Source organism: Dioscorea cayenensis, chromosome 18, assembly GCF_009730915.1.
Source record: "Dioscorea cayenensis subsp. rotundata cultivar TDr96_F1 chromosome 18, TDr96_F1_v2_PseudoChromosome.rev07_lg8_w22 25.fasta, whole genome shotgun sequence".
Lineage (NCBI taxonomy): Eukaryota > Viridiplantae > Streptophyta > Magnoliopsida > Dioscoreales > Dioscoreaceae > Dioscorea > Dioscorea cayenensis.
In genome coordinates, this window is record NC_052488.1 from 21778087 (window position 1) to 22053424 (window position 275338).

General features: G+C 34.8%; 43 protein-coding genes, 1 long non-coding RNA gene and 1 other non-coding gene across 65 annotated transcripts in view; 17 read left to right on the forward strand and 28 right to left on the reverse strand.

The window, feature by feature from the left end:
• Nucleotides 1-2083, forward strand: LOC120282331. 3 transcript variants are annotated; one of them, XR_005542946.1, is made up of 4 exons: nucleotides 1-30; nucleotides 200-548; nucleotides 1101-1759; nucleotides 1986-2083. It is a non-coding gene; the product is annotated as an uncharacterized LOC120282331 (long non-coding RNA). The 3 variants fall into 3 exon arrangements; XR_005542944.1 differs by lacking the exon at nucleotides 1986-2083 and having other exon boundaries at nucleotides 1101-1979; XR_005542945.1 differs by lacking the exon at nucleotides 1986-2083 and having other exon boundaries at nucleotides 1119-1979.
• A 5508-nt stretch (nucleotides 2084-7591) lies between these two features.
• On the reverse strand, nucleotides 7592-9656 carry LOC120281775 (protein trichome birefringence-like 34). Of its 2 annotated transcripts, none has more exons than XM_039288469.1 (5): nucleotides 9123-9653; nucleotides 8861-9032; nucleotides 8580-8782; nucleotides 8340-8498; nucleotides 7592-7992 (listed from the first exon to the last, which is right to left on the reverse strand). In XM_039288469.1, exons 1-5 carry the CDS (start codon nucleotides 9527-9529, stop codon nucleotides 7632-7634), a joined length of 1302 nt encoding a protein of 433 aa, XP_039144403.1. In that variant the 5' UTR covers nucleotides 9530-9653; the 3' UTR covers nucleotides 7592-7631. The 2 variants fall into 2 exon arrangements, with proteins under 2 accessions (XP_039144403.1, XP_039144404.1); XM_039288470.1 differs by lacking the exon at nucleotides 7592-7992 and adding an exon at nucleotides 8001-8209 and having other exon boundaries at nucleotides 9123-9656.
• A 2358-nt stretch (nucleotides 9657-12014) lies between these two features.
• Nucleotides 12015-14174, reverse strand: LOC120281683 (protein trichome birefringence-like 33). Of its 2 annotated transcripts, none has more exons than XM_039288385.1 (6): nucleotides 13964-14174; nucleotides 13654-13870; nucleotides 13064-13235; nucleotides 12763-12962; nucleotides 12521-12682; nucleotides 12015-12403 (listed from the first exon to the last, which is right to left on the reverse strand). In XM_039288385.1, the coding sequence occupies exons 1-6, from the start codon at nucleotides 14103-14105 to the stop codon at nucleotides 12052-12054; spliced, it is 1245 nt and encodes a 414-aa protein (XP_039144319.1). In that variant the 5' UTR covers nucleotides 14106-14174; the 3' UTR covers nucleotides 12015-12051. The 2 variants fall into 2 exon arrangements, with proteins under 2 accessions (XP_039144319.1, XP_039144318.1); XM_039288384.1 differs by having other exon boundaries at nucleotides 12015-12406; nucleotides 13964-14173.
• Nucleotides 14175-15794: 1620 nt separating this feature from the next.
• On the reverse strand, nucleotides 15795-19196 carry LOC120282698 (40S ribosomal protein S7). The gene is made up of 6 exons (XM_039289551.1): nucleotides 19140-19196; nucleotides 17580-17674; nucleotides 17423-17496; nucleotides 17193-17316; nucleotides 16400-16582; nucleotides 15795-16126 (listed from the first exon to the last, which is right to left on the reverse strand). Exons 2-6 carry the CDS (start codon nucleotides 17652-17654, stop codon nucleotides 16004-16006), a joined length of 579 nt encoding a protein of 192 aa, XP_039145485.1. The 5' UTR covers nucleotides 17655-17674; nucleotides 19140-19196; the 3' UTR covers nucleotides 15795-16003.
• Nucleotides 19197-22356: 3160 nt separating this feature from the next.
• LOC120282306 (zinc transporter 8-like) lies at nucleotides 22357-23786 on the reverse strand. The gene is made up of 3 exons (XM_039289087.1): nucleotides 23163-23786; nucleotides 22879-23028; nucleotides 22357-22785 (listed from the first exon to the last, which is right to left on the reverse strand). Exons 1-3 carry the CDS (start codon nucleotides 23730-23732, stop codon nucleotides 22480-22482), a joined length of 1026 nt encoding a protein of 341 aa, XP_039145021.1. The 5' UTR covers nucleotides 23733-23786; the 3' UTR covers nucleotides 22357-22479.
• A 7422-nt stretch (nucleotides 23787-31208) lies between these two features.
• On the reverse strand, nucleotides 31209-32739 carry LOC120282305 (zinc transporter 8-like). The gene is made up of 3 exons (XM_039289086.1): nucleotides 32098-32739; nucleotides 31857-32006; nucleotides 31209-31761 (listed from the first exon to the last, which is right to left on the reverse strand). The coding sequence occupies exons 1-3, from the start codon at nucleotides 32713-32715 to the stop codon at nucleotides 31456-31458; spliced, it is 1074 nt and encodes a 357-aa protein (XP_039145020.1). The 5' UTR covers nucleotides 32716-32739; the 3' UTR covers nucleotides 31209-31455.
• Nucleotides 32740-33271: 532 nt separating this feature from the next.
• LOC120282466 lies at nucleotides 33272-39926 on the reverse strand. The gene is made up of 11 exons (XM_039289287.1): nucleotides 39585-39926; nucleotides 39269-39311; nucleotides 38275-38328; nucleotides 37629-37692; nucleotides 36591-36647; nucleotides 35846-35952; nucleotides 35718-35756; nucleotides 34732-34820; nucleotides 34523-34601; nucleotides 33834-33881; nucleotides 33272-33649 (listed from the first exon to the last, which is right to left on the reverse strand). Exons 1-11 carry the CDS (start codon nucleotides 39788-39790, stop codon nucleotides 33569-33571), a joined length of 867 nt encoding a protein of 288 aa, XP_039145221.1. The 5' UTR covers nucleotides 39791-39926; the 3' UTR covers nucleotides 33272-33568.
• A 1283-nt stretch (nucleotides 39927-41209) lies between these two features.
• Nucleotides 41210-46035, reverse strand: LOC120281712 (LOB domain-containing protein 12-like). 2 transcript variants are annotated; one of them, XM_039288410.1, is made up of 3 exons: nucleotides 45925-46035; nucleotides 42277-42442; nucleotides 41210-41951 (listed from the first exon to the last, which is right to left on the reverse strand). In XM_039288410.1, exons 2-3 carry the CDS (start codon nucleotides 42430-42432, stop codon nucleotides 41613-41615), a joined length of 495 nt encoding a protein of 164 aa, XP_039144344.1. In that variant the 5' UTR covers nucleotides 42433-42442; nucleotides 45925-46035; the 3' UTR covers nucleotides 41210-41612. The 2 variants fall into 2 exon arrangements, with proteins under 2 accessions (XP_039144344.1, XP_039144345.1); XM_039288411.1 differs by lacking the exon at nucleotides 45925-46035 and having other exon boundaries at nucleotides 42277-42560.
• Nucleotides 46003-50052, reverse strand: LOC120281711 (protein DOUBLE-STRAND BREAK FORMATION-like). 2 transcript variants are annotated; one of them, XM_039288409.1, is made up of 6 exons: nucleotides 49946-50052; nucleotides 49640-49847; nucleotides 49398-49544; nucleotides 48785-48926; nucleotides 47893-48088; nucleotides 46003-46048 (listed from the first exon to the last, which is right to left on the reverse strand). In XM_039288409.1, the coding sequence occupies exons 1-5, from the start codon at nucleotides 50041-50043 to the stop codon at nucleotides 47925-47927; spliced, it is 759 nt and encodes a 252-aa protein (XP_039144343.1). In that variant the 5' UTR covers nucleotides 50044-50052; the 3' UTR covers nucleotides 46003-46048; nucleotides 47893-47924. The 2 variants fall into 2 exon arrangements, with proteins under 2 accessions (XP_039144343.1, XP_039144342.1); XM_039288408.1 differs by lacking the exon at nucleotides 46003-46048 and having other exon boundaries at nucleotides 47408-48088.
• A 2383-nt stretch (nucleotides 50053-52435) lies between these two features.
• Nucleotides 52436-56149, forward strand: LOC120281673. 5 transcript variants are annotated; one of them, XM_039288374.1, is made up of 9 exons: nucleotides 52436-52865; nucleotides 52935-53008; nucleotides 53089-53351; nucleotides 54307-54375; nucleotides 54590-54648; nucleotides 54717-54818; nucleotides 54951-55086; nucleotides 55219-55279; nucleotides 55950-56149. In XM_039288374.1, exons 1-7 carry the CDS (start codon nucleotides 52514-52516, stop codon nucleotides 55046-55048), a joined length of 1017 nt encoding a protein of 338 aa, XP_039144308.1. In that variant the 5' UTR covers nucleotides 52436-52513; the 3' UTR covers nucleotides 55049-55086; nucleotides 55219-55279; nucleotides 55950-56149. The 5 variants fall into 5 exon arrangements, with proteins under 5 accessions (XP_039144308.1, XP_039144310.1, XP_039144309.1 ...); XM_039288376.1 differs by having other exon boundaries at nucleotides 54723-54818; nucleotides 55243-55279; nucleotides 55950-56148; XM_039288375.1 differs by having other exon boundaries at nucleotides 52941-53008; nucleotides 55243-55279; nucleotides 55950-56148.
• A 902-nt stretch (nucleotides 56150-57051) lies between these two features.
• On the forward strand, nucleotides 57052-59898 carry LOC120282658 (ferritin-3, chloroplastic-like). Its single transcript, XM_039289498.1, has 8 exons — nucleotides 57052-57438; nucleotides 57971-58054; nucleotides 58145-58205; nucleotides 58325-58412; nucleotides 59144-59205; nucleotides 59293-59358; nucleotides 59454-59517; nucleotides 59603-59898. The coding sequence occupies exons 1-8, from the start codon at nucleotides 57134-57136 to the stop codon at nucleotides 59650-59652; spliced, it is 780 nt and encodes a 259-aa protein (XP_039145432.1). The 5' UTR covers nucleotides 57052-57133; the 3' UTR covers nucleotides 59653-59898.
• Nucleotides 59899-61514: 1616 nt separating this feature from the next.
• TRNAK-CUU lies at nucleotides 61515-61587 on the reverse strand. The gene has a single exon. It is a non-coding gene; the product is annotated as a tRNA-Lys (tRNA).
• A 1008-nt stretch (nucleotides 61588-62595) lies between these two features.
• On the reverse strand, nucleotides 62596-66746 carry LOC120282628 (protein TIC 56, chloroplastic). 2 transcript variants are annotated; one of them, XM_039289462.1, is made up of 6 exons: nucleotides 65916-66746; nucleotides 64782-64979; nucleotides 64279-64561; nucleotides 63708-63870; nucleotides 63145-63350; nucleotides 62596-62834 (listed from the first exon to the last, which is right to left on the reverse strand). In XM_039289462.1, the coding sequence occupies exons 1-6, from the start codon at nucleotides 66610-66612 to the stop codon at nucleotides 62822-62824; spliced, it is 1560 nt and encodes a 519-aa protein (XP_039145396.1). In that variant the 5' UTR covers nucleotides 66613-66746; the 3' UTR covers nucleotides 62596-62821. The 2 variants fall into 2 exon arrangements, with proteins under 2 accessions (XP_039145396.1, XP_039145397.1); XM_039289463.1 differs by having other exon boundaries at nucleotides 63139-63350; nucleotides 65916-66745.
• Nucleotides 66747-74688: 7942 nt separating this feature from the next.
• LOC120281641 (protein LIGHT-DEPENDENT SHORT HYPOCOTYLS 5-like) lies at nucleotides 74689-76605 on the reverse strand. Its single transcript, XM_039288331.1, has one exon. It carries the CDS (start codon nucleotides 76306-76308, stop codon nucleotides 75649-75651), a length of 660 nt encoding a protein of 219 aa, XP_039144265.1. The 5' UTR covers nucleotides 76309-76605; the 3' UTR covers nucleotides 74689-75648.
• A 16881-nt stretch (nucleotides 76606-93486) lies between these two features.
• Nucleotides 93487-95510, forward strand: LOC120281865 (peptide-N4-(N-acetyl-beta-glucosaminyl)asparagine amidase A-like). The gene is made up of 3 exons (XM_039288558.1): nucleotides 93487-94704; nucleotides 94790-95161; nucleotides 95243-95510. Exons 1-3 carry the CDS (start codon nucleotides 93556-93558, stop codon nucleotides 95453-95455), a joined length of 1734 nt encoding a protein of 577 aa, XP_039144492.1. The 5' UTR covers nucleotides 93487-93555; the 3' UTR covers nucleotides 95456-95510.
• A 2607-nt stretch (nucleotides 95511-98117) lies between these two features.
• LOC120282219 (separase) lies at nucleotides 98118-115142 on the forward strand. 4 transcript variants are annotated; one of them, XM_039288978.1, is made up of 27 exons: nucleotides 98118-98779; nucleotides 99213-99390; nucleotides 99478-99594; nucleotides 99683-99814; nucleotides 99956-100404; nucleotides 100658-100766; nucleotides 100949-101074; nucleotides 102932-103225; nucleotides 103307-103426; nucleotides 103532-103753; nucleotides 103863-103970; nucleotides 104103-104237; nucleotides 104382-104753; nucleotides 104885-104974; nucleotides 105631-105870; nucleotides 105962-106085; nucleotides 106175-107044; nucleotides 107169-107406; nucleotides 107510-107618; nucleotides 107762-107956; nucleotides 109364-109410; nucleotides 109493-109722; nucleotides 109806-110034; nucleotides 110957-111350; nucleotides 112194-112433; nucleotides 113542-113629; nucleotides 114240-115142. In XM_039288978.1, the coding sequence occupies exons 1-27, from the start codon at nucleotides 98145-98147 to the stop codon at nucleotides 114614-114616; spliced, it is 6468 nt and encodes a 2155-aa protein (XP_039144912.1). In that variant the 5' UTR covers nucleotides 98118-98144; the 3' UTR covers nucleotides 114617-115142. The 4 variants fall into 4 exon arrangements, with proteins under 4 accessions (XP_039144912.1, XP_039144913.1, XP_039144914.1 ...); XM_039288979.1 differs by having other exon boundaries at nucleotides 109812-110034; XM_039288980.1 differs by having other exon boundaries at nucleotides 99487-99594.
• Nucleotides 115143-115161: 19 nt separating this feature from the next.
• On the forward strand, nucleotides 115162-120868 carry LOC120282220 (ubiquitin-activating enzyme E1 2-like). Its single transcript, XM_039288983.1, has 9 exons — nucleotides 115162-115225; nucleotides 115414-115568; nucleotides 115687-115754; nucleotides 115916-116308; nucleotides 116413-116627; nucleotides 117199-117993; nucleotides 118146-119014; nucleotides 119278-119716; nucleotides 120219-120868. The coding sequence occupies exons 3-9, from the start codon at nucleotides 115721-115723 to the stop codon at nucleotides 120837-120839; spliced, it is 3366 nt and encodes a 1121-aa protein (XP_039144917.1). The 5' UTR covers nucleotides 115162-115225; nucleotides 115414-115568; nucleotides 115687-115720; the 3' UTR covers nucleotides 120840-120868.
• A 19-nt stretch (nucleotides 120869-120887) lies between these two features.
• LOC120282221 (putative ankyrin repeat protein RF_0381) lies at nucleotides 120888-122042 on the reverse strand. The gene is made up of 2 exons (XM_039288984.1): nucleotides 121490-122042; nucleotides 120888-121408 (listed from the first exon to the last, which is right to left on the reverse strand). The coding sequence occupies exons 1-2, from the start codon at nucleotides 121865-121867 to the stop codon at nucleotides 120980-120982; spliced, it is 807 nt and encodes a 268-aa protein (XP_039144918.1). The 5' UTR covers nucleotides 121868-122042; the 3' UTR covers nucleotides 120888-120979.
• A 2223-nt stretch (nucleotides 122043-124265) lies between these two features.
• LOC120282351 (uncharacterized protein At5g39865) lies at nucleotides 124266-125196 on the forward strand. Its single transcript, XM_039289157.1, has one exon. It carries the CDS (start codon nucleotides 124365-124367, stop codon nucleotides 125094-125096), a length of 732 nt encoding a protein of 243 aa, XP_039145091.1. The 5' UTR covers nucleotides 124266-124364; the 3' UTR covers nucleotides 125097-125196.
• Nucleotides 125197-129155: 3959 nt separating this feature from the next.
• On the forward strand, nucleotides 129156-131859 carry LOC120282929 (probable inactive receptor-like protein kinase At3g56050). Its single transcript, XM_039289761.1, has 9 exons — nucleotides 129156-129228; nucleotides 129314-129449; nucleotides 129674-129745; nucleotides 129838-129981; nucleotides 130060-130149; nucleotides 130243-130643; nucleotides 130762-130952; nucleotides 131035-131167; nucleotides 131246-131859. The coding sequence occupies exons 1-9, from the start codon at nucleotides 129156-129158 to the stop codon at nucleotides 131857-131859; spliced, it is 1854 nt and encodes a 617-aa protein (XP_039145695.1).
• A 201-nt stretch (nucleotides 131860-132060) lies between these two features.
• Nucleotides 132061-134670, reverse strand: LOC120281955. Of its 3 annotated transcripts, none has more exons than XM_039288649.1 (7): nucleotides 134514-134670; nucleotides 134290-134434; nucleotides 134006-134163; nucleotides 133806-133890; nucleotides 133661-133718; nucleotides 133347-133501; nucleotides 132061-133224 (listed from the first exon to the last, which is right to left on the reverse strand). In XM_039288649.1, the coding sequence occupies exons 1-7, from the start codon at nucleotides 134603-134605 to the stop codon at nucleotides 132136-132138; spliced, it is 1782 nt and encodes a 593-aa protein (XP_039144583.1). In that variant the 5' UTR covers nucleotides 134606-134670; the 3' UTR covers nucleotides 132061-132135. The 3 variants fall into 3 exon arrangements, with proteins under 3 accessions (XP_039144583.1, XP_039144584.1, XP_039144585.1); XM_039288650.1 differs by having other exon boundaries at nucleotides 132061-133209; nucleotides 134514-134668; XM_039288651.1 differs by lacking the exons at nucleotides 134290-134434; nucleotides 134514-134670 and having other exon boundaries at nucleotides 133806-133882; nucleotides 134006-134087.
• A 1669-nt stretch (nucleotides 134671-136339) lies between these two features.
• On the reverse strand, nucleotides 136340-137235 carry LOC120282930. The gene is made up of 2 exons (XM_039289762.1): nucleotides 137066-137235; nucleotides 136340-136946 (listed from the first exon to the last, which is right to left on the reverse strand). Exons 1-2 carry the CDS (start codon nucleotides 137155-137157, stop codon nucleotides 136340-136342), a joined length of 699 nt encoding a protein of 232 aa, XP_039145696.1. The 5' UTR covers nucleotides 137158-137235.
• A 2977-nt stretch (nucleotides 137236-140212) lies between these two features.
• LOC120282598 (sorting and assembly machinery component 50 homolog A) lies at nucleotides 140213-144093 on the forward strand. The gene is made up of 4 exons (XM_039289435.1): nucleotides 140213-140794; nucleotides 142215-142700; nucleotides 143090-143599; nucleotides 143690-144093. The coding sequence occupies exons 1-4, from the start codon at nucleotides 140303-140305 to the stop codon at nucleotides 143768-143770; spliced, it is 1569 nt and encodes a 522-aa protein (XP_039145369.1). The 5' UTR covers nucleotides 140213-140302; the 3' UTR covers nucleotides 143771-144093.
• A 511-nt stretch (nucleotides 144094-144604) lies between these two features.
• LOC120282431 (UTP--glucose-1-phosphate uridylyltransferase 3, chloroplastic) lies at nucleotides 144605-151693 on the forward strand. The gene is made up of 18 exons (XM_039289243.1): nucleotides 144605-145342; nucleotides 146166-146346; nucleotides 146454-146603; nucleotides 146754-146915; nucleotides 147070-147242; nucleotides 147337-147403; nucleotides 147678-147844; nucleotides 148033-148191; nucleotides 148613-148704; nucleotides 148783-148877; nucleotides 149424-149501; nucleotides 149919-150014; nucleotides 150224-150298; nucleotides 150378-150469; nucleotides 150573-150735; nucleotides 150809-150869; nucleotides 151044-151440; nucleotides 151531-151693. Exons 1-17 carry the CDS (start codon nucleotides 144684-144686, stop codon nucleotides 151154-151156), a joined length of 2583 nt encoding a protein of 860 aa, XP_039145177.1. The 5' UTR covers nucleotides 144605-144683; the 3' UTR covers nucleotides 151157-151440; nucleotides 151531-151693.
• A 1919-nt stretch (nucleotides 151694-153612) lies between these two features.
• Nucleotides 153613-155366, reverse strand: LOC120282435 (basic leucine zipper 61-like). The gene is made up of 4 exons (XM_039289249.1): nucleotides 155217-155366; nucleotides 154960-155050; nucleotides 153888-154014; nucleotides 153613-153741 (listed from the first exon to the last, which is right to left on the reverse strand). The coding sequence occupies exons 1-4, from the start codon at nucleotides 155360-155362 to the stop codon at nucleotides 153629-153631; spliced, it is 477 nt and encodes a 158-aa protein (XP_039145183.1). The 5' UTR covers nucleotides 155363-155366; the 3' UTR covers nucleotides 153613-153628.
• A 10291-nt stretch (nucleotides 155367-165657) lies between these two features.
• LOC120282432 lies at nucleotides 165658-167177 on the reverse strand. Of its 3 annotated transcripts, none has more exons than XM_039289246.1 (5): nucleotides 167151-167177; nucleotides 166899-167060; nucleotides 166664-166754; nucleotides 166057-166183; nucleotides 165658-165937 (listed from the first exon to the last, which is right to left on the reverse strand). In XM_039289246.1, coding segments are annotated over exons 1-5 (471 nt in total). In that variant the 5' UTR covers nucleotides 167153-167177; the 3' UTR covers nucleotides 165658-165848. The 3 variants fall into 3 exon arrangements, with proteins under 3 accessions (XP_039145180.1, XP_039145179.1, XP_039145178.1); XM_039289245.1 differs by having other exon boundaries at nucleotides 165658-165922; nucleotides 166869-167060; XM_039289244.1 differs by having other exon boundaries at nucleotides 166869-167060.
• Nucleotides 167178-169321: 2144 nt separating this feature from the next.
• On the reverse strand, nucleotides 169322-171012 carry LOC120282433 (tumor necrosis factor ligand superfamily member 6-like). Of its 2 annotated transcripts, none has more exons than XM_039289248.1 (5): nucleotides 170985-171012; nucleotides 170724-170891; nucleotides 170458-170548; nucleotides 169801-169927; nucleotides 169322-169661 (listed from the first exon to the last, which is right to left on the reverse strand). In XM_039289248.1, coding segments are annotated over exons 1-5 (462 nt in total). In that variant the 5' UTR covers nucleotides 170987-171012; the 3' UTR covers nucleotides 169322-169587. The 2 variants fall into 2 exon arrangements, with proteins under 2 accessions (XP_039145182.1, XP_039145181.1); XM_039289247.1 differs by having other exon boundaries at nucleotides 170694-170891.
• Nucleotides 171013-173225: 2213 nt separating this feature from the next.
• On the reverse strand, nucleotides 173226-174802 carry LOC120281604. Of its 2 annotated transcripts, none has more exons than XM_039288286.1 (4): nucleotides 174633-174802; nucleotides 174368-174458; nucleotides 173713-173839; nucleotides 173226-173573 (listed from the first exon to the last, which is right to left on the reverse strand). In XM_039288286.1, exons 1-4 carry the CDS (start codon nucleotides 174767-174769, stop codon nucleotides 173500-173502), a joined length of 429 nt encoding a protein of 142 aa, XP_039144220.1. In that variant the 5' UTR covers nucleotides 174770-174802; the 3' UTR covers nucleotides 173226-173499. The 2 variants fall into 2 exon arrangements, with proteins under 2 accessions (XP_039144220.1, XP_039144219.1); XM_039288285.1 differs by having other exon boundaries at nucleotides 174603-174802.
• A 7294-nt stretch (nucleotides 174803-182096) lies between these two features.
• Nucleotides 182097-184907, forward strand: LOC120281596 (probable phytol kinase 2, chloroplastic). Its single transcript, XM_039288276.1, has 6 exons — nucleotides 182097-182438; nucleotides 183770-183837; nucleotides 183968-184099; nucleotides 184215-184330; nucleotides 184448-184562; nucleotides 184644-184907. Exons 1-6 carry the CDS (start codon nucleotides 182151-182153, stop codon nucleotides 184819-184821), a joined length of 897 nt encoding a protein of 298 aa, XP_039144210.1. The 5' UTR covers nucleotides 182097-182150; the 3' UTR covers nucleotides 184822-184907.
• A 4189-nt stretch (nucleotides 184908-189096) lies between these two features.
• LOC120281792 (ammonium transporter 2 member 2-like) lies at nucleotides 189097-191036 on the forward strand. Its single transcript, XM_039288483.1, is given in 4 exon segments — nucleotides 189097-189788; nucleotides 189867-190152; nucleotides 190259-190315; nucleotides 190318-191036. Coding segments are annotated over 4 exon segments (1446 nt in total). The 5' UTR covers nucleotides 189097-189164; the 3' UTR covers nucleotides 190797-191036.
• A 96-nt stretch (nucleotides 191037-191132) lies between these two features.
• Nucleotides 191133-192726, forward strand: LOC120281793 (probable N-acetyltransferase HLS1). The gene is made up of 2 exons (XM_039288484.1): nucleotides 191133-191630; nucleotides 191714-192726. The coding sequence occupies exons 1-2, from the start codon at nucleotides 191454-191456 to the stop codon at nucleotides 192677-192679; spliced, it is 1143 nt and encodes a 380-aa protein (XP_039144418.1). The 5' UTR covers nucleotides 191133-191453; the 3' UTR covers nucleotides 192680-192726.
• Nucleotides 192727-193484: 758 nt separating this feature from the next.
• On the reverse strand, nucleotides 193485-194245 carry LOC120282702 (UPF0098 protein CPn_0877/CP_0992/CPj0877/CpB0906). The gene is made up of 2 exons (XM_039289554.1): nucleotides 193715-194245; nucleotides 193485-193634 (listed from the first exon to the last, which is right to left on the reverse strand). The coding sequence occupies exons 1-2, from the start codon at nucleotides 194141-194143 to the stop codon at nucleotides 193560-193562; spliced, it is 504 nt and encodes a 167-aa protein (XP_039145488.1). The 5' UTR covers nucleotides 194144-194245; the 3' UTR covers nucleotides 193485-193559.
• Nucleotides 194246-195033: 788 nt separating this feature from the next.
• On the forward strand, nucleotides 195034-195474 carry LOC120282931 (transcription factor LAX PANICLE 1-like). The gene has a single exon (XM_039289763.1). The coding sequence runs from the start codon at nucleotides 195034-195036 to the stop codon at nucleotides 195472-195474; it is 441 nt and encodes a 146-aa protein (XP_039145697.1).
• Nucleotides 195475-196255: 781 nt separating this feature from the next.
• LOC120282330 (pyruvate decarboxylase 1) lies at nucleotides 196256-198863 on the forward strand. The gene is made up of 6 exons (XM_039289125.1): nucleotides 196256-196788; nucleotides 196876-197039; nucleotides 197270-197920; nucleotides 198015-198132; nucleotides 198211-198399; nucleotides 198487-198863. The coding sequence occupies exons 1-6, from the start codon at nucleotides 196279-196281 to the stop codon at nucleotides 198655-198657; spliced, it is 1803 nt and encodes a 600-aa protein (XP_039145059.1). The 5' UTR covers nucleotides 196256-196278; the 3' UTR covers nucleotides 198658-198863.
• Nucleotides 198864-202454: 3591 nt separating this feature from the next.
• LOC120281904 (putative transcription factor bHLH107) lies at nucleotides 202455-204087 on the reverse strand. Its single transcript, XM_039288598.1, has 3 exons — nucleotides 203932-204087; nucleotides 203605-203851; nucleotides 202455-203051 (listed from the first exon to the last, which is right to left on the reverse strand). The coding sequence occupies exons 1-3, from the start codon at nucleotides 203976-203978 to the stop codon at nucleotides 202617-202619; spliced, it is 729 nt and encodes a 242-aa protein (XP_039144532.1). The 5' UTR covers nucleotides 203979-204087; the 3' UTR covers nucleotides 202455-202616.
• An 868-nt stretch (nucleotides 204088-204955) lies between these two features.
• Nucleotides 204956-214019, reverse strand: LOC120281754. Its single transcript, XM_039288454.1, has 17 exons — nucleotides 213665-214019; nucleotides 212767-212801; nucleotides 212255-212675; nucleotides 211756-212014; nucleotides 211069-211370; nucleotides 210323-210502; nucleotides 209379-210128; nucleotides 209211-209305; nucleotides 209050-209109; nucleotides 208868-208956; nucleotides 208704-208766; nucleotides 207809-208420; nucleotides 206835-206909; nucleotides 206613-206683; nucleotides 206452-206509; nucleotides 205989-206253; nucleotides 204956-205876 (listed from the first exon to the last, which is right to left on the reverse strand). The coding sequence occupies exons 3-17, from the start codon at nucleotides 212662-212664 to the stop codon at nucleotides 205197-205199; spliced, it is 3969 nt and encodes a 1322-aa protein (XP_039144388.1). The 5' UTR covers nucleotides 212665-212675; nucleotides 212767-212801; nucleotides 213665-214019; the 3' UTR covers nucleotides 204956-205196.
• Nucleotides 214020-214267: 248 nt separating this feature from the next.
• On the reverse strand, nucleotides 214268-217453 carry LOC120282565 (ran-binding protein 1 homolog c-like). The gene is made up of 4 exons (XM_039289405.1): nucleotides 217239-217453; nucleotides 217000-217151; nucleotides 216746-216871; nucleotides 214268-214764 (listed from the first exon to the last, which is right to left on the reverse strand). The coding sequence occupies exons 1-4, from the start codon at nucleotides 217385-217387 to the stop codon at nucleotides 214505-214507; spliced, it is 687 nt and encodes a 228-aa protein (XP_039145339.1). The 5' UTR covers nucleotides 217388-217453; the 3' UTR covers nucleotides 214268-214504.
• A 310-nt stretch (nucleotides 217454-217763) lies between these two features.
• On the reverse strand, nucleotides 217764-221732 carry LOC120282593 (ERBB-3 BINDING PROTEIN 1). Its single transcript, XM_039289431.1, has 9 exons — nucleotides 221434-221732; nucleotides 221251-221335; nucleotides 221030-221179; nucleotides 220777-220930; nucleotides 218863-219078; nucleotides 218608-218744; nucleotides 218430-218521; nucleotides 218135-218317; nucleotides 217764-218044 (listed from the first exon to the last, which is right to left on the reverse strand). Exons 1-9 carry the CDS (start codon nucleotides 221522-221524, stop codon nucleotides 217971-217973), a joined length of 1182 nt encoding a protein of 393 aa, XP_039145365.1. The 5' UTR covers nucleotides 221525-221732; the 3' UTR covers nucleotides 217764-217970.
• Nucleotides 221733-222167: 435 nt separating this feature from the next.
• On the reverse strand, nucleotides 222168-234370 carry LOC120282304 (clathrin heavy chain 1-like). The gene is made up of 30 exons (XM_039289085.1): nucleotides 234192-234370; nucleotides 233663-233867; nucleotides 231914-232002; nucleotides 231700-231778; nucleotides 231469-231596; nucleotides 231069-231167; nucleotides 230861-230969; nucleotides 230238-230317; nucleotides 229899-230126; nucleotides 229761-229826; nucleotides 229028-229144; nucleotides 228647-228844; nucleotides 228357-228473; nucleotides 228189-228248; nucleotides 227861-227947; nucleotides 227534-227617; nucleotides 227316-227450; nucleotides 227175-227237; nucleotides 226996-227100; nucleotides 226802-226914; nucleotides 226461-226713; nucleotides 226229-226365; nucleotides 225868-226146; nucleotides 224759-225761; nucleotides 224158-224643; nucleotides 223883-224053; nucleotides 223605-223790; nucleotides 223137-223259; nucleotides 222904-223014; nucleotides 222168-222804 (listed from the first exon to the last, which is right to left on the reverse strand). Exons 1-30 carry the CDS (start codon nucleotides 234234-234236, stop codon nucleotides 222640-222642), a joined length of 5121 nt encoding a protein of 1706 aa, XP_039145019.1. The 5' UTR covers nucleotides 234237-234370; the 3' UTR covers nucleotides 222168-222639.
• Nucleotides 234371-246470: 12100 nt separating this feature from the next.
• On the forward strand, nucleotides 246471-249933 carry LOC120282265 (asparagine synthetase [glutamine-hydrolyzing]). The gene is made up of 13 exons (XM_039289038.1): nucleotides 246471-246640; nucleotides 246728-246866; nucleotides 246943-247038; nucleotides 247142-247283; nucleotides 247374-247564; nucleotides 247656-247817; nucleotides 247908-247988; nucleotides 248076-248297; nucleotides 248374-248508; nucleotides 249100-249180; nucleotides 249263-249349; nucleotides 249435-249542; nucleotides 249633-249933. Exons 1-13 carry the CDS (start codon nucleotides 246561-246563, stop codon nucleotides 249882-249884), a joined length of 1776 nt encoding a protein of 591 aa, XP_039144972.1. The 5' UTR covers nucleotides 246471-246560; the 3' UTR covers nucleotides 249885-249933.
• A 160-nt stretch (nucleotides 249934-250093) lies between these two features.
• LOC120282266 lies at nucleotides 250094-252557 on the reverse strand. The gene is made up of 3 exons (XM_039289039.1): nucleotides 251813-252557; nucleotides 250622-250686; nucleotides 250094-250525 (listed from the first exon to the last, which is right to left on the reverse strand). Exons 1-3 carry the CDS (start codon nucleotides 252503-252505, stop codon nucleotides 250402-250404), a joined length of 882 nt encoding a protein of 293 aa, XP_039144973.1. The 5' UTR covers nucleotides 252506-252557; the 3' UTR covers nucleotides 250094-250401.
• Nucleotides 252558-253028: 471 nt separating this feature from the next.
• LOC120282461 (metal tolerance protein 1-like) lies at nucleotides 253029-255826 on the reverse strand. The gene is made up of 2 exons (XM_039289281.1): nucleotides 255581-255826; nucleotides 253029-254591 (listed from the first exon to the last, which is right to left on the reverse strand). Exon 2 carries the CDS (start codon nucleotides 254589-254591, stop codon nucleotides 253338-253340), a length of 1254 nt encoding a protein of 417 aa, XP_039145215.1. The 5' UTR covers nucleotides 255581-255826; the 3' UTR covers nucleotides 253029-253337.
• A 4147-nt stretch (nucleotides 255827-259973) lies between these two features.
• Nucleotides 259974-264013, reverse strand: LOC120283030 (internal alternative NAD(P)H-ubiquinone oxidoreductase A2, mitochondrial-like). Its single transcript, XM_039289856.1, has 8 exons — nucleotides 263515-264013; nucleotides 262885-263104; nucleotides 261813-261973; nucleotides 261585-261650; nucleotides 261197-261360; nucleotides 260945-261059; nucleotides 260456-260635; nucleotides 259974-260347 (listed from the first exon to the last, which is right to left on the reverse strand). The coding sequence occupies exons 1-8, from the start codon at nucleotides 263935-263937 to the stop codon at nucleotides 260195-260197; spliced, it is 1482 nt and encodes a 493-aa protein (XP_039145790.1). The 5' UTR covers nucleotides 263938-264013; the 3' UTR covers nucleotides 259974-260194.
• A 1004-nt stretch (nucleotides 264014-265017) lies between these two features.
• LOC120282932 (selT-like protein) lies at nucleotides 265018-267833 on the reverse strand. Its single transcript, XM_039289764.1, has 5 exons — nucleotides 267816-267833; nucleotides 267057-267440; nucleotides 266896-266966; nucleotides 266263-266581; nucleotides 265018-265410 (listed from the first exon to the last, which is right to left on the reverse strand). The coding sequence occupies exons 1-5, from the start codon at nucleotides 267831-267833 to the stop codon at nucleotides 265300-265302; spliced, it is 903 nt and encodes a 300-aa protein (XP_039145698.1). The 3' UTR covers nucleotides 265018-265299.
• A 3405-nt stretch (nucleotides 267834-271238) lies between these two features.
• The window catches only part of LOC120282933 (omega-3 fatty acid desaturase, chloroplastic-like), a 6936-nt gene continuing 2836 nt past the window's right edge, over nucleotides 271239-275338 (forward strand). The window contains exons 1-4 of the mRNA XM_039289765.1: nucleotides 271239-271571; nucleotides 271696-271785; nucleotides 271860-271926; nucleotides 273319-273411. Coding sequence (XP_039145699.1) covers nucleotides 271300-271571; nucleotides 271696-271785; nucleotides 271860-271926; nucleotides 273319-273411 — 522 coding nt within the window. The 5' untranslated portion in view covers nucleotides 271239-271299. The remainder of the gene's footprint in view (nucleotides 271572-271695; nucleotides 271786-271859; nucleotides 271927-273318; nucleotides 273412-275338) is intronic.

Here is a 275338-nt window from a genome sequence, read left to right on the forward strand (position 1 = left end):
CTTTCTGGACATGATTCAAAACTCATTCAGGTACACAATTATTGCTATATGGACCATCCATTCATTCTATGATAAGAATCAAGTTGATTGTTCGAAAAATAAAATAAATAAATGCATGAGGTTGTCTATTTATTCTCCTACTGTAACTTCAGCTGTACATCTTACTATTGATTTATCTTGTTGATACTTCTTTTATCAGCTACTTCTACGAGCTAATCAAGAAACAGATGCACGACATGGAGGTTCGATTCAACATTCACCCTGGCCTTCAACTCAAGAAAGCAGAGTTCATTTGGCTCGGGCTATCTGCATATATTCGTGTTCTAAAAAAAAAGCAATCACGATACAAGGACCTTCTTTTACTATTGAGATTTAAGCTGGCTAAGCATGGTAGGATTGTTGATCCCTTGCCTCACTTGAAATATGCCGTTGATGATTTCCACTCATCAATTTTCTGGAAGATCAAATATTAGAAATTTCATTGGTGGCAACCGTTCTGTAGATACAGTTACAAATTAAAATCTCTAACGGAGTTCTTGATTCCTGATGTGAGTTTTCATATCCATTTATCTTCATTGTCATTATTTCTTACCTTTCAACTTACATTAGCTCAAATGATGTCTGTCAATGGAATTACATCCTTATTATTATGCACTGTCTTCTTTGTTGGAAAATAGTACTTATTTCTTCATGACTGATCTTGTTTAGAAATGAATGATTCACATATTTTTTTTTTTCTAAAAATCTGTCCTTTGGATGGAACCATTTGTGTTTCCAAGCTTTTCAAGGTAAATAATACAGGAGATAAGTAGAGGTGTAGGCTGTTGTTTTTTTTTAGAGGGATTGGTACATAACACTGTACCAGATGCTGACCAAGCACCTCAAAAGGCTCCAAAACAAAGACGTGACCTTAAAGTAACGCATAGGGCGCGGTCAAAGCGCTTCGATTTCCCAAACCCAAGGACCAAGTTTTCTTGATACTAGTTCTTGTGATATATTTATCCATGTGCTTGTTTCTTGCAATGCTCCATTGAATAAATAAAAAAACCTAAGATACCTATTTCTTTGCACATGTTTATGTATTGATATTTGATACGCAGTTTAAGCTATGTCTGCAGAGAACAAGGGAAGGCACACAAGCTCAGGCAGAGGCACATGAAACCGGTGTCAAGTCATGAACAGATGCATAGTTGGGGTTTGATTGGAGTTTTGGAACTATTGCAGCAGTTGTCATCTGGGCTGTGAATGACAGTCCATTAATACCTTGGCTGGGTCGAATTCATTGAATCACAGACTCATCATCCCACACACAGCATGTGTTCTCATTTAATGTATATATATATATATAACTTGGAACCCAGAATTGTCATTAAGTGCAGAACGTCCCCACGTCAGTCCTTCAGTACAACTCCCTGCAGGATTCCCAATTCCACTATATATTTTTTAATATATATATGTGTGTGTGTGTGTGTGTGTATGGATACAAAAATCAAATATGTTATACTTGATACAAACTTTGGAAGTGTATTTTTTTGATTGTGTGTGTGTGCATGATATGCAGGGGCTGTTTTCTCTTGTTGAATATTCCTCTCAGGAGATCAGAAGGGTGGACAGTAAACAGAGTAGTCAGGAAGGAAGGGGTCCAGTGAAGCAGTAGTAAGTATTGTTACTGTTGTATTCTCATGAACAAAAGAAAGGACGTCAGGATGGTATCAAAGAGTACGGTGCCAGATGACTTTCAGGGTGACTCTCTTCAAAGGTCTTATAGTTTTTTTTCTCTCACTTTGGCTCAACTCCACCCAACGTGCAATACTCTTTTAGAGTGCTAGTTTTTTTATATATTATATATTATATATTATATTGAGATTATTATCTTCATCTCCAAGGGCCAATGTAATTAAACATTTTGTTGTGCCACGGAATATCTGAGTGGGTTATTTCATTTTGGATTTATCTCATTATTTTATGTACATCATATGTTTCAGTGAACGGATGACAAAAATTGATTGACAAACGCATTTTGGATGGGAAAGACGATAAATGAACTTTTTAGGGGACTGTTTGGGAGCTAGTTTCTGTTCAATTTTTGGGGGACAAAATAAAGACTGGCTTCCTGAAATTCTTTATTTTTGTAATTTGAATTTAAGTTTTTAGTCTATTAATACTGATTTTTTTTTTTTTTAAGATTATTTGTGACTCTATGATTTTAATTCATACAAAATAAAAACATATATAAATATATTAAAACATTAACTCAAAATAGATATATATGTACACTTCAGAGTTATTTGTCTATTTTATCAAAGTAGAGATATATACATATTTAAAAATATTAAATCAAGTTAGACAAACATATTACCCATCATTGTGGGTGTTGAATGCATTTCCAAAAGCTATCCAGCCTTCTTTGCTCCGGATTTATGTACGGTGATGATTTCTTCACAAAATCATGCTAAGCTAAATGGAAAATAATTCTAAAGCATCTAAATTTAATAGCTTATTTTATTAGAAGAAGATGAATGGCTCTTTGATTTTAAGATAACATTGATATTTATCCACATCTTCAGTGAACTAAACAAACCAACAAAGATAGGAGAATAAAGTAACCAATAAAACCATATGAAAACAGTAAAAAAATCTTTGAACATTCAAGGCATTTTAATGGAGAAGTGTGCCCAGAAGCGTTTACACTGTCACAGCCATGTGATATTCATTACTACCTTTGATGTATTTTTGCCATAATTTATGTGCCAATGACATTCTTCAATGCACACAATAAATTTAAAGTTTTCAACCCAGTATAACTTTTAAACTACAGCATTAAATAATGTCTCTGTAAAGCAAGAAAAACATAGAGAAAAAAATAAAAAACAAAAAGTGAAAATTTCCATTCTTTCCTTCAAAACAAAAGAAGAAACAAACAAAGATAAATTCAAGAAATAAAAAAAAGAAGAAGAAGAAGAAGAAGGAGAAGAACACAAACCAAAACCCAGAGAGAAGTTCTCCATGCATGTGAGAGAGTATGAAGAAACAGTAATGCTCAGGATAGATAGCGCAATAAGAAATTAAAAACAAGAAGCTTGAAAAAAATAAGAAAAGCTTCAAGTTCTCATCCATGGCGCTATCCCTCCTGAGCTTCACTGGTTCTCCATACTAAAATTATGTTTTCTCCAAATGAAAGCAAAACAATGCTTGTGTTGAAGAAGACTTATTAGAGGAAAAACAATAAAGACCTTAGAAAGAAGAGAAAAGAAGAGAAAGTGATGCAAAGGTTATGGTGATATGAGGGTGTATTTATAGGACAAAGACCAGGACAAGAGTTGCATTCTTCAAGGCAATTTTATAAAGGCCTTTTAGACTGATATATAAAGCTCACATGAAGCTGGTGGTTACTTAAAACTTTTTTTTTTTCCTTCTTATTCACCTCAATATAAAAAAAAAATATATATATATATATATATATAAAAGAAAAAAGTAATAGAGATGAGATGAGTCTTCTTTTATCTCTCACAGTGGGGAGAGTCCAGATGGGATGAAGTACCAAATACTAAGAAAAAGACACAAACTTTTTTCCTCTGAACAGTGAACAGTGAGCAGGGGTTTGAAATGGAGATTACAGAAATACCCTTCTAGTGATGTGATTTTGGTTTCCACCAATCATTTCAGCAGCTTGTTGACTGTTCTTGATGTTTGTGCTGGTAATGAAGACTTTTATTTTTCTTTTTTTACTTATTTCTTGACCATTGTCCTTGGTCTTTCTGGCCTTCCATTTTCATGCCATTTTCAGCAGACTCAGAAGGTTTTGGCAGTTCCTCTCAAATCAAACAAATGATTCTGAAAATGATATTGAAATGTTAGAGTTAAGTTGGTGGACATATTTGTGATTTTTTTTTTCTTTCTCTTTGGCTTTTAGTTAAGGATCTATTCTTAGATAAATAAACACATACAGTATGATAAATTAAAAATATATTTAAATCATTTTTTCTCTTATTATCCAAAAAATTAATACAAGAAATGCATTTATAACAACATATACATCCGTAAAAAGTGTTAGTTGTGGACATTAATTATACTTAATGAAGGAGTAGCAAGTTTATGTACTTATTTACTAACGTCTTTTAACGAGTCTTTCTCACTTCTTTATCTTCCTTCTCTGCCGACTTCCTTCTCAATTTTTCTTATCATTCTTTCTATTTTTTTAATTTTTACTTTAATATTTAAAATTAATAAAAATAATTATTACCTTTGGCAACACCATTCTACTATCAAACACCTTTAACAAAATCTAATATCACTATGTAAATATACACATACACAAATATATATATATATATATATATATATATATATATATATATATATATATATAAACATAATAATTTGCAGACGTTTGTAAATAATCCACAAATTATAAAAAATTTAAAAAAAAATAAAATAAAAAATAAAAAAAACTAACAGGTGAATAATAACATCAACATCTATGAACATGTGTAAATGAAGCGCATGTATATATAGACACAGAACACTCATAATACATGAACTAACTTTGTTTTTAATTTAGATAACATACCTTGGAGATATAATACATATAATATTAAAATTAATAAATTATATTTAAAAATTTTAATATAAATAATTTATTAATTTTAATATAATTATTTATATTATATAGACGCGGGAAATGTGAATAGGGACTTGTGCCCTTTTCTCCCCCCGTTCGTTCCGCGCCCGGCACTGACTTCTTGTAGCAGTGGCATGCACTTTTACCTCGAAGCCCTCCCCACGAATTAACCATGCGCCACCTTGCATTCATTAACCCCCAAATCCAACCCCCATGCTCGAAGGTTACTCTTGTCTTTTCACTCCCATAATTTATGGATCCTGTCAGTCTTGTGGGCCTTTTCATTTTGGTTGGGCCTGGGCCTGCATAATTTTTTTTCATTAATAAAACTATCTCTCTTTCTTTTCCTTTTTTTCTTTTAATTGTTTCGAGGATGGAATTTATATATTTTACATGAATTATTACATAGTTTTGAGGTTGTATCTTGAGGTAAATATTGAGAAATACTACTCCCTCCATTTCTTTTTAATTGTCATATTTTAGAGTTTTTCTCTGTTATTTTTTATTTGTCACATTAAAAACTTTATGTAGTATTAAATAATTTTTTTCAAATTTACTCTTTAATTTAATGTACTTGTACAATTTTCAATAAAACAAAATCAAGTAAACATTAAATTATATTCTCAACTAGTGGAGTTTTAAATAGGGGTAATTTTGTAAAGTAATATATTTTTTTATAAAATATAGGTAATCAACTAATTTTAATAATTTTTTTTAATCCGTGTGAATTAGTTAAATATGACAATTAAAAAGGAACGGAGGTGTATATACTCCCTCCGTTCCTTTTTAATTGTCACGTTTTTGGAGCTCTTCTTTGTTTCTTTTTATTTGTCACATTAGAAACTTTGTACAGCATTAAATAATTTTTTTTTCAAATTTACCCTTTCATTTAATGTACTTGTATAATTTTTAATAAATTAAAATCAACTAAGCATTAAGTTATATTGTCTACTAGTGGGGTTTTAAATATGGATAGTTTTGAAAAGTAATGGATTTTTTTATAAAATATAGATAATTAATTAATTTTAATTAATTTTTTTTAATCAACATGAATTAGTTAAATGTGCCAACTAAAAAGTAACTGAAAGGAGTATATATATATATAATTAATGAGTTGCCAATAATTGGGCAATTTAATTTGGGTTGGTGGGATTCAGTGAGAGAATAAAAGCCCAGTCTGATTCTGATATGCTATTTCTTAGCAGTAGCTGTGAACACACTCTCAATTTTCCAATTAATTCCATGGGTCCCACTTCCCAGTTTTTACTGACTAGCTATTTACTTCACTTACTCCATTATATTTTACCATTTATTATTATTATTTTATAATAATAAATAATAAATAAATAAGGTACATTTCCTGGGCCTTAATCAGGCCCAGTCCATGTAGATCTGATTACTAAGCACTAGGCAAAGCTTTTCTTTTCATTTTACTAGTATTTATTTATGAGCCATTCGCCAAATTTTGCTTATAATGTTCAAATCACTAATAATTTAATATAGATTAAGATAAAGTAAAATAGTGAAATTGAATATGTGTGTGTATACGTCAAGTTCAATGAAGTTATAATATGGTTTAATTAACTTAACTGTTTGGTATCCGTATCAAACACAATACTATATTTTATAATTATTAGTTCATAGAGGATATATTATTATATAATATTTCTCAATTAAGTTTCACCAAAATCTACATTCTTTTATATGGCAATTCTTATGTACATTTATCTTATATGCAATTATTTTTATGGTTAATATAAATTTAATAATTAAATAATTTATATTTTACATTGTAAAGTTAAGAATTTGCAAGATAGTTTGAGAGTCAAGTATAATGGGTTTAATTAGTCTTTCAGTTATATGACTAATTCTTGAAACAAAAATGTTTAATTTTATGTAATGATCTAGAAAATATAATTAAGAACAAAAAAAAAAATTAAGTATAAATACTTCAATAACAAATTGATTTTTTTTATAATATAAGAGTAATTTTTATATCATCATTTAGACGAATTAAAAACAAAAAATAGACTCAAACACACAGCATTAAACAAACACCCAAACTTAGATCAGCTATAAAAATTAAATAAAATAAAAGAGAAAGATGAAAAATCAACAAAGGGAGGCATGCAAAAAAACTCTTTTTCAAAAAGAAAAAAAGAAAAAGAAAAACTCTTACTTGAAGGTAAATCATAACACATCCACTTGTTTACAAGAAGTTGGAGCATCATTTCAAACAAAGATACATAGCTTTCTAATTTGTGATTAATGAGAGACATATACTGCAAACCATACAAAGGATCAAGTACATTCTAAGAAACACCAACAATTTCAAAAGTCATACAAATTTTTTCAAACTAGAAAGTCTTCTACCAAACAAAAAGGGTAAGAAGATGTTATTGTTCCACATCAAATAAGGTCCCAATGGGCTTTCTTTGCAACCTGGCTTGCCTTAGACTGCACTCCATCTAAAAACAAGCTTGGCTGTCACTATTCAACCACTCTCTTTATCTTCAATTTGATGACAATAACAACTTGAAAAAAGTCTCAATTATTATGTAATAATATACCTTTATTTTGTTTAGTTTCTAAAATAGATGAAGTTGATGGAGGTTCAGGAAGCAAAGTGTCTATTTCTTTAAGCAGAGTAACATGCTCAAGCTTCCTGATTTGATGCTTCTCTCTTGATTCGTACTGTGAGCTGTCCATTAAATTTAATCTTAAGAACATCATTGAGGACTTCTTTTCTTAGAGTAACAGTAGAGGAGTTGACAATGTTGATTAATTTAGATTTGTTTAGGTTAACGAACTGTTAATTAATTGAGTAGATCATGTCTATAAGCTCATATATCATCACAATAAATCAATTTGATTGATCCAATTGGGAAGTCAAATGTTACATTACAGACACATTTCATTACAGACATCCATTTGGACTTTCCCTTTAATGTAAAATTTGACACCAAAAAACCAATATCGACAACATCTTGTGACAAAAAAAGGAAGCAAATCACTCCTCTGCATGCTTTGAGAAAATGTGAGCGTAAAGAAGCTCGTTCCAAACATCTGGGACACCCGGAAGGCACCAATGAGTACAATCGGAATAGCTACTTGGATTTGCAAGCTGTTCTTCAGATAAAGTATCCCAGAATTTTCTATATATCGACGGGTGTCCATCTTTCCGAAACTCAGAGAGATGAGTTATATTAAGGAACTGTATATTTACACCTTTCCTTTGCAGTTGATTAATGACACTTCCTGCAATCTGCATGATGTCAAAATCTTGTCCTCTGCCATTGTAATTGACATTTCGGATAGGCTGAGTCTCATTATAACAATTCTGAAAACTATCCTCACCCAAACTTTCGCCCCTGCCAAACATAAATATCGAATTGCTTAAACTTATTCTTTACATAAATCAGTAACAAGTGAATGATCAGAAATTAGCACACATGTTTCCAATTCATTGTCTACTGCATCATGTAAATTTGAATCAGTAAATCGAATACATAATTTTAATTACCACCAAAATGTTACTAATTGATTTCTGATCAGTGATTAGCATGCACAATTCCAACTCAATGTACACTGCATAATGCAAATTTGAAATCAGAAAATGGACTTCACACATTTACCATAAAAAATTAAAAATTGTTACCACTAGTTAATTTTTTTTTTTTTTTTAATCAAATCAGATGCTTGGAGTGTGTCATCTTACCAAGCATGAGTAGGGGACAAGCTCATGAAATATAACTCCTTCTTATGAAGTCTCACATTGTCCTGCAACCATTGTGACCAAGTCTTCAGGGCTATCTCAAATCCTTTTATCATCTCAACCTCATCGTAAACTTGCACTTTATCATCAAATGAACCATGCCTAACAAATTACATTGCATTTCCCTTTAGGCAGTCAAAACACTCGGTAATCACAAGAAGAAAAATGCACTTCTATACTTACAAGATCTTCATCTTCATCCTAGGCTTCTTCCACCATAGATAAGAGTTGAAAATCAAAATGTCGGCATTGGCATAGTGCCTGGCATGTGTCTCAACTGCCCCGGCACGAAACATTCTATTAGATACCCGATGTTTCACTGGATCATCACAGTTTGATTCCAGCAACAAAGGAGCCCAATAAAAGTCTACTGTCGCATTGTATTTCTGCAATAATCCTATATAATCATAACATGTTTCATCATAATTCTAATTATACGCATTACAAATGACAACAAAATTCACCTTAGCATTGAAAGACAGAGTTGAACCATTGTAATTCATGGACTTCTCATAAACAGGGATAGAGGATTCCAAAAGACAAACCATTGAAACCCATTGATTCCGATTGAGAGAATCACCAACAAAAACCATTCTTTTGTCTCTGAGCCTTTCTAGCAACTTAGTTGAATTGAAGCTACACAACCAGAATAACAGCAATTAAGATACCATGAATCCTGATTAACATAGAACTAAATAAAAACCAAGATTGAATTTTTAAGCAAACCTGGGAAGATTGCATTGGTTTGGTTGCCACTTCCACTTCTGATAGCTCGTATCATTCCTCCCATACTTATCACAACCAATCTCGTCATGGATGTAGGGGCAGAGGAGACCGGAGTAAAGAGGATGGGTGGAGCTATCATCATAGACCCAGCGGCCGGAGAAGAGGTTGCACTTCTCAGTTGAGGAGGAATTCCGGAGAGTAGAAAGGACGGGTTTGGGGGCACTGATGGTTTTCTCAATTGAGGAGGAATTCCGGGGAGTAGAAAGGACGGGTTTTGGGGCATTAATGGCGGTGAGGGAGAGGGTGAGGATGAGGGCGAAGACAGCGACGATGGCGATGAGAGAGTTGAAGTGGGCTCTGAGACCCCATGCCCAGTGGAAGGCGAGGTGGTGAGGCTTCTTGGCCATTGCTCCACCTCGTCTCTGTATCTCTGAATCACCGACGAGGTGAGCTTAAGAAGGAGAAGGAGAAGGAGAAGGAGAAGGAGGAGGGGTCAATGGAGGTGGGAGAAGGTGGTGGTGGGGTCTTGGCTCGTTTCATTGGAGAAAATTATTTGAAATTTATTTTGGGTTTGTTTGCATATATATATATTCATCATTGCTTACATATATATATATATAATATATATAGATATATATATTTCTGGTAAATAAAAACTTATCAAATTAAGTAAGAATTTTGAGGAAAAAGACGATAAATTGTCTCGTCAAGTATATAAATAACCAAAACTATGTTCTTTTGATAAAAAAAAAAAAGTATATATATATTTAAATGAATTATTATAAATTTTAGAATTTATATATGAATAAAATATTTTTTTTATTTTTAAGAAAATAGCTTTTTTTATATATATAAGCCTTTGAATATCCTATTAACACATTGAAAAATTTAAAATTAATATTTTTATAAAACTTGGATTAATCACAGCTTTATTAAGAAGGAGAAGAACGGTTACAATTGGGTAGGACAGTACAAAACGGAAAAAAAACAAAATCAAGTAAAAAAGCAAAAGTAACAAACTACTACATTATACCTGGTGAAATAATTGCTATTTAATGAGAGAGAGAGTGTGTGTGTGTATTTGTGTGTTTTATATATTTTATGATAAAAACATTTTTAACAAATATAAATTGTTTTATGTCTACATAATAAATATTTTTGGGAAGAGTGACAATTTTGTTATTTTTATATGATTTTTTTCCTTAAAGTCAAATTTAGGGGGTTTATAAAAAGAAAGCACTCTTTCTAATTAGATTATTATTGTTAGTAATTGTGGATAAATGAACTCACGCTGGATTTTGTTTTTATTTATTCTGTTGTTATTTAAAATTTTTCCATATTTCATTTCTTCTTTAATGTAATGTTATTATATTGGCCAAACCTTAGATTTTGAATTAAGAAATTTTGAGGTACTAAAATAAAAGAATGGCCTTTTTTTTGGGTCAAAAAACAAACGTGGTCCACTTGAGAAGGTGCAGATATACCCACCGATTATATATATATTATTGTTTAGCTCTTAAAACTTTCAATTGTATTAATTAAATCCCAAATTTTCAATTTTGGCAATGTGATCTTTTGTCAACTAATTCAAACTTTCAAGATCATGATTCAAAATTAAAATTAAAAACTATAGCAATAATATATATATATATATATATATATATATAAATCCGAGAAGCTTATAAGAAGTGTGTCCAAGGGGCAAAACAATCCACCCATGTACCTTCATCCGGTTGACATCACTGTATTCAGGGACGGAACCAGGACTTGATGGTAGATGGGGCTGAAGCCTAAAGGCAAAACAAAAAAATAAAATAAAAAGTAAAAAAATATTCTAAACAAAATAATTATTTTAATGAAGAATAATGTGCTAATATAACCAAAATTTGAATATACATATTAAAAAAATATAAAGTATAATTTAAAATTTTGTTATTACCGATAGAAAATATATGAGATTTTCAATAATTCAACTAATAAAAATACATCTCAAGTTTATATATATTTTTTTAAATATGGTAATATTGACCCTCCTCACTACAAACAACCAAACTATTGTTTATAAAAAAAACTTTTGTTGTTTCACTCTAACATATATGTATATATGTTAGGCCTCATGATCAATTCAAACTTTTTTTAAATTACTAAAATTTGTATATAAGATTTATTTTATTAAAATTTTGAAATAATAGTAATTTTTAAATTTAAAAATAAAATGTGGAAAAAATGCAAAATTTGTATATAAGATTTATTTTATTATAATTTGAAATAATAGTAATTTTTAAATTAAAAAATAAAATGTGAAAAAAATGCACCAAGTGGGATTTGAACTTGGGTGGATCAAAAAATCCCAAACCTTATGGGTAAACCAACTAATCACTCAAGCACACCCACACTCCACACTTTAATATTTCCAAATATTGTATTTTACATAAAATTAAGTATAGAAAAATCGAAAACCACAAAATCTTATATTGTTTAAAAAGTATTTTGTCTGCTAGCCCCCCCTTGGTTCCGCCCCTGACTGTATTCATCACAAGCAATTAAAGTTTGACAAATCAAACCTTAAACCATGCAACCAGTTACACTAATTAAACTTTAAACCATACAATTAGTACCACTAGACCAAAAGGTTTTTTTAGTAAGCAATAATATTAATCATGTAATTTATTCAAAAAATATCTAATAATAATAATACATAAATGGAAGGTTTTATACTTACAAATACAGACCATAAGAGAGGCCTATAAAAAGTATTCTCGCTGGAAATATAATTCATTTTCTGCCAGAAATAACAGAAGAATATTTCACTTTTTAAGAGATAATAAATTAACCAAATTTGCTGTTTTCATGCAAATTACATGAACTATAATAAACACAGATAAAATTCCATGAAAAATAAATAAATAAACAAATTAAATCAAAAAGTTCATTTCAATTGCTTTTGTCCAGGAAAGAAAAGCTCAGTATACAAGAGTTCATTCCAAGTGTCCTGAAGACCAGGCAAACACCAATGAGTACAATCAGCATAACTCTTTGGATTAGCAATCTGTTCAGCAGTCAATGGATTCCATTGTTTCTTATGAATTGAAGTGTGTGCATCTTTTCTGTACTCTGATAACTGAGTTATATTCAGCACACTAATTCCCACCTTTGACTTCTTAAACACTTGCTTAATTACCTCCATTATCTTCTTGCTTGAGCTTCCCCAGTAATTTACATCCTTAATTGGAGTTGTTTCTTTGTAACAATTCCCATCTTTCTCACCTCCCCATCCCTCACTACTGCATATCAAATCAATTTAATATATGTTCAAATCCATATTTTTCAAATTAACCGATGTAGGACTATTGGTTACTCGAATAAATAAATGATGAACATTAAAGTTCTCTTAGTACCTTTCATGAGTGGGAGACATGGTAGCGAAGAAGACTCTGTTTTGATGAGGATCTAAGTTTTTCTCCAACCATCTCACTACCCTTCTCAATGCCAACTTATAAGCATCCTCAGTTTCCATCAATGTGATGTTGTTCTTCATCTCATCTCCAAAAGAACCTCTTCTGCAATGTAATTTTTTGAGTTTATAAAGGTGACTAAAAATAGGATTTGATCGAATGGATAATAGTGTGAGAAGTTTTACAGTATCTTCATCTTCTGGCCAGTCATCCACCAAAGATAAGTATTGAAAACAAAGATATCAACTCCTTTCCAATGTTTTGCATGTTTGTTGATTGATCCTGCTCTGACTATTCTGTCTGTGATTCTATGCACAACAGCATCATCAGAGTTGGATTCTACCAAGAAGGGTGCCCAGTAGAACTCAATGGAAGCATTGTAATTCTGAGCAAATTAAACAAAAAAGTGATTAATTAAATTATTATTAAGCTTTTTACATTAGATATATAACCATTATGTATGTATGTATGTATGTATGTATATACCTTGGCTTTGAAGACTGTGAGTGAGTCAATGGTTTCAAATGATTTGGAGTTCTCTGGGATTACTCTGTGAAGAAGGCAAACCATAGAGACAAATTGGCCTCTGTTTAAAGAGTCCCCTATAAACATCATCCTCTTTCCTCGTAGCATTTCAAGCATGAATGTGGCATTAAAACTGTAATTTTCAGCCAAGTATTAGATCTAATTAGTTCCTAGTAATTCAAAAATTTTCTTTTTAATCCTTGAATGGTGTGTAAGCCAATTTGTCATCCAATAATTACAATTCATATATGAAAACAGAGTAAAGTAAAGAAAATTTACTGAATTTTATATTAAGCTAGTGCATCTCACATGTCAAGGATGTCAATAAAAACTAAAATTTTTGTTTATAGTTCTTGTCTCATGCATTATCCTTCAGACAAATAAAAAAATCCAACTACTATATATATAATTAGCTTGAAGTCAAAACAGGTTGATAATCACAAGAAGAATGGCAAGCATTCAGATCTAATTCAATATAAACCCATAAAACTTTGATATAATAATCACAATTAAACTAATTAATGATAAAAAGAAAAACATCAAAACTGAACCTGGGAAGAGAACATCCATGAGGTTGCCATCTCCAATGTTGATATCCTTTATCAGGACGTCCATGAGCTTGACATGTTAACTGAGGTTGAATATAAGGACATTCATTTTCTTCATACTGAGGTCTTGTATCTTCATCATAAACCCACTCGCCGGAAAACAAGTCACAGCCCGTTTCCGCCGCCTTTTCGACCACCTTTTGCTCAAACTCATCCTTCTCTACATCACAATTACTCAATTTAGCTTCAACCAAATAAATACACATGCACATATATATATATATATATATATATTGGTTGTAATAATTCATACCTTGTTCTAATGGAGGTTGTCTAAGGATGCAAAGGAAGTCTTGGCTATAGATGATGACCAGAAAAAAGATGAAGAATAAGATTAGGAAATATGAAGAATAAGAGGTCTTTCTAATGGAGATTGAAGATGAAGGAGACTTCATTTTGGTTGTGGGAGAAGAGGTTGAGTTCAACAAGGACTTGGTCTTAAAAATTGAAAGGGAGTGGTTGTAAATGCAAGCAATATATATATATATAATAAATATAAAGGTTAGCTATCAAAAGAATAGTGTGACAAAAGAATCTATGGCCCAGCCAGCATCAATGTTTTAACTTGTATATCATGGAGAATGAATTATCAATTGAATTCATTGGTTTTTAAGTTTGATAAATTAGATCATAATGTTTATTTTGAGTTGAAGATTGTGATGAGATGAAGCTTGAATGGGTTTTCATTAATTGAACATTTTGTACACAAGAAAGAAAGGAAAGGTGCTGGAATGTTAGTAATGGTTGGTCTCAGTTGTTTGGTGTTGAGTGAGGGCCATCATAATGCCACCATAAAGGGTTAACTGTACAAGTTCCTTATGTTTTTTTGGGGTGAAATTTTTGTGTAATTTGTTTATTTGTTTGTTAGTTGTTTTTTATTTATTAAAAAATTGTTATTTACTAAATGAAGGTCAGGTGATGAAATTAGAAAATAATCATTTGGAGTGAACTCAAAGTTTTACTAAAAGAGATATATCATAATACCTCATTTATCAAGTGCTAATGATATTAAGGATCTTTTTTTATGAAACTGGGTGGTTCCTTCAGTTATTCAGTATGCTTTTTTTTGTGTGTGTGTGGTTATTAAACTGTAAGAAAACAATTGAAGAAAGTAAAGGTAATGCATGTATGTCCTAGATATTGGTTTTATTTTTATTTTATTTTAACAAATCTGATTTATTTATTTTTATAAGGTAAAGGGAAGATACAAGCAATAGCATAAGGATGGATGGAGGGTTGTGATTGATGGAATGGGAAATGACAAATGAGAGCTTCTAAATGCCTTTTAGTGGGCTAGTGGAAGAAAGAGAGCTTTGGTAGTGTTTGATAGGTGGTGGGTAATAGAAAAGAGAATAATTGATGAATTTGGTGCTCCATCACTATCAGTATCAACACTTTGGAAAGTAGCTTTTCTCCAAACATAATGGCCATCAATAATCACATTTAGCCATTTCTCATATAAATTAAATTAAGCTTATGATGCACTGGGAGTTGCTTTTGCTTGCAAGTTCAAATGCTCTCTTTTATCAATGATGTTATTTTGGCTTACAACTAAACATATGAGGTCTTTTTATGGCAACTAATGATTTAACGGATTTATATTGAATGCTTAATGACAGCTCAAACCCATTTTATTTTTGTGTTAGTTATGAAATTAATGGACTCATAGTCATACCATGCTATTGACTTTGTCCGCTTCTCCCTGTCTCAACTCACTTGATCCAAGTCTATCACCAAATGATAATTTTGCATTTCATTTAATTGATATAATAATAACTAAAATTTGTTTAAACTAGAAGCTCAAGATTATTAGCTGAATAATCTGATCTCATGAATTCTGGACATATTGCTGATGATCTCCTAAAAACTACTCTAGAGTGTAATGCTCATGAAAATTACATCATTTGCATATAAACGTTAGTAGAATAACATCTCTATGTACTATTGCTTTTAACATGAGCAAATCTTGTATGATTGTAGTTATGTCCAATTCAGTCACAAACCAAAAACAACCACACGCTTGCTGAATATTACAACGATAACTAAAAAAGAAAGGTGCAGAAAATTAGAAATGAATTTAAGAATGAGCAAAGGGCAATGACATAAAGAAATTGCAGAAATTATGAAGGCACTTGAGAAGCAGCAGTATGCAAAACAAGGTGTCAAAATTTGTCCAACTTAGTCATGACAACAAAATAAAAAATAATACTGACAAAACACATTCCCGGAAAGATTACTCAGGCATAGACCTAAAGCTTAAATATGATGATGAATGAGTCTAGCGGCCTTCAAATCAAGCAGTCTCAGTCATGGGGTATTCAAACACCACATCCTTCCCAGAGAGCTTTCTGTAGACACCAGCAAAGGTCTCCAGCTTATATTCAGTGTTGTTTCGCTCCTTTGGGTCGAGGAAGATCTGTTAACAAGGAAAATTTAGATATCATAAATACAATGAACCCAAGGCCATGCCAATCTCTGGCAATTTGAATTTCAAATTAACCAACAACTAGAAAGGATTATCTCCTAAACATAACCGTATACACCCAATTAATAAGCTAGCTCAAGTTCAAGCTCAAGCTCAAGCCATGGCCATTAAGAAGATCACAAGGCAAAGGGAGGGGTACATTTGTGAAATCAGCAAAGTGATTTAGAGCAGATAGATGGTTAGTACTTCATATTGGCTACTCACCTTCATGATCTTGGAGCCATCCAATCGATACCTGATGCGCTTCCCAACAATTTCTGCAGGGTAGACGACATCCTCCAGAATGGCCTCATGAACAGCAGTGAGTGTACGGTTGCGTGGGCGCACAGCAGCTGAACCTTTCTTTGGTGGCTTCAATATTCTCCTTGAGGCAATCAGGATCACATCCTATATAAACATGGAAAATCTAAACAAATGAGCCTTCAAATATACTAAATTATGTGAAACCCATTTACTATCACCTACTTCGAGAAGCAGTAAATATAACAGAGCTGCAAGCACGCAGCTATAGATCCTGATTACCACTTTCATGAGTTAGAGAAATTAAGATGTTATTTTGTAAGTGTGTAACCTTAAATACCAAAAGGTATTGGCAAAAAAGAAAAGGATGGTGTTTTGCATGTTACAACAGTGTCTTGCAGAAGCTTGTTCTCTCACAAAAATGATTCTCAATGTTTCAAGGAATATTAGAATTTGTTAATGGCATTACAATGAAGAAAGAATTGATAAACAGATCATTTAGCTGATTTCAGAGAATTCAGTACTCCGCAAGTGTGTGGAGACCTATACAAATAGAATTATGAAAACAAAATCATGGTTGGTGAAAGAGAAAAGAAACACCACTAAATAAGTTGAATAATCCAAGAAATAAAAAGGTTAGGTGGCATGCAGCTAAGTGCCATACTTGGCCAATAAAAATCCAACAGGTGTATGAAAACTTGGTACAAAATAAACATAAGCAAATACTTCTTATAAAAGAAACGACAAGAAACCTCACCTTTCCACTGAACTTTTTCTCCAACTCCCTCACAAGTCTGACATGAATCTTCCGATAAGCCTTCCTAAGTCTAAAGGGGACATGAATAACAACAGCTTTCCGATTCCCAGAAATATCAAATTGCCTAAAGAAGGAGCCAATCAAAATTTGCATTTGAATTTGTTAATAACACATCCGAACAGAAAAGGAAAACAACCATGTGCTATGAAAAGATATATATATTCACTCACGCCGCTGAGTTGATAAAAAGATCTTTCAAGTCACTCTTCAGCTCCTGGTTACTGTTTTCCAAATCGAACAGAGCCTACAATATCTAAGAAATTAAATTAAAAATTTGAAAGCAAATTTATGACAACATTATGACACAAGCAGGCAAATATAGTTGACCTGAGCAACAGAATCCTCAAACTCAGATGGCTCAAGGCCCTTATCCTTCTGAATTTTCCTCCTTGCAGTAAACATCCTGTTTGATCTGTGTAAAACTACAACACGACATTGGACAAAAAAACTCAATAAATATACGCCAATACACCAATGAAAAACTAAAAAGGGAAAGTATATATCAGCAAAAAAAAATCTCAAGGGCAGTTCTTTCTGAAACAAGAGTTCAATATTAGATTCACAACTCAATAACAGTAATTGTTTCTTACTGGCTAATAAAGTTTAAGTGCAAATTCCAAACATATTACACAAGTTACGTTTCACTTGTATAACAGAAAGACCAAGGAAGATGCTCTTTAAGAAATATTTAGCAATGAGTCAATCCTTAGGCTACAATAGCACTGGTTACACCAAAAAATAAAAATGGCCAGGTATGGCAATGGGTAGCCTCTGCCATGTATGTGCTGGCTATAAAGAAACTGATTCCTTAATGACAGTAGCATAGAAGTTGATGTGTTGACTCATAATCAAAGCTTCCATTGCAAAGAACTTCATTCTCTAAGATTTCTAAGCTACGCAAGCCATTGCATCACCAAACTAAACAAATGCCAAACGTCTTAATTCTTTAAAACATGCTCACAACCTATCGATGCCTTCTTACTAATACAAACATGTCCGCCATTAAAAGAAATCATTAGCCATTTCCATAACAGCTAGTACTCAACTTGACCTTGTTACTAGGATATTAACTTCTCATACCAACCGTTCATTATTGTCACTTTACAACAACAGATCAATACACAATCAATCTACAACTACCATTTTTTCCATTTTCGTATACCCTTTCATTTTGCATATTCAACTCACAGCTACATTTTACATCCAGTGCAGTTTCAAAAAAAAATTGTTAAATACGAAACAGCAACCAAAGTAAACTTCCTAAGCAATAGCTTTAGCCATAAATTCTCACAATAACATTTCTTCAACTAAAAAAAAAATACATTTTTGCAAAACAAACACTTTGCAATGGAAAAGGCTTCCAAACTAACAAAGACCAAAGTGCTAACATTCTCAAGATGTGTTAACCCACAAGTAACATGAAGATAAAACTTAACCGCCAGGATACTGTACCACAATTCTTCACACTCATCAAAAGATTCAATTTTCAGGCTTAAATAAATCCACAATCACAAAAAATTCCACCGTCGTCCTAAGTCGCAACTCATGGGCCAAACAAATCGATAAACATAAAGATCAAAGCTCAGGGAAACATTCATCACACATTGCTATGAAAAAAAAAAACTTGTACAAACACAATCACCACAGGATTTACAGATCAAACAAACATTACAAAAGACAACAACTCGAAATTCTCATCATCAGATAATGAAACCAAGTAAAGAACACAACAAACACCATTTGAAACTTGAAAAAAAAACTCAACCAACATAGTATATTCAACACTTTCTTCTTAAATCACGAACAAAGATCAGGAAAGATCAAAAGGAAAGATAAGAAGAAGGGAATCCGAGAGCTAAAACCCTAACACTAGATGGATGGGAGTACCTGAAGATTGGCGGGCGAGGAGAACGGAAGAGCTGAGGATGGAGACGGATTGCGAACAGCGGCGGGATTAGGGTTTCTCGTTCGCGGTTTTTATTGGCGCTTTAAATGGGCCAGGCCTTATTGGGCTTGAAATTGAGTCCAGCCCATTTATATCTCTTGCCATGAATATATCAATTATTTATTTATTTATTTATTTATTTTAACTCTTATATATATATATAGGAATTTATTAAAGTTACTAAAGTGCGCAAGAGAGCTCACATAGTTTAATATGCTGAAAATAATAATTTTATTGAAAACTATAAGAATGAATAAGAAATTTATTTATAGGACCTAGATTAATGTAAATTTGGAAAAAAAATTATAACTAGTAAATTAGAATATAATGTAAATTAAATAATAGACGGAGGTGAGCAACAAGGGGAGACTTGTTTTATACTTTTAAATTTTCTAAGATTATAAATTTTAAGACTGTTTTTTTTATTTATGGGCTTTTAATTTAAGTAAAGATGATTTTTACATATTTTTAGGGAAGTTCATCATCAACTATAGAATTATACAAGATATAACAATAACAGTGTGGGAAACCTCCACATCTTTTTATCCATTATATATGCATTATATAATAAAAAATAAATAAAAGTGGCTTTAACAAAATTTAAATGAAAATAAATTTGTAGCCATTAATATAGTACTCCAAAAATATCAACTAGATTTAATTAATCAATGTTAAATATAAAAATCAATATCTTATGTATGACAATGTGTATACATATTATTAAGACCATCCAAAATACTTTACCTTATATTTCTCATCATTCATATTTGGTCCACTTTTGAAACAATGACCTTTTTTAATGTCATAAATAATTCTGTACATATTATTAGGTGAGACAATATTTAATCATAAAATGACATAAATATAATAAGGACAGTAAAAAATATATATATTCTTCATGCCCTTCATCTTTTATATATGCATTTTATACTAAAAAGAAAATAAAATATGACTTTATCAACATTTAAATAAAATTTAATTTATAGCCATTGATATCAATGATATGGTATTCCAAAAGTATCAATTATAGTTAATTGATGGGTAAATTTTTTAGTAGGTCACTAAACTTTGACTCATTTTCACTTTGATCATCAAACTTCAATTTGCATCAATTTGATCACTCAATTTTAATTTGATTTCAATAGGTAATAAATCAAAGGATTTCGGCCCCTCAAATAAACGATGTAGTTTCTTTTTCAACGACATGATAACTCCAATAGACTTAATAATGTCATAGGGAAGACTAATTCGGATTTTTCAAACAACCATGTAATCGATTAGGAGTTGAAATTTCTCGATTTATTCTTCGGTGAAATCAAATTAAAGTTTGAGTGACCAAATTGATACAAATCAAGCTCAGTGATCAAAAGTGAAAAATAAATCATGGGATTAAAGTGATCTAGTAAAAAATTTACCCGTTAATTGATCAATAATAACCATCACAATCCTTAAAAGAAAATGATACCACAATTACCTTTTTTATATATATCCACTTTGCCTTCTAATAAATAAGCATTTTAAATTTTTGTTTTCTCAATATTTATATTTGGTTTATTTTTTAAAACAATGACTTCATTTGATGTCATAAATAACTCCGTGCAAATTAGGTAAGTTCATTCTCAACCATTCACAAAGATACATACAACTAACAAGGACATCTACGGAAACTTCCTTGTGTTTTCTATATATATATATATATATATATATAATCAGATTTTATTTAAATTGTCAATGAAATATGAATGTATTTTATTGAATAATTTCAATAAATTTGTGATTTATCCACATTATTTCAATAAAGACAAGTCTAACCTATTTTTTTAAAGTTTTATTTTAATAAATTTGTGATAAATCTACAATTAGTAACATATATATATATCCTATTTTTTTTGAACTTTTTTTAATAAATTTGTAATTTATCTACATTAGTAATATATATATATATATATATGAATGTGTCTTATTAAATTATTTTTCCCCATTTTTTTGTTTTTATTTATAGATAATTTTATACAATAAACTAAATTATTTAGATTCTACAAAATAAATATTTCTTTGCACCCACCAAAATTCTCTATTATGTTACTAATAATATCCCATTCATAAAAATGGTCACAATTTTTTTTTTTCTTAAAAAATAGATATTATATAAAATGTGAGTTTCATTGCTTACATCTAAATTATTTTTTTCAAAATATAAAAAATATAACATAATGGAAATTATAATTTCCGCCATGTTTCCACACAAATTAACCATTAGCAATGTTTTTCCAGTGATGTTGATATACAACAAATATAATTCCAAACATGTCGACATAATGTTAACAACAGTGTGTCATTTGTTTGAATTTAACTAAAATTTTATTTTATTAGCAAGTCAAAGGCTGATAAAAATGTTTACATAAGAGCACGCTTGAGACCTCAACATTAATTAACTGTAAAATGAGATTAAAATTAATATATTATTCACAAGATATTCAACTTTGGACAGTGAGGACTACAAAATCATATCCATATATATATTAACAAAATGGTTAAGTCACATATGAGGGTGTGATATATATAGAGATTGGGTTATAAATTCATTCCCATAATCGTAAATGTTTTTTAGAACCACTGCACATGGTATATTTTAAACTCTTAATAATGAAATATCTTTCGCACACTAAATATTTTTTTTTTTAGATCCAGATAAAATAATGTAACCTTCTCAAACTTATTTAATTTTTTTTTTTCTTCAATATAAAAGGGAAGCCACATGATTCGAATTTCGGAGATAAGGTCGGTGACTTTGGGGTCTTGAGTCTTTTGTCTCCATTCCAACCAAATTCATAAACGTACTATGATGTGAATAGTCATTAAACAAAAATGACAACTCAACCTCTATCTCATCATTTTCAATGGACCAACTCATTTCGAATTCTACCGTTAGAAAGTTCAACATATTTATGGTTCACTTTCAATGGTCCTTTTTCTCATTTTGAATTAGACAGCTATTCTTTAAGAAACTAAAATAAAATAATAACATAATTTCATTACCACTGAATACTAGCTTCATCCATGAAAACTTTGAAGTCTTCTCTCTAGTCAACAGTGTGAATTCATTGTGTAGATGATTTCTAGTTATGTTTCCACTTCACATGCACATTCACATGTATATTTGATTTAAAAGACATTCCATACGAGGAATGAATAATAATAATAATAATTCAATGGCAAACTAAAATGAAACAGAAAACATACAAGTATGAGATAAGTTACATATATAATAATATTTTAATATCAAGCCCATTTAGCTAAGAGTGACATCAAACCAGTTCCAATGAGCAAAGAGATATTAATCAGAAGTTGAAGTTTCAATTTCTTTTGCACTCTTGGGTTCATGAAATCAGCAGCAAGAAGGTCCACAAGAGACATGTAAATGAGAATCCCAGCAGCAGCTGAGTTGAGAAGTCCTTCAATAATCAAAGCTCTGGGACTATCCTCATCATAACCTTTAGAAATCCCAATCCCAATTGCTATTCCAACTGGAGTAGTAAGTGAGAAAAACAACACCATTGTCACCATTGATCTCACTTTGAACTTTGCCTACAATAAATATACATATATTTACAAAACATATATACGCTTAAAAAACTACTATTAATTTTTTCAATAATTTAAACTTATACATGTACGTACCTGAGCTATGCATCCACCAAGACCCATGCCTTCAAAGAACTGATGAAAACTCAAAGCAACAACAAGAGGTCTAATGGCTGAAGGACTCTCTGATGCTCCTAATGATATTCCAATGATCACTGAGTGCACAACAATGCCCATCTCCAACACCTAAACACCAATCAAATCACACGTACTCACTATATATTAACCCTAACCCTAATTAATCTTACAACTATAAAACAATTAAGTCTTATATATATATATACACACACACACACACACACACACACAGAGATATATACCTGAGAGATGACACGATGGCGCATGAGTTCTGAGGAGACATGTGCATGGCCATGCACGGCATGATTGTGAGCAAGCGTGCCACCTTCTTCAGCTTGCTTAGCCTCATCCACAACCAGAGCTGCCTCATTAGAACTAAACCTGGTAGTGAAGTAACTAGTGGCCATGGTGTCCACCATTAGAGTTCCAATGGCAGCGATCATAGCAGTGAAGCCGGCGAAGGGGAAGTCTTGCCAAGGGTGGCAGTCCAAAGAAGAAGATGTTAAGTTTTCAAAGGCGTCCGGCAAGATGTGGACGAAACCGGTGGCTAGAATGACACCGGCGGCGAAGGCTTTTATAACAAAAAAGAAGTCTTTCTCCGGTGAGATTACTGGGATCCATTTGCTTAGGATAGGGAGGCAAATGCCAATTGAACCGGCGACAAGGATGGAGAAGATGGCGGCGATCTTTAGAGGTTGAGCTTTGGATTTATCACGGTCTCCTTTGCCATCGTCACAGTCTGCATGAGCTGAGAAAGGGAGGAGAAGTAGCAAGGCCATGAAGAAGATGATGGAGATGCTTTTGAAGTTCATGGTTGGTGTGTTAATTTGTGAGGGCAAATGGCAACACTTGTGTGTGTATCTTTATAGTCAAGAGTTTGCTTCGCGTTGAATTAACATGTAAATACAAACCGATATTGAAGGGTTGGTTCAATTAATTCAAGTGGTTTTAGGTCACATAAACAAGTGATTTTAAATTTAAATCTTTGCGTAAAAAATACGCATAGAGAAAAATAAGAAAGCCTAAGATATTTAGTTTAAATTGATTTAAAACGACCATTTTTTTTAAAGTTTTTCCAAACTAATTTAAAATATGTGGTTTTTAAAAAATTAACATGTAAAATGAAATACAAAGGTTTTAAGGAGCTTGACTCATCTGTTATAGAGTTTGACTCTAAGGAAATTGCTGTGTGAATGGGTGATACATGTCAATATATATAGTTATTTATTTTATAATGTGTTCTTTTTTAATAAAACAGTGGCTTGTTTATATTTTAGTATACTCTTATTATAGAGATTTGTTGATGGAGTCGTGTATATGTATGGCTGAGATATTACAGTTCCTAGGAGAAATTTATATGATGGATTTTTTTTTTAAAAAAAAATTTCTAGTTCTCTTGAGTTAATGCCTAATGGATGATTGGATGTAGTAGAATAGTTTTTTGTTAAAAAATACGTCTTAGAATTATTATATGATTTCCGACCAAAAGTTCATGGCTGTGCTTTATTTATTTTTTAAATATATTAGCTATCTTGAAAAATTATATTATATTATTTTGATATCGTAATGAATTAAGAGCTATGTATAAATATAATCCATCAATTATTTAGTAGAAGAAGTAATCCATTGTGCATAAATTGTGGAATATTTAATATGATTTATTGTTGATGTTAAAAAAAAATTTCCTCATCTTACAAAATTTAAAATAATATTTTAAATATTTTATTGATGATTGAAGATATTTTTTCTCTTCAAATTTTATTAATTTTGTTTCATTTGGTACTCAAATGGTCTAACCAACTCATAATCAGTCGCTTCTTACAAAATTGTCATGTGGTCTGTATTTTCAAAATAATAATAAATGATTTTCCATTTGTCCTAAATGTGTACAGTTAGAATTAGAAGATGTTCTAATAACTTATTAAATGGAAGGTAATATTTGTACTTTTGTATATCTAGATATATACATTATATATTTTTTTTGGAAAATTTTGACATGCACATGCATTGCCTGTACTACTTCATAGAATGCCAGGCTTACAATGGATGATGTGTCAATAATCAACATAAAATATCTATACATTCCAACCAATTGAAAGGTCTATGGTGTGTGTGATATATATATATATATATCTACGTTTTTTTTTTTTTTTTAATTTATGATACATGGAGAAGACAAGTGCCAAAGCATACACGCAGAGGTTAAATTCACCTCCTAGATAGTAGATTTCACATGAATAGTCTATGACGCAGAAAATCAGGTATCGATAGACCAAAAAATTATGGTCATGTATAATTAATTCATAACATATTAAAGTTAAAATATAAATTTCATATGATTTTCTTCTAACATCCAAGAAAATAAATTTTAAAAAAACAATGTAGGGCCACTTGTAATTTTATTACATAAAACCTTAGAATTTATCCTTTTCACGGTTGAATTATATCAATCCTCTCTTTGATGTAATATTATAAATTAAAGCCAAAGAGAGGATTGATATTATGAACATCATTTTCATAATATTATAAATTATCGATAGATGGTTCGTGAGTAGCTCGGTGTTTGGCTCGATAAGGGCTCGTTCGTGTTCATCTCATATTGTAAACTTGCTAAGTTTGAACATCATTTTCAAGCTCGATTAATAAACGGGTCAAGCTTGATCAGCCAAAAGCTTGGCTCGTTTTGGCTCGTGATCACTGTAAAAGTGAAGAATGAATTATGTTTTATCATTGATAAAGATGAACATATATATACAGAGAAAGATCTATGCATCCCTACAAATCAGTAACTGATTAGCAACAAATCAGGCTGTTAACTATAAATTAGTGATTACAATAGTATATACAAATCTTCTATTCTTAATATGGAAGATACGGAAGATTAATTTCCTAACACCCCCACACAACCCCCTCAAGTTGGACGGTGGATATCTTGTACTCCCAACTTACGTAACCATAGGAATAAAGATCTCTTTTCCCAGAGGTTTGGTTAGAACATCTGCCAATTGATGTGCAGATCTTACAAACTTTGTTGTTATGGAGCCATCTTGAATTTTATCTCTTATATAATGACAATCCATTTCAATGTGCCTTGTACGTTCATGAAATACTGGATTCGCTGCAATATGTAATGCTGCTCTATTGTCACAATACAATTCAGCAGGTTCTTGTTGTAGGATTCCCAAATCTCTGAGCAAATACCGAACCCAAGATAACTCACAGCAAGCTCCTGCCATTGCACGGTATTCTGCTTCAGCTGAAGAAAGTGAGACAGTTTTCTGACGTTTTGATTTCCATGAAATCAATGAAGGGCCAAGAAAGACACAATATCCTGTGGTTGATGACGATGTTTGCGTTCCACAACCCCATTTTGTTGAGATGTGTAAACACAAGAATGTTGAAAGATGACACTGTGATCGTTAAAAAAAGAACGAAGTGAGAGAAATTCTCCACCATTGTCACTTCGAAATTTTTTGATGCGAGAATCAAATTGAGTGAGAACATAACTGAAAAAGCGTTTTAAAAGAGATTGTGCTTCATCTTTGTTCCGCATCAAGAAAATCCATGTAAAACGTGTATAATCATCAACAATGGTAAGAAAGTAATAAGCACCAGAAAAAGAAGGGTGGCGATAACGACCCCAAATGTCACAATGAATAAGCTCAAAAGGTTTTATAGAAGAAATAATATTGGTATTGAAAGGTAGACGACTTTGCTTAGCCAAAGGACAAATAGGACAAGCATTATTTGACTCAACAGAAAAATTCAAAAAGTTCTTGGCAAGGAACCTCAGACGAGATGGTGAGACATGGCCTAGCCAATTATGCCAGAGGTCGGTGGGTGAGATGGTGAGATTGCAGACTGATCGGTTTGAGGATGAGGAGATATCTGTTGCTAGTGCCATCAAATAATACAATCCGTCACATTGTTTACCCAAACCAATCGTCCTCGTAGCCAAATCCTGCAAAATACACCAATAAGGAAAGAACGTCACGGAACAATTCAAGCCTCTAGTCAACTGACTCACGGACATCAAGTTGACTTTGAATGTAGGCACAGATAACACATCATGCAGATAATATACAGAATTTAGAGGCAAAGATCCTTTCGCAACAATATTTGTCCTTCCTCCGCTAGGCAATAATACTGGTGATAATGAGCAATTTGTATATGTGTGCAATAACTTAGATGAAGAAGTAATGTGGTTTGTCACCCCACTATCAATAATCCAATTGTGGGAAGCGACAGTGGACAAACTGGCTTTGTTACTGCATTCACATTAGAACTAGAGCCTTCACCTTGATTATTGAGAAGTAACAAAAGCTGTTTGAGTTGGGCTTCAGACAAAGCAACTGCAGGCCTACCTTCATGCTGGCTTGATGCCTCAGAAACATGATTAGCTGAATAAATATCCCTATTTGAATTTTGGCTAAAATTCTTCTTTGATTTTGGGTGGCCTGGTGGATATCCATGTAGCTTAAAACACTTTTGGGTCCAATGGCCCAAATCTCCACAATATTTGCATACAGGGCGACCTCTTCCGGAACCATGACGTCGATCTTTATCTTGGCGTCCTATGAATTCCCGTGCTTGAGGAGGAGATCCATTAAAACTTTGTAATTTTTGCTCAGTTCTTATTGTTGTAGAAGGAGTCGTCTTGCTGTGAATTGCTGCCATGGCTGCGATGCTAGTACTTGAATCGCTGAGTAAGATCACCGAACTGAGGATGCGCTGCTTTTCTTCTTGGGTGACTAGTGAGTAAGCTTGTCGGATTGAGGGCAAAGGATTTATCAAGAGGATTTGACCTCTAATTGCATTATAAGTCTCATTCAAACCCATCAAGAATTGTATCAGTTTTTGTTGATCTGCTTGTGTTCCATATGAAGCGTCTGAATATGTGGCCAATTCATCCCATAAGCTCTTCAGTTTGGTATAGTAAACAAAGATAGAGAGTTGTTCTTGTCGAAGAGAAGCTATATCTCGTTGAATCTCAAAGATTCGAGGTGCGTTGCTTTGAGAGAATCGCTCACGAAGATCCTCCCAAACTTCATGAGCAGTGGGATAATATATCACACTGTCTGCAATTTCTGGATCAAGAGTATTGATGATCCAAGAATGGACCAGGTCATTGCACCGAGACCAAACAGCATGGCCTTCAGGATTAATTTCTTCTAAAGGAGCTTTGATAGAACCATTAACGAACCCGAGTTTGTTTTTGGAGTTTAAGGCCAGCGTCATAGCCCGTTTCCAACTAGAGTAATTGTCCCGATTCAAGGATTTGGAGACTAGAATCATACCTGGATTGTCTGAGTGATGAGTGAAATAAGGATTTGAGAAATCTGCCTTCAAAGAATCTGCAGAAATTTCAAAACTGCCACTTTTCTTGACATGATAAGCAGGATGAGGAGGTGGTGGAAGCAAATCTTCACCGGCCATGATGATTGAAAAATAGATGCTACACAAGAGATTAAAGTGCAGCAATGATGAGTCAAGATCTTAGTCTCTCTCTGATACCATGTAAAAGTGAAGAATGAATTATGTTTTATCATTGATAAAGATGAACATATATATATAGAGAAAGATCTGTGCATCCCTACAAATCAGTAACTGATTAGCAACAAATCAGGTTGTTAACTATAAATTAGTGATTACAATAGTATATACAAATCTTCTATTCTTAATATGGAAGATACGGAAGATTAATTTCCTAACAAACACAGCTCGCAAACAAGCTCGTGACCAAGCTCATGAACAAGCTCGTTTATAAGCTCGATTGTGAGCTAGTTTATATATATATACATGTATATGTATATTAAGGTGTATATGTGACTATGCCATTGTTGTCAATTTGAGTTACACATATAGGGCTATAAACTACTATTCGAAGGCTCAACTCATTAAAAGCTCGGGTTAGCTAGTTCATTAAGTTAAATGAGTTCGTAAGATAAACGAGCCAAGCTTGAATACCACCAAACTCGGCTCATTAACTCGTGTGAACAACTCGTTTATTGTATAATTAAAAACTCGTTTATATTGTCATTTACAATTTTATTTGTAACAATTGTTAATATAATCAAACTCAAATCAAGTTGAGTCACACTTGATAATGATTCATTAAATAAGTTTACTAAATAAAAAAATAGAATATAAAAAATTTAGTCAAGCCTTAATCAAGCTAACGAGCTAAGTCTAAGCTTCGAATTTTCTTAACAAGTTGAGCTCGAGCATGAAGCTCGAAATAAGCTCGATCAGAGCTCGAGCTCGGTTAAAATAGTAATAAGCCAAGCTTGAACATAAAAAATGAAGCTCGAAGAAAGCTCGGCTCGAGTTCAAGCTCGATTAAATAGTAACGAGCCAAGCTTGAACAATGCAAAGCTCGGCTCGGCTCGGCTCGGCTCGTTTACAGCCCTAGCCATGTCTATGATTTTATTTATTTTAAAATTTAAGAAAACATCACATTTTATCCAAAATTTGTCCAAAAAAAACAGACGCAAGTAAATTCTAATTATTTAGAATCATAACTATTGTTCTAACTAAAAAGAGTTGATGAATAATAGCTCACATATATCGTCGGGCCATGTTTTGAATAATAGACGACAAACGCCTTTTTTATATAAATATAAACAGTATCGAACAGTACTAAAACCCGGATGTACAGTGTATGTACAGTATGAGAATAATATAAAAATGAATAATGTATGAACAGTACGGTGAATAATACTGTCGGGGAGGGATTTGAACTCATGATCTCCCCCTTATACTTTGGTGTCATACCATTGAAAAGTACTGTCGGGCCGGGCCATATTGATTTAAACATTTGTTTTTTTGTCCCCGGCTTGATATTTATTAAAGTCTCATCTCCCATTTGTCTTTCTCATATTTATAAAGTTTTTTATATTATTAAATATTATAAATATATTTTTTTTAACCCGCCAACTTCTCAATAAGCATGTTTATTATCTTCAATTGGTTATTGTTACATTTAAAAAAGAATTATGAGGAGTTTTATTAGTAATAAAAAATTTAAAAATAAATAGTGTAATTGGAGTGTGTAAAATAGGTTTGTTTATTTAAAAAATAAATAAATTTCAATTAATTAAAAAAATAAAAAAAAATACACGTGGGTACAAGAAACAAATACGAAGGCAAACAGACACACCTGATCCACAAACATTGGAAGAGGAATACGACCTAAATCATACTAAACAGATGATCATTTAAAAAAAAAAAACTAGAATATATATATATATATATATATATAAAGTTTTTGCATTAACTTCATAATGAACAATACATATCAATCCATACAAATTAATTATCGTAATTGCATAAATTATTTAGCAAACATAATCTTAAAATATATTCCCATCTTGTTTGCTCTCTTAAACTGCTATTAAACTGATGAAACTTTTTTAATAAATTGGTTTAATTTCTTCAGGGCATAAAATTTTAATCACAGTTAATACTGATTAAAATAAATCAATCTAGTTATTAATTAATCTTATTAAAAAAAAAAAAGGATTCCTATTATAAGATATTTGTTTGGAGTATATAGGTGGAATAATTTGAGAATAAATTAATTGAGCATATTATTATGGGGTGAGTAAACACGTTCAAACTCTTAAGATTATAAAATAAATTAGTGCAGCACCCCCAAATTATTTTCAATGCAATCCTTGCTGGTAATTAATGATCTTATACGACAGATGATCAAGAAAACACACCAAAAGGATGGTCTCTAGATAAAGTAAACCTCAGCTTTATTCTTTCATGGCTATATATAAATATATAGATTAATTGCTCTAAGACCTCACAGAATCCATGCACTTTTGGAGTTTAATTAGCAATAAAATTGAGCCAATATGACATAATGTTCAAGGGGAAAAAAGAAATATTCATTACTAAAGAGAAGCAGAAATAATTCTGCAGGAAAAAACCTTCTATGCAATCATTCCAGTGTAAATGACATGGCTAAAATAAACTATTGAATTTATTCATTCACTCATGCATTTAAGCTCACTTGGCCAAAAGTGACATCAAACCTGCACCAATGAGTTAAAAAGAGCAATCAAGGGGGGAAAAAGAGCAATTCATTAGTAAAGAGAAGCAGAAATTCTGCAGAAAAAAAAAACCTTGTATGTAACTTGTGTCATTCCAGTGTAAATGACATGGCTAAAATAAACTATTGAATTCATTCATTTAAGCCCACTTGGCCAAAAGTGACATCAAACCTGCCCCAATGACTAAAAAAGAGCAATTCATTAGCAAAGAGAAGCAGAAATTCTGCAGGAAAAAAAAAAACCTTTTATGTAACTTGTGTCATTCCAGTGTACATGACATGACTAAAATAAACTATTGAATTCATTCATTTAAGCCCACTAACCTGCCCCAATGAGTTAAAAAGATCAGTTCATTAATAAAGAGAGGCAGAAATTCTGCAGAAAAAAAAAACCCCCTTCTATGTAACTGGTATCATTCCAGTGTAAATGACATGGTTAAAATATAACTATTGAACTCATTCATTCATTCATGAATTTAAGCCCACTTGGCCAAAAGTGACATCAAACCAGCTCCAATAAGTAAAGAAATATTAATCCCAATTTGAAGTTTCAACTTGCTTTGCACCCTTGGGTTCATAAAATCAGCAGCCAAAAGGTCCACAAGAGCCATGTAAATAAGAATTCCAGCTGCAGCTGAATTCAGAAGCCCTTCAACAATCAAAGCAGTAGGACTATTTTCATTATAAACTGAAGAAATCCCAATCCCAACTGCTATTCCCACTGGAGTTGTCAATGAGAAAAACAACACCATTGTTGCCATTGACCTCACTTTAAACTTTGCCTACAATAACATATAAATAAATAACATACATTAAATCAACTACTCTCATATACTTTTTACAACATAAAAAATTAATTATATAAAAATGCATGTACCTGAACTATGCATCCACCAAGACCCATGCCTTCAAAGAACTGATGAAAACTCAAAGCAGCAACAAGAGGTCTAATGGTGGAAGGACTCTCTGATGCTCCTAATGATATTCCAATGATCACTGAGTGCACAACAATGCCCATTTCCAACACCTGATTACCAATTAATTAATTATCTTTTAAAAAAACGATTTTTTTAATTAATTATGATTAGAAAAAAAAAACAGAGAGGAAAAAGACAAACCTGAGAGATGATACGGTGGCGAATGAGGTCGGAGGAGAGATGATCGGAGAAAGCAGGGCCATGGGAATGGCCGTGAGTGGCATGCGTGTGAGCGTGCATGTCTCCGGCCACCGTGCCGTCTTCCACCGTCTTCATCTCATCGGTAGCCAACGCTACATTCCTAACACTAGACCTAGTGTAATAACTAGAAGCCATGGTGTCCACCATTAGAGTTCCAATGGCGGCAACCATGGCGGCTAAGCCGGCGAAGGGGAAGTTATGCCAAGGGTTGTCCTTCAAACAAGGAGAAGTTAGGTTATCAAAGCCGTCAGGCAAGATGTGGATGAAACCAGTGGCGAGAATGACGCCGGCGGCGAAGGCTTTGATGATAAAAAAGACATCTTTATCAGGGGAGATAGCTGGGATCCATTTGCCGAGAATAGGAAGGCAAACACCAATGGCTCCGGCGACGAGGATGGAGAAGACGGCGATGATCTTCAGAGGACGAGCTTTGGATTTATCACGGCCTTCCTCGTCGGAGGAGCAGTCACAGTCTGCATGGGCAAAGAGAGGGAGGAGAAGTAGTGAAGCCATGAAGAAGATGAAGATGAAGGATGATGATGATGATGATGATTTCATGGTTGTTTGTTTTAATTGTGAGAAGGTATTGAATGAGTTTTAAGAGTATTTATATAGTTTTGAGAAGTTTGAGGAATTTGGAAAGATTGAATGGCAACATGATGTGCTCATTTTGTTTTCATTTTTTTTTTTTAATAAATAACTGCAATTAATTAATTAGAATGATTGGTGTTAGAAGGTGTGTAAAGTGTAAACAATACGTAGGAGTTTTGAGTTGACTCAGTCTTGTTTAGAATATACTACACTTTTAAAAAAATGAGGGTAAAAACTAAGCATAAAGCGAAAAAGAGAAGAAAAGGATGGTGTTGGAACTGAGTGGCATCTCTGCTTTTTGAATATCATGGACTTGTTTTTTTATGTATATATATGACTGTTTTGGAGTGAAGGTTGGTGAGAAATGGACGGTGGTGAACTGTTTAGATGTAGTATTTGGGCACGATGTGAGGTTGAGATTGAAGATGTGACATTCAGTGGCATCCAATATGACTGGTTGTCTTCATCCTTGAAATATAAACAAGCGGGGCCAGAATAGAACTATGCCTTCTTAGATAAAAAGTATGTTAAGTGCATTACGTTCATTCTCCTATATGTTTTGCCATCTCTCACATCAATACAAGGACCTTTTTGGTATCATATTCTTTGAACAATCACATGTGAAATCCAATTAGGATTCGGCCATAAATTTTAAAAAAAATATGCATCATAACCTTTGATGGACGGGAATTTTTGTGGAAAATATATAAAAGTGGTAATGACACTAGATGAATTCTTTTGAGTAGTTTCTCTGGTGGAGAAATCAGGAGGATATCAGCTCTCTGTTTCGGGTATGTCGAGCACCATAGAAAAAAGATCTCTAGAAATCAACCCGAGAAGAATAACCCCGGCCGTTCTGCGCATTTCCTCTGAATCTTCGTATTAAAGAAGACAAACCAATCTGTAAGAACAGGCATAACAACTATCAGATGGATTCGATGTCTGCGCTTTTTGATCTAAGCATGTGAACAATGTCATAATAATGAATTCAAGTTTTCACAGCGAATGACTGAATAAAATGTTTTGTTTCTTCATAATAGAATGTGGAGTATACACGTTTATTTTATGTTAAATCAAAAACTTACCCAAGCTCTTTGTGGTAAACTGACCCAAAGTTCCAAGTTAGGTATTGCCTGAAAGAGAAATGAGAAAAATTGGGCGAGTTTTTTAAAAAAAAGAAAAAATTCAATAAATGGAAAACACAAGCACACAAAGCACCAACAACGGGCGCCAAAAGTCAATCCATACACGAGCACACAAAAATTGGGTGAGTTACTCTGACTTTGCAATTGCCCACATTTGCAAATTCCATAACAGAAAAGCAATCCAGACATGCAGAATATGAAGTAATCACTGATTCTTTTTTATAGCTGGACATATAACTCAAGAGTCATTCTAATAATTCTCATCTCTCACCCATAACATGATGTACAAAATGAATGATATAGTTAGAATGTCCACAGAGAAAAGTCAACCCAATTTTATGCAAGACAGAGCTTCAGAGTGAAAAAGCATCCAAAACAAAATGGAGATAATCAGTTACTCTATTACTCTTTTTAAGTTTCAACTTTGTAGCAAGGGAAAATGGAAGCCATATTATAGCATGTTAATTTTTAGCAAGAGGTTTTTTTTGTCTGTTCTTTGGCCATAGCCTATTATGTTCATTTTTGTACTCCATATGCTTCTTTCTTTTAACTAATGTGGCTTATCCGCTTTAATCGAAATAAACTAAAATCAAATAAAAATTAAAACAGGGTGAGGGGGGAAGCCATACCTCAACACCATGAATTCCAAGGAAAAAGAACCTATAAACGGTACCGGCCAAAAGGTATCCACCAAAGAGACACAAAAGTCTGAAATACAAAAGCAATATCAGTACAGTGACCAAATCTACTTGTGTGATTTAACTTTGTCAAGAAAGGAAAGGAGCATAAGCTAGACTAGAGAATCTGAAGTTGGGATGTTGAAAAAGAAAACACTCACATAGTCATTAAAATACTAAACCAGCCCCAACCTCCTCCATTAGCAGAGATAATCTTGGGACAACCGGATGGATGCCTTAGCACTGTAGCCTGTGAAGCCATACATCATGATTCTGAAACATAACGTATAATCACAATAAAAGATCTCAAATCATAGCACTAGGCATTACCCTATTTCTATCTTAATCCAAAGGCACATGGTCTTTTAACAATGGGGCTAGGTACACAAGCATCAGATACGGGCAATGAGGCGTCAATTTTTATGGAAGAAATACTCCTACAGCTACCCGCATAATCTTGACCTCTACTCTTTTCCTCTCAACATTATGATCCTGGTCACATCATAGAACCTCACCAGCAGCGAACAACATTGCCCCACCCAGAAGCATCAATGCTACTTTTGACCAATAAGGGAGTCCCAATCAAATTGAAATTAGTCATTAGCCGTGACTTCGGTGAAAATAAAATCAGTCCCTTATTATGGCTTGTCCCTCATTCCAAAGAAAGAAAAGATATTATATATCAAAGCACAAATGGCAATTCTGGCAAGCCCATTAAATATGTCAAGTGTCCCAAGGTTGCAAACATTCTCTGTAGCCAGTTTGGTCAGTAAAATCACAGATTTTATCCTGATTATTGGATTTTACATTGTGCATTCTTTGTCAAGCATTTGCATTAAGCAGGTGATCTACTGTTGTCCACTAACGACCTTTTTTTTTTTTTTTATCCTAACGTGTGTTTGTTCTTGCACTGAATTAGGTCTTCTAAACCTTATCTGGGCTTTGCAAGTAGCTACAGGCTTTTATCTTTACTTTTTCTTTAAGTTAATCTTTGATTGCACATGCCCACAACATGGGTTTACCTACTACTCTCAGTATGCCCAATTGCTTTACAAACTTCTCACATGGTTGATCCAAATAACTCATGCTATAGTTTTTATTTATAATTGAAAGTACTCAAATGCTTAACGAGTTGCATAAAACTTACATAGTTGCACCCCCCAAGTATGTCTAGAGAAATTGGTGGCTGCAAGGAATAAAAGTTGAAATCATATCTTCAAACTGAATTAAAAAAGTTAGAAATCCAAAAAGATTGTGAAAAGAGCAGAACAATACTTGGGCTTCATTTCTATCACAAAAAACAGAAACAGAAAGTGAACAATTGTCCTTCAGGCCAATAGCTGACATCCTAACTATAACACCTTTTAGCGGATTGTCTTCATCTGTATAACCAAATTGCAAACTCTGAAATCAATGGAAATGAATATATGCAATTCATTCTAATGATACCATTCATTCACAAAAACTAAATATTAACGTGCATTTGTAAATCTATTGCATGGTAATCCCTTTTACCTTGGACCAATCCACCAGCAAAAGTAATCACTTAACAAATAGCAACAAGCCAAACAAAAACCTATAGTGCTTGTCTATATAACTAACTGAAAAGGGGCACACTTCCAAATCATCTTATGAAGACTTCTAATGAATAGGATATATAAAAAATTACTCTCAGACCACATATACTGCTTTTGTAAATGGCAGAACATCAAGAATGCAGAAACTGAAACAAAGGCTTACACCAATATCATTTTCACCTTGACTCATGATGTGCATATATTGCATCGAGTGCAAAAGAATATACAGGTGGACACTTTAAAATAGTCAGGTAATTGGATATGATGATGTAGATGATAGACTTCCTAGTTTAGTGAACAAGAAAATATAAGTTTGAAACAGTGAACCTGTGGTCCCCAATGATCAATCTTATTGATTCATTTAGAACACTCAAATTAAAACACAGACCATAGAAAGCGCGCACACACGAAACCCTCAATATAACTTACAGAATAGAAATTACCTATGGGTTTAATGTCTATGTTTGATGGTTGTCCAACAGTGGTGCAAACAAAGTATCCTGAATAAAAAATAATTGAATAAATAAGCACATTTTACAAATATATAGCTTGAGTGCACAATAAATCCAGGCATAAACTAACCAAAACAAAGACTATAAAAACAGAGTATGCTAAGCTGAACATTTGGAGACAATAAGAAAATAAGATTCAGATGCTACAAATCGCCCTGTTCCATTGGCATCTTAAAAAGAAAATAACAATTTTAAAAATCCTAAAAAGCGCAAAATAAGATAAGAATGAAGTGTTCTAGTTCAGCAAAACAAATGCTGAAGTGTGACATGCAGGAAGGAAGCTTTACAATCAAATTTCACCATGAATACACTATACATGCAACACTATTAGGTTCAGAAGAAATAAGTTTAAGCTGAAAAGTCGTTCAATCCATCTACAATAAAGTCAGCCCTCAAAGGAAATTCTAAGCATGTACTCACAGTGAAAGCTAACGCAAGTCATCATGAGAGCTTTTTGCTGATTATAATAAAAGAAGAAGAAATTCATGCAAATTTTGGAAGTGTTGTCGATGCTATAATACTTAATTGCTCAAGTACAGAAGGTTTGGGTTTACTTCCTTGACAAATAACCACAGAAGAGCATATTCAGAAAGACATGCAACAAGAGATGTTAGTGCAGAGTTTCACTTCACATACAAATTTTAAATCAGCTGTGTTCAATTGATGGAACCTACGAGGTAAACTAAACCACAAATCAAACAAAACAATTTTTTGGGGCTAAAATAAACCTGGGAGCTGGTTTAAAGTTATTCATCTAAGATTCTAGGTAATACAATTTCTGAGTAAAAAAATTTTATTAGCCTATCCAATTCATTTTACTGAAGACATCACATCAGGTAAAAAATCATATGTTTCATGCCATCCATCTAGTTCTGCTTATTGGCACCATCTATGCCAATGTTTGCCTTCAATGAGAGTCAAACTCATAGGAATCAAAGTGAAACAGAAAACTGAATAAAGCATGTTCACCTCCAATGTCATTTGATACTAGTGCACTGCAAGCTGTACCACAACCTGACGGACCTCCACAGCCCTAAAACAGTGCTTGCAAGAAAGTTCAAATCTTTTGGATAGAAATGCAGAAGTAATAGAAAGCATAGCTATGACTTCCTACAAATTATGCTGAATTATTAGATAACAGAAGCAATCTACAATCAACAGCATGCATTCCAGGCTTCGGTTGCTTCGGAACAAAGAATTAAATGTGTGTCAGATGCAATAAATATTACCATCAAAGAAAAGAAATACAAATATCAATGTGATATTGATAATGTGAGGTGTGCTGCAAAGTATCTTACAGATTCCAACCATATCTAAACAAAGATGGCGATTCTCAAAAATGGCAGAAATATAGTTCCATTCATGCAAATATAAAGTTTGAATGAAAGATATATATTGCATAATTACACAATTGATAATCCATTTTTCAGTAACAAAATTATCAAAATGCTACTTTTGAGGCATGCTTGGACCTGAAAGAATTCTTCTCTTCTTACAAATGTCATGATTGTAGAGAATAAATGACTGGAATTTTTATAAAGCTAACTTAGTAAGAAATGAGATGCTTTAGTGTATAAATAAAGAACATTGAAAGATAGAATAGCCAGCAAAGTACCTGGCAGATAAAGCATCTGGGAGGATCATGATTAAATATCATTGAATCGCATAGCTGTCACATACAAATTGACATTATTGCAGTATACAAAAAGAAAACTGTTTCTAAGAAAAATATAAAGCATAAATGGCTCCCCTATTTCGAAATTTCATTGAAAATATGCTTCAAAAAATAAAAATAAAAAAACACGATAAAAGGGAGTAGTTTTTTTTTTTTTTGGTTAGTAGCAAGTCTTTCTATGATTCTCCAAAAAGGTGGGCAAAATTAGCAGAAGGGCAACAGGGAAATTTTCACTTTAATTATAGACATTGTCCTGTGATTTACAGAAATGATAACCTTTGAACTTGGAAAAATAAAATAAAAGAATATCATGGCGAACATTTAGCTTTAAGTTATATGGTGGCTCAATGGAAATCAGTGTAGATGCAGGAAAATGAAAATTCCAGCAAGGGTAGAAAATCTAGAGATAATGCAAGCTAGACTAAGATAAAACAACCAAGAAGCATAAGCATATTTCGATTTCAACATTACAGGCAGCTCTAGAATAAAGCATTAATAAATTGGTAAAACGTGGCCAGAAGAACAAAGAAATGATGGATGAAGTAGACAACAGCATACTATGAAACTGAATTTAAGTGGATAGCGTTGGGAAGATCTAAGAACTAGGCGAGAAACAGACAAACATAGAGAGCCTAAAGTTCTAAACATAAAAAATGAATCACCACAGCCAAGCAATCCAGAAATAGAGCTTTGGCTGCAATGGAAAATCAAGGAAGTTAAATTCAATTCTCACAAATAAGGCAAGGCAATAGCTAAAGAAACATCGGTTTATGTTCAGCTGAATGATTTTCAGCATCTCAAGATGAATATGTTGGTTGCATTAACAATGAAAAGTGCACTCTCATGTTAACTAGTACATAGAACAGACCAAGAAAAGAAGCAGATGATGTGACAATTAAAAAGCCAAAGGAAAAGGTAACCTGATGAAGCCAACCTGAAACCAAAGCAAACTTGTGTTGACTGCTACCTTGTAAAACCTACAAACAAGAAAAGTAAATCTAATTACTTTATAGCAAAAAATGGAAACAAAAAATTAAACAATCTCCACAAAGTTTTCTAAACAGAATTAAATCCAAAAAATAAGAGCTTCTTTCGGTTTCAGAGAACAGGGGATCAAATATATCTCACATTTCATGATTTTTTTTTTAAAAAAAAGACCTTGACCCTACAAGATTCAATGGAGTACAAAGAAATCAAAAGACAAAATCAGAATCAAAACCATCCAAATGATCTAAAAATCAAGTCTTTACCCATCCTCGCTAAGGGCGCCATGAGGGTAATTCTTGATCGGCAACGCCAAGCTGTAATTATAAAGAGTGCTACCGCGGAGAAAGCTGAGGTCACACGAGGTTCCCACGGCGGGAAGCGGCAGAAGACCAACAAGCAGTGAGACGAGAAGCCATGGGACGACGACGGCGGCGGCCACGGTGGAGCTACCCCGTTCCGGCGAGGGCATCTCGGCGAGGGTGTGGCAGCGTCTTCACGAATCGCATTAGAAAGAGGAGACAAGCGTGTCAGTTCGCTTGTGACGACGACGATGAAGCCATGAAAGGCCTTCAGTGATCTAACGGTGATGATCGCGTGTCTACCTGTCTGATTTTATGGTTTTTAAAAATAAGAATTATTTGATTTAAATTGTTTTTTCCCCTTTATTTTTGTTTATTTTTTTTCTTTTAAATTTTATAATAAAAAAACTGTATATTACCTGTGAAAACACCGTGGGTGTGGATGTGGGTGTGGGTATGGGTCTGCAACCTAAATCTATTATCCTCCAATGAAAACATCCGGACTGAATGATCAATCTTCAGTCTGTATGTAAAATTATATTTTTATAAAAAAAAATTATATACTTGTTGTGTGGGTATATTTACAGTGTGGTTGTATTTATAAAATATGAATTAAATTAAAATCTCTAACTATTAAGGTAAACTAAGAGTATTAAGCAAAATGGCACACTGAGAGAGAGAGAGAGAGAGAGAGAGAGAGAGAGAGTGAATAATAAAGCAGAGCAACCAAGCAAAAAAAAACAAAAGAGTGATTATAATGGGATTGCTATTATTAAGATTAAAAAATAAAAATAAAATAACTAGAACATCATTTGGCATGCACTGATATTGAAGTTTTGTCTCTAATAGCAGAAACTAAATTACATATAAATAATTACTCTTACAAAAAAAAATGATGGTATATTAATTTTTCCAAATCATTGAATATTTGACCGTAATTTATCAATATTTATTTTTTAAAGAATTCATATAAATAAATAAGAATAACATATTAGAATATTATAAAAGATCCCACAAATTCATAAAAGTAACATCACATCAATACTCAAAATGCAAGAAACAAGACAATGAAGACATTAGAGTGAGATATTGAAGGAGAGTGTCATTATCAATGATTTGAACAAAACAGAGATGTTTTAATAATAAATGTATTTTTTTTATAATAATTATCTCTTTTTTAAATCACTGGAGGTTGCTTGGTGTGATCTGATGGATGGGTGTGATTCTACTGTGTTTGTTTGCTTGCCATTATGTTCTCATATTGAACCTCTTATTGACAAAAAAGAAAATTTTTTATAAAAAAAATATTTTCACCGAATTTGATCGCTAAAAATAGATTGGCCTTGTGGCTTTTTAATTCTACTATATGTGGTCATGCTATTAATATTTTTATACTTACCTTTTTTTTTTAATTAAACAAAATACCTTTTCTCCATTATTTAAAAAAAAAATCCTTTAATGGTATTTCAATGTTTGAAAGGACAGTAAAAGATTCTTTAAATCAGGATTGATCACATTTAATTAGTTTCTCAAAATAAAAAGAAACAACTAGAAAAATACATACCTAAACAATAAAAACACTGAGATAAGATTATATTTTAGTTACATGAAGGACGCGGTCAGAACAGGGACTAAAATTGAATTAAATAGTAACTAAGAAAAAGACAAAGGCATTAAAGTGTTCATGACTCATGCTTTAATTAAATGCCAACAGATTTGAGTGCTTGTTTGAAACCCACTTATAGGCAAAGACAAGTAGTTTGTTCAGGAAGCAGGACACAAAACCCTAATTTACTCAATATCCCACATGCAAAGGTTGACTCCATTAATCCAACAGCAAATCAAAGTTAATGGAACTGATCTTCTTTCACACTTCCCTTTCCATATTTTCAAGATATCTTCTTGAAAAGCTGATGCTGTGCAGTACCAAGGAAATTAAGAAGAAGAAAAAAAGGAAACAGTAATGCATTAGAAAAAGAACTCCAAAAAGTTTTATGTCCAAAGAGACTCTCTCTTAAGAGGCTCCTGAGATACATTGCTGGAAGAAGGGAAGTTGATGAACTGAGGAAGTGATGCAAGGTTGTTGTGCATAATAAAGGACTTGTCATCAGGTTCCATGGGCATTTGCTGGTTCTCTAAAGGATTCTCTTGTTGCATCTGAATGCAAAGGATCTCAGCCTGAGCCACTGCAAGTTGCATTTGAAGCTGGGATACTTGATTTTGAAGGTAAGAGATGGCACCAACACAGCCATAAACAGGGTCTCTCATCCTTGCGTTTGCTTCATAAACAAGGCTGCTAACTGCATCAGCTCTTTGATGAACAGGAAGTTCCTAAAAGAGTGAAAAAGAGGGAGAAATAAGACTTGATATACATGACTGATCATTTTGATATGTATTTAATCTAATCTAATCTAATCTAATCTAATCAATCAGTGTATGTTTAGACAAAGAATTCATTTGAATTAAAGCATGCATATGCAGTGATCATTGAATAATGATTTGAGTCTTTTTTTCTTTTTCTTTTTGTCTCAGAAATTCCTGTTAGAAAGAGAACTTCAGGAAAAAGCACAGATTTGAATCTATTTGAAGATTTTTTTCACAGATAAACCTCATAATACAAATACATAAACGACGCAGAGAGAGAAAGAGAGAGGACCTGCAGCATCTTGCTAACGTTGCTGGCACCAAAAACCTTGTGAACAATTGCAAACTTGTGAGGATCATCGGAAGGGAAAAAAGGAGCAAAGATGCAGTCTTTGGCACATCGTCTCCGGAGGAGTTTGCATGAAGCACATGGAGAGTTTCCGCCCATCACTTAATACCTGTTGCAAAGGGGAATCAATGAAGTAGAGATGGATAACTATGATATGATGGTGTTGGTTGCAAAGGAGAACCGGGGATCAAGATGAAGATGGATGTACTTATTTATAGTAAAAGCTAGGAAAGGTAGGTGAGTTTGCCATAACTAAGCCAAGTAATATATATAATTATATACGGCAAATCCTTAGGGTTTCAAGAAGCTACCAAATAATTATATATGGCTATCACTGATTATTACAACCAGAGAAAGTCTTGTAACCATACATAATATATGAATAAAATTTCCACATTTTTAAAGAAGTGAACAGAAGTTTAATGATTAGAAATCTTAATAAGTTCCAATTCAAACAATGCTCATTCAAATGAGATTTAAACCCAAAATGCATTATCAGTATGTGTTTGCATGTGATAGAACAATATTTCAAAGACTAACCATTATCATCAATTATTTTTCTGATCAAAGTCTCTACAGATTCTGTAAATACACATGAACTTCACATTCATGTTCATCAATAGTAGCAAAAATCAAGCCTCTCTTTTCATGGTTCACATGTTATTCAAAGTAATCAAGGAGAGCTACAATTAAGTAATGATATCTTGGTTCTTCTTCTAATGCACTAAACCTAGCATATGGTTGGCATTTTCCAGGAAAAAAACAAAAAAGTCCACATGAGTAGCCCTCATTGCAAAGCAAGAGATTAAGGAGTGTCTCCATTTAAATTTCAAATCCTTGACGTACGAATTTTAAGTACACCCAAAAATAAAAAGAAAAAGAAAAAAGAAACCTATATATATATCTCTATAGATTTTATAATCAACTGACAGCCTAATATCAAACTTTGATCACATGTTGTTCTATAGATATTCAACGCCACAATGCAAATGCAACCAAAGCTAGTCCAAAAAAACAGAAGAGAAAACTCAAAAGGCTTAAAAAAAATAAAGCAAGGCATTTAGAGATCTTTCTGAGAATCATGTCGTACATCGTGCAAAATGAGGCGGTGAGGCTACGAAACAGTTCTGATTGGAAATGAAGAGAAAACAAATGGTTATCATGTTGACTGTCACTAAGACGCGTGAATAGGCCATAGGCGGGCTGCTGCTAACTAAAGTTCATAAGACCACCTCTTTCTCTCTCTAACAAAACTCTATCTAGCTTTGCCACCACGTTCCCCTTTGACTCTAATTTCTCCATCTCACGAAGATAGAGAGTGGATGATTAGAATAATTCTAGTTTTATATATAGTTAATTAATGTGTGGACATTTAATTAGGGTTTGATAACGACGAAAAACCCTAACCCTAGAAGAGAAAAAGAAGGGCTCAACGTGAATGTTTGTTCAGAGACATTCACGTGGTCACGTCTATAAAAATGGAGACGACGAGGTGTGATTCCTCCACAGCAATAAATTTGCGTATGCTCATGGGTTTTGGTGTGGTGGGTGTCTAGCAAGAATAGTAGAATGAAAGATGGATCCAACTTCTCATGCATTGTAAGGACATGAACCATAATTGGGTCTCCATGCCGCAGTGTTAGAAATGAACTCTATCATTGGTCCCACATAGACAACGATAATTGGTGGCAAGCAACTTTCAGGTGAGTACCGGAAACTATTTAGAGTTTGAAAATAATGGCTAAATGGTATGCATGCATCTATGCGATTTATAAATAATATATATATACATATAATTAGAATAGTTTCTCCATAAAATTATTATTTTATATACAACCACTATTTGATCCATTGACAATACCACTAATGAAGAGACGGGATGCATGCTTCTATGCAATTCATAAATATTATATATATTAATATATATATATATAATTAGATTAGTTTCTGCAAAAAAAAATTATTATTTTATATGTAATCACTATTTGATCCATTGGCAGATCAAAAGCGAGTTTAAATTCTAACAATAAAAAGCATAAATTTAATTAAACTCAACTCCTTGCTATACTTGTCTATGACATGTGACTTGTCCACATTTATTAAAAAATAAATATTATTTTATATATTTGTATTTTGACATGCAGACTCCCTCTTTTATATAATGTTATTCCATGTTGGTGTATGTCAATGTATTTAAGTTTTTTTTTTTCAGTTAATACATATTCAAATTCTATTTCTTGTAACATTAGTATGGTTCATCAATCTACTTTATATTGTCTATTGTTCGTCTTTTTACATTTTTAAATATAGTGTAGTCTATTCACTTTTATATAAGAAAAAACTTTATATTGCCTATTTAATGATAGATCTATTGTTTTCTCTCTTCCTAAGGCAAACACAGGCAGAGGATACATTAGATTGGGGGGAGAAATGAATGGCTCGTGGTTTTCTTCTAAAATGGCTTTTATATTCATAATAATAGAACTATCACCTGTCACCTTCGAACAATTCAACACAATAATGCAATTTAAACCTAAAGGTATACACAGTTTGAATTAAACCTTTCCAGCTTTCTAATATTCTACAAGTTTTTCTTGTTCTAATGCACATGTGACGTCAGAGATTTCTTCTATGTCAAATTGAGCAGCCAGTTTAACAAAAAAAAAAATCAGACTTCTCACATCCCCGGGCCAAGCAATTTGAATTATTTTCTATATAAATAGCAAAAGAAAGGGACTCTCTAACCTAATTATGAAAAAAAAAAACGCATGCCATATTGCTATTCAAACAAGCGTACACGTAGAAAATAAGTAACTACACATACTAGCATCAATACTAATATTAATATAAATAATATCTCTGTCCTCGGATTCCACCCAAGAAACAGAGAGTCAAGTGTGACACCAATCAAAGGCTTATCACATCAAGGTATCTTATCCGACTTACACGCTTCACCCCATTCTCTTGTAAGCGTGACAAAGTAAAGATATGCAGGGGCAACATGCATGCAAAACCAATTGCCTATCTTGAACTGCAAAGTCTGATTAATAAATCAGCAAGCAAAACAGAAAAGAGTGGGAGGGCTCTTAATTGTCCGACATCCAATTAAAGCCTAGAGATTATAAAAAAAGCAACCCATTACGAGGGGATGAAAAACAAATGGAGTGTTGAACTGGTCTCTATTACCCAAGTCTCATGGCCATCTCTAATGCAATTAATGCTCTCACATGAGTCTCAAACTCCCCGCTCATCCTCCCTTCTCTTCCAAGGAAAAAAAGCACTATGTTTCCATAAAATAAGAGGGTCACTGGTGTTGAAAACCAGTGCTGTGTGTTATTCTAGCCCTTAGCATGCTAGTGCATTGGAGTTTGAATTAAGAAAAAGAGGAGAAACAGACATCTTTTGCTATCTTGGAGAGAGGGTGGAAAAGAAAAACATGCGTGCTCCAATGCATGCATTGAATGGAGATTCGTTTCTTCAACTAATGCAAATGATTTTCCTACAAAATAATGGATGTGGCTTAAGAAGAGGCTTTGACATTGTAAATGTGATGCAATGGTGCAATGAGATAAAACAAAGACAAAGACAAACCGCATCTGGAGTGTCAGCGTCGGCACCGGCACACTGGTAATGGCATGACTGAAGAGTGGGACCATGTCCTAGGTCCAAGGCTTCCAAACGTGTATAGCTCCATAAGCTCCCTGTTTCTGATCAACTGATATCTTGATAGGTAAAAAGAATTAGAAAAACTTCATCAATAAAGAGTTAATGCAGGAATTTGAAATGAAATTCTATTTCCAGTCTTTTTGGTAATCAATAGCATTCCTCTTTGAACAATTAAAGAGGAACATTAGTGGCTGTAGAATGAAATTAATGTCAGAAAAAGCATACATAATGGATGGGAGACCATAAAAATAAATAAAAACATGTGAAAAGAAAAACATCTTACCTTGCTTGAGTTTACTTTTAAGACCGTCGCAAATTCTACAATTGAATGCTCATTTTGGTTAAAAAATCGAGTTTATAACAAATATTAATTTTTGTAAGATAAAAATGACACCCTTGGTAGTGTAATCTTTCGCGCCAGCAAAGATAACAAGCTAAGACATTTCTACAGGCAATAACTGATAAACAAAAACCATAAGATGAAGGATGAAGAATAGCACATAAGGGATAACGTATCACAAATATAGGGCCTGACCAGCTAGATGTGTCTTCAAGCATCTGGTTTGAGACCAATCAAAAGAAAGAAAACAACAGATTAAGCTATTAAAGTTTCATGAAACAATCTAAGCATTTGTATTAATCTTGCATTACCAACGGAAGTCTCTGAATTCATGCATGTGCATCCAAGGTTTAACAGTGGCCAGTCACTCAAAAGCCATTAATGTTGTTAAAAAGGCCAGCCAGTTGAAGAAATACAAGTGCAAATTGATATAACAATAAATTGTTCGGTGGTCGAAAAGGTAACATCCAGAAATTGAGTCTTATGAGCATTAGAATAGAGCTCTGGTTCATCTCCCTGAGGACTCAGTAAAATGGTTCCAAGAACGCCATGAAAATTCAATAGTAGATGAATATCACAAAAATTTCAACAGACATTATTTTTCTACTAAGGATGTACATGTCTGTGATGTAGAAATTTGTAGAGAACCTACAGTCACATGACTGAATTATTTACTAAGACAATGTTATCTTCGACATCTAGGGGAAAAGTAGTAGAATATAACAAGACGCCTCATTTGGGAGGGAAGCAGCACGCAGATAATAACTTGATAAACTGGCTTAGTAACAAAATACAGGAAAGGGAATACTGCCAAGTAAGTCCAGCGTTATTAGGAACTAAAGATATATTTGCTTAAGGATATCTTATTACTAAACATGTCACTATTTTCCACAATAACAGGGAGAAATAGTCAGAGACAACTCGAGTACATAGAAGATAAAAGTTGATTTGTTACCAAAAAGTGCAGCACTTTACACCAAACTTCCAAGAAAATCCTTCTCATTCATATTCTAAAAGATTTTAAAAAGCATTGACCGGATACCGATAGACTTCCATCCAGATGCTAGCCATAAAAGCTGACTGCTGTTGGTAAAAGCGAGGGAAACAAGATTAGTCTTTTGATGCTAATGCATCCTCTAAAATTCAAAAGATATCAGAGATGGGGTAAGAAGCTAAAAAAAAATGTAAAAAGTTTGGAACTTCATCAAATGGGGCCATAGTCAGTCCAGGAAGCGGGGCTGGAAAATAAAATATCCCCTGACTTATATTCTAAATAAAATATTATACCCAGGCTGGGCTTGGGCTAGTGAGTGCCCCGGAATTAACCACTAAATTTACAGCCCTGAGGATGGACCTAAGCTATGATTTCAGAACTTGAACATCTAACAGTATAATTCAAGAGAAATGAAGCTCTGATCCTGATAATATTTGTCTCAATCAGAAGAATCATAACAGAAAGCAAAAAACAGGAGTATCAATAGAAAGTATACACTTCAGACTCAGATTACCAGAAGGATCACATGTCCAGGAACTCTTATAAAGCATTGGCCTACCCTTGAAATGTAAAAATGAGAAAAACTTTTTGCTAGTTTAGTGGAACTTCTTGACTTCGACAGAGTTTTTTCAGGCTCCGATTCTTAATGCCCCTTCTGAACATATAACTTGCAGCGTTTCTTTTCTCTTTTAAGCACAAACTGCTGCCTTGATCTTTCAATTTTCTTTTCAAATACTCCGTTGCTTGCGTTTGAACTGACAATCCAAAAAGGTGATCCAAAGAATGAACATAATAGTTTTGAAGTTCCAATTTCATTAAAAATGAAAAAAGTAACACTGCATGTAGAAAATCATAAAAAGTGAGACCATAGACCCTTTAAAAATTCACCAGTGAATACATGCTTCACTAACATGATAAAACATGCTTTTTAAGAAGAGTATGTATGCCATAAATAAACAATACTATTTTAAAAGGTAAGAACTAACATCCAGCCAAAAAATGATTATTTAACCAAGACTTGATTTGCACGTGTTTTTGCTAAGCATGCCTGTGGGTATCACCCCCTCTCCTATATAACTACGCCATAATTTCTTGAACTATATACCATTTAACTTCCCGTATCATTATGAATTTCTTCACCAAGATTGAAATGTAGCTTTGGCTTGGTGAAGATCTATTTATCAATTGCCAAAAGTATTATAACTGTGATAGAGCTGGTATGCTTATGGAATCACCCACTCTGCCTTAACCCACTTTTCTTATTCTACACTGCAAAATTTCTTTGCCGTGCATGACATCAGTGCCATGATGAGAAGTCTTGTAACAGTGCAATGTTTGTAAGAGCAGGCCACCTACTCAATATCCAGGAAATTAGCAATTGGGAAATGCTAAGTTCAATGTTTTGTAAACATAAGTTTGTAAACTTGGATTTCAACTCAAGTTATACGTACCAGAATGTGAAGCAATCAATGCCCTGGCCATGTCTCTAAGCTTTGTTACTGTGCTGACCATTTGGACATTAGTGACGAGATTGCCATGTTTAGAATCTACATTTCTATCAGGTTGAGCACATGAAAGTGCATTTTCAAATCCCTGCAGATATTTAACAGAATGAGAAAAAGGAAAACACACATTGATTATGTGGCAAAAGATCTATTTGGAATGAAAAGACTGAAACAAGCTCCATGTAAGTCACGAGCAGATGAGCAAAAGACCTTAACAGCAATATTTATGCCTAGTAATTAAAATGACTGGGGAAGATGGATTTATAGTGTATCCCAGATGTAATGACACATAATGGTTCGAGCTCATAGATATTGTTGTTAAGCTCTTATACATTTTTGACGAAAAAATTCAAGCCATTTTCACTGATGTAAGAACAAATAAATCTTCTGAATAAAGTATCTTTCTAGTATAATTTCAATATATAACCAATGCCATTGTTAAACAATCATTCAAGCACAGAATAAGACTAGCATTAAAAGGCAGAGAATAAAAAGACATGATTGACTAATTCAGGTATTCATATAAGGATGTTTCAGTGACAAGTGACAAGAATTTGACCTTCACAGCGATAGCATAAAATCCATTATCAAGTGAATCCTTGCCAAAAGTTAGCCATTCTTCAAAAGAAACTCGCAGGGAGTGATCATCTTCACCATTGTTAGAATCCCGAAGGACCAAAGCCTCATACTTCAATGCCAAGCAACTCTATGAAAACAATATCAACATAAACGCATCAATAAACACACTAGAACAAGCTTAGTAGACAAGAAATTTAGAAAGAATATGAGAAGAAGGCTCACTTCCACATCTCCCACAACAGCAAAAGCCTTAACAAAGAAATCCACAATTCCAAGCTTCAGATCGGTGCTACTATCTGAAATCTCCCCCAAAACAGATGTGGCTTCTGATTTCAAGAGATCTCGCAATGCCGCTCTCGTCTTCACCAGAGATCTCACGTCTCTGGCCACCAGAATTGATTCCAAAGCCCAGAGCGTCTCACTTCCAAAACTAAAACAGGATCGAGGGTTTCCCGATATGAAATGGAGATCAGATCATGGATCGTAGGGAAATCGAGATGGATTTGGGAAATTAGGGCAGAGATGTACCTTCGATTTTGGAGAGTGGAGCGGAGGAAGGCGATGCTCTCCCTGACATCTCCCACGGGGATTGCTTGGAGATGAGAACGGATTCCTTTTCCCGCCATTACCGCACCATGGTCGGGGCTGAAATTTTTTTTAAAATTTTTAATTATTTTATTTTGAAAACTATTTTTTATTCTTTATTTTTTATTAATTTTTTAATGACATATAATTTCTATTTTTTCTTATAAAAATTGAATTTATTTTATTTTATTTTTTAATATATTCGACACCCCCTAAAATCTTGATTTAGTAATAAATTTGTGATTTATTTTTTTTAAAAAAAATATATATATTAATTTAGTTTTATTAGCCTTATTTGATTGTGGTTCTTAATTTATAATTACATTTTTTTCATATTTACAAATTACCCAAGTAAATGCAATTTATGGTAAACTGTATTTATACAATTTTAATTATATGTTACTCCAAATTTAAATTATTTTCCATTACTTCAAACGCCACATATAGTGAAAATATTGTAACTAAGCATTCCGCATTAGACCATGAAGTAACTAATTACATAGCCACTCACTTAACAAGAGATTCAAATTCATTCTTCTTGTTTTCTCATAGAAATGTGAGCAAAGGTACTTGAACTCTTAATTTTTGACTTGACAAAAAAAAAAAAAAATTATTAACTTCACAATAAGATGTGATTAATATGTCTCAAATTATTCATTTAAAATTGTTGGATTTTTTAAAAGTAGAGAAAAAAATTAACAAGTTAATGATGGTACTAGCTTATTAGTACAAGATTCCATGTGTAAATAAAAATAAATGGTTAAATTTTCGTTACAAATAGAGAGCATACACTTTTAACATATGGCTTATTCGCTTTAAAAAACAACGGTAGTTATAACGTATTAGCATTGAGTCCATATATATGTGAAGATGGAGTCAAACCCTTGTTGCAGGGCTAGGACGCGTAATATACTTTGAAAGCATATGCTTACATGACCGATGAATGATTATTCTATTTTATAAAAATGAAAAACATATTAAAAAAACAACAATAATAATGTCAGTACGTGGGTGATGCACACAAGATGCCTTTAGGAATTAAGAAAGATAGGAAATGTAAATATTTAGAAGAGATAAGAGAAGACCAGAATGATAAGAAGAGAAACTGAAGAGAATTCATCATGCTTCTCTATTAATTTTATTAGATATTTGTCATCCACTTCAATAACTATCATGCACCGCATGGTAATTATAATCAACCACTAAGACTCTACTATATGCATGCAATGTACGACTTCATGACCAAACTATAATGCGTTATATAAAATCTAATAAATGAGATGACTATAATGCATTACATCTTCTTTACTTATGGGTGAGCAAAAATTGGGTATCCAATTTTTTGGATTAATAAAAATTTATCCTACCTGATTTAAATCAAATACCGAAAACCACCGGTTTAGATACCGGATATCCAAATAGAATTTTACACTTTATCGGTGGAATTTTTTATATATATAATAACATTACATTAAAAAAACAAATATAATAAATTTATAAATTAAAAAAAAATATTATATTATATTATTCTTGACATAAAAAAATAAAAAATTATATCAATCTGAAATAATACCAAAAAAAAAATCAAATATTTTCAGAAGCACAAAATGTTTTAGCAATAATGAAACCAAAAAGAAGATGTGGGTGATGAAGGCTAGAAGAGAGGAATTAAAAGAATATATATAAATATATATATATATATTGAAGGGATTAGATTAGGGAATTATATACCCTGTAAAATTTAAATTTATTATTATTATTATTATACATAACTCTTTAAAGTTGTTAGATTATAAATTTGGATTTTTTTCATTTTAACCCTTATGAAATTTAATTTATTAATGTATATATATTAAATTATAAATTTAGATTTTTTTACTCCATGTAAAATTTAAATTTATTAATATATATATTGAGAATCGGATTGGATTTGAGTACCTAGTTTTTATTTTTTCTCTAATTGATCCGGTTTTTATTTTAAAAATTCGGACTGGGCACCCATAAAATCTAGGTTCAAAAATCAGATATCGTATCAAATTGGATCAAATTTTTTTTTCTCACCCCTAATTACCTAATGAAATAAATAAGAGGCCTATAATGTATTATATTTGCTTTATATAATAAAATCTGAAGAGTGAGGGGGGCTTCATGCTAATGTGATTCAGATTCACAACAATGGGCCTTTGAAGGTGGTTGATGTAACAATATGTTAAAGAGTTCAGTAAGACTGTAAGATGTAATTAAAAATTACAGAGTTAATAATAGATTCATGCTATGTAAAAATTAGAAACTCTCTACAAAACAGAAAATACATTTAAAAAATAAAAAGGGATAAATCACGATAAATAAGATATTAAAAAATAAAATTGATAACTATAAGTTATCCATAAAATTACAATTTTTTAATTTTTTTTTAAATAACAAACTCGCTGCCCTAACATCAACATCACCCGCTGCCGCCTTCAAACCCTCGACCACCTCCCGCCCTCGACCCTCACCGCCGACGCAGCGATGCGGCCACCGGAGGATCGAACTCTCAGGGAAGAGGAGCAGAAGGTCAGCGTGTCACGGGACAAGCGCATCGAACAAGGTCCTGATGCGGAGTCGCCGCAGGCTCCGAGCATCGCTAGGGCACCCGGAAATCCTGAGAACCCTCCCCTTATCTCTGAATCAAAGAAGCGGGCTCTTGATGCACTGGAGCGAAGATTCGCGGCCGCCTCCAAGTCTGCGGAAAATGCCGCAGCCAAGAGGTACAAGCCTTCGGCCTCGAAAGATAAAAGCAAAGTAGAAGATTGCTCTGTTGCTTCTCCTCAACAGCCCTGCGACTCCTCCTTGAAGCCTAGAGCTCAATCAGGGATTTCTGGTAGATTAATTTTATCTGTTTGAAGTTCTACTTGATTTTAGTGTCTAATTTCATGCTTATGTTACGTAGATGTAGAACCTCACCCAGCCTACTCCGAGATCAGTCAAATTTTGCATGATAATCTCAAGACCAATGCTTCCAAGGTGCTTGATTGATTTAGCAAATTTACCAAAATTTAGAGTTTTAGATTTGTGCAAATTGTGAAACTTGTAGTAATTTTTAGGAATCGAATAGAGGGGAGGATGTGAACCGAGTGATTCGGGATATCCTTTTGAGTGGTGACAAGGGGTATCAGTACGCTAAGGGATCCAGGAATGTTAAGTTTGACAGTTGGATTCTTCTTGATAATTTTGTGTCAAAGAATGCTGCTTCAGCCAATTCACGCACTAAAGCCTTGAAAAACCTTTCAAATAGATCCAAGAAGCATATGTCAATGCGAGAGCATCGGCAGTGTGGATCATTTAATTTGCCTAAAGAGTTTCACAAGTAAGTTTTTGTGCTTTATGGACTGACATTGATTGTGAATGATTTCTTGTAGGATACTCCAGTCAAGTTGGTTTTTTATCTCTTATTTATACAAAGTTATTTTTGGCTATTAGTATATTGCACTTGTTAGTTGTTCAGTTTCAGTTGTTTAACATATACTTAATAGTTGTGTATATAAAAGCAGGATTCTTCCATTTAACTTTGCAATGTAGAAATTGATATTTTGGATGCCATAATATTGAGCAATAAATAATAGATTACAATGAAAATAGTAACAATAAAAGCATCGTATGCTAATAAAAATTGGATAGAGGTGACTTGGTTGTGTAGATTGTAATAAGTTGGATGCAATAGAGGAGCTTGTTGTGTAACAAGCCTGGTGTTGCTGTCTATTATCATTGAAGGGTAACAATGAAGTGTGTTTACTGTATTTTCCAAAATATCAAGCTTGATCTAGATTTGATCATGTATCATAGCAAATCTACTTTAAGGTGTAGAAAATAAGGTACTTATGACAATTGATGTCAAATTTTCCACAGATCTCACACCTAGAGCTAGTAAGTTCATTTTGGTTGTGTATGAACCTGCATTCTGATTGTAAATACTTGATTTGTTGTTGGGTTAACAGATTTGAACTTGATATGCTAATTATATTATGATATTTTATTTAGGAATCATAGATAGATATGTTATTGATTACTGTGTCTACACACACCATTCGAAGCAAACATTCTATTATTAGTTTTCAGTATTCAATTTATCCTTGTCCAATATTAGAGAGGGCCTTTGGTATCAAAATAATTTAAACATGAGATCTGTATTATGAGCATGCTATTTAATTTGGCAGTTTTTTTTTGGTAAATTAGTTTGATTACAGCAGCATTTCCTCAATGATTGCATCTTGTGACTTTGTGCTATTTATGTAATTTGTTTTCCCAACTCATTTCTGTTTCAGCTTTGATCAGTTCAAGCCCATGCATGAGATATGGAAAGAATACATTCTTGAGCTTTTGAAAGAAATTGGGTGCGTGCTCTCAATCTTTTAATGAGTATTTGTCTCCTATAGAAATTCACAGGTGCCTATTGTTCACTTTTATTAATTCTTGAGCTTACACATTACACATCTTTAAGTTACAAACATGCATGTCCCTTTTTGGTCACCTTTTTCTCTTGGTAGGTGATATATATTGTGCTTTTTACTCTTGACCATCTTTCTGAAACAAGCTCACAATCTTCAGGGGCAAAAAATTAGCTCAAAACCTTCTTATAGCAGATCTTCATGGCGCTATTCTTTCAGGTAATTCTTGTTCTAAATTTCGTTTTTTGCTAATCTGTGTAAGCACTAAAATTCTGTGGAACTTCTAGTTGTAGAATGCAAAACAGCCGTCTTTAAAGGTGTAAACGGAATCATGATTCGAGAAACTGCACAGACTTTTGGAATAATCACAACAGAAAATAGGTTTCTAGGTATGAACTTTGACATAACAAACTATCTAAGAATTTTTTCCTTCTTAGTTATCATACATCAGGCAAACTCTTTAATCTAAGCTTAAAGTTGGAACTGATTTCTGGTATATTTTAATGGCATGGTTTCAACAGTTGTGCCTAAAAAAGGCTCGGTCTTTATACTCCAAGCCGGTCCTTGGAAGATTACATTGTACGGAGACAAGCTTTCTTTGCGTTGTGGTGGCGCATAATTTTTTAGTGCCGTCCTCTCTGATTGGAATAATTCATGGTGAGATTCGTGACCTACCAATTTTGTGCTGAATTGTTTATGATCTTACCAGACAATCAGTTTGATTGTAAAATGACCCGCACTTTCAAAGAGTCTTATCTTTTTGCTTTTTTTCTTTGTCTGAAGGGTCAGCCTCTAATGTAATCTCTTTCTCAGGGAATACAGTGCTGATGGAAATTCCAGAAAATTCAAGGTATTTCACTTGCCATTTCTCTCAAAGATGCAAGTTTTATGTCCTTTAAAATGTTTAAAGGCTAATCAGATGTGTGCTAATTCATGTTTAAAAAGGTTTGCTGATTTTAAAATAGGAAGGAGGAAGGGATGACTAAACTAGTGTTAGAAGTCTATTATTATGCTTTTCATAATAGAATTCAATCTTCATTCTGAGTTAAAATGAATATGATTCTGAATTACTTTTACATAAATGATGTAGATCTGAATCATCTGATCTGAACCTAAGAAAATTGATGTAGTTCATCATGCCAATTGAAATTAGATTCAAAGTTATATTTGAATATCAATTTGAAGTTGGGAGCACCCATATTTTGTTAGCAACTAGCAGAGACATAAAGCCAAAAGCTACACATGCTTGTGTGGTCCACCTCCACTCCACCAGACTCACCTTTTGATGTGTTTTTTGTCCTCACATACACTTCTGAATATTTTTCTTGTGATGCACTGTTCTTGCAGGTAACAACTGCTTGTTTTTTTTTTTTCTTCAAATGCACATCTTTTGTTTTGACAAGTTACTTCGCATATGTGAAAAACTAAAAAAAAATGTATGAGTTATTCCCCCATATATATATATATATATATAACATTTATGTGAAAGATATTTCTAATCTAATTTATGTTTATTTCAGAATCCAACACCTACGCAAGATGAGAGTACATGTGTTGTTGATTTTGAGTTTGTATATGAGGGTACATGTATTATTGATCTTGAGTTTACGTATTATATTTATGCATATTTTTTAACTTATGTTAAATAGAGGTGTTTATCATCTATTTGTATATATATTTTTTAAATCAAGTTGAGACATTAAAAAACTTGTATGCACATTAACATTAAAAAAGAAACAATAGTTGATAGACAGCTAGTGAAAAGGCCCTTTTCTAATTCGTTGGTGCTTATTCTTTTTATAAAAGGTGCTTTTATCATTAAATATTGGGAAAATAATAAATAAATAAATAAATGAAAGATGAAATTGAAGATAAGAGTGAGTAAAGCAACCATCTAAACCATTATCACAACTTTTGAATCCCAAAAAAAAAAACAAAGAGAGATGTGGTTGAGATTCTAGCACTGACAAGCAAACCATGTCCACAACGTGCTTGTGCCTTCCACGCGCTTCAGAGTTATCACTTCTTTTTACCCAAATAAAAACAAAATATCTTCGCCATTTACTTTATTATTCTCTTTAGTCCCAATCACAAATTAAATACCAAAAGTGTTTACACGTGGAATTTCCAAATTTTATGATAATTAAGATTCTTTTATAACAATTCCTTTCACACTGAGAAAAAAAAATTATTTAAAAAAAAATTCATCCACATTCATTTGTGGCCATGTTCGCCAAACATTATAAATCCCAAATTATACATGGATTAAATTAGTCAAAAATACAAATTTCTAAAAATTTATATATATATATATATTATGACTTTATTAACTTAGCTCAGTCCAAACGAGGATGTACTATATTATTGTAAATCTACAAATATATAAATTCATTTAATAAAATTAAATTTCAACACCTCCTGTTTTGAGAGTTCCCATAATCCCATTTAAGAAGATTAAAAAAAATTAAAATTAAAATTAAAAAAAAGCAGTTGATATTTTCAAGGGATGCCATATCCACACCACGAGCACTCCACACGCTCTTCAATCCGGACCCTCCACGTGTCCCCGTTAACCTCCACCTCTATCTCTCGCCTTTATATAATCTCATCTCCTCCATTCTCCATTGCTCCATCGCCTCCTCCTCCTCCTCCTCTCTGTTTCTCTCTATCTCTCGATTCAATCGCTGCCTCTACCACCAAAGCCATGCTTCTCAGGGCTTCTCCTTCTCTCTCCCTCCCACCCCACGCCTCCGATGGCGCTGCGGCCTCCCCGGCCTCTCTCAGCGCTTTTGTGAGGATTTCCAAAGGTGTTTCTAAGAGGAAAAATGCTTCCTTTGTTCCTATGGTTGTTTCCGGTGATAATAGCCGGCCTATGGCCGGTGTTATCTTTGAGCCCTTTGAGGAGCTCAATCAGGATAGCTCCTTCCTTGTTCCTTCCATGCCTGACCAGTCCCTTGCCAGGCAGAAGTTCACAAATAACTCTGAGGCAGCAATCAACGACCAGATCAAGTGCGTTTGAGATCTGCTCTCTTTTTTTTTAAAAAAAAAAAACTCCTTTTTAGTTCTTGTTTTCTTTCGTGATTCTCAGATGAAAGATTTCGTCTTTTGATGCGAAAAGTTTCTGGGAGTGTTTTTTTGAATATGTCCCTTTTATTCACAAGTTCTCTAAGTATTTCGATGTTTGCCTTTACTTCAGTCTATTTTCTCAGTTATTTATTTTTTTATTTCTTATTTGATGCGTTGAAGATCTGAGCTTTGTTTTCTGTGAAATATTTTCTATTTTTGTTGTGGGTTAGTTGTTTTTCCCGGATAAATGCGTTTTGATATTATTTACTTCTTATTATATCGTCCTGTAGTTTCCTGTTGTTTTGGTTTGGTTTTATACTTTTATTAGATCCATGACTATTTCCACAATAAAAAGTCACGGCTTTTTGGTGCCCTTTTTAATGACAAGAAGTACTTCTATTTCTTATTTTTGTGAAAAAAGGAGCTTTTTTTCCCGTAACTAATATATGGTTTCTTTTGTGTTAAACTTGCACAGTGTTGAGTACAATGTTTCATATGTCTATCATGCAATGTATGCATACTTTGACCGTGATGATGTAGCCTTAAAGGGCCTTGCTAAGTAAGTACACTCTTCTCACTCTTCTCAACTTGTTTTCCACATTGTTTGATTCTTAACACATTAATTTAACCAAGGTCTGGCCTTGTTCAGGTTCTTTAAGGAATCCAGTGTTGAGGAAAGGGAACATGCTGAGAAGTTGATGGAATACCAGGTAGTTAGCCATTGATGTGTTTCTTGCTTCTTGTTCTTTAATGGATGTACAAATGTGTGTGTTGGATGGTTGTTTGTTAACTTAGATAATTTTATAAGTTTGTTTTTACTTGTGGCTAGAATAAACGTGGAGGTAGAGTCAAGCTCCAATCTATAATGATGCCTCCCTCCGAATTTGATGACTCTGAGAAAGGAGATGCATTGAATGGTAAGCATTTAAGTATGAATTTTATGGTTGCCATAACTTGCCTTTGTTTGTGACCACATAAATAGTTTGTGTGGGTGTCTGTAAGTGCAATTTCTCTGACAGTTTATTGAACAAGAATTTTATTGTCTCTTTGTGTGATTCAGATTCTTGCTTTTTAATGTGACTGTTTAAGTATGAATTCTATGGTTGCTAATAGCTATTCGGGTACATGTCAGTTATGTTGTGACCACATAAGAGTTTGTGTGGATGTCCCTAAGTACAATTTATTAGACAAATTATGGAACAAAATTTTTTGTCAGAACCTTCTCAATAATTATTGACTTGCATTAACTCTGTTCTTAGACTGTGTTGATGTGGGCACAAACATATTACATCACAAATTGCTTGTTGTCTATTCTACTGTTGAGGTGCTGTATTTGATAAGAACAGCTTCTTGTTCTACTATAAGTGGTCAGTGTCTTGTTGGTTTTTGTGGACAATAATCTGCAGTCCATATCCACATAAACTTTGTTTATTTCATTCAATTTTGTTCAATTCTGTGCGCTTCAAGACATAGCCCAAGTTCAAATGAATATCCATATCAACCATTCTTTATTAATCCATAACCTATATCATTATCATAGCAATTACCTTGATAAGGACTAATTTATTCTTGTTTACAAATCAATGATTGGACTTCTATGTACCGCTTAGCCTTTATTATATCACCTAAATTTCAACTATGATCTCAGCAATGGAGCTGGCTTTGTCTCTTGAGAAGTTGACAAACGAGAAACTTCTTAATTTACATAATGTAAGTAATCCTTATCCTTGACTTGGATTAAAAAGTACACCATCTTCATTATTGAAGATAATGGTTCTTTTCTTCATTGTCAATCAGGTAGCAACCCATAACAATGATGTTCAGCTGTCAGACTTTGTTGAGAGTGAGTTCCTAGGAGAGCAAGTAAGTCAAGAGATCTTTCTATCTATTTATCTATACACACTAATGAGTTTAATTTGCATACAAGAATATTTATAACTCATTATTTTGTCAACCAGGTGGAAGCTATAAAGAAGATTTCTGAATATGTTGCACAATTGAGAAGGGTGGGCAAAGGACATGGTAACAAACAGATAAAATTGATTTTTTACTTTGATTTGCTATATTCTATCTTCAATGAGCTTCAAGTTTGGTAATGGTCTTGTAGGTGTATGGCAGTTTGATCAGATGCTTCTTCATGAAGGGGCTGCTGCTTGAGGCTCTTCATTTGCTTTGTGTTGTTGCTTTGTTGAGAGAGTTTTTAATTATGTGTAGCTTTTGTTGGCCTTGAGGGCAGTGAGAGTCTGTGTTTTCTTGCCGTCTAATGAGAAGAAATAACTATGAATCAAATTGTGAACCAGAAGTTTAATCTACCAGAATTTGAACCTTTTTGTTTTGAGCAAAATGATTATGTTGTTTTGTCCTGCTATTTACCGGCCTTTGCAATAAAAGAGTGATTATTCATTTTTCTTTTAAGTGAGACACAAATAAGGATTTGATTTCCTCAGCAATGATTTAAGATTGTGGTTTGTTCACATGTATCCCATAAATAAAAAACTACTTGCAAACTAAAATGAGTCAAAAAAAAATTCATTTCAATCTTTTTATCTTTCCTATAAAAAAACAAACAAATTCTATTTTTTTTAAAAAAAAATTGTTGAACCACATGCATTAGAAAATAGAAAAGTACAAATAAAATAACTCAGTTCACTTAACAATAGTAAAATACAAAGAAAAATGATAACAAAGAGCACACCAACACTCCCTACGGGAAAAGATTCAACTAAAGTGCACTCGAATCCGGGTCACTTGTATCTTTGCGATGACCTAGAAACTCTAAACTGTGCTTGTATCTTTGTGATGACCTAGGAACTCCAAACTGTGCTTAGCAATAGCAGATGAGTCTTCCAACTTGGTCCTTTAGCTTTAGGAGCTAGGAGCGCGGAGTTAAATTCAGGATTCCCCAGTCCCCTGATCACGTGGTGTACAGTTTGCTAGTCAAGGCCTAAGATAATCAATGTCTAGTCCAGACCATAGGAAGTCCTTTCTTCTAGTATGAAGATGGAAGAAAGAACAGAATTCACTAATGTTAGTCTGCCACCCGAGATAGAAATTTAGTTTTCTATTTGAACGTTTTTCCGCACTTTACCAATCAAGTTGGCCATAATTGTTGACAAGACAATTCTATATTTTGAAAAAACATGTTTTTGGCAATGTTTTAATAACCGGACCGGTTATCGAACCGGTTAAGCAACCGGTTCCGGTCCAACCGGTTGAACCGGTTGAACCGGCCGGTTCAACCGGATTTAATTTTTTCAAATAAATAAATATTTAAAAATTTAAAAAACATTAAAAATAAGTAAAAAATAATTTCAAAAATAAAGAAAAAATAATAAAAAAAGATACAAAATTACATATTGCAAATTTAAATTACCTTTATAAGGTCATAAAGTTTTAACTTTACATAAAATTAAAATTTTCAAAATACAAATATACAAAAATACAACTATACAACAAATATTGAAAAATAAAGAATTAAATAAAATATAAGTCTACAAGTATACAACAACAACAATAATGATTAAAAAATTAAAACCAAACCGTTCAAATATTTGGTTTAACACTTTAATTTTAATGAGTTTAATTATTGATTAGTGTAAAATTATAAGTTAATCATAATAAATTAATAATAACAAATTATAATATATTGATATTTTTTATGCATTTTGTTTTTTATTTTTTTGACTTTTTGTCTTTTTAAAATTTGGACGGAGTTAATTAGTTTATTAAGTTGATATAAGTTTTTAATTATAAAATAAATTAATTAAATTAATAAATTAACCGGTCCGGTCCAACCGGTTCACCGGTTGAACCGGCCGGTCCGATTCTTTTGTAGTATATATTACTAACCGGACCGGTTTACCGGCCGGTTCCCGGTTGAACCGGCCGGTCCGGTTTTTAAATCATTGGTTTTTGGATATTTCTCTTGCGTATATATTGAAATTCAAGCAAGATTATCAACAAAAGAAAATTTGATTAAGGTGCAGTTGGAGCAAGAAAAATAAATTAAGGGAATCACTCGCCCACCGTGGGGCTCGAACCCACGACCACAAGGTTAAGAGCCTTGCGCTCTACCAACTGAGCTAGACGGGCTTGTGTTATTGTGCTCGTTGATGAATTTATCTTTTGTATTTTATGATGGTAAAGTAGAAATTTAATTAAAATAATAATAAGCCAGGTGGATGTACTACTATACCATTCATTTACTTAAAAAAATCTAAAATTAAAGAACCAAATCCCCACAATCGAGGCCTCTGATATGCTCATTGAAATACTTCCTGTTTCACACTACAATATACAGCAATATTTTAATTTCAAATTGAATGAGATACAGTGAAAAGATAATGAGAAGAAATGCATATATATATATATCATTTAGAGATATTTTAAAATTTTCAACACAATCCAAGATGGCATTCAATCGTTTCATGCCTCTCATCGGACTTGCCCTCCTCTTCACCTTCGTTTACTCAGCCCACTCTTCTGGTTAGTATTTTTATCACCATCGTCATTCTCCTTCTTATCAGGGGCAATTATTGGAAAGTTTTATGTCAACTTCTCATTTGCTTTTCTGCTCATTTTCTTAGCCATTCTTTTCAAAACACTACACAATCCCAAACGTTAAATGGAGTCAATCCAAACACCTTTTCTTTTTTATTTTTTTTATATAAAAAAATAATAATAATAATAAATAGGGAGGTTGGCTAAAGCTTGTTTTTATTCACAATATATTTTATGATATTCTTCAGAGCATAGAGTGCAGCAAGTAGGCGAAAGCTGTTTGTTCATAGACGCACCGTGCCATAACAACGAAGATTGCATACAAGCATGCATCTCTCAAGGACGTTCTCCTCTAAAAGCCATATGTGCTATGGATTCTGACACCCTGAGCTGCTGCTGCATCGCCACTTCATAAACATCACTGTCATTTTGTTTTATCATTTCCTGGGAAAATAAAAATAAAACAAATTTCTAATGGGCTTTGAATGAGAATGGTTTGCTCTCTTATGGATGATAAACATTTCAGAACATGGCAACTTGTATTGATTAATTGGGGACATACAAATTAGGATGAAAACATCAGGTCACAATGTCAAAAACAGCCATTCTTTGGTATGATCAACTAATGAACATGCAGTTTAAATTTGATGTCAAAGTGATAAGATAACAAGGAAATCATTGCCTGGATACAAAAATGACTTTTTTTTTTAACAAGTCTGTCAGATGCACTGCTGAGATAAACTGGATGCTTGCTGAGAAAGTACTGCCCATTGAAGCAGAATGTGTGTCAAACTAGCCTTGTTTGAGAAATAATTGTGCCGCGGTTTCAACTTCCATCACTACAGCATCAAGAAAAGGTTTCAAGATGATAAATAATGATATATATATATATATATATAGGATGCAGTGATCATTTAATTAGAACCGGAATGTATTCTAGCACAACGAACTCAGAATTTTTTTCGATATTAAGCTACTGGTTCTCCATAAATATTACAGACAGAAAAGTTCTAGGTGACTTCTAGCATATAGATGTGTCACTACTGGTCAGAGCTTTAATTTCAGAAGAACAAGGAAAGAAGTTATAAATTTGGGTATATCTGAAGCGAGAAAGTTAATGAAAATAAAGGAGTGCATATGTACTTTTACTTGGGATTGTCAGATGACATCCGACGACCATAGATGGCAGCCTCTTTCTCAGCCCGTTTTTGTGCAGCTCTTCTCTCCTTCCGCCTTGCATCCCTTGTATCTGTATCAGCCTTCACTTTCTGCATCACTACATCAAAACCAGGAATTGTTCGCTCCAATTTGTTGTATACTCTGTAGCTCAGGTTGGAGAAAATTCTGAACATTCTCTGCACAATTTTACAGAACACAATTCACAGTGAGGAGGATTTTATATGCATCACACTTTCCCTTAGTTAATGAAGCGAAGCATCATCATCATGAGATCATTATGCTCTTTCAATTTATTTTGAGATGGAAGGAGTGCTCCCACAATAGTTGTGCACTTGCGATCTCTAATGGTAGACAAAAAATGAAGAATCAATTTGACCAAAGAATGTCTTTCACTCAACTAATTGACACTATCGGCGGAAAATAAAATTATAATAGTACCACACAGATTGTAAATTTAGTAAATCGAAGGTTACTAATTTTAAAAATGTCAAAGTTGAATCATAATTAAGTGATTCATGTATGAGTTGTATTACCTTAACATCCTTGTTCCAACGTTGGATGTACGGAGGGCCTGTTGTGAAGGAACCAAGAGGCTCGCGGAACCACTCGCCTTCACATGTTATTAGATCCATGGCTTGTTCTATGCTAAGAACCTCCCAGGGCCTTAAGTTTGGGATGATTTTTGCAAGGCGGTACCTGCCGAAATAAAGAATCCATAAATTATCTCTAATTAGACGGCTGGAGGTAACATAAAATTTAAAAAAAAGATTGATAAAATAATAGAAAGGGAAGGAGACATAAAGATAAATATTTATAGCAGACTGAGATCTGAAACACCATCCGTAGGAAAAAGAAATCAATTTAATTGAAATATTTAAAAAATCATATTATTGTCTTAGCTAATTGAACTTACAAAAGCCATGATCACACCCTTAATTTAACTTATAAAACATCTATCATAGGTTCCTATAGATGAACTATCAATACACATTAAGCTGCAAAATAGATGGACTGGGTTACCCTTCCCGTATCTTAATATACTCACGAATAGTAGAAGAAAGTGACTTTATTGAAAAGAATAAAGCAACATTTGATGAATCTAACCTTAGCTCTTTGGAGATGTATTTGTTTGGCATAAAGTCAGCTTCCAAAATTGAGGTCAGTTCAGATCCACTGGCCCAAAGAAATAATGCATGGCTGGGAGTCCTTACACCAGGCCAAATTCCACCATTTGCTGCAAGAACAGCCATGTCTCGCTTCTTGCTTTCGATGGCTTCATCCTGCAACTGTTTATATGTTTTCCACTCAAAGCCCTTAAGAGGTTTCCAAGGTGGTATGCCCTTCTGTAGCTTATGAAGGAAAGCTGTTGCAGCAGCACCTAGTCTGACTGTAAATTAAACGAAGCATTAGCAATCATATATAAGGCTGCTCTTTTATCATCACTAAGCTAGCAATCGATCAATCTATCAAAATACAACAATGGTCAAAGATGTTGAAGATTGACTCAAGCCCAACAATAGCATGAAAATCTGCATGATCATTCAAGACTCAAACAAGGAACCATTCATTGGTGGAAGATAGGCAACTTTGATTGAAAATGAACAAACCTTCCCAGGTAGCAATTGCTTTTTCTAAGCCGTAAACCATTCCAATGGGTGCCCATTCATCCATGTCTTCACCCCAAATGAAAGTGTGTGTATCAATTATCCCGCCAGCCCAGGCAGTCTTAAGAGTGATAAGCTCCAATGGTCCTCTTGTACGTCCTAGGCGATCTTTGTAGTACCAGCCACCACTTCTCATTATAACTACAAATTGATAAGTGATAATTAGGAACAAAGGCAAGGAAAAAGAAAACGCAAATTGTGTAACAATCATGAAAACAAACGATAGCCACCACAAGAAGGAAAGACAACCATAAACTTTATCTCTCACATGGACTAAACCATTATATTTTTGTCCTTATGCAAACTCAAAATGATTAAAGAAATCAAGAACAATTATTAGATACATAGATGAAGTTGCAGAAGAACGTAGTCATCACAACAGGACACACTGTTAACAAGAAAAAATAGTCTCAAAGGAAGGCTTAGTAGCGTTAAGGTGATGAATAACATGACATTGATATAAATCCCCAAACAAAGCAGATAATTTGAAGGGTAGGTACTCAAGCTGAGAAGGTAAGGACCCCTTACAAGAGAAAAAATAAATTCGCAGCACTAGTTGATAAAATTTGCATTTGAACTTCAACCAACACAAGCTATTTCCAACTTCAGAGTCTTATAATGACTAACCAGTTTCAAGAACATCATATAGCAGCAACTAATACAGTTTTTTTCCTTCAATGGAGATTCGGAAAACCTTGTCCTCTTCACTTATCAGGCTATCCAAATTGATGCTCAGCAGTATTCCCGAGAGGTACCATACATTGTCCTATTAACATGCTACATCTTGATCAGGTTTAAAGTGCATATATGGGGCATATGCAGCAACATCTCAAATATATTAGCAGTTTTCCAAATAAAATGATTGTTTGTTTGTCATTCAGATACCTAATAAAAATGCAAATTCAAGGATAAACAGTTAACATCGCCACAAGTTTGAGTCATTAAGTTTTCACGGCTAGTGACTCTTATCACTATCATCATGCATTGAAAGAAAAAGAAAATCCAGACATATAATTGATCCTAAAATTCATGTTTTTCATCCGCATAAAGTGATAGAATGAGAAAATTCAAACTCACAGTCGTAATATCGCTTCTCCAGCCTTTTATACCCAATGGCCTGCGCAACGTCAATGGGGCGGCCGGGAGGGTAAGACCGCTGCCGGAATCCCCATAACCCAAAAAAGAACTGCCTTGCCCAATCCCAAAACTTGTCGTCGGATTCCTTCTTGGTCTTGATTGCCTTCCTCGGCATTGGCCGGCCATCGAGCCCCGGGACATGCGGCAGCTTCTTCCACAACTTCCTATCCTCCCACCGGTACGGGTGCTCGTTCTCCTTGAGCTCCATCTCATTCATTATGTCAGCAATCTTCTCAGCGCGGCGGAGGAATTGAACAACAGGGCTGCTATTGAAGCCATCCCACCACTGTTTGTTCTCCTCGATCTCCTCCTGGGTAGGGTTTTCCTTCTTAACTATGAACGGGTCCTCGGTGATGATGCGTTCCACCTCAGGCGTGTGCCGGTAGTCAGGGCGGTGCTCGCACTCCCACCATAACTGCTCCAGCATCTCAGTGAGAGGGCCCTTAGGCTCCTCCGGTGTCGGAGGTGAGGAAGAGGATGAGGAGGAGATCGAGGGGTTGGGATTAGGGTTTTGGGTGGTGTTTTTGGAGGATAAATTACGGCTACCGATGAAAGCGAAGGACGGCACGGCGGGGACGGGTTTCGGTGGTTTGGAGAACCAGTTATCGCCGAACCAGCCAAGATTCATGGACGCCATTGATGGAGAAAATGGAGGTCGGCGGCGATCGAAGAGGATAAGAGAGACGGACTAGTGCGGGAGCGAAGTGAGGGAGACGAACCCTGGTCTACTGCCTCGCCGGAACACTGTAAGGACCTTGCTTGTAAACGGGTTAGTGGGTTACCCGTGAAGTTTTTCGGATCAAAGAGAAAACCCGATAACCCGTTTTGTGCCCTTCTTATCGGATCACTTTTAAACCATGCCCAGTAAGATCCGAATCCGAAATAACCACATGAAATATCTGAATTATGGACATGCAAAATAAAATATAACTGTTTTTTATATATAAATGTGAAAAAAAAAAACCAATCCAAAAGATCAAAAGAGACATACTAACACAGAAAAACAAAACGTTCACTAGAGATGGAGGTGATAAAACACAAACGATAATCGAAAACAATTGAAGATTATTGCATCAAAAGTTAACTGTAAAAGTCTAGTCAGGGAGGATCACTTGATAAGCTACTTGGTTCTTGTTAAATATTGGCTTGATATCCTTGTGATGAAGCCAAAATCTTGATCTCTTTTAATCCATGATCTGCAGATTGCTTCTATTGTTTATATAGGGTTATGTTTGTTGGGTGTTGTGTAATGAGAAAAAGAGAAAGATAGAGAGGGTGAGTTCTCTTGTATTTGGAGAGTGAAAAAGAGTGGTGTAGAGGAGAGCTCTTGTTCTCGCTTAATCTCATTAAAAGCAAGGTAAGACCCTTGTTTTTGAGGTAAAGGCTAGTCCTGAGAGCTTAGTAATCCTCTTGTGGTTTTATGCCTATTTTTTATACTCTTGTACTCTTGTTATCCCCCATGATATAGTGAAGCATTGTTTCTCCCCGGATGTAGAGCTTGTTCTTAGCCGAACCACGTTAAATTGGTGTCTCTTACTTTATTCTTGTGAGATTGGTTGTATGTTATCCTTGCATTGCCCATTCATTGTGTGATTGCTAGGTATTGTGATATTGCACACCAAGTGTTCGACGAATTGCCACACTAGTTCCGCGCTTCCTCACGCGCAACAATTCTTCAAATGTGGGAAGTAGGGGACGCACTAAATTAAGATTTCTTTTGATCGTTCAGAATGACTCCTTGAGGGTAGCCTTATGAGTAGCGATGGACTCCTTGAGGGTAGCCTTATGAGTATCCATCGCTGGATTTATCAAATCAAATAGCATATGATCAATTTTGCATAAAGTCAAAAGATAAGAAGATACTATTAACGAGAAATTGCAGTTGTTTTGTTTAATCAATATGTTCCACCATACCGCATGAATGAGGAGATTTTCTAAGTCAAAACAACTATTGGTTCAGTTCTACGAGTGGCCCAAATAGACCAAACCTCTTCGAGGATGGCCGATACATTTGGATATTAAAAAAGACAAAATAGTGTGTCCATATTCTTTGTAAGTACATTCCATTAACAAATATTACGCAGTATCTACCACTTAGCAGAGAACACAATGAGTTGTGGAAATACAGTTGTATCCTTTTTAGCTAGATCTTTTACGGTTAGCACCTTGTTTTCTAAATAATATATATAACTATTTAGTTTCTTTCTTTCTTTTATTATTCAAAATATAATTATTGCACCCAATCACGCCCAATCCAAATGCACACAAAATGTCTTTTCCCCAAAAAGAAATGGGCCATTAACAGGCCAGACAGGCAAACAGGCCTCCATGTCTGCAAAAGAAACCAAATTGTGGTTTGTCCTCGTAATCTTATGTAGTTATGTCTAACCATTTTTAACAATCATCATTCATATAATTTATCGTTTAGGTTTTTATAATACAATAGTTAAACCCTGATTATTAAACCTATAAAATAATAATAATAAAAGCACATGTTAATTATCAAAGAAAAATAATATATTGTCCAGCAAAAGTTGTATTCGAATAAGCTAGTCTTTCTAACACCTTAATCTCATTGAGTTTTTAGGTTATGAGTTGGGTGCTAATTTAAAAGATCAAAAATGCATTTTAAAAAGTTATTTATGTGCAGAATGAGATTTTTCTGTTTTTGTTGATGAAATGTGACAAAACGTATGGCAGAAATGTGTATATGTATGAAGTAAACTTAACAAACCACTATACTCTCACCTTATATATATATATGAGAGGATTTTATATATGTTTTCACAATGTGCCAAAAGTAGCCATCAATCTCTCTAGTTTGTCTAGTTTGTTGTGAACGAGAGTTTGCTTCATCATGGATGTGAAATTTCCTATTATTAACTCACCAATGACGGTGCTCATGGAGAACCGATTTATAAAGCTATGATATATAACCCTAAATTTTTTACGCTATATATATAAGAAAATAATGATTGTGATTTGATTCATATATTTTTTTTAAAAAAAAAAATCAACCAAATAAGCAAGCATCTTCCAGGCCCAAAGGACACCATGAGATTTATATCTTAATCAAAAGTGTCCCAGATGACCCTAAAGAGATTTAAATCTTAGTCCAAGGAATGTGGACAGTAGTAGTAATAATAATAATAATAATAATAATAATAATAATAATAATATCCTTGAAATATTGTGATGAAAGAGATGGCTTGCAAGAGCTATATCAGCAAAATAAAAAATAATTAGTACCTAACTCCAGTTTTCTTTCCTTCTACGCTACCATGAATCGCTCCATGATATAAATCTTTTACATTACACACATTATAATTAGCAAAGAAAAAAAAAACACTGTATCACGGGGAAGAAAAAAAGAAAAACCATTAAGATATATTACTGTCAAGGTTATTTGGACAAGACAATATACATTCATAATGAATGTAGATCAATTTTATGTTGTAAGGGATCTGTATTCTTATATATGAACACATAATTATTTGTTATTTTACCAATAGTCTCGGTTAACTAATTACCCTTAACAATAGATTCAATAAAAACATCTAACACCTCTAGTCCAAATATCGAAGTACCCATTTATCCATCAATTCACTCCTGATTAATCATCACCTCGAAAAAGTATTTCTTTACAGAATCCTCTAGTCATTAGTTTGTTTTTGTGTTGTTCTACCATATTTATAGTTTTTTCATATGTTTTACTCTACTGTATTTTTTTAAAATAAATTAATGTTTTATTTATTAAAAAAACACTTTGATTTTATCCTTTTATTGTATTATAGTGTTTTATTTTTTGTAATAATAGATAAATCACAACATATATTAAAATAGAAAACTCCATAATAACGCCACATAGAAAAATACAACAGAAATATAAAGAAGGTGGGCATCCATCCGGGATCTAACCAAGAGTAATAAGCCTACGTGCATCTTGTCCTTGATCTGAAGGCTCGGAATTCATTAATTCTTTGCTTGTCACCTCAATTCAATTGAGATAAGACATTGAATGAAAATGAATACCCTTTTGTTTTGTTTCAGGTGAGATGGCACACCAAGTCAGGGATCTTTCTTTTCTCCATCCTATTAATTAAACCTATAATAATAATAATAATCCATGCATTGCATGCATGCATGAATGCACCGACAACTGTTACAATAACACCTGCAGTATTTTACTGTTAATCTTTTCATTATTGGTTCTCAAGTGTGTCATCGTCATTCCTTTGTTTTTAACCATGTCCTTTTTGTAATTTAAATTATTTATTTATTATTTATTTCTTATCAAGGGGACAAGTTAATGCTTGACTCTGGCCTCTATTTGATGAAATGTCTCACTTGGTACCATGGCTTGTTCCCTGTCACCTTATCATGCAATATGTTAGCTTACCTCATTGACTAGCTTAGCTCCTTTTGAATTCCATCTTTATTTTCGGCGCAATATATACATATATATTAATATATATGTGTGTACATGCTTTGTGAGGAAAACATTTATTTGATGATTTTGACTAAGCTTATGGTGTTTGTATGACTTTTGATTTATTACTTTGTTGATTTGAAAATAATGATTTTGGTGTTTTAAAAAAAATGGTTTTAAGCATTTTAACAATAAATAAATAAATACACACGCACAAGTTTGATTAATTTTTGGGACACAGAATTATATAAAATGAATGAAATGGAAAAAAAAAAAATACCATCTAAGGCATTTTTTAGGCAAATTTTAAAATATTAATTTTATAAAACTAATCACTAAAAATTCCATGAAAAAGTGTCAATTAAAAAAAATCACATATCATCCGTGATTAAAAAAAATTATAAGCTACATAAAATTGGAGATAAAATATACAAAATGTGTCAAAATCCACTGCTGGTGAAATTAGGTCAAACAAAACAAAAGAATTGAAGTGGACATCCAAGAGAAAATTACAAGAATTTTGATCATTCCTCTGAAGTGATGTTAATATTACTAAAAAAAATCAACCACTTAGCCTGAATGCACAATTAGAGTCTAGTCACCGAATATATATAGTGGTGAAGAGTAAAATAACTTATTTTTTCGGTTGATGGTTTTCATCAAGGATTCTAATTTAGGCATTTTTAAGTTTAAGCTTCAAGGTATATATATAGATCCCATTCATATTATATATTTAATTTTTTTTAAAAAAATTATTTATGAAAACGAATTGGTGTTACGACCGTTTAGATTAATCTTTCCCGACCTTTTTACTCTTGAGATTTGTGAAATAACTGATGGTACTTATGATTAAATAAAGAACATTGTTAAAAAAAAAAAGAAAAAGAAAATGAGAATAAACATTGGATTGTGTGACATGAAGAACAAATTTCCCAAGCTCCAAAATCTTTAATCACAAGTATCTGAACATAAAAAGTCCATGAAATGGATCCAAAAATGATGTAAAAATTTGACATCTTTGCACTAAAAACGGCCACCTGAAAAAGTGAAGGTTCAAATCATCATGCTCTCTTGGGGAGAACAAATTCTTTTGCTGTATTAGCCCTCCTCATCACTTAATTAAAGACAATAAAAAAAAAGTCCGATGATCAATTATTAATAAAACTCGCATTTTATTTTTTTAGTATTTCAAAATCATAATTAAAAATTATAAATACAACCAGTTTTTGTCGGCAAAGATGTTAAGTCGAGAATTCCGATAAACTTTAAAATCATGATAATCATTCATTCAGATACTACCTAAAAATTTTTAGTAACTCCTTAGAATTTCAAATTTATTGCGATTTAATTTTTTTTATTTATTTTTCTTTTAACATGTCTTTAGTTGATGATGTGACAATTCATATGAAATGCATGATGCCGAATTCATAAATAAATTTACTACTTTCATCTTGTTATATAATAAAATATATATATATATATATAATTTGAATTTTATTTGGTTAGTTTTAAATTACAACAAAACAATTATATTTTAACAAATATAAAATTACATAATTAATTTCATAAATTTTAAAACATTTCTATCATCAATAGCCAATCAAAATTCACAAAATTAAAATTAAAAATTAGATTAGTTTGCTAAACCATCAAAATTGGTATATTTTTAAAAACTAGAAAAAGAAATTAGTGAGATAGAAAAGGGTGGGGGCCCAAATGTCAAATCCGGGTGAGAGATCCGGATGTCGGCGACCGAGTTGACACCGAGTCAAACGGGGGAATCGGGTCCCACCCAACGTGGATCATCCCCGTATTTCTCGCCCAGCCACAAGTTCCCAACCTCTCTTTCTCACCTGCCGTACGATCATCGAATTGACGAAACTACCCCCGCACGTTATTTATTTTTACTGCCGCACCCAACGCGCTCGCCGCCATAATTCCATCATCATGATGATTGCCAACGTTTGGCGGGAAAGACATTTTTGCTTACGTGTCATGCCAGCTGGCACTTGTGACTCCCTTTTATGATAATAATAATAAGTTAAATATAAGTTCAATTATTACATGAAACAATTCTGATAAAATGTGAGAATTTTTTTATGTTTAGTCATAAAATTGAGTTTTTTTTCTTTAATTTTTAATTTTTAATGTAGTTGATGTCTTTCTTTAAAAAGATAATAATTATTAAAAAAAAAAAGAAGAAGAGGAGTTAATTAGTGGATTGCTTTAAACACATCAGCTTTAATTTGCTGATGTTGCTCTTGCCTTTGTTTTTGCCATGTTTTTATTAAGTTAATTATGAAGATGATTTTAACTTTGATATATCAATGTGGTTTATTTTATTTTATTTTATTTATTTATTTAAAAAGAATAAGATCATGAGTGTTTCTTTTTTCTCCTTTTTTTTTAACACTCCATTGACAACCAAGCAGCAGCTAATCTTTAAATGAATCAGCACAAACAAAGATCAATCATGTTTGATAATACATTTCAATTGATTGATGTGAGATGCTTTCTCTTAATAATATAACTTTGTTTTAGATCTTGTTAACATGACAAATGATCTAAATAAAAGCTACATATATATATGCTAGCTACCTAGCTTGTCCTTGAGGATCAATATTGCCAACAAAACCTCAACTTAGGCCTTTCATTTTCTCATTGTTTCTCCCAGATCAGAACCTTCAATATAACGACAACGATATATAAATATTAACCTCATGTAAATCTAAACATTGTTTTCAATCTTATTAATATTTATGTATATAATTCTTTATATTTCTCATTTTAGTCTTATTCTAGAGTTCAATATATATAGGTTCACTTGCAAAAATGCAACCATATATATAGATATAAATATATAAATATATATATACAGTATCATCCAAAGGCATCTGATGGTCCTCAAGTTCTACATGTTTTGTTATTTTACATACTTATAGTACGATTCCTTGGACATTTATCATGAGTATGTCCCAGTGTTTATTCCTTTTGTCTTCATAGTGGCCCTGTTTATATATATATTATGCATCAAGATACTGATTTAACCATTATATAAATAATTAAAAGTATATTAATATTAGCAGTGTACTTTAAGCGTGCTTTCACCGCTTCATCACTTTATATACATATATATATATATTTCTCAATTAATATCATTGTACTTCATAATGCATAATCAAGTAACTAGTTTAATTTCTACTCAAAGAGTTTCAAATGAGTATTAAAAACATTATAATGTGATGCTAAATTAATATTGCGTGAGGACTACCGCACTTGGAATATAATAAGATGGAATGAGTCTTGTTATGTAAGTGTATTAATTGGTGCAATCATAGAATTAATGAATGCTCTAGCTTATCATGAATGATTTATTATTAATTAACAAATGAAAATATCTTAAATGAGTTCAAAACTCGAAAAAATTTGAGGACGTACAAGTGATCATCCCACGCGTGATGGAAATTTTTATCATTAATGATTGTGCTAATCATTGAGTCATTTTTAGATCTCTATACCACCAACACCATCTACCACCTTCTTATATTTTATATTTAAGAAGTTGCTATTCCACCTGATAGTCACCATGAGTCAAAAAAAACTTTAAAAAATAAAAGTATACATTTGTTAAATAGTCTAATTAGATAGCTATATATTATATATAATGAATTTAAATTTCATTAAGTTAGTTTAAGATATATAAATTAAGAAGTACATTTGTTTTTTTGAAAAAAAGAAAGATGGATTGATAACCTACAAATATTTCTATGCATGAGAATGTTAAAAACTAGCTGTAAATAAAAGAGTAACAATTCTAGGAACACAAATTAACCACTATATATAGAGGAAGAACACGAGAAGATTAATATAGACTAATTAAGTGAGCAACACTATGGTCATTATGATCATATTGTTTGTTGTTCAATCTTTATTGGATTTTGGCTTTTCAAGTCCAAACTAAATCAATAAACAAGGAAATTCATTGAGAAAAATAGTTAGTAATTAAGAACAGAATGCATGGTTTCAAGAGTACTTACTTACAGCACAACAAAGAGTACATATTCACGTGGAGTTAGATGAAATAAAAATAGGAAAAACACAGAAGAAAAAAACGAAAAAGGCTCTCAAGAGTAGATAAACAGTGGAATCAACAAGCCATGGAAGTACCATGTGAAAGCAAGTCATTAATTGAGTCCTTCGTACCACTGATTTTAATTAATTAACTTTGATTGTATCCTAAGCAATGATCTAGCTGCTAAATAATAAGCTGTTTTTTTTATTATTATTTCTCTAATTTGGTTGTGAAATTAATTTTGAGGAATGTAATGAAACTTTTAAAATACTAATAATAATAACAATAACATTTCCTCAATTTGTATGAAATATATATAATCCCAGCAGGTAATCTTCACAAGCTCACACACACCAACTTGTCTTTTCACTTCCTCACTCAATAAATCATGATTTGTTATAACATTTGCCTCTATATTTATAACACAAAATTAAAGAATTAAGAAAGTAATTAATAATATATAATGTTGAAGAAGAAGAAGTGCAGGTAGTAGAGTAGTAAATTAGTAAGATGAAGGGTGGGGTCAACAAGTTGAAAGTAAGCAGTACAAACAATAAATAGAGAGGTTCATAGTTATGGCAGAGACCAAGAAGACAGAATGAAAAGAAGATGATGGGACCTGAGCATGGTGGGGGTTTGCGGCCTTTTATCTATCTTATCAGTTATCATCCCTTCTTTCAATCCACATTAATTCTCATACTACTTAGCACTTCTCAAGATTAATTAATTAACTCTCTCATATTTCTCAACAAGAAACAACACCACATTATATATATTTGTACTTATAATTCAATTGTAAGTCTAGAACACTGTCACTATATAAATATAAATATTAAAAGGAGTGAATATTATTGTGTGATGCGGGGATGATGTTAGCAATGGCAGAAGAGAAGAGAAGAGAAGAGTGAGTGCACGTGTGCTGCTGGCTGAGAGTTTGAAGAAAAATGGGGACCAGGCATGAACAGTACATATATGGAGATGTAGAAACTAGAAAGAGAGAAGAAAGATTGAAATTTTTGGGGTGCAAGTTCCACATTTTTTGAGCAAAATGAAAATCTCCATTCAGTCATGATCATGTGAATTTTAATTATATAGTTCTATATAATTAAATTCCAAGAAAACAAAGAGAACAAAGAGAGAGAGAGAGAGATAGAAAGAAAATGAGAGAGAGATCAAGAAGCAGAAGAAGCACCAGGTTGATGATCATCTGAGTTTGGAGCAGTAGCAGCATCAGCAGTAGCAAGAAGAGGAGGAGGAGGAGCAGAAGAGGAGGAAGCGGCGGTTGTGGTGGCGGCGGCGGCGGAGGAGGAGGAAGAAGGAGGAAGGCGTTTCCGCTTCTTCTTCTCGTAAGGGATGCCACGAGCGCGAGCTTGGGTTTCACGGACTTCACGGAGATAGATGCGGACAGCGCGAGCGGCAAAAGGGTTGGATTCAGGACGGCCACCGGATTCCTCGAAAGCAGCACGGAGACGGCCGATGAGAGCGTCGAGAGAACCCCAGGCTTGGCGGAGAGGGCAAGAACAAGGGGCTGGAGGGTTGGGGTTGGAGAAGTAAGGGCAAGAAGAAGAGTGAACCTTAGTTTTGCCGAACTGGTCTAGATATTTGAGGAACTCGATGACATGAGCTCCGCTGCAGCGTGAGAGAGCTAGTGGTGGTTTGTGATTCCTCAAGTATTGCTGGAAAGTGTTCCAATCTCTTCTTTTTTGCGCTTCGTACCTACTTGGTTGCTGTTGTTGTTGCTGTTGATGTTGCTGTTGCTGTTGCTGTTGATGTTGTGAAGAAGAGGAAGAAGAAGGAGGAGGAGGAGGAGGAGTAGGAAGAGAAGGATCCATGGAAGAGATGGAGATGGAGTACTCAGGGATCTTTTTTCATGGTAAGGGAGAGAGAGAGAGGGGAGAGAGGAAGGAGGAGAAGGAGGAGGTTAAAAGGGAAGGGGGTGATGGAGGAGGTGGGGATGGCCCGCCATTGGAGATGAAGATGGAGATGTGAGAGCTGGGGATGGGCAGCAGCAACACACACGCTTGTTGAATAGTTAGATGCTGCTGCTTCTACTTGATGAGTTGGAGACTTGGAGTTAGAGTTGGAGATAGACAAAAGGAAAACTCACATTCTTTCTTGCTTACTATTTACCCTCATTCACACATTCATTCAGTCATTTGTGTGTGTGTGTGTGTGTGTGTTCAATGTTCATAACTTCATATATAAACTTTGTTTTATAATTTATTTTAGTATTATAATATTAAAAAAAAAGAGGAAGAAATTTTGACCCTCATTTAAGTAGGGTATTATTTTAGTGATTATATATGGCAAATTGGTGAATTTTATGGGGAATTAATTAGTTGGATTATGGTGTGTTTTTTAATAGTGTTTTTAAAGATTTTAGAATTTTTTTTTTAATTTTAATGTTTGTTTATGTTAAATTTTATGTCTGTGTACTTTTTAGTTAGAGTATAATGTGTATATATATGTATATATTTGTGGAGTTACGGTCAAACTAGAGGTCTTTTGTTGATTTGGTATACCTCATGTGAAACTCCATTTAGTGGTCATATATAAGGACAAGGTTATCATTCAAAGTTGTATTTATGGAATTATGTTTTAAAGAATAATATTAAATTTTTTTACTAGAAATAAATTAATGATGTTTTTGATTCGGGGTGACATTTTAATTTTGAGAGAAATTAGGAGTAATTTTTTTATAAAAGAGATGTTTTAGGAAATTCTAAAGTTTAGACTTAAAATATAAGTTTTATTATACATGATTAATTAAAACTTAATTATACAATTTGTGAGGTAATGCCAAATACCTAGTGCAGTGAAAGGCATGTGAGCATGTATAAAAAGAAAGAGGATCAAATCCCCCGTAATTAGACTTGTAGCAACACTATGCAATAGCACAGAAATAATGTAAAACTACGGTTCACTCATTGTTCATTGGTTTCCTTACAAGAGGAGCTATATTTTTCACTTCTCTGTGGTTGTAGGTTGCAGAGCATGAAAATTTTGCCATTGTATGGTTATAATTTTTGAAATATAATATTGAGTTCACTTGGCAGCCCATCATTGGCATGCATATTGCATGCTCCATATGGTAAATCCCTACGGTGTCATTAAATTACCATAACTGGTGCACCACTTTCCCTACATATTTTTTTGACAAACTTTTTACAGGGCGATGCTTGCTTGTCACCTTTGTACTAATAAAAATAAAATAAAATAAATAAAAAAATAATAAAATCGTGAGGCAATTTATCTTTAATTGTGTACATATATGTTTAGTCCAATGCAATCCACAAAAATAAGAAAGCTAATAAGAATGAAGTTGATCATGTTCACAAAAAAAAAAAAAATTTGTTTATTTTATTGAATATAATTTGTTAATCACAAGAGATTTGTTCTGAAATGTCATCTAAAATCCATTTTTCCATTTTATTTTGTCGGCCCACTTGAGACTCCGAATATACTTATGTTTAAAAATATTTAACATCATATGAATATAATTATGTTTAAAAATATTTAACATCATATATATATATAATACAATTAAATGTTGGAGTTGCTAGCAAATACTCTATTTTTTTGTTGGGTTGTCATAAAGTTTCCTACTGTAACTAATTTGGACCATATGTTTAAAAGAAACTTAAATTCTACAATGCATAACATACGTTTTCCCTTTTAACAAAAAAAATTAATAATAATAATAATATTACAATTATATATTCAGACATGTATTTTTTTAAAAAATAAAAATAAAAAAAAAACAACCCATAAAATTGGTTTCAATACCGTACAAGTCTTTGTAATTGTGTATTTTTTTTCATTTTAATCTTTGCAATATTTTTAGATATAATTAAGTTATCATATTTAGTAGAGTTAGATCATTCTAGTCTGCGGCGTAGATGGGCAAGTGTTCCGCCAAAAAAATATTACAGGAACTTAATTATACCTAAAAATATTGCAAGGACTAAAAAGGTAAAAAATACACAATTACATGGATATGTCTGGCACTTATATCCGCAAAATTTTCTTTGAAGATTAATGTTTGAGAGAATATTTTATAGACTCTTACCAATATTTCAGGGCAACAGTATAGTTAAAACTTAATTCACTTATAAACACATTTTTAATTATTAGTTTATGTTTGGATTGTGACAATGGGAACTCGTTATCTTGGTCACTAATCTTTTCCTCTTTGATGCAAGTAGTTCAATTCAAGGATTGATCATGGAATTGATTTCCAAAAGAAGGATACTAATTTGGGCGAAATATATAAAGAATTAAATAATTTTATTAAATTTCATTAAAAAAAAATCGAGGAAACAATTAATCATGGCTCTATATGAATGAATGAGCTTCCAAGGGCACTTGAGTTTATTTTTTTTTATTTATTTTTTTTTAAAAAAAAGTGGATAAACCACATATATTAAACCGCAGAAAGAACACACAGGATCCAGGAAACAAAAACAGCAACAAACCCACTAGCTGTGGATCAAAAGCAACAAAAATAGAACAAGAGCAGAAACAAAAAAGGGAACCAAGAGGTCCCCACCGGACAGAAACAAAGATCCGCTATCCAGCGCCCTGATCAGTATGAGCCTCCGGAGGTGGCACACCAGCGAACTCCTCCGTCTGCGAGCCAGCAAACTCCAGGCTGCGCCTGACAATCGATATAGGGCCTTCCAATTTCTCCTGAATGCTCACCGAGGCAGCTGAGAACCAGGATAAGAGCATACGATTAATCTTAAAACATAAACTGTTCACAGGCATCACATTAGCATTAAACATGCAATCATTACGAGTAAGCCAAATGTTCCAAACAATCGCCTTAACCACTAATTCCCCAAAAATTCTAACGCCAGACAAGCGAGAGGTTCTCCAAACACCCCAGACAATGGAAAAAGATCCAGGTGGCTCCGGCAGCCGAAGAGTCCGCCCAAAATATGCCCACACCTGTTGAGCAACCGGACAGAGTAAAAAAAGATGATCAACAGATTCCATGTTCTCATGACAAAGCACGCAGGTAGCAGTAGGTAGGCGGTTGCATCTTCGTTTGGCCAGGTTTTCCAATGTCAGAATTTTGTCCTTCCACGCTAGCCAATTGAAGAGGTTGATCTTCTTTGGGCAGATGCTACTTGATAAGTGCTTGAGTAGACATATTTTTATATATGTTTTACATGCACTGAGCATCATTTTTACTATGGTTTATGTCTCATATTGTGTATTTGGTGTTCTTTTATGCATATAGGTTGTGAATGACTTGAAGAGTAAAAAGGAAGCAAAGATGGGCTATAAAGACATAATGTTGGGAGTTCTTGTTCAATTCAAGGACCAAGACACGAGAGGAGTTGATAAACATGGAGATGTGTGCCAACTTCCAAGAAGATTCAAGTCAATTCACTAGTTGGAAGGGCACAAAAGGCAGCCCACATCATCATTTTTCCTTCTCTTTGTGAAGATTGCACGACCTCTCAAAGATACGTCGATGAAGAAAAGTTTTTATAGCCTACCACATGGACGTGTGCCCGGACATGTGGCCTCAAGAGAAGATTGTTTATCATCGCGTTTGTGGAAATCATCGTAGCGAAAGTCGTCGTAGCGTAACCATCGTAGACGACCATCGTAGCAGACTCATCGCTCACGCGCCCGCGAAATTCCGCGCGACCGCTGGAAATTCTCGCAGCCACGCGGGCGTGGAAAAATCCACGCGGCGTGGGGGCACGTGACAGACGCGTTGTGAGGCCTATAAATAGCCGTTTTGCCCTATTCTTTCTCATCTTTTGTGCGGCTCTTGAGGGGTGAGACGGCTAGGGTTTGGAGAGGAGGTCTTTGCGGCTTTGGAGGTGCTTCATCACCAACTTTGATCGATTCCTCCTCCGTCATAGCATCAAGGAAGCCACCGGTGAACCTAGCTTCGGAGTGGGTCCTTCAAGACGTCGAAGCTCTCCATCAAGGCCATCAGTTCATATATAAGGGGGTTTATTTCTATGGTTTTTAATGTACTTTCATTCATTGATGGTGTGTTTTTGTATGTTGCTCCATGGAGGGCTAAAACCCCTAGAGGGTATTTGGGCTTGTGAACCCTAGGATTCTCAACTTTTTGTGGATTTGCTTTTGTGTTTCTATTTAATCCGAGTTTGATTAAGTTTCATTCTTGAATGTTTAATGCTTGCTTGCCTTATTGATCTTATGGTTATTTGGTTTGCATGATTTGTTGCCTTAGTGGGAGAGAGATCTCCATTAGGGTTAGAACCTCAAGATTGAAGAGGGTTGAGAGGGTGAGTCATGAGATAGTGAAGTGTCCCCTTTCCCTCCGATTGGTGTATTCTATCTCCATTCCCTAAGCTCTATGCAACCATATTTGGTGGGAGGCGTGAGATTGCTCGATTTCTCCGCGGGACCTTGTAGGGGGTTAGGATCCTTCACGGGAATTAGGGTTGGATCAATCTTTAGGAATTGGATACACGTTTGGAATCCCTAGAGTGCTTTTGCGGTCGTATGTGGTGCGAGGTGTTGAGATTGAGCGATTTCTCCACCGGGACCTCGTAGGGGACTAGTATCGGTGATCTAGAGATAGACCCGATTATGTTTGGATCTCCACGACTTAACTTACTCATCATAGAAACACTTTGCTTATCCGCTACCCTAATACCCGAATCCTAGGGGGAGCATTGCCCTGAATACCCCACTTTTACTCGATTGAGATTCTCCTTCCATTTTACCCTTGCATATTCGTCTCCGTGTTCATCTCTTTGCACATTAGATCACCACACTATCCTATTATCATTAGGCTAGATAGCGAGAGAAGAAGTTAGTACTAGTAGCCCCTGCTCCTCGTGGATTCGACTACCCACTCACCGGGTATTTATTACTTCGACACCCGTGCACTTGCGGTACACACACGCATATTCGGACGTGTCACTACTCCAGAAGAACTTCGCGACAGGACAACGCACACCCCCATCACAAATGAAGTTATAGAAAGATTTCACAGAGAACGCGCCGTTACCGGTAAGCCTCCAAATTTTCTTGTCAGGTGCAGAACTGTTAGGGGCCCTCAAAGTATCTCTGATCAGATTCAGCTCAGGAGAATAAACGAACGGAGGCTGCTCCAACAGAGCACTCAGTTCCCGGATTGAACCGTTAGGGTGTAGGCAACTGGCAAACCTATCCTGCCACAGGAACCTAGGAGCTCTACCGTCAAGCCATTGATCTTTCCAAAAAAGCGTTTCCCATCCCGACTGAACATTATGCGCAATACAGCTACGAAACGCCGGCAGGCAATTAAGAACACATTTCCAGAAAAAAGAGATCCGACCAGTAAGCCTGGGGAACATATTCCAGCGATTCATCCCATAATTAAATTGAATAACCTCCGACCCACACCAACCGGGAAAAGTTAAGAATTTCCACCACCATTTCCCCAGCAACGCCTGATTAAAAGTGTCAATTCCAAGGATGCCCCAACCACCCTGGTCGCGCGGGCGACACAAGTTTGTCCAGCTCACCAATCGACACCCGGGATGATCCAAGTCAGACCTCGACCACGTAAAAGTCACGCCCTAATTTGGTCGATGCGCTTAACCACCCAAAGCAAAGGCAAACCGAAAACAATGACATCCAAAGAAGTGGGAATCGCCGAAAAGCACGGAATTGACAAGAGTAAGTCTACCCCCGAGCGACAGGTAGCGAACCTTCCAAGCCGACAGCCGTCTCCGGATCTTAAGAATGAGACTTTCCCAGCTCTTGCTTACGAGGCCCTACGTCCCGAAAATGAGGATACCCAAATATAAAACGGGGAGAGTGCCCATCGCACAGTTTAGCGTCTCAGCCGCCGCGGTGCCAGGCAAGACGCCCACCTTATTCGAATACAAACAAGTTTTGGCGAAATTAGTCTCCAACCCCGTCAAACCTTCAAACACATAAAGCATAAGCTTCACCACCCTTAGGTCCTCAATCCCACCCGTAGTAATAACCAGCAGATCATCCGCATAATGGAGGTTGCACCTACTACCGAACTCCCCCAGAGGAACACCAACCAACACTTTGGTGTATAAGGCATGCCGAAACATCGAATTTAAGACATCCATTACCAGCGCAAAGAGAAGGGGGGAAAGGGGGTCGCCTTGACGCAGACCTCTACGGTACCGGATGTAGCCCATCGGAGACCCATTAATAAGAATCGAGGCCTTAGAAGAGCATAGTAGGCACTGGATCCACTCCACCCATCTGACCCCAAATCCCCTAGCCTGTAAAAGTTCCAATAAAAAGTCCCAGTCCACCGTGTCAAACGCCTTCGCAAAGTCAACTTTCAGAATGTGCCCAGCAGAGTGATTTTTATGCATACTGAAAATCAACTCCTCTGCAGTGGCAATGTTATCGATGATACATCTCCCTTTCATGAGCGCAGATTGTTCACGCTCAACAAGCTTATCCATGACCTTGCCTAACCGGCAAGCTAACATCTTGGAGATGATCTTTACAGTAGAATTAATTAAATTGATAGGTCGAAAATCCCCAAGCGACGCAGGAGTGTCTACCTTAGGAATGAGCACAATGTTTGCCCAATTAATTCTTTCGAGATTTGCCTTTCCCGCAAAAAAATCCTCATAGAGCTTCCATAAGTCGTTTTTGGTTAATTCCCAGAATTCCCTAAAAAATACCAAAGGGAAACCATCCGGCCCCGGTGCTTTGTCTCGCCCCAACTCAAAAACCGCACATTTAAGCTCCTCCATCGTGAACGGCCACTCCAAAGAGGACAGATCAACTTGAGACTTGAAGGCAAACAGCTTCCTGAGGTCCACTTTAAGCCCAAAAGCTCTCGCACTACCAAAGATCCGAAAGAAATGGTTCTCAAAGGCTTTCCCTAACTCACGTGGCTCCTCAGTATGGATCCCTTCCACCTGTAAAGAATGAATAAAGTTCCTGTTCCTGCGTCCATTGGCTACCGCATGAAAAAATTTCGTGTTCTCGTCTCCTTCCTTTAGCCAATGTAAGCGAGACCTTTGTTTCCAATAAAGCTCCTCCTGTTGTCTAATAACAGCAAGGCTCTCCAGAATCGAGCTCTCTTGAAGCAACTCAGAGGGCGTCAACTCTCTAGATTCCTTAACCGTGTCCATTTCATCAAATTCATGCATCAAGGCTAACTTACGCAACTTAATAGAGCCGAAACTGAATTTTGCCCACTCCCTCAAGGAAGCCCTCAAGGAGGAAAGTTTTTTAGCAATGACAAAAGCGCCACACCCGTGAAACAGGGAGCCCGTCCACCAATGCTGAACTAAACCATGAAACCCCTCAGTTACGGTCCAAGCCAATTCAAATCTGAAGGTTCGCGGAGTAGCCAAGTGTTGTCCCACTTCCAGTCTAATTGGAACATGGTCCGAACCCAATCTAGGTAAACTCTTTTGAATTAATCGTGGGAAGCGCTCTCCCCACGCACTATTGACCAGAAATCGATCCAGTTTCACCCAAATTGGGTTCGCCTGTCCATTAGTCCAAGTGAATTTCCGTCCCACCGAGGGCGGCTCCCAAAACCCACAGTCCGCCATAAAAGAGTTAGCACATCGGATATCCTCCAAGTTAGGCAAACCGGTAACCTTATCAGACAATGCAAAAATTGCATTGAAGTCACCACATATGATAGAAGGGACCGAAGGTGGCCCCACACAAGCCCTGAGCTCCTCCCAGAAAGCGAGCTTACGGGGTCTAGCTACCGGTCCATAAACCGATGTACAAATCCAAGTCAGGGTAGCCACCTTGTAAGAAAACTCAATGGTTAAGCAAAATTCCCCCACACTTAGCACCCTGCCAGATAAAACCGAACTATTCCACCCAATGATGATACCCCCGGCCGAACCCACCGCAGGCACACAAGCGAAATGGTCAATCCGGCACCCACCGATCTCCCTCCAAGTGGCCTGGGAAATACCGTCCAACTTGGATTCTTGAAGACAACACACATCCGAATGATGAAGGTTAAGAAAATCCTTAACTAGGAAACGCTTAGATTGTTTTCCTAGCCCCCTAACGTTCCACGAAATAACATTCATTAAAAAACTCTAGTTCTCGCAGACCTCCAAGGAGGTCGCCGCTCGGTCCTGAGCTAGGGGGCACGTGATTTTTCTAGATGACGGATATGCATGATATAATCATTAACATTGCCAGAGAATTCAATACCACAAGCATTACAATATTGCAATAATTGAGCATCAGACCAATCGGAAATTAACGCAGGTATAGTAGGCGCACCTTTCAAGTGGTCACCGCTAGGTCCCTTCTTCTTGGTCAATTTCGGGGGATCAATCAGGAACCCTGCCTCTTCATTGAATCTAGACGACGGCTTCTTGTGCCTCTCACTCTTTCTTGTGCCCAGGGCCTTTGCAGAAGAGCCCCCCGCCTCATCAGAGTGAAAACCAGGAAGGATCACCCTCAGGTTCCTTTCAAACTCTGACATGGATTCATCGTAGTCACAATCGCCATTCTCCCGAAACCTTGTCCAAAGAATGCTCTTGAGAACAATCCATTTCCCTTTCTCGTCCCCGAGGGAGTGCTCACATCCACAGAGCTAGTAACCTGATCAATATCCGGGATCATGGCCCACGTTCCAGCCAAAAAGTGCCACTTAAAACCAAAAGGAGGTTTCATAGGTGGTAAGGCTTTCATGTTCAGGAATATATCATTGGATAATCCCAAAGACACATTCAAAGGTCCAGGGTCCAATGTGTGGCCACCCAACTCCCCCAGCCCAACCGAAAGCCCAGAAGCAAACTCAGCAGATCGGCCCACAACATTCCCCACCTCACAGCACAACACAGGGTCAAAATGGTGGTCCACCTGATCCTGGCCCGCTCCTCCTTGGTCCAGATTCAAGCCCAGCCCACCAGCCGAGATCAGAGGGTCTTCTTCCCCCGCCTCGAGATCAGTCAAGATCAGCGGATCAACACCGCTTCCCTCGAGATCTGGTTCCTTCTCAGCTAGCGTACCATCCAACGGCTCAGCAACCCTCCTCGCACCTACGGAAACCTCGGACGTGATCCTCCCAACCTCTCCAGACGCGCCACATGTCAAAATCCGCAACCCAGAAGATTTCTCCACCCATTTCTCGACACCTAGTCTGCTCGGCTCACGCGACGTCGAGGTCGCTTTGCTCTGATGGTGACCCCGCTCGGGAGACCGAGCCTTCTTCAACCCACCGGATCCACCCACGTTCTCCGACCGGACCCCGGTCCGGGAAAAAACCACCGGGTCACCTACCGGGGAGCGGCGCTCAACCACAGTACGAGGAACCTCCGGTGCTATCGAGTTAACCCTGTCGGGGAAGCCAAGCTCAACCTCCGATTCCCGCACCAAGGGAGTAGAAAACCCCGGCCCCGTCAGCTTCGTCTTCCCCTTCGCTCCCGGAGGAATGTTATGCGTGCCTCGGCCACCCACCGGAATCAGTGGTTCGGCTACATCATCGTCAATCGGCCAAAAATACCGGCCAAGAGCTTTGCTAAACTTAGCAAACTCACCTTTATCTGAGGTGATAAGTACCTTATATCTTCTCATACCCAGATTGCACTCCACTTCCATCGGCAATTCTACCCCTCGCCGGCGACGGATCAGCGCCGAGATGAATCTCTTATGTGGAACTGAGGCCTGAGAAAGAATGATGAGCTCTCCAACCGGCTTCAGCACCTCCACTATTATCTCCCAACACCACCCATGCAGCGGGAGGTTCCAGATTAGAGCCCATTGGCCGTCCCCGGAGGCACGGCCATCGGCTCCCAAATCAGCAGACCAAGGAGCAATGTTAAGAGTACAGGGCCCGTCTTTGGTGGCAACCTTGAAGGATCCCAGTTTACACACAGTCTTAACCTCGTCCCGGCTCCCCAGCGGCACCAGAAACGAACATTCATTTAGTGGAGTGATCGGGCCCGCCAGCATGCAATTGAGGACTGTGGGCACCACCTCGAGGACGCTGGTTTCATTGACATAGCCCTCCACGATCGACAGCACCGCCACCTTAGCAAGATCGTTGCGAACCTTCGCGATCTCCGGCGACAGGGAGAGCGAGATCGAAGCCTTGGAGATACGATACTTCCTCGGGAAAATCGGGTCCTGCCTAGCAATGCTCCCACCTTTCGAGGTCCCAGGTACACTAACTGGGCGCAAGGAAGTCTCCTCCTGCACATCCAGCCATTTGGAGCGAACGTGAAGCCTCTTCCTGTGCGGGCTGCTACGTGCACCCCTCGGACATCTAGCAGCCATATGGCCAACGCCCGCACACCTCAGGCAAACGATCTGGTGACGGCACTCCGCCTGTCATTAGTCCTTTGTAAAAACCATGATCAAATCTTCCGTCATCTGGTATAAGAATGCGTGGTGTACTTAAAGAGCTCGCACATATTCAGACACGTAAATTGCCGATATTTATTAAAAAAATAATAAAATTGAGTTTCTTTGTTTTGTAGTTTGCATTCTACTAAAGCAAAAACAAAGGTGGCCAATCAAGTTGGGGATTAGAGGGACAAATTCAATTTCTTTGGCCTTCACCTTCATGTCTTCTTCTCTACATAGCCATTCATTCATGTATTTTTTTTAAAAAATTTGACTTTAAATTCCACAGGTGGATCCCACCCCTGATTGTGATCATGTTTTATTATGTGTATTGAATATGAAAACAAATAATAATAATTATTATTATTCATCTGAAAATAATTATGTGATAAAAAATATTTAAAACATGAGGCAATATATATATATATGCAGTTTCAACTAACTCATCATTATAGTGAGAACAATAGAGCAAATCTAAAATATTAAATTTGTTATGATAGGAAGCTGTGGTTAAAACGTTTTGTTGTTTTACTTGTAATGCTTAGCTTATCATCTTGTCTGCATACATACATACATACATACATACACATATGTATATACATGCATAGAGAGAGAACACGTTCTTGAGGGAAATTTAAAAATCTAGGGACATGAAATATAGGGCATTCCACATGTTTGTGTTCAACTTCTACCTTCATTTTATATACAATATCAAACAATGTTAACCTGTGCCAAACATTAAAAATGCACAGTGAACGACAATAATTTTACAACATTTTTATAAAATAATTATTGTTAAATGATAATTTAATGACTATCATCAAATATCTTTAGAAAATACTAAATCTATGAAAATACATAATTGATCGATGTTTACTCATATATATATATATATATATATATATATATATATATATATAATATACCTGAATGAGAAGTCATAGCAATTATATTTTACGGTTCTCATGCAATGTGATTATTTATTATAATAAGTAATATAAAATTATATCTAATTAAAATTTTTTAATGACATTCATTACGTTATTGAATTACTGAACGTGTTGTTTTGTTTTTGGTACTAATGATTAAAAAACTTTTTTTTTAATTATTTGTTACATTAAAAACTAAATCACATGTTTCTAATAAAATATGAAGTAATTTACAAATTACTGATTGGTTCGAGTAGAAATGGAAATGATATATTTTGATAATACATATAGGATTTATATTAAATTAATATATTTTAATTATCATTAAGTTTATTTTAATTTTATAGGGATTATGATTTAAAATAACATCCGATGAAACAAAGGACTAGAACTCCTTTATTAACTTTACAATGGGGATATTGAGTTGGATTGCTTTAAGTTGATGTGCGAACTTTCAAAATAGTGATTTATTACAAAACTATTATCAGTATATAAGATAGCATTCCAGCTTTTATCTAATTTGACTCATTTAATTAATGCATATTTTATTCATTATATTTTCACTGGATTCTTAATTTCTCTATATGCTTTTTTTTAAGATTATGTATAATCTATTCACTTTCACAAAAGGGCAAAAAGTACATCCTTTGGCGAACTAACATATTCGAACCTCTCTTTTTATTTAATTAAACACACACACACACACACACATATATATATTTATATATATTTATTTATTTACACTATGTACTCTGAGTGATTTGTTTTAGGATGATGAAGTTATAGAGTTCTAGAATTGTAGGCTTATTATTAATTAAACTCATAATTAATACAAAAAAAGGACAAATAATCAAATACCACTAGGCTCTTCGCCAACAACCGATGGCATTAGACCCATTTTAAAACCTAATGAGAAGTGATATTTCATACTTCTCGAATTTTTGGTTTTTAATATTTATTTTATTTGTTTATTTTTATTAAAATAGGAAAACCTTAACAAAGGACAAATAATCTCAATAATTAACATCATCTCATGTTGCATCCCCCCACACTACCTCTAACCTTTTTTAATCATGCAAGTTACCATGCGTTATGGATGCTAGCTAGAAGACACTTAACCTATTCATAAGTAGGCCATCTACATCCTAAGACATACTTACAAACTATCAAGATAATAAATTTTTATAATTTAAAATATAACCAAAGAACTTCACAATTCTATTTTATTGTATCTATTTTCTATTTTGTAACAATGGCAAATATAGATAAAAATAACAATCAACAACGTTTGTAGAATGTTGATAAACAAAATTCTAAAATAAATAAATTAATAATTTTAATAAAAAAAATAAATCATAATTTTATTTAAAAATGAATTAGCTTACAATAAATAAATAAAAGCAATGAGCGAATTAAAATAGAATAAAAGTTTTGAGTCCCCAATTTCATTTGTCGTGAAAGTGAGGTATGATAAACGATATAAACAAACAAACACAAGAAAATAATTGCTAAAGATGAGTCATCTATCAAGAGTTCCATCAAGAAGAACTAGACATAGTAGGCTTTTTAAGTGATACCAAAAATAAATTGATAATCAGATAAAATACGACACAATTAGCTATTTACATTTAATTATGTTTATTGGGGCCCAATGAGCTAATGTCTCGGATCTCACTTGAGTTGTTTTATAAGGGTATTCTCTTGACTATTGGAGCAAGTTGGTCCTTTTGATAATAAAGTATCAACCTTTTTTTTTCTCTTCCTTTATGATAGCTAGTGAGGAATCTTGATCATCCATTGGTTCCTTGTATTTTTTTATTATTATTTGTTAATTTCATCTTAACTTAATAGCTTTACAGTTAATAAAAATTTTGAAGAATATCTAGCTTACTTCCAAAAAGAGGATCTCACTCTCCTTTCCTTTGCTAACTCTCCTCTTTCGCTTGTTTGTATTTAGTTTTTTTTTATTGTATTATCAATATCAGTATTATGTTGGATATACACTTTTTTTTCTTTTATGAAATTAGATAAATTATAACTTTGTTAAAAAATAACAATCTTTTTGGTTTATTAGCAATGATCGATTTTTTCTGTGTAAAATGTTGATATCTTTGCCGAAAAAATAGGTTCACATTTTAGTTCATGCTAAATGAGAGTATAGGTGTGTTGGGCGATTTACTCCATACTTATGCATGTCCCTAACGTTGTTTGTCCACTTTGTAAAAAAAAATGATGAATAATATTATAGTGAACAATAAACAAATTAACAAAAACAACAAGCAAACAATATAGATTAAATTATCTCAATTTCTACAAACAATGAAAATTGGGTTCAGAAAAACAAACTAATGGACAGAAAATATTTGAGACATCTAAGAAATAATCACCAAGGGGTGGTTCATCCATCAATAGCATGCCACCTAAGAGAGCGGGATATAGCAGGCCCTTTAATCAGTATCAAAATTGAGTGTCATTCTTTTGTATAAATCAATCGAGACTAAACCCAGGAAGTCAATATATACTTGATTTGATTGTATTGATGAAATCCTTTAACTCATTGTTTCATATATGAGCCTTCAAATATATACGAAATAAACATGTAATTAATTTTTATAATAATTGAGATAGCTGAAAGGGTGTTGTAATCAAAGATTTTCTTTCACACCAAATATTTCAACAAATGGCTTAGACAAGAAGATTATGACGACTTGAAAGATAAGTCTCCAAGGTCAATATGTGAAACGGATATATTTAAAAAAAATTGTTACCATTTATTTTAAGTGGGAAAATAAATGAAAAATCTTTAAAAACTCAAAAATCAATAGTAAAAAAAAAATTATGGTCGGCTCTGTGGCAGACAGATTTTCAGTACTAATAACATTCATTTTAAAGTGAAATCACACTTATTTTTTTTTAATACAATCAACATATTTGTTTTTTTTTTATTAACTCTGATTAGTGTTAATTTGCAAGCAAAATCTCTGAACGAAATAGTTAATACTAAATGTAGCGAAGAAAAAATAATAATGAAAATATATTTTATTTATAGTTGTATTTATAATATAAAAGTATAAACTTATTTATAAACAAATATTATACTTGCATGTAGGGAAACTATAGTTTCCCTACATGCAAGTAGTTATAACTACTATACCCTTGGTACTACTATACCAAGGGTATAGTAGTTATATTAAAAAAATCTATAATTAAAAAGAACATTTGTAAGATAATTATGTTAAAAAATATTCATAATTAAATTTTTAAAATTAGAGGTGGGTCATTTTTTTTTTATAAAATAAATAAATCACAACATTGTTTAAAATACATAAAAAAATGGGTAAATTAATTAAAAATACACAAGCCATGACAAACTTAAAAAAAATGAGTAAAAAGATCCAACAAGAGTGAAAAGTAGATAAGCGAGAAGTAGATAAGCGAGAACAATAAATTACTAGGGCTAGAAGAGTCTATCTCTTTTGAGCCAGAGGAAAGCAATGCGGATAAATTAGCTAGTATTCGAGTTAGGCATCAAATTACAAGGACCGTGTGCATATGACCTTAAAAACTCGAGAGTTTTTTTTGGTAATGCTAGTAAATCCTCAAACTTAATCAGCACAAACCCACAAAAGGAACAATACAATTAGTATTTATAATATCAAAATATTTTTTTTCCTCTAATCAAACACAAGTATGTACATAATTCATTCAACTCTTAATCATATTTATGGCCATGTAGACCATATTGCATTAATTTCCCTTCTCAACATTTTTGTAATCTGGCTTTTCCATCCCACACGAAAAACTTAATATTTAATGATGTTACTAATATTCATATCAATCAACATATCTTAACTCCAAATTACACAAATACCCTCAAATAATGCACATTAATCTTACTCATCCACGGCTCTTAAAATTTTGTAGCATCAAACATTATCATCCTTAAAAATCTAACAAAGCCAAATCAAGATAATTATGTGGAATAATGTTGATGTTGATATTGATATCGACTTAACACATAATTTAATACAACTTTCTCAAACAATGTATAAACATTCAGAGTATCATCCAATATATATTTTATATAACTTCAAAATGGGGCAGAGACTATTATTAAAGTATGAAAATAATTTGGAGGTGGAAATTGTGTTCAGAAAAATATTGTATTATTTAAATATTTCAACTAAACATTTTCTAATTTTCACTATTCAAATTATTTCCTCCTGACTACTGTTTAAGCTATATTGTCCCCATGGCCCATCAAAAGGTGTCACAAGCTTATTGTGCACACACATATATATATATGGATGCAATTATTCAGAAAAATAAGAGCATGATTAACATGAAATAGACTTCTCAAGGAAAAGGTTGAGACTCTGTTTCTCTAAAGGGTCCAAATAAACTCAAGATTATGAAACATAAAGAACACAGCATGTTTTCAAGTGAGGAAGCCAGAGATGACCAATATCATATACTCTCTTTTCTACAACATTTGCAAACCTTCTCTGTTATGTTCATTTTGTCTTTTTGAAACAAAGTGATTCAAAGTTGGTATGATTTAGTGTTAATGCAACAGGGGAGAAAAAAAGCATCAAGGCAGTGATGGGTGTAGACAGAACAGGCCCCTCCATGCACCAAGGAATGTGAATATATATGTGTGTGTGTATATATATATATATATATTTTTTTTTTTTTTGGAAGAAGAATGTGAATATATTTCTCTTGGGACCCAAGACTCATGTGATGATCTAACCATGTTAAGTGGACCAAAATTAGTGATTGAGATTCAATGTCATGAATTTGCTTGGAATAAAAGAAAAACACAGACCATGTTTTATCACAGAATGGAGTCATGAGTGGGGAAGAAGAGAGGAAAGAGAGAAAAAAAAACAATATATCAAATAAATCAAAATCTTGTAATAAAGCTCTGTATCAGGATATTTGTAAATATTTTTAAATATATACATGTTTGGATTCTATAGCTTTTTGATGTATTGTTGTTTCTCTATTTCCAGTTTTAATGTTTCTTTCAGCTTTTAATAAATTTATGGTTTGTCTGTTTTTTGAAATATGTGGGTCATTCAAGCTCATTATGAATGATCATATTTGATTTGATAACTGATAATAAATTTCCCTGCAATGAAAATGTAAAAATAAGTGATAATTTGATTGTGGTTTAGTCAAAGTTACAAAATTACTAGATTTCAAAAACAAGAAAATCATGCTATATGTACTGCAATTTATAAAAACATTACAGTAATATACTACAAACAAGTGCTATAATAATCACAAGAAAACACAGACAAACACACACACAAATTAAGTGCTTGATTATCAAATTGATGCTGAATTGATTGATATAAGAAACGAGTTTTGCTTGAAAAGATGACCATCCAGTACTCAAACTGAAACAGTTAAAAGAATTACAGTTCCCAAACTGACAAACTTACTTTCAATGATCAACTGCAGCCTCCGTATAGAATAGAACTTCACAGACATGTCCTGGAATCTGGAAGAAAGATGAAACAGTACTAATTCACAAAATCCACCAGCCTACTTCTGTAAATCCAAACGGATGAACAAGGAACCAGCAAGGAAGCATCCTCCCTGTTCCTTCCCCTGTTTTCTAGTGCAGTAAAATATGGCACGTTACTAACCAACAACATAACAAACTTAACATGCATTTCACATACTAATTAGTCAGTTCCTCTCACTCTATATATACATACACTCTAAAGAAGCTGAATTATCACTACAAAAACTCACACTTGTGAATATACATATATACATAGTTATAGAAAACATATATACAGTGTTATACACATCAATCCATCCATGAATCATCCTTTTTTCTTGTTATTGTTTCTAATTCTATTATTCTTCAATGGAGAAGCTGTAGTAATGCCGATGAACAGTGGGACACTAGAGCACATAGATCCAACGTTACCTTCGGCACGGGCCGGGCAAGAACCGAAATGCTCCGTGCTTGTTCTCCGGCACGAGTTTGCAAACACTCTAGGCCATCCTCCAGCCACTGCCAACTTCTCTCAACCAGAAGAATGTCCTCACCCATGGAGTCGTGTCGTGCTCGAACTCGCTGTCTCAGCCACTGATATTCAAAAAGGCCGTATGGCAGCTGTATGGATCGATGGCGCTGAGATTCTCCGAATGAGCACACCGGTGCCGATGGCTCCCGGTGCCTTCTGGCGTGTAGAGAAGGATGTTACAAGGTATGAAGCTCTTCTTCTCCGGCTCAGCTCCGTGAACGGTGGTGCTCTGTCTATGATGCTTGAGAACTCCAATAAAACATTGCCGGGAGTGTACCATGCCAATGTGACACTCCACTTCTACAGAGGAGTTTTCGCTGATGCTAGACAAGGATACACTGCTCATCCTTCTGTCAAAGGGCTTTACTCACAACCAGCCAACCTCATCTATCCAATCTCTCAAGACTGCTACGGCAATGGCTTCTGGTTTAGAATCAACAACGAGTCTCACGTGCCAGTTTCCTCCATTGCTATACCAAGAAACACTTACCGTGCTGTCCTAGAAATCTTTGCTTCTCATCACTCAGATGATGAGTTCTGGTACACCAAACCTTTTCGTTCCACTTACTCTCAAAACAAAGCTGACAATCACATGACTACTATCAAAGGCAATGGTGCATTCCGGCAGCTTTACGCCACCATTGACGGAAAGTTCGTCGGCGGTCACATCCCATTTGCAGTTATATATCCAGGAGCAATCAATCCTTACTTCTGGTCTCCAGTTGCCGCCATTGGTGCATTCGATATACCTTCATATGATCTCGATATCACACCGTTCCTCGGGATGTTGCTCGACGGGCAGCTCCATGAGGTCGGGCTCGGCGTGCGGGAAGCCACCTCACACTGGTTAGCAAGTGCCAATCTCCATCTATGGATCGACCCGGTATCGGACAATGTCGAGGCCGGGCTTTCAGTCTACCGTGCACCAAGACTCAGGGTATTTTATACCAAAATTTTGCAATTAGAGTAGAATTCTTTGATGATGAAGATGATGATATTAATGTTTTTTTTTTAATAACAAGATTCACCGGCACGCGGAATGGCACGATGAGAATGGGAGCTCAGACGTGAGCACAGATGGAATAATGCGGTTCGCCGGATGGGTGGTCTCATCCAAAGGGAACCTGACGACAACTGTGAGGATGAAGGTGAGGTTCAGGAGCAAGGTTGAGATGCATGAACACGGTTCGGCGAAGACCGTGGAGATGATTCACAAATCAAGAACAACTCTGGGAGTGAGGCGAGGAGTGAAGTCACTGGGTCACTCAGATATGTTTGTTGAGGCACCATTGCACTTGCAAACCATGAGGGTGCCGGCGCCTGCCGGCGGCGTTTATGAGAAGACCAGGTTGACACACCAGTTGAAGGAATGGGTCTATGTTGATAACAAAGAGGTTGGTTACTGTCATTTTAAATTTTGGATATACATATTAATAATTTAATTTTTCATTTTAATTGTATGAATTTTTATGAAGATGAGCGGCACTAGCGCCGTGACGGATAGGCAAGAGGTTGAAGGGTCAGCATTGTTGCATGGAGGTGAACCAGTTTGGGGGAGTGGGAGTATGAAGTCAAGTTATAAGTACCGTGATGCTGAGGAATGTCATATTAGAGTGGTGAACACTGAAGCAGGTGTTGTTAAGTTTGATGCTACTAGTCGTTCTTGCTCTGCTGTAGCTGATGTTTAATTAGAGAAGTGTTTTTTTGTGGTGTTGGTTTGGTGGGAATAAGGTTTTTTTGGTGTATTTTGGGAGTTTGTTGTTGTGCCTTAGCTTAAGATTTTGTTTGGCCGCAAGATGTTGTATGGCTTTTTTGTTTTTGTGTGTTTATCAAGCTCTGCGAGATGGGGGGCATGAGTACTGTTGTATCTTCAGAGAAATAAGATGGCTTTGTATGTATTTTCTTAGCAGAAATAAATTATTAATATCGATTAATGCTCCCATCTTATATTCCCATTAACATTAATCTTGCATGTTGAGAATAAAATGTGTTTTTAAGGTTTTTTTCTGGTTTTTTTCTTTTATGTTGTAACATTTTTGTTATTGTCTGTGTTTTTTTAGTTTTTGACAAATTAAACTCGTGGTTGATCTATTTTTTTAATAATAATAAAATAATAAATAATAATATGTGTATGGACCAAGGTTGTCAGACCCGGCCCGGGCATCGACTTGGCCAAGCCCAGGGGTCAGGGGTCGATGGGTTCGACCGGGTCGAACCGGAGTTGAACCGGGGTCAATAATAAAATATTAAAAAAATATTATAATAATTAATAATTAGAAAATAATCAAAATATAATATTAAAACCCATAATTATAATATAAAAAAATAAAAATAAAACTACTTATATTTGATATCCAAATTCATTTTATACTCATAACAAGTACACATCAACCTAACAAAATAATCAAAATTACACACTCAAAGCAACCATCATCAAAATATAAGTATATAACAAGTACACATCAACCTAACAAAAAAGGCATGAGAAAATCTTTTTTCCTTGTGCATTATTAGACACATTGAAATGGTCCCAAGCAGGATCAGTCTTCAAACGAACATTGCCACTTGAACAACTAGAAGATTGTGTATTGCCGGCCTCTAGATCCTATACATAACAATTTCAACCAATATATGTTGTCAATTTATAGTGTGATCTCTATTTGTGATGAAATATGTAATCTCAAATATTTTTTTTAGGCACATGATGTACTCATAAATTTTTAAAACAAAAATGAACAATGAAAAATAAAAATATTACCAACTCACCATATGTCGTGAGCAAAATTAGAGTAACAAAAGCCTCTTTTTAGATGTTCACTCCTTTTTAGAACCTACAAAGATAATATCTTATAAATGTGAGGTGAAACCAAATTATAGAAAAATAATCAATATACAAAAAGACAATTTCCACTTTATAATCTCTATACAATCACATAAGATAGTTTAATATTTGCACGGTGACGCATTACTTCCGTCACTTACGGAGATTAATTTTTTCTGTAAAATAGATAGGATGAATGTATCATACGGCCTTTCTAATAAGTAATTCCCATGCCATACATATAGATAATCCTCACCATGTATCGTGCATCTATTCATAGGATAATTCAACAAATCATTAAAAAAAAAACTAAAACAACAAAAAAAAAACAAGGATTACAAGATTTTCAAAGCATGGTACAAGATTACAAATCATTCAAAAAAATCTCTTAAAACTGTCAACATAATCTATATGAATCTCTTAAAACATGGTACAAGATTATAAATCTCTTACCAAGAGCAAGCACAAGGTTGGTGGAGTCACCGGAGCATCATCGGAGTTTGATGGAGTTGGCTGAAGAGAGGGGTGCTAGATGGAGCGATGGAGGAGGACTGGAGTTGAAATTTGAAATTTCACAAAGAAACCAGGGCCAGGGGAAGCTTGAGTTGAAATCCCTAAATTTCATTAACTTTATGACACGGTTGACCTGGCCGAGTCAACCGGTTCAAGGTTGAACCGGCCGGGTCACCGGGTTGATACCGAGTCTCCATACATCCGGTTCAATGGGTGGGGCCGATCCGGAGCCACATGGCCGGTTCCCGGTTTTTCCGGTTGAACCGGCCGGGCCGATCCGGGTCTGATAACCTTGGTATGGACAATTATCTGACGTAAAGTATTTTATTATACTAATACAATAAATCAATTCACTAGTCACATATAGTTTTATCTTTATTTGGGAAAATAGAGTCATACAGTAATAATCAATGGGAACCTTTGTTATTTTCTAACAATCTTAGTCTCTTAGTTGTGCTGCTTATCTTCTTTATGTTATTTTTGTCGTTCAGATATTAGAAGTGCATCATCCCTGATAATGGCCTTCTAACTAGTTTGGTATTTGGTTTGTTTTATCTTATTAGACTTTTGTTATATGTTTTTTTTTTTTTACTTGTTGCTCTTGTTATTTTTTGTTAAATAATTTATGATTTATCTATTTTTCTTAAAAAAAAATTATAACAAACATTACATATATATATATATATATATATATATTTCCTTTTGAAAGACCTGCTAAATTATTTTTGGCAACCTAGACTATCATATGATAATTAAGTTCAAACTTACAATCTAGTTCATCATCAAGATTGCCTTTGCATATCATTACGATTCGCGTTTTTAAACCATCCATGAACGGCCAAGATTGAGAGCTGCTCATCATGATTCATAATCCATTATTAAGATTCGCGTGAATAGTATGTACCGTTGAGATTGGCGTGTTCGCGAAGCCTCCCGTTGCAAAATTGGGCGGGAAAATAGAAACCCGTTGCAGCGCTGCTCTATATAAATCTCAAACCCTAGTTTCCATTATCGCATCAATCCCACCTCCATCATCCATCGCCATGGATTCCGATGAGGATCCCTCCTCCCTTCTCGCCCTTCTCGAGGGCTCAGACTACCGTGGTCTCCACCGGCGCTTCTCCTCTTTCTTGAAACCCTTCCAACCCTTTCTCTCCTCGTCCGCTACTTCCAAATCCACCAAGAAAGACAAGAAAATCCGAGACCTTTGCTCCAAATACCTCCCATTCCTCAATTCTGTCATAAAGATCCTCTCCAAACAGTGCTCTCAACCCCCGAAGTCCACCGCCGATCGCGATGCCATGGCGGGGGAGCTCTTCTCGATCTACCGACTCTACATTGATTGTATGAGCTGCGTTGCTCCGGCGCTTGTCTTGAAGCCCTATTCCGATATCCTCTGGAGGGTGTCGTACCTTCGCCGGCTCTGTGAATGGGGCCGTTATCGGGAGACTGAGGAGGAGGGTTTGGCTGTGCTCAGCGAGCTTCGGTCTAGGATTGGGGGAGACGCTGCGAAATTGCTTCCGGAACCACAGGGTGATTTTGAGAACCCCGAGCTAGCTGCTGATGTTGTGCATGTTGTTAGCCGGATGGCGAGGTGTGCATACGGTAAGGAGAGCTTTCTCGAAGAGGATTACCTGAGAGTTCTGGCCCTTCTTGATCAGGTTCGGCCATGGCTTAGGTGCGCAAAACTCTTTTCAAATGTCATTTTGCTGAACTTTGCCCTTAGGGCGTTTCAGTTGATTGATTATATGCAAATTCTGAGACTGAGATATCCTAATCTAACTTTTTGGTGCTAGTTTCTTTCATGCTGCATTTAATGTATTAAAGTACCATCTCCTATTAGAGCTTTTTGTTGATCTTCTAGTGATCATACTCCGGGAAGTCTTAGGCCTTCATCTAAATCACACATTTTTGCTTGCTTTATTGTTTTGATCAAGTTTTTTTGTTCTCCTGTGATGCAGCAGAAGTAACTTTTGTTATATTTATGGAGCTAAGTTGTTCTCTTTGATTACCAGTTATGCAACTTGTAATAGCTGGCAAGTGAGCTGAAATAGTTTGTTGTTTCTTACTTTGGAAAATACAAACTTAAGTTTGTGTTCTGTGAAATCCAGACTTGCTGATAGTGAGGTCTCTGAGAAGCTTCTCGGCACTATTGTTTGGGAATTATATCACTGTACATTATTCATTATGGAGCATTTCTCAAATTTCAATGAAGATATGCTCTGTTCTTTTTGCATGGAAACTATGGCAGAATGCTTGAAGTCATCACGCAAGCTTGATCTCATAAAGGTATTACTTCAGACTGTTATGCTTGTATCAAGATCTTTCAATCATTATGCTTCTTTTCTTGAAGCTCTTGAATTCCTTATGTGAAAGCATATGCAGATGGCCAGGAAATTTTGTTTTTCCTTTGAGCCCAACTGGGCAAAATCTCCACTTGTCATCCGCAGTATATTAAAATCTGCTTTGGGATTTATAGTCTGCGACTGCAAGGTACCGTAACATAGTTTGTTAATTTGCCAATGTAAATCTTTGCCCAATTGCATGATTGCTTACGCTCTTTTTTGTTCTTCTGTGACAGCATGGCACTGTAAATGCCAATGATATTCTTGACCTTCTGTACCACTTTGCCACTAAGTGCCAGAATCAAAGTTCAGTGATATGCAAAGAAGCGGAAGAATTTCTTCTTGATATAGCAGCTGACTTTTTTCAGGTGCCCCATCTCTTATTAGAATAGAAACTAGATATATTTTGCAGTCCATGGCTTGTTGCTATTTATATCCCCCATCTACTGTTTGTTAACCTTTATTAAAGTATTTGTTTTTTACAACTTGACTGATGAAAGATTTCTCAGGTTTTGCCACACATTGCCTGCATCTTGACCTTTTATGCTGCTGGCCTGTTCTTCGAGTATGCCAGTCTGAAAGCTAGGCAAACAGATGCCATGAATGAAGGCTTGAAATCTGCATCTGCCATCTCATTATTTCTTGACAATGAAGTCCTTCTTGAAAATTTGGCTCGATCCCTTTGTGCGTTGCGTAGACATGTGAAACAATGCCCCAACATAACAACTGAACTTCCTGGGCCTTGTATTTATAAAATTTGTGACAGTTCACATGAACAAGTTTCCCTGCTATCCTATGTGCAAGCGCTGGGGTTTTTTTGTACACCACTAGTGGAAACTATACGAACCATATGGGAACAAAATTATCGTGGAAAGGATGTGGTCCAATTGCCCGCTTATGTCAATTGCATTCAGGATGCACTTTATCAATTTTGTGATGTTCTTCTATTTGGATTGAGGTAAAACCAGGTGTAAAATCTTGTTAGGTCCATTTGGATATTTTTATCCATGTGTCTGATTTTAAACTTGTGAAATATGGCTTTTTTGACTTCCTGCCTACATAATTGTTATCTTATTGGCTTATTCATGTTTGATCATTATTCTTTTGCTGCTTGCTTGATTTGTTTTGTTCCTATGCCTTATGCAAAAATTTTGTTCGATTATGTCTGAAAATAGCCATCTGATTGAATTTCAACCTGGCTTCTTGTGCAGCAATGCATCTGATGAACTGGTGGATAAGTTGCGTAAGCATCTTCTAGCAGCAGGTTATGGTGCAATAGCTGGTTTCAGAGTTGCTTTGTTGACCTATGGAAACTTTCAGGTGTGCTTCTGTTTTTGAGGAATATTTAGTTATTCTGTTTACTGTGCTTTTGTCAATCATACAAATGTTAATTTGGAATCTTGCAATATGATTGCGAAATGGCTTGTTGTGCATTAAGTTTCTCCTCTATTGTTATATGATTTATTAGAATTTCAGAATTTCCCTTACTTTCTATTATGCAGAAGAGCATCTCTTGTGTGCAGCAAGTTATTACAATGAATTGGTTAAAGCCTCAAGACCTGAGATCTGTTGCTGTCTCGTTGTATAATATTGGTGTGGATCTGTATAACTCCAAAAATTTGGAGCAGGTATCTTCTTTATTTATCAACCTCTCTTGTATTGCACTTTTGTTCTTATGTGAATCTACATGTGAAGCCATGCAAACTTTTGTTTACTATCACCTAGTATAAATGAATTTTCCATTATCTTGTATGTTGAGCTTAAATGGTTAGGTATGTAATAACTGTCAGATTTTTGTTGCTCATGCTTTTATGCTTTATCCTCTTTTATATTTCTTGCTGTGCTAAAAAATTGATCATAATGTATAGCTCATATGAAATTGTTTCTGTAGAACAATACAGCTGTTGTTTCCCTAGATTCTTGCTGAAGAGATTGCCTATTTAAGAATGTTGAAATTCTGCATGATGTCAGTGTTCTGATAACTATGAAACATTGTTCCCTAGGATTTCATGTCTATCAACATATTATCTTATTAAACTGCCAAGACTGGTGTACTGCCATTATGATTATAGAAGCTGTAACGAAACTAATAACATGTAGCTAGTGAATTTATAAAATTAGTGGTATTATAATGTTTTTATCCATGAGTTTTATTTGATGTTTTTGTTTGTCAATGAAATAATCTCACCAAGTTTGGTTAGCATGAAAAAGCCACATTTGTGCTGGGAGGGTTTTATAAGTCTTTGGCAGAAAATATCTAGTGTAAGGGTTCTGCACCAAAACTGCAACCGTGTTGCATCATTAGTGTAAAGGGAATGAGAGACATTATAATTTTTGGATCACTTGCTGTATGCAAATGCACAACAAATGAGTTTTGAAGGATTTTTATACTACATTCAAGGTGGTGGGGCTATATTAGTGAAGTTCAGTTCAACTAATGCTACATAGTGCCAATGATCACATGGTCTATTAGTATTCAGGTCGCCGACAAAGTTTTTCTCCAAATGATGAGAGTTTGATTCTCGGCCGAGGGCACATTTCTGGGAGATGTGAGTGGTGGTTGTGTGTGGGTGGTCACAACGCCCATGTGTGCGCGGGCCCTGCCCCCACTTGCTCCACCGAGGCTTGTGCATGCCCCTGATCGACTAACAGGGACTTCGGGCTGTCTGTTCTTCTTGTAAAAACTAATGCTACATAGTCACATGAGTTATGGACATTTGTTACTCTTGCGACAATTCTTCTGATGTTATTGCTGCAGCCACATGCTTCCCCAGTCATGCTCTTCTATTTTCGCATGTTTTCCTTGTATGCATGTAGTGAGTCTTTTTTCCCCTTTTTCCATAGACTACTTGAGGCTATTTGTGAATCTATGATCTGATGTTTGTAGGGTGCATTTTGTCATATATATATGTAAAGCCTGAGATTGTTGCCTCTTTTTTCTCTGCAATGTGGTCTCCACTGAGTGGCATGCTGTTGTTAATATTTCACTGTTGATTGTTGATTGTTGTTATTTAAGTCTCGAGGAGAATTATACTTGGTTTAAGGAAGAGATTTATGAGTATGAGTTTCATAAACAAGTCCATGAAATAGAATTACTTTTCCCTTCGTTTACTTTTTTGCTGGACATAGGGTGGATGGCAAATAAGAGGTCAAAATCTATGTAAATCTTTGTTTTAAAATATACTGCTGATCTTGATTAAAACGTAACTATAATTACTGAAACATTGCAGAAGTGATTATTGAGTTTATTTGATTGCCAATACTCACAATGTTTAGAATTGCAAGCTTTTAGATCTTTTCTTTAAATTATATCCCATGATTTGCTATCCATCAATTAGATGGTTTTATGATGACCTACGTACTCTTGTTTATCCTATCTAGAGATTATTTAGCAAGCATACTGCAAATGAATGGTGTTATTTCTTGTGGTGTTTGGCAGGATTTACTGTAACATTCAATCTGTCACTAACTTAAACGTTTTCCAGGCTTCTATAGCTTTAAATTTATCTTTCCAAGCGATTTGGGCGCATGTTTCTCTTCTGGGCTGTAAGTATGCAGGGAAGGCGGATGGAAGTGCTGATGATTTAACTCAAGATGCACTCAAGGATTCCATCTCAAGTTCGTGTGCATACAGTTCTTTCTACCTTGATGTGCTTCATCAATGTGGCAATGAGAGTTTAAATGAAATTCTTGCTGAGAGCCTATTAAATTGGTCTTCCGCCAATGATTTGTCCAAAAGTTTTTTCAGCCCTATGGTTTTGGTGAAGCAATGGGTGAAGGTATGTTATGTTTTAAAGTTAATTTTTCCTCTGTTTCTTTGTTTTGATGGTTTCATTCTATCTTTTCTGAATGAATGATAGATTGTATTTAAAGAGTTCCAAAATAGTCTTGTGGAAGATAATGTTCCAATGCTGTCTACTATTCTTTCAAGCTCTTCGAAAATTTTTTCAACAGCATCCCTTGGTACTATCTTGGAACAGGTCAATCTTGATGCTCTTGCCACCAATTTCTTGCCATGATGTGTATTTGGTCGGTTTTCTTATTTGCTGAAGGCTTGCTTGTGTCCTTTATTAAATTGCTTTCAGGAACTCATAACTTATGCTGAAATGGAAGCTAGGCAACCAACCTTCTGCCGGGCTATGCAACATAAAATCACAGATGTTCTTCTGCAAGAGTTGTATTTGAAAAAGGATTATAGTTTACAGAGAGCAAGGGTTCTTGTCAGTAAGAGCAGACTAGCAAGAATGGATGGTACTGATGGGTTGAAATTAAGCATACAACATTTGTCTGAGGCTATCTCCATACTAGTATGTGTTCCTTTTTAATATAGTTCATTCCATCTAAGATGTATGTATGTTCCGCTCATCTGTGTCATTCTAATTTGATTTTTCTTGGGGTTTCACAATGAATGACCAGGAAGACTTTTCTGCTGGACCATATGAACGTGATATGTCATTGCATCAGTTAGTGCTTACATATTGCTTGCGTGCATTGTGTCTTGAGGAGTCTGATCATGATTCAGAGGTAATTTAATGCATATTCAGTATAATTTTATTTTCTTACTGCTAATGAACTTTATTTTAGTTCTGTAACTATGCCAGCATCGTTGCACTTTTCTTTTTTATTAGTTTGTCCTAAATTTCTGTCCTAGAACAGGTCTTTTTACATGATATTAGCCGAGTGCTGAAGATTTGGTCAAACACAGATGTCACAAACTTGTCTCTTTGTAAAGCTGACATAATACGTGTGATACCACTACTTTATCATATTGCTGATCTCTTATCATTGAAGGTAAGATGGCTGGTGCTGTACAGGATGGTACTTTTTGTGGTTTTTTAGACTTTAATGCTTATATCATTTTTCATAAGAAAATGGATTCTTAATTAAGAGTTTTCTATTTTCTATTTTCTTTTATATTATTTTTTTGCTCTATAGGGTTTTGCGCAGCTGCAGAATGAGATTTATAAGCATATTGTCATACTATATAAATGGAATAATGTATCTATGGAGGAGTCATTGGCCATTTTATTGGGAGGTAGATGGCTTAACCATGCCATATGTGGTTCACCATTAGATGAAGCTTTCATTGCTATGCTGTGTAAAAGATTTGATATTCCTGCTAACTCCATTGATTTCTGGATGAATGCTATGAAAAGTTCCCAACCCTTGCTCTTGGGCTTGAAGCAAAAGCTTTCTATTTCAAGTTCCCATTGTGCACAGTTAGTCAACCAGCATTCCGGAGGATCTAAGAGTTTAGTTGTCACATCTGAAGACGTGACAGAGGCTGCATCTGCCATGATGGCACATGTAAATATCATTTATGTTTTTCTGCCATATTCTATATTTTCTGGCTTTTTATGAGCCTTTGCTAATTTTCTTTGCTCCATTTATTTAAGATTTAGTCTAACTTGCTGCATAATATTATTACCTCTTTTTAGGGTCCTGTTTCTAGCAATTCAGCTTTCGTTGCAGGATGTCTCTACTATGACCTGTCTGAGAGACTTGCCTCAAGTGGACAATTGGTTGAGGTAATTCTTGTTTTTATTTAATTGCAGCACAATTTTGCCATGAAGTATATTATCACATGCTACTGACATAGAGGGACCCTTTTTTCGGTTTATAACATTCTGCTTTCAGTGATGAAGTGGTGGTTTACACCTATTGGTTTTTAGTTCATGCAGCAGCGGTTCTGGTTGGTCATTTTTACCTGTAATACATGTTTTAGATGGTATATAAGAGGATTTAACTGTCGTTTGCTGGCTATTTTTCCCTTAAGTAAAAAATTGTGCATTGAGATTACTCATAAGTCACAGGACAATTCAAGTCTCTTCTCTCTCTCTCTCTCTCTTTAAATTTTTACTGGTGATATGGTTTCTTTCCAAGATGCTTGCTTCAGTCATTCTTCCTCTGTGGGTTGAAGATTAATGGACTTCAATACATGAAACTCTAAACCACTTAACCACATTTTGGTTTGATCAAGCTATTTATTGCTGCTTATTATTTGATTGTGATATCTGAAATGTTGTACTGGGGTGAGCTCTGCTGCAACTTAAACATGGTAGCTATGCCTACCATATTTTATGTAGAAAATCTCTTTTGTTGACATGCTTATTTTAGAATTGTTGTATCATTTCAATCTGTGACTGGTTTGCTTTGACAACTTTCTTCTTTGTTTGCAATGTAGGGTCTTTTGTATGCCACAGAAGCTCTCCGTTTGAGGAAAATGGTCTTATTTAGATTTTTTAAACATTCATATCACATAAAGCCTTCAAAGTTTGCACCGGTTGTAGACATTCACCAACTAGAGGCCTGGGGATCTTTAGTTGCTATATTTTGGCCAGACATAGCCAAAGAAGAAAAAACTGCTGGACCTATTCTTAGTCCATGGAATATTCTCAAGTGTTATCTTGAAAGTGTGCTGCAGGTTTTCATCTTGTACATATGATCACTGGTAGTATGTTCCTGACTCCTATGTTTACCTGTCTGTTTTAACTCTAATAAGTTGGATAACACAGGTTGGGAATCTTTATGAATTGACTAGGAATGCTGAAGATGCTGAACTGTTATTTCTAGTGGGAAAGAATATTTCTTGTGTTTTAGGCCTGCCTATTTTCAGAGTCATGTTTGAGTCACTCTTAGGTGATTTTGTCTGACTTTTGGAGCTCTACATATTGGCCTATCTTCATTTTCATTCTAAGAACGTGATTCTACTCTATTTTTTTTTTCAGGTAAACTCTACCTCAAAAGAGAACTTCCTAACCTTGCTGAAAGTGAACTTAACAGTGCAAAGCAGATTTTAGGTGATTGCATGATGGGCACTGTTTGCACTCATTGCAAATTAATTTTAGATGTATCTCTTGATATGCGGTTCGGAGATTTGAAACGAGTTCTTTCAAATAAAAATGGACAGATGCAGCCTGGTCAAAGTGAGCCACCTGCTTTAGGTGTGTATACGTCCGCTCTAGATAAACTTAATTTCACAGAGGTGAACTGCCCTTTCCTTCATTGTGAGGATAAAAATGTGAAGATTGTTGATAGTGATGATCCTAGCTTGAAGCTTGTCAGCATCTCCTCTAATGCTGCAGTGCACTTGTCAAACAAGGCCAAGCAGTTGGAGGCATGTGAATATTGTAGTACGTCAGAGCCTAAGATGGCTTTTGAATACCAGTCTAAACCAAAACATAATTCAGAAGTGCCTTCAGCTTTCCCAGTTGATAATGAAATGAACCCTGAGCACAAGAAGCCTAGAAGATCTACAAGGACAAGAAAGACTTCAAAGCATGTGCAAGAGGAACAATGCTCAAAACGTAAGGATACAACGAGAACTGGATCTGACCACCAATTTTCTCATAGAGCACAATCTGATGCTGAAGGGCAGTTTGAGTGCCTGAAGACCTCAAATTGCCGCACACGTACCCAAGAACAACAAACTGAATCTACTAATAATGTATGTGATGAAGCATGCAGATGCCATGGGGCATTTTGTTGGAGATGTCTTATTATGAGGGTGGTTGAAGCTGGATCTGTGCATGGTATGATATATGTAAAGCGGGAATATCAGCGAAGACATCTTTTGCTGAGTCTACTTCATAGAATAAGTATGTTCATCATCCCAAAAGCTTTGCAATTCAAGAACTTGGGAGACTAAGTTGATGAATGGGTAAAACACGTTCTTTATAACAGATTTTGATGTTTACTGTTTTCACCATCTTCAAATTGCAGGAAAATGTACTGAAGCTTGTGGAGAAGTTCATGAAGTACATAAAATATTCTGGCGTAGCATCTTTATTTTGTATGACCGAAAGTTGCTTTCTGAAGCATATTCTGAGATTCGACACTGTTTGTTGCTCGAGTTAATTGGAAGAGAATCTCCAACTGATCTTTTTGCTCTTGGGCGGGCAAGGCTACTGTACAATATTTGTTGGTTTTCTGTGAAGCAGTTTTTCTCAAAGAAACACAGGTAATGCTTCTGCATTCTTCAAAAATTTGAAATTTTGATCTACATTGTAGTTTACTTCCATGCTACTAAACTGATTGAGCTAGTTTATTTAAATCATTTTCAGCTCCTCGGCCAATTGCTGCCTGCTATCTGACATTAAGATGCCTACAATTGTGTCATGGCTCTTGCAAGCCTTTCTTGTCTGCCGTCATGTTCCATTGCTTCTTAAGAAGGTAGCCTTTTCTCTTGTTTAAATTATCTGACCTATTCTGATCTTCTATTGCCAATTGATTTTAAAGAAATGCAGGTCATGTATCAATGTTATTTCTCTAACATCATCAGATGCTGCATGTTGATCATTTTCTACATTCTGCAGGTGACTAGGTTGCTTGCTGTGATTTATTTGCTTTCCACTTTTGGTGCACCGTTCCCTTCACTTGTTAGTGATAAGCTTGTTGCCAGTAGCTGGGCTGCATTCTTCCATCAAGTTTCTATTGGCACTGGACAACATCATAAATATCTGTCTATTTTGAATGAGAGGCTAGACTTATGCTCATCTGGGAATTCTGAGGTTTGCTTCTGCTTTTCAAGTTCATTTTCAAGTTTTGTAGGATATTGTATGCTCCTTTGAAATTTTTAGATCTTGAGTTATTGTTTAATTGGAACATTTCTTTTCAGTTGTTACCTGCATGCCAGTTTTTAATTAAGCCTGGCCAAATTGGGAAATCCCAGCTAAATTAGTGAGCATATTGTAGCTGCCTATCAGGTTGGCAATAATCTGCCAAATTGATTCCATTTTCTGACCTCGTGAAATTGGGTGAGAGAAGGGTTTGCCACAATGCCTATGATCCTAGTTGGTGCTCACTTGGGTGAGATGCAGTTTTTATGAGCATACTTATATTCTTGGGCTGTATTTCATGCAGCCAGGACTAACATTGTAAAACTGGTTGTAAACAATATTTGGAGCAAAAGATGAATATATCAAGTCTATCGTAGAAATCTCATGCTGAGCTTGAGTATAAACTAAATAGACTAAACAAACTAAACTGAGCTCTCAAAAACTTAGGTAATTTTTGACAATATTTATTTTCATTATTTACTTTTGTTGCATGACAACCAAGTAGTTTAACAAGATCAGTTGCATTATCCATAAAACTCTCAATTTTGTCATTTTAATGTTTGATGACAGATTCTTTCATTGAATTAATCACAAATGATAGCATCAATAGAATGTGCAAGTTTGTTGGTATTTTTTGTTTGTTTGTTTGTCATATATTGTTAATGCATGTAAAGTTTGTAAAATTAAAATCAGAAACATGTTAAATCAATCGAGCTTTTTGGACATGCAAATTTTCCCTACTTGTAACATATTGCTTGATCTTAATATTTTTTAATAATATTTTGAAAATAAATGAAGTGGATTTTCTGAATGATTAGAAATTTAACAAGTTCCTATATATGCTATTTTCCCTGCTTCTCTTTCTTCATTACCTGTTCATAAGCAAATATTCTGGATAGCAATATGTTCTTTTGCCTTTGTTTTATAGACTAGGTTTTGGTTGCGTTGGTTGTTTTATATTTTTCTAGAAATATCCAATTAAAATTTCCATCAATTCAGCATATGGATTTTCTTTGAAATTAATCGCAACTTGCCAGAAAAATGTTGTTAGTAATGGGAAAATAAAAAATTAAGGGTTTAGTGTACTTTAATTTCAATCATAAATAAAATGACAAATATTTTTAAGAAATTTAGATCATGTTTTATGGTATACTGATGCAATATTTGAGGTCTGACACTAGTCTCATTCAATTCTCCTTGTTATAAAGGAAATGCTTTCTCTTTGACAATGGGATGATTAAATTTCTCCGAATGTTATTCTATTTATTGTGTCAAATGTTTTGCAAGATTCTTTTTTATCTGATATGATTACTTGATGATTTCATCCATTCAGGATTTCTGATTTTCTTGTGTATGCAGCTATCTAGTTTAGCAAAAGTGGTAAGGGAAGCACAAGAATCTCTCAGGTATTCTTTATTGCCCACGTGTATCAAGTAAGGTTTCAAGGTAAAATGTTGCAAACTAATGCAATAAATTATTTCTTTTCAGGATTGCCCCAGATAAACTTGAAGATCTTGAAGAATTTATTGATGATTACTTTAGAAGGCTTCCTAGCATAACAATAATCTGCTTGTGTTTTCTTGGAAGTGGTTACACATTCATATTCAAAAATATGTTATCTCTAGCTACACCTATATCATCATGGATGTTTTTTTCAAGAATAAGTTCAAACCAGCAACCTGTTACTGTGATCTTGCCCATGACTCAAGTTCCTGAAGGTGTTTATATCAGATTTTTCCAACTTTCTAACTGAAATATTAAATTCTTAAAATCTTGTTTAACCCTTTCTTTTTCTTCTCAGAAACAGAACAAACTAGTGTTAATTTTGACTTGCAATCCATCTTTGTGACAAGGGATAAGTGGATATGCCCTTGGAGCAGCAATGTGATAGATGATGTTGCCCCACAATTTCGTTCTATGTTGGAGGAAAGCTATTCATGCTCAAAACTGCAAGTTGATGATGATATTAGTCGTACTATGTATTGGGTACAAAAGGCTAAACTCAACAAGCGACTTGAGAACTTTACAAGGTTTGTGCTTATTGTTTCTTGTAATTATTCACTTACTCCTATACAACTTATGAACATGTATTGAATTATTAAGAAAAACACCCAGATGTCTCTCTGGTGGTTGACCTATGCTTAGGCTTACCTTTTCTTTGTCTTTCATGAGCCTGCCTAATTTTTACATTCTAGTTTATCAAGTTTATCTTCAAACTCGTATGTCATTTTAGTCTCCAATATTCCACTTACATATATTTGCCATGCTCATTCTCTAGATGTTATTTTTTATTCTCTAACATTTTTTATTATAAATATACTAAGAAAAGCTCAAGAATTGGACACTTTAGGAGGACCTTCTCATAATTTAAACTCTGTTTGTACTTTTCCACCTTTAATCCTGTAGATTACAGTTTACTGGTTTAAGATGCATTGGCTGAAGTCTTATTAATCAGCTCTTCACCTATTATAGGCTTAATGCAGATAATGAACTTTACACTTAATTGTTTTGTTCTTGTTCTGCAACTGCTCCTATTACCCAATATTTTTCCTTCTGCAGTGTGCCAAAGTTTGTGAATACCTTATGATTTATTAAAGCCTTCTCTCATGACAATGAAAATTTTCGCAAATGAAAATTATTAACCCTCCTGGTCATTTCATCTTCCAATTCTACTAAGTTTCCCATAAGACATATGGTTTTACGTTGCTAAATTTAGTTACATTCTCATCAAAAAGTTTCTCCGCCACTTTCCATCAAATTATAGCTTACGATACTCACCATTTGTGGGCATCACAATATGACCTGTCTTTTGAAATTCTCATTAAACAGGACATTTGAGTAAAATCTTGCTAGACTGATTGCCTCATTTGTTGTGGCATCCTGAATATCAAATTTCTTGTTTATAATGGCTGTAAAAAATCAGTAAAAGTGACTTTTTCTTTCTTTGTGCAGGAGTTTGGAAGATTTATGTTTTGGCACTTGGAGATTCTTGCTGTTAGGTGATCCATTTGATTGTCCTGAATTAGATAGGGTGCACGTAAAGTTGGTAAGAGAATTAAAACAAAAACTCAAGTATGAAGCACTTGAGAACTTAGTTCAAATTTTTCTCAGTGCTAAATATGAATTGGAAATAGAAAACTGGATTGCTCAGTTGCTTGCATATAGAGGCTGCTTTGCTAGAGGTAATTGGGAGCCAAGGAGCTTCTCTGCATGTCTTTCTGTTGAGGAAGTAAAGGATAACATTTCTGATTCTTCCTACAAACTGATTTTAAAAGCAATAAGGGAACTTGAAGAGAAGCATTTCAACAGAAGATCAATTGTATTGGTGCTGGATGCTGACATGCAGGTTTGTTTTGATTTTGAGGCTTCTTGTGTTTCGTTATTTTCCTTATCTGGATTATTAACTATGTTGAACACTTTATCTGTCTATAGGATCAGTAAAAGGTGGATGTTGGATACTTGAAATTATTATCAATATAATTTTCTGCTTTAGTGTCCTTACTAATACATAAGTGTATATACATGTATACACAATGATGTTCATCATGCATTTTTTGTATTTGTAGCGGATAGCATAATCTGGTCATAATGAAGAGGTGTATTTTGATGCAGCTAGTATCTTCATAATAGCAAAATATGATTACTGGAGTTTTGATGCAAACCTCTCAATTAATTTACATCCTGAAGCACCAGCTTCTGACAAAAAGTTAATTGCATAGGAAATAGCTTGTCATTTTGTTTTGACCTACAAATTCTAGTCACCTGGGCTTTTCCTTTTCCATTTGTGCAATTCCGTCCTTGAGCCTTTTTCTGGTCTTCTTGGTGCCTCTTTATTATCTCTGTTGTATAAATTTGTTTCTAAGAAATTTGACAAGCTTAAGGAGTTCATCATTAGATCATCTATTCTTCTGGAAGATTCTTAGCATGTCATTCTGTAAAAATCCACACTACACATGAGCATGACTTATGTAGCAAATATTAAATAAAATAGCAAGATTCATGGAATCATGAAGAAATAAATGTTGTGATGAGGACATCTCTGAATCTTTGGGTTCGAATCTGATCTGGCATGCTAATACATATTTAAAACATCTTTGTCCCCTTTGCCTTGTCAATAATATATTATAGTACAACTGTTTTGAAATTGACGTTTTAACATATTTGTATTCCTTTTGTTATCTGAAAGTAGATGCTTCCATGGGAGAGCTTACCTACATTGAGGAAGCAGGAGGTATACCGCATGCCTTCTGTCACCTCTATCTTTGCGTTACTGAAGCAGATGCACAATGGAAGGGGTTTAGCCAGGAGAAATGAAACTCCTTTTCCACTAGTAAACCCATTTGATGCATACTTCTTGCTTAATCCAAGTGGGGATCTGCGTGAGACACAGACTGAATTTGAAGATTTGTTCAAAAGGGAGATGACTGAGGTAATTTAGTGTTTTGCTGCATTTTATACTCATTTAGATTTGAGGACTGTGGGTAGTTTTTTATTATCAAAGGGTTGATGGTGTTACGTTTGAATTTTGATGCTCTGCATTATCTTGTCATGCTCCCAGTTCATCTCTGGCCAGTGCATATAGCATGGACCTATCTAACGGGAATGTAAAGTAATTTATCTTGGTCATGCTCCATGATGTTTGTAATTACCCCCATCATTAAATTTTTAGCCTCTGTAAAGGTAGTCAATAATTTCGTCATAGGGCCATTTTTAAATGCACTTTTTTTGCAGTGAATAATCCTAATTTTTTAAATCCACCAAACTATAGGTTGTGTCTAGTGACATGCCCTTTGTAAGTGAGGTTGATGAGTAGGGTTTCAAATAAGCACACATTTATCTAAATCTGACATGACTTCATATGGCAATTAAAATCTTTTTCAACTTTGAAATGGATCTTGAAGTTCATGGGATATGGCTATGATTTTTTTAAGAACCTGTGACCTCTTTCAAGCTTTGAAGTTTAGTACAGTGTGTTGCCATGCCAACATTGGCCATTCAATTTTAAACTGTAAATAATAGGAAAAGGAAAGAAATCATATTTTTCCACTTTATTAAGTTATTCTTCAAATTGCTTGGGATAGTGGTGTTAAGTTTTGAAAATAAAATCATTTTGGAAGGAAAACTTTTATGAAATTGACAAAACTTTGGCCTAGTTAATATTAATCCTACTTAAAGATTAAAAAATTACGTTTCTAATTATGACACATGTTTATTAATATAATATTTTTAAAGGTGAATTACCAAATGTATTTATTTAAACAATTAAATCTAGTAAAATAAGGTTGCTATCAGATAACTAAGTTGTTATTTGTCTATCATGTTTTCTCTGATGAGGTGTATCAGATAGTGTATTCAGATAGTTGCTATGAGTTCATGAAACTAGGTTTTGCATCCCTTCATAGAAATCCTGCCTTTAATGCTCTGTTTCCTTTTAGTTTATTAGGGTGGGTTTTTCATAAAAATTTTAAGTATTGCATATGCTTGCATCATTACTTCATTGTAGTGGGTTAAGTTATTAATACATTACTTGTTTGCAGGGACGGGTGTGCAGTGTACCCCCCTTTGAGGAGCTAGCTTCAGCGCTGCAAAAACATGATTTGTTTATATATTTTGGTCATGGAAGTGGTATGCTTCTCATACTTATTTTCATACCATATGTATATCTTTACTTAAAATAGATTTAATGACCTACTGGAAAAAAAAGATATGATAAGAAACACAAACATATACTGGAAATGTTGTTAGAGAAGAGATAGCTTAAAATCGATAAAATGATCTACTGTAAAAATGAAATGATAAGAACACAAAAATATACTGGAAATGTTGTTATAGAAGAGAGTTCATATGATTGACTAATTTGTTTTTATTGAAGAACTGTATATCCAATACTATGCCTTCAAGGATTAAAGCTTTGTTCTTTCAGTTGTTTGTATTCAGAAGAGCTAAATTTTTGTCATAAGTTAACATCTTTCATTGTCAATTGATAGTGTTCACACCATATAAATAAAAAGTTATGGCATGTGGAATTTCATCTTATCATATGGCTTCTCAGAGGACATCTGCATACGCATCTTGCGTAAGGTCAAGCCTTTGGATTCTCTAACAAATCTAATGGTCTAGACCATCGGCTTTTACTTGAATGTGGACCATTAATTTGTGTGCTGCTTGTTGGACACATCAGAAGTAGAATCAACTGTTACCATACTGTATTTTTTGTTGATTTGTGGTGCTGCAGGTGAGCAATTCTGGCCTAGGAAGAAGATTGAGAATTTGGATCGCTGTGCTGCTACACTTCTAATGGGATGTAGCAGTGGATCTCTTGTCATTAAGGGACAGTATACCCCAGAAGGACCGCCTTTGTCCTACTTACTAGCTGGCTGTCCAGCTATAATTGCTAACCTGTGGGATGTGTTGTCCAATGACATCAACCGTTATTGTAAGGTCCTTCTTGATGCCTGGTTAAGAGATGCTTCACAGACAGACTCTGGTGAAGAACTTAGGTTTGCCTCTCTCATGGGGAAGGCTCGTGATGCCTGTAGATTCCCGTTCTTGACTGGAGCTGCTCCAGTGTGTTATGGAGTGCCTACAAGAATTTTGAAGAAGGATACTTAAATTGTTGGTTTGTTGTCTTAACCATATGTTTGCTTTTTAAGGCATGTGCATATGAGCAACTATTCATGTCCCAAATCAGTTATATTTTTTAACATGATTATCTATTACTTTAACATAATATAGATGTCTTAAATAACTGCAATTCATTCCCTGTGACTGGAAAGTTTGCAATTGTATACAACAATGTCTTATGGACCCTCTAGAATAGTGCCACTTCTTTGATTCACTGTGTATTACTGAAGTTGCATCACTTAATATAGAACAGGTTGTGATGATGGAACTGTTTGACAGGAGGTAAAACATAAGGAGAACAGTTATGTTTTTAGGCTGTTGTTTATATTATTTGCTAGTGGAGAGCAGGCATGTTTTCAGGCAATTGTTTATTTTATATGCCAGTGGATGTTGGCCAGTGTGTAAAGCAGACAATTTCCGCTCCCTATTCAATAGATTTGCAGTGATCTGAATCACTGATTTTTTGCCTGAAATGGTTCAAATTATCTCTCAAACTATGAAACATCTCTAATTTTCCTATGTTGAAGGTATTTTCCAGGAAAGACGACTTTTGATAGACCTTCAGTAATTCTTGGTTGGACTGGTACACTGAATCAGGTAGATGGAACAAGTTTCATATGCTAACAGTGGTTTATGTTGAATGGATTTGATGCATGCGACAACCAAAAATGTTTTGGTTTAAGATAACCCAATTTCATTCTGAAATATTTGTCTTGTATATTTGATACGTCCATTGTTGCGCACGTCATGGTTATTGCTAATCCCCCTTGGCTTTTGTCATGCAGGTGTGCCGTGATGGTCATGATATGCTTTAATTTGAATGAGACATCTTGTAAGAATGTTTATAACGGTGCGCTGACAGGCGTTTGTCCAATTAGCACGAATTAACTCCCTTCCTCTTCTCCAAGACGCCTCAATTTTGTCCGAAGCCGTTTACCAAGTAATTTATCACTTTATCTAATAGGAAATAGAAATTCATATATATTAATGACACTATCTATAACGGGCCCATTTCTTTTCGTTCATTTTTAGAATCTGTCTCTTGACTCTCATTACAGATATATTTCCAAACCGCCAGAATTTTAGTTGGCCATGCTTCTCTCTTCGTGTAAACTCCTGGGAAGAGGTAAGGTATCACCTGAAAAGTCCTCCATAAGCCCTGGATCCGATCCCTTGCCACTCCATGACATCTCCTCTTCCTTCTTCTGGTTCTATTTTTTGTACTTACGTCACTTCTTCATCTCTCCAATTCCTTATACATGGCGACCGTGTTTCACCTTTGGCTAGGCCTAGCTGCTATGATCACGGCTCTCCTTGGAGTCACTGGGGATCATGGGTCCATCCGTACTCCTACCAAGGCTTGTGTCTTTCTGATAATTGGTGTGGGGGTTTTAGGCAGTGCTTTGCTCTTTATGCTTCCCAGGAGGAGGCTGGGGACTGCTAAGCCGCGAGCCCAAGCTGTCCCTGAGGCGGACACCTTGCTGAAGATACCGAAGGTGGAGTCCCCCATCTCTGCTGCTGCTGCTGCTGCTGCTGCTTCTGCTTCTGCTTCTTCTTCCCCGGAGATTGATGAAGATCTTCACAGCCGACAGCTTGCTCTTTACGGGAGAGAGACTATGCGGAAGCTCATCAAGTCTAACGTCTTCATCTCCGGCCTCTCAGGCCTTGGTGCTGAGATCGGTAATTGGACCACTTGTTGTATTTGATAATCATTAAAAGCCTTCTCTTGTTAATAGTCTGTATATTGGGTTGTGATGGTTTTTTATCCTCATGAATTTTCACAGCCAAGAACCTTGTTCTTGCGGGCGTCAAATCAGTGACCCTGCATGACGATGCCAGTGTGCAGCTGCGTGACTTGTCAAGCAATTTCTTTGTGTCAGAGGTTGATGTAGGAAAGAACCGGGCTCTTGCCTGTGTTCCGAAGTTGCAGGAGCTCAACCATGCAGTGGCAGTTGCTACCCTGACTGATCTTATACCCTCGAAGCTCTCCAATTTCCAGGTTTGTTTATTATGATGATTGTATTCTTGTTGATTTTGTGTGATTGTTAGTGAGATATGGATTTAGGCTGTATGTGAGATTGCTCACTTTTGTTATTGGAATTTTCTTCAATTGATTGATGGGTGTTCTCTGATGCTTTGGTTTGTTGATTATTGCTCGTGGTTTTTAGTTTCATTTGCACTTCTCTGTTATGTATTGATAATGTGTTGCTTGTCTCATGTATGATATAAAGATGCTAGTATTGGCAACTGGTTTTTGCTTGATCCTAAGTTTTAACCTTATGTTTTGATGAATATGTGTTTTCTTTTTTCATCTTGATGTAGAAATGCTGGTTTTCCTTGTTAAATTGTTTTTTTTTTTTATTTCATTTGATTCCTAAAAAGTGAACCTATGGTTTGCGCCTTTCACTTAAACTGGAATGCGATACCTCTAAACTTAATTCCTTATAAATTAGTTTTTTGATTTCAATACTCAAATTTATTGCATGTGATGTACGAACTGTATTACTGTTCACATTAGAGTTGTATTAAGGTAATTCCAACTGCTCATTGCTATCAACTCTTTTCTCCAGGTGGCAGTCTTTACAGATATTAGTTTGGAGAAGGCTATTGAATATGATGATTATTGCCATAAGCATGAACCTCCCATTGCCTTCATTAGAGCTGAAGTTCGAGGCCTCTTTGGTAATGTATTTTGTGATTTTGGTCCGGAGTTTACGATTGTCGATGTTAATGGTGAGGAACCACATACGAATATAATTGCATTTATTAGTAATGACAATCCTGCTATTGTATCTTGTGTCGACGATGAGAGACTTGAATTCCAGGATGGAGATCTTGTGGTGTTCTCCGAAGTTGAAGGTATGACGGAGCTAAATGACGGCAAACCAAGAAGAATAAAAAATGTTAGGCCTCATTCGTTTATCCTTGAAGAAGATACCACTTCTTTTGGGATGTATGAGAGAGGAGGAATAGTCACCCAGATAAAGCAACACAAGGTTCTCAAGTTCAAACCTCTAAGAGATGCTCTCAGGGATCCAAGGGAATTTCTTCCTAGTGATTACTCTAAATTTGATCGGTCACAATTTTTTCACTTGGCGTTTCAAGCATTGAACAAGTTCAGAAATGATTTTGGATGTTTTCCTGCTGCTGGATCCTCAAAAGATGCTGAGAAGCTGGCTGCTTTTGCCGCTGACATTAATCAAAGTACGATTAATGGTAGTCTTACCGAGATTGATACCAAACTCCTGCGCCAATTTGCAAGTGGTTCTGGAGCTGTTTTGAATCCAATGGCTGCAATGTTTGGTGGGATTGTTGGACAGGAAGTTGTTAAAGCATGCTCTGGGAAATTCCATCCTCTACATCAGGTGAGAATTTGATCTTTTATGAGAATGCTACAAAATAGAAATGTGATATACTACATTTTTTCTAATATGGTGTTTTTAGCCTAAAACAAGTTGGAATTAATTGAGTATCTATACTATCATTACCTAACTTTTACCTGTAAATATGACTGCAGTTCTTTTACTTTGATTCTGTTGAGTCACTCCCTGCGGAACCTTTGAATCCTGTGGATCTGGAGCCGCAAAACTGCCGTTATGACGATCAGATCTGTGTGTTTGGACACAAGCTTCAAAAAAAACTGGAAGATGCTGAAGTATTTCTTGTGGGGTCTGGAGCACTTGGATGCGAATTCTTGAAGAATCTTGCACTCATGGGAGTTTGTTGTAGCCCAAAGGGAAAGCTAACTATAACAGATGATGATGTCATTGAGAAGAGTAATCTCAGCCGCCAATTTCTGTTTCGTGATTGGAATATTGGGCAAGCTAAATCCACTGTAGCAGCATCTGCTGCAGCTTCAATCAACCCAAGCCTCCACATAGAAGCTCTTCAAAACCGTGCATGCCCAGAGACAGAAGATGTATTTAATGATACATTTTGGTGTCACTTGGATGTCGTTATAAATGCACTGGATAATGTGCAGGCCAGACATTACATAGACTCAAGGTGTGTCTATTTCCAAAAGCCGCTTTTGGAGTCTGGAACTCTTGGTGCCAAGTGCAACACACAGATGGTTATACCTCACCTCACTGAGAATTATGGGGCCTCCAGTGATCCACCTGAGAAGCAGACTCCTGAGTGCACTCTCCATTCTTTCCCCCATAACATTGAGCATTGCCTGACTTGGGCCCGTTCTGAGTTTGAGGGTTTATTTGAGAAAATACCAAATGAGGTTAATAGTTTCCTATCAAATCCAATTGAATATATATCCACTATTGGGAAAAATTCGGACCCTCAGACTCGATCCAAGCTTGTAACTGTTGCTCAATGCCTTTTCGAGGAGAGATGTGAGACGTTTCAGGACTGTGTCACCTGGGCTCGGCTAAAGTAAGTTCACTTTGTACAATTGATTCCCTAAGTAGATGGCATGTGGTTTTAGCAGTCATTTCAGGCCAGGCGCACATGTCACAGAGTGTTTTATTATTGTGTTAAGAATGTTTTTTCTCAGTTTCATAAAAATTGATGCCAACTTGTACAAATCTGATTCATTATGATTGTCCAAGCTCTTCCTTTTACTTTGAAGGGCTTTCAGGTAAATTGATATTATATTTTCGCTGATTTGTTTATTGTCAAACTTTTCATGCCTGCAGGTTTGAAGATTACTTCGTTAATCGTGTGAAGCAATTGACGTTCACCTTCCCCAAGGATGCTGTTTCCAACCGTGACACTCATTCTCCGTTCTGGTCACCTCCTAAACGCTTTCCTGAACCATTGCAGTTCTCATCTAGTGATCCGACGCACCTTAGCTTTATTAAGGCTGCAGCCATGCTGAGAGCAGAGACATTTCAAATCCCTGTTCCAGACTCATTGAAGAATCCTTTGGTGCTGGCTGAAGCTGTTGATAAAGTAACTGTACCAGAGTTTCTGCCAAAGAGGGATGCGCATATTGTGTCTGATTTGGAAGGTTCTCTTCCTAACTCGGCTTCATTTGATGATGATGTTGTTGTTCGTGATATCATCAGAAAGCTCGAAAGATTCACAGAGAGTTTGCCTCCTGGGTTCCAGATGAACCCAATACAATTTGAGAAGGTTAGCTTATGATGAACCTACCAGTTTAATATCCAGTTACATGTTTTATCTATTTTTACAAGGAAATAGTTTCTTTTGCATATCAATTGTTAGTTTTTTTTTTTAACTTGCGAAAATAAATCACCAATAAATAGTTGAATAGATGAGGAGTTTCAGCAGCTGTTACACTTGCATGGAGTTATTCTCATCAATGTCTTTATCATTCTTTGGTTGATAGATCATTTACAGCAGTTCACTGACCAATTATTTCTGCATTTTATGACCCCTTTTAGTAGAACCTATGCATGTTGTGACTAGAATGCTGCATTTTTAGATTTTCTTTATAGATTTCTTTGCTTCATTATTTTATATGTGGTTGTCCTTGTTAAGAAAAGCAATAGTCATGGCTATATTTATTTATAGGGATTCAAATGGTGTTTTGGTATATGAGCTCTTAATTTCTCCTTTTGGATGCTTTCTTATATACCTTTAGCTTGAATCCTCTTTCACCTATGATTTACAGGATGATGATACAAATTACCACATGGACTTCATAGCTGCGGTCGGTAACTTGAGAGCGAGAAACTATAAAATCCCTGAAGTTGACAAGCTGAAAGCAAAGTTCATCGCTGGGAGGATCATCCCTGCCATTGCCACTTCCACTGCATTGGCCACTGGTCTTGTATGCCTGGAGTTATACAAAGTACTTGCGGGTGGGCACAAGCGTATGGATTACCGCAACTCATTTGTTAATCTTGCACTCCCACTGTTCTCCATGGCTGAACCAGTTCCACCCAAGGTTACCAAGTACCGCGATATGACCTGGACGGTTTGGGATCGTTGGATCATAAAGGGTGATCTTACTGTTGGAGAGCTCATTCAATGGCTAGAGGAGAAGCATCTTAATGCATACAGCATCTCATGTGCCTCGTCTTTCATTTACAACGGCTTACTTCCCAACCACAAAGAACGGCTAGACCGGAAGGTTGTTGACCTGGCAAAGGAGATCGCCAAGGTGGAGGTACCTCCATACAAGAGTCATCTCGATGTTGAAGTTGGTTGTGAAGATGATGATGGGAACGACATTGATATACCTCTCATCTCCATATCCTTTCGAGAGGTGAAAACTATCAAAAGTAATTAATTTATAGTTCTCACATCAGTTATAAATCTATATGGTATAATATGTTAATTGAGCCTACAGAATGTGTTGGGTTTATATTTAATAATTGTACGGGCTGCAATAGAGATGGCTACATGAATGAGGTGTTCTGCAAAAGGCCATCAAATAGAAGCTCCTCTGCTGGTGAGCAAGTGTTCAATATGGGCATACCCCATAGACCTTGCCATCCGGAGAGGTGTGGCCCCTCTGTTGGTCTTTGCTTCAACGTCAGCTCCAAGGTTAATGAGCATCTCAGTAGTGTCCAATGACCCACCCTCCACTGCGAGATGCAGAGCTGTGTGCCCCTCAACATCCTGGCTTTCAATCTCAATCCCAAACGCCACAAGCATCGACACTGCCTCACGGTGACCCTTCAGCGCTGCACAGTGAAGCGCCGTTGTATCATACTGGTCTTTGCTATGAGTACTAACACTAACACCAGCAACAGCAGGCTTCTTTTTCAACAGAGATTGAAGCTTTGCAATGTCTCCTCTCCTTGCAGCTACTAGTAGTACCATCTCCTCCGCAGTCTCCTCTATTAATTCTTCTGGCTATAGCTTATATGAATTAATAGATAAACAATAGTATATATGTATACAATTTATAAAAATAAATAAATCTCGAACATTAACCTTATTAATATAAGCCGAAGTCTTAAAAAGGGGATTGAAATAACTAAAGTCTCTATACGTTGAGGGTCCGGTGTATGAGACTCGGAGCTTCGTGTCTTGAGTTTTCGAGTCGAGTGATGCTCTAATGAGGAAGCGATCGGTAGAGGTCGGCAACTCTGGCTGAGGACGCAGTGTAATACGCAGCGCCACCGTGGAGAGCGGGTGGAGGAGTCCGGCCGGCGGCGTGACGTGGAACCTGGAAGGCGCCGTTGACTGGACCTTGAAGGTGATGATGTCTGTGTGATGGAGTGATCGGACGTGGATCTCTGTCCGGCACTTGATCATCGGCTTGAATTCGATCAGGATCTCGTCCTCCATGATCTCCACCAGCTTCGCCATTTTGCCAACGATGGTGGAGAATTCGGAGATGTGAGTTTGTATTGATAGTTTCAGAGCTACTCTCTCTCTCTCTCTCTCTTTCTATCTGAGCTTCTCTTGCTCGGTTTCTTACTTCATGGCCTGCATTTGGGCATCATTTTCACTGTTATTGCAAAGATACATAGAATGGTATTGAAAAAAAAAAATATGGTTTGTTTATTATTATCATAAAATAGGAGGGAAAATTGTCTGGATTGAAATCAATGGATTTGGACAAATGGACGGTCCACATTGGACTATGAATGCTTAAAACAAGCTTCTTCCATTTGGCCGGCTACTAATTTTTCTAACTTGCAGATTTTCAAATAAATTGAGTGGGGGGAAAATATTCACTTTATATGTTGATTTTTGTGCTTTTAATATATTTGAAAAATATTTTTAATGGGTTGTTATTTTTGTCCATAGTTTTGTAATAGTATCCACAATTCTGTCAATACCAAACAATTTATTACAAATATAAAATTATTAAATAGTGCTTGTTGTATTTTAAAAGTCAGGTTGATATTATTTAAGTTTTTTAAAAAATATTTTTAAATTATAAATATTTTTTTCTCATTAATTTTTTTTATTTTTTTTTAATTTTTTAAAAAATAGATAAATTATAAATTCTTTACAAAACAACACGATTAAAACAGATCAAGAGAAGGCCAACATGCATATAAAACAAAAAAATAAAAACAGCGAGGGAGTAGGTCATAAAAAATGAAACACAAATAGAAGACAAAAAACACTACTAAACTCAACGAAAAAGAAGAAGCGGGCCGGCGAGGTGGATCAGAGAAGCCGAACAGAACCTACAGCTGCGCCAGGGATGAAGATATAATTAGCTCACTAACCGAAGTGGGTTCGCTAAGTCTGGAATTCGGTTACTCACAAAAACAAGGTTGTGTTCATGAGTAAAGACTCCTCGAGTTGGGCCCCGCCCGAATCGGAGGCTGCCTAGGTGTTGGTGGGGCTTTTCTCATATTTTTCAATAATAAAAATTGGAAAACTTGTTTTTAAAATATTATGAAGTTATGATGTAATAAATAACACTCACCAACAAAAATCTACAAGTGGGGAGAGAAAAAGAGGGGAAATGGTGAAGCACTTGTTTGGTCCTGGCTGTCTCACTTCATTGACACTTTATCATATCTTTGGCCGGACCAAAAACAAACCTAATCATTGGACTGGGTTGTGTGGTGGTTGGGTTGCCCACTTAAGCTTCTTCCACTCGCACGTGCACTGCACATGGGTCTCTCCTCGTAATTCTCAATAATTAGAGCGTGCTCTGCATGTGCGTATCATCTCCAAATACGTTTCTCTTACTTTTTTTCATGGTTTTTTTACTTTTTTTTACCTTTTCTTCTTTATTATATCAAAATTAGCATGATAAATTTAAAGGAAACTTTCTCAATTTAATCTTTATATAGCCTGATTTAGATATGTATATACACTTTCTATTTATATTTATTTCTAAATAATTATTATTTTGGGGGTTGGTCATGCATGAATCTGGACTGGATAAGGCCAAAAACGAACAACTTTCCTAATTTATAAATTTCAATAAAATTTAAATAATTATCTTGTAATAATTTAGTCTCTATTCATGTCCACTAAATTGTCACTTGAAATTAAATCCTAATAATTAAAATTCCAAAAACCAGTGTTCATTTAAAATTTGCAGAAATTGAATTGCCACACATCCAAATTGTTATTTTTTTTTTCACAATTAAAAAATAAATTTAATTTTTTGAAACATTATTTTGAATTATAAAAACACAACACCTACCGGCAACCTGCAAGTCACTTTCCCACTCCACAAACCAGAAAAAAAAAAAGAAAAAAAAAGTAAAACATTTTTCAGAGTAATCCTGAAAAAGAAGACTTCACATGCAAGGTAACATGCTGTCTTTTCAGTGTGGATCCAAACTCTCAAAAATATTTAGTCACAAGTCAATGGCCATTGCCATTTGTTCCTCATAATAACAACAATATCACAAACCCAACAACTACATTCAAATAAAAGAAAAATAAATAAATCAAAATGATTATCATTTGATTAGACTAATAATCCCAATTATATCCATTTCATCAATCCCATTTAACAAAGAAGTCAAATTAAATCCAATTTAATGAAGTTCTCTTTCAAACAAAATAAAAAAACAAAAATTCAAACTAATAAACAATATATTAAAATTCAAATAATCAAACCCTTTGAAAATCCCTAACTTTCCAAATCAACCCAAAAAACAATCCAAAATCTCCCATTTTTCTCACAACTCTAAAAAAAGCCATTATTATTATTATTATTATTATTATTATTATTATTATTATTATTTATTTATTTATTTCACCTTCCCCTTTAAATAGAACAAACCCTTAAAAAAAACCAATTTTATAGAGACTCACCGCATTCGTCTCTTTCTTTCTTTCGATCTCTTGCGATCTCGCACGTGTGAACGAGCTCCGCCATCTCATGTGGCCGCCGTGGGCCAAGAACCCGAGCGGCAAGTCTCCGGCCGCCGCCACCACCACCACCACCACCATCTCCTCCTGCTCGTCTCCTCTGGCCCGATCCCACTCCTCCTTCTCCTTTAAAGACGTCCAAACCCTCATCCACGGCGACGACACCGACGCCACCGCCCCTGGATCCCCCTCGATCTCCCGAGGCGCAGCCGTCTTCCACCGCGTGCGCGCCGCATCATCGGCTCTCCGCACCTGGCGCTCCATCTGCTCGCCGGCTTCCGACCCTGGCCCCAACCGCATCGTCCTCTACTTCACCTCTCTCCGCGTCATCCGCAAGACCTTCGAAGACTGCCGCGCCGTGCGGTCCATCCTCCGTGGCTTCCGCATCGCGGTCGACGAGCGTGACCTCTCTATGGACTCTTCCTTTCTCCATGAACTCTCATCGCTTCTCCGACAACGCCAACCCCCTTCTCTCCCCCGCATCTTCATCGCCGGCCGGTATATCGGTGGGGCAGACGAGATCCGGCAGCTCCACGAGGCCGGCGAGCTTCGCCGCCTCGTCGAGGGAGCTCCACCGGCCGGTGCCACCTGTGACCGGTGCGGCGGAGCTAGCTTCGTTCTCTGCTGGGCGTGCAACGGGTCTCACAAGCGGTTCTCGGAGAAGGGCGGCTTCCGGAGCTGCGCCGCCTGCAACGAGAACGGCCTTGTTCGGTGCCCCGATTGCTTATTCTCAGCCGTTTGATTCCCCATCCGACGGCTGCCATCTCGTTAGGTTTCCAGGTTTGTCTTTTTTTCAAAAGTAGGGGCATTGTGGAAATATATTTCTAATTTTCAGGTCAAAATTTTTTTAGTTAGTTTTGGGATCTGGGATCCTTCCATGATTGCTCTCCTACTCTTTTGTTTCTCTGATGTGATTGTGATGTATGTATTTAAAAAAAAACAAATCAAAAAAATTATTTAGAGATTTTGAGAAGAGGTAATATCAAAGCTTTTCTCTTTCTTTTTTTATTTTTTATTTTTTATAATTTTTTAGCTTAATTTGTATGTGTACTCTTTCTCTCTCTGTGTCTATATATATATATATATATATATTTAGTTTTAAATTTGCTGAAGAGTTTAGGTGAAATTTATTTAATAGGAAATTGAGACCAAGTATTGGTAATTTGGTATATTGCTATTGAATTGCACTGATTTGAATATTAAAAAAATTATTTAACCATAAAAAAAAAATATTCTTTTTATGTTTTCTAATGGAAAGTTTGCTTTAGAGTTTTTTTTTTGAATAAAAGTTTGCTTTAGAGTGGATAAGAACGAACCTTCTGCTTTGAATTTTAAAATAGCTAATGTTAAAATTTTGAATTTGAAAAACAACATACAAATTTCTATTCTACTTTTTTAATTAAAAAAATAAAACTTCAGAAGCAATGGGCCAATAAACCAAATTCCAATTTAAAATTTAATAATACTTGTAAACTATGGACTAGTATAATTGGCAAATATTAATGCATATTAAATAATATTAATTGATAAATGATGAGAGTGACTATGTATATATATTTAGAAAGAGTGGATAGATACTGTGAAGCTTGAACATGCCAAAAATCTCAACGAAACTAATCAATGTTTGTCTTTTTCATTGAATCAAGTTACTCTGTTTCCAAAATTAAGGCTTCAAATTGATGCATTGACATTCTTGTTTTTCCTCATTGTGCTTTAGGACCACATGTAATTAATTTATTTACATACCCATCCAATTATTTTATATATATATATATATATATATATATGAGGATGCATCAGAAACGTAATCTGTGAACGTTGATATGGGCCGTTGGATTTCAATCCAACGGCTGCTATCATATGTGAGCGAGTAACATTATGCACTATTTATAAGCGACGATAAAAAAATGGGATGTACTGTATTTTTGATCCGAACCGTCCCAATCAATCTCAGTAGCGATAATTAAATCAATCACGGTAATCCAACCCCTATGAAAGATCGCATCGTCATCTGCGGACGACTCTACGAACGTCCGCAGATGATGTTTAGCCTATATATATTATTTATCGGATTTGTCAATATATATATACAGTGTCATGTTCCATTTATATAATCCGGATGGTTAATTGTATTATTTAATGAGGAATAATTTGATTATATATATATATATATATATGAGAACATTCACTTGGAACTCCATTATTTGTTTGTTAGGTGGTGGAATCTTTTCTTATATCTCAGCAAATTTTGATGGTTGTGGGGATTAATTGTGACAAAACTTTGGTTAACACCCAACCAAACCAAAACAGATAAATGAGGAATAAGGAATGTTGATAAGATTTTTGTTAATTTAAAAATGTATTAATTAAGTTAAGTAGGTAAGATTAAAGCAAGTTAAGATATTAGGAAATTATAATGGTATTCTTGTCATAATGTTTAGTATATCCACAACCTTTATTGTTTGAATTAATGATTACATTCTTATGGTTGGTGACATTGGTTAAAAACTAATTAACATTTCATGAGTAAAATCACCAACATCATGCAAAAGGTTTGCCAAGGACAGAAGGACATGTTATAAATATGAGATTATGAAATTTAATTTGTAAATATAAAAATTCAGATTATGGCACATTGAATGCATACTATAAGTGCGATAGGTTAAAAGTAATTTTTTTTAACTCGTCTCTGCATTGGCTACAAGAGCTTAACACATACACCCCTTTTTTTATTATTAATTATTATATATTTGTTTTATACAAATATTAAAACTATAATTTAATTTTTTTAAAATTTTAAAAAAATATGATAAGATAATTTTATTTTATTTTTATAGTTTTCTATTTCTATTAATGCATACGCTACTCACGTTAAGTGAGAAGAGTAAAATTAAAAAAAAATAATAATACAAATAGATTTATATAAAATTTTTAAATATGATAATCAATTAAAAAATATCTTTAAATATCATTATTAAGAGAGTAAATATACTCTCTCTGTTGCTTTTTTATCTGTCACAAATTTATATTTTGTTTGATTTGTTATTTTTTAACATCAAAAAGCATTTATTATTATTATTTTTAAATTACTCTTAACATTTTATTCAATTTTTTAAAAAAAAATTAAATATGATAAAGAAATATGACGATATAGATTATGGATAATTTCAGAAAGATAATTACTTTTTTATAAAATTTTATGAAATAACTACATGAGATTAGGTACGACATATTAAAAAGAATTGAGGGAGTATTAAAGAAATGCACAAGGTGGGACAATGTGTATTAATATGATAATTTTTTTTTAACAAATGGTGATGAATCATGTGCAAAGCATATGCATATAGGGATTTGATATCTAATTTTCATTTAATTTTCACTTGTGCACAAGTGATCATACATTCATATGTCAATAAGCTATGATCTTGTTAGCATAACAAGTGAGTTTGCATTATTACGTGTAATACACTTCTACAGTCTTGGAAACAACATCTTACACAATGGTATAAATAATATGAAGTACAATGCATACTATTATGAATGGTTACACAGATTTATAACACTATTAATATCCCTATTTATTTTTATCACCCTATTTTTTATTTTTTTCAAACCTACGAATGTCCGCAGGAATTTACATTAAGAATCTAGCAAAAAGTACTACCACCTAAATAACATGGTATTTTTTTTTTTTAATTTCTTAGCGTGGGATGAGAATGGATTAGTGACCATATTCCATTTTATTTGAATACTATGATAATTAACTGTGTTAAAAAAGATCATGCTTAACAGTTTGAGAACAAAATTTTTTATATCTCTATATTACATTATTTTTATCTCTCTCCCATTAAAAGTTTCCATAAGGACCATAACTAAACCATGTCATCCATTATTTATAAGCTATTTATTTATTTATTTTTAAATAAAATAAATAAATCACAAATTTATTGAAAAAAAGACAAGTACAATAAACAAACAACAAGAATTTGTAAACTATTCATATTTATTATTTTTTAGTTACAAATCACATTTATTTTTGATTTTTTAAACCAAATAATTGATAAATCAAAGATTCTACCCGTTATTGTTAATCAAAACTACTACAACTGAACTTTAAATATAAGATTTAATCTTACCCCTCAGTAATTAGATAAAGAGTATATCTTTTACCTATCAATACTCTACTTTTATGTAAACCCTTAATCTCAGTGATTTCACAACTCATACATGCTATGATTGGTTTATCAATTCCATTATTTCAAAAACGCTTAACATCTAAGTATCCTACAAATTTTTAAATTTTAATAATTATTTAAGATTTTTTTTACCGCCCAATTTAATTTAATTTTTTCTTATAAAGTGCATTTCACAAAGCAGGTACATAGTACAGAGATTTTAAAAGTAATTTACCCCATTTTGTTTTATTTTTCATATTTACTAAAAAAACTAGACTAATGCAACTATAAATGAACCCAATTTCATAAAATTTTTTAAAAAAAAAAGAAAAAAGAAAAAAAAAAGATGACGATATAACTAATTGAGCAAACCGTACCCCCTTTTTCTGTTGAACATAAGAACAATAAATTCATGCGCATGAGAGAAAGAGAAGATTAAAAAAATAATAATAATAAATCACAAGAGAAATACAACTCATTATAGATTCCATTTTGATAATTATGGAATCATAACTACTAGAATTTCGCATGCCAGTACTATCCCACGTTCCTTCCTTTAATTCTCATTCTCATCTACCATTTTTTCTTTTATTCAAGCAAAAAAGAAAGACAAATTAATGTTCAAAATGTGGACTTTGATACTGTTCATTTGCTTTTTGTGTCAAATTTTAAATCATGTATCTGCTGTCAATGATGAAGGTATTTATTAGTTGCATGTAATTTCAAAGTTCCTATTTTTTGTTCAATTTAAATTCATTTTTTTTTTGTGGACTGTGAATTATAGGAATGGCTTTGTTGAAGTTTAAAGAGAGTGTAGAGATTGATCCTTTTGATGCTCTGTTGAATTGGGATGTAAATGATATTGATCCTTGTTCTTGGTTTGGTGTTGAATGTTCTAAAGACTGCAAAGTTGAATCACTGTAAGATATCATTCTTCTTCTTCTTCTTTAATACTCAAAAAACAAAATTTCATAGTTTAATACTAAGTTTGTTTGTTTGTTTACATTGATGTTAATGGTGTCTTTATGGAGTATATGATTCATATTGAACTTGATAATAAATTTGAAGTTGTTTACATTCTAGATTTGCTTTTCTCACACTGATTCATTTCAGACAAAACTGAAACATTATTTTTTTTTTTTAGCAATTTGAGAGATCTTCTTCTTGAAGGGACACTTAGTCCTGATCTTGGAAAGCTAATTAACATCAAGTATATGTAAGCTCATTTGTCTTTGTTGTATTTATTCTGCACTTAAATTGCATCTCTATGCTTATTTCTGATTCATTATAATGATTTATGTGGTTCAGTGTGCTAGAGAACAATTCTTTTTCTGGAACTGTTCCCAGAGAAATAGGAAATTTGAATAAACTTCAAGTGTTGAATTTGGGATTCAATAATCTCAGAGGAACATTGCCTTCTCTGTTAGACAGCATTTCAACTCTAGAAATACTGTGAGTAAACAACATGTATAATTATCTGTCTTCTTACTGAAAAAGCAATGAGTTATGTTTTCTTGACAATCTTTGCAGTATACTGAAAGGCAACAAGATTACAACCAATGCATTAAGGCTTCGATTTAATGAAGATCATTCAGGTTCAAAATTTCAACATTTAATCAAGTAAGATTATGTACATCATATATGAATTCATTACATTGTTTGTTTGTGATTCACATATATTGAATGAAGCTAAAATTCTTCTTCTTTTCAAAGACATATACAAGCTAAACATCATCATAAAGGAGGAACTCATGGCAAGGTACACCAACCTCCTTCTCCATCTCCATCTCCATCTCCATCTCCATCTCCCTCTCCTTTTCCCTCTCCTGGTCCATTTGAAAGACCAACACATTCTCCATCACCTTCAATAAGTACTGATTCTATGCCCACTTTACTGGTTCCTTTGCCTGTGGAACATCCTTCTAAGCCTCATCACAAGCATTTGGCTGCCTTGATCATCTGTATATCAGTTGCAGGAGTGGTGGTTTTATTTCTGCTAGCCATTTTAGCTTTTTATGTTTATCATGGCCGAGCGAAAAGGGTTGTGACGGTTGTCTCTGAAAAGGCATGGAAGACGGGTTTAAGCTGTCAATTACAGAAGGCATTTGTCACAGGTTTGGTTCTCTTCTAATGAATGACATTATCATATTTGAATTGCTTGAATCCTTGAGTTCAATTTCAATGTTTTCATAGCTATGTTATTATTATTATTATTATTTTTTCTGTATGCAGGTGTGTCGTCACTCAAACGAGAGGAGATTGAAAATGCTTGTGAAGATTTCAGCAATATTCTCGGTTCTTTACCAGATTGTACATTGTACAAAGGGAGACTGTCTAGTGGAATTGAAATAGCAGTCACAGATGTTGCGACTAAATCAAGCGAAGATTGGTCGTGTGTACATGAAGCTCGATTCAGGCAGAAGGTACTTTGCCTCTTTACTTGTTTTACTATCATTGTTTCCTTGTTTTTAATTTAACAAAACTGAGTGCCTTAATGCATTTCAGATCACAATGTTGTCCACAGTGAACCATAAGAATTTCATCAATCTGCTTGGATTCTGCGACGAAAGCAGTCCTTTCACTAGGATGATGGTCTTTGAATATGCTGCCAATGGAACACTTTATGAACATCTTCATGGTGAGTGCTTAGTCCTACTTCTAACAACTCTGCCAACGAAAACTTCAATTGATTTATCGTCGGAGTTCTTTGTTGCAGGTAAAGAAGCAGAACCATTGGATTGGGAAGCACGAATGCGGATAGCCATGGGAATAGCATACTGCCTTGAGCATATGATCCACAAAGTTAAACCTCCCCTGATTCTTAGAAATTTGGATTCATCGTCTGTTTATCTTACAGAAGATTTTGCTGCAAAGGTTTCAGATAATGGGTACTTTTCAGCTGCAGTTTCTGAAAATTCAGGTGTCTTGAATGCACAATTAACTAAACAAGAAGACATTGTATTAAAATTTGGAGTTCTACTACTGGAAATAATGTCGGGACAGCTTCCATTTTCTGGGGATGCTGGCCTGCTTGTGACCTGGGCATCAAGTTTCCCACAGGGAATGACATCGTTCAAAGATTTTGTCGATCCAATGCTTGAACCTCCTCGTGATGAGTATTTGACTGCAATTTGCAGGGTGGTTCTGTCATGCATTAGGAGAGACCCGGAAACAAGGCCAACAATGGCTGAGATCGCCGGCAAGTTGAGAGAGATCACCGGAATTTCTCCCAGTGCAGCTGCACCGAGTATCCTCCCATTGTGGTGGGCTGTGCTCCAGGCCTTGTCTACTGATTTTGAGAGTGATCATACAGAATTGATAGAATTATAAGAATGACCTGCAGCTTCTTTTTTGCCATTCTATCAAGTACCAAATTACCAAGCCTGGAGATTTTTTTTTCTTTCAGTTGAAGTTTTTCCTCCTTTTTCTTTAACAATTGTATTTGTGGGTTTTTTGTTTGTGGTTAATTGACATAAAACATCATCTATGAATCAAGATTTCTAAGAAAACAGAATGACAAAGAAACACAGATGAACATCTCAACAGAAATACAGATTCCTGGGCAAAGTGTTGGCCACAGGCTCCAATACAATCTAGGAAATATATTCAAAAATCCAAAGGCTTTCCGAACATCTCATTGATGTCTGCCAATGCTTCCCTAGTGAAAACAGTTGGCTCAAATAAATCACTCTCACTAAATTTGCGAAGAGCCTTTGATGAAGCTCTAGCTTTTGTACCTTGGTCTATACCATCATCGTCTGCGAAAATATGAAAACTCTCACTTTTCGGCTTCTGTTCCAAGAGTTTGCTATGCTCAAATCTTGAGGAAGCTTGAGCTGTTTGACCTTCCATTTCATCGTCAGCAAAGATAGAGAATCCTTGCAAGACTGGCTCCTGATTTAAAATTTTTTTAAGCTTCTTTGGCTTGTTGGTCTTCATGATATTCAATGGCTGCCCAAACATGCTATTTATGTCATTGATGGCCTCCTTCAGGTTGATAGTTGGGTCAACCAAGCCATGATGGCATGCGTTTTCTACCTTTGATTCACCAACAATAGTAGAGCCAACAAACCTTTGAATGATTGTGTCTTCTTTCATTCCAACATCTACCAAATTTGTAAAATTGCCAGAAATAATAGATTTCTGAGCAATTTGTTTTGAGCCAACATGAGATTTTGCAGAACAAGCACTTTTCATGTGCTTTTCGATCTCCACATTACCACCATCTTCACTCTCCTCCTCATCATCCGCCAATATATTGAATTCCCCAACAAATGGTTTCTGCAACTCAGTTTTGATTTGCTTCTCTGATGTATTTGAACAAATAGTTTGCCTACATTTCTGAATACTTCCTTTTGGTCTGCAGTCCAACAGGTTTTCCCCTTCATCTAAACTTTCATCTATGAACACCTCAAAAGCATTGGTCTGTTGATCTACTTTATGTTTGCTCTGATGCGATCTTCTCTTAATTTTTGGTTCTGCCTCCAAGGGCTCTCGGAACATGCTACTAATGGCATTCATGGCCTCCTTCATGTTAACCGTCGGATCAACTAAACCATGATGACAAGCATCTTCGTCTTCTGATTTCCCAACAATAGCAGAGCCCACAAATGTCACCACAACAGTGTCATCATTCCGTATAGAGGCTTGCTTCGTTAAATTCATATCAGCATCCTTGTGCTGCAAAATGAGGCTCTTAGCACCAGAAAAAAGAACTTACATTATCGTCTTTGATTGATCATATTGGCATGGCATATCAATTTAGCAACAGATAAATCATAATTGCAAATATCTGGTCTTTCCTTTGTCATACTCACAGATTTTGTAGAACCTTCAAAGCCACTGATATTTTTCAAACATCCTTCAGTGGAATTCATGCGCAGACCACCTTTCAGATCACCATTGATGTTTCTCTCAGTAAGTGGCAAGTTTGTAATGTCTTTATAAAAAAGTTCTTTACTTCCTTCGTTTCCTACATCAAAACAGGCTTGAATTCAGTAAAACTTCACACCTCTTGCATCAAATTTTCACATTGGAGAGAGGAACTCAATCATAAGACAGAATTACTAAAACTCCTAATGCTAAGCATATAAATAAAATCTGTGATATTTGGTAATGGTATTAACTTAACCTTTTCGAACATGCCGCAATTTCCCTGAAGTTGGTCTTTCTCTATTAGTCATGACACCCTGTGACAACAAGGCATTTTCCAGAAATAAAATCATTAACCACGCACTAAGCATGATGGAAAGCTGAAAACTTTAACAGATAATTACTTTAGCTTTTCGTTTCCTGTACAACTCCAAACGCTGAATGAACTGCTCGTATGATTTCTGTAGCTCACCAACAGGCTCTGCAAGACTACACAACAGTTAAGATGTAAACAAGGGGCTCAATTTTCAACTTCATTGAAACAATGGACACTCATCACTGCTTGCTAATGGCTATTCAACCAAAAAGGAAGAAGAAGCCATACTTTTGGACACCCAAATGGTACATCTTCTCTGCATCGTCGAACTTCTTCCTCTTCTCGTAGTAGAGTGCATAGGCTGAGTAAAAACTCGCTCGTTTAATCCCAATCTGATTCTTCTCCATTCTTCTCAACACCACCTTCGCATCATCCACATAATCCATCTAGAAACAAGTGATACAAGTGAATTTCTCAGAGACGAAAGGTCGAACAGGAGATAGGCGTAGATATTTGAAGGAAAAATTAGGCCTTTTCTACGAAAAAAAAACGAATTTATTCCTGGAGATTACCAATTGAATCCAGATACGAAGATATCGGGAATCATTCCGGTACCGGCGGTCGGTCTCGAAGGTTTCAACACATTTTTGGAGGAATCGAGGGAGTTTCTCTTGAAGAACTAGGGATGGTAGAGATTCCTTCATCTTTCGAATCCCCCTGAGATGAAAATCCAACGAGAGATATCAAAAAGGCAGCAACTATAGAAATGGGAAAAAGATCGAAGGTATGAACTCACTGAAGCCATGGCAAGAGAGGGTCTTGGCCTTGGTATTCCTTGATCTCGGAGATCAGCGATGCCAAGAGCTCCTTCTGGAGATCGGTCGCCATGGATTCCTCGCGAGCTCTATCGAGGACGAGAGAACGAGAGGGAGTACCAACGAAAGCAGAGGGATTTCAAACTGAGAACAATATCCACCCTCCATATTGCCTCGAGATTAGTTCTTGGAATCTACACATACTTTTACGAAGAGACCCAGAAGTTTTAAATATTAAAAAAAAGAAACATCCAATTACATCTGGACCACTTGGATCCCTTCCTTAAATTCTGCCTCAAGGACTCTCTCAGACCTATGCTCTAGAGCCATATTCTGGAACATTTGGCTGGAACGCAACAGTTGTATTTTTAACCAAAAATATTCATCAATTACTTCTATACTCCATAAGACAGCTAACATGCTTCTTTCTTGGATCACTGCAGACTAGGTGCCTCTTCAGCAGGAACCATCTGATGCTGCTCAGAAGATCAAGCGTTCTCTTAACTTCTTGAGCTCCAGATCCACGGACACTATTGGTGAAATGGCGCACACCACAGACCGGGAGTAGTCTGCCTCTCTTTTGTAGCTGGACTGGCCTTTGTCTCCAGATGGTGGACTTCGTCAGCCCATCTCGCTATCTTCCCCCTTATCCATTTTATTGCTATTTTTTATCCTAGTCCTGTTTACTGCTATTCTCATCCCTGGTGAGGATACCAGCTTTTATTTTATTATCTGTCAGTTTATTTTTCTTACTTCTGTACTTTGTTCCTTTTGTTTATCCCTTTTCTTAAATAATAAATTTGTGGTTTATCCACTTTATTCAAAAATTACCTTTTCTATGTCCCATTCACTGTCCACTTTATTTCCACATTTTGGATTTTTCAGTTGGATGTTTTTTTCATTTTCCAAAAAAAATTGTGGTTTCAAAGGTTTTTTTTTAAATAAATGATTTTTCATATTTATAGTACAAGATACACAATAATAACAAAATTTACTAGAAATAGAAATGGAGTAAGAAGCAAGTGACAAGTGAAGGCAATGGGGAAACTTGCGCAGAGGACACCGGAGGAAAGTATGATGACTCCATCACTACCGTCAGATACAGTCTGGAGTTCTTGGAGCAACGTTAGGAGGAGTTTGGGAATGTCACTGGGGCCGAGGAGGCGCAGGATCAGGGCATGGGATAGGTCTTGTTTGTTGGTGCTTCTTGTTGGGGTGCTGCAAGGATCCTTCTCTTCCTCGCTGTAGTTGTCTGCTTTTGCTATTTTTTTTATTGTTGTGTTGGTACCACCCTTAGTGGTCAGCTGTTTTGTTTGTTGCCACATGTTGTGGCTCATTCTGGTCCTCTTTTTAATTGTAATTATTTATCTAAAGAAAGTAGTTCATGATACAAAGATAGAAGCTATAGTTAAGATGAAAAAAAATTTCTATAATAATAATAAAGGAGGAGGAGGACATCTACTAATAAATTAGCCGGTTCGATCACACATATTCTTCGGGGGCTACTAATTAAGCTCACCTCTCTGGGAGGCTATACTAGGCGAGTTCAATATTTATTTATTTATTTATAGTGATTTTACCCCTCTCTTGCGGAAGCCACCTGTAACTTTGATAAAATGCAGACATCTCAAATGGAAACCAAACTAAATGCTTTAAAAGAATAGAATTAACCAATCTAAAATTATTTCAACTATAACTGAAGCAAAACCCACAGCATAAAATACAATGATAAGACATACCACTTGTATACAAAGTACAAACACAAACTGAAAAACTAGAGTCAAGTTCATGACATGCATGTCCTCCATCAATTCATTTCAATTTTTTTATTGAGAGCATGTTGAAGCCAAGAGTCAGTAGGAGGTTTAAGTTGAGGAGGATTAAACATCAATGATCTCTCTCTTTCCTTCATCTCATCATCAGCAAACCTTGTTCTCTTACTGACCTTGTTACTACTATTCAGAAAAGGAAGTCCCCACCCAGGAGATTGGCAAGCTTTGCTACTCATCTTATCATCTCCATCATCCTTCCATCTCACCATCTGATCATTAGAACATCTCAATGATCCTCTTACCGATACCGATACCGACACCGACATCGGAGACCTACATCTTACCGGAGGAGTAGCACTCTTGAAGCCACAAAGGTTATTCTTCAAGCTCCAAGGAAAGAAGAGCATTAGCCCACAAGCCTTTGAAGGTGACTGTGATCTAGGAACACACTGTGGTAATTCAAGCTTAGAGTTAGTACTAGCATGAGTGCACTGTTGTTGCTTAAAACGTGGCTTCTTTAACCACTCTGGTGATCGTTGCTCATGAGGGTGAGAACAAGGAGCTCTTCTTCTTTTCATCTTCTTAGGAGCTTGTTGAAAGGTTGATGAAGATGCTGCTATGGCATTGGCCGCAGGGAGGAACCTGTCCATAATGAAGCTTGGTGATCTTCTAAAACTAGACATGGATTCAGATATTGAGAGGTTTTCTAATGCATCTAAGAAAACTTCATCTTCATCATATTCACTTGTATCATCTTCAACCTTAATAATTTCTTCGGCTGAAAGACTTCGGTATCGGCCCGGGGGAGGCTTAGGAGGTAGTATCTCTTCTTCTTCTTCATCATCATCATCATCTTCTACTTCTTCTTCTTTGGAGTTAACAAAGGGAACTCCTGCAGCTCTCTCCCACAGGAAAGGAACTCTTCTGCTAATTTCTTTGGTTTGTATTGAATTAGAGGTTGCACTGGTGTTACTACTGCACAAGCGTCTTGTTGACATGAGTGGTGCATCAAGATCTAACTTCTCAAGGTGTTTTTCTTCACAAGTGGTACTGGTTTCCATGAATGATAGCTCTAGAGAGAAATGAAGAAGAAGGAGATCAAGTGGTGGTTGACGGTGAACCTAATTAGACAAGTATATAGTTGGGGGAGTACTGCATATGAGCATCTCGTGAGCCACTTAAAGGCCATTGATGAAAAGATAAAGTAGAGTTAAGAGTTAGCTTTATATGAAGTAGTACAATATTATGGTTTTCATTAAGAAGTTTCACATTGCATATGGTTGCATTAAAGTTTCTCTATTAAGCTTATCTGCAAGTCTGTTGCTTGAAGGATTCATTAGTTGAGTCCCACTTGTAGCCGTGGTGGATACAAGGACTTGGTGGTGTTAAATGAGTTTGATCTAATCTTAAATATAACAAACACTTGTTGCATGGAAATTATCTACTTGATCCTGTAACATATTTTAATATAGTTATGCTATTGAAACCCAAATAACTTTGTTTTAACTTTCAATATAAAAGCTGATTATTTTAGTATATTAAAATTATAACATCACACCTGGTATATATGATTTGTCCAATGTTTTATTTATATATATAACATTCAAGTACCAAAGTCATTGTCTCTCATGGTCCTGAGTATTGAACTCCATGACATATATACTTGAGAATTGGTTTAGTGTTCTATTCTATTCCATGATATAGTTAAGAATTAGTGTGTATAGATGTGGTAGCTTGGACATATCGTTAAAAAAATATTTTAAGTTTTTTTTTGAAGTATTTAAAAGATATTAATATTTTTGTTTCATTTTTAATAATTATAAATCTAGAGGAGGGGAGTCACATAGTTTGAGTTTTTGAGTGGGTACCTTATTATGTCCGTGTTTCATTTTGAATATTTTATTTCAATTTGTATCAAAATAAGTACTTAATTTTGATGTCCTTTCATTTGAAGTCTGGGACTATTTCGGTGGATAGTTGCTGATGTGATCGTCGGGATTCTCACGTAGATGGTTTCATTCCACATCATATGCATACGTGGATGAGTTAACTGGACAATTTAACCACGTGGCTTTCTCCTTTGCCACGTAGGATGCTATGTCAAATAGTTTCTTCTCCTTTTTCTTTTGATCTTCTTCTCCCCCGAAGCCAAGTTTGCCCTAACCATCACCCATCCATCCCTTCTGCCTTAAGTTGTGACTTCTCCTTGGTTGCATCTACACTCCAGGAGATCGAAGAGACCCACATCTTTAGAGAAAGATATTCCAATAGGAGACCGAGAGATCTCCCCCTTATTCCCCAAGTGAGGCTTTTATGAAGCTGCAGCCAAAATGTTCTTCAAAATTGAAGCTACAATTGAAAAGAGGAGATAATGGATTCCACCATGTATTAGTAGTGTTTCTAATGTTGGAGGGAACGCTTGAAGAAGGACCAACCTTTTTTTTGTTTTTGTTTCTTTTTTGTAATTTTGTTTTCAAGGAGAGGGTAATGGCATTTTTGATATTAGAAAGTGTAATCACATTCCAAAACAAGCTACATGAATGAAGTATAAATTTTTGTTCCCAAATTTTGTCTCAAACTTGCATGTCTTGTCATACTGTGTAAATAATAGATAATTGCATATAAGCAATAATCACTAGTTTTAATATATGAATTAACTGCATAAAAGCCTCTCTTGGGGAAGAAGAGGTCTCTTATTGGAACATCTTTCTCTAGAGATGTGGGCCTCTTTGGTCTCCTGGAGTGTAGATGCAGGCGTAAAGAAATCACAACCTTTGTCAGAGGCGATGGATGGGCGATGGTTAGGGCAAACATGGCTTCGGAGATCAAAAGGAGAAAGAGAAGAAACTATTTGACATGACATCCTGTATGCAAAGGAGAATGCCATATGGTTAAGTTGTCCAGTTGGCTCATCCACATTTGCATATGACATAGAACGAAGCCATCCACGTGAGAATCCTGGGCGACCATGTCAGCAACTCTCAACCGGAATAGTCCCAGTACTCTCCCGTTGAAAGAATATCAAAATCAAGTGCTCATTTTGATACAAATTGAAATAAAGTGCTCAAAATGAAACACGGCATAATAAAGTACCAACTCAAAAAAAATTCCCATTTTACGAAATATAATAAATATAAGCAGATAAGTAAACCCAATAATGTCGGACTCTGTCAAGTGAATGAGGGTTCTCATCCCACCTTCCAAGAGAATGATGTGGGACTTTGTCTCTGGTGCTTTTAATTTGGTGCATTTAGCTTGAAAGAAATGAGCGTGTTTTTAATTCTGAGTTTCTTCTCGTCAATTCTATACAGTGCAAAATTAATCATTTGCTACTCTTTTGGTGGAATGCAACACATGAGGCCAAAAGGCTCAAACTGGATGATTCCATTACTTCTGCCAAGTGTAGTTTGGACTTTTTGGAAGCTCGTGCTGAGGGAGCCAGTGTTTTAAGGGAGCCGTCTGTCTTTTCAGACTCAGACTAGTTAATCTGTGTATGTCGCCCTAGGTGTTGTCTACATTTGCGCACCTTCTTGGGCATGTCGCCATCTCCTTTTCTTTCCTTTTGTTGTCTTTTCCTAGTTTGTATTGGTTTTCTGAGATGTTCTATTTTCTTTTGTTCTTCCACATCTAGTGGACTTCTTTGTTTGTTCTCGTTGTAGTCTTTTGTATTTTTAATGAATGTCATTTATCCACTTATTTTTTTTTAAAAAAAACTCAATAAATATCTGTGTCGTCACACTATACAAAGGTTTTGGGCCTTTAGTGATCAATTTCATGTTCTCCTCGAAATAAACATTCACACGAATAAGGCATTGGTAATAAATCATCATCAATTTCACAATTAATTTACTCTAATTTTATATATTTACCCATTTTGGAAAAAAAAAATGGTAGCAAATTATGAAAATGGGCAGGGGCTTGTCTAAAAAATTGAAGCCCTTGTCTTCCGGCCCTCAATCCCGATCACATCTCTCTCGCTCTCCTTCTCACTAGCTCTCATGGCGACGCTGTCCTCTGATCAGGTTCCCTCCCGCGAGAAGCCTCCCCTAAACGACGAAGAAGACGACGGCGATGAAGACGATTACGAGGATGACGAGGACGAAGAGGAGGACGACGACGACGAAGCGGAGGATGAGGAGGAACAAAAGCCCTCGCCGGCGATCCAGAAGGCTCGCGTCAACGCCCTTTTCTCCCGTCCTGTCCGCATCCATGTCTGCAACGTTGTGATCAAGGGCAATACAATCACCAAGGACCACCTCATCGAGGCCCATGTCGCCGATGCCTTGCGGTCCGCATCCACTATTCAGGAGCTTCTAAAAGCCTCGGTTGTTGCTAACGCGCGGCTCCGGCAGCTTGGCATCTTCGATTCAGTGTCCATCACGCTTGATGAGGGGCCGCCCGGGCTCCCTGGAACGGCCAATGTCATTATAGAGGTAGTGGAGGCCAAGAACAAGCTCACTGGGGATTTAGGTGTCTTCTCTCGGCCGGAGGTGAGAATTTAGTGATCTTTATCTTCTTTTGGCCTTGTTGTTGCTGATTGTGTTTATTGTTCTTGATGAAATGCTGTGCTTATTAGATACTTATTTTAGTTTTTAATCGAAGGGATAATTGTGGGATTTTGATAGATATCTTATTGCTTTGGTAAATTATATATTGCTCTTGTTTGATCGTTTAGGTTGTTTTGAAGAGTATAATTGTTCCTTTTACTGTGACATTTTTGTTAGCAAATTTTTTGTGTGTGTGTATATATTGTACATTTTGAGGATTAATGGCAACAAATTAAAAATTTAAATATTGTTGGAGATTGGACCTAGGTGCCCAGGTGCAATGCTAAACCTCCTTAGTGCCTCTAAGGGTCTAAGGCTAGGCGCGTTTTTTGTCAGGCGAGGGCCTGATTGAAATAACTGGTGGGCTTCAGCAAAAACGAGTGCAAATTTAGATGAAGTAGAAGGTGATTTGGTGTTTGAAGATGATGAACTGACTTGGGTTGTAGTGGCAAGTGCTGCTGGTCTTGGAGAACCATCAAGACGAATTAGATTGATTGTAATCAAAATCTAGAAGAAAATTTTTAGCTATTAAAGGGGAAGATGACAATGAAGTAGAGCATGATGGAGATGGTTATGATTCTAAATAAAGAAAAGAAGATAAAAACATGAATTTAGAGTTTGACATTAATGATGATGATTATTAGTTTCTTATGATTTTAGGAATAGAGAATTCTGACTTTAAAATAAGACAAGTTTGTTAATATTAGAGTTTAAGGCTTTAAGCTTTCTATTTGTCTATCATATATCATATATATATATATATATATATTCTTTATGTGTGTGTGCCTTACTTCGCTCAGGCGCGTATTTTTTTGCGCCTTACGCCTTGGGCAATATAAGGGTCCTAGGGTGCGCCTTGTGCCCTAAACAACATTGAATTCACAATCGATGTGGATGGGGTTAAGGGTAATCAACAATAATTGGCTAGGTATTCCTGTGGTTTCTCCCAGTTGAGTGCAATAAAGTGCTATATGATGTTACGTATGTCTTCGGTCTTAATCAGACAGGCCAAGAATCGTCAAACTTCTCCAATATGTAGATGATTTGAACTTTGAGTTTTGTGCCTTCGGATATCGTGGTTAGTTGACACAAGATGTGTGTAAAGCCGTCAGTTTCCATTCTTATTGTATATATGCTAAATAGCATTTTCCTGCATTTGTTGTGGAAATCTAATTGAAATTGGACTTTAATTTGAATATTGTTCAGGTTCAACTTTTTCCAGTAATCTTGTCATCTGCCATTCACTGTACATACTCGAATAGTGTTGAAAGTCCCATTTGTGCCATTATTGCAGCTTATTAATGTAAAAACAAAATTTAGCAGTTCTTTATGAACATGCAAATTGACTGGTATTTATTTGTAGGAAAGAACTTGGTTTCTAGAAGGATTGATAAGACGCAAGAACTTTTTTGGCTATGGTGACATTTGGGATGCTACTGTGGCTTATGGTTGGGATCAAACAGCTGAATTAAGTGCTGGAGTGTCTCTACCTAGATTTGGAGCGTTGCCAAATCCTCTCATGGCTCGAGTATCGCTTCTTACCCAAGATTGGTTGAAGCTTTCATCATATAAAGAGCATCTTCTTGGTCTTTCTCTTGGTTTCCTTTCAACAAGATACCATGACTTGACTTACAATCTTACTTGGCGCACTTTGATTGATCCATCACAAATGGCATCCAAGTCGGTCAGGAGGCAGCTTGGACATAGTTTGCTATCCTCGATAAAGTATACATTTAAGATTGACAAAAGGAATTCTCATTTGAGACCAAGACATGGATATGCTTTTCTTTCCTCATCTCAAATAGCTGGTCTTGTACCAGATAGTAAAAGCTTGCGGTTTATTCGCCAGGTATGTGTTCTTATCTTATAGGCCACTAAGAATTTATTTTATTATGCTGTCGCATTATTCCTGTTTTAGCACTGCCTAGTGATATCAAAAGAGTATGCAAATCAGTTGAGAATCAGGATTTATTTCTTTAGATGATGCCAGCTTTTAGGATGGCCATTTTGTAATCTAAGGTTTCAGTTGGTATTCATTACTTCACATGAAAACTTAGTAAGGAAGTGTTTTGGCACAAACTTAGTCGAACCTTTATGACTTGTTCATGAACATGATAGAAACTTTGCAATGTTTTTCCCACGTACTTCACATCTTTATATGTCTGGACTTGATGATGAACCTAGTGGGTTTGTAACTTTGTGAGCATTTCTCAAACATTGTAATGCATTTCACAACAGGAATTCGATCTGAGAGGTGCTTTTCCGTTGGGTTTCTACAATGCTGCCCTCAATGTTGGAGTTGCTGCTGGTTTTGTTATGCCATGGGGGAGTGGATTTGTGAACAACCACTCACCATTGCCTGACCAGTTCTTTATGGGTGGCCATTCTTCACCTGTTTGCACAATAGGTGGACCCACCTCACTGCTAGGTTTTAAGTACAGGGGCTTAGGGCCAACTGACACTCGAAGACATATTCCGACTGATAATGAAGGCTCCAGCACCGCTGTAGGGAGTGATGCCATTGGTGGTGACATTGCGGTTGGTACATTTGCTGATCTTTCTTTCGATCTGCCTTTGAAGATCTTCAGACAGGCTGGTATTCATGGTCATGCTTTCATTTGTGCTGGAAATCTTGCCAAGTTGTTTCCTCAAGAGCTCAAGAGTTTTTCTCTCCATAAATTTGGGGAGACATTCCGGAGCAGTGCAGGCTTTGGTGTGATTGTCCCCACTAAATTGTTTAGGATGGAGGTTCGTCGTTTACATTTCATTAACAAATATTTTTCACTTTGATTATTTTAACATTGCGGCTCTTTACTTAGAAGTGGCATTTAATTGCAGATAAACTACTGTTACATATTGAGGCAGTCGGAGAATGACCGTGCGAAGACAGGCATACAATTTAGCTTCTCATCCCCGTGACACTCTATTGTGTCAAACTGGCCGTTAATCAGGATCCCTTCCCTTGATGAAAGCACAAGAGAAATAAACCCCTCATTTTGTGCACCGAAACTGTTTCTGTTGATAATTTCAGGAAGAATCCCCAAAATTCCACACCTCATTCAGAGAAAGAATTGTTTGTCACCATTTCAATGATTCAATCTGCTCAATATTTTTCCTGCCCATAATGTTTTTCACTGATTTGAATATTGCAAGCACTAAGATTTCTTTTGCTGCTACTCAAGGACTAGTGTCTGATGTTTCAAGTACTGATCTACTTGTGATTATTATCTTCTCTTAATTAACTCTATTGTGTCTACCATTTATCAAAATAATTAGACTTAATGTCTCAGTAATACCACATCTCATAAATTAGTATGTGAATCTTTAACCATGATTCATAGTTGTTAAGTCTTGATATTATGAGTAGTAACACCCCATGTTTGTTTTTATATTATTAGATGGAATTTTATGGAATGTAAATTATCACTTATCTAAAAAAAATCAAAGAAAAATAATTATAAAAAATTAATCCAAAAAAAAAAAAAATCCAAAAAACTGAGCTGGCTTCATCCTATTTGCTATTGCCTGATCCTCTCCTCCACGAGAATGAAAAACCACCTGTCAATCCTTGGCGCCAAGGCAGCGGCAGCCTGATCGTGACACGTGGCTCATCCCGCCCAATTGGCACAAATTTAACCAGACAAAACGAAAGACGAAACACGTGATAAGAACCCGTCTCGCACGTGACAATAGTCTAAAGGACAACGAACCCGAATCAAAGCTCGCATATGCTTCACCAGCTCCCGCATCTCTGTATTTATTTTATTATCCTCTTCGTTCAAACTTAAGAAACTCGAAGCCCAAAACTTCGAGCTTTACCCCTCGCCTTCCAATGGCGGCCATGGCGACCTCCTCCTCGTCCCCATTCTCCACCGCTCTCCCACCCTCTCGGCTCTCTCGTTCATCCTCTCTTCTCTTACCCCCTTTCCTTCTCCGTTCCGAACTCTACTGCCGGCGCCGCTGCCGGCGTCTCTCCTCCCTTGCCTTTTGTCTTGTTCCTTCTCGATCGCCCCGTGTCTCTACTGCACCTGTGGAGCAGGCCCTAGCACCGTGCCTTGATTTTATTGAGGAGATTTCCCGCCTAGACTCCCTCCGCTCCCGCCTCCGTGTTGCTCGGTCTCTCTCAGATAAACACAGGGTTCTTGATTCCGATGATAGGGTTAAGGGTTTATTAAAATCTCTGGGACGATCACGATGGTTTTCCAGGGTTTTGTCCTCTTTGGAGCCTTGGGAGGTGCTTCTGATTAAGTGCTTGGTTGCCGCCGGCCAGGGGCATGTGCTTGGGGTGGAGTTTGATTACGAAGAGGTCAGAGCGGATGGGAGTGCGCTTAAGAGCGCGTTGTATGCATTGGCAGATATGGTGGAGAAGTGGAGTCTTGATGGGAATGTTACTGTTGATGATCGGGATGTTGATATGGAGCTGCTCAGGCGGCTTCTGAATAATTTGGATGAGATCGAGCGGTTCTATGATTGCATTGGAGGTATTATTGGGTGAGTATGGAATTTTTGTCATTTTTAAGGCTTTTATGTTTATAAGCATAATTTAGTTCTTTAACTTATGAAAACTGATCATTGATGAAACATGACAAGAGTAAGCAAATTGGTGGGCTGCGTTAGAACATTCAGTAGTCACTATACCTTTGAATTTATACTGGATTTGAATCCCAAATTTCTTCTCTTACTATTTACTGCTCTGAGGTATTGAGTCGCCAATGTTAAGTAAAATCCAACTTTGCTAATCGGAACACGATGTTCTTAGTTTTGAAGGTATACTCAGTTATTACAATTACAATTTTAGTGCCAACTATCAATACTGGTACTCTGGCAGCTTACCTATCACTGGATATCTGTTTGCCGTTTATGTTGTGGATGTGCCCAAAATTGCGAATGTTATTGCATTAAGATGCTGCATAAAGGGAATATTTGATTTGTCTTATGTCAGTGTTGGTAGTAAAATTCTGACCTGGCAATTTTTGGAAGTAGGTTGCTTTGTCAGCAGAAGTGGCAGTTTTCCTTGTTTTCATTCACAAGAGGTTTTGGTGGATTTTTCTTTCATTAATTTCAAGGAAAGGGTATTGTTCTATTTCTTAATATAAACATAGGAAATTGTCGTTTGTTTATTATTGCTCATATCTTTAAATTAAAATGAAACTGAAAATGCCTTGTTGAGGGATCTACTTAGGTGAGGAAGTTTACGAAGTGTAATCCAAGATTTTCAATATTTCAACATTGTAACTAACTTTTGTAAAATCCAGAATTCATTTTTATACACCTTTAATGAAGTTGGGGGATGCTTTTTTCTTTATGTTTGCAGGTACCAGATAATGGCTTTAGAGTTCTTTTTTTCTTTCAAAACTACAAAGCCTGGTATAAGTTGGTCCCCTCAATCAAACAAATCACTCAAGAGTCAGTTTGTCGAAATTCATGTTCCCGAAGGTCTCAATCTTGTGGAAAATGCAGAGTATGCATCTCAGGCAGCTCTTTGGGGAATCCAGGTATGATTGAAAGTGCCTAATACTTTACTCATGGTTTTCCTTCTATGAAGTTTGTGCTAGCTTTTCATATCCATCCTTGAAATCTAATTGTATAACTCCTCCTACAGGGGTTGCCGGAACTTGGAGAAATCTATCCACTTGGAGGTGCTGGGGATCGACTTGGTTTGGTTGATCCTTATACAGGTGAATGTCTTCCTGCTGCAATGCTTCCTTATTGTGGAAGGACTTTATTGGAAGGTCTAATAAGAGATTTGCAGGTACACGATTTTTGTTGGTTGAATCTTTTGAAACACATTAGGCATGTATACTCAATAATGAAGGAATACAATTATTTGATCAGTTGGTTTGTTTCTATGTATATGAATGCATATATTGGGATTCTGAACTTCAGTTTTTATGAATTACAGGCTAGAGAATTTCTTCATTTCAAGATTTTTGGCAAGCAATGTATAACCCCTGTCGCAATAATGACTAGTTCTGTAAAGAACAACCATGAGCATATAACAGCACTTTGTGAAAGGCTTGGATGGTTTGGGAGGGGTCATCAAAATTTCAATCTTTTTGAACAGGTGTGTTAATTCATGAGCTGATTTCTTTTTTTTTTTTTTTGATATAAGGAAACAAAGTTTTACATGATAGAGGTGATTTATTGTAGCATTTACTTCAGCACAAAAGATTGTCATTATGAATTTTTCATGATTATTGATTTTTTGGCACTTCCAGCCTTTGGTGCCAGTTGTTACTGCCGAAGATGGTCAATGGTTGATTAGCAGACCATTCTCCCTAGTTGGCAAACCTGGTGGTCATGGTGCAATTTGGAAGCTTGCACATGATAAAGGTATTTTCCAGTGGTTCTATCGTCATGGAAGAAAAGGTGCAACTGTGCGACAAGTCAGGTTGTCTTTATGGTTTATATCATTAGTGTAGTTACTCATGTTTAGAGCATTCTAAATTGAAAATGATGAAATTATCATTCCCTTATTTCTGCAGTAATGTTGTCGCTGCAACAGATTTGACTCTTTTGGCATTGGCTGGAATAGGACTACACAACAAAAAGGTACAACTTGTAGATAGTGGAAGCAACATTTTGTTTGTGTACTTCAATAATAAGATTTCCTTGAAGCCCAGGACATGATCCTTGTATGCCCGTTCAATGCTTGCATAGTTACAAAAATCACTTTACATCTGAAGCCTTTTCTATGTTATTATCATATTATACAAAAGTATGAATAGAGTTTACATAAAAATACTCTTTAACTTGGCCTTTGTTTATGTTAAGTATTTTTCCAAATGCTCATTGAAGTAGTCCCTTTGTGTTCTGGATGTGACAGAAATTAGGTTTTGCCTCATGTCAGAGGAGCTTTGGAGCTACTGAAGGAATAAATGTTCTCCTTGAGAGACAGAATTCTGATGGTGACTGGGAGTATGGGCTGACGTGTATTGAGTATACTGAGTTTGAGAAGTTTGGCATCAGGGACGCACCTATTTCTCTTGGCAGGTATCTTTGCTTTCTTTACACTTACGGTGAATATTTTTCTATGTTAATTTTTATGGGCCATAGGAGTGGTTTATAATTTTTTTTAAATGCATTTTTTGGAAGAGTTTTCCTACATACACTTATCTTGCCTGCATTGTTATATTTATTTTCATAAAATAACCTTTTGACTTTGCTCTTCTATGTTCAAGCTTGCAGGCAGGGTTCCCTGCCAACACAAATATTCTTTATGTTGATTTGCATTCTGCTGAAGAAGTTGGATCAAGTCAGAATGCAAGCAGCTTACCTGGCATGGTATTGAATATGAAAAAGCCTGTTTATTATTTGGATCATTTTGGAGTTCAGCACAGGTATATGTTTCATCTATATTTCGTCCCAGATCTTTGTTATCTTTTCACAGTTAGACTGTCAATATTTTCCTTTACTGGCAATTAATCTTAGTTCATAACTTGTCAGAAACAAATGCATCAATTATTCCTTGACTTGGAATCTATCAATTGTTTTGTTTTCTTGGATTTGATTATAAGAATATCTAAATCTGAAAAACAGTGTCAATCTGCACTCTTATTTATATCAGATAAATTTTTTTTTTCGTGGTTGTTTTCTTGGAGTCGTCATTGATGCTCCATATTTCTATGTTAATTTGTTTCCATTTTATTTATCTCTTCTTGATAAAGCTTTTTATATGTGGATATAATTATTAATTAATTATATTCAATTCAGTTGCTGGTTTTCATACTGTATTTGATATCTGTCTTCCCCCTTTTGCAGTGTCTCTGGTGGGAGGCTGGAGTGCACAATGCAAAATATTGCGGATAGTTTTCTTAACATATTTGCCACTAGGTGCAGTAAAAGCATAGAAAGTATGAGCAGTGCTATTATTTTTTGCCTTTAAAATGTCTGGCTACTTTTCTTCTTGTTTCATGGTTATATGGTTACAGGTGCTCTTGACTCATTTATCATATATAATGAAAGAAAAAGAGTTACCTCATCAGCTAAACGGAAACGAAAACAAACAGACACATCACTACACCAGGTCAGTAAACTTTCTTGTGCTGCAAGTTGAACCTCTTACTAGGATAATTGCCTGCGGGTATTTATCTATTTTTTGCACGTATTAGTACTCAAACTTGTGCTTTGTTAGGGCCTGCCAGTGGCTTTGGAAAATTGTTAAGCATAAAGAATAAGCTAATGCTAATAAGGGTTGTCTACCTCCCTTGTGGTGAACTTTATGAATCTGGTTTGTAAATTTCAATCCAGCTATGATTTATTTCATCATGTTTGAAGAATTGAAATTTAATCTATTCCAAAGAGCGTGGTTTAGTGTGGAGAGAATCCATGAGTTTTAGGCCGTTGTGTGTTCCAGTGACAACTGAAATGACTGATCTGCAGTAGTAGCATAGTTGTTAACATTCTAGCTATCAACCTTTAGATGTCACTAATCTAGTGTGCTTAAACTTCCTAGCTATAGACTTAATTAAGATGAATACATTTATAGCATTTGAATGATGGATAATTCCATTTTTCATAGGATTGTATTGATATTTTGTTTTGCACTTTTTTTTTTTGTTTTGTTTTGCAGACACCAGATGGTTCTCTATTGGATATCTTGCGGAATGTTGCGGATATTCTTTCCCGCTGTAACATAACACTTCCTAAGGTTTGTCTTTATTGATTGTTTTTGAATGTGAAACTTAAGCAGGTTGAAATCTTGGTTCCCAATTTGTAACTAGTGATAACTGCAATTTACTAGAATGACCCTTTTGGTTTCTAAAATGACATTGAAATAATGCATCGTCCTAGTTCACTAGCAAATCATAGCCTTAATCCTTCACTTGGACCTCAGAGCTTTTCACTTGCAATTAGAGCTATGATGATGTAACAGTGCAATTTTTTATTCTTCTATTAGAGTGAAGATATCCTATACTGAGTCTGTAACAGAGTCTTCACAAGCAAATATATGCTTCAAAGCAAGCACAACCTGCGTTATGGGTGTATTTGGTTAAAACTAAGACATCTTATATTCTCCATAACTTGAAACTTCATAAATCTGATCCCTTATTCCTAAATTTGTTAGGTTGAAGACAACATTAAGTACTTGCAATCTGGTCCTCCTTTTCTCATTCTTCTTCATCCTGCTTTGGGTCCACTTTGGGAGGTTACTCGACAGAAGGTATTTGCTCAATCTACTATACATGGCTGATTGTCAAATTTTGCCATTGTGATGTCTTATAGTTTGATTTCTTGGATGAGCTGATAATTGATGTGTAACCACTTCTGTTTTAAAATGCATGTGCAGTGGTATTCTGATACGTTGTAGTTTATAAATCTGTAATTGTAAATAGCACGCAGACTGATGTTTTAAAATTGTAACTTTTGCAGTTCTTTGGTGGCTCCATCATGGAAGGATCTGAGTTGCAAATTGAGGTGGCAGAGTTTATGTGGAGAGAGGTTCAGGTAAGCATTGCGTCATGGTCTTTTACAAGGTTAATTTCTTTTTACCTTCATTGAAATGATCTGTTCTTTTAAATGTCAGCTTGATGGAAGTCTTCTTGTCATTGCTGAGAACATTATGGGTTCTACTCAGGCTATTGAAAATGGTGAACCACTCATGCAATATGGACGCAGGTACTGTATTTATGGTTATTATTATTATTATTAGTATTATTATTATAAAAGCCACAATAAACAAAAGAATCTAACTTGGTAAATGGCCCCTCCTCCAATGAAGATGTGCAAGGTGTAAATTGCAGAATGTCACGGTCCATAATAAAGGAATTGACTGGACTTCTGCTAACAATGTCTACTGGATGCATAACGTTCAACGATTCGAGAGTTTAAAGGTTATCCTGCAAGGGAATGCAGAATTTGAGGCAACCGATGTAGTCTTACAGGTGACTTTGCAGGAAATGCATTTACTGCATTTTGATTATTTTTCCGGGTTATAATTTTAACTTGATATTTTAGGGCAATCATGTATTTGAAGTGCCAAATGGCCACCGGATGCATGTCACTTCTGGTGATTCAGGTTAGCATAACTTTTCTGTATCCTTTAATTACCTCTTCATTAATTTCTGATTGAAACTGATATGCACTTTTTTTATTCAACATATCCTATGGCACTCTGAACATTCAAAACTAGTCCCTGCCTATTGCAGACTAATGAACTCTCTTGCAGACTATAATAGTTCTATATCTGCAGGCATTGTTATCAAGCTAGAACCAATTAAAGAGGAAATGATGGATAGTGGAAGCTGGTTCTGGAAATACAAACTAAATGGAACACACATTCAGTTAGAATTGGTGGAGTTGTAGGCAGGCAATTGAGAATAATGATCAGTTTCTTTAACTGAGGATAGCAGTTAATAAGCTCATCACCTTCACTTGCTTGAACAGAAGTTCAACCATCCTAGAGGTGTTGTCTCCTTAGCTCAGTTTTGTAGCATAACAAGTACTTCTAACTCATTCTAAAGCCCAGACTTGAGTTGGAAGTCCAGCATTCATATTAAAGAACCATGTATGTAGTGCTCTCTCCATGTCTGTGAATTATTCTCAACAGCTTCCAACTTCTTCTTTTTCCGGCATAGCTAATGATCAAGGTAGACGTTTTCTTTCTCTCTCGCGAAAAATACTAGCTTTTTATGATGCCTGTTTACTTAACCATGGTTTCTTCAATGTTCTGCCACCAGGTTTTGTTGGTGATGCTGCTTATGGAGGATGCAATGTTGTTATTCTTCTTTTTATAGTACTAGTTCTTGTAGTCAATCTTATGTGTATATTTCTCACTGTAATTTATTCTTTGTCACCTTATTGTGTTCATTCAAAAGGCAATTCATCTGTTGTCACTCCTGATATATATATATATAGTGTTTCTGTAATACTGTCATATTTTAAAATGTAAAATTATGTTTATTTATAAAATAAAATATAGTTATTTTGTCGTGTTGTTTATTTATTAATCAGCTCGATTAGACCAGTACCACCCATCTAATATGTACACATATATATGTTTTGCAGCATTTTCTATTAATTTTGCTTAACTTAGGACATAAATTATTTATATATTATATTGAGGCTAATTTATTAAAATATTGTTTTTTTTTTAATTATTTCCTTAAATGCGCATTTCCGTAATTATTTACGGAAATGCGCATTTTATATTTTTTTATTATTTTTTTAAACAGCCGGTCCCACTCTAATTTTTTAATATTTAAATTTAATTTTTAAAAACAGAGGGTCCGTTATTTTTAATATTAAGTTTTTTTATTTTTAAGAACTGCATGGTCCCGATAGCTTTTTAAATTAAAAACATTTTTACATTCAAACCCTTATAATTTTTCATTAATTTTTTTCTTATAACTTATTTTTTTCTCACTCCTACTATGTTATTTTTTTACTTCCACTAATTATAACCTATCGTTAATAATTTAAATAAATAATTTTAATATTTTTTTCATCATAAGGGGTTGTTGGGATGAATTATTGGTGGAATTGCAGTCACTCTGCATTCGCGAGAAGCCCATTGGATGAAATTGATCTTATGCCATCCATTTGTTAGGGTGGGCGCTATATAAACCCTCCAAAGTCTTTTTCTAAAACACACAAGTATTTATAAGAAAAAATTATCAATATAGAGAGCTCTTCTTTAAAAATTTTTGTCATTAGTAGTTTTTTATTTTTCTTGCAATGTTATTTTTATTTTTTACATTAAATCTAGCAAAAATTCATATATTCGTTATATCGAGCGAGAGGAGACAACCTCGGTCGAGAGGAACACCGACCCGAGGCCGGTGAGGAAACTCTCTGACGAAAGAATAAGTTTCCACTACTAGTTCTTTCAGTTACTTCAATTTTGATCGATGGACTCAGGTATGTTTTTTGCTTTCATCCGTGTTAACTAGTTGACTTTCATCCCAACAACCCCCTTATGATGAAAAAATATTAAAATTATTTATTTAAATTATTAACAGCCGGTTATAATTAGTGGAAGTAAAAATAACATAGTAGAAGTGAGAAAAAATAAGTTATAAGAAAAATTAATGAAAATTATAAGGGTTTGAATGTAAAATGTTTTTAATTTAAAAACTATCGGGACCCGCAGTTCTTAAAAAAATAAAAACTTAATATTAAAAAAATAACGGACCCCTCTGTTTTTTTAAAAAATTAAATTTAAATATTAGAAAATTAGAGTGGGACCGGCTGTTTAAAAAAAAATAATAAAAAAATATAAAATGCGCATTTCCGTAAATAATTACGGAAATGCGCATTTAAAGAAATAATTAAAAAAAAACAATATTTTAATAAATTAGCCTTATATTGAATTATTAGCAGATAATGTTTTACGATATATTAAAAAAAATCCATAGAGCAACTGTTAATTGTTCAGTTTATCATAACATATTATTTTTTACCATTTTAATTCTTTACGTTCATCCACCAATTTTTCATCTGACCACGATTTTTTTTTTTTTAAAATAGATAAATTATAAATTTATTTAAACAACAAATACAAGTGGACAGGAACAGAACAAGTGTCCACCGGAAAACTCAACATGATATATATATATATATATGCATAATTGATAGTCAAATTAACAAGACATGATTAATAATAGAAGCTTAATTTGTCTGAGTTATTGAAAAGTAAAAGCTTCTTTCTGAGATCTCAGTGCAATACATCTCATTTAAGCTAGATCTGACATATATTAGTTTGCAGTCTAATTTCCTCTGACAAGTATTGGTGGGTTTGATATATATATATATATATATATGGAACTTGTATATATGTTATATATTCTGCTGCTCATGAAATTGCTGCTCCTGCTTCATAAACTCATCTATCTGACTGTGATAAAATTGGTTCAGTTCTTCTACCTCTTGCCTCAGCATGATTTCTTCAACTGCCAAACCAAACATGCACTTGTTATTAACTTCAAAACTATTTATTAAGTTAATTTTTATTAAACTAATTTAATTAAATATATGACCTCTAATCTAGCTAGGCTTTCTTTATAAATTTAAGGTTGTAAGAAACAATGGTGATTACCTCCCTTGGAGTCACGGTAGTTACTGAGAGTGAACATCTTAGTCCTAAGATCATTATTTTCTTTTCTCAAAAGTTTATTCTCACTTCCAGTGTTCTCAATCCCAATTGGTAGAGTATTCACTTGATCCTGCATGCAACTCAAACAAAACAATAATGTCCATTTTTAAATATTAGTTTTATTTTTTATTTTTTTTATGTGCTTGAAATCTAGGGATATCTATATAGCTGTCAGATGGCATAAATTATCATGAACAACATTAAAAAGTGTTTTACAGTATCGCACAATATTCTTAAACAGTAAATAATGTACAATACTTATATAAACAAACAGCCGTTGAACGACTATGATTAAATATTCCTAGAGAACAGTAATATAGGGACATACTTAAATTATCTTTTCTCATATATATATATATATATATATATATATATATATTATTTAAAGAAATCAAATTTGATAATTTGAATCTTTAAATCAGTAAGATGACTCTTTTCCCTCAAAATGGAAACTCATTTAAATTTTTTTATTTTTTTATATTTTTTACGAAAATAATTAATAGTTTTATTTTACTAATTTTGAGTGTGTATGCATGAGAAACGCAAACACTTGTATCAGAAATCCTTAAATACAAGAAAAAAAAAACATAGAACTAATCCATGGATGGAATATAATTTAGAAAAAACCAACCGAGAGACGATTTACATAAGATTCAACTATAATTTAAAGACCATGTGCCTCTTTCAAAATTTTTTCCATATATTAAAAATAATTCACTGAGAAACAAAGCGCACTAATTGTCTTTATATAAAAACATAAAATATATCACTTATATAGGTTTTTTTTTTTTTTACAATAGGTAATAAACATTCCTATTTAAGGGTTTGTCAATGAACAAATGCACTGGTTATAGTGATTTATATATTATTTTTTAGAAATTTGTTAACTCGGCCAAATACCACATAGAATATAACTAATAAAAATCTACCACGACGAAGACAAACAAAAACATAATCAAAGAGAAATGATGTTAACTCTAACATGGGTATACTGTATACATATATATATATATACCTTATAAGCTTGAACACACCGAACCATATCCATCAAGTTCTGCTCCTTCCTCATACGCATAAGCAGGCTTGATTCCCTGTTGTTCATCAGCCTGCATTTCCACCCCACCCTTAATTAATTTCATGAATCTAGCTATGTATAAGCACAAACCCTAACATATAAACTTTATATTTCAACACACACAAATATGCATATATATATATATATATATATTTGTATGCTGTGTGCGTGCATACATGCATGATCAGCATGAGGACCTTTTCAGCTTCTTAGGATCAAGAGGGTGCTGAGCAATGGTATGAGGAGGAGGAGGAGGAGGAGGAGGCAAAAACAATCCTTTTCCTTTCCTTTTATTGACTGAACTACTACTTGAGTTCACTCCAATCTCACTCCCTATGCTCATCTTCTTCTTGTCATTATCCCTAGTCCATTGTTTCATCAAGAAAGAAAAACATTAAAAGATAATTATATGCATGAAAAAGATGATAAACAAGGAGAACAGGAAAGCTTACATGGTTGCCGGATATATATAGCCACTCTTGGTTTTATTGTGTGACCATTGCTTGTTCTTTGGGTTGGTATTTATAGCGTATGAAGGGCTCTAATACATTCTATATATTGTACAAGGACACTTGTTTATGGTTTATAGGTTGGTGCTGTATGACTTTATGCTGTTGGTTTTTAGAACTATAAATGTTATTTAATGTGGTTGCCATCATTTCTACTTAATACTCATTCCCGTTTAAATTACAAAAGTTGTATAAAAAGTAACTGTTTTTTAAATGTTATTTATTTTATAGAATGAAGTTTATTCATAAAACAAAAGTGAGAATATTCATAAGTGGGAGTAAATAATCTCAACAAAAATGTAAAAATGGTGACAGAGTTAGTAAAATAATTTTCTAATTAATTTGAGATTAAACACAATCAAATTGGACACCAAGAAATAACGTGAAAAAACTCTCTTTCTCCTCAGAGGGATAATAAACCACGGAACACACTAGCAAGTTTCTTCATATTATTAAAACATGTACAAAAGTCGCCAATGATTTTCGGGTCTCACCGAGTGGTGAGAATTCGATTCTCGGCTGAGGACACATTTCTGGGAGTTATGAATAGTAGTTGTGTACGGGTGGTTCCAGCGCCCACGTGAACGTGGCTCCGTCTGGGTTTCTAGTGGGTTCGCCCTACTCCTCTTCGCAAAGAAAAAGTTGTGAATAGTGATTGTGACGCAGGGTGGTTACAGACGCACGTGAGTATGCTACTGTCTCCACATTGCTCCACCGGGAGCTGTGTACGTCTTGGGTCTCCAGGTGGATTCGCCCCTGTCCTCTTCCCAAAAACATGTACAAAAATCTTGAGATGTACATCATGAACAGAGAAAACAGGAATCACAAAAGGTAGAACATCACAATACCTTTAAAACTGCAAATTAATCCAAACGCTAGGTTTGGGAAATACCAGGAAAAAAGGACTGAAAGAAGAAAAAAAAAAAAGGAACAATGTAATGAAATTGAAGATCAGTACATACTCTTCAGCTTCTTCTACCTCTCTGTATTCTCTTCTTTTCTTTTTCAACTTTTTTTTCTCGCCTGTCTCTCTACACAGCAAAGAAAATCATACCCATATGAAGCAAAACCAAACCCTAGTATTAATGGGCTTGGGCTGGATTCAACACTATGGCTAGGCCTAAGATAGATATAAGCCCAACAAATGGTGCCATCAAATTTTTAATTTTAGAAGTTTTATAATAATATTTTAATTATTATGTAAAACTTAAATGTGGTAATCTATTTGGATTTTGGACCGAAAAGAATAATTAGCTTGGGAGTGTTTACTCTGTTGTTGTTGTTGATTTATGTATTAATTTTTAGACATGTATCTATTTATCTATCTATCGAATAAGAGATGTTAATTTTTGTCATGTTTTAAATAAAATAAAATATACTTAATTTGTTACATTTATTCATTTCATAATTTAATCAGCTTAATTTAACATGTAAAATTGTTCATATATAAAATAAAATTTGTTATTATATTTTTATATTTACTCAACTCAATTTTAGTAGAACAAAGTTTAGTTTACATTTTAGAATTACACTTAATAATATAAACATGGAATTTTATTCTATTAAATTTTGTTGTGTAAATTTATTTGCTCACTGCGAAAAGTTTAATCAGCATGATAAATTAGAGCTAATCAATAAAAGAAGTTGATGATTCCGGTGGTGAGATAAGATAAGTCACTCAAAAACTCACTCGAAGAGGACACACACACAATCAAACAAGAGAAAGGAGACAAGAAAGTTGGTAACCCAGTTTGGTTGCCTACATCTAGGGGGCCAAGCCCGGAGAAACAATCCACTAAAAGAGGTTATAGAATAACAAATACAACACTCCCTTACTCTCTCAAGACAAAAAGTACCCTCTTAAGATTGACCGATGCCCACTCTCCTCAACCTTCACCAAAGGGTCTCTCACTCCGTGGCTCATCCTAAATCTTCAAGCAGGATATCTTATATAAACGCACTTATATCCAAATAAACCTTCCTCTTTTAGAATTCTCCGCGGCTTCCTAACTTAGACACCTTCCAAAGTTAGATGTTGCAACACGACCCATCTTACTGAACATGACTGAGTTCTAGCCAGTTGCACCCGAATCTGCAACCTTCAACCTTCCCGGTTCCTTCAGTCCGCCTCGTAGCAGTTGACTCGACCAGAGCTCCTCCTGCATGCAGCTACTTTCTTCCTCACGTTACTTCAGCAAGTCTCCTCTCCCGAGGAACGTGCCTACCAAGGCACACGCAACCATCTCACCAAAGATGGTCACCAAAGATCTCCCGATTTTCTTTCCAAACTTGGTCCAAGTTTGGTCTTCCTAAATAATCTTCGTTTTACTCATGGAAATATTGTTACTAAACTTGATCTCATCTTATCCAAGTTTAGCCTTCAACATCTTCAAGCATGATCTCCAATCATCCATGTTTGGATCTTCAAATCTCTAATCATATTTCATGTAATCTTCAATCAATCTCCATACATAATTAGTCTCCTTAAATAGTTCTGCCCATAATTTGCTCTTCAATCTTCCTTCAAATTGTGTTACTAAATATGGTCTTGATAATCTCATTGGCTTGTCCTTTCTTATCTTACTTTGTGTCTTCAAGTAGCTTCACACCAAACTAAGTTCCATGCAATCTTCATGATCTTCTATTCTTGCCAATAATAGAATATTAATCTCTCTCTTTAAAATAGATCTTTCCAAAAATGAGTTCTATTAAAGATATGATTTATCATCCCAGATCTTACCAAGAATAGATAAACATACTTTAAATAAAACTTACTCTTCTTGAAGATATCCATTTAACTTGAAGCACTTTCCAAAATTAGTTGATCATCCCATGAACCATTGAGATGAATTTCACTAAACATAGTCTCCAAACATAATCTTCTAAATCTTGTATCTTCACATGTCATGACACCAAGATTTGGCCACATCATCATCCTAGTCATTCTTTTTTTTGCCAAGTCATCATTGCCATGTCATCTTTCTTTGCCATGTCACCTCTTGGCTTGTCATATAATGCCAATCTATGTCATCACACTTAACAGAAATATATTGAATTTTGCAATATTAGCTTAGATCAAATAATTATCTATGAAACAAAATTATAATAATATGATTTAAATTGTATTTGATATTTTTCACTATAATTGTAAAAGCTAAAATATTCTATTTCTTAAACAAGAATCAATCTACACCGATTGAAGTGGGAATTCACTGATATTAATAAACTATTAGGAGTTCATTAATCTAACCACTTAAACCAAATAAATTTGCTAAATTAATATTTTCCAACTGGCTAAATAGTAAATTTTAATTTATAGAAAATAAATTTATAAGAATATCACGTCACTTGCTTGATCATGTCAATCATCTTGGAGCGGTGGATATGTGTTGGTGTAATAACTAATTTAGTCCCTCTATTATATCGAAATGACACCTTAGTTCCTTTATTATTTTTCACCCTTTGGATATCCATTTTGGGAAAAAAGAAGTCTCTCCTCCTAACGTCCATCTAGTTCTTCTTTTCTGAGGCTAACGTTGCATTTTTACGATTAAAAAATTTTAAAAATAATGCACAAAATTCATCAAACAGCTGTTAGTCCTACTCTACCACCACAACCATCTCCGAACACTTCTCTAATTTCTCTAGAGCTCACCGCCACCGACTGGCCAAGCCTCCTCTCCAACCACTTCGCCTTCCTAGCAGACCTTGATTGCTCCATCACCGCTATCAAGACCTGGACTTTCAACGGCTGCATGGCTTCTCTCCTCTTCATTCACAACGTTGGCTTTGACCAAAACCCCACCAAGCTCAACGCCATCATCACTATGAAGGCCAAATAATCAGGAAAATATATAGAAACAATAGTGATTCATGAAGAAGATAAACAGTAACTTAAGCTCTCAAAATCAGACATTCAAAGGCCAACAACATACTCTCCATACTAGTCATCACGTCACCATACCTCACACATTACAAGGACTGACTCAATATAAATATGTAACAGAACTCAGTACAAAGCTTGACTTGACTAAACACACTAACAAAGCATGATCCAGATTGCCTCGAACTAATGCACATCACCCAGATGATCAAATCCAAACCTTCCAAATCAAACCTCATTGTTCCCTCTAAACATAACTAACTAAACTACCAAGGATCCCTGAACATATTCAGCTGATTACTCAAATAGAGCCTTGATTAGAAGCAGCTTCTATGTCTTCAATCACTTCATCAATTCCTCCTCTTGATTGGAGACTGCAAATTCCCAGGTGTTCCCTGAGTCTGTAAAATTTTTTTGAGTCCAAACATTTTGTGAAAATGTCTTCTAGCTGATCTTCAGTGCTGCAGAAATTCAATTTAATTTTGCTTTCAGTAACAAGTTCTCGAATTAAGTGAAACTTCACATCGATGTGTTTGGTTCTTCCATGAAGCACTAGATTTTTTGCAATTGCTAAGTAGGACATGTTGTCACACCAGATTGCAATAGGATCATTGAACTTTACTTGACATTCTGTAAGGATTCTCTCGAGCCATAAACCTTGACAGCAAGTAGCACATAGCGCCACATATTCAGCTTATGTAGAAGATAAAGTAACAATGTCTTGTTTCTTGGAAATCCATGAAACAATTCCTGACCCAATTGTAAATGTTGCTCCTATAGTGCTCTTTCTGGCAATTAAACTCCCTCCCCAATCACTATCCGAGTAGCACATTAATTAACAACTGCTTCCTCTCTTGTAGTGAATTCCATAGTCCATAGAACCAGCCAAGTACCTGAGTATTTGTTTGGCAGCTCCAAAATGATTTTTTGTAAGTTGATGCATAAACCTTAACATAAGATTAATAGAGAATGCTATATTTGGTATGGACTTTGTCACATGGATTAATTTTCCAATTAATCTCTGATAAGCTGTGGCATCTATAGATTCAGCTTCATCATAAAGACTCAGTTTTGCACTTGAACTTAGAGGTACGATGAATGGCTTGCAATTGATCATATTAAAGCTTTTCAATAAATCAACAACATACTTTTTCTGTGATACATGAATTCCTGCTACATCTTGTGTGATCTTCAATCCTAGAAAGTATAACATTAAGCCTAGATCACTCATCTCAAAAGATCTTTGCATATTTTCTTTGAATTTTGTTATCATTTCGAGAGAAAACCCCAAATAGATCACATCATCCACATAAATACAGACCAGAAGTATAGCATCATTGTCTCCAGCCTTTGAATATAATGTGTGCTCAGTCATGTTTCTCTTGAACCCTTGTTTTTGTAGATATGAATCAAATTTCCCATACCAAGCTCTTGGAGCTTGTTTTAGACCATAGAGGGCTTTTTGTAGTTTATACACCAATTGCTCTTTTCCTTGAACTTCAAATCCCTTGGGTTGTTCAACATATATTTCTTCTTCAATCTCGCCATTTAAGAAAGCTAATTTAATATCCAATTGATATATTGGACAATTTTTGTGAGTTGCTAAAGCAATTAAGAGTCTGATTGTATCTAGTCTAGCCACAGGAGCAAATATCTCTTCATAATCCACACCATATTCCTGATTATAGCCTCTAGCTACTAGCCTGGCCTTATATTTGTCAGTTTCTCCATTGGATTTATATTTCCTCTAAAAATCCACTTTACTCCAATTAACTGTTTTCCTACTGGCATTGAAATTAATTCCCATTTTTTGTTTCTCTCAATAGCAGATAATTCAACCTCCATAGATTTTCTTCATTTTGAAATTTTTTCTGCTTCTTCAAATGTTAATGGATCGGATATATTTAGAACAAAGGAGCAATTTTCATAATTTTCTCTGAGAAATCCAACTCTTGCTAGTGGAGTTTCTTCACCTTGACAACCATCCAAAGAAGTCTGAATTTCTGTGTCTCTATTATCTGCAAAAATAATCACTCTTTCTGTGTCACCAATCTCAGTATTACTTGCTGAATTGTTACTGGAACTGTCATTTGTAATTTTTGCATCATTTGTTGAATTCCTGCCAGAACAGTTAACAACAATTGGAATAATTGATGAAGTACTTTTAGGAGTATTTGAGCTGTATGTTTCCCACTCCCAGTGCTTTTGCTCATAAAAAATAATGTCCCTACTGATAATAAATTTTCCAATGAGAGGATCATATAGTTAGCAGGCTTTAGAATCAGTACAATATCCAATAAAAATGCATTTCTGTGCTCTATTGTCAATTTTTGTAAATTGTAAAAAAGGAATTTTTGTATAGGCAATGCACCCAAATATTTTCAGATGTGATACATTAGGTTTAGTTTCAAACCAGGCCTCATAAGGAGTTCTATTCATTACAACTTTAGTTGGAGATAAGTTTCATAAATACACAGCAATAGCAATAGCTTTAGCCCAGAAATTAATTTGTAAATGCTTGCTATTTAACATGCTCCTGGCCATTTCAACTAGAGTTATATTTTTCCTCTCAGCAACACCATTTTGCTGAGAGGAGTAAGGTGCAGTGAATTTATGCTTAATTCCATGATTTTCACAAAACATTCTGAATTGATTTGATACATATTCACCTCCTCTATCTGTTCTCAATATTTTCAATTTATTACTGGATTGCCTCTCAACTAAAGCTAGAAATTTTTGGAAACAAGAGAACACCTCATATTTATTTTTAATAAAGTAAGCCCAGCTCATTCTGCTGAAATCATCGATGAATAACAAGAAGTACCTAGATCCTCCAAGTGAGTCTACTTGCATTGGCCCACAGAGATCTGAGTGAACTAATTGCAGTTTTTCTTTGGCCCTTCATGATCTTCCAGGAGTAAATGGCTGTCTAGATAATTTTTCATATATGCAGCATTCACAATTTTTAAATTATCTTACCATTGGTAAGCCGTGAACCATTCTCTTTTGTGTTAACACTTAAAGATTTTGACTGTTTAGGTGACCATATATGTCATGCCATAATGAGGACTTCTCTTCATCTAATATAGCTGCATTTGCTTGATCCAATTAAGGAAATTCAATTGGAAACAGATTGTTCTTTTTCTGATTCACCACCATCAATTGCTTTCCAGTGTTTCCATCTTAGACTTTGGACTCTCCATTTTGAACATTAGCTGATATCCATATCCAATTAATTGACCCACACTAAGTAAATTGTGAGCCAAATTGGGCACAAATTGCACATTGTGTATCAATTTTGTCTCTCCATTCTTCATAGTCACACCAACAATACCTTTTCTTGCAACTTGCATTTTCTTGTTGTCTCCCAACTTGACCACATGTCTCTGAGATTCATCCAACTTGTGAAATAGTTCCTTTCTCCTAGTCATATGACCTTAACAACCACTATCCAGAAGCTAAATTGAAGGTTTTGTAGTACCAATCTCAATGTGCACCATGAATAAATTTTCATCCTCTTCACCAATACTTCTGTTTCTATACCAACAATTTGATTGAATGTGACCAAACTTTTTACAATGATAGCATTGAACATTTTTCAGATTTCCTCTAGTTGGTCTTTGGAAGAATGCTTGACCTCTTTGGTCTGCACAACTACTGTTCTGACTATCTTTAGTGAATACATCTTCAACAAATCTACCTCTGCCTCTACTATTACTCAACCCCCTTCCTCTAAAGAAGTTTATGCTTCTCCCATGACTGGGATGCCAATTCTGGTTACTTGTTGACTCTCCTCTTATGACAAGAGCCTTTTCTTCTATTTAGTCACAAGAGCCTTCTCATTAGAAACATCCTCTTGACTCAATAAAAGAGATTCATGAGCTTGAAGAGACCCTGCCACCTCATCCATAGTGATGTTTGTTAAATCCTTAGCTTCTCTTATTGCTGCAACAACAAAATTGAATTTCGGTCCTAGACTTCTGAGAACCTTTCCAACAGCTAGAGATTCAGATATCTGATTTCCAAGCCTCCTTATTTGGTTGCAGAGATCTGTCACCCTTGCTATATAAGCTTGAACAATTTCATTCTCTTTCTTTTGTAGATTTTCAAAGGATTGCTTTAGAGCTTGAACTCTTAAAGCCTTGATTCTAGGATTTCCCTGGAACTGTGTTTGAAGACCATCCCATGCATGCTTCTTTTGGAGTTTTAGCAGCAGCAATCCAAGAGAACAAGGATCTATGTAATGCCTGTTGAATAAGAAGTAAGGCATGAGCATCATTTTGCTTATTCTTTGAAATCTTGCCTTCTTCTTCAGAGAACCCATTCTCTACAACTTCTGATAGCCCATTGAACCTGAATAAGGTCATCATCATAATACTCTAGTGATCATAGTCTTCTCCATTAAACCGGGGTACCAATGGTTGAGCAAACCCGGAAGAAGAACTACTTGAAGTCATGTTGAACTTAACACTCTTTCACCTTGCTTTAAATCTTCTTCAACCAAGCTTTAATACCAATTTGAAGGCCAAATAATTAAGAAAATATATAGAAATAGTAGTGATTCATGAAGAAGATAAACAGTAACTTAAGCTCTCAGAATCAGACATTCAAAGGCCAACAGCATACTCTCCATACTGGTCATCACGTCACCATACCTCACACATTACAAGGACTGACTCAATATAAATATGTAACAGAACTTAGTACAAAGCTTGACTTGACTAAACACACTAACAAAGCATGACCCAGATTGCCTTGAACTAATGCACATCACCCAGATGATCAAATCAAAACCTTCCAAATCAAACCTCACTGTTCCCTCTAAACATAACTAACTAAACTACCAAGGATCCCTGAACATCTTCAGCTGATTACTCAAATAGAGCCTTGATTAGAAGCAACTTATATGTCTTCACTCCATCACACTAGGCTTCGCCACGTCATCAAGGCGATGTCCAACCAACCACCACGACCGTCTTCCACTCAGACCGCCATCTATACCAACTCTTAATTACTCCCAGAACAACCATCCCTACCGTCAATGCCGTCGACAGTCTCCATTACTATACAAAACTTGGTCAAACGAGATTACTCCGTTATTAACATTCAATGTCGTGATCGTCCCAAGCTCTTGTTTGACATTGTTTGTGTCTTCACCGACATGAATTATGTTGTTTTTCATGGTACGGTGAACACTGAGGGCGATAAATCACATCAGGTAATCCCATAACTAATTAATAACAGTTAATTTTATCAAATATGAATATATATATATATATATATAAATGCTTTTGCATGGATGCATGCAGTTCTATGTACGTAGTTCTGATGGGAAGATAATTGGAATAGAAGAAGAAAAGGAAATAGTGGTGAAGAATTTGAGAACATGGATAGAGAAAAGTGTAGAGAAAGGGTTGAGGTTGGAAATATGTCCTGAAGATAGACCGGGATTGTTAGCCTATGTTACTAGGGTTTTGAGAGAGCATTTCATCAAACAACTCCCAGAACCGGCTGGTGTCATGGCTAGACATTAGGGCATGGTTCAAGAAGTTGTTACAGGGATGGATGGAGATCAGGAAACCCACGGTTCTTAGCTTCAGAATCTCTGCATAAGCATCATTGTGGCATTGATCTGGGTACAAGCACGGATTAGGGCGTCAAAGACAGTAGATGTGGAGATGAGAGACGTACTGTTTTCAATAAGGGATTGAAGCGGAAGCAGTGGGAGGACTCGGTGTTTGAGGATGAGGCAGCGAATGATGGGGAGAGCATCGTTGAACATCTTAGCGGAGTGTTTATTTTTCAAAAAAAAAAAAAAATTTAATGCGTGCTTAGTTATGTAGGATTTTCAAATAAATTTTATATTATTATTATTACTATTATTTTTATAAAAATGGATAAATTACAACTTGAATTGAAACCCTAACATATTTTTTTTTTTATCACTTGTATTGATTCTCTATGTTCCTCCAATTCTCCGTCTATAAACGGACCATGATCTTCGTGTATTCTCTAAAGCAATTCAATATATATATATACACATATAATTTCCCATCTCATCCAAATGTTCTTCCAACAAGTACATCTTTGGAGAACAAGGTCCATTGAAAGCATAACATAAAATCTCAACATGATATATATATATATATATATATAAATATAATTAATTGACAATAAACAACAAGGAAGTTCTAAGCAAATTAAAAGTACATTCACATATAATTAATAATAAAAGATTGTCTGAATTATTGAAAAGGAAAGCTTCACTCTGAGATCTCAGGGCATATATAAATATATATATAGAGAGAGAAATTCAATACATCTTATTTAAGCTAGCCCTGGCATATATTAATTTACAGTCTAATTTTCTCTGAAAAATATTTATGGGTTTGATTTCTGCTGATCAAATTGCTGCTGCTCTTGCTGCAAGAACATATCTAGTAATTTCGATCTCTGAAGTGCAACAGCGGGTTCAATTCTTCTATATTTTTCTTAATCATGATCTCTTCCACTGCCAAACCAACACCTACACTTGTTATTAATTTCAAAACTATTTATTAATTTTTTTAATAAACTAATTTAATGATGTGAGGTCTAATCTTGATTTTCTTAATAAATTTAAGGTCTAGAGTTGTGATTAATTACCTTCCTTGGACCCACGGTTGCTACTGAGAGTGAAGATCTTAGTCTTAAGATCATGATTTTCTTTTCTCAGTAATTTAATCTGATTTTTAGCGTTCTCAATTCCAATTGGCATAGTATTCACTTGATCCTGTAGCTCAAACAATATTACAATAATGTCAATGATGTAAAGATTAGTTTATTTTTCTCTTTTATGCACTTGAGTTGTTAATATATATATATATATATATATATATATATATAAAAGATGTTAGATACATCATGATCAAAGCAAGCCAATATAGAAACCCATTATATTTTTCATAATATTTTTTCTTAGTGTCGCAAACAATCATGTTCAAAACTTTAAATATGGAAAAAAAAAAAAGAAAAAGAAAAAGAAGAAGAAAGAAACATAGCCTCATCCATGGAGGACATATATAATAAAAGAAAAACTAACTGATAGCCAATTTAAATAAGATACAACTATCTTTTCATATAATTTATATATTCCATCACTTTATACCGGTCAGGAAAGACAAAAACACAAACTAAAGTAATGTCAACTCTAACAAGTACATATATATATATATATATATATATATATATATATATATATATATATGTTTACCGTATAAGATTGAACACCCTGCTCCGCATCCTTCAACCTCTGCTCCGTCTTCATACGCGAACGCAAGCTTGATTCCCTGTTGTTCAGCAGCCTGCATTCCCAGTACCCCATGTTAATTTCATGAATCTATAAACACAAACCTTAATATATATATATATATATATATATATACACTTAATATTTCAACACGAACACAAACACACACATATGTATGCATGCAGGCATGCATGAGAACCTTCTCAGCTTCTTAGGATCAAGAGGGTGCTGAGCAATGGTAGGAGGAGGTGGAGGAGGAGGAGGCACAGGCAATCCTTTTCCTTTCTCTTGATTCACTGAACTGCTGCTTGAGTTCTCTCCCATCTCTTTCCCCATGCTCACCTTCTTCTTGTCATGCTCCCTATTCCATTGTTCATCAAGAAAGAAAAACATCAATAGTTTATATATATGCATGAAAAAGATGATAAACAAAGAGAAAAGGAAAGCTTACATGTCTTGCCGGCTTTAGGCACTCTTGGTTTTCTTGTATGCACTGCTTGTTCTTTGTGTGGGTATTTATAGAGTTGAAAGGCTCTAGTACATTCTACTGTATATGGACACTTGTTCATGTGTTATAGGTTGGGGATGTATGACTTTCTGTAGGTTAGTTTTTAAAACTATTAATGTCATTTAATGTGGTTGACAAATATAATTGCTACTTAATAATAGGATTGGGATTATTTACTGGATCATTTATGTGATGCGTTGAATTTCTAGAGATCATTTACTTAAGATGGGATTTGTGTGAATTTCAACTGAACTAATCTATGATATTAGTTTAAAAACTTTGTTAATAGTAAGAAGTGAAGTTGCAAGCTTTTATATAGATGGGTGAAAAAAAAATTGTATCTGGTGTTTATCTTATAATATTGTTTTTTATTTACTGAAGTTAAATTAATTAATTATGTCAATACATAAATATAATATATTTATTTGTCTAGGACGCTTGTCACCTGTTGTCAAACAAAATTTATTTGTCGTGTTTCTATTTACTCTAGGGAGTGAGTTTGTAAGCATGTATTTATCTATCAAGATAAAATATATTAATTTTGTTGTGTGTAAGCGCTAGTGATAAAATAAACATACTTAATTTGTCGTATTCTTTATTTATTCCAATCAAAATCCTGTAAAACAAAGTTATTTATGAAATAAAATATATTTATTTTGTCGTATCTTTTATTTATTTTACTTAACTTAGAATTTAAAGTTGTGTATATCTATAAAACTAAAATATATTAATTTTGTCGTGTTCATCAATAAAACAAAACACACTTAATAATTTGTCGTATCTGTTATTTATTCCAATCAAAATCATATAAAACCAATTTTATTTATAAAATAAATATATTTGTTTTGTCGTATCTTTTATATATTTGGCTCAACTCAGAATTTAAAGTTGTATATAAATAAAACTAAAAATATATTACATTTGTTGTGTTTTTAATTTCCATTATATCTGCTAATTTTTTTTTTTTAGAAAAAAAGCATTTATTTTATGAACTCAACACATGAAGTCGTATTGTATCTCTAAAACAAAATATACCCCATATACATACACAGATGTGTTTTCAATTTAATCAATGTAGCTAAGCACATAAATTTGTGGCTATACATACAACAAAAAGGTATTTATTTTTCTCATATTTTCTATTTATTAATCTCAGGCCAAAAAATGTATTTTTATAAAATAAAATAAAATTATTTTATCATATTTTTTTACCCAACTTAGCATGTAAAGTTGCTCATATCTATGAAATAAAATTTGTTATTATATTTTATATGTACTCAACTCAATTCAACTAAAACAGTGATGTCAAATTGACATAACAATAAATGAAATTTTATTTAATTGATGGGTTTTTATATTAAGTAACTAAATAAAATTTCTAAGATTAATTTATCAAAAAAAAAAATTTCTAAGTTTACTGGTAATACTTGAAAATCCATGTTAATTTTCTACCATAAAAGAATTTCTCAATTTTTTTATACTAGCAAGGTTGTTATATTTTCAAAGTTCTATTTCTCACACTAACTTTTAATAATGGAGTTTGAAAAAGACTTTTGTTTATGTCTCTCTTTAAACTACTCTGTTTTTAATGTCTAGTTATTTAATATTAATTATTTTATAGTGTGGGATATTGGTAGTTGTTTGTAATTTTTATGTAATTTTTGGGAGTGTTTGTTTATTTTTTAATTTTTTTTTTTTGAAAAATTTTTAAAATTTTTAATGTGTGCTTAGTTATGTAGGGTTTCCCAATAATAATAATAATAATAATAATAATAATTAATATAATAATAATAATAATAATAATTATTATTATTATTATTATTATTATTATTATAAACTTGATAAACCATAACTTAAATTAAAGCCCTAACATATTATTTTTTTATCACTTGTATGATTCTCTATATACCTCCACAAATTCTCCATCTATAAATGGACCATGATCTTCGTGTATTCTCTAAAGCAATTCAATATATATATACACACATATAATTTCCCTTCTCATCCAAATGTTACTTCCAACAAGTACATCTCTGGAGAACAAGGTCCATTGAAAGCATAACATAAAAACCCAACATGATATATATATCTACATATATATAATTAATTGACAGTAAACAACAAGGAAGTTCTAAGCAAATTAAAAGTACATTCACATATAATTAATAATAAAAGATTGTTTGAATTATTGAAAAGAAAAGCTTCTGTCTGAGATCTCAGGGCATATATATATATATATATATACAGAGAGATATTCAGTACATCTCATTTAAGCTAGCCCTAGCATATATTATATTTGCAGTCTAATTTTCTTTGGAAAATATTCATGATTTTGATTTCTGCTGATCGAATTGCTGCTGCTCCTGCTGCAAGAACATATCTAGTCATTTAGATCTTTGGAGTGCAACAGCTGGTTCACTTCTTCTATATTTTTCTTAATCATGACCTCTTCCACTGCCAAACCAACACGTACACAAGTTACTAACTTCAAAACTATTTATTAATTTTTTAATAAACTAATTTAATGATGTGAGGTCTAATCTTGATTTTCTTGATAAATTTAAGGTTATAAAAAAGAGGTGTGATTAATTACCTATCTTGGACCCACGGTTGCTATTGAAAGTGAAGATCTTAGTCTTAAGATCATGGTTTTCTTTTCTTAGTAATTCAATCTGATTTTTAGCATTCTCAATCCCTATTGGCATAGTATTCACTTGATCCTGCAGCTCAAACAATAATACAATAATGTCACTGATGTAAAGATTAGTTGATTTTTTTCTTTTACGCGCTTGACTTGTTAATATATATAGAAGATTTTAGATATATCATGATCAAAGAAAACCAACATAGAAACTCATTATATTTTTCATAATTTTTTTTCTAAGTGTCGCAAACAATTAATCATGTTCAAAACTTCAAATATGGATAAGCATAGCCTCATCCATGGAGGACATATAATAAAAGAAAAACTAACTGATGGCCAATTTAAATAAGATACAACTATAATTCAAATACTATATTACTCCAAGTTTAAAAAATAAAATAAAAAAATCCCATATATTGGGAAAGAATAATTCACTGGAGAAACAAATCACAATAATTATCTCTATAAGATAACTCTATGTTTTCATATAATTTATATATTCCATCACTTTATACCCGTCAAGAAAGACAAAAACACAAACCAAAGTAATGTCAACTCTAACAAGTATATATATATATATATATATATATATATATATATGTTTACCGTATAAGATTGAACACCTTGCTCCGCATCCTTCAACCTCTGCTCCGTCTTCATACGCGAACGCAAGCTTGATTCCCTGTTGTTCAGCAGCCTGCATTCCCAGTACCCCATGTTAATTTCATGAATCTATAACACAAACCCTAATATATATATATATATATATACACTTAATATTTCAACACAAACACAAACACACACACATGTACACACACACACACACACACACAAACACACACATATGTATGCATGCAGGCATGCATGAGAACCTTCTCAGCTTCTTAGGATCAAGAGGGTGCTGAGCAATGGTAGGAGGAGGTGGAGGAGGAGGAGGAGGAGGCATAGGCAATCTTTTTCCTTTCTCTTGATTCACTGAACAGCTGCTTGAGTTCTCTCCCATCTCTTTCCCCATGCTCACCTTCTTCTTGTCATGCTCCCTATTCCATTGTTCATCAAAAAAGAAAAAACATCAATAGATTATATATATATGCATGAAAAAGATGATAAACAAAGAGAAAAGGAAAGCTTACATGTCTTGCCGGCTTTAGGCACTCTTGGTTTTCTTGTATGCACTGCTTGTTCTTTGTGTGGGTATTTATAGAGTTGAAAGGCTCTAGTACATTCTACTGTATATGGACACTTGTTCATGTGTTATAGGTTGGGGATGTATGACTTTCTGTAGGTTAGTTTTTAAAACTATTAATGTCATTTAATGTGGTTGACAAATATAATTGCTACTTAATAATGGGATTGGGGGTATTCACTGGATCATTTATGTGATGCGTTAAATTTCTAGAGATCATTAGCCTAAGATGTTATTTTGTGTGAATTTCAACTGAACGAATCTATGATATTAGTTTAAAAACTTTGTTAATAGTAAGAAGTGAAGTTGGAAGCGATGGGTGAACAAAAGTTTTTTTTTTTTTGAAAAAAGTGAATAAACTACTAATTTATTAAAAAAAAAAGAGTCCAGAGAGGTACAATGGAGAACAAAAAAATTGTATCATGTGTTTATTTTAAAATATTGCTTTCTATTTACTGAAGTTAAATTAATTAATTATGTCAATACACAAATATAATAGATTTATTTGTCTAGGACATTTGTCACCTGTTGTCAAACAAAATTTATTTGTCGTGTTTCTATTTACTCTAGGGACTGAGTTTGTAAGCATGTATTTATCTATCAAGATAAATATATTAATTTTGTCGTGTTAAGCGCTAGTGATAAAATAAAACATACTTAATTTGTCGTATTCTTTATTTATTCCAATCAAAATCATGTAAAACAAAGTTTATTTATGAAATAAAATATATTTATTTTGTCATATCTTTTATTTATTTCACTTAACTTAGAATTTAAAGTTGTGTATATCTATAAAACTAAAATATATTAATTTTGTCTTGTTCATCAATAAAACAAAACCCACTTAATAACTTGTCGTATCTCTTATTTATTCCAATCAAAATCATATAAAACCAATTTTATTTATAAAATAAAATATATTTATTTTGTCGTATCTTTTATATATTTTGCTCAACTCAGAATTTAAAGTTTTATATAGATAAAACTAAAAATATATTAAATTTGTCGTGTTTTTAATTTCCATTTTATCTACTTTTTTTTTGAGAAAAAAATGCATTTATTTGATGAACTCAACACATGAAGTCGTATTGTATCTCTATAACAAAATATACCCCATATACATACACAGATGTGTTTTCAATTTAATCAATGTAGCTAAGCACATAAATTTGTAGTTATACATACAACAAAAGGTATTTATTTTTTTTCATATTTTCTATTTATTAATCTCAGGCCAAAAAAATGTATTTTTATAAAATAAAATATAATTATTTTATCATATTTGTTTTCCCCAACTTAGCATGTAAAGTTGCTCATATCTATGAAATAAAATTTGTTATTATATTTTATATGTACTCAACTCAATTCAACTAAAACAGCGAAGTCAAATTGACATTGTGGACTTTCACCCAACAACAAACGGAATTTTATTTAATTGATGGGGTTTTATATTAAGTAACTAAATAAAATTTTTAAGCTTAATTTATCAAAAAAAAAAAAATTCTAAGTTTACTGGTAATACTTGAAAATCCATGTTAATTTTCTACCATAAAAGAATTTCTCAATTTTTTTTATACTAGCAAGGTTGTTATATTTTCAAAGTTCTATTTCTAACACTAACTTTTGATAATGGAGTTTGAAAAAGACTATTTTGTTTTTGTCTCTCTTTAAACTACTCTGTTTTTAATGTCCAGTTATTTAATATTAATTATTTTATAGTGTGGGATATTGGTGGTTGTTTGTAATTTTAATGTAATTTTTGGGAGTGTTTGTTTATTTCTTAAAACTATTTAATGTGTGCTTAGTTATGTAGGGTTTCCCAATAATAATAATAATAATAATAATAATAATTAATATAATAATAATAATAATAATTATTATTATTATTATTATTATTATTATTATTATAAACTTGATAAACCATAACTTAAATTAAAGCCCTAACATATTATTTTTTTATCACTTGTATGATTCTCTATATACCTCCACAAATTCTCCATCTATAAATGGACCATGATCTTCGTGTATTCTCTAAAGCAATTCAATATATATATACACACATATAATTTCCCTTCTCATCCAAATGTTACTTCCAACAAGTACATCTCTGGAGAACAAGGTCCATTGAAAGCATAACATAAAAACCCAACATGATATATATATCTACATATATATAATTAATTGACAGTAAACAACAAGGAAGTTCTAAGCAAATTAAAAGTACATTCACATATAATTAATAATAAAAGATTGTTTGAATTATTGAAAAGAAAAGCTTCTGTCTGAGATCTCAGGGCATATATATATATATATATATATATATATACAGAGAGATATTCAGTACATCTCATTTAAGCTAGCCCTAGCATATATTATATTTGCAGTCTAATTTTCTTTGGAAAATATTCATGATTTTGATTTCTGCTGATCGAATTGCTGCTGCTCCTGCTGCAAGAACATATCTAGTCATTTAGATCTCTGGAGTGCAACAGCTGGTTCACTTCTTCTATATTTTTCTTAATCATGACCTCTTCCACTGCCAAACCAACACGTACACAAGTTACTAACTTCAAAACTATTTATTAATTTTTTAATAAACTAATTTAATGATGTGAGGTCTAATCTTGATTTTCTTGATAAATTTAAGGTTATAAAAAAGAGGTGTGATTAATTACCTATCTTGGACCCACGGTTGCTATTGAAAGTGAAGATCTTAGTCTTAAGATCATGGTTTTCTTTTCTTAGTAATTCAATCTGATTTTTAGCATTCTCAATCCCTATTGGCATAGTATTCACTTGATCCTGCAGCTCAAACAATAATACAATAATGTCACCGATGTAAAAGATTAGTTGATTTTTCTTTTACGGCGCTTGACTTGTTAATATATATAGAAGATTTTTAGATATATCATGATCAAAGAAAACCAACATAGAAACTCATTATATTTTTTTCATAATCTAAGTGTCGCAAAACAATTAATCATGTTCAAAACTTCAAATATGGGATAAGCATAGCCTCATCCATGGAGGACATATAATAAAAGAAAAACTAACTGATGGCCAATTTAAATAAGATACAACTATAATTCAAATACTATATTACTCCAAGTTTAAAAAATAAAATAAAAAAATAAAAAAAAATCCCATATATTGGGAAAGAATAATTCACTGGAGAAACAAATCACAATAATTATCTCTATAAGATAACTCTATGTTTTCATATAATTTATATATTCCATCACTTTATACCCGTCAAGAAAGATAAAAACACAAACCAAAGTAATGTCAACTCTAACAAGTATATATATATATATATATATATATGTTTACCGTATAAGATTGAACACCTTGCTCCGCATCCTTCAACCTCTGCTCCGTCTTCATACGTGAACGCAAGCTTGATTCCCTGTTGTTCAGCAGCCTGCATTCCCAGTACCCCACCTTAATTTCATGAATCTATAAACACAAACCCTAATATATATATATATATATATATATACTTAATATTTCAACACAAACACAAACACACACACATGTACACACACACACACACACAAACACACACATATGTATGCATGCAGGCATGCATGAGAACCTTCTCAGCTTCTTAGGATCAAGAGGGTGCTGAGCAATGGTAGGAGGAGGTGGAGGAGGAGGAGGCACAGGCAATCCTTTTCCTTTCTCTTGATTCACTGAACTGCTGCTTGAGTTCTCTCCCATCTCTTTCCCCATGCTCACCTTCTTCTTGTCATGCTCCCTATTCCATTGTTCATCAAAAAAGAAAAACATCAATAGATTATATATATATATGCATGAAAAAGATGATAAACAAAGAGAAAAGGAAAGCTTACATGTCTTGCCGACTTTAGGCACTCTTGGTTTTCTTGTATGCACTGCTTGTTCTTTGTGTGGGTATTTATAGAGTTGTAAGGCTCTAGTACATTCTACTGTATATGGACACTTGTTCATGTGTTATAGGTTGGGGATGTATGACTTTCTGCATGTTGGTTTTTAGAACTATAAATGTCATTAATGTGGTTGACATAATTGCTACTTAATAATGGGATTGGGGGTATTAACTCTTGTGGGGGATCATTTATGTGTTGCATTCAATTTCTAGAGATCATTAGCCTAAGAAGGGATTTGTGTGAATTTCAACTGAACTAATCTATGATATTAGTTAAAAAACTTTGTTAATAGTAAGAAGTGAAGTTGGAAGCGTATATAGATGGGTGAACAAAAAGTTGTATTTGGTGTTTATCTTGTAATATTGTTTTCTATTTACTGAAGTTAAATTAATTAATTATGTCAATACACAAATATAATAGATTTATTTGTCTAGGACGTTTACCACCTGTTGTCAAACAAAATTTATTTGTCGTGTTTCTATTTACTCTAGGGACTGAGTTTGTAAGCATGTATTTATCTATCAAGATAAAATATATTAATTTTGTTGTGTTAAACGCTAGTGGTAAAATAAAACATACTTAATTTGTCGCATTCTTTATTTATTCCAATCAAAATCTTGTAAAATAAAGTTTATTTATGAAATAAGATATATTTATTTTGTCGTATCTTTTATTTATTTTACTTAACTTAGAATTTAAAGTTGTGTATATCTATAAAACTAAAATATATTAATTTTGTCGTGTTCATCAATAAAACAAAACACACTTAATAATTTGTCGTATCTCTTATTTATTCCAATCAAAATCATATAAAACAAATTTTATTTATAAAATAAAATATATTTATTTTGTCGTATCTTTTATATGTTTTGCTCAACTCAGAATTTAAAGTTGTATATAAATAAAACTAAAAATATATTAAATTTGTCATGTTTTTAATTTCCATTTTATCTACTAAAATTTGTTTTTAGAAAAAAAATGCATTTATTTTATGAACTCAACACATGAAGTCGTATTGTATCTATAAAACAAAATATACCCCATATACATACACATGGATGTGTTTTCAATTTGACCAATGTAGCTAAGCACATAAATTTGTGGTTATATGTACAACAAAAGGTATTTATTTTTCATATTTTCTATCTCAGGCCAAAAAAATGTATTTTTATAAAATGAAATATAATTATTTTATCTTTTTTTTTACCCAACTTGGCATGTAAAGTTGCTCATATCTATGAAATATAGTTTGTTATTATATTTTATATGTACTCAATTCAATTAACTAAAACAACGAAGCAAAATTGGCATTATGGACTTTCACCCAACAATAAATGGAATTTTATTTAATTTTATTGTGTAAATTTATTAACCCCCATAATTTAAATCAAAATGTGTATATGTATATTTATACCAATTAGCTTACCACCAAAAGTTTAAAAAGAGCGTAATGTAATAGAGCATATCAATAAAAGATATATACTAGATTTCATGGTATTAGGCTATTAGTTTACATCATTTTTTTTTCCGATGAATAGGTGACAAGCACTCTCCAATTAAAAAGTATTAAAGGACAAATAAATACGAAGGTACACCACTCACAATGACATGAATGAACTCCTAAAGATAAATTTATCATGTCATACAACTCTGGAGGATTATTCAACTAAGGAAACTATTGAACCGGACGACTTACACTCTCCTTCAAATGTTAAGGAGACACCTGATAGTGTTTATGACTCGGATGAGTAGATCTCTTAATTTGAGAGAAACCTCAGGGAATTAATGCCCAATTTGCTTGGAGGAACTGAATCAAGTATAGCTGAGCAACCCAGGAGCACTCGAAGAAGTGAGAGGCCCAAGAAACCATCCTCTCGTTTCAATGAAGAGGCTGGTTACATCGCCGAACCACCAAAATCAACTAAAAAAAAAGGCGTCGCGCGGCAACATCGGGGAAGGTACGACTTCCAAACCTCTTCTACTTTCTGATTGGAATAATGCTCAACTTGCCAATTATTGTTCTGCAAATGATTGTTTTAATTATATCCGCATGTTAGAACAATCCCGTATTGCCTCCTTAAAGGGGTTGGCGTCCTCTGTCGAGGATTGCGATGTTTAATGTGTGAATATGAATATTATCACTTGGAATGTGAGGGGGTTAGAGAGACCGGCTAAGCAGTTTCTGGTGAAGGACTTTTTGCTTATGCACTTTACGGATGTGTGCTGCCTTCAAGAATGTAAGCTTGAAGAGATATCTCCCGCATCTTAGAGGAAGATCTGCGGGAACCGATTGGATCAATTTCACTTTATTCCACCTTGCGGCATGGCTGGTGGCATCATCTAATGTTGGAACAGTGCGACCCTAACTAGTAAACTTTTGTTGAGGGGTGACTTCATTTTGACGGTGGAATTCTAAATGTGAGAACTTGACTTGGTGATGCACTACTATCTATGGGCCTAATGCCATGGGGCTAAACACATGCTTTTTGGGAAGAGTTACGGGCAATTGTAGGTACGCAAGGGGTCCTATGGATTATTTGTGGGGACTTCACGCAATCTTTGATATGGGGGATAAGAATTCTGGGCGGCTAAATCTGGAGGACATTCGAAGAGCAAATTCTTTCCTCTATGATCTTAAGTTTCGGGAACCCCCTACGGTGGGAAGAAGATTTTCCTAGACCAATGGATAATCAGACCCGACCTGGGTGAAATTGGACAGATTCATCGTCAATTGTGAATGTGCCAACTTATTCCCTAGGATGATCCAGAATAGTCTACCGAGGTTAGGATCTGACCATGTTCCTATCCGACTTGAAGTGGGTAACCACTATTCTGAACCGAGACCTTTTAGGTATGAATTAGCGTGGTCCATTGCATAGAGTTTCCATGACCTTGTCAGAAAGTGGTGGGAGGAGTGCTCTCCGGTCAAATGTGGTGCTTTTATTATGGCTAAAAAAGCTACCAGGCTCAGGAATCTGCTGGACACTAGGCGAAGTTCTTGTTTGGATCCATTGAACTCAAGAAGCTGGCTTTGCTACACGAGTTGGAAAATTTGGATTTGGCCAAAGAGAATCGACTTTGATCTGCTGTGGAGTTTAAATAGGAGGAGGAGGTTCTGTTGAAACTTTCTGAAATCCGCAAGCAAGAAGAATTATATTGGAGACAAAGATCCAAGCACCAATGGTTGAAAGAAGGGATGACAACACCAATTTCTTTCACGCTGTGGCTAATGGTCATAAGAACATGAATTTTATTCCTAGTATCAGCCACAATGGTGATTTAAAGACTAATCTTAAGGAAACTGGGAAAGTGTTCTCTGATCGCTTTCAACAGTAATTTGGCCTTAAACAACCATCTCTATTAAAGATCGATTTCAGAAAGCTCCTGGAAAATAAGGCTATGGTTGACTTGTCCCAGTTGGAGCAACCATTCTCACTAGAGGAAATCAAAATCGCAGTTTTTGATCTGGGAAGGGATAAAGCGCCGGGTCCGGATGGTTTTCCATTACAATTCTTTAGACAATTCCGGGAGATAATCAAACTCGACCTGCTCAAACTGTGTGAGGACTTCTTTTTTGGGAGAGCCAATTTAGAATGTATTAACTGGGCTAATATTGCTCTCATTCCTAAGGTGGAGACGCCAGAGATACTGGGGATTTCCGCCCGATCAGTCTAATTAATTCATTTCTAAAAATCTTGTCAAAAATCTTAGCATCCCACCTATGTAAAGTGATGAACTCGTTAGTGGACTCAGATCAATCGCCATTTTTGAAAAGGAGATGTATATTGGACAATATTGCCACTACAGAGGAGCTAATTTTTTGTCTACATAAATGGACTCCCAGGACACATTTTAAAAGTGGATTTTGCCAAGGCTTTTGATCTAGTGGATTAGGATTTCCTCTTCGATCTTCTACTTGCTAGAAATTTTGGGGAAAGATAGGTCGACTGGATCAAGAGTATTCTTTACTCCTCGAAAACTTTGATTCCGGTTAATGGTTCTCCAAATGGATACATCAGATATCAAAGAGGGTTGAGGCAAGGTGATCCTCTGTTACCATTATTGTTTGTGTTAGTGACGGATGTCCTGAGCTCGATGTTCGTTCATGCTCTCAATTCCAAAGTTTTAATTGGGATACCGCTGGGTTAGTTTGGGAGTAAATGCAATTTGCACTATGCGATGATCTTTTGATTTTGACTTCGGGTGGGTTTAAAAATCTTAGGATTATCAAACTGACTCTTTATCAGTTTGAAGGTATGTCTGGGCTTGAAACAAACTTTTTGAAAACTTGTCTCTACACATGTAGATTGGGCGAGCTCCCTGAATTGGCAGCGGCAGCAACTTTACATTGTAATTATCTGGGTATTCAGATTTCTGGTAGAAGACCATGCAGGCAGGATTGGGAAGGGGTTATTCTCAAGGTGAGAAGAAGACTCGCATCCTGGAAAATGCAACATCTCTCTTTAGGAGGTCGGCTTACTCTCGTGAATTTGATTCTTTCAAAAATTCCAACGTATTGGATGCCCATCTTCCGTTTGCCTTGCTGGGTCATTAAAGATATTGATTGTATTAGAAGAGATTTTTTATTGTCAGGCCCTGATATTGACCACCTGGGTTGTCGTCTGGTCTGCTGGAAAAATCTATGTCGACCCCGGGACTTTTTAGGGTGGGGAATCTTGGAGCTCTCTAGCATCAACCAGGCCTTATTAGGGAAATAGTGGTGGAAATATATGATGGATTCTTCTTGGGAAGATGTGGCCACCATACAATTTAACTACGGTATGTCACGCTGGAATATATGCCCTAATCAGACGGGAAGGATCTCCTTCTTTTAAAAAGGTGGTTTGAGCTGCTTACCGTCTCTTAGGGGTTGTATTTCATATAAAATTACTACTGGCAAGGAGACTCTTCTGTGGAAAGATAATTGGTTTAATGGTAGGGCACCAATGTATTTGTGGCCAGAGGCTTACAGAGAAAATCTACAACCCAACGGCACTGTTTATAAGCTTATCCATCTTTTTGACGAGCCTCCCTTCGCGGGAATTGGAGATATGGGGCATATCTGAGAAAGATTACGGACGTTGGTTAGTCTGACGGGTGATAAGAAGTGGTGGAGGCTTACAAGAAACGGGATGTTCTTGGTTAAGCCTTTTTATAATTTCCTAATTGATGGGGGGCTAAGATGCCCAATGTCGAAATTTTTTTTGCGAAACTGGTACCCTAATAAAATCAACCTCTTCAACTAGCTTGCTTGGCAAAACAAAACTCTTTCGATGGAGTACCTTGCATGTAGGAGATGTAACGGAATGCCTACTGATACTTGCGTTATGTGTCATGGGGGGATCAGAATCGGTTGATCATCTATTCATTCACTGTTCCTTTGCCAAACACTTGTGGGACTACTTCAACAGACTACTTCAACTTCCTCAACCACCTTCATCTTTGAAGAACCTTTGGGGACCATGGAGATCTTGTTTGCTCCCTGCCAAGAGAGATTTTGGGAACTTAGTTGTGAAAGCGATCATTTGGAATATTTGCCTTGCTAGGAATGATTGTATTTTCAATGCCAATGTTTTGCATGCACATTGTATTATTCTGAAAATTGATCGTATGATTATATATTGGTGCTCTTCCATCGCAGAGGGACCTAGAACGAAAATTGATGAGTCTATCACTGTCGTCAAAAGGAGCTTGGAGTTTTTAGGTCCTCGAGTGAAGGAATTTGGGGAGACTTTGCCTACTGAGGAGGGTTATGGTCCAAGCGCAGGCTAGGCTTCGTGTTTGATGTATTTATGTGGGCTTTGGGCCCTTCTTGTTTCTTTTCTTTTTTCCTGTTGTTCTCTATTTTATTATTATTTTTTTTTAATAGAAGTGGTTTATCCGCTTTAAAAAAAAACTCCAGAGGAGAGAAACTCCACAAAGGACCCACCATGTAATTTTGTGAGTTGAAAGGTTTAAATCATAGTTATCAAACCCGGACCGGCCCGGCGGTCGGACCGGTTGACCCGGTGACCCGGTGCTTCAACCGGTCCGGGTCTTTAATTAGACCGGTTATGCAATCAACCCGTTTTGACCCGCATTGACCCGCTTTGACCCGGTGGTTAGACCGGTTGACCCAGCGGTCGGACCGATTGACCCGGCGGTCGAACCAGTTGACCCGGCGGTCAGACCAATTGACCCGGTTTGATTTGTAATTTCAATTTTGAACTTTGGTTATATATTGGATTGAGTTTGGTTTGATACTTTGATGATAAATTTAAACTTTTATTGTGAATTAGTATTGTTATGTATTGATATTATGTGAAGTTTGAGCTTTTTTCCTCTTTTCTACTACTTCCAAATCAAAGATTAGCAATTGTTTTGTATTTTTTTCCATCAAATTATTTATTTGATAACTAATAATTCATGGATATTATTATGATATATCATTATATAATTAAAAACTAATTTATAATTTTAAAATTAATATTTTAAAATATTTTTATTAACCCAGTATTAACCCAAATGACCCGACGGTTGAACCAATTGACCCGTGACCCAGAGCCTTGACCGGGTCAATGCCCGGGCCGGGTCTGATAACTATGGTTTAAATTCGAGTTTCTTCCGAATGCAAAGCATGTGAGATGGATGGTCTACACCCATAGATCATATTATCTATAAAATAAAATAATAAAATGATTTAAATTTTATTTTATATATTTCACTACAATTGTCAAAGCTATAGCCAATTGAAGTGGGCGTTCCCAAACCTTGTTATTATTAAACTAATAGGACATTTTTTTTCCATATTTTACTAGGATATTCGTCTCTGTCATTGTATGAACAGCTCTAATACTTTTTCATATTTTATTATTCTTATCAAGAGAAATTAACTTATGAATAAAATTACATTAATTCCTAAAATTCATCTATGGTAATTACTAATTACATATCTATTTAATTAATATTTAATACATATTTATATTTAATATTTCTTAAATAATAATAATTTTTTTAATTTATAATGTTTATTATTAGAAGGAAAATCCAGTTTTTTATTTCATTTTTTTAAATAACTTAAAATTTTATAGTAATTAATTTTTTTTTATATAAGTTAATAGTCTCCAACTAAACAACTACTAAAAACTTCAATTTTGAACAGTTTCCAAGCTAAAATGAACAAATGATATTTATTAGAATAAAAAGAGAAGAGGTCCAAGAGAAGAATGGCTTCCCAGCCTCTGCTCTTCTCTCGCTCCTTTCTCCTTCTTCCGCTTCGCTTTGCCCGGAGAACCACTCTCGCCAGGTTCCCAACCACTCCCACCGGCTTCCTTGCCCCCACCCGTGTTCTTTTGGGTGTTGGGGTTCGTCCTGTGAGGCGACTGCGAGCCGTGATGTTGTTTGCCGAGGACCCATTGGTGCATGATGTTTGCGCATCGGCGCTAACGGCGGGGGTCGCCCTGGCACTGCTCCGGTTCTGGGAGGAGATGGCCAAGCGCCAGGTTTTCGAGCAGGTCCTCTGTTTTCCTGATTTTCTTGTGTTTACTTTGTGGTAACTTTATTCTAGGGTTTTGCTGGCCCTTTGATGCTTGCGCTTTGTGGTTTCTATTTTTTGTGGTTGCGGAGTTCGTTTGTGAGTGCAAGTTGTGATTTTTTTTAGCTGATGGAGTGGTGGATGAATTCCTTTAGAGGGAATGCGGGAAAGAGGTTTTTGCTGGATTTGGAAGTCAAAGGATGAATCAGTGTAATTAGGAATGGAAAGAGAGTTACAAGGAGTTGATCTAGATGCATATTATACTTTTATTCAGAATGATGATAGAATAATTTTGCAAGGCAAATCAATTCGAAGAATTTATAGATGAGAATGGAGAACTAAACTCTCAGGTTTTGGTAAACTGAAATCATAGAGCCAATGCCTTAGTATTTTACAGAGCGTATACCAAATAAAAGTGAGCAATTGAATTTGAATTTTGGAGGTTTGGCAAAGTTGTTTACAGAACTTCAAGACCAACGCTTGAGCAAAATGATGGTTGTTTTTGGTGAACAAAACTGGCTTAAGGCGGTAAGTTTTATTTGTTAATCTGGGAATAGAACCTATTTTCTTTCTGTTTTGTTTGATTGGCTAAAGTTACTCTGAATGAGAAGGCTTAGTAAATTGCAGAAGGCTGTGTGGGCTTGCAGTTTACTTGTGCATTGAAATTGAAGGACTAGGAAATAATTAAGGGAAGTCTTGATATGTTCTTGCTTATTCTTTTGTACAATTCATTTCACCAATGCTTGTACAACTGAAGCATTTTCCTACCATTGCACTAATCTCTTCTTCCAACCATAAGACATCGGAAATTCCCCATTTAAGAATTATTTGTTCACATGCACTGGCCAAACAAAATTAATGTGTTTGCATTGTTTTTTTTTCCTTAATTTAGGTCCTGCTCATCTTCACAGCTGGCATGAACTTTTTTGCCTCTTATAATACCTATTCTAACCACAGTTCCATATATTATCTCAAATTTTAAATAAATTTAATTAATAGGGGGCATTCCACACATGACAACTTTTCATTTGACTATTGAAGTGCTAATTGGCTGATGTTGATCTCCATTTACAATTGCAACTATACTGTTTACCTTTGTTGCTCAAAGCCTTGACCTAAGTTTAATATGCTTGATTCTCCTGCCCCAATGTTGAGATGGGCCTCTTTCTTCTGGATAAGATCAAAGGTGCCAGTTTGCGAACTCGATGTATATTTCTCTTTCTATATGCATATAAAATAATTTTATTTTGAAGCAAAACAATTTTTCATCTCTGCTTAACATTTTGCCTTTTTTCTTTATTAATTCCTTAGAAACTGAACCGCAAGCTTGTGCATATCAGCATTGGGTTGGCTTTCATGCTTTTTTGGCCTTTGTTCAGGTAACTTGCATCATGAATAAACTTTCTTAGCATTATGTTATCTAAATCTCATTAATAAATAAATTGGTTTATTGATGGGGTAATGAGAGTCTAATTAATTATGGGCACTATCTGTATGTGGTGGTTGCAGTTCTGGAAGCCTGGCACCCTTTCTTGCTGCCCTCGCTCCTGGGATAAATATTTTCCGGATGCTGTTTTTGGGACTTGGAATATGGAAGAATGAAGCTATGGTCAAGTCAGTGAGCAGGCATGGCGATTACAGGTTATAAAGCTATCCATGCCACTGCTATCCAATTTAGTTTTTTATCTTAATTCCATCTTCAATCTATAGCTATTGTACCTGAATTTTACCGATCTGTTTCTTGATAACCCCTTAGGGAACTTCTAAAGGGTCCACTATATTATGCTTGCACCATTACCCTGGCGACTTCGATCTTCTGGCGAACATCACCAATTGCAATTGCTGCAATCTGTAACTTGTGCGCTGGTGATGGTGTGTATTGACTCTGAATTAAGATCAACTGCTAATTTTCAGTCCATTTAGCTGTGTACTGACTAATCCTTCATAAAAACCAAAAGGCAACATTCATGATTACTTATCTGCCATCAGGTATTGCAGACATAGTAGGAAGACGATTCGGTAGTCAAAAGCTTCCATATAACAAGAACAAGTCCTTTGCCGGGAGCATTGCGATGGTTGTTGCGGGTTTCATATCATCTGTTGCGTGCGTATCAGCTATTGCTCTGATTTTGTGTTTAGCTAATTGTCAAGGTTTTTGATGATTTTATATGTCAATCTCCTCCAGGTATATGCACTACTACTCCATGTTCGGATTTATGGATGTGAACTGGAGTTTGATTATCGGCTTTCTTGTTGTATCTTTGACTGCATCACTCATAGAGTCACTGCCGATCAGTTCGGAGCTGGATGATAATCTTACAGTACCCTTGACTTCATTATTAGTCGGCAGCCTTGTATTATGATGTTGTTGCATGTAGCATTGAACAAAAAACAAATGTCTTTGATGAAGAAATTACAATAAAGATCTACCGAAATTTTGGTTTTTTCAGTGTTTGTTCTTGAGTCTGCATACTCAGATGATGTGAGAACTAATAATTTTTTTTTTTTATATAGTCTATTTTAATTATCCAATGTATATAATATATATACAAAATAAACCAATTATACATGGGAGCTTTATCACAGTAACATGATGCTCAAAATATATATATATGCTAATTGGACAGCAACTACTGACTGATTCCGCACAACCTTCAGAGAACTTTCAATTAAAAATTAAAAAAAGAAAATCTTATTAAAAGCATTCAATGCCAATTCCCTCTACACCTCCTCCAAACAATCAAAACAAGGTCAAACGATGAAAAGCACCTAATAAGTGAAGTACAACAGAAGTTTGAAGAAACAAAGAGAATTTTCTAATCAATTAAACATCTCAATTCCCTCCATCATACATCACTGAGCCAACTCTACCAAAATTTCTCTTATCTCTTTCCTCATCCACATGCCCACTGTTCTCCGGTGACTCTTGAGCTCGCCGGAGACGGCGCAAGTATAAACAAAATATAATGCAGCAAAGAAATACAGCAAAAAGAAGCACAAGAACAAGCAGCATCACCTCTCCATGTAATGTATACCTTCTATCATTAGTCACCTCCATCTCCTCCGTTAATCTCCGGCCAGAGTTTTGTTTCTCCATAAAGCTCTTGTTCTTGGATAATAGTAAGTAAATAAAGGCAAAGGGATAACAAAACAAGGAACTCAACTGGATCTAGCTCCACCTAATTCTTCAGACATAGAAGTTCAATAATTCAGAAAAAGACATGCAACTTTCAGTTGTAGGGTCTGGATTGTCCTGAATTTGTTTGAGCATTGACAGCATTTTTCACAATATTATTGTACTCTTAGTACAGTCATTGCATGCCAGATAAAACTTTGGATTTTATCCCATAAATCAAACTCTAAACCCTAAACTTAGGGCTTCATATATGAAGTGCAGGTGCATGCATATGTAATTTAGAAGAGATATTTTGTAAAAACTTCGGATTCTATTCAAAATAAAAATACCTGAACCTGCTGTAACTTTATACGTACGTATCTAAATGCATGTGCATGAGATATTTATGTTTGGAAGGGCTTATAGTTATGGTCATTGTGGAGGTATATCACTGAAGAAAAGAAGGTATTTTGGAAGAAAACTGACAGTGAAAGTGAGTGACCAGTGATAGTACAGTACAAACAAACAAGTGCGTACTCAGACACAGAGAGAGAGAGCTTGAAACTTAATTAGGATTAGCGTAACGTTGTAGTGCAATCAGAGATTTATATTTTGATAAATCCATGAGAAACGAGATTATTATTAAATTAAGAAAATGCAAAGTACTATATATATATATGGGTAGTTTGAGCATATATGTGGTTAGCTTTCTTAATATACTATTACACATATAAAGCTTGTCTTATTATATTCTATTTATCAATGTTTGTTTGTTTGGAAATATGACTCTTAAACAATGTTCCACATTGATGTACTATTGGTGATATGACCCTGAAATTTATGCACACGAACTCCTGGGACTTTCCGCATTGAGATAATTAAACAATGGAAGAACTTGATTGATAAGCCTAAATCTTACAATCATCATCGTATGTATCGTATGTATAGCCTAATGATATGATATAAAAAAGACTAAAAATAATAATTTTTTTTTCTTCAACAGTATTGTTTTATGATTGTTTATATATTATACACTCTGATTAATAGTATTCACGGTTCAGATATAGATTTTCTGTAAAAGAACAATAGTTATACCCCTCCATGATTACAAGGTAGGGGTTTTTTTAGAAAATCTGTAAATTACTATAACTAATGTACCTCTATACATATTAATTTTTTTAATAATTTTTTAAATAGTGAGTGTTTGTGGCTTATTCATAAATAATAATAATAATAATAATAATAATAATAACAACAACTTAAGTCTACGAGGTCAATGGAAAATAAGTTAAATAACAAGATAAGAATAGAGGAAAGCTCAAATGGTTTTATTGGGAGCCATCTATTGCACTTGGTCAATCAATATAAGTTCTATTAATTAGATACAAAGATCAAATCAAAGTAGTTGTGCACATTGAAGAGATATATATATATATATATATATATATATATATATATCGGAAGTCTCCCTTTGGTCTACCCTCATGAGGTCAATGGAAAATAAGATAAATAACAAGATGAGAGTAGATGAAAGTTCAAATGGTTTTATTGGGTGCTATCGATTGCGCTTAGTCAATCAATACATGTTCTATTAATTAGACACAAAGATCAAATCAAAGTAGTTGTGTCCATTGAAGATACATATATGCATAGGAAGTCACCCTTTGGCATGGCCTACCCTCAAAGATGGAATGCACCAACTCTAAAAATTCCTCTCATTTCAAGCTTTGAAAAGCATCAAAAGGCAAAAGAAAAGTTAAGGCTGTTTCATTTCAATTGACTAAAGAAAAGGACCTGTCAAAACAAGTGGGAAGCACTGATACATATCATTTATAGTTTTTATACAGAGTGGGTTATTAATTATATGGTTGTAAATATCATACTAGTCTTCATAATTTTATGTGTCAATTAAGTCCTCTTGCGCAAGTGGACAACTAATATTTGATGGAAAGTTATTTCCTGTTTTTGAACATTCAACCACTTTTTTAAAAAAAATAAAATGAAATATATTTTAAAAAAAACACGGTTTCATCATTGAAGATGATTAGGTGACTGAACAATAAAAGAAGGAATAGGCACTTAACCTAGTAAAGTATGTCTCACAATGTGATGTTCGGAAGAAATGAGACCTATATTCCCCTTTCATAATTTTTGTATTAAGGGATAATTTGATTTAATGTAAAGCCTCATTTTATTTTTTTTTTAAAAAAAACAAACAATAACAGGAGGCAGAGAGAAACAATGCTCCTAAAAAAATAATCATTTAATGAAATCATTCATTCAAAACAACTCTAAGTGGAACAAATATCCAGGATCTTCTGTCTTGTTCATAGTTGTAATTGAATTTTCACGTATATGAAAGAAGCACAACAAATCTAGCTCATGCTTCATAGTAGACATGGAATCATTTTATTTATGTTCTTATAAGCTCGGAGTAATAAATAACTAAAAAAAATAAAATATGATTATTTCTAATAAAAATTGAGATGGACGGGAAGAAACCTTTGAGTGAAAATATGGTTAATTCGCCCGCTTTTTCCCTCAAATATGATAAATTATCCATCATTCTTATTTTTATTTTTCAATTACTGTTATTCCGTATTGAATTCCTATTTTCTAAATAGCATGTGATTCATTCATTTTTACACAAGGTCAAAAATAATCCCCCATCAAACCATCAAATTTCTTTTTCAAGTTAAATAGATGCCTCACAGTAAAATTACAAAGAACAATAGTCTTTTCATATGTAGTGTTCTTCATGTACAAATTCAAAGAATATTAATTAGATTTTTTTTTAAAAAATGAAATCTTGGTTGATTTAATTTCTTCATTCTAATCAATTTATCATAATTAAAGAAAGTCATAGGTTGGTTATACCCCACGCCTTTTTCCAATTCCTCATGCTTGTTGTTAAAAAATAATCATAATATAATGCTTAAAAAATAAAAAATTTATCTCTAAAAGATACATTGACAAATATGAAATATCCTTGGTTTGAGAATTTCATTTATTTTCTTTGACTTTAATGCTTGTTGACTTAGCCCAAATTCATATAAAATTTTCTTAAGTTATAAAGATATATATATATATATATATATAAACAATTACATAGTTTTAAAAAATAACAAACCATTAAATACTTCTATTACTTTTCCAAAATACATATTCACCAAAAAAAAAAACACAAAAAAGAGCTTTTTTATTTTCAAAATGGATACTTTCTATAATAAAAATCAAACATTTGTTTTATTTATTCAAGAGAAACACACCCAACATGTAATATTTGCATGCATGAAAAGAAAGACTACTCTCTTAACCACTTAAACTCATCAAAACACAAAGTACAAAAATTAACAAACAATAATAATAAACAATAACAATGCAATCTATTCCTTCACCAATTTAACCTTTAAATAATAATAATAAAAAAAGAAAGATTGACCAAACATTCTCACCATGTCAATGAATTCCATTAATACACCAACCTAACTCTTTGAGTCTCTTTCTAAGTTTCCACCCACTATCCTCCTCTCCAATCAACCCCACCGAACTCCAACCAAAAGCTTTGCAACATCTCCAATTATCCCAGCCATGGCTACACCCTCATCATCCTCCCCAGACTGGCTCAACAAAGGTGACAACGCATGGCAGCTCATAGCCGCCACCCTCGTCGGAGTTCAAAGCATGCCCGGCCTGGTCATCCTCTACGGCAGCATCGTCAAAAAGAAGTGGGCCATTAACTCAGCCTTCATGGCCATCTACGCCTTTGCAGCTTCCCTCATCGTCTGGGTTCTCGTCGCTTATCGCATGGCTTTCGGCGACAAGCTCTTGCCTTTTTGGGGCAAGGCCGCTCCGGCGCTCGGCCAGAAGTATCTCCTTGCCCATGCTGCAGTCCCTGAGACAGATCATTACTACAAAAATGGAACCTTAGAGACTCCAATGGACATGCCTTCTTATCCAATGGCCACGCTTGTTGGCTTTCAGTTCATGTTCGCCGCCATCACTCTCCTTCTTCTCGCTGGCTCTGTGCTCGCCCGGATCAGTATCAAGGCCTGGATGGCGTTTGTTCCACTCTGGCTCATCTTCTCCTACACCGTCGGAGCATTCAGTCTTTGGGGTGGTGGTTTCCTTTATCACTGGGGTGTTATCGATTACTCCGGCGGTTATGTTATCCACCTCTCCTCCGGCGTCGCCGGTTTTACAGCTGCTTACTGGGTATACTTCTACAAATTAAACTCCTATATATAGACTTCTAATATACATATATATATATATAATGGTTTTTTTCAGCAGGTTGGACCGAGATTGAAAAGTGATAGAGAACGATTCCTGCCAAATAACATCTTGTTGATGATCGCCGGAGCTGGTCTTCTATGGATGGGATGGTCCGGGTTCAACGGCGGAGCACCATACTCGGCCAATGTCATTTCCTCAGTTGCCATCCTTAATACCAACATCTCTGCAGCGGCGAGCCTTTTAGTATGGACGTGTTTGGATGTTGTTTACTTTGGAAAACCATCGGTGATCGGAGCTATTCAGGGAATGATTACTGGCTTAGTTTGCATCACTCCTGGTGCAGGTCAGTATGAATATGTTAAGTTTAATTAAGGTCTTATATATATATATATATATATATATATATATATATATATATATATTCAGATTTTTAAGTTGTTGATTTGCAGGATTGGTGCAGGGTTGGGCAGCGATGGTAATGGGAGTGCTTGCCGGAAGTGTGCCATGGTTTCGATGATGGTGCTTCATAAGAAGTGGGTTTTGTTGCAAAAAGTGGATGACACGCTCGCTGTGTTCCACACACATGCAGTTGCAGGGTTGCTGGGTGGATTGCTGACTGGATTGTTAGCAGAGCCGGCTTTATGCCGACGGTTCTTGCCGGTGACTAACACCAAAGGTACGGTGTACGGCGGTGGAGCTGTGCAGCTGATGAAGCAGCTGGTGGGTGCATTGTTTGTGGCTGCATGGAATGTGGTTGTGACAAGTATAATATTAATGGTGATCGGATGGTTTACTCCTTTGAGGATGTCGGAGGAGGAGCTGGCCATTGGAGATGATGCTGCTCATGGAGAAGAAGCTTATGCGTTGTGGGGTGATGGTGAGAGGTATGATACAACTAGACATGGATCAGTGTATGGAGGTCATGAAGGATTGATGTTGAACTCTGGGGTTGTTAATGGTGCAAGAGGAGTTACCATTCAGTTGTAGGTTTGTATTTTAGTGTATGAAGTCACGCATGCATGGTTTGAACCACTATTTTTCTAGACGCCTATTTTGACTGTTTTTAGGAAAAAAAAAAAAAGAGTGTACTTTTTGTGTATACTTAGTAGTTTGTGAAAGAATAGATGTGAAGAAAAAGGTAAGAAGATGAAGACAGGAAGAAGAGAATTAATTAATTAAGTGAATGAGGACATGGGCTTTTCGGAGAGTAGTGTGGTTTTGTGGCTTGTAATACATGGATTTTTCTCATCCTCTCACTGTCCAATATATGCCATCTTTGAATGCAAAGTATGATAATAATTATGAGCATTTAGGTGTACACTATAGGGCCACAGTGCAAGAAGAACAAAGATGGCTAACAGCAACTTATCAGAGTTCATGGCTTACAACTCCATGAATAAGATGAGATGAGATGCTCCTCTCTGAGAAGTAGCCAGAACTTCTTTGCTTTAATCAGCAGGTAGGACATGTTGCAGTATGTCAAAGGCCCTACATGTTTGTAACCCATTCCTGATGGATGTCTATTGGTTCTCATGATCATCCAATGAACACAAGAACAAACCCAAGTGCAGTTCTTTAATATAAATATATGTAAACATCTGATCTAAATATTCATTACTTAAAAAACTTTTTCATTGCTTAACAATGTCTTCCAAGCTGTTGACGATAAGAAGTTATGATAAAGAGCGAGATCGATCGAGAGTCGAAGAGCTTGAGAGGAACTGCGAAGTAGGATCAAGAAAAAAGAGCTCTGTGCTCTTAACTGATACATTAGGTGATCCTCTCTGTAGGATAGTTAACAGCCCTATGTATGAAATGCTGGTGATTCTCCAACACATTTAATCTTGTTCTATTGTATTTCCATAATGATATATACTATTTCTCAGAATCAATAGTGCATGCAGGTTGCTGAACATGGAGATGAATTAGTTGGCATCATCCGTGGTTCCATAAAGTTTGTATCCATAGGGAACCCTACTAAAGATCAAGCTAGAGTAGGCTACATCCTAGGCCTCCGAGTTTCACCACTGCACAGGAGAAGAGGAATAGGTTCACTCCTTGTGTGCAAAATAGAAGAATGGTTCATGGCCAACCATGTGGAATATGCCTACATGGCTACTGACATGAAGAATGAAGCCTCCATCAAACTCTTCATTGGCAAGCTTGGCTACTCCAAGTTCAGATCACCAACCATTCTAGTGAATCCAGTAGGCCAACATGCTGTTCATATAAGTCCAAGCACAAAGATTACCAAGCTGAACATTGCACAAGCTGAGCATCTCTTAAGAAAGTTCATGAGCTCAATTGAGTTCTTCCCAAAAGACATAGACCAGCTGTTAGCAAACAGGCTGAGTTTAGGTACATGGATTGCAGTACATGCAAGAGATGATCAATCAAATCCAAAAAGTTGGGCAATGGTGAGTGTGTGGAACTGTGGAGATATTTTCAAGTTAAGGGTTGAAGGTGCTCCTCGTGCTTGTGTTCTCTTGGCAAGAACTTCAAGGTTGATAAGTAAACTACTAAGTTGCATTAACATCAGAGCAATGCCTGATATTTTCAATCTATTTGGTTTCTACTTCATGTATGGAATTCACGGAGAAGGGCCAGAAGCATTGTCATTAGTGAGATCATTGTGTCACTATGTACATAACTTGGCAATCAGGTGCCAAGACTGTAAGTTGGTTGTGACTGAGATTGGAGGCTGTGATACACTTAAGCATGCTATACCACACTGGAACCTGCTTTCATGTTCAGAGGATTTATGGTGCATCAAGGCTATGACGAGCAAGAAGGCAGACAACTCCTCAAGCTTTGATTGGATCATGGCTCAACCTCCACCTAATATTTTTGTTGATCCAAGAGATGTCTGAAGTTGTATGAACTTGTATGAAGTTGCATGATGGTAATTAAATAATTGATCAGATGAATGGTTCCTTATATATATATATATATATATATATATATAACTATATATGGAATTGTTCATCTGATCGACCTTTGTGTGCAACTCCTATATATTTTTTTAAGTTCTATTCCAATGTTACTAGCTAGAAGCCTGTCTACTAGGTCTAGCTAGAAACCACTTCAACTACCATATCTTTGTGATTAGATGTTTTATCTCTGAAGTTCCACAAAGTGTGGTTTAGTGCTTTCTCAATGGAAATCATCAAATCATGGACATGAATTACTATTTAAAATATAACACAAAGTCGATCTGATCATTAATAGTTCAGTAATAGTTCAGGAAAGTGTACGAGTTGGTACAAAATCTAATTAAACCAGACTTTTGTCTCCCGGTAATAGAAAATTCCCATTTTGATGGGAAGAAAAGTAGTGTCGGCAACGAAGCTCTGCAAAACATATCTGTAAATTAATAAAGCGTCACAATTTGAGAAAAAATAAAGAAAACAGATAATCTACAGACTGTAGGAGTAGTGAAGGAGCATGGATGAAGATTTAGAACAAGAAATAGAATTTAAGATTAAATAGCATTTTTAAAAGAACAGGATGAATGTTGTCCAATTGTTTATGGTCTTTTGGAAGAACGCAAAGAGGGCCATAGATTCACCAGCTTGATGATCATGGTGTCGTCCTTTTCCCACGAAACACGCATTCACATGGCTTTCCAAACAATGAAATGCATCAATGTAGAAAACAAAGCATTGATTCCCACTGCTGGGTGACTACATGACATCTCTTTACTTCATTATTCCACCTCACTGATTACAACAACAACAACAACATATCTTCTCAGAAGATCACTACCAACTCAGCTTCTCCCAAAACATGCCCTTGGACAGCTTCCTCAACCTTATCCTTTGTCACCTGAACACATAACCATTCATCATTTACTTTTCTTCAAAAGTATATATATATATATATATATATATATGAATGATGATCACCTTGTTTCCAAGATGAAGCATGTCATCAAGAGCATAGAGCTTGAACTCAATCCTATGGCCGGAAGTAGGTGGCATAGGACCACGCCAGCCAGGGACCTTGTAATCATTGTGACCTTCTTTAATGCCTGAGAACTCGCCACCCATGTCCTCCTCCTTGCCGGAGAACCCTTCAGGGAGGCCTTTGAGAGAAGGAGGGATGTTAACAATGACCCAATGAGTCCATGGGACAATAGGCCCTGATGGGTCCTCTGGAGCATCAAGGTCTTGAACTATGAGTGCCAATGACTTCGTTCCATCTGGGACATTATACCATTCTAATGGCGGTGAGATGTCCTTCTTGGCCCCTTGTCCGTCGCCGGTGTACTTCCTCGGCATGCGTCCTTCATGGTCCATTGCAGGAGAGGCAAACTTGAACTTTTCTTGAGCCATGATGATGATTAGTTTGGGCTGTGGAAATTTGTTTCAAGTTTGGTTCTTTTTTAGGGTTTAATAAGATGAGCAGGAGATGTACGTGGCGGTTCATTTGGAGGGTTTGCATGCACGTGGAGGTTTCTCTTGTTGGTGCAGTTCATGTCTTGTGCGTTTGTTGACACGTGTAGTGAATTAGGGTTTTGAGTGAGTCATGGAGAAAAATTCAATCTCCTAAAAAAAATTTCTTTAATTTATTTAAATATAAATATAAATATAAATATAAATGTAAATGAGAAATCCAATTTTCAATGCACGTGTGGCTTCAAGTATAAACCCTCTTCTCTTATATCATATCAAGGTGGGAGTAGTCCAACCACTGCATCAAAAACTCTATTAAAAGCTATGTAATGTCTCTGGGTGACAGGTATTTCAGTTAGGACAATGAGAGCATACTTTAGGGTTTCGTACATACTCAATTAGACCCTAACGTCAGCTACAGGGAAGAGACTAGAGAGATGTCCTACCTATAAAGATTAAAGACCATTGATTTGATGCATATATGAGTCTGATGGCTTGATAAAGTAGACAAGTTGGGAGGACCTGGGAGAACTTTTCTTCCTTGTCTAACATTCTTTTGCTGGCAAGGACAAAGATCAAGTGACCACTCACTCTTGAGCTCCATCTGTTCCCTGTGAAACTTCACTTGTCTAGGACCAGCAAACAGACACCATGACTGCACTTCAAATGTCCCAAAAGTACTCTAGCTAAGTACAACCTACTTGAGTGCTTGACAGTACTTCACATTGCTTGTTTTCTTGTAGATTAATACTAAATACAGAACCACATCTCATCTATATATACTTGTTATTTGAAAGCCCACATGTATACCTCTAAGATACAATTAAACAATGTCACCAAGAAAGGGAGTTGGAAAGAGATCAGGTGGAGGAAGAACCATCAAGCTCTCAACTGAACCTCAAAGCATTGCAGCTAGGCAAAGAAGACACAGGATAAGTGATAGATTCAAGGTCCTCAAGAGCCTTGTGCCAGGTGGAAACAAGATGGACACTGTCTCCATGCTTGAAGAAGCCATTCATTATGTTAAGTTCCTCAAAACCCAGATCTCTCTTCATCAAGCAGCTCTCATGCCTCCTCCTCCTCCTTTTCCCTTCTCTTCCAGTGATATTACTATGAATGCTAGCCATCTCTCCACTACCATTGATGCATCACCATTACCACCATCTTCTTCTTCATCATCATCATCATCTTCTTCACTTCTCCCCTATCCTCCATTCATCTCATTCAAAGGAGAAGCAGAGATGCTGTCTTATGTTGGTCTCAACTACTAAATTATATATATATATATATATCTACTTGTTTGGTCTAATTAACCCCTTTTAATGTTGTACATGATTCTTCTATCAAGCAATGTCAACAGATGGCCCACTTTTAGTCAACAAAAGAACGGTTTCTTCTCTCTTAGTCTAGAATGAAGAAACAATTGGCGCCATGCATGGTTTTGCCGCCAGCGAGCCTAACTACCACTTAATTATTCTATCAGCAACATGTTAAAATTAAGAGCAGTACTAAGTTGAACCACTTGTATTTATAAATAGTCAAAAACGACATAATTAATTACTAATTAATCAGTATAACCAAGCTTAAGTAATTAGTGTAACAACATCATGCATGGTTCTTTGTGTGGTAATTAGCCGCACAGCTAAACCCACTGCACGCCCTTGTTTCTCGCTCGTGATCGCGCCAGGAATCCACAAAACCGAAACTGCCCCTGTTTTCCCAAAACCACGGGACTACAATGACCAAGCCAAATTGTCTACTTTTGGCTTTTCGGGTTTCCCACTTATTTATTTATAGAATAATATTCATAAAATTCTAATTCCACACAATTCTTGATTAATAAAATTTCTTAATTTGTCTCGATTTTATCAAATATTCATTTCATGTTTGAATTTAAAATAATAATAAAATGCATGTATTTATGTATTTTTAAAAAAAATTAAAATTAAAATTAATGAACCGAACCACGTGAACCAGTGAACCAGTGAACCGAACCGAACCAACATTCTCCTATAAATAAAACCCTTTCGATTGCACCAAGGTTCCACGAAACCACTAAGAATTACGTCAGCGAAATGGATTCCCCAATGGTCCCCAATAATGGCGCGGCGGCGAGCCTCACCGGAGAGCACGTCGGCGCACTCCCCCGTCCCCCCGTTGCACCCACACCGATATGCTCCACCGAAGCAACCCTCGGCCGTCACCTCGCCCGCCGCCTCGTCCAGGTCGGCGTCTCCGACGTCTTCGCTGTCCCCGGTGACTTCAACCTCACCCTCCTCGACCATCTCATCGCCGAACCTGGCCTCCGCCTTGTCGGATGCTGTAACGAGCTCAACGCCGGCTATGCCGCGGACGGCTACGCCCGATCGCGTGGCGTCGGCGCCTGCGCTGTCACCTTCACCGTCGGCGGGCTGAGCGTTCTCAACGCCATTGCCGGCGCTTACTCCGAGAACCTCCCCGTCATCTGCATCGTTGGTGGTCCAAACTCCAACGACTACGGCACCAACCGGATCCTCCACCACACCATCGGCCTTCCCGATTTCTCCCAGGAGCTCCGCTGCTTCCAGACCATCACCTGCTTTCAGGTATTCATCCAATCTTATACCCTGACCTTCATATGTTCCCGTTCTTGATCTCTGATCTGCTCACCGGCGATGTGTTCTGTGTCTCAGGCGGTGGTGAATAACTTGGATGATGCTCACGAGCTGATCGACACTGCGGTCTCAACTGCGCTGAAGGAGAGCAAGCCGGTGTACATCAGCATCGGTTGCAATTTGCCGGCGATTCCTCACCCTACCTTCAGCCGCGAGCCTGTGCCCTTCTTTCTCGCTCCCAGGTAATCATCTCCTTTGTGCCCTAGTTTTGCTAGTTAGATTCTTCAATTGTTTTCTATTTTAAAGATTTCAATTTGTCTCTGATGACTTCTTCTGTCCTAGGTTTTCGTTGACCCTGAAAATTATGTTTCAATTCTCATAAATCTTTTACTGTTGAATTAATTCCATTTAGTACATTGATCCCCAAGCTTAGATTGTTGGAATGTTTTTGGTATTCAATGTTGATCTACAGAGTGAGCAACCAGATGGGATTAGAGGCAGCAGTGGAGGCGACCGCTGATTTCTTGAACAAAGCCGTGAAGCCAGTCATGATTGGTGGCCCCAAACTCCGAGTGGCCAAAGCCTGTGATGCCTTTGTTGAGCTTGCCGATGTCTGTGGCTATGCAATGGCCGTGATGCCATCGGCCAAAGGGCTTGTACCGGAGCATCACCCAAGGTTCATTGGCACTTACTGGGGTGCCATCAGCACTGCCTTTTGTGCTGAGATTGTTGAGTCAGCTGATGCTTATATCTTTGCTGGTCCTATCTTCAATGACTATAGCTCTGTTGGATACTCTCTGCTTCTCAAGAAGGAGAAGGCTATTATTGTTCAGCCTGAACGTGTTGTTGTCGCTAATGGCCCTGCATTTGGATGTGTTTTGATGAAGGATTTCCTCCGAGCTCTTGGCAAGAGAATCAAGAGGAATACCACTGCATTTGAGAATTACAAGAGAATCTTTGTCCCTGAAGGTATTCCTCTTGAATGCAAACCCAAGGAGGCATTGAGGGTCAATGTTCTCTTCAAGCACATTCAAAACATGCTGTCTGGAGATACCGCTGTCATTGCCGAGACTGGTGATTCTTGGTTCAATTGCCAGAAGTTGAAGCTACCTGAGGGTTGTGGGTGAGAGAGCTTTGTCTTTCACACTGACTTAATCCAATGTTTTCTTCAAATTGTTGACTAACAATAAATATTATATGAATGGTGTGTTTTGCAGCTATGAGTTCCAAATGCAGTATGGATCCATTGGATGGTCTGTTGGAGCTACTCTTGGATATGCCCAAGCTGCAAAGAATAAGCGTGTTATTGCCTGCATTGGTGATGGAAGCTTTCAGGTGATTTGGGATAGAAAAAATTATCACTTTGTAAAGTTTGATCAACCCTGCATTCTAATCTCATTATGGAATTCACAGGTAACAGCGCAGGATGTGTCAACAATGTTGAGGTGCGAACAGAACACAATAATCTTTCTCATAAACAACGGTGGTTACACAATTGAGGTGGAGATCCATGATGGACCTTACAATGTTATCAAGAACTGGAATTACACAGGTCTGATGAATGCCATCCACAACGGAGAGGGCAAATGCTGGACAGCCAAGGTTTGTTTCTTCACAAATTGTTGGTTATCCATGATGAACAACTAAATGCATATTTTTAAAAAAGCCAAACATGTTACAATACTACAGGTCACATGTGAGGAGGAGCTGAAGGAGGCAATTGGGATGGCAACTGGGGAAAAGAAAGATTGTCTATGTTTCATTGAAGTTATAGTGCACAAAGATGATACAAGCAAAGAGTTACTAGAATGGGGCTCCAGGGTTTCTGCTGCTAATAGCAGGCCACCTAATCCTCAGTAAAATGTTTTACTTGGAAGTCTTGTGTATTGATTTCAAAGCCTGGTTTATATGAGTTTGTTTTGGTATTATTATCCCTTGTAATCACCTTTATGATTTTCATGTCTCTAAAACTAGTTAGAGAACTTCTTTAAGTAAATGAACATGTAGTTCATACATTGAATAAAGACTAGTCAACTTTATATGTTAAACATCAAATTCATGTGCAATTGGGCGTTTCTGGTGTTCATGAATACATACAAAAGGTTTTACGTGGTGGAGTTGTTTACCGGATACCACGTGTCGAGATGGGAACCAAAGATGGTCACATGAGCTCCTCCTTTTGCTGACTTTGGTCTCTGCTCACAGCTTCTGGGTTCTGGGTTCTAATGATAATGCACACAAGTTGTGGACTAAACGGTTCACAGTTTTCAATAAATTAGTGATTTATTTATTTTTTTTTAAAATTATAAATTAATTCTACCAAAATATCCCCTGATCCATTCTATGTAGTGTAAATATATGTATTTTGTTAGGCGGCAATTATTTGATATAAACTCAAGGTTTGCATGTAAGTTTTATTTATGTGTGCGAGTTACTTGTTATTAATATATCATGTTAAACTTTTTCACTAATATATTGTTGGAGGAGGTTTTTGTTTCTTCGATTCTTCATCATGCTAAGATATTAGCAAAAAGTTTAAAATATGTTCCCATATATTTGTGAAGATATATGTGAGAATATCAATTTTATATGGTTTATTAGCAAATATCTACTTCTCACAAGTGTATACAAAAATATTTTGAATAAACATGTGTCTATTTAAATTATGATCATTACTTTGTCCAGTCATACAAAATAAAGTTTGTACTTTAAAAAAAAATTGGATAAATCACTTATGCTAAAATTGTATTTGTATTTCTCAAATCTTTTTAAAATATCTTAATTCATAATATATATATATATATATATATATTTGACAATGTGATCACTTCACATGTATATTTTAACTTTTTAATTATTTTTTGACAAAAATTCAATTTTTGACCTATTCATATAAGAATTTAAAACACTATTATTTATTTATTGAACATTAGTGGATACACTTTATATATCCAAATTTTATTAGGTAACTTTTCATATATAGATTAATAATTGTTATACACTAATGCCAAAGCCAATTAGCATCAACGCTTTTTTTTATCATGTATAGCAATTGAAAATATATGGTTGCATTTTTTTTCATAATAGATAGTCAAAATACAAATTTTATAAAAATATATGTAAAATTTATATTAATAAATACTACTAGGATCACCAAGGTCTATAGGAGTCTTTTTATATTTTTTTTATATTTTTATATTATTTTTATTATTGTGGTAATATTTTATTGTCACCCATCTATTCTTAATAGCTTCATTGTGTTTTTTTCCGCTCCTCTCCCTATCTTGCACTTTATGCTCTGTATCTTTTATTTTAATGTGCGTAGTTTATATTTTTTTTATAATTTTTTTAAAAAAAATACATATACAAGCCAATGCCATTTGTTAAAATAATAAAAATAATAATAATAACTCCAACTCCTAAATGCTTTATTTCACAAAACATAAGGGAAGGAATTGTGAAAGGCCAGAAAAATAAATAAATAATATTATTAAGTTGTATGTGAAAACCAAAGAGACAAAGTTTGAGAAAACAGGTCACATTTGCATTAGTGTCTGAAGATCTAGAATGGAATCCTATGACAACAACAATAGATTTTTTCTATTTCTTTTTCTATCATTTCTTTTCAAGAGAAACCCTCTAATTAGGCACATAAACAATGTCTGATGGAAGTTTCAGTCAATAGGTATTGGGTCTCTTATGCGGGGCATTTCTTTCAGAGAAGATCCGAAATCAAACCTTATGTCCCTACAGGGTGAAGCATATATAGTCGATTAAGTTTTTACTCCCCACACGTCGCATCTTTTGGGATTTTTGGTGCTTTGTCACCTTTAAAAATGTTCCGGTGAATTCATTGTGTTTGCTGGAGCATTTAAAAGGATGATAGAGAAGTATTTCCTTTATTCCAGAGACCAATCAAACATAAAGTTTATTTATTTATTTTAAACTTTAGTTGCCACTAGAAGAACAAAAGGAAAGAAAGGTCTCTTCATAATAATATTGGACCACAAAAATCTCTATTGTATTTTTGTTGAATTTTCACTCTGAAACTAAGACCCTTTTGTGATGCTGATTGAGTATTTTTTGAGATTGGAAAAATCAGTTAACCATTTTTAAAAAGTCACCAATTTTTGTTTCACTGGGTACTGATGTGGGTTTTTGATTATGGCTGTGAGTTTGTTATCCAAATCTAGTGTCATCGGATAAAAATACACAAATTTAATGATTAATTTTTTATATATGCACATTTCCTTTATATATATATTAGTATTTGTCATTTCATAAAATACATGTATATATATATATAAATATTTCTAAAATAATATTCATTTTTGGCACTTGAATCTAAATAAAAATATCGTTTTATGCTTTGAATTATTTTTGTAACTTTTTAAATATATATATATATATATTTATCAATAAAAATGTCAAGCTTGACAGACAATTGATAATTTGTTTCAAAAAAAAAAAATTTGATAATTTGTTTCTATAAATTAAAAAAACTAAAATGAATATGCTTTCTTAGTCTAAAAACAAAATTTCTAATTTTTCAATAACAAAATAAGGATTTTCACCATAAATGACTTGAATATAGGTGATCACCATAAAACAGGAACACAAAACGAAACCGAAATTTTTTCTTTCTAACAGAATAGTTACCATAAAACCATACTCAATACCTTAGATTGCAAACTGATTAAATGCCAACTACTTGCGCGGGGCTTCTCCTTCGAGATACCGGTGGAAAGGGAAAAGCTGAAATTACAGAGGCTGCGCCGGTGGAGACAACTTCGGAGACAGCTTCGGAAATGGAAAAACTGAAAACGCGAGTTGAGAAAAAACTCAGTAAACGGCTCCAGCAAATTTCTCTCTTGGGGTTACCATACGGAAAACCCCCTCACTTCCTCTCATACCGCCGAAATGGCTGCAGTCACGACTCCCCATGCAAGGGCATTTTTGTCCATAAAATTTAAAAATCACTCCATTGACATCCGTTACATGCTTTGGGGATTGAAAAACATGGAATTAAAAAAGAAGGGGTTTTTGGAGAGCGCAAAACTAACGGGGTGTTTTTGGCAATATGGCAAATTTAGGGGGTGTTTTTAGCAATTTCCACTACAATATATATATCATAAAAACCATTGCAATAAACGACAAAAAAAAGTCTATTCCGAGAAAATAACGATCCATTCCTCACTCATGTGAAAGCAAGACTTTTTCAAAAGGGCTCAGCTTCAACTAGTTCAGAACTTCATAGTGTTCAAAGATTATTGAGTTTAGTCTCATGTTTTGAGAAAAAATTTTTTTGTTTGAATTACTATATTGTTTTAAAATAATTATATTGTGACATTAAAAATAATACATAAATTACTGTAATTATTATATGTTTATAAAATTCCTACCAAGAATAACAAAATTGAAAATCTTGTTATCAGCAATTGCATTTTCAACAGTTGAGAAAAAAATTGCTGATTTAGTATTTACATAAACAAACACAAATAAAAACCACCAATTTTTAACTTCATTATCATTCTAATATAAAAGAAACCATAAATTTTACAATGAACTTTGATAACTAACTGGCAACTTGTGTAACTGTTTAACCAATCACCATCACTCAGATACAATTACAGAGAACTTCTTCTAAATCATCAAAGTAATAAACAAAAACTTTATACCTCCATAATTACTTCAATTCCTAGATCCTTCAAGTGATATACTCTACACTAATTTAGTTACATTCATAGTCTAATCTCTCACATATATCTCTGCAATATTATTCTCTGCTCATACTGAATTCATCGATGAAAAGCCGAAGACTAAAATGATATGTTTGTATATTGTGACTGCATTAGCCTTTGCCTTTTTCCAGACACAACATCAGATGAAGCAATTCTAGCTAAGACTTCTTTAATTGAATCCTTGAGAGAATTCATACACACATTCCCCTGACTATCCTTCTTGCACAATACGAAAACATTTCGTACTCGGCCTCCTAACGATATCATGTCGGCCTTTACTGCTCTCACTCTCAATCCCTGGAATGCTTGCATTAAATCTGCGAGCAAATCCGGTCTGTCATCGCAACATATTGAAGCTTTAATGTACATTATCGGTTTGTCGTCACCTTTGGATTCTACAATCACTTCATTTGTTTCAGAAGGAATTGTTTGCAATTTGGCAATATCCATTGCTTTTCTCTTCAGATCTTTCACTTGTTCAATCACTTTACCAAGCAGAGATGCTTTGTCCATCTGTATCAATTAATCCAATCAAAAACAGTAAGTTGATCATGAACCAAATCTGCATCTGATTATTCATCCTACTCTTTAAGAATTTTTTTTTTTTCACTTTTTAGCATTCAAAGTGGAGGAACATTGAGAAATCTGAATCATAAATCACAAAACACTGAAAACCAACACATGTAGTAGTAGTAGTAGTAGTAATTAATGCATGTTGGCCACTTGTTAATAATATCAATCTCTGTTCACTAATTAATTTAATTAAACAATGAATTATAAAAAAAACTACTGTTGATGATGATGATGATTATTATCATTATTATTCTTGTTTTTAATTAATTAATCATACTGTTTGCATTTTGGGATGTTCTTTCTGATCCAGAATTGACAAATCACAACAAATGTAATGCAACTTGACAAGTTGCAATTTTGCAACAGTAAAACAAATACATCCAACTCTCAATCTGTTACTGAATAACTAATCAAACAAAGAAAGAAAGAAAAAAAACTGAGATTTTGAGACCAAGAATAGAAAACAAAAGTGTGAAAAGATGAAAGAAAAGACCTTGTTAGAATCAGGAATCATGCGGCGAAGAGTAGAGAGACGAGCATTGATCCTTTCACGCCTTCTCTTCTCAGCCTGACTATGAATCCTCAAAGCACTAGCAGTTCCATCCTCCTCTTCATAGACCTCTTCAAAGCAAGGATGAAGAGAAGAACCATGGGGATGAACAAGAGAAGGTAAACCACTAGTAGTACTAGTAGTAGTAAAGCCATCATCATCATCTGGTGGCATCATCATCATCCCAAAACTAGCAAACAAGCACTTGCTAGTCATAAAAGTCATAAAGAAGAAGAAGAAGAAGAGATAAGAAGAAGAAGAAGCAACTACCTTTCAACTTGTTTCATGCTTTCCTCCTTGTAAAAACAAGAAAACATTGTTGTTGTAGTTGTAGTTGTAGTTGTTGTTGTTGTTGTTGTTATTCACTTATTTGTGGTGGTGTTGTATTTGATGTGAAATGGACAGCAGCAACCAATGACTGGGAGGGATGGTATCCTTTTCCACCTTCCTAGTCAGCATTTGTACCAATCATCATCAACCTTGAAGTCTTGAACTATATATATATATATATATATATAACTTCACACACATACATTAATATATATATATATACATACATATATATTTATATGTATAACACTATAACTTGAATGGAGTTGCTTTTTTTTGTTTTTGTTTTTTGGGAGAACAAAATGAGGGGACAAAATTGTCAAAATGGCAGGAAGAATAGCAGGAATGGGCAGTGGTTACTTTTGACCTATAACAGAAAAATAAAGTTCATGGAAACTAGTGTTCAAACTTGAAACTGTTTGTTTTGAGCAGTGAAAAGATTGCATGATTTTTTCACAAGTTCGTCTTGAAAAAGTGAGAGATTAGTTACAGAGGTTTTCAAGTCTTGTGTGTAGATAGATATATATATGTGTATATATATATATGTATGTTTACAAGGACAAGCATAGAATAAATACCATTAAAAAAGGTAGTCTCCCAATGTTTGTTTGGTAGTGAGATAAAGAGGGACCATGCAATCTTAATATTGTTGAGCTGAGATCCCACTGGTACTACTCATCATGGGACCTTCCCCCATTTAACTCACTGGTCCACCATTCTTTAGCTTCTTCTTTCCTCCTTGTCTTCTTCTTCTCAACAGCAAACCACAACCCATATTCTCTCAATTTCTCTCTCTCTTACTTCCCCCCCTTAATAATTTGATTTTTAGATAAGATTTGATAGGTGTTGAGTTGTGGGTCCATTCACACATGTATTTTTGGGTTGAGGTTTGAAGCTATATTTTGATTAAATCCATCAGACAAATGTGGGAAATGCATAATTAATTCGGCAATATATATATATATATATAAAAGAAAAACAGCTCCAATTTTATTGATATGTCAATTGTATGTACAATTTGGCACTGCTCTCTGATTGAGAAATATTTACAAAGTTGTTGCAGCAAACTGAAAAAGGAGCAAAACAAAACTGATAAACAAAGAAACAAGACTGTCGCTGCCGAAGAACAGTGCCGTGTGCTGATGGTGGCCGTATATACTGAAATGTGTATTATATAGCTCAAACATTTACACCAGCAGTTGAGTTCATAGCATCATGTTAACTTCCGAGAGGTCATCCATAGGAATCTCGAGTCCCATGAAATCGTGGTCTTGTAACGCATCATCGTCGTCGATGTTCAGCCACGAACCGATGTCCTGTCCTTGGCCTCCAAAATCACCAACATCTAACTCAGGTAACTGCAAATTGCATAAATCCTGCACTCCAGCAGAGTCCGCCGGTAAAGACAGATCCTCCTTCACCGCCGCCGTTCCCTTTAATTTGGGGCCTGTCTCAGATGGGTCGGCAGTCCTACTCAGAAGACCGTTAACGGAGGCTGATAATTGTGTTAGCTTCTGCTTGGGCTTCGTTTTGTTCTTCCGTTCACCCTTGACGTTCGATAAGGACGGCCGACCAATTTTGACAGTGCTCACTCTAGATGCATTATCTTTGTTCTGGCCCCTACCATCTCTGTCCCTTCCACTCCTCTTCCCTTTTGTACCACTTAAGAGTGAACTTCCAAGGCCTGAAGGCGGTCTTAATGCAGCCCCAGCACTCCCAACAACATCATCAAGCAGTAATTCCCTCCTCTTCACCTTATTTAACCATGGCTCTTCTCTACCATTTGGTTGTTCTGACGACTGGCTAACAGGTCGGAAAGAGTTAGAGTATTTCTCATGTGTATCCAATCTTTGGCCCACTTGAGAGGCAAGACCCGGGCTGAGATCTGCAGAAGATATCGCGACAATAATTCAGTCAAAACAAATCCTCACAAACACAGGTTCAGATTGTGCACATGCACAATAGGAATCAGTGATGCTCAGTGAAAATTATATTACCTGATATAGTGTTTTCAGAATGTTGGGAGGATGTGAGTTTCTTGGAGGCTTCACCATCTACTGCCATGTCCATGCCCTCTTTGACAATGCTGCAAGAAGATATGGATAGGAATATGTCCTTGCAAGCAGGTTCATTGAAGCAACTAGTCCCAGTCTTCTCAAATCTCTGGCATTTTGCGAGTGTCCGCTTAACAAAGGCGAGAGTGGCATGCTTCATATTTTTGTTCATGCTTTTATTACCAGTTGCGTTAGGACCCCAACAAGCCTGGAAGGTGATACAAAAATCAACCAATTAATGATCAATGGTAGACTACTTTTGATTATCTCAGACACAGAGCACCTCTGAATGCAGAGAATTATTTGCTTCCAAATTTTGCTTTGAAGTATTGAGAATGCATATGGTATAAATTCTTCAGCTATTAAATGCAGAAAAACAAGTTCGTACTATAGTATTTTAGCATACCATGTATTTGTTGTAAGCCAATCCTACAAGCATGTCCATTGCAGTACACTCGAGTTTTCTACAGAAAATAAGAAAAAGGAAAATGCAGTTAGAATAGATATCAACGAATGTCAGGATAGTACATATGCTGCTTCTAAAAAGATGCAACACTAAATTATCACCTATCTTGATCTTCCCTCGCCTCTTTCACTGTCTTCTCTAGCTTCAGAAGCAAGCCTTTTATCTTCTTAACCTATTGGAACAAAATATGAAAATTTTATTAGATTTTCTGGGATCATATACACACCATAAATTGCTACATAATACGAGATGGACTGAGGGTGATAGAACAGAAATCTTGGACTTAGAATTGATAGAAAATAAAAAAGACAAATAAAATGCACCTGCTCAAGCAGCTTCTCCTCCAAGTTATTGATACCGTCTGCAATATCTTCCTCCTCACTTTGTGTTAGGTCAGGCTATCAGTTTTTTTATTAAAAAAAACATACAGTAAATAGATCAGTAGCTCGAATACATAACTTGAAAATAAGAAGTTCAGTGTTCATGATAATTTTGAAACTTAATATTTAAGAAAATGTTGGACGAACAATAATATCTAATACAGGAAGCCAACAATACAGACTGAACCATGGCCTGATGACTGTTATTGTATCTAAGCAGCAAAATCACATGGATAGTGCAACAAGATCAAATGCCCAATACTGCACTCAGAAGCTGCATTGCGTATAAATCATAAAGAATTTCAAAAATTAAGAGGTCCCATGAAATAAAAGGTATTAAGGAAGAATAAATACAAAAAAATAAGGCGAAGCTATCTCAAGATCTTGAGTTCCATGGTGTTGGCAACTCACAAATGTGGCTAGAACTAGTAATATAGTTGCATTTACAAGCTTTGATCTCGAGTTAAAATTTCCAAGGGGATCAGCCAAAAATATGATATAAAAATCGTGCATATATCAAAGCAGTTTTTTGAGCTACAACAAAGACCAAATGATTCTTCTGATGGAAAGTCCTATACTGTATTTTGGAGGGGGAAAAAGGAGCAAAAGATGATTTACTAAAGCAACTCCGACCTTGAAGATGATCACCCTCCCATGTCGTGTTGTAGCCTTAACTTTCAGTGAACACCAAAAAGTGGATGATTTAAACATGATGATTATGGTTTATCTTTCCCAGAAAAAATAAAATGGTAAGCTTGTATGCTATTCAGCACCTAGATAAAAATCAGAAACTCATGATTATACAACTAACTTGAACAAAGAAATGAAGACAAGATAACACAACTTCTTGCAGTCAGAAAGCATACTTCCGATAAAAAAGCAGATCATAGCAAGAAGTTTTGAAAATGAGAACATACCACAGGTTCAGGGTGAAGACCAATTTCACTAAGCTCGAGAAGAATTCGATCATTGATACTCATCTGGTTATACTCAAAATCAGTGCAAGATGTCATTAAATGGTTTGGAAAGAATTCATCCAAAGAATTCCCATGTCTCGGTGTGGCTCCTGTGTTTCCCTCTAGCAAGCCATTATTGCTTCCAAAGTTGTTCTCCAGCAGTTCATCATGACATTTCCAACTATGAATCTTGGTACCATTTTGAGTTCCGTCAGTGGTTTGGAAGTTACCAGGGAAATGAAAACCATTTGGGTTTAACTGGGTATCAACGTCATGTTTAACTCCATAGGCATCCTCATACGAGTATTCTTCACCCTTACTGGAGCCATAGTAAAACTTTTCAACCTCTTCTTCCTCAATTATAGCTGAAAGAAGAGCTTGGCAAATAGAAATTGCACTTTGGGTGCCAGTGCCTCTTGCTAACTGTTCTAGTAAAGGTTCATCCTGCTTTATGTGGCTGGTGATTTGTTTTTGACTCTCACATGAAGTTAAACCGGTACCATTTGAGACATGATCAGCATCTCTATTCCCAGGGGCTGGAGTGGGTGGCCGAGAAACATAACCAAGATCGTCCTGCATAAGAGAAGAGTGACAATTTAAACTACGCACAGGAGAAACAACAAAATAAGAAATAATTACCAAGAAGGCCTTGGGAACTAATCTCATTTAATAGCAAATTATTATAGAATCATTTAACACATTACATTTTTCATATATGCAACATAAGTATGACAAACATAAATGGCACAAAAGGAAGAGTATTACACACAACAAATACAGTTATCTGGAAAGAGAAAATTCAACTTCACAATTGTCCATGTTTAACAGGAAAGACTAAATAGTGAGAGACAAATACCTTCAGATTTTGGACCCCTGCATCCGCACACGTATTAGCACAACTTTCATCCATGAGGTGCATCTGTTGATACAAAATAAATAAATAAACGACTGAAAAAGAAATTGTCTGTAAACAGAAATGCTTGTTATAACTTGGTAAAAGGCATATAATCTCATTATTACCTGCTGGTTCAGATATGTTATATCCTCTGCAGAAAGGAAACGGAATATGGGCTCAATCTGCTTCCAAAATGAGTTGGGACAGGCCCGCACTGCACACCAGATGAGATGTTATTTATTTAAGCACCAGCCAACTATTTCACAAAATGATAAACACATAAAACAACAGAAGTTTGTGATCTTACTGGTATTCACAGCAGCATTCGCTGCAGCTAAGAGCTCTTCATGGTCATCATCTGATTCTCCTGGACAGGTAATACACACTTATAAAATTGTGAGAATACGAGAAAAATGATGCTACCAAGTCTAATGGAAAAAATTCATGTACAATATATGATTAAGATACCAGCAGAGTCTAGGCACACATTATTCACTGAATGCCTGGGGCGTGTATAACCTCTCCGCTCAGACAATTTCTTCGAAGGTGGCCGACCTGGTTTACTAAGGGAAAGGAAGAAATCAAATAAGCCAAAGTTTAAAAAAATCATCAAGTTAAGTTTGACACATTAATCACCTTTCAATTTTCTCAGAACCAGCCCTCGCACTTCTCATCTGCTTTATGGTGGATGTGTTGTCCAACTTCTCAAATGTAGCATGCATGATAGAAGTTGTTGTCGCATAACCTCGTCCAATCCTTCCTTGCCTGCGAACACCATCTCCAGTATCTTCTTCAGCAGCCACCTTGTTCTTTCTCGACGGCAAAATCAAAGTTGTAACTTTCTGTATTGATTGTACAGATTTCTCCTCTATCTCACTACATTTCTTAGTCTTATCCCTTGACTTGCTTTCAGCAACTCCAGGATCCTTATTTTCCAATAAACTAGCTGGTAGAGTTTGATCAGCTTTTAATTTAATTTGACTATTGGAGGACAAGTGCCTTGCGGGCCCTAACCCATCTGTATTAATGGATGCAGTTTCTACTGTTTCAGGTAGTGTGAATTCATCATGGCTTGAGGTAAGGGGGGATAAATTTGATCTTCGAGCAACACGAGATATCTTCTGAGGCCTTTGTCCAACCAACTGTGCTACAGGGGATGATGCCAATTGAGATGATGAACATTTGCGATTAATAGCCCTGTTAAAACCATTGACCCTATTTGTGGTCTGAGAATGATCCCAATCGTCAGTATTTGCTGGAATTCGATGAGTGTTAGGGGATGCCCTTGCAAGAGAACCTGGGTTTGATCTTGGTGCTCGAACAGATGCATTTAACTTTGTTAGTGGAGCAGGACTACCAGCCAGGTTCTCTTCACGACCATTTTGCCTATAATGATTAATATTATGCGATATTCCTTACGAATTTTAAGAAAAAATTGAAAAAAGAAGACAATATCTCTAGCAGGAAAAGAAAATAGACTTGGATGACGTTTTAAAACAAATTACAAATAACTTTTTAGTGAATAAAAGTAAACCCCAAAAAAACTTTTTATAAACTGCAGTTCAACATTAAGTTCTTACTTGTTCACAGCTTTAAGCGTGGAACCTTCCTTATCTAACCCCAGCGCACGATCTCTTCTGTCATTAGAAAGTGAGCTGCTGTCTTGATCATTTCTTGGTGAAGGTCGCATGCCAAGACTGTTTTGTGGAGAAGCTAAATCTGATTTTCCAGGGCCAATAGTTCCATTAACAGGTCCAGACCTGCAGCTAAACATATTTAGCAAAAGAGACTAATTGTCTAGCAGAAAGAACTGAAGAAGGCAATTGGTCAGGTTAGACTCATTAAAACTGATATAGTTCATTAAAACAAGACTATTTGACTCCCAGAAATTCAAAAACAAACAATCACCAGCCACTGATATTTCTGAGTAAAGGACTCAATATATACACAAATATTCCATACCTTGTCACAGTATCAGAGATCTCCTTATGATTTTCAATAGTCAATTTTGATATGGGATAATTATTTAAAATAATACCAAAAGAATCTGATGGTCAGCTGGCTAACAGAAATGTCCATCCATGTTCAGTTCACAATGGTATAGGTGCTGAAATCGAACACAAATACAACCTGATCCTTGTTAATAGAAAAATAACATACAGGTACACTAGCAGGACCACCAGTCCATTTAATCCTAGTTACTTGGATTTGTCATTTATATCACTCATAACAATCTACCACTTACTCTTGAAGTTACAAACACACTTCAATTTCATAAGGGGATCAAGCTGAACCAATAGTTTGTCAGAATATTAGAGTATCACACCTGAAGCCATGGGTGTTGCTTAATCTTGGTCGAGCATCATTGCCAAGTTTTTGTTGGGTCCCTCGTTTGGGTTCCCGATCACTATCAAGTGGCCGAGTAATGACAGCACTTGCAGAAACATCTGATTTGATCACAGAGCGCTTCTTCTTCAGCTTTGGTTTTTCCCATCCATCTACACTAGATGTTAGAGCTCGAACCTTTTCTTCTGATGGTGTAGAGCCACCATTTACAAGTTTGTATATCTCTTTATCCTTATCAGAAAGTCCAGATGATCTGGCTATGCCATTAGCCCGTGCATCCATCTGAAACACATAAGATCGCATTAAGTTAATATTAAATTATCACAAACATGTGCCATCTAGAATGGCATAAGTGAAAGAATATGACGCATTGTGATTAAGGATCAGGGATATGCACTCATTACAATATCCACACCATCATGGTCCTTGTTATATTATTTGGTTAACAGATAACCTTACCAATCAAAGCCACTATATTAACAAAACAAAAATGCACCATACTCCCCTGATAAGATGTAGTGTCTAAACAATATTAAGTGAGAAAACATCAATGACAGCAATTAGGTCAAATGGATAGGACTTACAGTCACCAAAATTTGAAACCACAAAATGAAGATGTAGGAAAAGAATAAACCACAAATTAAAAGTATTGGCTCTGAAAACCCACCCTCCCTTCCATCATAGATGTTCGGACTCTCCTGTTTGCTACAGTAGCCTTTGCTCTTTCTTCCATTTTCTGAGGCCCAAGTTCTAGGCTATTAACATTCATATGAGTCTGCGGCCCTACCTTGGGCACGTTTGCTCCCGGAAACAATGCATTTGACCGATCACTTGATGAAATATCACCTCGAGGACGTTTTTTTGACAGATTGGGACAATATTCCTCGAGCTTAGAAAGAGCCTCAGTGAATGCTTTTGCTCTTTCCCTATCAAAATTTGTTGAGTACCAAAGATAAGTTGATGTGCAAAAGAGCTGCCCCATGCTTAACAAAATTAAAGAAATAACCATCTAAGAGGCATCAGAGAATCCAACAAATAAAAGCAGATGAAATGGAAATTGATATGATAAATGGTCAAAAATCCAGAATGCAGAACAGAACTCTAAACCAAGAAAAAGACAATTCATATAAGATAGAGTGGTGCATTACAAAACAGATGAGAAATACCTTGCTTTGATAGAACCCTCACTGAGATTGGCCCTCATGCGTTTGAGTTCCTCCGAGGAAGAAGGAGGTAAAGGCTTTGTGTTTATAGTAGGAGGCACAGGATCCTCAGGTGAGAGGCCCAGAATAGAACTTAAACCTTTTTTTACTTCTAGTGTTCTAAGGAATCGTTGGTCCAGAACTACTGTTCTCAAATCTGAAAAAAGCGATTGAAACATATTGCTCATATCACCTTGGGATAATGTGGAACTAGACCTGGACATGCTTGGCAATAGAGATGGCAGACGATTCCCAGAGCCCTCGCAAAAGCTTCCTGTTCTTTCCAGTGAAATATTTCCATAAGAACCACGCTGCCCATTCAGGTACATGGGTCCATCAGGGCTAGACAAGTCAAATTTGCTACTAGCTGCCATTGTCTTACTATCTTTAATATCTCCAAGTTAGTAATGTATTTAACAAAGGACTACATAATAGATGCAAAACAGCAGCTTTAAACATCTGATTAAGGAGCTCACAAGATATCTCTGGATGAACGTGATACCAGCAACACCTGCAAGAATTTTACCAAATCCGTTGTGACAACAAGAAGAGAAGGATGAGCAAACCAAAGTTGGAAATTATTACTTTCAGAATGCAAACCTCAATATAATACAAAATATGTCCCTACAAAGCTACATTTCACACCAAAGTTTTCCATGGTTGAAAAAAAAAATGCAGTTTCTGATTATTACAATTAATACAAGTGACCAGAGAGAAGGGAAATCAAAAAGAAAAATGGCCTTAAAATTTAAAAAGAAACAACCCTCTCAAATATAACTAGCCGAAAACAGTAAAAGAAAACAAAGCACAAAGAACACCCCGATAAAAGATGGTTATTTGAATTTTCAGAATTTTAGAAATTCATATATTAACCAAGAGGTCAAAAACACAAAAGACAAAGATGCAGATTCTAAAAACTACCTCATCAAGAAGCTCAGATACAACAAAATTCTATTACAATTCAACACGGAATCAAGCACCACAACAATTCACCAATCAAACATCATTGTTCTCCTTTCACAAATCACTGAACACATGCTAAAAAATTCCAAAGCTTGCTAATTCACCAAAATCACAGGACATTCCAGACTCAAAAATCAAGTAGGAAAAAAAGACTAATAAAAATAAAAAATCAAAAAGCAGCTTCGTCACTTCCAACTAAAATCAATGAAGAAATACAGATTCAACACGTGGTAGTAATCACATTCAATCATCATCTTAACAGCCAATCAGAGGCAAACTGAAACAAGAATCAGAACCCCCAGAACTAACAAATAAGCTTAAATTCACATTCAAAGCACACACACACACACAAAAAAAACACGAAGCTTTCAACAAACCCTAGTGGATGACAGATCAAAGCACAAAAATTACCCAGAAACGGAATAACCACTGTCCCCAACCAAGACTACCGTAATTTGATCGATCGAACTAGAGATTCCAACTGATTACTATTGAAGCAGAGATCAAACACAAGATCGTACACCAGCAGCAGCGAGGATCAAAGGCAAGAGCTCACCCAGAAACTAGAGCGATCGAAGAGCTAGGGTTTTGATAGGAAAAAAAAAAGGTTTTTTTTTTTCTTTATTTCAGATTAGGGATTTCTAATTTGAGAGTATGTAGTAGCTAGAGCAGATCGAAGAGGAGTAATTTGGGAAAATGGGAAATTTTAGGGCTGAGAAAAGCGAGTAAAATGAAACACGATTTTGGGGATATTAAGACAAAGAGTAAGAAGGTATTTTAGTGAATAAAAGCTCAAAGAGGCGTCACTGGAAAACTAAAATGTGCATGTGAGGGCATTTTGGGCAAAAAGATGTTTACGAAATAGTACTTTTTAGTGAGAAAAAAATACAACGCTTTTTAAGCCATTTTTATGTATACAACCAGTTGACTTATTTTAACCTGAGATAATTTTTTTAATACAAAAATTGCAATAAAAATTGCTTTGAAACTAATTGCATATATTTGTAACAGGACTTATCAGAAGGAGTACTCACATTCACAGTTTCTCATGACCAATTCAAATACTGAAAAAGTGATAATTCAACAAGACTGACACTTGGGAATGAACAAATGGAAGTCTGGGAAAACCAATTACATGAAGATAATTAACAAGACAACAAACCAAATGACATTAAATTGGCTACACAGATATATAATGACAATGTTCCAATCCCAGACACATCTTCAGGGGAAACTGTGAAGAATATTGAGTCACGGAGTAGAATATGCGGCCGATAGTTCGTCTTTCTTTTCAGTGTCGGGTTTCTCTTCTTCGGTCTTGGTAGTGTCGGGTTTCTCTTCTTCGGTCTTAGCAGCAGGTGCCTCTCCGGTTTCCTTGTCGCTTTTAGTTTCACTGACATTCAGTTTCTCTAATAATCCTGCTGCTGAAGTGGCTTCTTCACTATCTTTTTCTTCTTTGTTCTCCAAAGATTCAACAATAGTTTCAACCATCTCCATGAATTTCTTGCAATCTAAACCAAGATACAGAGGTAAGAAAGTCATAACACAAAATAAAAATAAAAAATAAACCAGCAAGAATTAAGCAGGGAAATTCTGCAAAAATTTGTCCCAAGTTGATTTTGTTAAAAGATCAGAGCAGAAGATACACTAGATGACGCGAATGGGAGTTCATCAACATAAAATATAAAATCAAATTAAACACGCTTTCATTAAAAGTCTCAGATCGTATAAGGACCATATCTTTATACAGATTTGATGTATGCACAATTTCAAGAAATAACAGACAGACATAAAAGTAAAATAAAGCTCATAATTACAAAGACAGTGGTGTTAGTACTACGGAAAATCAACTAAATAACAGTCCTGCAACAATGAAGTCTCAAAGCAATAACCAAACTTTCTTGCGCTAAATAGCGTACATGGGCACAAACTCTGATGGATCAGCCATACCGTACCAATTGACTTTATATGACTTCCTCAAATTTACTCATACCCTTACTACTTTTCATAGCGCCTCTAATTCATAGGACCTATCAACCAAACATATTAAATTAACACATCTATATATATGCACCACGTATAAACTAGACAAGCTTAGCTTAGCTTGCCACGCATGCATTTTCTATCTACCAATAAATTATGGGACATTTGCATGCATACCCCCAGAAAACCATACAATTGTGTGTATACTCTGAGAAAGACCTAATTGTGTTATACCCCAAAAAATAACAAAATTTGTGTGTATACCCATACTACTGAAATTGAAAAATAAAATATGAAAGACAAAGAATGTCCTCATTGTCAATCTCTCCTCCCTTCTTCCTCTCTTCCCTCTCACTCCCTCTTCTCTCCACTTTCCCTGCTCTCCCCTCTATCTTAATCACTCATCTCTTTCATGTGTGGGAGATCAAAGGAGAGAATAGGGGTAGTCCACCCATCTCCATTCTCTCTCATACACCAAGTGTTTGGCCACTAAACAGAGAAAATAAAGACAGAAAAGGAAGATAGGAAGATGGATTAATAAAGAGCAGAAGTTGAAAATGATAAAGAGAAGAGATAGAAGAAATGGCCAAACATGCCTTTTTACAAAAACATTATTTTCATGCTGGCTGCAGGGATACAAATGTAGATTTTGGTGTTTCCCAATTATGATTTTTCCAAGTGTATGCACGCAATTGCATATTTTTCAATGGGTATATATAAATTTTCCAATAAATTATAAATACTAATCTTGAAAGAAGAGAACAAGAGCTTACTTTTAAAAGTGACTATTATTTTTCTCCACAAGATAGATAAATTAATACGGCTCTTTTTTTTTTCTTTTCTATTATTTAACTTGCATAGGAGGTGGATCCCTACCAGATCAACCTGAATAAAAATGGTTATAAAATATAGCTCCAAGTACAAAGACCAAAAAGCCAAGCAAAGGAACCGAAATTTTAGCACAAAGTGTCCCACCTACAATTAGCAAAAATATTTAGAGGATAGAAAAACAACCCTCAGAAACTTTATGTGGATTTGGATAAAAACTCAAGTTTTATACATGGCTAAGAAGCTGCCAAGAAAAATTTAAAGAATGATTGAGAGAATTCATAATACTATGAGATTGACTCCAAATAATGATGATGGATTAAACTCTCTTAAATAATCAGTTGTTCACAACTTACATAAAGTCACATAACCAAGATAGAATCACAATGACAACTTAAACAATGGAAATGGCATATACACTAGAGTCATAGATCTGGATTATGCTTGCAATCAATGACCACAGCTTAGAGTGAATAGAACATAATAAGCATATTATTCAAAGCAATCATTTGTTTCAAGAAAACAAGAAACTCACAATAGCAATTAATTAGATAAACATATAATTCATTATCCAGGAGTCATAACAAGCTTCTGAGTCTAGTTAACTAGCCAAACATTATAAAGAAAGAAGAAAAAAAAACCAATTAAAGTAGCATCAAGATCAAGAAAAGCTGTACTCACTGTCAACAGATCCAAACCGGATGGCGAACATCTCATCCTTCAACTCCCCATCGGAGAAATCAGTCGCGTGCCAAACGCAAGACTTATCATTTCCCGCATGTTCCTGCATCTTGATCCCCGGAACCACTGCACCAAAAACAAAAAACACACACAAAAAAAAAGTCTTTAAATCTCAGCAAAAACCATCAAAACATCCAAGACGAACAACAAGGAGATCTAGAAACAAAAATGATAAAATGAAATCAAATCAAAACCTAGATGATTGGCGCAGATCTTGAGAGTCTTAGCTTGGCGCATCACAAGGCGAACCTTGCCAGTCTCCTTGTGCTTCAACAACTTCACGTTACCAGTACCACGCTCCTTCCACTGGTTCCCATCCTTATCAAACCGATACAGCTTGGCCTTCCTAAAATCCAACAACCAATAAAAGCAATGATCAGACACCATAGAACATAGAAAATCAAAAGAAAGAATAAGATCGCATAAGAATTACAGATCAAGAAGGGCATCCTCGTCTTCCTCGCCGGTAGTGACAGCTACCTCCTCAAGGCGGACAATGGGAGCGACTTGGGCGCCAGTATCCTCATCCTCGGCGGTAGTTTCCGCCACCTCATCGTGGCGCTCAGGGTCCGCGCTCGCCATCGAAGCAGAGAAGAGCAAGAGCAAGACGAAGAAGAGAACAGAGGAAAGCAAGGCTGGTTCTAGGGTTTTTCCCATTTTATATATTTATTTATATATATATATATAGTGGGACCCGCACTGACACAATGCGCGTGATAATGAATAAGTGAACGAATGACGCTAAGGGCCGAGCCCGGTTACAATGGGCTTTTCGCTGGATTTGGAGCCCAGTATTCGAAATAATGAATCATATGTGAGCAGGCCCGGCCCAGCAGAACCCGTAATGAATCGATCGATCAAAACACGTGCTGCGCACGTGATAATTGCTTGCCAAATGCAAATGAACAATCCGTTTCATCACTAAATACTTGTAATTAATAATTTATAGCTCACATGATTGATAAATAAAAAGCAATGTATGTATTTACACAAGAAGATAGTTTTATTTGGCAATTGAAACTGTTCATTGAAAGAGTCAAGAAGGATTGGAAGACCACATTTTCATCACAATCTAAGAGAAATGTGCAACTGCTTTTTCTCATTTTTCTGACAAGCAAGAAGCATGAAGATAACAATTCAGAGGATTAGAAAGCATTTTAAATGACTAATCTTGCTGAGATGCACCATCATTGTTGTTGTCCATAGGCTCAGCTTCAGCTGCATCATCACCCTTCTTGCCTGAAAAATGAGAATAAAAGCTTAAAACATCATTTATATTATCATCAAAGTTGATACTTTAGAATGAACATCATGTACAATAATGGACACCTTTTTTCTTCTTTCCTCCACCCTTCTTTTTTGTCTTTGTACCCAAAGCTAACCATGCCTTGATTTCAGGATCATCATCGATGTTTTTCGTTGGCTGCAATGGTTGCAGTGGGTGAGAGGTAATCCTGTCGGACCCATTCGGCATCAACAGAACCGTGAACTTGATATGAGCAACAAAGTCACCTGCCAAACAAAAGGATAGAGGAAAAAAAATGTTTTCATTTATGTGCTTCTAATACATGTCATATTATGAATTCTCTACATGAAAATTCAGGTGTGAAGTATCTTTTATTACCAGGCTTCTCATATAGAACAGGGAATGGTTGCAAGAGATCATGATTCACACATTCCACCAGGCCAAGCCTTGCCCGTTTCTCTTCCAAAGCTCTGGTAAGAAAAAGGTGGTCGAGTTTATAATTGTTAAGCAAGGAGGAGCAAGTTATGACCAAATACAACACATGAAGATACCAAACCTTGCAGTGAAGGGCATGATGGGAAATCTCTGGCTTATTTCACTGAAAATAAATCTTGATGTTTTCATCTTTAGATGATAATTCTTGTCTACAGCCCTTTTATAGATGGTCGTCTGCTTCTCATCCAATAATTTCGGCTGAAAGTAACAAGAACCCAGAGAGACGTATAGATTTTTAGATTTATAACAAAGTGATTTTTCATAATTGGACTAACAATGAATGACTAATTATTTCAATGAGCAGTTAAGTATTTACCTTGCCATCACCTGTGCTTGTGACAATATCAACTGCATATACCTCATTTTCTTCAAATTCAGCATCGTCAACTCTGGTCTCAGGACTAGTCACACTAAGGATTACTTTGTTTCCATCAATCACAAATTGTTTAAGCTGATGACTGAGCACCCCCTCCACAATTTTGCAATCATATGCAGCAGCTACCTTTTGAATAGCCTCTGTAACATCCTTGTTCTATCACCAGAAAGAACATAAAAAGGAAAACTTTAGCGCACAAAAAGATGAAAAAAACCAATAATCATCAGCTACTTTAAAAAATCACTCTTAAAAGATGCACAAGTAAATCATTAAATTGAAGAAAGAGTGGTTACAACTCAAGCAACTACTACAAGAATACATGAGGTCAACCCCAAAAAAAAATCTCAAACCAATCCAAGCCACCAAAAACCTATAATTAAAGCAAAGACCGATTAAGATTTATAACAAACTAGAAACATAAATTACAAGCAAATGTCCATGACCAACTGTCAGCCACTTTGCCTCACCTTTCATAAGTGTAAGTTCAGAAATTCAACAGCATATTTTACATTCATTCAAGAACCACAGCAAAATTTAGCCAATCAAAAAGCATCAGGCGACCAGAGTTATCAATAAATATTAAATTACCTTAAATTTACTTCACATAGCAAATATGTATAGACAAAAAGCATATGTTAATTTTCAAAAAAAAAAGGCCAATGGAAATATGTATAGACAAAAACAAATATAACAGTGAAAAGGTTGAATCAGCATATGTTGGCTACTCAAAGAAAGTTCACAACTAAATGGAAACAAACATCATTAAAATTACAGAAATAGCCAGAATCTCATATTGGCAACTGGGAAACCAAAAAGAAAGTAACTGGTCATTTCAGCAAAATTATGTTGAATTTTCAGTCTTTACATGAAGAACATGTCCAATATAATCAAGCATTGGTTCACAGAACCCAGAACGTGATTTTAGAGAAAACAACATTTTTACAGAAGAAAAACTCAAAACACTGCAATAACAACCAACGAACCAAGGAAGGCAACATTGACAGTCAATTGATGGTGAATTAAGACGTAAGAAACAATGCCCTATCAGAGTAACTATGACAAAAGCTTCATTTGGATGTCAATCCATAGCTTTATAAAGATCTTCATCACTTAGGGTCATTGAATAAAACAACCACATGGTTAAAAGTGTACAACAGCCAAAGAAATAAATTGGACACGGTGAAGCATTATCAAGTTATCAACAGCCAAAGATATCAACCACAAGCACTGAAGTCAAGCCACCATGCAACAACTTCTCTACTCAATAGCCAAACTACTAAACATGGTTAGCATGCAGAACAACATAAGACAGACTTAGTCAAAAGCAGAGCAGATCCTAGTTGGAAGTGTTCGCGTCTCATGAAACCAAAACAAGTTAAAAGTGTACAAGAAGCTGAAGATGAATTAGGGACAGCTCATACAATTAAAGCCCACAGTCCAGGCTGTTCAGTCAACTAATAACCATATCTCGAAATGTAATGTATAAGATTAAATTGTCATCTATATCTATTTCATAATTTCAAATCTTTTGAGGCATAGCTAACAATAACTGAAAAATTTCCAGGTTGAAAGCATTTACATTATCAAAGTTCAGAAATGCAAGAAACAAACTATTTTTTAATTAAATCATGCCATCTATACAGTCAATAATTAAATGAACACTGCTAATTCTATCCTTCTTTAAATCTTGAAACATGGTAGAAAAACTGCATCTAAAAAGGTATGCACGGATAACACTTCATTGATAAGTGAAAAAATATGGATGCTCATGGATTCAATCCATGATGAACACATAGTGCTAGATACTAGGAAAAGAAGAAGAAAAAAACCGCCAATATATATATATATATATACCTTTTTCCCAGGCCGTACAAGCCTCAATGCCACATCTGCAGCAGTGCTAGCAGCTGCAAGCACATCTGCGGCCCTCCCGGTCAACGGTCCATCCTGAATAACATAAGTATGTGCCACAACAGCAATAAAGCCATCTATATGGCACCCCATATCACTGAATCACAAACCAAAACACAGCGTCATTAACTATCACTCTGACCAAATCCACCATCAATCAACATATAAACCATTAAAAAACCACCAATTAACTCACATTTTCACAATGTCATTCTCTTCCAACACAGTCTCATCGCTGGCAAGGGGCGAGAAATGGCAAACCGTATTGTTCACAGAGACACAAGTGGGGAAAGCCACTCCTCTCTCAATCTTCTTCTTCACATTCTTGTACACATTTCCAGTTTGCCTGACTTCCATTAAAACTCACTCAAAACTCAGGACAACCAAACCATCAAAAACATGAAAACAAAAACTCACTCTCGAATAAAGGCGTCTCCTTTTTCACAGATATCCACTACCTTCACCTTGGCCTTGCACTCTGACACCACCAACTGCAGAGCCTCTGCAATTCAACCAAAACCCGCAAACTTATTTCCATAAAAGAAGGACTTTTTTTTTATTTTTTTACTAAAAAAAGGGAAACAAGAGAAGAGAAGTAACTGTTGAGGATCTCGGCGGCCGTTTTGTACTTGGTGACAACATCAGGAGAGGTGAGATCCAACTCCTTCTCCTGCACCTCATCGTCTGACATATCGCAACAGAGATTAAACCAAACCTTTACTACTACCAAAAACACAAGAAAAATAGAAAATAAATCCGAAAAACAAGAGGAAATGCAGGAGGGATTTCAAGAACGAAGGGAACTCTGGAGTAGATTGAAAGGAGCGCGCGGTGGAAGAGAAGTGAATTCTAGGGTTTTGCCGTTCTACAAGTAGAGACGGGTGAGAAGCGGGGCTTTGTTGTTGTTCTTGTTCGGCTATAAAAAAGACAAGCAGCCTTTTGTCACGTGCGATCTGGATGACCAGATGGCTCTCACTGCACTTGGTCAGGATTGCTTCTGTCGTTCAAAATAAAGTTAATTAATCTAATTCGAGTTAACTGTTTAAAACTCGACAAGATTTTTTAAGTTGATAAATATTGTACATTTAAAATGATTGTGTACAATATCTTATATTATACAATTAAAAAATAAAATCAAACGAGAGCGTGCTTGACACAAACAAGCACGAGTCAAAGTTCATGTCAGTCCGAGCAACAGTCGAGCTTACCAATCGTCGAGCAATACTCAATTACATAACAAAGAGCGATTCGGACTTTAAAAATGTAACCTACCATAGAATCGTCACTGAAATAAGACAATTTGGCAACACACAACATGAACATTGGCAAAAGAGTTAAAAACTCAACAGCTAAAAAAAAACAATAAAACATAAATCAATGCAATATACATTGTTTTTTGTGGTAGCCACCAAAAGGTATCTGACTTCCGAAGACGGGGTGAAAGGGCACAACACTGAGCAAAGAGAAACCAAAAAAAAAAAAAGTTGGCGAACAATAGGGGGAAAAATACATAAGTTGAATAGAGATCCCAAAGGGCAAAGGGACAAATGTCTACTACAGGAATATATAACTGGGGGGAACTATACAAAAAAGCACTCTACAGGTGAGCACGACCCCCCCCAAATCCAACAACTCAAGAACCTCTCCTCTACATGTTGAGAATTGGGAACCGGGTGAAATCCTCAAACAGGCCTCAGCGATGATGGCAAAGAATAGAAATATAACAAAATTCACAGCTGCTTTATAAGGAAGGAATCTTGATCATTCATCATCACATTGTCACAAAAAAAAAAAATCTGATTGTTCTTAGTAGCTTCCCATTGGCGGCATGCCAAATGGTGGCATCGGAGGCATCCCCATTCCACCCATGGGAGGCGGGACGGCGAATGGTCCACCCATTCCGGTGCTTCCGCCCATGCCTGGCATGGGCGGGGCTGGCAATGCTAGGGGCAGCAATTGTGCGTACATATTCTGCAAATCAATCAAAGACTCGGAATGTCACTTGCAATGAATCAAGAAAAATAAGGAGGCTTAGTAATCATAAAAGCGAAAAAGGATAATAACAAGTACCTGCTGGGAAACCAAATCCTTCTCTTCCTTTTCTTTAGCCTTGACTTCCATTTGTGCCTCAAGCTTATCTTTCACCAGTTCATCCACTTTGCCAGTGTACTCACGGATAAACTAAAACAAAAAAAAACATGGCAAACATTCGGTTTATGTTTATGTTGACAGACAAATGTGAATGTGAGGATAAGATAGCATATAATTAGAATAAATAGATCAGAAAATCAATAACAATTCACCTGCAAGAGGTATGGGAAAGCAAAGTCAATCATATTGTTCATCCAGGCAAGCTCCAAAGCAACATCAGGCCTGATTAAGTCATAGCAGATAAAGAGACAAGATGCAAAGCATTCCTTCTTCCCCTGCAAATATAAAAATCATTTATCAATATGCAAATAGATCATATAAAAACCACAGGCAAAATTCTGGTGCCAAAAAAATATATATATAATATTAAACAGAAAGAACAAATAAATGTGATCTGATTATTTGTCTAAATAAAAATCTCACAATGAAATATGAAAAAAAGATGCATAGAAAGCCAACCACCCTATAGATATCATTCATGTTAGGATATTGGGAGAAGCAAAAAAAAATTTCTAACAATTACTCAATCTACCAGATGAAACTGTTAAATCTCATCGTTAAAGCAACACATTATCAAGCTTAAGCCGTGGTCAGGCAAATTGACAAGACAAAACCATTACCTGCTCGATAAAATAAACAAGCAATTCTTCAGACAGCTCACGATCACCAGACTGAGAGCATGTCTCCATAGCATCTTTGTATAAATTGTCTTTCTTGGACAAGGCAATGGATTGCTTCCATCTCCCAGCCTTCTTATAAATATATGCGGCAATTCGTCTCATCTCAAGAAGCTCATGCTTTTCAATCTGCTCAGAGTAGAAGGACAAACATTTATAAACAAAGACCCTATAACAGAAAATTCATTACCTTAACAAAACAAAGAGAGAAATTCTGTTACCTTCTGTGCGAGACCTATTTGATCAAAGTTATCATGCATGTCAACTGATTCACGAAGTCTATCATAGTCCTCCTCCTCAATGTAAATTTCATTGAGGGCTTCATTTACAGCAGAGACATTGTTACTCTGTACTGCAACCATATATGGTTTCACAAGATGCAAGTGACCAGCCTGAAACCGCAACAAAAATTATTGAACTTGAATCAGTTTGCCATGCACGTCAACGGAAAGAGCAAAATGCTGAAGAACATAATAGGAACCCTATACGTATGTACCTTCCTCATTATATCCACCACACGTGTATGGTCCACACGAAGAGCAAGCACATTAAGAAGATCATTAATAAGGTCAGGATGTTCCAGCAAATAGAAATGCACTGCCTTGTAGTAGAGTTCGACATTAGCAACTTTGACCGAAACATCTTTGAACTGCATGTGATCCCATGCATCTGGAGAATGATTCATAATTGTTGTTGCAGCATTATCAAACTCATCATACTGAATGTACAGATAAGTAAGTTCCTTCCAGTGTTGTTGTTCATCACAAACACGAATAAGCTTAGGAATGTTAAGACGAGTCGAGAAAAGTTTGATGTGCTCCATAAGTTTCTCCGGGCGATATCTAGCATACAGAACCCCCAGCTCTGTAAAGATACCCATGTGAGCCCGTTCAAGACCAAGACCACTCTCCATAAGAGAGATCAGTTCGTTGAAGCATCCTCTGTTCTGATAATACTCACTAACCTCTTCCAGGTCATCAACCTACAACAGTAAAGCATGCAGGTAGTGATTTCAACCAGCAAAACAAAGATATCCTAGAAAACAAAGGAGTATAATATGAGTTTAAGAAAAAGCTAAATGCCCTTGAACTAGTTACCTGTATGATGATATTTAGCCCGCATATTTGAGCCAAGCGGAACTCCTCAGCATCCACACAAGCAAAGCAGACCTCCTTCCATGTCTTCGAACTGTTAGCTTTACGAGCTGCATCAACAGCCCCCTGAAATTGCTTTAACTTAACCAGTGTACTAGCTAGTTTGGCCCAGTTCGAAATGAAGGCAAATATAATCTTAGCCGCCTCATACAGTTCACCGTCATATAATCTATCACCAACATTTTGGAGATTAGCAACATTTGGCATAAGAATGAACTCTTCTATTTCACCCAGCCTGTCAATCTTCGCATATGCATAAATAAGTTCACCATCCACCTTCGGTTCTTTAGTTTTTTGCCTCACCATCAGTAGATACTTCACCAAGTCATGGTAGACATTAGCATCCTCAGCCGCATGAATAACATCCAAGAACTGAGTTGCATCATCTGCACGGATGAAGGACTCAATTGCATCACTAACAAGCCCTTCCCGCAATTGAGCCTTAGCTACCTGGCTCCAAACAGCATCTTCTTCAACACGGAAGGCAAATTCCACAGCTCGTTCTATGCTACGGATATTATCAAGGAGAACATTGACAGCTTGGACATTCAAATTGAACTTTTTAAATATGGCAAAAGCTTCCTCATACAATTGAGCTTCCACAGCCACCTCCCCAACTGCAGGCCCATCAAAATTATCCAACCTGTTGATGTAATCCATAACCCTAGAAGGATCTGCTTTGATAGCTGTTAAAATCAGCAGGTTTTGCAGATTGAAATTTCCACTGAATGCGGAGTTTTGAAGAACAATCTTTTCAAGTAGCTCAATTAATTCATGTGGGAGATCAGCAGTCATGAAAGCTTTAACAGCAGCAGAAACTTGCTCTGGGCTCTTGCTTTCAGGCAGTGCAGTAGAAACAACTTGATCAATCAGTTGTCTTCTATATTCATTATCAGGTTGGAGGACTTTCTCCCACAAATCACCATCCATTCTCTCCACAACATATCTGAAATTACACACACACACAAATACAACACAGAAGCTTTTAACATATTGAAAGAAGACACAATTACGTAAATCTAACTGATTGTAAACAAACATAATATAAATACCTGGCCTGCAATTTGAACAAAGAGTTCTTATTTGTAACATTAATGAGCTCATCATCGCATTGTCCTCTTCTATATGCAACAACTGCAAGGGTAGGATCCCGCTTCTCACAGTATTTACCGACAACACGGGAATCATAGTATGGGTTAGTTGTAAGAAAATGCTCTGGGTTATTGTTGCTGTCTATAATGATCTTTCCCAAAGCATTGTGAACATGCACATCTTGACTTCCTTCACTCACAAGATGCTCCAAAAACTGTGTGAGTAGCCGAAGACGATTCCTATATTTCCATAAATGAGATATAATCAATAAATAAACTGAAGAAAAGTTGCTTAAGAGACGGTAAACGGAATTCCGCATACCTTTTCTCACATTGTTCCACAAGAGGTTCAACTGGAAGAAGAGAACGGACTGAAAGAATAAGACCCTTGATGAAATCCTCAGGACACTCATCATCCAGCAGTTGTCCAACCACCAGAGGAGCATTGCCGGGGTTAACCTATGTCCAAACAATTTAAAGGAACAAATGTTGTAACTCAATGAACTACTAAGAACAGATTCTTTTATAAAACCTTTCTCAAAGCAAAATCTTACTTTCTGCACATATCCCTCAATATATCGAAGCATGTTATTTGTGTACAAGTAGTGTGTCAAATCCGGAACAAAACCAAAACGATCGCAGACATTAATAAGTGGCCGTGCATCAGGAAGTTTGGCTTCCATTAAGAAATTCTTTGTCTTCTCAGGATCATAAAAGTTGGATTCTCTAGTCACTCTTTCAACTTCTTTAATCTGACCAGTTTTTGCTGCTGCCTCAATATACTTGAAGTGTATATCTGGATCTTCGCTGTTAGGGGAAAAACAGGGATCCAAATTTACTAAAACAACCAGCCTTATGTCAAATTAAAAAAAGTCATTTCTAAAATAACCAATACCTGGAGCTCAAATAGGATCCCAAAAAGAAGTAAAGACCTTCATAGGACTTAAATTGCTCAAAAAGTTTAATGCATGAATCCACGCCTAACTGCTCAGAATATTCTTTTGCAGCCTGCAAAAATAAACATGTTAATTGAAAAAGGAAAGGTAACATGAAAGTGCATGCCCAAATTTAAACCAATGAGAAAGTTACCTGAACAATTATTTGGAGATTTCCTCTCAGGTTAACCAGAAGAAGATCTTTCATGCACTCTAATGCCCACTCCCTTGAAAGGGTCCCAAAAAACTCGACCAGAGCCTGGCAAGAGAAGTTAATCTTAGAAAGAGTGCATAAATCATAAAGTAAATAATGTGATTACAAAAAAACAAAACCTGAGGTTCAATCGCATGTGTGTTGACAATAACCCGTTTGATATCGGGCAACTCCGAATAATGCTGAGAAGCATATGCAACGTTAGACAACTAATATTCATGAAATACAGAATTAAACATATCTTTTGAAAGATATTCTACCTGAAGCGCACGCATGTACAGGCCAGCCTTTTCACAAAGCTGAGCAATCCGCGGACGATCATAGTGACTAAACATGCCGTTAGCCAATATAGCATCAGCAACATTGGGGTATGTGACTAAATTAACCTCCAAAACCTGTGCCAAAAACAGACATTAGAGATTGACAGAGAACAACTCAAGAGATGTCAACCAGCTTTTTGGCCCCGCATTGAGTTCACCTTAGTTTGAAGGAAGGCATGCTCAGGTAAATTTGGTTTCAAAACATCCAAAAGAAAAGCTGTTGCCTCTCTAATCAAGTTTCTCTGCAGCAAACACAGAAAATGGAACTCCCTTACTCCAGTAAATAAATAAGTTGAAGTATGAAGGAAAGTTAAACTAACAAAATTCGGCAAATTATAGACAGCTTGACATAACAGACATACTTGGCAAACCTCTAGAGTCCAAGACATAATATCACATTGCTCAAAGAAATGGAATACTCCTTTCGGTGCAAGTCTCAGAATGCAAAACAAAAAAGGAAAAAGAATAGCAAGAAGTCACTGAACCTGGAGGAAAAGATCTGTTATTGTATTGTAATCAACAGGACATCCACCCTCCATTTGAGACATCATTAGAGCAAAATTCACAGCACCCTACAAAAAACATTGGCTTGTGTCATGTTCACTGCAGAAAATTCACCAAGGCTACAGAAGACATGATTTAATATAAGAACGTATAAAAAAAATAAAGAAATAAATATAAGCAAAACAAGGATATCATTTGATTAAAACCTGAGGAAATAGTTTACAAAAATAAAAATAAGCACCATCACGCGCATCAATCACATGAAATGATGAAGCTGAGCTCAAGATTCATGGTATCTGAAGTAGTTACCTGTGGATCTGTTCTTAGAATTGTCTGCAGAAGAAAAAGATAATCTGGTGTATACCCAACCTGTACACAAGAATGAATCATTCATCACATATGTAATATTCATAAATCTCCAAACCTCCCACTAGATGCAGACTACTTCAACGAGCAGGAAATACAGATTCCAAGTACCTGCTTTGAGTATATAAGAATCTTGTCAAACTCTCTCCGCTCAGCAAAAGCGGCAACAACTTTTGGAGTTGCCCTTGCTTTTATATAGATCTTCAAAGCAAGATCATTGTCTACAGTCTACAAAATAGAAATGGATTAGATGATGATGAAGATGAATAAAAGATGGATCCATCTTTTAGCGAAGATAAAAAGAATAGAACATCCAACTCCAATTTCAACCATATTATTTCCAACAAGACAGTGTAGAAGATAAAAATGATTGAGCTAAATCTTATAAACTGAGATCAAACCTTCACAAGATCTCCAAGTTCTTCACTGCACTCAAGCTTGTCCTCTGCCAACCAATTCTCCAAAAGATTTTTCTTGTTTTGATTGACCACAAGGCGAGATAATTCTAGAGACTCAAATGCATTGAGTTTTCCCTTAGTTAACAACGTCCCAAAATACTGAAGTAAAGGGGGTGTCTGCCCAGCTTGAACAGGAACACTCTGCAAAATATAAAATTGTTAGGACACCCAATTTTTTCATAAAAGTTGAGAGATTAAAGAGTGGCATGTGCTTGTGTATATGCATATACATAGGGAGAGAGACATCACAATCTGAAGTAGCTTGAATTATGTGCAATTGAATATACCTTCAAAACCAAGAAAATAAATAACATGATTAGATACCTGAAATTTTGCCACAGTCTCAGGTGTTCTTAAGATGCCTTGTGGAGATTCAGCAGCAAGTTCTGCAGCTTCCTTATATTTAGTTTGCGAGAATAGTTCTTGAAACCTCTGCACAACCTGAACAACAAAAAAGAAACAAAATTCAATAGTGAGAATTTGACCAAATGATGGACATGAAACAAGAACAGATTAAGTAAAAAAAAATATTTCCCAAAAAAAAAAACCCACTTCCATCAACCTACTAAGAAATTTACTGCAATGAAAAAAGCAAACATAAGCAGATACGTGAAAACACATGCCCATTAAACTAGTATATGAAAATTCCAAACAAAGGTATCCATGACGTTTCATTAACACTGACAGCCTCAGACTGGTGCCTTGCATGATTTAAAGATGGTCTTTCTTCTCGGGTAGTTAGCAGATTACATGATGAACAGCATGATATACAAAAACAGTATAAAATATGAGCTGATCTCTGCCAACATATCTTCACACATGATATATTTGATTTTTAAAAAAAGGATCCATAAAACATAATTTTAAAGTCAGTATTAAGATGTGATCCACTGGAATTCCTTCCAACCAGAACAAAGGGCAGTGACAAAGGACAAAAAACAATTGTAACTTTAATAATACTTCTCTGCTAGAAGATTAAACCTATGTCAAACATAATCATCATACACCAGACAAAATCCATTAGAATCAACATCAAATCATAAAAATGGTAGCTTACCAAATTTTCAGCCCCAGGAAGGTTTCCACGTTTGGCAAGATTTACGGCAAGCTCCAGATTGTTCAGCTGAATCACCAGAAAATGATGCTAAGTGCAAACTCAGTAAGACAATGAAGAAACACCATAATACTAACACACCTGGCCACTAACAAAAGGCACTAGAGTTGCTTCATTAACTGTTGCAAGAAGAACCTGCCCTCTTCTATTAATAGCATAAAACCCACCAACTGTTGAAGCTTCTGCCGTGAGAAAGATGGGGTCAGGGCTGATTCGGTTTCTGTATACAGCAGTAGCTGTCTCCAAATCGTATACAAACAGAAGACCCAGCTTTGTGATCACATATATCAAACTGTACTTGTGTGATATCTGCATATGACAATCCATTAAGCCAAAACTTTCTCAAGAAAATTGTATGACTATACAAATTTTAGAAACACAATAACTACAGCAATGATAACAGCATTGCCTAAACACAACCTGCATGGCTACTGGAAAGTCATCTGCAAAATCAGGTGGGAAGAACAGATCTGCTTGTTTCTTCGAAAATCCTGGCTTGCCTGAAATACGTTAAAAGAAACTCAGGCACTTAAATAAAGAGCAAGTAAAGAAATGCATACATAAATTGTCTTAAAACAAATAGTTGGATGCACAACTTCAAGGTTGGTAAACATTAAAAAAAGAATTGATTGACAACATCAATCATAAGTAAAGGAATGGATACATAAGTTGTTTTAAAACAAAGTTGGATACACAACGTAATAGAGGTTAACATTAAAAACAAAATTGAATGACAACATCAATCATAAGCGATCATTTAAAAGAAATTTTCTTCAACTCCGGCAAGCAGAGCAATCACCTTCGTCCTCACTGACATAACCAGCTACAACAAATTAGCCATCTTACCCCTCCAACAATCATCAAACATACCTTTATCCTGTTTACATTGTGATTCCTAAGTGATCCACTACTATTACTCATCACTACCAGAAAAAAATCATCAGCTTTAGCAAAACCAAATTGTCTGCAAAAAGGTGTGTCCTGCAAATTAAAAAAAATAAATTCTAATCCCTAAATCGATTTCATATAAGGAAACAAACTACCTGGCTGGGCACCAAGTTCAATGACGTGCAGCTTTGATGAAATCTGTCCAGCATTAGAGGTCTTTGAAGCAAAGCAGATCAGAATAGATTCTTTGTCATTTCCTGCAACCTACGCAGGACACAAGCAAGGTTGAGCAAATAATGCAAGATTTATTATTTAAGAGCCGCATAAGCAACGGTACTCCGAGCATATATGCCTGCTTGTCACCTTGAAAGTTGCAAATGAAGCAGCATGTGCTTCAAGTGCCTGACTACGCTGCTGGTCCACAGAAAAAAGCTGCATATTTCCTTTTACCAATTGTGGCCGCTGCAAAAAGATACAAGTCAGTTTATAGCTTTCCTGAATATCGAGAAAAGAATAAAATTTTTGCCGTCTCAAACAGAAAAATATATATATATATATATATATATATATATAGGCCAACTTTATTCAAAAGAAAAAAAAATATTGGAGAAACAAAAACTAACAAAAAGGAGAAGCAATAAAACTTAAACACATAACATAAACGAAACACAGCCACAAGTTAAATTAAAGCCCAAAAAAAAAAATGGAAGATGCACTCAAAATAAAAAAAATAAAGGAAAAAAGAAGAAAGAAATCTGAATACCTCTGGGGCACCAGGTGCAATTCCAATCAAAACTAACCATTTTTCAGTGGGGTCACATCGATAGTTGATAATTTGATTATTTGTCAAATTAGCAGTTCTATCAAACATCTTCACAGGCTCCGAGTCGCCTGCATGACATTGGCATAATACCATAATACATGATGTAAGAACCTATTCTGATATTACTGCATCAAGAACTGACACGATTAAATAAACAAAAAAGTGCATTACCCTCAATCGACCAATGATACACAGAAGATTGTGTAACAAGCCCCAACATCTTTGGAGTGATCCACTTCCAGAAGACAACCTGCAGAAAGTTTCACAAAAATGCTAAACAAAGTATTTCTAGAACCAAGAAGAAAACACAAAACAGCTAATATATACACAGATAAGAAACAATGAACCATACACCATTATTTTCAATTTAAAATAGCAAATTCACCTGCTCTGGCATCTGATGAGATTTAATTTTGGTTTTCGCCTCAATATTGAAGATTTGCAAGTGGTCTTGTGTGGTGCCAGGTAGTTGAGCTACAGAAAAAGGATCTAGGGTCAACAGATAATCATGTGACACAACAGAACCTATGGTGAAAAATTAATCAGGAAAAAATAAGCCTTGCAACCTATGCCAAATATACGCAACTGACTATAAGAAATTAAGTGATGAAAGTACTAACGTAAATTCTATTGACAAGACGTTCACTAGTTCATACGGGGATGCAACATACATAAAAGGCAAAACAAAGTAGATGCCAAGTACAGTCAATAGATGGCATGCCAACTGAGAGGGCTCAACCATTCACCCTCATAAAAAAAAAAGAAATCTTGCTGCCTAAAATAAAGATAGACAATTGGCTGCAAGGTGTTAAGAAGTTCAAAAGTGTTGTGTCCAGTGACAAGCTCCTTTATAGTTCAAATAGAAATCTAACATGCAGAAAAGACACAAACAAGGTAGACGCAAGGTATAGTCAAGAGATGGTCAGTCTGGGTGAAAGGGTTCAAAGTTCACCCCCACAGACTCTTACTGTCACTCACATGCATAAATTGAACTGCAATGTAATAGATAAAAGAAGGTATCATGAGCACAATCCTTAAGTATCACTTGTCTATCATAAATGTGACTGCTTAAATATGTGATGACAAGATTTTCTTAGAGAGATCCATGCGTGTTATAGGAACTGATATAATGAGGCTAGAATTCTGCAGAAGTATTAAACCATTCAACACCATTTTTGAACAAGATCATTAACAGAGCTCCTCGTTTCCAAACCAACCAGCATATCTAAGATGACACAGAAATTGATGAAATGCCCTTCAAGCCTGAACATTTTGCAAATAGCCACATAAAAATATTACAAAACCAAGATGAAATCCATGCTTCTAAAAAGCTCGATACCATAAATGTCAGGTTGATCAAATGCTTCTTTCTTCCTCAAACTTCACCAATGCATGTTACACCAAAATATCATATGCTATACACATTGTTAATAAAAATACAACTCTAAGACAATTAATAATTTATGCTTTCTGATGCTAATCAGTTCAAATAATGCTCTCCAAAAAATAAATAAATAAGAAGAAGAAAGAAATAAAGAAAAAATTAATAGAACAAAAGCGACCAGAACAAGCTCATAAGGCTTACTCCATTCCAAAACCAGTTTTTGCCTAGTAATTATAGCATTATCACTCGAACACAGTACACCGACCTCTCTATATTTCTATAGCTGTCCAACTTTCTTGCTTAAATAAAAGATTACAAGCAGCCTTCAACCTCACAGCAAGAGATGTGTTCCAACTATATTAACATCTATGCATTTAGCCACTGATCATAATGTACCCAAAAAAACACAATACATCATGTTGAATACTTGAACTGCTAGAATTGGAGATATGAATTATTTAATATCCATTAGTAAAGAATATGAAACGGAAATGCCACTCAGTGTTTAGAAATGGTAATAAAATACTTAGCGAACACCATATCAACATGTTTGGACTAGAAACACAGAAACACAATGCAGAAATTTAAGATTTAATAGGTGCCACATACGTTGCCATAACAAAAGGACTTAAACTAAAAACATTAACAAATATCAACTCCTAAACCTAAAATTCTATAATCATGTTGTCAATTCAAATCACCAAACCTAAGAATATAAATAAATGGCGCTGGTAAGAAACAAGATGGGACCTTTGAGAGCAAGAATCCTGCTGTTGGGGTTCATCAAAGCCGAATCAGCAGTGATGGGCCTCCTCAGCGGCTGCATCGGCATGCTCATATCAATAATCACAACGCTGTTCGCCGGGGATGTCTCCCTCACGCAAATATACTTATCTGATTCCATCGTAACGTGCGTGAAGGTGATGAATTGCGGGTTTATCCCAATACTCGGGAGCTGAGATCCATCCAAAGATCCAAAACAAATAAAAGAAAAAAACATAAGAAAACACGAACCATTCAAACGAATCAAAACAAGAAAATGAGAAATCCCAAGCATCAACTCTCAGATCTGACCAGATCCGACATCAATTTGATCAAATTCACTACCATTCCAGTGCGAATATCAAGATCCATCCATCTCCAGTATCAAACCAATAAAAGAAATCAGCTCAAAACCCTACCTCTACTGGCTAACTTGAATTCTACAAAGAACTAATTACAAAAAGAGATCACCCAATCCAGAGACCAGAAAAAGTTTAGTGAATGGATCGGGACTTACAGTGAGCGCCTCCCTCATGGCGATCGGGGCGTTGGCCGCAGCCATGGCGAGTGGATCGTGGAGCTCCGCTAGGGCTAGAGTTCCGGCGAAGAAAGCAGTAGATCTGGAGAGCAGTGAAACCCTTCCGGATCCTAACGGGAGGAAGGAGCGGGTGGAGAGGGAGAGAGAGAAATGGAACGAATGAGCGGATCTGGAGACGAGTTTTATATATAATATAAAAAGAAAAATAAAATGGAATCAAAAAAAGCCCTTTCCTTTTTTTTTAAATTCATTATTATTATTATTTTTATTATTTTGGGATTTAAATATATATATTTATTTATTTATTTATTTATTAGTTAGATTATGTGTAGTGATTTATGATCATGAAAATAAGATCCTTGCTTGGATTATTGTTATTATTATTGTTATTTAGATAAATTGCTTTTGTAGTTATTTAATTTATCAATTAGTAACTGTGGTTTTTTTTTTTTAGGAGGTGGGTGGAAACGTGGAAAACATTAATGAAAAATCACCTGGCTGAATTGATGGTTGTTTGATATTTTTAATTGAGACATTTTTATTTTGAGAATTTTAAACTCTGAGGTTTTTATGTAAATAAAATATTTAATTATTTTAATAAATTTAATTTATCAAAATCCATGGGCGATGAGTTATATATATTATGGTAAGCATGAGGATAACGGATGTTAATGTTGAAGTTCTTAGTCGTATGTTTAACTTTAAACAGATGTTTAATTTAATGTTAACGTTTAGAGTGAAGTTGCATGCTTCAAAGTATTTATTTTAGAAAATTCAGTGAATTAGCATAATTTCAAAGATTCTGTTGAAATATAATTCCAAATCAACACATTTTTCCCTTGTTTGTTGAGCCAAATGTTAATTCATGGTTATGAACAAAAGATGAAAAACCATTTACCTATTTAAAAAAATGTAAGTAAAAATATACTTCAAAAAAAAAAATCAATCAAGAAACCATTAAGTTAAAGACAGATATATATATATATATAATTACTAATAAATCTATTTACTAACCATTAAATTAAGACTATCGCATGTTGTCGCATAATAATATTCTCTTTCAGGAATCTGTCAGAAAAACATCGGTTCTCAAAGCCCAAAAACTAAGCCCATGTGCTTCCCATATTAACATATGGGCCTCCGCGGGTGCAACCCACTTACAAAATACCCCATAAAATCTATAATTACTAATTAAAATTTAATTATATATATATTATATATACACCAGGTATCCTCGGTGTTTTACATAATAAGATATCTATATATGTGAACTGTTATGGGACAAACACATTGTTCACTTCCGGTGTTTGATGCAAGTTATTATATATAATCACTGGTCGTCAATGTTTAAACTTGATAGATATAGTTTATCATTATGTATAAATGAATCATAGCCATGCAAGACGTCTCAGGGTTATACATATATATAGGTTGTATGTGATGGAACTTGATGGATTTCACATTAGAAATAACCCTATGAAAAATCAGGATCTTCTTATTGATTGGAAATTATTTAGGAACAACATAAATTTAGCGGAAACATACCTGCACTTAAATCCATTGATGATGATTATTGGGTCTTGTGGTTCCTCTAACTGATCACACGCAGAGAGAGGAGATGGAAACCCTAATTCAGGAAAACCTAATTCTGAATCCCATATTGTTGCATGCTATCTACACCCTATTTATAAAAAAAAATTATTGGGCTAATTACAAGTCTGCCCATCATAGACTTGACAATTTTGCCATCAGGAATTCTACACAACATATGATTAATATGTAAATCCACACATTTAAAATTAGATAATTAGGACTCTATCCAAATTTTTTAATTAAATCACCACAATTGGATCATTCAAAATTAAATATGATAAGATATACACAATTATAAATGTTATTTGTGTACATCTACACAACTTATGCACACATATCCTTATATCCCTACATGATGTGTGGTCTAAAACCCAACAGCATGTTCTAAGTATGTTCATAGATTGAACGTTGATGCAGACCGTTAAATTGAAATCCAACGGTCTGCAGATTTTGGTGATAGTATTACAATATTATTATGCTTATGAATAGTAGCACAACGAAAATTGATATGTACAGTATTTTAATCTAAACCGTTAGATCGTAATTATAACCTGAATCGTCAAACATTGTTTGAACTAAACTTACATGAACCCAAACTAAAAAATAACACAAAACAACCAACCTGTTACTCTGTCTTTTTCTACAATATGGGACACTCTTCCCACCAGTGGACGTTGGTAGACTCATTTTCCTCATATATATATATATATATATATATACAAGTCGCATCCAAGTATGGCATGGCCAAGTAACGTCACTCTGACAACAACACTAGGTGTCACCCGGCCATATGCCATAGCCATGCACCCTTGTGCATTCCACTACCTGTCAAACCCACAAACCTTAATGTGTACTCTTCTTCTTGCTTCCCTCAACACCACCCCGTTCCATTATATAACCGGCCTTGCTTTCCTTTCCAAGTAATCATTCATCATCCATCCATCCATCCATCCATCCATCACTAGTTACTACACTAATGGCTTTAGCACAAGAGAGAGCGGAGCTCGATGCTAGAGTTAAACAAGGCGAGATAGTCATCCCCGGAGGCACTAGTGGGAAGAGTCTTTAAGTCCAAGAGAACCTCGCTGAAGGTGAGAACCAAATCGCCATTGTTTACAAGGTATTTGATGAAATGCCTTTGAGAATATATATATATATATATATATATATATATATATATAATGATAGGGAAGAGTAATGGAGGGCAAAGGAGGAGGGAGTAGCTAGGAAAGGGAGGGTATTAGGGGCTGGGGAGCAGAGGAGGGCAGAAGAGAAAGAAGCATATTGGGAGGGAAGGCTTTCAAGAGATGGGGCGCAAGGGTGGGCTGGGCACGGATCAATGGTCCAGCGCTGAGCGCGGGGTGCACTAAGGGATTGACATTAATGAGACTAAGTTATAAGTAGGTAGGAGATCCAACACTAGTGGTTGTTCTTTGTTGCACTCTTGTAGTCTTATTGCTCTTTCTCTGCATGTGCATGTGTATGTCTGTGTTTTTAAATAAACCCAGGTTTTATTTGTGGTGATGTATTATTAGTGAGTGTTTATTTATACGGCAAATAAACAAATAATCCCTCTGAAGTTAAGAGATTCACAAAAAAAAAACCCATGACTTTTAGCATTCCCAGATGGTCCTTCATTTTTCTGACAGGTTTATTTTCAGACCTTAGTGACATAAAGATGGTTGATGTTGACATAAAAGTAGCTGATGTTTACAGAATTGCCTCTCAGTTTTTTAAGTTGAAACACATGATTTTAAGTGGAAACCCATAATCTTAAACGAAAACTCAAAATTTTAAGCGGAACCTCATAATTTTAAGTGGGAGGTACATGTTGTAAGATAGAATAAACTAACTGAGCAAGCTGCATTAACTAAAAAGTAAACTGTCAGAAACAAGAGGGATTGTTTAGCAAATTCAAATGTCAAAGGGTTTGTTTAAGATGTTTTGAATCTTTCAGAGAGTTATAATTAATTTTCCCTTATTTATATTGATAATAATAATAATTTTTATTACAACAACAATAATATATAATAAAGTGTAGTATTGTGCAAAATATTTTACATATATCATATAATTATTGTATCGATATTATGCATCCACTTTTCACTAGATCTCATGTGATACGAGTTGTTTTTTTGTAGTTCTAACATTGTAAAACAGAGTATAGGGTAGGCTTAATTGCTCGTGTGTTAGCTTATTTCTAGGGGTGTAAATCAGTTGAGTCGAGCTTTGTCATGTTCAAGCTCGGCGCGTTATTATTTTAACCAAGCTCGAGCTCAAGCTCGAGCCGAGCTTATTTTAAATTTTATTAGTGAGGCTCAGACTCAGCTCGTTAGCTTAATAAAGGCTCAGCAATTTTTTTTATGTTTTATTTTTATTTTTTATATTCATGTGTCATTTCAAACTCATTTAATGAATCATTATCAAGCTCAGCTCTGCTCGATTTGAGCTCGAAGATTATTTTAGTAAAATAATAATTAAAGCTTATATTTGAAATCATTTGAGATTTGGGCTTCTTAGCACAAATTTAGGCTCGACGTCAAGCTAGTTAGAAATCTCATTAAATAAATCAACAATAATAACAAAATAAATATTTAAAAAACAAACACCCACAACTTTCTATATCTATATTCACCAAACCGGTGATGTCCAACCCCTGCCAAAATGGAATAAGAGGAAGAATACAATCCACACGACAATACTATCAAATCTTGATATAATTCAAACATCAATAAGTTAAAAATGATTTTTTGAATAAAGAAATAAATCTAAAATACCATAAAAAAATATCATTTAACGAATCAAGAGATTTAAGACTAAAGTGTCCAGAGACACAAAAGCTTACTTTTAATTTAAGATTTATTTACAAAAATAGTTTTAAAATTTAGTATTTATTAATAAATATAAAAATAAAACTTAACTTTGAACATTTATATTTATATTAAATAAAAAAACTGTAACAAATTTTGATAATAAAATTATTATGATAGTATATTTTTTTATAAGTTATAAAATTATTAATAATCCTTGGAAAAAAAAGCTTGTTAATGATGTTATTCTCATAAATACATGTGTAAATGATGCTATATATGAATTGCTTAACGATTCTCGTAAACAAGCTTTTACGTATAATAAATAAGTCATTTAATGATTTTTATAAATAAGCCTTTACGATACAATAAATAACCCTTTAATAATTTTTATAAAGTAGCTTTTAACGAAATAATAAATGAGTTTGTTCACAAACCTTAAACAAGCCAAGTTTGGTGGTGTTTAAACTCCGCTCATTTATTTTATGAGCTTAATAATTAGGCTTGAGAATCGCTTGTTTAGCTTAATGAATGAACCAAGCCTTTGAGCCAATAGTAATAAAATAATTAGTACATATATAATTATTTTCTTAAGAGAAAAAAGAAAAATAACGCAACTTTATCTGAGCACTTAACTCTTTTATGAATATATAATTTTTTCAGCAGCATTGGTTTTAATGAAATTTTATTTTATCAAATAGTTTATTGTAATAAACAAAAGGTAGAATGATTTATATAATCTATGATAAGTGCATTTAGACATTTTTAGTTTGGTTTGGAATAATTGTAATATATTATCCACTTTTGTAAAATAATAATAATAATAATAATAATAATAATAATAATAATAATTGGAATATATGATGGGTTGAAGATTGATTGTGTTCATTATAATAGAAAATATACATTGTGGTACAAATAAAAATATAAGAGTTCAAATTTAAATTTTAGGTTTATGAATTTATTTATTCGTTTATTTATTTTGTGAATAAGAAAATTCAAAGACTAAAGATTCAAAATAATTTTCCCCATAATTTGAGGACCAATAAAAATTTTGGAAGGTATTTTTTGTTGCTTCAAAAAATTAATAATGTATGCAATATTAACTTATGGGTGTAAGGTGTTGGAGGCCCATGTATATTGGGCCCATTCTAGTTTATAAAACATTCCTATATTGTTTAGTTCACATTACCTATTTACAAAAACTTCACCCACTTCATCTATATCAGTGTGGCGGCGCCGGGGTGTGGCGAGGAGGGACATCCGCCACACCCTCCACCGGGAAAAAAAACCCTGAGGATTGAGTTGTGCATCTAGACTTCATGATTTAATCTCAGCCATCCATGCTTCTCTTCATTCTCTTTTCAGTAGCTGCCTCGAACTAATGCCATTCCACTTGATCAAATTCATCACAACCCTTGATTGATTTTCGATCACAACTCAACGAACAAAAGTCCATCCACTTGCCTTGCCTCGAACTAAAGCTATCCATCCATGATGATTTAATCTCAGCCATCCATGCTTCTCTTCATTCTCTTTTCGATGCTGCCTCGAACTAATGCCATTCCACTTGATCAAATTCATCACGACCCTTGATTGATTCTCGGTCACAACTCAACGAACAAAACGACCATCCACTTGCCTTGCCTCGAACTAAAGCTATCCATCCATGATGATTTAATCTCGACCCATCCATTCTTCTCTTCATTCTCTTTTTCGATGAGTCGCCTCGAACTAATGCCATTCCACTTGATCAAATTCATCACGACCCTTGATTGATTCTTGGTCACAACTCAACGAACAAAAGCGACCATTCAAACACCTGAAAACACCTATTACCCTTCTACTCAAAACTAAAGACACCAAGACAATGAGGCAAACACTAATTTGCTTAAGGGTGTATTGAGTCTTGATCCTTCCAACAACTTTGCTCGCTTTTGATCATCATGAAATACTCCATCTTGCTAGATTATACTCCCGAAGATTTCTCTCTCTCTGAGCTTCTTTCGAGCTTCACTACCAACTTGAACTCTACATTGATCTCTGTAAGAGGGGATCCAGATTTCTATAATCTTGTTGATGTTGGAGCTCTTGCAATAAAAGATGGTGAAGCATAAATATCATATTTGTTTTTCCTTTGGTGTATCGACTCATTGAGCTAGCATTGGTGTTACCAGGGTTGCCACGACTACTTGTTGAGAGATATTTTTTTCGACAATGAATGTTGTGAAGACCGATTTGCAGAACCGACTTGCGGATGAACTACTTGTCAGATTGTTTGGTGTGTTACATTGAGAAAAAAAATATTCATTAGCATTGATGAGGAAACAATTATGCAAAGGTTTCAAAAGTTGGCATCTCGCAAAAACTATTTGAAACCTCTCAAAGTTCCAGTGCTTGAAGTACTCCATTGGTTAGGAAAAATTAGTTGTTATTCATGTACTTGTGTATAATAATGAAGTTTTTTTGAATTAATTTGACTTTCTTGTTATTGAATAGATCAATTAACTTTTGATATGTTTTTTATGTATTTATGTTTCATGTTTGTATGCCAAATTTTTTGTTGACCGGTTGGAATATTTATTCGGCGGCTGGAAATTTTTTTTTCCGTCAACTTTTGCCCCACCCTCTGACGAGTCCTGGCACCGCCACTGTATATCACTATTCACTAGCCTTCAACTTTGGTTTAATGGTTATGCTCTCTCACACGCCCCCACAGGGGGGGGTGCAAATCTCAAGGGTGGATTCGGAATCTGAACTCGTGTAGACGCATCATGCGAACACGAATGCACCGATTTGCTCCGTGCGCCGTTTGTTTTGGACTGCACCGCACGCCTCAGGAGATCAGTACCTGATCTGATCTGATCAATTTCCTTATAATTCTTATATTGGTGCATATGTAACTTTTTTAAATCATATTACATCACAATTTTAATAAAATTAAAGACCCTTCAATGTATATAAATATATTGAAAAATTTATACATGTAGGCGTAATTGAGAAAAAGTTGAGAGTTGTGAATGCATAGGTGAATCCATCTATATATATATATATATATATATATATATATATATATATATATATATATATCCATATTTTTAAAATTCTCGATTGAAAAATTGCTCCAAATTAGATCACAAATGGTTGAATTTGGACAAAGAGAGGAACATCACGTCTTCAAGCTTAGTAGACATATAAGACAATATCCTTTGTGTTACTCTCTATGATAAATACTAATAATAAATTTACGCATATTTCCAAATAGGCATAACTCAAATATTATTTATTTTTTTAGCTTAAAATTTAGGTTTTTGAAAGTTAAAATAAATCAAATTATTTTTAATTTTCACATTAATATTTAAAATAACCGATTAATCATATTTATAACAAAAAAATTAACTATTTCACCACCTTGCAATAAGAGAATTGGTATTAATTTTATTCACTGTCAAAACCAAAAGTTGAGAAATCAAGATAATTAAATATTGAGCTATTAAAAAACTCAAAAATTTTTTTTTTTTTTTTAAAAATATTCTTAAAATTTTATAGAACTAAATTCAAATTTGATTTTAATATTTATATCAAAAATAACCAAATATTGTCAAGATAGATATAAATAATTTCACCAACCTTAGATATAAGATCACTGTTTGTGTTACTAGTAAATACCAATAATGAATCAAATATGCAACGCATTAAAGATTATCAAGAATAAAATATGCATTATGTGCCACTATTTTTCATTGAGCGCTTAATGAAACTAATATATGTGTATTTCTTGAAAAAACACTCAAATTTTACGTTTTTTTTTTACTAATAAATAAATAAATAAACAAAGCCCATTTTATTTTATTTTATTTTATTTTTATTTTTTTTTGAAATAAGTGGATAAACCACAGATTTATTGAAAAGTAACAACAGTACAAAATAAGAAACTCCTCTCACCAGTGGTGAGGAGAAACAAAATACCACAAAGAAAATAAAAGCAAGGATAAAAATCTAAGAAGACGGAAGACACCACGGGCATCTCAGGCCTGCCTAGACAAAGCCCATTTTATAGCACGAGACTAATTTTAATTTTAACACGGGTAAACAAAATGGCAGGTTATTGTCAAGTCAGGCACAAATAATTGCACTGATATTTAGTACAAAAATTATTGTTTGCGTCTACCCAATATTGGTAACGAGTCAAATCAATTTATTTTAAAAAGAAAACATGATCACGTGGTATTAAGAAAAAAGATATTCAATGTTTTTGAAATTTAAGTTTTTTTTTATTTATTAAAATTTTGAGAGTGATTAATATATTTAAAATATAATATAATATATATATATATATATTTATGACATATGAAACTGTTTTTAAATGAAAGAATAATTTACATCGTTTTGTGTTAAAAGGTTGTTACCACTTACCAGTTTTTTTTACTAGATGAAGTTTAAAAATAAAAATAAAAACTTGTTATTTCTATCTTGTAAAACTGAAAAACTAAAAAGTTGTTATTTTTAAAATTTGTCAAAAAATAAAATAAAAAATTATGCCTCTATTGCTTCTCTCCCTCTATGCAATGGTTTACTTTTCTTCATTTTAATATTTTATTACTCAAATGACATGTAATGTAGAAAGGAGCAATTGTATAAGTAAATACTTCTACAACGTGGAAGATATACATCCGGCGCTATTTTAATATACTATCGGTCCCTGCAATATAATGCACATTTGTCTTAATTCCATATGATCTATATTTACTATGTGTATAGATTCATTTTAGTTTGTAAACTTTGTATTGATCATATACCTTTTTTTCATTTTTTAAAATTATTTGATGTTGACATAAGCATACTTCAATGACATTGACTTGCATGTGATACGCTACACATGACGCTACGTTATCAATTTAATTTTTTTTTCATTCTTTACCCAATTGTATGACTTGCCACGTGACTATAAAAATAATTAAAAAAATTAAAAAAAATTCTAGATGAATAATATTTTTATTGATCTAAGGCTTAAGATATGTAGTGTCGGTCTTTGAGTTTTCAAAATAGGTTATTCAGATGATTGAAAAACACCTGATTTACTCTAAAGAGATATATCAATCCAAAATGTTGATCAGTATCGTTGAAGTGTATTTGTAAATCTAACATTAGCTTGAAAAAGTGGAATGTACTAAATTTACAAGAATTCAATCAAATCCTCTTTGATCATTGGTGTTAGAAATTTTCATTGATAACTCATGGTGTCGATTACAAATCATATATTTCAATTATAACTACTCTGGCCAACCTAGGTTGACACTCCATACCTCCCTTTTTCAAGAAATAATTTTTTTGGGGAGGCATTCAACGCTATCTATAGGTGTTTCACCTAGGAGCATGTTCGAACGTAAAAGATGATAAAACAATCATTTTTTTTACTCGATAGATGGTAAGGCGACAAAGCATCCGCAAACGTCTAACCCAATCTCTTTTTTAAGTGAAAAAAACTCCTCCTCATGGTGTTCAAGTTTCACTTGCCGTCAATCCCCACCGTCAACATTATCCTTACCAAACTTCATATTAGGCTTCCTACTCTGTTGATCGATTGAGCGATCTAATTCTAAGGCTTGGCATTTGGATTAAAAATGGGTTTTTTTAGTCAAATTCTTTTACAAACTTTTGAATGACTGCATCTCAGTATTAGAGATTTGTGGAGTCGTGAATTCTAAATCCCACTCAATAAGAGTGATATAAAAATAAAATAAATGTACATGGTAAAATAGAAAAGTCTAAACGCCAAAATTTATACAGGTTCATCTTTATATGATATACATCATATTTCCAACTATCGTTGCAATATTTACTGTGAAGAACAATTTAAGAGTACAAAAATATATCTCACACACTCTCTTTGGTATGTCACACCTTCAAAAATACTCAAAAAATTATATATATGTATTTTTCATTCAAAAAAACTATTCTTCTCACACTCACTCCCTCCTTATGTTATCCCCTTGCATGTTCACAAGAACTCATGACCATTTATAAGAAGAATTATTAACTTCATTTCAACATCCAAATGAAGCCCCTCCCTCTCATAGGCATGGGTGAGTTTTTCTTAAAAAACACATTGGCGACTTGATTTATCACCATTTTTTAACATTTAGATATTCAATAAATAAAACATTATGGAAGAGTGATCAAGATCAAGATTTTCAATTAACTTACATAAAAACAAAATATTAAATATGAATAATCTCTTAACTTGAATCTCCACAACACTTGTGTGCTCTGTTATGAGTTCCAACATTTGAATCAGAACTTCTTCTAGCGTTTGAACCAAAAAATCCCCTAGTACTGACCAAGATATATTCATCATGGCTACCTTGAATCATGCTTCGTTGCCATTGCATCCTTTGTTTAATTTGTTTCCCTATTATTCCTAATTTATTTATTTTTTTATCTTTCCACTTTAGATAAAAACTTTGCTTTTTCCAACCCTAACTTAGTTTATTAGATTTTTAATATGCGCAAGTCTTTATTTTAGACCTAGTTTTTTTTTATAATTTGTATTTCAACAAATAAATAAATAAATAATGTCCTTGTACGTAGTATAGCATGACAATACACTATGGTACCAAGTTAAACAGGGCTAGCCTAAAACCATATGATAATACTTCAAGATCTCTTTGATCACATCTGCTCTTCGTTAAATGTCAAATGGAAATCTCAAAGAGATAGTGAATATTAATTTCTATGGCGTGAAAGATTGAAACACCATCGACCATGCAATATTTACAATTGCGACAGCACATTACGTGGCAGTTCTTATCCTTAAAGTACATGCAATACATGCATGTAAAAGTAAAACCCTCCACTAATTATTTCTAGTGTTTTGCGTCATATAATTAATCACACGTGACACACACTCTTTGGTTTTAAGATCTAAAACAGAGTTTAGATATTAAGAACAACAATCAAATAACAAGTATAATGGAAAAAAAAAAAAAAATCCACAATTAGTCTTCATCCTTATCCAAACTCATAATAATAATTTTTTTTAAAAAAGGTAAATTGCTAGAAATTCAATCTTATCCGTATTCACTTTGTCAGCATTGATGACGTGGCATCACCAAGAAGACAAGGCTAGTTACGTTGCTTAATCCTGAGCCACGTGGCACTCATGTAGGGGAAGGCCACGTCAAGAGTACATGCATCGCCACGTGTACGTCCGAACTTGGTCCAATTATCGGGAGGTTTTATAGCATCACCCTTGAAAAACCTAAAATTTAAAATAATGATGATTTTTTTTTAAAAAAAAAATACATATATATATATATATTAAAAAAAAATATTATGGTAAAAATTTCGCACAATTATTGGAGAAATGAGCAAAATGACTGAGAAAATGATTTGACAATACTTGGTGTCATGAAACTTTATGAGAATAATGAATGAAGATCGACAACAATACTATTATATCACTATTTAATATTCATACTTTCTATATGAGAGTATATTATTTTTTTTCTTTTTAAAGTAATACAGTAGGGGATTATTAATTAATTTAATTTAATTACTGAAATGTTTTATAGTCACTCTTATAGTAGAACTCATCCTCATTATTAGTGTATTAATGTAACTGTCTATTTTTTAACACCTTTTATATGACAACACGTCAAAAATCTCAGGGGTCAATAAGTTAAAAAAACCCTTCTCCATGCACTTGCAAGGCGCCGCGATGCCACGTCAGCACAATAGCGATACTTAGTTATAACGACTAATTAACAAATTAACAATAGAATTATCTCTTAATCTTAATTTGAGCCTATAAATACTCGTTTTGGTGCGCGAAGTTGAAGGGCACCAAAGAGCGTTGATTTCTCTCCTTCGTTTGAGCGTTTCCTCATCTCTTCCTCATCGTTCTCCGTTTCTTTGAGGATTTCTGGTGGTTTTTTGGGTGAAAATGTGTGGGATTCTTGCTGTTTTAGGTTGTTCTGATAGTTCACAGGCCAAGAGAGTCCGGGTTCTTGAGCTATCTCGCAGGCATTGATTCATTCTTTATTTGGTTAAAATTTGATTGTTTTTCTTTGATTTATGATGATTTATTTGTTTTTGGTTTATTGAGTGTAGATTGAAGCACAGAGGGCCGGATTGGAGTGGGTTGTATCAGCATGGTGATTGTTTTCTGGCTCACCAGCGTCTTGCCATTGTGGATCCTGCTTCTGGTGATCAACCCCTTTATAATGAAGATATGAACATTGTTGTCACGGTATTGGATCTTGTTTTCTATTGTTTTTTTTTTCATGATTTGTGGATGAATTTTGATGAGGATTGATGATAAATAGGTTAATGGAGAGATTTATAACCATGAAGAACTGAGGAAGGCTTTGGTTGGTCATAGATTCAGGACTGGGAGTGATTGTGATGTGATAGCCCATTTGGTAATTTCTTGATTAAAAAAAATTGATTTTTGTTGTTGTTGATGTTGTTGTTGTTGTTGTTCGTTCATTGTTTTAGTGGTTTTGTTTTGAAAATTCATGACAGTATGAGGAGCATGGAGAGAATTTTGTGGACATGTTGGATGGGATGTTCTCATTTGTGCTTTTGGATACAAGAGACAACAGCTTCATTGTTGCCAGAGATGCCATTGGTGTCACATCCCTTTACATTGGATGGAGTCTTGATGGTATTTATTCTATAATTTAATCTAAATTCCTTCCATTCTAGTTGTTTGGATGTTTGATTTTTTAAGCAAAAAAATGTTCTATATATATAGGTTCTGTTTGGATATCATCAGAAATGAAAGGATTGATTGATGATTGTGAACATTTTGAGGCCTTCCCACCTGGACATCTCTATTCAAGCAAAGCAGGTGGATTTAAGAGATGGTACAATCATCCGTGGTACTCAGAGTCAATTCCTTCCGCTCCTTATGATCCGCTGGTACTGAGAAAGGCTTTTGAGGATGTAAGCTACTGAGCTGAAGCACTTAAAACTTTGAAAGAACTGAGAATTTGAGTTCATAGTTAAATTTTATTATATTCTTGATTTTGTTTAGGCTGTGATTAAGAGACTAATGAGTGACGTCCCATTTGGAGTTTTATTGTCTGGTGGTCTTGATTCATCCTTAGTAGCTGCAGTCACTTCTCGGTATTTGAAAGAAACCAAAGCTGCAAAACAATGGGGAGCTCAGCTGCATTCTTTCTGTGTTGGTTTAGAGGTTATCTCTTATACATCTTCTATTTCAAAGAAAAGAAAAATCTACTTCTTTAGAATCTGTTGTTCTCACTGTTTGATCTTTGTTTTGTAGGGATCTCCAGACTTGAAGGCTGCCAAAGAAGTTGCTGATTATCTTGGTACAGTGCACCATGAGTTCCATTTCACCGTTCAGGTACCTACCTACAACTGTTGGAAACTTTTTATGTAAGAAGCTAGAATTTGTTTTGATGATTTACGTACTTTATTCTGTGATTAACAGGACGGTATTGATGCAATTGAGGATGTGATTCATCACATTGAGACTTATGATGTTACTACAATCAGAGCAAGCACTCCAATGTTTCTCATGGCTCGCAAGATCAAAGCTTTGGGAGTCAAAATGGTCCTCTCTGGTGAAGGTTCTGATGAGATTTTTGGAGGATATCTCTACTTTCACAAGGCACCTAACAAGGAAGAATTCCATCGAGAAACATGTCATAAGGTGTTCATAATTCATGAACTACTTGCCTTTTGGATTAACTGTTCTGTTTTTTTTTCCTGAAACAATTGGTTTGCAGATAAAAGCTCTACACCAGTATGATTGTTTAAGAGCAAACAAGGCTACATCTGCATGGGGACTGGAAGCTAGAGTCCCATTTCTGGACAAAGAGTTCATTGATGTAGCAATGAGCATTGATCCTGAATGGAAAATGGTGAGATAATTTACAATATAGATACACATATATTCATATATTTAGAATACATATGTTTAAAATACATGTATAATATGCCTGGGAATATTTCAAGGAACGAGTATGAATCTTTTAAAAATATTATTGTTTTTAAATATTTGCTTATATTGATCATGACATTAGCAATAAAAAAGATATTGAAATTCCATAAACTTAATGTATTTTCCTAAAAGATATGATCATAATTTCAACGTTAGTGTTTTTTATTTTGATTTTTTTTAGTGAGTTGTAGAAGAGCTTGTAATATCTATTATTATATAATTAATTTTTTTTTACGTTTTGGTTTCTCTTCTAAATTTTTTTTTTTTGAAAGATTCTTCTATTAGGTTTTATTTCATTTGGATTTGAATTTGATTGATTTATTTATTTTCATAAAAAGTATGTGCATGATGCTATAATTTTATTCATTAAAATAATTTATTTGTATTTCAAATTATGTATATATGCAATATTGTTTTACGAATATCAAACACGAACCAAGGGAATTTGCTTAGTATATATATAGTATTCATTATGTCATTTATTGCTGAAATCTGGAAGTTATTCAATCAGATCAAACCTGAAAGTGGGAGGATAGAGAAGTGGGTCTTAAGAAAAGCATTTGATGATGAAGAAAAGCCATATCTTCCAAAGGTCAGTCACATCTTCTCCAATTGAATATTCACTTAAAAAGAAACAGAACAAGCACTCAAGTCATTATGTTTTCATTCTTCAGCACATTCTCTATAGACAGAAAGAACAGTTCAGTGATGGTGTTGGTTACAGTTGGATTGATGGACTCAAAGCTCATGCAGAACAACATGTAATTTTTTTTCTACTTGTTTATCTGAAAGATCAAGGATTACTATTTCAAATTGTTAATCATAAATTACCATCTTTTACTGCAGGTTACTGACAAGATGATGCAAAATGCTGGAAATATCTTTCCACACAACACACCCACAACTAAGGAAGCATACTATTACAGGATGATATTTGACAGATTTTTCCCACAGGTAACTGATTGATTGAACATAAAGAAGAGGATCAAAATACAGGTAAAATTGGATGAATCTCAAAGTTAATAATGTGATGTTGTGTTTCAGAACTCTGCAAGCTTGACAGTTCCAGGAGGTCCCAGTGTTGCTTGCAGCACAGCAAAAGCAGTTGAATGGGATTCACAATGGTCAAACAACCTTGATCCTTCAGGCAGGGCTGCGTTGGGTGTTCATGAATCAGCTTATGAACCTCATGTTCCTGCTGCTATTGCCGCTGGGAAAGGGGCTAATATGATAACCAAAAAGAAGAAGCCAAGAATTGTTGAAGTTACTGCTTCAGGGCTCCCAATTAGCACTTGATAATCTCTTATTTAGACTAGTATTTATTATTGTTGTTGTTGATTATTTTCTTTTTTATGGAAATTAGCGGAGATCGTATTGTGATTATGAACCACCAGCCATGGAGTTTATTATACATGGCTTGATGATTTAAGCTTAAAAATCGCGCACATGTTCAATGTACTTCAGTACAAATCTTGAGTTCATTATCAGTTACTGGTTTCACCTCATTGAGTCAAGTCAAGCTTCAAATGAATAAAGTTTTGAGACAAGGCATTATAAAGGAATGCAGTTTTACAATATATTTGCACATGAAAAGAGCAATACATCCTGAAGGGAACTCCGAGTTTGATACTTCACATCTTAAAAACAAGGTAACATTGCATTCTAATGAACTCTTGCAGCCAATCTGTCAACTGCAAAGCGAGAAGCCGGATCACTCTAAGCTCAAGTTTAGAATTTGCAACTACTTCTGGAGCTTCAAGTTTGGTGGTTCCTTTGATATGGCAAATGATAGATGAAAAGTTTGTGATTTTTGTCATTTTCCTTTCACAGAATTCTTGGCGCAAGTTGTCCCATTTTTCCTGCCTGTTAAAACTTTTATGCGAAAAATGGATGAATCTTTCGCTGCTGGAATACGCGGCGACCTTGAAAATTTTGGCCTGCAAGATGCTTATAGGGTTTAATTTAAGTCTTGAATCAAAACAATATTATTTTATAAATATTGTTCTAGATAATCAGAAACCGGGAAAGCTTGCCTTTTTTTAAGAATGGGAATCTGATCCTGACTCTCTTTTGAAGCATCTCGATTGTCCACATGTTCCTGCTCGATATAAAGATAAAAAGTTAGATGCACACGGAACAAGCGATTGCCAGATTAAATACTGGCATTCATCAGTAGCAGGTCAAAATCAAAGTCTACATTATGCAGTGTGTTCTTAAGGATCAAAAATACATTCTAATACCTTGATGCACCTACATCCATCAACATAAAACCTTCCACTATTGCGAAGTTTTCATTTAAAGAATATGCTTGTGCAGCCATATGTCATTCCATTTCAAACTTTCTTTGATGTTTCCAAAAATCAATCAACAGAAAAAATGTCTGGGTTCAGATGAACTAATTCATGATTTGTAGCAGCCGGATAAATAACAGTTTCTAGGTATATTTATAAGAACATAACAGAATCTCAACAAATTCTAAAGTTCTTTTAAGGATTAAAGAGACACATCTTAATACTCAAAAGAACATACAACCACGAATCATCGCCATAATTTTCAATTCAAAAAAGGACAAAACATCCAAGTATCACATAAAACAGAAACTCAAAAACTCAAGAAATACAAATGTATACTTCAAAAGTGAACTTTCATAATACAAATGACTTAAAAAAGTTTATAATCACATTAAATGAAACCCAACAAATTGTACTTTAGTTCAGGTTCACATAATTAAAACGTCAAAAAATCAGACCCTCGCCAACTATCTTGAAATAACAATAAGCTTTCCAATGAAGATACATTAAATGATGATTAAATCCAAGAAATCGGCGCGCTTTACAGCAAGCTTCCATTAAAAATACTCAATTGATTACAACCACATGACCAATAACCCAATAAATTGAACTTCAGAACAGATTCACAGAATCAAGCATGCCACAAATTACCCCCTACACCAATTTTCTCCATTTATCAACTAGTTTTCCATTGAAGACACATCAATGATCACCAAATTCAAGAAATAGGTGAACTTTTGGCTTCTATTCTTGAATAACATTTTCAAATGTGCATGGGAAACAAATCGTCCACATTGTGCAATGATGAATCACAACATAAATCAAAGAGCAGTACTTTAAACACTCAGAAATTTACCAAAAAAAACAGATTAAAAAAGCAAACTTTGAGGGCAAAAGAAGTAAGGAATAGAATGGGAAACAAGAGAAACTCACCTCTTCCAATGAAGCAAGGGTTTCCTTCTGAGCCTTGGCCTTCAACTCAGCCAAACTCTGCTTCTCCTTCTGGGCCTTCTCCTTCTCTCCTCCAAATTTATCCACAATCCCCAATTTCCTCTTCTTCCTATTAAAATTCCACAGCTTCTTATCTCGAACTTTCCATACCAAACCCTTGCTGAAAATGATCTTTTCCGACTTCCAACCAGGCGATGAGCTCGTATCAATCACCGTCACCTCCGTCCTTGAATAAGCCCCAAAATCGGAGCTCGCTGGTCCCCGCTTCCTTCTCGGCTTCGCAGGCCGTCCCTTCTTCACGCCGGCCAAACTATTCTCGGCGCTCGATGGCGAAGCCGCCGGAGCAGCACGGGGGGTATCCCGGGCTCCACTTGCACTAGCCGAATCGGGACGGGAGCAGAGCTTAGGGTTCAGTTGCTTCCGCGAGCTCTTCGGCTTCTCGGCAACAATTCCCGAGGGGCCAGTCATGACGAAGAGCTCGGCGAGGACGCCACTCATAAGATCAAACACCTTGGGTTTCCCACATCCAGGATTCGCCGGCGGGGCGTGGGGACGAACAGGATCAGGGTTAGGGTTAGGTTGCGGGAGAGAAGAGAGGAAAGCATCGAGATCGAGGTCCGAGATCGGGAGACCTTGGGAGCGATGGAGGCGTTCGAGCCAGTTCGAGCTTCGCATTGCGCTTTCCTCTTCGTCAGTGAAGAAGAAAGACGATAGATTGGTACAGAAGGAGGAGGAAACTTTATATTTAACCCCCTTTAATGTTCTCTAATTATACTCTAATGGGGTTATGATAGAAATTCTCAAGAATCCTGGGTATATGTGCAACTATAAAATTTATAAAACATCTCCACGTGTGGTCACTGTGTGAAATTTATTTTTTTTAGTTATTAGATATTAATTTATTTTCCCCGATCACTTGAAATTTTTTGACCAAATTTAAATGACGTGACTGCTAAAAATACCACGTTACTTTTTTTTTTAAGTGAACTAAGTCAGCATCCTCTTTCCAGCTGAGATAAGAGAAAATATAAATTAAAAAAAAAAAGTACCATAACATTTTCGGCCGCCACATCATTTAAATTTGACCGAAAAATTCCAAGTGACCAACTGGTAAAAACAAATTAATATCTAATGACAAAAAAAATACAAATTGAAACATAATGACCAAAATAAAAATCAGTCATAACACAATAACCACTTGAAAATTTACCCACATCTCCAACTTTTTCCGGAGAGAGATGTATTATTACTATTCATATATATATATACATATGATATAAAGTGGGCAAAAAAAAAATAGAGGATGTATTATTGCTAGCAGATTAAGAATGATGGACTGGTTATATACAAATTGCAAGCATCATGACTTCTGAACCAGATCTGCTGTAACATTTGAAACTACTTGCTAATTATAGGTGAACTTTTGCAGCAGCAAACACTAGATAGCATTTCATCCATATCAAATAAAACAAAAGTGCAGCCAATTCATCAGCAACCAGCACGGAACCTACAAGCGCTCAATCTGTATTGTAACGTGGCTGATATTATATTCCCTTTTTATGTATTCTATCACCTTGTTAAGAAGAAGATCGGCGTCCGCCTCTGGTGTAACCGTAACATGGCATGCAAGAAGAACCTTGCCAAGAGTAAGCGCCCATATGTGTAGCTCGTGGATGGCTACCACTCCGTCCATTTCGCACAGTCCCTGTTCTAGTTTGGTTGCATCAATTTCCCGAGGCGTGCTCTCCATGAGCACGTCGAGGATGTCTCTCAGCATCTTGATGGTTGTAAAGAGGACAATGAGCGAGAAGAGGAGCGTGCATATCAGGTCAATGATCTTCCATTCAGGCTTGTACCATATGATAGCTCCTCCGATCATCACCCCGATGCTCTGAATTGAGTCTCCAAGAACATGAAGATACGCACTGTGGATGTTGATGTTTCGTGTCTTCTTGTGAGGGTCTTTGGCCCAATGGTCTGCACAGCTTGCTTCTTCTGAATGGCCCAGTAATGGGGTGTGTTGATGCTCAGGAACAGCAACATGCTGGTGATCATCCTTGTGCTTGATCTCCACTGAGATGCGGTGATCAGCTGAAACACTGATGGTATTGCAGTGACTGTGTCCGTGGCCATGGTGGTGATTGTGATCGAAATCGTGTTCGTGATCAGAATCAGAGTGGTCATGGCCATGGCCATGGCCATGACTGTGGCTGCCGTGACCATGATCATGTCCCAACAAAACAGCCATTACAACATTCACCACGAGTCCAAAGGCAGAGACAGCAAACATCAGCACACCCTTGACTTCACCATTGTCATATATGAGCCTCACAATGGCTTCATAAACCAGAATGCCAGTTAAGAGCCATATAAGTTGGATGGAAACCAATGCACCAAGAATCTCTATCCGGTAGAACCCATATGATTGGCGAGGAGTTGCTTCCCACCCTGATGCCCAGATTGAGAATAAGGAGATGGCAAAAGCAGCAACATCTGAGAGAAGATGCGCTGCATCTGTCAAAATAGCAAGACTGTTAGCCTTGATGCCACCAACCACTTCGACGCTCATGAATATGACACATAGGAAAACAGCAATGAGAAGTTTGCGCATTGATGCAGATCTTTCTTTGGCATCTTTTGAGCTGGTTCCATGTTCTGACAAACCACAGGTATTACCCTTGCAGATATTTTTCCTATCCATCCCAGGAGCTTCTAAAGGCTTGTTGACACCAATGATATGATCTGAGTTTTGAGCTTCCATCTACAATCCACAAACACGAATTAGGAAAGACCACCAATAGTACTCGAACATTCCTTTGTGACTAAAAAAATAACAAGGCCCAAAACATTAGATGCAAGAACAAGAATAGCGAAAATGTCAATCCTGGTAAAAACTCTGGTCAATGTCAATCCTCATAATCTCATTTTTATTCATTCAGTCATTCATTTTCTCCATTCATTTGGTCAAATAACAAAATAGACTATTCCAGTTGTACAAAATCAAAGGGTATTGCTTTAGCTACCACAACATCGAAATCCCATGATGGTGATTGGCTACTGATAATTAATAAAAACAGAACAAGAACGTAGCTTAACTAAGCAAACCATCACCGATAACCATGGACCAGGAGCAGTAACAAGAAGAAGAGACTCTTAGCTCCTACGTACAAGAGAAAGCAATCCTACCTTCTCTAGTTTTCATAATAAAGAATCATACAAGACCAACAAAGGCTTTTTGGACATATACAAACCTGAATAACTTCTATTGCAATAACAAGTTAGGATCTGAACCTTGTTATTCTTTATTTTCATTCGTATTCACCTCAATTCCTCCAAAATTTGCACTCAAAAACACAAAAACAAAAAAGGACCAAAAACTTTGATCCGGTTTACAAAAATACAATTTCCTTTTTTTCCTACAGCAACCCACAAAATCAGTTTTTTCCTTATTTATCTCACCATTTTCCTTCAAATAAACAGGGATTGTTCCCAATTTCAAAAATAATCCCAAAGCAATCAAATTTCATCAATATATCCAATCTTCCGAACCTAATAATCCCTCATCGATTATCAAAAACCGATTCTAACATTCAATCGAACAAATAATTGAAAAAAAAATCTCACCAAAGCTCACCTCCGAAGAAAAATTTCAAATCAACGATACAGACAAGAAAACATCCACACAAGAAACATCAAAGAAATCAAACAAAAAAAAAACAAAAACAAAAAGGGAGAAGAAGAAGCACGAACCTTCAGGAGAAGGACGACGGGAAGCTCTAGGGTTTGGAATTGGGGAAACAAGAACAGGAACGCGCACTGAAATGAGAAGAAGAGATAGGATTCTCTTTGAAGGGTGGTCGCGGCGAAGTGCTAGCCGTACATCCACTTGATCATCGATGAGGATTCAGATCTCGAGGCGGATGTGCGGTTGTTAAGGGGGGGGACTTCCGGGGTAATGGTTCCCCCCCTCGAGAGCTTCTTTCTTCTTCGCTTTAATAATTTGGCGGCATTTAAACAATAAAGAAAGAAAAATGAAGAGAGGATGACAACGCGGGTACGGGTTGGAAACCGTTATGCCCGAATTAGAATCCGATAAGGATCCGGGTTCCAGCGATGACTTGGACGTGGTCCACTCGTTACTTTTACTTTGATCTCCTCTGTTTTCCTTAATTAATACAACGTGTTTATGAAATAATCAATTTTAAACTATTATTATCTATACATATAATCTACTCCGAAAGCGTTTTAAGGAACAATTTTGATTTTTTTATAATATTTAAGTTTTTATTTATATTACTTATAATATCAATAATTAAAAATATTAATTATACCTAATTACTTATGTAATAAATGTCTATAACACTTTTGAAATCCAAGATATAAGATAGTTTCTATGGTATAAGTTATTTAGATGTATAATCTCAGCTTTTGAAAGAACAATTTTAATTTTTTTTATAATATATAAGTTTTTATTTATATTACTTATAATTTTAATATTTGAAAAACATTAATTACACTTAATTATTTATGTAATAAATGTCCATAAGACCTTTGAGATTTAAGGTATAAAATGGTTTCTATGGTAGAAATTGTTTAATAATATTATTTTATATATGATATTGCCTCAAAACTACTCACAAAATTTTAAAAATTCCGATGCGAAGCCATGGAGAATGCCTAGTTATTATTATTATATGTGTATAAATGTAATTTGAAGATTTTTATAATTAATTTTAAGTTGAAAACTAGAATAATCAATTAGGGTGGTATATCTACATCCGAGATGGTTCGTCATAGATGTGATTAACCATTTTTAATGATTTGGTTTTTTGTGTTTCTCCTTATTATCATATGTTTTTTTTTTTTATCTGATTGTAAATTATTTTTTTGGTTCTCAGTTTAAAGTTCTCTTCAATATATTTTTTGAATGATTTATTCATTATTTATTTTTAAAAAATAATTTGTTAGGCAACTTAACCTTTTATTTTATAGAATATATTATAATTTTTTAAATTAAATGCTTGCTAACCGTTATCCTAATTGTGATTGTTCCAGCATGTCGCCCTTGATCAATAACATAGTTCTATGAGGATAGCTCTGGGTAAAATTTGCTAAGAAACCGGCAATGATTAACTTCTTTCTCCCAACCTTTGTTTATCAAAAATATCACTGCATCATGCACTTGAAGAGAATAAGAATGTTCACTATCCGCATCATTAGTTAGGAATTGAATCGCTAATGCTGCATCTATATATTTCCACCATACTTAAAGAAAGTCCTAAATTATTATTATTTTTTTTTTTTGCAAGTAACAAACCCTCACGAATACCCTGAAGTTCTATCATGAGATATGAGCCAGGCCAATATAAATTGATCACAAATTTGCCGAGCCAATTACTATCGTTATTACAAATTATCAGCCTGCCAAAGCACGTTTAGTTACATGGACGCTAGAACTATTTGCACACAATCACTACTCACACTTTAAAAAATATGTCATTATTTTATAATTCGAACTCTCATCACTTGTTAATAATTTTAATGAAGACCTGACTACTAATAAACCACTTGATCATTGGTATGTATGTAACTAACTTAGCAGCTAAAATCCGGCATTCATGCAACAAAAAGGATGCATTATCATCCAACTCCAATATATATTTATGTATGTATGTATCACATCAGTTATTGAACATTAAACTCTCCTTTATTAAGCAACCATTTTATTTTGGACAATAATAGTCTCTATAACAACTTCATTGCAGAGAATGTTTATATTTAAAAAACTGAAGGAGGAGGTCCAGGACTGGTACGTGGATCATGGTAATCAAGATCATCAGTTACAGGGCCTTCAGGTGGAGGACCAGGACTTGTGCGTGGACCATGGTAATCAAGATCATCAATTGTAGCATCATTACTTAGCTTCTTATTATTATACTCAAGACCATCATGTTGCAAAGTGTCCACATGAGGAGGGCTACTTGGCACTCCTCCAGGCATAGCAGGAGTTGGTTCTGGATCACTGTAGTCATTCACTCCCACCTTCAGTAGCCTTCTTTCAGTTATTTCTCCTTCCCCTACCATCAAATAATATCAATTCCGTTAATTATTCGTCTCCTAACAATACTAAATGAATGTTTGGTTTACCAAACTGAGCTAATAAATTTTTCTTTGGCATACAATATATCCTGGAGAGAAGGAAAATAACATCTTCTCACATAGGACGGTGAACAGTATATCCATACTACTAGTGTATGCATAGTATTACTGTAATATTTATACAATATTTTACAGTGTATTCATAGTACTATCGACCCAGAGATTCGATCCTGGATCTGCCTAATGTTTTAACACACCAACTAGTGGTTGTTCGAAATTTTATATTACCGTTGAAAATAGAATTACAAAAAAAATAATTCTCAAGTCATATTAATAAGAATATGTGCAATTTTGTCTGGGTGACAATACAGTAATGTAACAGTAATGTACAGTATTATATTTGGTTAGCTGGTAATCTTTCATTAAAATTTATCCTTTTTTTACTAAAATACTTTTTATAATAATGACAAAATATATCAAATTCCATAATACCTTCAAGTAAATTTCAAAATTGTTTAATAATAAATATCTTTTATCATTAAAAACAATAAAATTTTGATTTTAATTTATTAACTCAAATTTACTAATTTTAAATAAATAAAAAATTCCCGCTAATTTTATTTTTAAAAAATAAGCTTAAATGATTTTTATTATCATTTAAACATTTGGATGAGTATCCTTTCGTATAAAAGATATGTATAATTCCAAAACAAGCTGCTAAAGTATTATAAAAATTATTTCGAAAAATACAATTAATTTTTAAAAAAGTAATATTTTTGAGATTTTATTTAAAAAAATATAACTAGGAAAAAAAAAACATATTTCGTTAAAAAATTACCATTTATTTTAGTTGGTAATCACAATCCCGGTAATATTTATCAAATTATCACATTACGGGAATACGATATATTTACTCCATATAACCAAATAAAGTAATATAACATAACCGATATTTTGGAAGTAATATAATATTACCCCAACCAAACGACTCTTAAGATATTATTATTATTATATATAATATATATAATATATTAGTGGGAAAAAAAAAGCATATTAGAAGATTATACCATAAAGTAGGGAAGCCCTTCCAGACGCATCGGAGAGCAAAGCACAAGAGAGAAGAAAGAAGAAGAACAATGCTTGAAGTGATGAACCCATTTTTGTCCTCAAGCTTTATAGTATGAGAGGGGAAAAAAAAAAGGAGTTTATATAGGAGGGGAATTGAGAAAGGTGGCATTTATGTTCCTTTAATTTTTCACCGTATTTTTTGTGTTTCATACTATAATCTTTAAGATTTGATTGTATCTTTAAATATAGATAGCTTTTATGTAGTTTATTGTATTTTGTCAATAAAATTATTATCTTTTAATTTTTACTATATCTCTGTTATACATTGAGATACTTTCCTCTAATGATTTTTCTACATATAATAATTTTCATATTTATGGTGAATCATAAATATTATTTGATTTTTGCCATTTTATATAATCATTTAAGCAATCATTTTTCGACTTTTTTTTTCAAACAAAATTCTTTGTTTTTTTTTTAATTTAAAATTTAACTTTTCATTAGTTTTAATGATAAATATGAGTTTTATGAAAATATGTTTACGACTAGGTACTTGTTTTTTATATGTACACATTAACTATCAATTTTTTTAATTAAATAGATAAATCATAATTCATTAAAATAAAAGCCAATTAACTACCAACTTTTCTAACATGAAGATAAAATGATTTTAGTCCGAATAAATTGATCCATAAAATAAATTTGAAATTATGTTTATATATATATATATATATATATACAGAAAAGCACAAAAAGAAGAAGAGGAAGAAGTTGATTAGCAGAAATGAGAACATGAAAAAGTACACTTTTGAATTCTGAAAAAAAAAAAATATTCTCAAGTGCGTTCAACATTGGAGTTCCAATTCTTATATAATATGTCTATAAAAGGTAAGTCTAGCAAGAAGAGATTAAATATAAAGTGACTTCATATGCTTAATTTGAATATATTAAACCAATTCCAAGATGTAAATCAGAACGGGTAATTAATAGAGTCAAACTTTTGCAAGGCATGTGGTATAAATGCATTAATCAAAATCTCTATGCAGACTATGCAGTCAATTAACAACTTCATACCTAGTGCAGAACCTGGTCAACTTTCAAAAATGTTTTGCTGATGAAAAATAAAATTTCACAGTATCATGTATACAAAATGAATTTAACAACAAAAATATATATATATATATATATATTGAACCTTTAGATGCGTGAAATATCGCGGCCAAATACGAGTGTGGTCAGCCAGTTAATTGCCACATAGAACCTGTTTCTCCAGCTTATAACTCGAGTCAGATATGCAGACCTCCAAATAAACCAGCTCACAAATCCAGCAAGAGAAATCCCTTTTCCTTCCTGATATAATAAATGTCACATTATTTATTTATTTATTTATTTATTCATGTATGAAGTTTTGATCCAATGGAAACATTATGAAATGAATGGAATCAAAGAAGAATTAACCTTGCTTTGCCTGAGATCTACAAGAGCTTTGTATCTCCCAACTGTTGCCATGCTACCCAAATGCTTGTAGATAAATTCATCGCCTAGTTCTACATTTGTGGCACTGTTTGCATGGCCACCACCAGCTTTGCCAATCATGTTCAGAAGTTCAGCCAGGTATTTCCCCTGCCTTTCGGCAACCTGATTTGGGCAACCATAAGTCAGAAAAATCTGAGAGTATGCATAAGTTTGCCGGCTGTGTGTGTTGGTCGTTCAATATGAGTAAAATGTAAACTAAAAGATCAGCATCATTCAGGTCTAAGTTGATTGGTGTGTGTTTTGGTGGTTCAATTTGAGCAAAATAGTAACTATAAGGTAGTATCATTCAGGTATAAGTTCATCAGGTGTGTCTTGGTCATTCAATACGAGAAAAATGGAACCTATAAGTTTAGCACCATTTGGGTCTGACTGCAATTTAATAAGATGAGCTACTAGAGTATCAGAACTAACCTGTGCTAAAGCTGGTAGAACTGGCTTGCCAGTGTCTTCAAGAAATCCACTGCAATCACCAATAGCAAACACATCCTGGACTGAGGGAACACGTAGCCATTCATCAATTCCTATCCTGTTTCAGTGCAAAGGCAGGATAACTAAACACATATTTGCGAATGATGGAAGTACGTGAAATTCTTATTGAATACAAACAAATGCTAGGAATTGTGTTCCAAATAAATTGGCTGTGCAAAGTGCATGAGAAAATACCTTCCACCAGGTGATTTCGGAAATGGGAGAGAGTGTACAAAAGGTGATGGACCAACACCGGTAGACCATACAAGAAGCCCATACGGGACCTCTGTGCCATCATTAAGAATTATTTTTTGAGGCTGGACATCTTTGACAACTCCACGCACAAGGCGAACTCCTGACTGATGATCAAACATGAAATTGTCAGAAATAGCAACTTTGGGTATGAAACAGATAGACCGAGAGCACACGGTTGTTGCACTATATATAAATGAAAACATTGGTTTTCATGAGAGAACTGGTAACAAAACATTGATTCACTGTAAGACAAATTTTGGATTACCATAATATACATATACATATATATATATATTCTTAACCAGAAGCGATTTACTTAAATATGCACCTTAGTCAATTGATTTGTAGCATACTGTCTGAGCCGCACATCGAATGAGGATAATATTTCATTAGCCTAACAGAAGAAAGAAAAAGGTAATAAGTCACTAACATCAGGAGTCAAGCATAGTATCAAGCATTTAATATGTAAATATAAAGTATTAACAAAAAGCATCAATGTGACAGAAGACTTATTTAATATCGCACTACATTCTAAAAAGGGCCATCAAAGGAATACCTCAATCAGGGTGACATTGATGTAATCTTTGACATGGGAGTATCTTTCATGAACATCCTTGATAATGAAATCACTAAGTTCACCACTGAACTCAACGCCAGTGGGTCCACCTCCAATCACAACACAGTGCAGTAGCCTCCTCTTCTCTTCCTCTGATATGCCTGTAATAAATGCACAGCACCAGAGCAGCACATGTTCAAGATTTTTATGTTACTAAACGCACCATCAAAATTAATTTTTTTTCACTACATAAAAGAATGATATTGATAAGTTACAAGGCTGTCGACACACTGGCCAACTTCATTAAGGGAATTGTAACAAAGAAAAATTAGTAACAATTTGAACAGACAACAAACTCAAAATTCAAACCTAGAAACTATTATAGTTATTTGAATACATAGGAAACCTTTAAGCTGCATGTTTGAAGTTTTTCATTCCACTGTTTTGTGTGTCATGTTTGCTAAAGAAAACTTGCTTAGGTAGAGGGATGAGAGCAAGATTACGAACACACAAAACATTTGTCTTATCTCATTCATCGAAGTTATAACCATGCATATGTGTCAAAAAAGTAAGATCTCATCAATACAAGTTTGTATTTTATCTGCATCCAAGAGTTTGGCCAGAGAACTTACTATATGCAAATGATAAACACGAGATAGTTATTTACAGACAGACAGCAATATTAATCAAAGATATGTTCACTATCCTCTGCACTCTGACTCAATAATTAAAAGAGGAATAAACAAGAACATTCAAAAAAAATTATTCACCCTGTTCTGCGTTTTGGTGTTTGATTGTTTGTTCCCGATCTTTCACCCAACTTTATTTGTTCAGTTATTCCTATTTTCTAAACCTGAATAGATCCATCTTGTAATTCAATTCCAGTCATCCAGTGCATTACAAACAAAGAATAAAAAAAAAATAAGCACAAAGAATGGCATATTCCACCAGTCCCACCACAATATGTTAAATCCAAATCATAGATAGGTTGCAAATAAAACCACTAAAAAATGAAGATTCCAAGGAAATGAAGCACTATCTATAAAACACAATTTTTTGAGATAAAGCATACCAGGCACATCAGATAGCATTAGATTGAGAAGCAGCTTCCTTCGAATTTCCTGAGCATGGTACACTTCACGAAGAAATATCGCATGTTCTCTTACACCATGTATTCCAAATGTTGAAGCCTCCGCTCCAGATGCAATGACCAACTTGTCATAAGACACCTTAAATTTCCAAGGGTTCAAATCACTCCCAGCATTACCATCAGTAACAGTTTCACAATGCACCTTCACATTAGCAGATAAATGTCAGTAAAAACATAAACCACACACAACCAAAAAATGCATTTGATTTCACAAATAATGAAATTCTGTCCATGCATCATCCAAAGATGCCAAAATGAAATGCAATGAATGATTAACTAATCACTCCAGCATATAAATTTACCCCTCAAATTCCATCAATCAAATTCCAGAGTTCTTCATCAAAACTTCAAATTTATCAAAATCAAAGCCCAATAAATCATGCAATTTGAAGTGAAAAAGTAACAAACAAGAAACTTTTTCAAGAATATCCCTGCGTTAGCTTTTCCATTAAACAAACAAAAAAAAAAAAAATCAAAAGTTAACTCAAAAACAGATCTAAATGGTCGAAACAATATATAAACAATTCAAGATAGAATCCCAGAAAGCCTCACAGTGTGCGCCTCGGGATCGATGGCGTTGCAGCGGGCGAGGAAGAAGTAGGACCCAGGGGAACGGGAAACAGCGGGCTGGATCCGGCCAACGGGCTCAGCAACGGAGCGGAACTCGAGAGTGCCAACGCAGGTGGAGGCGAGGAGCGGAGTGAAGACCATGTGGTTGCGAGGGGAGATGCAAACGACATCGTAGAGCTCAGTATCAATTCCCTTCATCAAACGGCATCCAGCCCATCCCGTTCCGAGCACAACGACTCTCGGCTTCTCGCGGCCGGGTTCAGTGGGGGCGAGACCACCGAAAGCGGCAGGCGGAGAGCCCGGCGGGTGAGCAGGGGAGGAGAAGGAGGAGGAAATGGAGAGAATGGGAGGCAGAGGGCGGGGAAGATGGGTGGAGGAGCGGGCTAGGGATCGGAGCCAAGCCATGGATGGGGAGGAGGAGAGAGAGAATGGAGGTTTGACTGGTGGTGATGGCGGTGGCGGGTTCCGAGACTATTGGGTTGAGTTGATCGATTGACTCGGGATTTGATTGGACCTGAATCATTGTTTTTCTATAAAAGTCCTTCTGATTTGTTTTATTTATATCCGAGTGAAATCATTTGTGAGGTTTTGTTTGCTTGAACACCCTCGTAAATATTTGTAATTGTAATTATTAATATCATTGAGTTAAAATGAGTAATATGACAATTATTAAATTATCCTAGACGAAAGCGAGGGCAAGAGTTTGAATTTTTTCCCTGATTACTTAAGCAATACTGTTTTACTTACTATTTGGATGTGTGGGTTTTTTATAAAAGAATTTTTTTTAAAAAAAAAAGTTTTTCACTTTTTTATAAATAAAAAAAATTATAGTAATTTGATTTGGACAATTTATAATTTTTAAGTTTGAGGCAGAACAAATAGAATTTTCTCTAACGTTTGGGTTGTAAATTTAATAAAGTTGATATATATATATACTAAAATTTCAATTTGTTTATTTGAAAATCCAAGAATGGATAATGAGATGAAAACAAAGGAAATTGTAGCTTTGATTTAGGAACTATATATGAAAATTCATTTTAAATTTTGGATAATACCAGACTAAAATTAACAAATTTTACAAGTATGAAAAAAACTTTTTATTAAGGTATAAGTTTTAAATTTTAGAAAAAAAAAACCTTTTAGGTGCTATACTTCCAAATTTGTTTCATTTAAACAATTAGTTATTTTACAGTTAAATATTCAGTCAATTATTTTTTTTTTGAAATAACATGGAATAATGTGTCAACAGGAAAGAGTGCATATTTTGGTAATATACTTTCTAGATGGTCTAATAAGTAAAATTAAAAGCTCAACAGGAAGAACATCAAACTAAGATTAATTAATAATAAGCAGGGTCTTTGTTTACAAGTACAGCGATCAGATAAAGAAATGCGACAGAATGTACAAAATAATAGAAACAAGTTGAAAAGCCTTCAACGATTCAGACCATGCATGTGAACATGATGCAAAATAGCACATCAAAACAAAAAAAAAACGCCAACCAAAGGTTATAAAAGTTTTCCAAAAGTTTGGCAGCTTTCATGGCAAAACAACATGTTCATCAGACAAAGTTAAAAGTACCATCATTAAAATATAGAATTAAGTCACCAAACTAATATTTTAAACTAATACAGCAATCAGTAGGATTCACTTTGCTCTTGTTTGGTCAATTTGGATGGCTTGAATTTCCACAATTCAATAGATTCTTATTTCCAGAAAGTTTTGAACTTCAATTGGTTTGATGGCAGGTAACAAAGTTCAAAGCAGCTAGGACCAATTAAGGTTCTTCCCAAATGCAGATGACGGTAATCTATTGCCAATCAGGTCTTTTAACTCCAGCGCATCAGGAAACCTTTTCTGCTCCAATTTAGAGAAGACCTGCAGTATGAAAAGCAAAAACAAGCAAGTTACCACAAATCTTAATTTGAAGCAAATAGTTTTTCATGCATGACTCATTGTCTAGAGCGTTGTGAATCACATTTTCACTTTGATGTTCCAGGCATATTTATGTCAAAGTTCTCACTTTGATAACACTCAGCATAACTCATTTTTCTCAAATCAACATCCTTCAATAACTATGCTTAATCGAGGATTAATAGATTTAGAAAATAAATTTCCTTTCTATGATTAGACTTAACACTCAATGTTAAATCTTTTCCGCAGAAATTACCAAAGTATGAATGCACTTGTTGGTATATGCATGGTCAAAAAAGTTCTTGTAGCTATTCTCATCCTCCTCCGTTTTTCTAATTATAACATCATAACACTATATGAGAGCTCATCTTTGCTCCTCAATGACCTCCATTAATTATACTTCTAATTCTTGTAAAAAAAAAAAAAAAGATAATATGCAAACCTTCATCTATATATCTTCCTATCAAGTTAGGACCAGAAACAGAATACACTAACATCCCTCAAAGTGTGAGAAACTCTGAGGCAAAACTCATCAAACTTGTAGAATATATTTGCATGTCTATGATATATCAACATATTTTGTAGTGATTCTAAGTTCAAACAGTCAAAATACAGACCATTATTTCACATCACCAATTAAAATATAAAACTACTACCTTCAAGCTTAAAAAGATCAATGGTTGATTGGTTTTTACATAAACGATAACTGAAAGAAAGAAAGATTTGTCAATGAAGTTGTCAAAAAACATGAATAAGAATGGTAAATCACTAGAATTACTAGCAATAAATCCAAACAAAACATAAGGGGGACCTTACCAATTCACCGTTGCAGAAAACTTCAAATGCACCAGAACTTTGTAAGGTTGATTGCAGAAAGTTGCCCAGAAGCCAGCTTGATGCAATAGTTCTAAATTTATTGGCACGCAAAGAGAAGTACCATGAAGGAGGGTTCAAAATTCCCAACCGTGGCAGTATATGTTCACCTGCCACTATAATTCCAATAAATCCTGCTTGAACAATGGGGAATACTTTGCTCAAAACCCGTTTCGGTAATGAAGGTGGGTAATTTGAAAGAACAACATTAATCCCAGGAAAAGACTCTTCCAGCATTTGCTTCAATGAATTTGCAGTGCCCCTGAACAAACTTAAATCAGTTCATAGAAACACATGAATCTTATTAAACCAAAATTTATTGAAAAAAAAGTAATTTTTTCAAGTGGGGATCAAAGATCTACAGCTGGGCAATAATCAACCATCATGAATCAAGCACATTAATTTTTCTCTGCCAAGTATTATAAATCCACACTTCAATGCTGCATTGTTGCAGTGAATTAAAGCATCAATGAATGCATTCAAGCCCTAGAAAGTAGAAATTCAGTTCCCTTCGCATCAATGGACTTTTATCAACCAAAAACCTAAATCTACCACTTTGTGAGATCGAATTTCAACCTGTAAGAGCAGGAGACACAGAACTTGAATTCAATAGTGGAATCGTATCCATTACCAAAAGTAGAGGAGACCTGAAAAATTAAGGATCGAATGGAATCACATCTGGAAATCCAATAAACCAAAAAAATCACACAACTTTGGTGATTGATTTGAAGATTAACCTGAGTGGATGAGAAATCGGGAACTTGAGGGTTCACCGGTGATGGATGGTGGTGGTGGTGGTGATGATGACGGTGAACGTCGGCGAGATTGGGAGAGGAATGAGGAGGTGGAGGACGAGGAGGTGGCGGGCGGGAGTAGAGATTGACAAGATCGGAGCACAAGAGAAAGATCGGAAAGGCGAGCATGAAGAACTGGAGGCGATCCATCGATGGAAGGAAGCCGGATCGCCGTGCACCGCCGCCGCCGCCGCTGCCGCCGCCGAGAGCACCGTCGAGGAGGAGCAGAGGACTCTGGAACCAAAGCGCGAAGAGACGACCTCGTTTGCTTTGAGATCCGTGATCTTCGATCACACACGACGCGTTGATCTTAAAGCAAATGGACGGCTGATAAAAATACTGAATTTTAACTGATTATAAAATTAGATTTACACACAGTCACACATTATATATACCATTAATTTATATTTTTTTTATATAGATAAATATATTTTAAAAATATAAATTTATACAATTAACTCATTAAATATCGAGAGATGGACATATAAAAGCCATAAAAAGACATTTCTCTTGTATTTCATAAATTATTGAATAATATAGATATATATTTAATTGGAGTTGATGATATGCATGAAATAGAACTATTTTTTTAAAAATAAAGTGGATAAATTATAAATTTATTAAAATAAAAAGAGTACGGAAAAATACAACGGTCTGAGACAACAATAAGAACTAGAAATAAAAACGGTCTGAAATCCTCACCACAGATGAGGAGAACATAGAACCTTTAAAATTAAAAAATAAATTTATAATTATTTTTAAAAAATCTTGCAAACAAAATTTATAATGTTTACAAAAACTAAAAAAATATTTAATTAAATGAAACAAATGGAAGAAATGTGAAAGTAGTGCAACATGAACATGTGTCTAGATATTGTGAAAATAGGCAATCATTCAAATGAAAGTTTGAAATTGTTTTAAAATAAAGAAATATGGAAATAATTAATAATTAACATATTACTTTTAAATGTATATGAAAATACTGAAATAAATTCAATGAATGGAAGAAAAAAAAAATCTAACAGTGTGTGGGGAAGTAAAATAATAAAACCTTTTAATAAATTGGTAATGTAAAAACATGGTTTGGTGGAACATTTATGGAGAGATGGAAAAATTTAATGAAATTAATGGGTTAGGTTTCCAATTGCCCCCCTGATTAATTGAGCCATATTGTAAATTTTTAGTTTACTGTTCAAATGGACAGGCTTGCATTTGATAATTAAAAATATATTAAATTTTATGTGCCTTTGGGTGGTGCATGCATATGATGCAATTTATTTTTCACATGAAGACTGAAGGTCGGTTTGATTTAAAAATGATAATAACAAAAGCAATAAAGCACAATAAATGGTTCAATTACATGTTTATTTTATTCAATGGACCATATATAAATAAATAAATATATATATATATATATATATATATATATTGTAAGATTCACTTTTGATCTGCTTAAGTATTTGATAAAAAATTATAAAATTATTGTAATATTTTGTTTATAAAAAAATTCACATAATAGTGTTTATGAATTATTTTCTTCCTTTCAATATTCATCGTTTCATTTTTATCGTTAATACAAATTATTAGTTCATAATTATATTTTTAAATTTCAAAATATATTTAATTAAATAAATAATTATAAAATATTTGAAAATAAGGAACTAGATTTTAACATATAATTCATCAAAATTATGATTTATTAAGTTTACTCTATTATTTTTTAAATTATATTTTGTTGAAATCAGATTTGTTAAGAATAATCAAATATTCAATAAAGTTGTGATGAACTCGTACTTTATTTGCAAAACAAATATTACTTGAGTGTACTTCAAATTTTAATGAATTAAACTAGACATTGAAAATTGGTGATTGATTGATTAAAAGTAATAATAATTAGCTATGTTCACCTGAAACTAATTTGGAATATCATTATTTAACTAACACATCAAATTAGCATTTGTTTAAATGTAAAAATGTCTATCAGATTTTTTTTTAACTTAATGATTTTAAAACACACAAATATATATATATATATTATTGAGAAAAAAATACATTTAGTTCAATTTGATATGGAATTATTCGAATAAGAAATGCAAAATGGAATTGTTTGTGTAGATAAATAATATATTTTAGGCAAAATAAAAAAAACTAATCAATTCGTTCTAGATTTTAATTCTATGACTTTGTTTTGTTTTGTTTTTCACAATTAGGTGACAAGTGCTTTCAATTTAAAGGATTATCAAAAAACAAACGAATACAGAGGTGCATTAGTTACGGTAACTTATTGATTTTTAAATAAATTACTATTTATCCCACAAAGGACTTACACCGAAGCCCATAAATAATATTGATGAATAATAGTGAGCCAAGTGTATATTACATGAATAGTACTGCCGAGAGAAGGATTCAAACTTTTACATTATTTTTGCACTTTTGTGTTCTACCATTAAGTTATCCAATGGTTAACTATAACTCAAAAATTGAGATAATTAGTTTCTTAATTCATGAATGAAAAATTAATGAAGAACCAAATATCATGCTTGCTGTTTTTCACAATCACATTAAACATGCAAAATCAAACTAGAGCCATAAAGTTGTGCAACACGTGTCTAAATAAGTGAAAACAAGTACAAATCAATTAAGTGACGTTTCAATTGCTACTTGCTTGGTCTAAAACAAAAATGTGAAAGTTTGAAATTGTTTAATAAAAAATAATTATATATATATACATAAATTATTGAATTTTGAAATAACTAATATTAATTAAAATATTTTTTTAACGTAAATATTAATGCTTGTGATTAGTTAGACATATGAATATATTACCTAATTTTTTTATGGTCTTTTAAATGAATAATATATGTCTGCAAAACATTCTCTATGAACATCTATAGTCCATAGATAATAAACCTATGGACGTCCAATTATCAGTCATTGGATTATGATCCAACGGTCGATATTTATAAATAATAAAACTATATACTGTGTTGTTCCAAACAGTAATTATTGTATTTATTACTGTATAAACTCATGTTCATCAATATTGACCGTTGGATCCAAATCCAGCTCAATCCAACTGTGGACGTCCATAAATTTTTTATCTATAGACTTTCATAGATAAGTGGTCCTCTCTATATATATTTATTTATTTATTAAAAGAATAACTAGTGTTTTTTCAACATTAATGTTGAGTGTTGAGAGGGACCGCCCATCTACTGTGCCAAATGACTTAATACAAAAATACTAATGTCACATCTATGGTCATTTTCCTTTACATTCATTTATATTTCCAAATTCATCTTAAATACTCCCAGATGGTTAAACATTGAATGTATATTTATTTTTTCATTACATTCGTTTTAATTTTTATTTTCTAAACATGATAAATTTAGTTAAATTTAAATAACTTTTTTACCTAGCTAGCTGTCCCCAAATTAGCGGGAGTTAGAAATGAAATGAAATACTCATTCATTGAACTGAGAGTGTTTGAATATTAATTATTCACAATCTATTATTTGGTACACAAGAAGATAACATGGAATAGATTGGTGTATATATAATTTTAATATGTATTAATTATAAATTTTAACATATAATTACAAAACTAATATAATTACACTATAATTTTTTTAAAATTATAAAATACATTTCTTGAAGTGGGAATGATGATTTTCTACCTTTTGAATTTTTATTAATTATTATTTTTACTATCCGAATTGACACTGAATATGAGAATAACTATATTATATTAGATTAGAGAAAATATTTGATAACTTAAATTATAAGAGTGTACGTATGGCTAAAATATTTTTTTTATAAAAAATAATTTCAACTGTTACTACATTAAATAGTATAGAGGTGGTTAAAAATTATAAAATCTTTCATTAACATAAATTTAAGATTTAAAAAAATATATATTTTATCTTATGTTTCTAAAATATTGTTTATTTAGGAGCACTTTTTTTTTCTCCATAATATCATTTATTCAGAAATAAAAGGACCACAGAAAATAGCAGCTTAATTATTTGTAGGAACTTGCCAAACACATTTATTTCAGTTGCCAAACACAAACAGGCTTCCAATTTTCAATAAATACCCACACTTGTAACCATTCTAGTACTAAAGAAGAAACATAGTAAGAAAGAAAAAGATAAGGTAGGGTTAGTGTTAGGGTTTCAAGTTAGCAATGGACAATGCAGGAGCTAGGGAGATGGGGAAGATAGAGTTTGATGCCGGAAAACCTCCGCCGTTCCGCATATCAGATATCCGAGAAGCGATACCGAAACACTGCTGGGAAAAAAATGCATGGAAATCTATGAGTTATGTTCTTCGAGACATCGTCTTCATCGTGTTTTTCGCCGTATTTTTTCTTTGGATTGATGCTTGGTTTGCATGGCCTATTTACTGGCTTGCTCAGGGTACCATGTTTTGGGCTTTGTTTGTTCTTGGCCATGATTGGTGAGTCTCAAAATTTATATAAATTAAAACCATGCAAAATTTCATTTATTTAATTATTTATGTGTTTATTTATTTTGATATGATTTACTTCATGTTCATGTTCATGTTCATAAAATTAATACAGTGGACATGGGAGCTTTTCAGAGAGTGTGAAGATGAACAATTTAGTGGGACATTTCTTGCATTCATTTATCTTGGTTCCTTACCATGGATGGTATGTTTATTTTATTTTGATTATTTTGAAGTTTTATTTTGTTTTTTAATTTGATTTTAATATGATGTTTTTAGGAGGATAAGTCACAAAACTCATCATCAGAATCATGGGCATGTTGAGAAGGATGAGTCTTGGCATCCTGTAAGTGGTGGGTATTTTTTGAAAATAAAAATTAATTTAATTATGTGAAAAGTTTGTCTTTTGATGAGGCTTTATCGGCTGAAAAAAATGAGAGAGCCCTTGTCAAGATCTGACATTAATTATGCATGAAATTCGGTTTTTTTTTTTTTATAATATTGACAAAATAAATGGCATTTATTTATATGTTTTTGTTTGTTATATGTATATTTTATGTCATATTCTGAGGAACTCTGACTTGCTTTTTGAATCTAGATTTCTATTTGAAAAGTCCACATCTCTACCCTTGTAAAAAATTAATAACTGTTATATATATATATATATATTGTGAACGTTTTTATTATTTGGGTGCCTTAATTATTGCAAACATACAAAAATTTTTGGGTTTTTGTGAAAGATTTTTTTCTAAGAGGAAATTATCTCTATTTGACAAGTCACAGGTAACATGATGGTATTCTCATAAAGTAGTGATGGATAGTACACATGTGCCAAAGTATTGTACCTATATTATAATAGTACTGCAACAAATGTTTATCATTGTTCACAACATAGTACTATTTATAATATTGTTTAAATGGGTTCGATAAGTCTCTTATGGGGATGTTGTATTTATCCGCTTTAAAAATGTACGATCGAAGGGATTTATGAGCACATTGCAAGACTTTTATTAGCTTATGTGATACTTATCCGGGTTAATAAATTTTTAGGTGATTGATAAGTCACAATAATTAGTATATCATTGTACATGTCTATTCTTTGATAACTTTTTAATAGAGTAACACTTGTAGTCTTTGTAGAAATAACTCTATGCATTCTATAAAATATTGGTAAATGATGTTATGTCTCTAAACTAATCATATTTGCTTTGTCATAGAATTTTATAAAATTTATAAATCTTTATATATATATATTCACATTAACAAGTTAAAAGAAGAAATTAAATAAAAATTTTGTCATGGTATACTTAATTTTTTTTATTATAAGTACACTGTAAAATAATTATTTATAAGAACATAAATAAATATCACTATTGAGACACACATCAGAGTCGCCTATTTTTGCAGTGAATTTATTATTATGAACCACATATTGCGTCAAAGCCATGTCAGGCTGACTCCAAAGATATTTTTAAATTTAGTGAGGGTGTTTCAGAAAAAAGGTTCAGCAGCACTAGCAATTTTATATTTTGTCGCTGTCAGTATAAAAGGAAACTGAGAAAAATAAATTTAAAATGCGGTTTTCGTCTACATGGCTACTATGAAAAGTTTATTTTTCGAGTTTGTTTTCTGCATGTCTCAAGACAACACTCTGATCAGAAGTCGTTTAATTTATAAAACACTTACTGTCAAAACACTCATCCAAACAAACCCTAAAACAAGTGTATTTTTTTCACAGTTAACTGAGAAGCTGTACAGAAGCTTGAATTTCGTCACTCTGAAGCTCAGATTCACCATTCCTTTCCCAATGTTAGCATATCCCGTTTACTTGGTGGCAGCAATTATTATTAATACTATTTATTAATTATTATTAATCATCATCGATATTATTATTATTATTATATATACCGTGTATATATATGTAGTTGCGGAGAAGTCCAGGAAAACAAGGATCACACTTTCATCCAGACAGTGATTTCGTTTCATCCCTAAAAGACAGAAAAAGATGTAATAACATCGACTTTTTGTTGCTACATGGCCATGGTTATATTATTTTACCGAGCTTGGCTTAGTCTCGGCCCCGTGCTATACTTAAACTATATACATTGCACTGTATTTTAGCATGTAATACCAATCTAACACGGTATTAGAGCTCCAGATTGTATTTATGACTGATGTTTTAAGTGTTGCAGGTCCCTTACTATGTGGTTGGATTTGGCGGACTTATTTGCATCACCATGGCTACCATGAAAAAGTCACTCTTCGGTACAGAGGCAATGTGTATTTATTTTTGGTATATAAATAAATATATAAATTTACATGTGACAGAATTAATTGAATGAATGAAACACAGGAATGGAGTTACTTGAGAGGGGTATTAACAACACTTGATAGAGACTATGGTTGATAAACATTCACCATGACATTGGAACCCATGTCATTCATCATATCTTCCCTCAAATTCCACATTACAATCCTTACCGAAGTTGTAAGTATTAAACAAATTATTTTATATATATCCAAATTCCATATTACAAACTAGTCAATAAATATATTATATAGACGGGAATCAATCTAAAATTTTAAACTTTATAAATCTGTATTTTATAAATTAAACCAATGTGGGACTATTAGTTCCTCTAATAATATGTATCATTCAATTCCCTCTATCTCTAAATTTATTAATACAAGTGTATTTTTCTAGATGAGAGCTGCGAAATCGGTGTGTTAGTAAAAATATTACAGGAGAACTGAGAAGTCAAGGCCTCTTCCAGTGCATTTGTTTGGGGTGCTTGTAAAAAGCATGAGAATTGATCACTTTGTTAGTGATGTTGGAGATGTTGTTTACTATCAAACTGATCCTAATTTGCATGGTAATCATCATGCTAAGCAGCAGCTGAAGGAGAAGCAGACCTTGCCAAACAACAAGCTTTATTGAACATTAATTAAACTCATTTAGTTTTATGTCATCCTTCATTGTCTTTGTATGGTCACTGGTACTAAAGAAATACTGGAGGACGTAATGAACTTTAAAATATAAAATAAAACAAATTTACAAAGAGTTTCTCCTTCTCCTTACTGTTCTTCCTCCTCTTCTTCTTCTTCTTCTTATTTTTTTTTTTATTTTTTCTTTTTAATTAAAATAATAAATCCATGAGTTTTGATTACATATATACCCTATATAGAAAGTTAAAATCATTCTTCATGCATATATTCCATAAAAACATTCTTTTAAAAAAAAATATGATAAACCATAGGTAGAATTGGAAGTTTGGAACCCTCACATACAATAACTTGGACTATTTAAACGCAATATAAATTAAACTATCAAAATCACCAAAAAAAATTATGTAAATTATAATTCTGGTCACCAAGTAAATGGGATTTTTTTTTAATATTTTATAGAGTAATTAGACGTTTAAAAGAAGTATAATTAAAAATTTACTACACAATCCTAGGCCCAGCCCATACAATAATAAGCCCATTACATGTGAAATTTGTTAGTTTTGGTCTGGTAGGCTGCCAATTTTACTATTTTCCAAATTTTAAAATGAATTTTCATATATAGTTCCTTAATAAAAAAATGTGGGCTAGGCTAGTCCAAGCATCATGACCACGTGTTGAAGGATCTCCATATCAACTCAGCATCAAAAGCAATACTGCCAATTTTGCCAACCTATATACAAATAGAAGAGATTAGTGATGATAAAAAGGGTAGATAGGAGGGATAACATTGAACACAGCATGATGATAATGTA

Bases quoted from the DNA above. Each gene is read 5' to 3' on its own strand.
- LOC120281775 (XM_039288469.1), bottom strand. From the start codon at position 9,529: ATGGCCAAGAAGCCTCACCACCTCGCCTTCCACTGGGCATGGGGTCTC. The intron at 8,499-8,579 runs GTAAGTATAGAA...GTAATTTGTTAG, and splicing joins AGGATGAAGATGAAGATCTT to GCATGGTTCATTTGATGATA. The intron at 7,993-8,339 runs GTAAGATGACAC...TATGTTTGGCAG, and splicing joins TTGTCCCCTACTCATGCTTG to GGGCGAAAGTTTGGGTGAGG.
- LOC120281683 (XM_039288384.1), bottom strand. From the start codon at position 14,105: ATGAAGTCTCCTTCATCTTCAATCTCCATTAGAAAGACCTCTTATTCT. The intron at 13,871-13,963 runs GTATGAATTATT...ATTGTGATGTAG, and splicing joins ACAACCTCCATTAGAACAAG to AGAAGGATGAGTTTGAGCAA. The intron at 13,236-13,653 runs GTTCAGTTTTGA...TGAAAATTACAG, and splicing joins CATGGATGTTCTCTTCCCAG to TTTTAATGCCACATTCATGC.
- LOC120282698 (XM_039289551.1), bottom strand. From the start codon at position 17,654: ATGTTTACTGCAAGGAGGAAAATTCAGAAGGATAAGGGCCTTGAGCCA. The intron at 16,583-17,192 runs GTGAGGTTTCTT...ATGTTTATATAG, and splicing joins AGAAAAAGTTCAGTGGAAAG to GATGTGATCCTGATTGCCTC. The intron at 16,127-16,399 runs GTGAGTAGCCAA...CCTTGTTAACAG, and splicing joins ATGGCTCCAAGATCATGAAG to ATCTTCCTCGACCCAAAGGA.
- LOC120282306 (XM_039289087.1), bottom strand. From the start codon at position 23,732: ATGAACTTCAAAAGCATCTCCATCATCTTCTTCATGGCCTTGCTACTT. The intron at 23,029-23,162 runs GTATATATCTCT...ATTGGTGTTTAG, and splicing joins GCCATCGTGTCATCTCTCAG to GTGTTGGAGATGGGCATTGT. The intron at 22,786-22,878 runs GTACGTACATGT...TATTTATTGTAG, and splicing joins TTGGTGGATGCATAGCTCAG to GCAAAGTTCAAAGTGAGATC.
- LOC120282305 (XM_039289086.1), bottom strand. From the start codon at position 32,715: ATGAAATCATCATCATCATCATCATCCTTCATCTTCATCTTCTTCATG. The intron at 32,007-32,097 runs GTTTGTCTTTTT...ATTGGTAATCAG, and splicing joins GCCACCGTATCATCTCTCAG to GTGTTGGAAATGGGCATTGT. The intron at 31,762-31,856 runs GTACATGCATTT...ATGTTATTGTAG, and splicing joins TTGGTGGATGCATAGTTCAG to GCAAAGTTTAAAGTGAGGTC.
- LOC120282466 (XM_039289287.1), bottom strand. From the start codon at position 39,790: ATGCCCTCGCCGGAACGGGGTAGCTCCACCGTGGCCGCCGCCGTCGTC. The intron at 36,648-37,628 runs GTGAACATGCTT...TTTTTTATTCAG, and splicing joins AGTATCAAATGACATTGGAG to GATACTTTGTTTGCACCACT. The intron at 34,602-34,731 runs GTGAGTGTTTTC...TTTGTATTTCAG, and splicing joins TTTAGTATTTTAATGACTAT to ACTTTTGTGTCTCTTTGGTG.
- LOC120281712 (XM_039288410.1), bottom strand. From the start codon at position 42,432: ATGGGCGGAAACTCTCCATGTGCTTCATGCAAACTCCTCCGGAGACGA. The intron at 41,952-42,276 runs GTCCTCTCTCTT...TCACTCTTTTAG, and splicing joins ACGTTAGCAAGATGCTGCAG to GAACTTCCTGTTCATCAAAG.
- LOC120281711 (XM_039288409.1), bottom strand. From the start codon at position 50,043: ATGGCGGGAAAAGGAATCCGTTCTCATCTCCAAGCAATCCCCGTGGGA. The intron at 49,848-49,945 runs GTACATCTCTGC...ATCCTGTTTTAG, and splicing joins TCCACTCTCCAAAATCGAAG to TTTTGGAAGTGAGACGCTCT. The intron at 48,089-48,784 runs GTACGTATAACT...TTGGATTGTCAG, and splicing joins ATTGATTGCTTCACATTCTG to TTCAAACGCAAGCAACGGAG.
- LOC120281673 (XM_039288374.1), top strand. From the start codon at position 52,514: ATGCGGCCACCGGAGGATCGAACTCTCAGGGAAGAGGAGCAGAAGGTC. The intron at 53,009-53,088 runs GTGCTTGATTGA...AGTAATTTTTAG, and splicing joins TCAAGACCAATGCTTCCAAG to GAATCGAATAGAGGGGAGGA. The intron at 54,376-54,589 runs GTGCGTGCTCTC...CACAATCTTCAG, and splicing joins GAGCTTTTGAAAGAAATTGG to GGGCAAAAAATTAGCTCAAA.
- LOC120282658 (XM_039289498.1), top strand. From the start codon at position 57,134: ATGCTTCTCAGGGCTTCTCCTTCTCTCTCCCTCCCACCCCACGCCTCC. The intron at 57,439-57,970 runs GTGCGTTTGAGA...AAACTTGCACAG, and splicing joins GCAATCAACGACCAGATCAA to TGTTGAGTACAATGTTTCAT. The intron at 59,359-59,453 runs GTAAGTCAAGAG...TTTGTCAACCAG, and splicing joins GTGAGTTCCTAGGAGAGCAA to GTGGAAGCTATAAAGAAGAT.
- LOC120282628 (XM_039289462.1), bottom strand. From the start codon at position 66,612: ATGGCGTCCATGAATCTTGGCTGGTTCGGCGATAACTGGTTCTCCAAA. The intron at 64,980-65,915 runs GTGAGTTTGAAT...ATCAATTTGTAG, and splicing joins GGAGAAGCGATATTACGACT to TTATAATGAGAAGTGGTGGC. The intron at 63,871-64,278 runs GTTAGATTCATC...TTATTTCGGCAG, and splicing joins TACATCTCCAAAGAGCTAAG to GTACCGCCTTGCAAAAATCA.
- LOC120281641 (XM_039288331.1), bottom strand. From the start codon at position 76,308: ATGGATCCTTCTCTTCCTACTCCTCCTCCTCCTCCTCCTTCTTCTTCC.
- LOC120281865 (XM_039288558.1), top strand. From the start codon at position 93,556: ATGAATCATCCTTTTTTCTTGTTATTGTTTCTAATTCTATTATTCTTC. The intron at 94,705-94,789 runs GTATTTTATACC...TTTAATAACAAG, and splicing joins ACCGTGCACCAAGACTCAGG to ATTCACCGGCACGCGGAATG. The intron at 95,162-95,242 runs GTTGGTTACTGT...ATTTTTATGAAG, and splicing joins TCTATGTTGATAACAAAGAG to ATGAGCGGCACTAGCGCCGT.
- LOC120282219 (XM_039288978.1), top strand. From the start codon at position 98,145: ATGGATTCCGATGAGGATCCCTCCTCCCTTCTCGCCCTTCTCGAGGGC. The intron at 99,595-99,682 runs GTACCGTAACAT...CTTCTGTGACAG, and splicing joins TTATAGTCTGCGACTGCAAG to CATGGCACTGTAAATGCCAA. The intron at 111,351-112,193 runs GTTTGTTTTGAT...ATCTGAAAGTAG, and splicing joins TGCTGGATGCTGACATGCAG to ATGCTTCCATGGGAGAGCTT.
- LOC120282220 (XM_039288983.1), top strand. From the start codon at position 115,721: ATGCTTCTCTCTTCGTGTAAACTCCTGGGAAGAG. The intron at 116,309-116,412 runs GTAATTGGACCA...GAATTTTCACAG, and splicing joins AGGCCTTGGTGCTGAGATCG to CCAAGAACCTTGTTCTTGCG. The intron at 119,015-119,277 runs GTAAGTTCACTT...TCATGCCTGCAG, and splicing joins GTCACCTGGGCTCGGCTAAA to GTTTGAAGATTACTTCGTTA.
- LOC120282221 (XM_039288984.1), bottom strand. From the start codon at position 121,867: ATGGCGAAGCTGGTGGAGATCATGGAGGACGAGATCCTGATCGAATTC. The intron at 121,409-121,489 runs GTTAATGTTCGA...TATAAGCTATAG, and splicing joins CTTCGGCTTATATTAATAAG to CCAGAAGAATTAATAGAGGA.
- LOC120282351 (XM_039289157.1), top strand. From the start codon at position 124,365: ATGTGGCCGCCGTGGGCCAAGAACCCGAGCGGCAAGTCTCCGGCCGCC.
- LOC120282929 (XM_039289761.1), top strand. From the start codon at position 129,156: ATGTGGACTTTGATACTGTTCATTTGCTTTTTGTGTCAAATTTTAAAT. The intron at 129,746-129,837 runs GTAAGCTCATTT...TATGTGGTTCAG, and splicing joins CTAATTAACATCAAGTATAT to TGTGCTAGAGAACAATTCTT. The intron at 130,644-130,761 runs GTTTGGTTCTCT...TTCTGTATGCAG, and splicing joins ACAGAAGGCATTTGTCACAG to GTGTGTCGTCACTCAAACGA.
- LOC120281955 (XM_039288649.1), bottom strand. From the start codon at position 134,605: ATGGCGACCGATCTCCAGAAGGAGCTCTTGGCATCGCTGATCTCCGAG. The intron at 134,435-134,513 runs GTGAGTTCATAC...TTTTCATCTCAG, and splicing joins CCTCTCTTGCCATGGCTTCA to GGGGATTCGAAAGATGAAGG. The intron at 133,225-133,346 runs GTGAGTATGACA...TCTGGTGCTAAG, and splicing joins TTGAAGGTTCTACAAAATCT to AGCCTCATTTTGCAGCACAA.
- LOC120282930 (XM_039289762.1), bottom strand. From the start codon at position 137,157: ATGATGATGATGATGAAGAAGAAGAAGAGATACTACCTCCTAAGCCTC. The intron at 136,947-137,065 runs GTTGAAGATGAT...CATTATGGACAG, and splicing joins CAGCCGAAGAAATTATTAAG to GTTCCTCCCTGCGGCCAATG.
- LOC120282598 (XM_039289435.1), top strand. From the start codon at position 140,303: ATGGCGACGCTGTCCTCTGATCAGGTTCCCTCCCGCGAGAAGCCTCCC. The intron at 142,701-143,089 runs GTATGTGTTCTT...ATTTCACAACAG, and splicing joins GCTTGCGGTTTATTCGCCAG to GAATTCGATCTGAGAGGTGC. The intron at 143,600-143,689 runs GTTCGTCGTTTA...ATTTAATTGCAG, and splicing joins CTAAATTGTTTAGGATGGAG to ATAAACTACTGTTACATATT.
- LOC120282431 (XM_039289243.1), top strand. From the start codon at position 144,684: ATGGCGGCCATGGCGACCTCCTCCTCGTCCCCATTCTCCACCGCTCTC. The intron at 147,404-147,677 runs GTACAACTTGTA...TGGATGTGACAG, and splicing joins TAGGACTACACAACAAAAAG to AAATTAGGTTTTGCCTCATG. The intron at 149,502-149,918 runs GTTTGTCTTTAT...TAAATTTGTTAG, and splicing joins GTAACATAACACTTCCTAAG to GTTGAAGACAACATTAAGTA.
- LOC120282435 (XM_039289249.1), bottom strand. From the start codon at position 155,362: ATGAGCATAGGGAGTGAGATTGGAGTGAACTCAAGTAGTAGTTCAGTC. The intron at 154,015-154,959 runs GTATATATATAT...AGTTGCATGCAG, and splicing joins GGTGTGTTCAAGCTTATAAG to GATCAAGTGAATACTCTACC. The intron at 153,742-153,887 runs GTAATCACCATT...TTGGTTTGGCAG, and splicing joins CTACCGTGACTCCAAGGGAG to TTGAAGAAATCATGCTGAGG.
- LOC120282432 (XM_039289244.1), bottom strand. The intron at 166,755-166,868 runs GTGTGTGTTTGT...CTGGGAATGCAG, and splicing joins ATGCCTGCATGCATACATAT to GCTGCTGAACAACAGGGAAT. The intron at 166,184-166,663 runs GTAAACATATAT...TTTGAGCTACAG, and splicing joins AGGGTGTTCAATCTTATACG to GATCAAGTGAATACTATGCC.
- LOC120282433 (XM_039289247.1), bottom strand. The intron at 169,928-170,457 runs GTAAACATATAT...TTTGAGCTGCAG, and splicing joins AAGGTGTTCAATCTTATACG to GATCAAGTGAATACTATGCC. The intron at 169,662-169,800 runs GTAATTAATCAC...TTGGTTTGGCAG, and splicing joins CAACCGTGGGTCCAAGATAG to TGGAAGAGGTCATGATTAAG.
- LOC120281604 (XM_039288285.1), bottom strand. From the start codon at position 174,769: ATGGGGAAAGAGATGGGAGAGAACTCAAGCAGCAGTTCAGTGAATCAA. The intron at 174,459-174,602 runs GTGTGTGTTTGT...CTGGGAATGCAG, and splicing joins ATGCCTGCATGCATACATAT to GCTGCTGAACAACAGGGAAT. The intron at 173,574-173,712 runs GTAATTAATCAC...TTGGTTTGGCAG, and splicing joins CAACCGTGGGTCCAAGATAG to TGGAAGAGGTCATGATTAAG.
- LOC120281596 (XM_039288276.1), top strand. From the start codon at position 182,151: ATGGCTTCCCAGCCTCTGCTCTTCTCTCGCTCCTTTCTCCTTCTTCCG. The intron at 182,439-183,769 runs GTCCTCTGTTTT...TTAATTCCTTAG, and splicing joins AGCGCCAGGTTTTCGAGCAG to AAACTGAACCGCAAGCTTGT. The intron at 184,100-184,214 runs GTTATAAAGCTA...ATAACCCCTTAG, and splicing joins AGCAGGCATGGCGATTACAG to GGAACTTCTAAAGGGTCCAC.
- LOC120281793 (XM_039288484.1), top strand. From the start codon at position 191,454: ATGTCTTCCAAGCTGTTGACGATAAGAAGTTATGATAAAGAGCGAGAT. The intron at 191,631-191,713 runs GTGATTCTCCAA...TAGTGCATGCAG, and splicing joins GCCCTATGTATGAAATGCTG to GTTGCTGAACATGGAGATGA.
- LOC120282702 (XM_039289554.1), bottom strand. From the start codon at position 194,143: ATGGCTCAAGAAAAGTTCAAGTTTGCCTCTCCTGCAATGGACCATGAA. The intron at 193,635-193,714 runs GTGATCATCATT...TTATGTGTTCAG, and splicing joins TGCTTCATCTTGGAAACAAG to GTGACAAAGGATAAGGTTGA.
- LOC120282931 (XM_039289763.1), top strand. From the start codon at position 195,034: ATGTCACCAAGAAAGGGAGTTGGAAAGAGATCAGGTGGAGGAAGAACC.
- LOC120282330 (XM_039289125.1), top strand. From the start codon at position 196,279: ATGGATTCCCCAATGGTCCCCAATAATGGCGCGGCGGCGAGCCTCACC. The intron at 196,789-196,875 runs GTATTCATCCAA...TCTGTGTCTCAG, and splicing joins AGACCATCACCTGCTTTCAG to GCGGTGGTGAATAACTTGGA. The intron at 198,133-198,210 runs GTGATTTGGGAT...TGGAATTCACAG, and splicing joins TTGGTGATGGAAGCTTTCAG to GTAACAGCGCAGGATGTGTC.
- LOC120281904 (XM_039288598.1), bottom strand. From the start codon at position 203,978: ATGTTTTCTTGTTTTTACAAGGAGGAAAGCATGAAACAAGTTGAAAG. The intron at 203,852-203,931 runs GTAGTTGCTTCT...CTTGTTTGCTAG, and splicing joins AGCATGAAACAAGTTGAAAG to TTTTGGGATGATGATGATGC. The intron at 203,052-203,604 runs GTCTTTTCTTTC...TAATTGATACAG, and splicing joins TGATTCCTGATTCTAACAAG to ATGGACAAAGCATCTCTGCT.
- LOC120281754 (XM_039288454.1), bottom strand. From the start codon at position 212,664: ATGGCAGCTAGTAGCAAATTTGACTTGTCTAGCCCTGATGGACCCATG. The intron at 212,015-212,254 runs GTATTTCTCATC...AAATTTTGATAG, and splicing joins GAGGGTTCTATCAAAGCAAG to GGAAAGAGCAAAAGCATTCA. The intron at 206,510-206,612 runs GTGATAATTTAG...TATTTTCTGTAG, and splicing joins GCGAGGGAAGATCAAGATAG to AAAACTCGAGTGTACTGCAA.
- LOC120282565 (XM_039289405.1), bottom strand. From the start codon at position 217,387: ATGGCGAGCGCGGACCCTGAGCGCCACGATGAGGTGGCGGAAACTACC. The intron at 217,152-217,238 runs GTAATTCTTATG...GTTGGATTTTAG, and splicing joins GAGGATGCCCTTCTTGATCT to GAAGGCCAAGCTGTATCGGT. The intron at 216,872-216,999 runs GTTTTGATTTGA...TTTTTGGTGCAG, and splicing joins GATCTGCGCCAATCATCTAG to TGGTTCCGGGGATCAAGATG.
- LOC120282593 (XM_039289431.1), bottom strand. From the start codon at position 221,524: ATGTCAGACGATGAGGTGCAGGAGAAGGAGTTGGATCTCACCTCTCCT. The intron at 221,336-221,433 runs GTTACTTCTCTT...GTTGAATTGCAG, and splicing joins GGCCGCCGAGATCCTCAACA to AGGCTCTGCAGTTGGTGGTG. The intron at 218,045-218,134 runs GTGTCCATTATT...CTCATTTTTCAG, and splicing joins TGGAGGAAAGAAGAAAAAAG to GCAAGAAGGGTGATGATGCA.
- LOC120282304 (XM_039289085.1), bottom strand. From the start codon at position 234,236: ATGGCTGCGGCCAACGCCCCGATCGCCATGAGGGAGGCGCTCACT. The intron at 232,003-233,662 runs GTCCCATCTTGT...CTTTTTCTGTAG, and splicing joins CAGGATTCTTGCTCTCAAAG to CTCAACTACCTGGCACCACA. The intron at 228,249-228,356 runs GTACTTGGAATC...TCTTGTGTACAG, and splicing joins TTCTTATATACTCAAAGCAG to GTTGGGTATACACCAGATTA.
- LOC120282265 (XM_039289038.1), top strand. From the start codon at position 246,561: ATGTGTGGGATTCTTGCTGTTTTAGGTTGTTCTGATAGTTCACAGGCC. The intron at 248,298-248,373 runs GTGTTCATAATT...ATTGGTTTGCAG, and splicing joins ATCGAGAAACATGTCATAAG to ATAAAAGCTCTACACCAGTA. The intron at 249,181-249,262 runs GTCAGTCACATC...TTCATTCTTCAG, and splicing joins AAAAGCCATATCTTCCAAAG to CACATTCTCTATAGACAGAA.
- LOC120282266 (XM_039289039.1), bottom strand. From the start codon at position 252,505: ATGCGAAGCTCGAACTGGCTCGAACGCCTCCATCGCTCCCAAGGTCTC. The intron at 250,687-251,812 runs GTGAGTTTCTCT...TATATCGAGCAG, and splicing joins CCCTTGCTTCATTGGAAGAG to GAACATGTGGACAATCGAGA. The intron at 250,526-250,621 runs GCAAGCTTTCCC...AGCATCTTGCAG, and splicing joins ATTCCCATTCTTAAAAAAAG to GCCAAAATTTTCAAGGTCGC.
- LOC120282461 (XM_039289281.1), bottom strand. From the start codon at position 254,591: ATGGAAGCTCAAAACTCAGATCATATCATTGGTGTCAACAAGCCTTTA.
- LOC120283030 (XM_039289856.1), bottom strand. From the start codon at position 263,937: ATGGCTTGGCTCCGATCCCTAGCCCGCTCCTCCACCCATCTTCCCCGC. The intron at 260,636-260,944 runs GTTAGTTCTGAT...TGCCCAAATCAG, and splicing joins TTCTACCAGCTTTAGCACAG to GTTGCCGAAAGGCAGGGGAA. The intron at 260,348-260,455 runs GTTAATTCTTCT...TTATTATATCAG, and splicing joins TAGATCTCAGGCAAAGCAAG to GAAGGAAAAGGGATTTCTCT.
- LOC120282932 (XM_039289764.1), bottom strand. The intron at 266,967-267,056 runs GTTAATCTTCAA...TTAATTTTTCAG, and splicing joins CCGATTTCTCATCCACTCAG to GTCTCCTCTACTTTTGGTAA. The intron at 266,582-266,895 runs GTTGAAATTCGA...AAGTTTGTTCAG, and splicing joins TGTGTCTCCTGCTCTTACAG to GGGCACTGCAAATTCATTGA.